The sequence below is a fragment of the Lytechinus pictus genome, chromosome 2 (genome assembly GCF_037042905.1).
Source record: "Lytechinus pictus isolate F3 Inbred chromosome 2, Lp3.0, whole genome shotgun sequence".
Lineage (NCBI taxonomy): Eukaryota > Metazoa > Echinodermata > Echinoidea > Temnopleuroida > Toxopneustidae > Lytechinus > Lytechinus pictus.
In genome coordinates, this window is record NC_087246.1 from 20,405,745 (window position 1) to 20,668,039 (window position 262,295).

Consider the following 262,295-nt stretch of genomic DNA (forward strand, 5'->3'; position numbering starts at 1 on the left):
CTACCATTGTAAAGCTTAGAATCTCCTCTTTCATCTAAAATTACTTAGATTATTTCTCATTCACGCATGAGTGAGCAAAAACAATTTGAAGAGGGGATACCAAAAAGTCATTTGGCGGGCTGTATCTGGTTTTCAAAAAGAAAATCACATTTCTAAAAAGTTCAATACTTGCTCTTTAATTTGATACCTCAATTACAGAAAATGGTCAAGAAAAAAGAAATTATTGAATTTCAATAATTTCATAAAATGAAGAGGTTTTACAGGCTAGCGTTCAAACTCACTCGACACTCCGTTTTGTTTACGATCAGCCATGCATGAAGTCTTTTGTTAACCATGCGATAGCTTCTGTGGGAAACCGGTGAAAACACGTTTATTTAATGAAATTATGGAAATACAAGCATTGTTTCGAGGGAACGTAAATTTTTTACTTCTTGACCATTTTTTGTGATTAAGGTATCAAATTAAAGAGCAGATATTGAACTTTTTAGGCATGTGATTTTCTTTTTAAAAGTCAGATACCCCCCGCCAAATGAGTTTTTGGTATCCTTTCTTCAAATTGTTTTTGCTCACTCATGCGTGAATAAGGAATAATCTAAGTAATATCAGATGAAAGAGGAGATTCTAAGCTTTACATTGGTAGGTCATTTGTCTATTGTATTTGTGATTAAGTTATGATAAATCATCGATAAATCTCGGTTTTGTTTTTTCTGGGACGCACTGTATAGTCAATCAAGATGAGTATGGGTAACTTTTATAGTGACATCAAAACTCTGAAACCAACTAAAATTTGACAGACATCAACCCATCTCGGCAGGTAAACTGCTTTTCACGATACTACTCAATTTTGAGATTCCATAACGCTTTATTTTTAATCAGATTTAGATGAAATTTTAGTGCTTTCCCCTTTGAATTTTCTCTACTTATTTATGGACATACATGTAGGCCTACTGTATTATCATTTTTACTAGTCTGGATTACCTCTTCGTTTAAAGTACATGTAGATGTTCTTTGTTTCTTCCCTCAAACCTTTTGCTTTCCCTTTATATATTAATAATGAATTTTTGAAAGTGCATTACAGAATAATTTCAATAGAATTGTGGTGCTGACTGGTGCATGTATGTTTGAAGAGCTGCCACTATGTGCATGTATGCCTTTCGCAAGATGTTTTAATACCAGGGGCCCGTCTTACAAAGAGTTGCGATTGATCCTTTCAATTACAACTATGGACGGCCAGTAACGTCAACATCTAAAATGCATGAATGTTCAAAATGTTTTCTAGATATGACGTAATAAATTCATTGTTTTCTTGACAATTTAGTGTGTTCGCCTTTATTTACAAAGGACATTTTGAAAATTTTATGTAGAAAAAATTATGACACTGATGGATTTCCATAAAGTTACTATTGATTGGATCAATCGTAACTCTTTGTAAGACGGGGCCCTGTTCTAATGGAGATTTTCTAGTGTGAACAGGACATACATTACTTTTAAAAGCAAGTAGATTCAAACACAAGTCCTTGGTTATTCTGCTTGCATCACTTTACATCCAGAACCACTTTCAATGCAGAACATGGCTTACTCCTCCTCAAATGGATGAGTCAGACATTAGCAATACATTGAGAATTGGAGAGCGTTTCATGAAGCACTTTCTCAATAATAATCACCGACATATTCGCTCTCAGCCAATCAAATGCAAAAATAGCAGTAGCGTATAAACAGCTATCAGCCCAAATCACCGACAGAGTGCTTTGTGAAAGGCTTCCCAATTCAGATGGGAGCAGAGATGAAGGAGGGGCAATCTAATACAATTTGGATGGGTGAGGGGAGATTTAGCAAATCTTTAAATTATTTGTTGTACCAACTTCTTCCGCCTAAAATGTAACATTGCTGGAGGCAATTTACCCGAAAAAGCATTCAGTTTGCATGCACCAAATGGCACCAGTTGCAGTTGAATTATTACAAGAAATTTGTAGGCGTATCACCTTAGAATAAAATGTAGTTGGTATACAATCTTTGTTGATATTTCCATGCAATGTACACGTACATGATGTGACAAAGACATGGTATGCAAAGATACTGTCCTTTGGGTGTAGGCACTTCACTTCAAATATACAGAAATTCCATGCATTGAATTGGAGCCACAAAAACCACCAGCTAGCTGGCCATCTGGAGATGTGTGTTCATGTGAGGAGTGCTCTACACATAACATTGTAGGACAACATAGTTCTGTTGTACTAGTGTCAACATCTATAGAAGTTGTTTGAAGATCAAATCATTTTATGTGAAAACAGTTTCATATATGATGTGAAGTACATGATGTACATGTCATTCAGTAGGGGGGAGGGGGAATAACATATATGCAGTCCTATGTACAGATGTACATGTAGGCCAAAAAATGGAATAAAAGTCTACAGTGTACATTTCCCTATTCATTGCGATGATTTCAAGATGGTTTTCATGGACAGATAAATAAAACAGTTGATTGAAACAATAATATTTGATTTAGAATTTGCATTCATTTTTAAAGATGATTTTACTGAAAAACAGGATGGTTTTTAATTTGAACGATGTATCACAATTTGCAACGTAGCAGTGCTACATGTACAGTGTACATGTACAATGTATACTTTTGGCTAATTGGTAACGGTTAGCCTACACGTACATTCTTAGTATTGAGGGTAAATTGTGAAAAACAAACCAAAGTTGTCCATATTTTTAAAAAAGTGAACATGTATGGTTATAGGCCGAGGTAGTTCCTTCAAAAGAGTTGCAACAATAAATGTACTGAACTTTGGGGTGCCTGTGAACAAAAAGTAGGCCCCACATGTACATGTTGATGCATCATCCATTGCCAGATATCTGTATGTACAGGTATAAACTCTGCCTTAGAAGTCAAATCTTTTGAAACCATAAAAAGTCTGTTACATGTATATACGTAGGAGAAATACAACCAAGAAAAGATTTTGTATAATCTGGTCTAAAAATTTGCTCTGCCTTAGGTGAATTTTTGACTTCAAATACAAATTTCAAACAAGTTCAAAATACAAATATTAGATTGCTGCTCCCATACATGTACATGTACATGTATGCACCAAGTGTAATTTATGTATTGAAATCCACTATTGGGGATTTTTCATAAGATTGCATCAAGTGTAATTTATGTATTGAAATCCATTATTGAGGATTCTTCATAAGATTTTTAAAGTCATTATTAAGACAAGACATTTTCATGTTTGACCTCTGTGACATTTGATCGGTACAGCACCATGCCTCAAATCGTTTTTTTTTTCCAAATTCCATAGCTAAATGTTGATTTTTTTTTTCAAATTCCTCTAAAAAAAACACCACCTCAATAAATTGGGGCACTGAGGTGATTTCTGTCATGGCAAGGGTTTCTTTTTACTTGATAATTACGTAAATTGAGGGCGCTATATCGACTAACACCAATCGTTATTCTGCTGGTGAATTTTCAAAGTAAAATTTGTGATTTTTTCAACTTTTATATAATTTCGGACTCATTGTATCAAACTATTTGGTTGGAGTAACCCTACAACCTACTTCGAGAGAAATTTTGGATACCAGCATGTATCCTAGAAGTGCGAGTAAACGTCACAAAAAGAAGCGAGGATCATCCAAAAAAGACCATGATGTCCTGGGCAGCCCAGTGGGCCGAGGCCCGGGGGCAGCTCACATGTCCGAAGAGGATGACCACTCTCCTTCTTTTGCTGGTCAGCCACCCAAATCACCGTCAACTCCAGGGCCTATTCATCTTGAAGACTTGAATGAAACTCTCCATGAACGCATTGTTAAAGCCCTTGGTAATCAGAAAGTGATTGATACAATAACAAAGACTGTAACAAAAGCTATCCTGGATACAGTGACCCAAAGGGTGTATCAATCACTGGACCACGACGTCCAAGCGAAACTTTCAAAGATCCAAAAACTCGAAAAAGAAATAGATGATCTACAGAGAAATAGAAATTTCGGCAGCAGAAATCAAAGAACAGGAAAGTTATAGTCGACGGAACTGTCTTCTCATTCAAGGATTAAAAGAATCAGCCAACGAAGATACCAACGAAATGATTGTGAAACTTGCGAAAGAGAAGCTGCGAATCAACATGGTCGTCGAGGACATCGACAGATCCCATCGTCTTTACCCAAGGAACCCTGATGGTGCAACGCATAACCCGAAAACTTTGATAGTGAAATTTGCGCGATACAAAGTGAGAGATGATTTCTACAGGTCTCGCACAAAACTGAGAGGGAGCAAGATCTTCATCAACGAGCATCTAACTAAGAAAAGGCAAATACTTTTCAACAAAGCTCGCAAGTGTGAAAAGGTGAAGAAAATCTGGACAAATGACTGTAAAATCACTGTTCTCACGAGGGATGACAAAAAGGTGAGGATCTCATCTGAACGTGATATTGAACAGTTATTATAACCTGTGTCCCGTAGGTTCTCCCATCCGACTAAGAACCCACTGACTGGAACTTATGTCCCCAAAATATCCTTGCCTCGAATGTTCGAATTCTGTCAAGAATAACCAAAATGCTATTCTTTGTGTGAGTTGCTCACATTGGATTCACCTCTCGTGTTCATCGGTTGATCATGACTTTTTTCATTCTTCATTGGGTTGGGTATGTAACAAATGTACTTTTAATGAATTACCCTTCTATCTAGAATCTATGGTTGACGATCCTGGTAGTACTGTGACCAGAGACACAATAAGCAATTTTTCTGGAAAAGGATTGATAAGTAAAAATAGTAGTATTGGTAAAGGGTTTGTACTATCTCATTTGAATGTACGAAGTCTCCGAAACAAAGCAGACCATATCTGTCATTTTTTATCGCAAAATATGATTGAAGTATTTACAATGTCTGAGACCTGGTTAGATGAAACAATCGATGACCAGCAGGTGAATATTGAGGGATATATTTTAGAACGAAAAGATCGCAATGCTAGTGGTGGTGGAATAGGATGCTATATCAAAGAATCAATTTCTTACACTAGGAGGTATGATATTGAACATGAAAATTTAGAAGTGTTATGGATAGAGATTAAGATGAAGCAATCGCAACCATGGCTTGTATGTATTGTATACAGACCTCCTAACAGTACTATGGATTTCTTTGAAAAGTTGGAAAATAATATTGAAAGGGCTCATGATATTACATCCAAAATAATTGTTCTAGGTGACTTAAATTGTAATATGTTGGTAAAAAACGTCTTTTCTACAAAGATTCAGAATATGTGTGATTATTTCAACTTCCATCAGCTCATTAATGAACCAACGAGAGTAACACCCACCACTCGATCCTGTATTGATCTTATTTTCGTACCGTCCATTGAAAGTAATTTCAAATCAGACGTAATCCCTTTGGGGATTAGTGATCACTCCTTGGTATATGTCAATTTGAAGAAAGATTGTAATAGGAATAAGCCAGCGGTCAGTAAGTTCAGATCTTTCCGCAATTTTGACCGAACCAGGTTTTTGAGTGATGGGGAAAAACTAAATTGGTCCTTTTTTTATAGCATTTCGGATGTTGAATATTTATGGCAATATTTCAAAACGTGTTTTAATGAGATGCAGTACGCATGCACCCTTTGTAAGTGTTCGTAGAAAAATCAACGGGTCTCCTTGGATATCTGACGATTATTTGAAATTAGCAAGGGAACGAGATTTCTTTAAGGCAAAATTTGATAAATCTGGTAAGGACTGTGATTGGAATACATACAAAAAGAAAAGAAACTCTGTAAATAATTTAAATAAAAAGTTAAAAAGAGATTACTATTTTTCTGAATTTAATGAGAACGTTGGTGACCCTCGCAAAACGTGGAAAACATTGAAGAAAGTTTCGTTCAAGAAAAGATCGGGAGGCGTTATCGAGTTGATCCAAGATGGACAGGTGATTGATGAATCTGAGCGTGTTGCATCTATATTCAACGAATATTTCACTCAAACTCCGGGTCGATTAAACATTGAACCCAACTCGGAGGAATTACATGAACTGACTGATAAAACCTTTGCATACGTTCCAATAACAGAGGATTTTGTCTTCAAAGAACTCTCAAAATTATCTGTTTTTAAATCTAGTGGCATTGATAATTTACATCCACGTCTTTTGAAGCTTGCTTCACCATTCATAGCAAAGCCTCTTACCCATTTGTTTAATTGTTCAATCTCAAGTGGTATTGTTCCAGCTGAATGGAAGAGTGCACGAGTAACGCCCATTTTTAAGGACGGTGACAAGAAAATATCTTCTAATTATCGGCCGATTTCGGTTCTTTCACATATTGTAAAAATCTTAGAAAAAGCAGTACACACGCAATTGTATGATTATCTCAATGATAATGGCCTTCTAAGTGACAGGCAATCGGGCTTTCGCCCGCTCCACTCGACAGGAACAGCACTAGTTGATGTAAATGACTTCTTACTGAGGGGAATTGATAAAGGACTCATCTCTGGTGCTTTATTCCTGGACTTAAAACGCGCATTTGACTCAGTAAATCATAAAATTTTGCTGTATAAATTAAGAAAATATGGTATAAAGGACAAAGAATTAGAATGGTTTGAAAGCTATCTAAGTGATCGAGTACAATGTGTTGTAGTTAATGGTGCTCAGTCTGGGTTTCGATCTATTAATTCTGGAATCCCACAGGGATCAATATTAGGGCCCCTTTTGTTTACAATTTTTATCAATGACCTTTGTAATTTGCCCTACTGTGAAAATACTAAAATTTGTTTGTATGCTGATGATGCAGCAATATTTTGCCAAGGCAAGGAAATTGCAACTGTTGAAAAAACACTTAAACATGAGTTCAAAAAGATAGTTGATCACATTGAAAAGGATGATTTAACATTGAATATCAAAAAGTGCAAGCTTATGCTATTTGGAACTAGAAATCGCATAAGAAATAAAACTGTTTCTCTGACCTATAGAGAAAGTGTTATTGAGGTTGTAAATGAATTTAAATATCTTGGTGTTGTATTTGATAATTGTCTAAAGTGGGATTCACATATATCGAAAATTGTCTCTAAAATATCGAGAACCATATCATGTATAAAACGCATTAGATTTTATTTACCAAAAAGAATTTTAAAATTGCTATATGATAGTTTGATATTATCACATATTGATTATGGTATAATTTTATGGGGCTGTTCAGCAAAGTGCCATCTGGATAAATTACAAAAGCTTCAAAACCGCTATGCTCGTCTGATACTTAATGCACATTATTTAACTCCCCGAATTACATTATTATCATCTTTAGGATGGCAATCCGTCACAGATAGAGTTGATTACCAATTTAAAATATGGATGTATAAAGTGATGCACAATATAACCCCCAAATATATTCAGGATATAGTGCGCCATAGAACAATACATTTCGAAACTAGATATTCAATTAACTGTCCCCTTTTTATTGAAAAACCTCAAACCGAATATTATAAAAGATCGTTTTGTTATCATGGCTCTAAAATATGGAATACGTTATCCCCTTCTCTCCGTTTGGCAAATTCACTTAATTCTTTTAAAAAACAATGCAAATCGATATCCCTCACACAAATATGTTTTTAAGATTTCCATGAATACTTTCTGTTACTTTCTGTTATTATAAGTTTATTAGTGATTTTTTTTTTTTTACTTTTATGTATTACATTTTTCTTTCTCATTGATTGTTATGTACACTTGTTGACGATTTTTTATGTGATATTGTTTTGTTATGTTTTTAATTTCTGTTGATACAGGGCCCCTTGGTCGAGCAGTTCTTGTAACTGAAAGGGCTACCCTGTTAAAATAAAACGACAAATAAATAAATAAATAAAATGTCTACATTTTCATTTGGCTGAGGTTGAAGTTTTCGGAAATAATCATGCTACAGTTAATTGTTTGAACTAGATTCAGATTTCAGAAGGAAGATTTATATAATTTACTAGCTACATTTGTGAAACTTTAAAGCTACATTGGTTAAAGAATTTCATGGAGGTGATGTTTTGGACCTTACTAATAGAGGTGATTATTTAAGAAACAATCCCTAATCAGGAATCCCCTCTGTCTCACTGTGTATTTCGAGCACTGCACAGTACTGCATCATTGATGTACTCAAAATTACACAATTACTGCTTAAATACATGTACATTTAATAGTTTCAGAAAACGATTGCTCATTTTCATGGAAATCTAGAACCTGCTTTTTTTTTAGATTTAAAGTTGGAGAACTTTAAATTGTCAGATCAAATGAATGATTTTAAATAAACACACACTATGTGAAATACGTATAGAGAAAAATCTGAATGTACAATTGTTTTAACCATATTGTCTCAGTTTCAAAAAGTCAGATGCCAAAATGTTTTATTTTTGTGTCTGTATAAAATCACTTCTCAAACAATTCACAAAAAATTATATCAAATAAATTATTAAAAAGCATACATATCAGATTACCAAATAGGAGGTTACATCTCTTCACAGTCACTTTTGTTTTAAGATAGGAATGATAATAACGTTACACTACAGCTCACTCACTGTCCAAAGATTCTCAAGTCGCTTGCCCAACAACAGTTTTCTTGAACAGTCCAATATAATAACAAGTGGAACGCCTCTGGCAGTCTCGCCTGCATTACGCGATTTAATATAGCAGCAGTGCTAACTTTGAAAACTACTATAAAATAATCATTCACAAAAACACCATTCATATAATGACATAATACCACGTTCATTGACCATAAATGACATTTGAACGGTGACTTAAGACTTGTCAACTACACCCATGTCCACATTTCATTCACTCTATCTATAAACTTTTAAAGTTATGATGGCAATTCAACAATCACCCCAACATGGCCTAAGTTTATTGACCTTAACTGACCTTTGACCTTGGTTTTGTGACCTGAAACTCACAGGGGATGTTCGGTGATACTTGACTACTCTTACATGTATATCCCAAGTTTTATGAACTAGATCCATAAACTTTCAGAGTTAGGATGGTAATTCAACAAATACCCCCAACACAGCCAAAGTTCATTGACCTTTAATGACCTTTGACCATGGTCACGTGACCTGAAACTCGTACAGGATGTTCAGTGATACTTGATTACTCTTATGTTTGAGTTTTATGAACTAGATCCGTAAACTTTCAGAGTTAGGATGGTTATTTAACAAATACCCCCAACACGGCCAAAGTTCATTGACCTTAAATGACCATTGACCATGGTCATGTGACCTGAAACTCGCACATGATGTTTGCTAATACTTGATTAACCTTACATGTATGTCCAAGTTTCATGAACTAGATCCGTAAATTTTCAAAGTTATGACAGTAATTCAACAAATACCCCCAACTCGAGCAAAGTTCATTGACCCTAAATGACCTTTGACCTTGGTCACGTGACCTGAAACTCGAGCAGGATGTTCACTAATACTTGATTAACCTTATGCCCAAGTTTCATGAACTAGGTCCATATACTTTCTAAGTTATGATGTCATTTAAAAACTTCACCTTCGGTTAAGATTTTGAAAATAATTCTCCCAACATGGTCAAAGTTCATTGACCCTAAATGACCTTTGACCTTGGTCATGTGACATGAAACTCAGGCAGGATGTTCAGTAATACTTGATTAACCTTATGTCTAAGTTTCATGAACTAGGTCCATATACTTTCTAAGTTATGATGTCATTTCAAAAACTTAACCTTAGGCTAAGATTTGATGTTGACGCCGCCGCGGCCGCCGTCGGAAAAGCGGCGCCTATAGTCTCGCTCTGCTATGCAGGCGAGACAAAAACATACCTGTTTGGCTGTTTCAAATACTGTACATCAGACAGACTTTATAAAGTTAATATTAAATGATCTACTCACCTCCCCGAGTTTTTGAGGCATAGCATCTCCCATGACATCTTTGACGAAGATGAGTTTGCTCATATAGCCCGCTGGGATTGAGTAGCGTTTGAACGCCTCCCTTAATCTTTTCAACTCATCCTCAGACACTGTAAAGAAATACAATCAATAGTTCACACAGTGATATACATGTACATGTAAGTTTGTGATTGAATCTATGTCCTGTAAATGAATCTCATTATTCTTAGACGGACTCACCAATTTTTCATAAAAGATTTTTCAAAATAATCATTCCGGGTTGTGAATTTGAATAATGGAGAACACTTCTCTTGTTTTTGGAGACCAGAACAACCAGATTCAGGTGGTTTTCAGGGTAAGAAATTAACCAAATTGTATGCAAAGACCAATATCAAAAATAAAAATGTTTTACTTTAAAAAATCAATAATAAATTTGGGGACATCTAGGCTCCCTGTACAGAGTGGAAGATAAACTTCTTCAGTCTATGGAGGATTGTAAAATGCTATCTGTTGCCATGGACATTTTATAATGATACTTTTCCCTAAATATCATGGGACTAAAATGAGAGCCCATCAATATTTTTTCACATTTTATTTATTTTTAATAAAAAAATCATTGTTCCGAAAAACAAATAGGGTAAACATCCAATTATTTAATGATCTAAATATTTCATACACTGATGCAGTGTTCAGGGATTAAAAAAAACAATTGAAGTCTCACCTACAAGTATGTAAAAGCCACTAAAAGGATCTTTGATTTTGATAAAAAGCAATTACTGAAACTTACACAATTTTTTGCATTTGTTGCTCCTCACAAGTACCTGTATGTAATAACATGTGTGTACTGTACATGAACCTACAGTTTTGACAACAGGGGTGGCAGGCCTTTACAAAAAAAATCATCACTTGCCCTGTCAGGCAAGTGATAAAAAAATTTGCTTGCCCGATAGAAAAAACTGCTTGCCCGATTTTTTTTCAAAAATTCTTTTGCTCTGAACTTGATTTACTGGCGCTGCCCTTGGCATTTCTTTTTCTTGAGTCTTGTTCAAGTTGTTCTGGTCGCCGATCACGACGACAAAAGTCGCCTATTTTAGTCTGACGACTCATTGCTTATTTGGTTTGAAGTTGAAGCCGAGTCCTGGCCAGGGTCAGACCAGATTTCACAAAATGAAATACAGGACAATCGACAAAAAAAAAGATCAAGAAAGAAGGCTACACTGTGTTAGACTTGTGAAAAAAATATACAGAATTGGAAGGGAGGGTGAACGAAAGAATGAAGGAGAGAAAGAAAAGAGATGAATTGAGAAGAAAGAAAGAAAAAAATGAAGGGGAAAATTAAGGAAATAATAAAAAATATAAGAAAGTTCTAATAAAAGAATGATGAGAGAGAGAGAATAAAAATAGATAAAAAGGTTTCCGTCATTCTTTGAATTGAATATAGAAAGAAAAAAAAGAAAAGAAGGGAAGATGAATAAATGTGTGAAAGTCAAAATAAAGAAGAGAAAGACAAAACGAAAGTAAGAAAAAATGAGGGGAGGAAAGAAAGAATGAAGGAAGAAAATTTTTCCTTCATTCTTGGAAAGAAAGAAGAAAACAGGAAGGAAGGAAGGAATGAAGGAAGAAAGGGAAAGAAAGTATAAGGGAAAACAATAAGGACAAAATGAAATAAATAATGAAAGAAAGAAAGGAGGAAAGAGAGGGAGGAAAGAATGAAGGGAGGCCAGAATGAAAAAAAGAGAAAATAATGGAAGGAGAGAAAGAACGAAAATAAAAACGAGTGGAAGGGAGAAGGAATGAAGGAAATAAAAAAAGGAAATGTAATAAAGAAGGCAAGTAAGAGAAAGAAGGAAAGAAAGAAAATGAACAGAGAGAGAAAGGATCAGGAAATAAAAATAGATATGTAACAAAAACGGGCAAGAAGTAAGGATAGAAGGATAGAAAATAAAGAAAGAGGAAAAACTTCAAACTTCAGGCAAATAAAAACAATCCAATCATATAACAAAAATCCTAATGATATTTGGTGGGTTTTTTTATATATTTTAAAATTAAAAAAAAAACTAAAATCTTTTAGAAATGAATAAAATACGGGACGTCTGGTCACCCTGGTCCTGGCCGAGTCAGTCCGAAGCTTGCATGCATTCAGCGCGATCTCACTGATCGATCAGCCTGTCAATTACGCAATTGCTTCACATATCACTTTCAGCGAGTGACAGAGTCAAAGAGCAAATGGTGACACTGACCACCAATTTTGTAGATAGATGAAAGCAGTAATAAGGGGCCGATTACACGAAAGGGTCTTTGCAAGAACCGTCTTTCGTGTCACCCATTTATTATGATGCGCCGTGTGAAACGCATTTTAAATAAATTACCTGCAAAGATATTTTATTAGTACTTTACATGTATGTATACATATAAAATCTTTGTTCATTATGTGATATCTCATGAAATTGTATAAAAATTTATTTAAAAGCTAGCTAATTAACTTTTGTTTATCATGAATTTCAGAAATATCCCACATACAGCACCTCATGAAAGATGGGCGACACAGAAGACGGCCCTAGATCTCTAGACTAGATCTAGAACAAGATTTTAAAGTCTATGGCAGGGCGGAAGAATACTCCAATTCCCCCCTGTGATTGTACCCCCATACAATGTATACGGCGGCATCATAACCGGCTGGATTTTAGCTAGATTTTGATACCAGATTTAGCTTCAAAATCGAACATAATCCGTTCAAAATAAGCTCAAATCTATCGATGATTCAGAGAATCCGATAGCTCGTTTTACGTTTCACAACATTTTTTTTCTCATTTTATGAATTTTGGTGTGTACAGCAATACATTTGACTGGCCCCCCAGGGATTCTTGTTGCAGTGACAAAATATTTTGACTCTTCCAAATCAGCTCTATGATGTCGTCAAAATGCTAAATGATCGTCTCACTACTTCCACTGCGAGCTCCAGCACATGATTCGACAATTAAAGGGATGATCCGGGCTGAAAATATTTACATCTTAATACAAAGAGTAGAAATCACTGAGCAAAATGCCAAAAATTTCTTCAAAATTTCAGTTTTTTTATGTCATTACATAAAATCATATTTTTTTCATTATTTCATACTTGTGTGAATAATATGTCTCCCTTATAATGAAATAAGTTGCAGCATTAGATATCTAATGCACTAAATCAGTTGTCAATCCAATTTTTCTAGTTCTTGGAGGAAACAAATTTGAATAAACCGAATTTCATTAAAATACAAAAGAACAAGTGGGGATGTGACATCATCAGCCCACCTAATTAATATTCATGATGACTGTTTTCACAAAATATTGCTTAAGTTTAAAATTTAATAACTTTTTTATTTGTTATCCGATTTTGATGAAATTTTCGGCTTTTTGCTCAATGAATTCTACTCTATTTATTAAGCTATAAATACTTTCAGCCCGGACCATCCCTTTAACGGATAATTGTTCTAAAGCCATTTCCTATTGGATTTCTTGGTATGAACGACTGTTTTTAGGCCAAAAAGCGTACACACTGTCCTGAAGATTATTTTTATGTGTTTTTTTATGACTTGTTAATTAATTTAAGAGCTTCATAAATTTTGTTGTCCCAGTGCTACCTATTCAAGACAAGGATAAAAAAGTGGGAAAGTGACTTCAAAAAATAATACTGTTTGGTAAGTTTGAATAGATAAACTAGCATGAATGAAACAGATTAGCATGATTAGGCATCGGAATATCATCCCATGGAAACTGTTGTCAGTAGAGGCGCATGGCCAATATTGGAAAGTCTCTTGCAAAAGAACAAAATAAACAACACCAACAAAAGCGTAATTTTTTCCACCCAAAATTTTGTCTCACTGAGGTCAGAAGCCCATTTGTTTTGTGTGTGGATGACAACAAAAATCCTTATCAAAACAAAAGTAGACGGTTAGTTTTTAAGGTACATGTAGGCTGCGTTTATGCGACCTCAAGCTAAAATCATGATTTGAATCATGATTTGAATCATGATTCAAAACACAAACATGAATCACGATTTCACAGAATCAGCGTTTAGACGACCGTCATTCCAATGCTGTTTCTCCTCAGATTCGGGCCAATCCAGTGCGCATCACTAGTGCGCAGTTTGACAGAGGAAGTTTTTCGCACGTGTTTCGGCTCTCGAAAAATCTTTTGCTTCCAGAATTCAACCTAATTTTGTTTACTTTTATCATATAAGGTCCATATGCTTCTATTCATCTTGTTAGTTAATCCAAAATGGTGTTCGGAAGTGAATTTCAGCGTAGATCCAATTTAATATTGACACTCTATACTCATCATTGTCTCCAGTTAATTCATTTACTAGAACTTGAAGTTGAAGACATGACCAAAAAATGAAAAGTAGTGGACGATGCGAAGACCAACACAGAACTTGAACATGACAAGAAATGCATGCAGAGTAATCATGTACATACAATGAGCATAAGCTTTGCAAGAGTCAAACCGAAAGCCGTAGCCCGACGACACAGTGAGGTCATATAATCATGATTCAAATCACGATATCGTTTATTCGAACATTTTCGTACGTGATTCTGCAGAAACGTCTTTCCAAACGCCCCTTTTTTCGTGTTTCATGTTTGTGATTCTAATCATGATTATATTCAATTTCGACTAAACGCAATCGTGATTCTGCAGAATCATGATTTGAATCATGATTCAGATCATGATTCTAGGGTGAAAAAGTGGCGGATAAACGCACCCTTAGATGGTGAAAAGGGGTAATTTTTCATGAGGAATCTGCTTATCACATTTTTATTTGCCGCCAAGCTAATCCTTTTACAGCAAATGTAAACAAAGGAAATTGGTCTCCTAAACTGGAGACTGTCTCTGATATTGGATACCCAAATTCTTTACAAAAGTCTCTGATATTGGAGATAATCTCTATCATGGGAGACAGTCTGCGATATTGGCCGTGCGCCTCTACTGGTTGTATGTTCTTCTTCTTCCGTTGAGTACAGTCTTCTTTATACTATAGTCGTACGTAGACCAAAAGCTTCGGTCTCTGTTTAAAGTCCGTTATATTGGTTGTTCCGCTGAACTCTGTTGGCTCCACTCACCAAATACAGAGACCAAAGTTCTAGCTCGATCTGTACAGGGATTCAATGGCCATATGTTTATGTATTAAGTCTGGATAAAAGAGGGAAGTGAAGTTGCGCAACAACCGAAGTCACTGTTTTTTCCCCTTTTAAGTTTATTTTTCCCCGTTTTGGTGCATTTCAGGCCAAAACGAAATAATAATCTTTATTTTGGTACAATTTTTTTTTTCTATATTTTTATGAAATAAAGACAAAGATCGATGAGCCCCGTAGGGGGGATTTTGCATTGGGGTTTTGTATACGACAATTACGAATGTTGAGCTGTGTTTTCTTGAGTTAATTTATCGATTTTATTTTATTTTTATTTGAGGAAAAGTAGTTAACGTTCCAACTTCCAAGGGTAACAGCACGGGCGAGGCCGGGGGTATGTGTGAAGTACATTGCACTGTACGTTATAAATGATACCACGTACCCCAACTCAATGATTTTTCTACTGCGCGTGCGCAGTTACGTTAATCTGCCGATCCATTTATTGTATTTACACCCTAGCAGTGTGAAATGTTATTGAGTTTTTTTTTAATGAAGTATTCAATAATGAGTGATATAAAAAAAGTTTCTAGTATGGATTGGAAGTTACATCAATATGAGATTAATATTACATTTCCTAGTCTTTAATAAGGACCTCTTAAATAATAAATAATATTTTATTCATATATCCCAGGTAGAAGAACTAGATCCTCTGAAGACCCACTTAAATCAACATATCCAACTAAAAGAAAACAGACCGGAGATAGAACATTCACCGTTGCATCCTCAATGGAATGGAACAAACTCCCTCTCACAATAAGACAATCCCCAACAATTGAGTCCTTCAAGAAGTCCCTTAAAACTCTTTTGTTCTAGTCAACTGCCTTCATTTAATATGTCATTCTGATTTTTTGTTTGTATAAATAAGTTAACTGAAATTGTGAGCGCTTTGGGCCATGTGGGAAAAGCATGTTATAAATGTTGAGTATTATTTTAAATCAGTTATAACTTTAGACGATTTTCCCATTCGTTATGTACAAATGAATATTCATTTATTACCTAATTTGCATATTATTATTATTTATTGGTATATATGCACATAAAAATTGACCAGCAGCACAAGCTGAAAGGGTCAATTTACAAAAATTCATGAAGTAGAATATACAGATATAACAAGGCAAATATTATTATATTTATGGTCCCAAGAACAACAGATATGAAGTAAACTTAAAAACTCTGCACCTCTGTGAAATTTGGTGATTTGCCTACCCCTGTTCAAGTTATATCATTTTTGCATATTAATTAGGCAATTTTTCCATTCGTTATGTACAAATGAATATTTAATTACTACCTCATTTGCATATTATTGTATATATGCTCACAAGAACAACATATGAATAAAAATTACAAACACTACATCTCTGTGAAATTTTGTGATTAATTGCCCATCCACTTTCAAATTAAGCCATTTTCCCATATTAATTAGCTGGACTTAGTCATTTTTTGCCAATTTCCTCTGGTGCCATAGGTAAAAATTTGTGTTTTCCCCATATTTTGAACTCCGTTAATATGAAAACGAAAAGTAGTTCGGACCCAATTTTTCAGGTACTTGTTGGTGGTTAACAATAACATGTTAGGTGCCCCAAGAAAAAGCAACCTCTATATTTCATCAAGTTTTAAAATAGGTAGCTTTAAAAATTGCAAAAAACACATTTTTGGCAGGAAATCTGCCTTTTTTCAAAATTTGAATTGGCCGTATCTCGGCAACCTCTGGTCCACTTTTCATGATCTTGGTGTCATTTTACTCGTGCTTCAGAGCTTATTCCAGTAAAACTATTTAAAATTAGATTTACAACACTCCAATTTTTGGGGTGGCATCCCTATTAACCCCCTAATGGTGGCTGCACGATAGCGAGCCGTCTGTGTACGAGGAGAAATTAAAAAAATATACAAATGTGTAAAAACTCCTCGAAACAGACGGCTGCCAGCTGTCTAACTCTAACAACCTCTGGTCCACTTTTCATGATCTTGGTGTCATTTTACTCGTGCTTCAGAGCTTATTCCAGTAAAACTATTTAAAATTAGATTTACAACACTCCAATTTTTGGGGTGGCATCCCTATTAACCCCCTAATGGTGGCTGCACGATAGCGAGCCATCTGTGTACGAGGAGAAATTAAAAAAATATACAAATGTGTAAAAACTCCTCGAAACAGACGGCTGCCAGCTGTCTAACTCTAACTAAGTCGTACGTTGTGCCTTGGCTGTGATATTCTATGCGTTTCCATGGGTGCATGTAGATTCCCGACAGGCAGAGTGGTTGCCGCATTGTACAAAATGATGCTTGCTCAAGTTTCTGCATTGCAATGCAAGCGCCGCACTGCATTCAATGCAATGGCAGCACGCCGCGCCGTGGTCGTGGTGTCGTGCCTGTGGCTGAACTGTGCTGAGCCCGCTTGCCACTGCCAGCACAGACAGTAGTCAGTAAGTGCAGCGCTGCTGACCACAGCCGGTGCAAAAATGTAATGAAATTGGACACTTGCCTCTTTTTATTGCCTCCTCGTAAGGTATGATCGAGGGTTTAGACTCCTTATTTCCCATATTGCTAGTTTATATCCTTCATTTCAAGTAGTTTACTGTAAAATCAACCATTACATGATGTAAACAAATCACTCAGACTGCACTGGCGTATACCATGGTACATTTCCCTAAGTCACATGACCACACCCACCGTATGGTGATTGAGGGCGCTTCATATTTCGGTCATCACATTCGTCAGAATATTATTACACAGGAATATGAATGATGTCATTGGTTTAGAACTTAAGACAGTGACATCATACCCTTTCTAATCTCGATAGTTCTTTCTCCTTAATTCATAAATTTGCCCTTTCCTTTATATGACATTTGTTTCAACTCTACAAAATCCGGGTATAGAGAGATAAACTAGTGGTCTTTGCAGAAACAAAATAACTGGGCCACAAGTTTTGTTTCATTGAGGCCTTTCAGAGGCTATAATAAAAGGTGCCAATTGCGGTCAATTACCAGAGATGTAATCTTTTAAAGTGGCATGAAAGATATTTTCTATTTCTTAAATTTTCCCCTCATCTTATTTTATTCACTGGTCTCCCTTTTTTTCTCCTCTCTTTTCCCCTCTTTTTTTTTCTTTTCTTCTTTTTTTTTGTATTGCTCCGCCAATTATTTCTTTCTCTTTTACTTACCATTCTCATTTTCATTTTACATCTTTCATTATTCTTCTTTTATTCGCCACTTTCCTTCTCTTTCTTTCAATTTTCGGTAATTAGGTGGCATTTCCGACTAAAACTTTTCACAGCAAGACATAACTATAGGGAGATATTCATTAATGTATCAAAATGAGGTGAGAAGAAAATTAAGGGAAAATTTAACGTTGTTGGTAGATCATAAGGACTCGCATGCTAGCTTTACGAAAAACAAATAAACTTTATCAGTCATTAGACTATTTTTAACCTTTCAGCAAAGTTAATTATGTACATTCAAAATATAAAACAATAACAAGTTATATTTTACAGTTGAATTTAAACATTTTATTCGACCAATGCTATTCATGTCAGTAGTGCGGCAAAATATTACATTTATAGGGACAATTTATGCATTATTAATAACATGGTCAATATTACTGCACTTGGCAAGAATCATAACAGCAATTAAAAGTTTTTTTCTGGTTTGAGAGTTCGTGAGTTCATTCAGTCAGTGCCTAGAAGTTGATGCAGAAGACATACGGATGATAACCCATCGGTGTGTAGAAAGAAGACCGTGTTCGGCGAAGATACTCAGCGCTAGAGGGAGAAGGAGAGCGACTGCTACGAGAGAGAAAGTCTACTGACATCAGTGGACTGGTGGCGCCTTTCGTTGAGTCACTTGATGTCGTGCAGTGGAACTGAGTGACGCCATGACATTGAAGATGTGGGTCTGATGAAACTGTCGTTGACTCTGACGTCGATCGACTGCTTTTAGCGAGAAAGTCGACGGAGAACTTGGATGACACGACGCCCAATTTATTTGTAGGTGGTGTGGTCTGGTTGGCCTCATCGGCGTCGCACGGTGTCTTCCGCTTACGGCTTACGGCATACAAGTCGATTTCATTAGGTGGTTGAAGTCGATGGTTGTAGACGTCTTTCTTAATGACTGGTTGGTGAGCAGAGCATGAAACAAGACAGGCTCGACGGACACGTGCACGACGGTTCTGAAACCAGACCTGGAGAGGAGAGAAAACAAAATTGAAAGAAATGATCAGTAAAACAGTTTAAATATTTTCAGAAAATATGATTTAATTGATGAGAACTACTTTCTTTATTCAACATTTATCTCAATACTATGGTCCGTTTATGAAATCCATAATTATCTGGCGCTCTATAAAGATTGAAGTTTGGATTATCAAGGATCGATGTTTTACCCCTCCCCCAAAAAAAGGAACAATTTGCTCTCTGATTTCTTAACACTTTGGATTTGCGAAGTTAGTTTTCTTTGTATTATCATTAATGATAATGATATTTACCATAATTCTGTCTTCTTTAAGCTGCAGATTTGAAGCCAGTTGTTCTCTAGTCGTGATATCAGGATACTGGTTGTCGTTGAACACGGTCTCCAGAATCCTCAGCTGTAAATCTGTGAAGACGGTTGGACGTCGACGACGAGGGCGTTTGGAAGGAACCCTATTCGATGAAGCATGAGCAGTCATGATCAAATCGGTCATTCGGATAATGAGCTTGATATAAACTTAATAAAGGCTAATTATTGCTTGTTTGGAGTAGATGATGAACTTGATCGTTGTTCTATAAGCTATTACAGAATGATGATGTTTATTATTGACACCTGTCCCATCAACATTCGGCTCTGTGAACGCACTTTTCTATTGGTCAATAGCCAATAGGATTACTAGCTTGCCTTAACCCACTTTCTATTCAGTGAACGCAATTTTCTATTGGTCAATGAAGACAGCCAATGGGATTACGGGAAGGTTTCAGTTAGCAGTATAGTAATTGTTTAATCTTTGCCGGCGTACTCAGGCAGATTGAAACCTATTCAAACTACATCCTTTATCGGTCTCTAGATGAATAGGCTTATAATCTCCTGTTTAGAAACAGTATCAATGTCTTCTTTTCTTCCATTGATTATTTTCGCCTTCTTAATGACACTGTATACTAATGGACGTTTAAATTGTAAAAGAAAATATGGACGTCTTCGTTTGAAATTTTGAAAGAGACAGTGATATAACTTATATGGGACGAACGAGGGGTCAGAGAGATACAATAAAAAACTGAAGAAAAGGGTGAAAAAATTATTTAAATGATAATAGGTAGAAAAAATAAAAATAAACTGAAACCTAAGCTATAATAAAAGACGTAAATATAAATAGATAGATAGATAGATAAAACGGCAGATAGATAAATAGATAGATAGATAGATAGATAGACAGACAGACAGATAGACAGACAGACAGATAGATAGATAGATAGATAGATAGACAGATAGATAGATAGACAGATAGATAGATAATGTAGATGGAATTTTTTTTTTTAAACAAGTACACACCTAGTTACAAATAATGCGTAAAGCATTTCCATTTATTTGAATGCAGGATAAAAGAGCATAGGTGTCGTAGCCGGGTATCGAACCCCGGACTTTCAATGTATACCCAGTCGCCTTAGACCACTCGGCCACGGTATAATAAATAAATAAATAAATCGATAGATAAATAGAAAGATATAAAGAAACATATTTTCAAATTACGCTATATATAGCGCTATATAGGCACAACCCCCTCCCCTTGTTCCTAACTCCTTTTCCCTTTATTTTTGATTTCTTCCTTTACCCCCACCCTTCTGGTCTTCCCTGAAATTAGATATCTTTTTTTGTTTTAGTTACCCCCTTTTAAAAATCTCGTTTATCTTACTCATCCCCTTTCTATCTTTCCTTGTCTTTCTTTTTCCCTTTCTCTCTCTCCCGTTTTCACCTTTACATTCATTTCTTCCTCATTTACTTTCCGTTCTCATTTTCTTTTTACGTCTCCTATTATTCTTCTTTTATTCGCCTTTTTCCCTCTCTTTCAATTTTTGGTAATTAGGTCGCCTTTTCGACTAAACTCTTTCACAGCATGACATAATTATAGGGAAATATTCATTGATGTATAAAAAAGAGAGGAGAAGAAAATTAAAGGAAAAGGGATTTGACATTGTAGGTATATCATAAGGACTCGCATGCTTCCTTCGCAAAAAACAAATAAACTCTATCAATCATTAGACTCTTTCGAACCAATCAGCAAAGTTAATTATGTACATTCAAACTATAAAACAACAACGAGATATATTTTACAGTTGAATTTAAACATTTTATTCGACCAATGCTATTCATGTCAGTAGTGCGGCAAAATATTACATTAGGGACAAATTTATGCATTATTAATAACATGGTCAATATTACTGCACTTGGCAAGAATCATAACAGCAATTAAAAGGTTTTTTCTGGTTTGAGAGTTCGTGAGTTCATTCAGTCAGTGCCTAGAAGTTGATGCAGAAGACATACGGATGATAACCCATCGGTGTGTAGAAAGAAGACGGTGTTCGGTGAAGATACTCAGCGCTAGAGGGAGAAGGAGAGCGACTGCTACGAGAGAGAAAGTCTACTGACATCAGTGGACTGGTGACGCCTTTCGTTGAGTCACGTGATGTCGTGCAGTGGAGCTGAGTGACGCCATGACATTGAAGATGTGGGTCCGATGAAACTGTCGTTGACTCTGACGTCGATCGACTGCTTTTAGCGAGAAAGTCGACGGAGAACTTGGATGACACGACGCCCAACTTCTTTGTAGGCGGTGTCGTCTGGTTGGCCTCATCGGCGTCGCACGGTGTCTTCCGCTTACGGCTTACGGCAGACAAGTCGACTTCATTAGATGGTTGAAGGCGAGGGTTGTAGACGTCTTTCTTAATGACTGGTTGGTGAGCAGAGCATGAAACAAGAGAGGCTCGACGGACACGTGCACGACGGTTCTGAAACCAGACCTGGAGAGGAGAGAAAACAAAATTGAAAGAAATGATCAGTAAAACAGTTTAAATATTTTCAGAAAATATGATTTAATTGATGAGAACTACTTTCTTTATTCAACATTTATCTCAATACTATGGTCCGTTTATGAAATCCATAATTATCTGGCGCTCTATAAAGATTGAAGTTTGGATTATCAAGGATCGATGTTTTACCCCCCCCCCCCAAAAAAAGGAACAATTTGCTCTCTGATTTCTTAACACTTTGGATTTGCGAAGTTAGTTTTCTTTGTATTATCATTAATGATAATGATATTTACCATAATTCTGTCTTCTTTAAGCTGCAGATTTGAAGCCAGTTGTTCTCTAGTCGTGATATCAGGATACTGGTTGTCGTTGAACACGGTCTCCAGAATCCTCAGCTGTAAATCTGTGAAGACGGTCGGACGTCGACGACGAGGGCGTTTGGAAGAAACCCTATTCGATGAAGCATGAGCAGTCATGATCAAATCGGTCATTCTGATAATGAGCTTGATATAAACTTAAAAAGCTAATTATTGCTTGTTTGGAGTAGATGATGAACTTGTTCGTTGTTCTATAAGCTATTACAGAATGATGATGTTTATTATTGACACCTGTCCCATCAACATTCGGCTCTGTGAACGCACTTTTCTATTGGTCAATAGCCAATAGCCAATAGGATTACTAGCTTGCCTTAACCCGCTTTCTATTCAGTGCACGCAATTTTCTATTGGTCAATGAAGACAGCCAATGGGATTACGGGAAGGTTTCAGTTAGCAGTATAGTAATTGTTTAATCTTTGCCGGCGTACTCAGGCAGATTGAAACCTATTCAAACTACATCCTTTATCGGTCTCTAGATGAATAGGCTTATAATCTCCTGTTTAGAACAGTATCAATGTCTTCTTTTCTTCCATTGACTATTTTCGCCTTCTTAATGACACTGTATACTAATGGAAGTTTAAATTGTAAAAGAAAATATGGACGGCTTCGTTTGAAATCTAAAAATTGACATCGATATAACATATAAGGGACGAAAGAGGGGATAGAGAGATACAAGAAAAAACTGAAGGGATGGGTGAAAAAATGATATGGAATATATAGTCAGAGAAAAGGGGAAATACACTGAAATGAAGGCTAGAATTAAAGACGTAGATATAGATGAGTGAATAGATAAATGTATAGAACAATGATAATATAGAGAGATAGATAGATAGATAGATATATAGATAGGTAGATAGATAGGTAGGTAGATATATAGATAGATAGAATTAAAGACCAATATATAGATGAGTGAATAGATAAATTTATAGAAGAATGGTAATATAGATAGATAGATATATAGACAGGTAGATAGATAGGTAGGTAGATATATAGATAGATAGAATTAAAGACCAAGATATAGATGAGTGAATAGATAAATTTATAGAAGAATGGTAATATAGATAGATAGATATATAGATAGGTAGATAGATAGGTAGGTAGATATATAGATAGATAGAATTAAAGACCAAGATATAGATGAGTTAATAGATAAATTTATAGAAGAATGGTAATATAGATAGATAGATATATAGATAGGTAGATAGATAGGTAGGTAGATATATAGATAGATAGATAGAATTAAAGACCAAGATATAGATGAGTGAATAGATAAATTTATAGAAGAATGGTAATATAGATAGATAGATAGATAGATAGATAGAATAGTAGATAAAAATAAATCGATTGATAAATAGAAAATTATAAAGAAATATAATTTCAAATTACGCTATATAAGCACAAAACGTCACCCCCCCCCCCTTTGTTCCTACTCCTTTTCCCTCTAATTTTTATTCCTTCCTTTGGCTCCATCCTTCTGGTCTTCCCTGAAATTACTTTTTCTTTTGTTTTAGTTACTTTTTTTTTAAATCCCGTTTATATTTCTCACCCATTTTCTATCACTCCTTTTCTTTCTTTTTTCTATTTCTCCCTCTCCCGTTTATACCTTTACATTCATTTCTTTCTCATTTACTTTCCGTTCTCATTTTCTTTTTACGTCTCCTATATTCTTCTTTTATTCGCCTTTTTCCCTCTCTTTCTTTCAATTTTCGGTAGTTAGGTGGCCTTTCCGACTAAAACTTTTCACAGCAAGACATAATTATAGGGAGATATTCATTGATATATCAAAATGAGTTGAGAAGAATATTAAGGGAAAATTTGACATTGATGGTATATCATAAGGACTCGCATGCTAGCTTTACGAAAAACAAATAAACTTCATCAGTCATTAGACTATTTTTAACCTTTCAGAAAAGTTAATTATGTACATTCAAAATATAAAACAATAACAAGATATATTTTACAGTTGAATTTAAACATTTTATTCGACCAATGCTATTCATGTCAGTAGTGCGGCAAAATATTACATTAGGGACAATTTATGCATTAGTAATAACATGGTCAAAATTACTGCACTTGGCAAGAATCATAACAGCAATTAAAAGGTTTTTTCTGGTTTGAGAGTTCGTGAGTTCATTCAGTCAGTGCCTAGAAGTTGATGCAGAAGACATACGGATGATAACCCATCGGTGTGTAGAAAGAAGACGGTGTTTGGTGAAGATACTCAGCGCTAGAGGGAGAAGGAGAGCGACTGCTACGAGAGAGAAAGTCTACTGACATCAGTGGACTGGTGGCGCCTTTCGTTGAGTCACGTGATGTCGTGCAGTGGAGCTGAGTGACGCCATGACATTGAAGATGTGGGTCCGATGAAACGGTCGTTGACTCTGACGTCGATCGACTGCTTTTAGCGAGAAAGTCGACGGAGAACTTGGATGACACGACGCCCAACTTCTTTGTAGGTGGTGTCGTCTGGTTGACCTCATCGGCGTCGCATGGTGTCTTCCGTTTACGGCTTACGGCAGACAAGTCGACTTCATTAGATGGTTGAAGGCGAGGGTTGTAGACGTCTTTCTTAATGACTGGTTGGTGAGCAGAGCATGAAACAAGAGAGGCTCGACGGACACGTGCACGACGGTTCTGAAACCAGACCTGGAGAGGAGAGAAAACAAAATTGAAAGAAATGATCAGTGAAACAGTTTTAATATTTTCAGAAAATATGATTTTATTGATGAGAACTACTTTCTTTATTCAACATTTATCTCAATACTGTGGTCCGTTTATGAAATCCATAATTATCTGGCGTTATATGAAGATAGAAGTTTGGATTATCAAGGATCGATGTTTTACCCCCCCCCCCCCCCAAGGAACAATTTGCTCTCTGATCTCTTAACACTTTGGATTTGCGAAGTTAGTTTTCTTTGTATTATCAGTAATGATAATGATATTTACCATAATTCTGTCTTCTTTAAGCTGCAGACTTGAAGCCAGTTGTTCTCTAGTCGTGATATCAGGATACTGGTTGTCGTTGAACACGGTCTCCAGAATCCTCAGCTGTAAATCTGTGAAGACGGTCGGACGTCGACGACGAGGGCGTTTGGAAGAAACCCTATTCGATGAAGCATGAGCAGTCATGATCAAATCGGTCATTCTGATAATGAGCTTGATATAAACTTAATAAAAGCTAATTATTGCTTGTTTGGAGTAGATGATGAACTTGTTCGTTGTTCTATAAGCTATTACAGAATGATGATGTTTATTATTGACACCTGTCCCATCAACATTCGGCTCTGTGAACGCACTTTTCTATTGGTCAATAGCCAATAGCCAATAGGATTACTAGCTTGCCTTAACCCGCTTTCTATTCAGTGCACGCAATTTTCTATTGGTCAATGAAGACGGCCAATGGGATTACGGGAAGGTTTCAGTTAGCAGTATAGTAATTGTTTAATCTTTGCCGGCGTACTCAGTCAGATTGAAACCTATTCAAACTACATCCTTTATCGGTCTCTAGATGAATAGGCTTATTATCTCCTGTTTAGAACAGTATCAATGTCTTCTTTTCTTCCATTGATTATTTTCGCCTTCTTAATGACACTGTATACTAATGGAAGTTTAAATTGTAAAAGAAAATATGGACGGCTTCGTTTGAAATCTAAAAATTGACATCGATATAACTTATAAGGGACGAAAGAGGGGATAGAGAGATACAAGAAAAAACTGAAGGGATGGGTGAAAAAATGATATGGAATATATAGTCAGAGAAAAGGGGAAATACACTGAAATGTAGGCTAGAATTAAAAGACGTAGATATAGATGAGTGAATAGATAAATTTATAGAACAATGGTAATATAGAGAGATAGATAGATAGATAGATATATTGATAGGTAGATAGATAGGTTGGTAGATATATAGATAGATAGAATTAAAGACCAAGATATAGATGAGTGAATCGATAAATTTATAGAAGAATGGTAATATAGATAGATAGATATATAGATAGGTAGATAGATAGGTAGGTAGATATATAGATAGATAGAATTAAAGACCGAGATATAGATGAGTGAATAGATAAATTTATAGAACAATGGTAATATAGAGAGATAGATATATAGATAGGTAGGTAGATATATAGATAGATAGAATTAAAGACCGAGATATAGATGAGTGAATAGATAAATTTATAGAAGAATGGTAATATAGATAGATAGATAGATAGAATAGTAGATAAAAATAAATCGATTGATAAATAGAAAATTATAAAGAAATATAATTTCAAATTACGCTATATAAGCACAAAACGTCACCCTCCCCCCCCTTTGTTCCTACTCCTTTTCCCTCTAATTTTTATTCCTTCCTTTGGCTCCATCCTTCTGGTCTTCCCTGAAATTACTTTTTCTTTTGTTTTAGTTACTTCTTTTTTAAATCCCGTTTATATTTCTCACCCATTTTCTATCACTCCTTTTCTTTCTTTTTTCTATTTCTCCCTCTCCCGTTTATACCTTTACATTCATTTCTTTCTCATTTACTTTCCGTTCTCATTTTCTTTTTACGTATCCTATATTCTTCTTTTATTCGCCTTTTTCCCTCTCTTTCTTTCAATTTTCGGTAGTTAGGTGGCCTTTCCGACTAAAACTTTTCACAGCAAGACATAATTATAGGGAGATATTCATTGATGTATCAAAATGAGTTGAGAAGAATATTAAGGGAAAATTTGACATTGATGGTATATCATAAGGACTCGCATGCTAGCTTTACGAAAAACAAATAAACTTCATCAGTCATTAGACTATTTTTAACCTTTCAGAAAAGTTAATTATGTACATTCAAAATATAAAACAATAACAAGATATATTTTACAGTTGAATTTAAACATTTTATTCGACCAATGCTATTCATGTCAGTAGTGCGGCAAAATATTACATTAGGGACAATTTATGCATTAGTAATAACATGGTCAATATTACTGCACTTGGCAAGAATCATAACAGCAATTAAAATGTTTTTTCTGGTTTGAGAGTTCGTGAGTTCATTCAGTCAGTGCCTAGAAGTTGATGCAGAAGACATACGGATGATAACCCATCGGTGTGTAGAAAGAAGACGGTGTTCGGTGAAGATACTCAGCGCTAGAGGGAGAAGGAGAGCGACTGCTACGAGAGAGAAAGTCTACTGACATCAGTGGACTGGTGGCGCCTTTCGTTGAGTCATGTGATGTCGTGCAGTGGAGCTGAGTGACGCCATGACATTGAAGATGTGGGTCCGATGAAACGGTCGTTGACTCTGACGTCGATCGACTGCTTTTAGCGAGAAAGTCGACGGAGAACTTGGATGAAACGACGCCCAACTTCTTTGTAGGTGGTGTCGTCTGGTTGACCTCATCGGCGTCGCATGGTGTCTTCCGCTTACGGCTTACGGCAGACAAGTCGACTTCATTAGATGGTTGAAGGCGAGGGTTGTAGACGTCTTTCTTAATGACTGGTTGGTGAGCAGAGCATGAAACAAGAGAGGCTCGACGGACACGTGCACGACGGTTCTGAAACCAGAACTGGAGAGGAGAGAAAACAAAATTGAAAGAAATGATCAGTGAAACAGTTTTAATATTTTCAGAAAATATGATTTTATTGATGAGAACTACTTTCTTTATTCAACATTTATCTCAATACTATGGTCCGTTTATGAAATCCATAATTATCTGGCGTTATATGAAGATAGAAGTTTGGATTATCAAGGATCGATGTTTTACCCCCCCCCCCCCCCCAGGAACAATTTACTCTCTGATCTCTTAACACTTTGGATTTGCGAAGTTAGTTTTCTTTGTATTATCAGTAATGATAATGATATTTACCATAATTCTGTCTTCTTTAAGCTGCAGACTTGAAGCCAGTTGTTCTCTAGTCGTGATATCAGGATACTGGTTGTCGTTGAACACGGTCTCCAGAATCCTCAGCTGTAAATCTGTGAAGACGGTCGGACGTCGACGACGAGGGCGTTTGGAAGAAACCCTATTCGATGAAGCATGAGCAGTCATGATCAAATCGGTCATTCTGATAATGAGCTTGATATAAACTTAATAAAAGCTAATTATTGCTTGTTTGGAGTAGATGATGAACTTGTTCGTTGTTCTATAAGCTATTACAGAATGATGATGTTTATTATTGACACCTGTCCCATCAACATTCGGCTCTGTGAACGCACTTTTCTATTGGTCAATAGCCAATAGCCAATAGGATAACTAGCTTGCCTTAATCCGCTTTCTATTCAGTGCACGCAATTTTCTATTGGTCAATGAAGACAGCCAATGGGATTACGGGAAGGTTTCAGTTAGCAGTATAGTAATTGTTTAATCTTTGCCGGCGTACTCAGTCAGATTGAAACCTATTCAAACTACATCCTTTATCGGTCTCTAGATGAATAGGCTTATAATCTCCTGTTTAGAACAGTATCAATGTCTTCTTTTCTTCCATTGATTATTTTCGCCTTCTTAATGACACTGTATACTAATGGAAGTTTAAATTGTAAAAGAAAATATGGACGGCTTCGTAAGAAATCTAAAAATTGACATCGATATAACTTATAAGGGACTAAAGAGGGGATAGAGAGATACAAGAAAAAACTGAAGGGATGGGTGAAAAAATGATATGGAATATATAGTCAGAGAAAAGGGGAAATACACTGAAATGTAGGCTAGAATTAAAGACGTAGATATAGATGAGTGAATAGATAAATTTATAGAACAATGGTAATATAGAGAGATAGATAGATAGATAGATATATAGATAGGTAGGTAGATATATAGATAGATAGAATTAAAGAACAAGATATAGATGAGTGAATAGATAAATTTATAGAAGAATGGTAATATAGATAGATAGATATATAGATAGGTAGATAGATAGGTAGGTAGATATATAGATAGATAGAATTAAAGACCGAGATATAGATGAGTTAATAGATAAATTTATAGAAGAATGGTAATATAGATAGATAGATAGATAGAAAGAATAGTAGATAAAAATAAATCGATTGATAAATAGAAAATTATAAAGAAATATAATTTCAAATTACGCTATATAAGCACAAAACGTCACCCCCCCCCCCTCGTTACTACTCCTTTTCCCTCTAATTTTTATTCCTTCCTTTGGCTCCATCCTTCTGGTCTTCCCTGAATTTTTTTTTTTTTGTTTTAGTTACTTCTTTTTTAAATCCCGTTTATATTTCTCACCCATTTTCTATCACTCCTTTTCTTTCTTTTCTTTATTCCTTCCTTTGGCTACATCCTTCTGGTCTTCCGTGAAATTAATTTTTCTTTTGTTTTAGTTACTTTTTTTTTAAATCCCGTTTATATTTCTCACCCATTTTCTATCACTCCTTTTCTTTCTTTTTTCCATTTCTCCCTCTCCCGTTTATACCTTTACATTCATTTCTTTCTCATTTACTTTCCGTTCTCATTTTCTTTTTACGTCTCCTATATTTTTCTTTTATTCGCCTTTTTCCCTCTCTTTCTTTCAATTTTCGGTAGTTCGGTGGCCTTTCCGACTAAAACTTTTCACAGCAAGACATAATTATAGGGAGATATTCATTGATGTATCAAAATGAGGTGAGAAGAAAATTAAGGGAAAATTTGACATTGAGTGTATACCATAAGGACTCGCATGCTAGCTTTACGAAAAACAAATGAACTTTATCAGTCATTAGACTATTTTTAACCTTTCAGCAAAGTTAATTATGTACATTCAAAATATAAAACAATAACAAGATATATTTTACAGTTGAATTTAAACATTTTATTCGACCAATGCTATTCATGTCAGTAGTGCGGCAAAATATTACATTAGGGACAATTTATGCATTAGTAATAACATGGTCAATATTACTGCACTTGGCAAGAATCATAACAGCAATTAAGAGTTTTTTTCTGGTTTGAGAGTTCGTGAGTTCATTCAGTCAGTGCCTAGAAGTTGATGCAGAAGACATACGGATGATAACCCATCAGTGTGTAGAAAGAAGACGGTGTTCGGTGAAGATACTCAGCGCTAGAGGGAGAAGGAGAGCGACTGCTACGAGAGAGAAAGTCTACTGACATCAGTGGACTGGTGGCGCCTTTCGTTGAGTCACGTGATGTCGTTCAGTGGAGCTGAGTGACGCCATGACATTGAAGATGTGGGTCCGATGAAACGGTCGTTGACTCTGACGTCGATCGACTGCTTTTAGCGAGAAAGTCGACGGAGAACTTGGATGACACGACGCCCAACTTCTTTGTAGGTGGTGTCGTCTGGTTGACCTCATCGGCGTCGCATGGTGTCTTCCGTTTACGGCTTACGGCAGACAAGTCGACTTCATTAGATGGTTGAAGGCGAGGGTTGTAGACGTCTTTCTTAATGGCTGGTTGGTGAGCAGAGCATGAAACAAGAGAGGCTCGACGGACACGTGCACGACGGTTCTGAAACCAGACCTGGAGAGGAGAGAAAACAAAATTGAAAGAAATGATCAGTGAAACAGTTTTAATATTTTCAGAAAATATGATTTTATTGATGAGAACTACTTTCTGTATTCAACATTTATCTCAATACTATGGTCCGTTTATGAAATCCATAATTATCTGGCGTTATATGAAGATAGAAGTTTGGATTATCAAGGATCGATGTTTTACCCCCCCCCCAAGGAACAATTTGCTCTCTGATCTCTTAACACTTTGGATTTGCGAAGTTAGTTTTCTTTGTATTATCAGTAATGATAATGATATTTACCATAATTCTGTCTTCTTTAAGCTGCAGACTTGAAGCCAGATGTTCTCTAGTCGTGATATCAGGATACTGGTTGTCGTTGAACACGGTCTCCAGAATCCTCAGCTGTAAATCTGTGAAGACGGTCGGACGTCGACGACGAGGGCGTTTGGAAGAAACCCTATTCGATGAAGCATGAGCAGTCATGATCAAATCGGTCATTCTGATAATGAGCTTGATATATACCTAATAAAAGCCAATTATTGCTTGTTTGGAGTAGATGATGAACTTGTTCGTTGTTCTATAAGCTATTACAGAATGATGATGTTTATTATTGACACCTGTCCCATCAACATTCGGCTCTGTGAACGCACTTTTCTATTGGTCAATAGCCAATAGCCAATAGGATTACTAGCTTGCCTTAACCCGCTTTCTATTCAGTGCACGCAATTTTCTATTGGTCAATGAAGACAGCCAATGGGATTACGGGAAGGTTTCGGTTAGCAGTATAGTAATTGTTTAATCTTTGCCGGCGTACTCAGGCAGATTGAAACCTATACATCCTTTATCGGTCTCTAGATGAATAGGCTTATAATCTCCTGTTTAGAACAGTATCAATGTCTTCTTTTCTTCCATTGATTATTTTCGCCTTCTTAATGACACTGTATACTAATGGACGTTTAAATTGTCAAAGAAAATATGGACGGCTTCGTTTGAAATCTAAAAATTGACATCGATATAACTTATAAGGGACGAAAGAGGGGATAGAGAGATACAAGAAAAAAACTGAAGGGATGGGTGAAAAAATGATATGGAATATATAGTCAGAGAAAAGGGGAAATACACTGAAATGTAGGCTAGAATTAAAGACGTAGATATAGATGAGTGAATAGATAAATTTATAGAACAATGGTAATATAGAGAGATAGATAGATATATATATAGATAGGTAGATAGATAGGTAGGTGGATATATAGATAGATAGAATTAAAGAACAAGATATAGATGAGTGAATAGATAAATTTATAGAAGAATGGTAATATAGATAGATAGATATATAGATAGGTAGATAGATAGGTAGGTAGATATATAGATAGATATAATTAAAGACCGAGATATAGATGAGTGAATAGATACATTTATAGAAGAATGTTAATATAGATAGATAGATAGATAGAATAGTAGATAAAAATAAATCGATTGATAAATAGAAAATTATAAAGAAATATAATTTCAAATTACGCTATATAAGCACAAAACGTCACCCCCCCCCCCCTCGTTACTACTCCTTTTCCCTCTAATTTTTATTCCTTCCTTTGGCTCCATCCTTCTGGTCTTCCCTGAAAATTTTTTTCTTTTGTTTTAGTTACTTCTTTTTTAAATCCCGTTTATATTTCTCACCCATTTTCTATCACTCCTTTTCTTTCTTTTCTTTATTCCTTCCTTTGGCTACATCCTTCTGGTCTTCCGTGAAATTAATTTTTCTTTTGTTTTAGTTACTTTTTTTAAAAATCCCGTTTATATTTCTCACCCATTTTCTATCACTCCTTTTCTTTCTTTTTTCCATTTCTCCCTCTCCCGTTTATACCTTTACATTCATTTCTTTCTCATTTACTTTCCGTTCTCATTTTCTTTTTACGTCTCCTATATTTTTCTTTTATTCGCCTTTTTCCCTCTCTTTCTTTCAATTTTCGGTAGTTCGGTGGCCTTTCCGACTAAAACTTTTCACAGCAAGACATAATTGTAGGGAGATATTCATTGATGTATCAAAATGAGGTGAGAAGAAAATTAAGGGAAAATTTGACATTGAGTGTATACCATAAGGACTCGCATGCTAGCTTTACGAAAAACAAATGAACTTTATCAGTCATTAGACTATTTTTAACCTTTCAGCAAAGTTAATTATGTACATTCAAAATATAAAACAATAACAAGATATATTTTACAGTTGAATTTAAACATTTTATTCGACCAATGCTATTCATGTCAGTAGTGCGGCAAAATATTACATTAGGGACAATTTATGCATTAGTAATAACATGGTCAATATTACTGCACTTGGCAAGAATCATAACAGCAATTAAGAGTTTTTTTCTGGTTTGAGAGTTCGTGAGTTCATTCAGTCAGTGCCTAGAAGTTGATGCAGAAGACATACGGATGATAACCCATCGGTGTGTGGAAAGAAGACGGTGTTCGGTGAAGATACTCAGCGCTAGAGGGAGAAGGAGAGCGACTGCTACGAGAGAGAAAGTCTACTGACATCAGTGGACTGGTGGCGCCTTTCGTTGAGTCACGTGATGTCGTTCAGTGGAGCTGAGTGACGCCATGACATTGAAGATGTGGGTCCGATGAAACGGTCGTTGACTCTGACGTCGATCGACTGCTTTTAGCGAGAAAGTCGACGGAGAACTTGGATGACACGACGCCCAACTTCTTTGTAGGTGGTGTCGTCTTGTTGACCTCATCGGCGTCGCATGGTGTCTTCCGTTTACGGCTTACGGCAGACAAGTCGACTTCATTAGATGGTTGAAGGCGAGGGTTGTAGACGTCTTTCTTAATGGCTGGTTGGTGAGCAGAGCATGAAACAAGAGAGGCTCGACGGACACGTGCACGACGGTTCTGAAACCAGACCTGGAGAGGAGAGAAAACAAAATTGAAAGAAATGATCAGTGAAACAGTTTTAATATTTTCAGAAAATATGATTTTATTGATGAGAACTACTTTCTTTATTCAACATTTATCTCAATACTATGGTCCGTTTATGAAATCCATAATTATCTGGCGTTATATGAAGATAGAAGTTTGGATTATCAAGGATCGATGTTTTACCCCCCCCCCCCCCCAAGGAACAATTTGCTCTCTGATCTCTTAACACTTTGGATTTGCGAAGTTAGTTTTCTTTGTATTATCAGTAATGATAATGATATTTACCATAATTCTGTCTTCTTTAAGCTGCAGACTTGAAGCCAGATGTTCTCTAGTCGTGATATCAGGATACTGGTTGTCGTTGAACACGGTCTCCAGAATCCTCAGCTGTAAATCTGTGAAGACGGTCGGACGTCGACGACGAGGGCGTTTGGAAGAAACCCTATTCGATGAAGCATGAGCAGTCATGATCAAATCGGTCATTCTGATAATGAGCTTGATATATACTTAATAAAAGCCAATTATTGCTTGTTTGGAGTAGATGATGAACTTGTTCGTTGTTCTATAAGCTATTACAGAATGATGATGTTTATTATTGACACCTGTCCCATCAACATTCGGCTCTGTGAACGCACTTTTCTATTGGTCAATAGCCAATAGCCAATAGGATTACTAGCTTGCCTTAACCCGCTTTCTATTCAGTGCACGCAATTTTCTATTGGTCAATGAAGACAGCCAATGGGATTACGGGAAGGTTTCGGTTAGCAGTATAGTAATTGTTTAATCTTTGCCGGCGTACTCAGGCAGATTGAAACCTATACATCCTTTATCGGTCTCTAGATGAATAGGCTTATAATCTCCTGTTTAGAACAGTATCAATGTCTTCTTTTCTTCCATTGATTATTTTCGCCTTCTTAATGACACTGTATACTAATGGACGTTTAAATTGTCAAAGAAAATATGGACGGCTTCGTTTGAAATCTAAAAATTGACATCGATATAACTTATAAGGGACGAAAGAGGGGATAGAGAGATACAAGAAAAAAACTGAAGGGATGGGTGAAAAAATGATATGGAATATATAGTCAGAGAAAAGGGGAAATACACTGAAATGTAGGCTAGAATTAAAGACGTAGATATAGATGAGTGAATAGATAAATTTATAGAACAATGGTAATATAGAGAGATAGATAGATAGATAGATATATAGATAGGTAGGTAGATATATAGATAGATAGAATTAAAGAACAAGATATAGATGAGTGAATAGATAAATTTATAGAAGAATGGTAATATAGATAGATAGATATATAGATAGGTAGATAGATAGGTAGGTAGATATATAGATAGATAGAATTAAAGACCGAGATATAGATGAGTTAATAGATAAATTTATAGAAGAATGGTAATATAGATAGATAGATAGATAGAAAGAATAGTAGATAAAAATAAATCGATTGATAAATAGAAAATTATAAAGAAATATAATTTCAAATTACGCTATATAAGCACAAAACGTCACCCCCCCCCCCCCTCGTTACTACTCCTTTTCCCTCTAATTTTTATTCCTTCCTTTGGCTCCATCCTTCTGGTCTTCCCTGAATTTTTTTTTTTTTGTTTTAGTTACTTCTTTTTTAAATCCCGTTTATATTTCTCACCCATTTTCTATCACTCCTTTTCTTTCTTTTCTTTATTCCTTCCTTTGGCTACATCCTTCTGGTCTTCCGTGAAATTAATTTTTCTTTTGTTTTAGTTACTTTTTTTTTAAATCCCGTTTATATTTCTCACCCATTTTCTATCACTCCTTTTCTTTCTTTTTTCCATTTCTCCCTCTCCCGTTTATACCTTTACATTCATTTCTTTCTCATTTACTTTCCGTTCTCATTTTCTTTTTACGTCTCCTATATTTTTCTTTTATTCGCCTTTTTCCCTCTCTTTCTTTCAATTTTCGGTAGTTCGGTGGCCTTTCCGACTAAAACTTTTCACAGCAAGACATAATTATAGGGAGATATTCATTGATGTATCAAAATGAGGTGAGAAGAAAATTAAGGGAAAATTTGACATTGAGTGTATACCATAAGGACTCGCATGCTAGCTTTACGAAAAACAAATGAACTTTATCAGTCATTAGACTATTTTTAACCTTTCAGCAAAGTTAATTATGTACATTCAAAATATAAAACAATAACAAGATATATTTTACAGTTGAATTTAAACATTTTATTCGACCAATGCTATTCATGTCAGTAGTGCGGCAAAATATTACATTAGGGACAATTTATGCATTAGTAATAACATGGTCAATATTACTGCACTTGGCAAGAATCATAACAGCAATTAAGAGTTTTTTTCTGGTTTGAGAGTTCGTGAGTTCATTCAGTCAGTGCCTAGAAGTTGATGCAGAAGACATACGGATGATAACCCATCAGTGTGTAGAAAGAAGACGGTGTTCGGTGAAGATACTCAGCGCTAGAGGGAGAAGGAGAGCGACTGCTACGAGAGAGAAAGTCTACTGACATCAGTGGACTGGTGGCGCCTTTCGTTGAGTCACGTGATGTCGTTCAGTGGAGCTGAGTGACGCCATGACATTGAAGATGTGGGTCCGATGAAACGGTCGTTGACTCTGACGTCGATCGACTGCTTTTAGCGAGAAAGTCGACGGAGAACTTGGATGACACGACGCCCAACTTCTTTGTAGGTGGTGTCGTCTGGTTGACCTCATCGGCGTCGCATGGTGTCTTCCGTTTACGGCTTACGGCAGACAAGTCGACTTCATTAGATGGTTGAAGGCGAGGGTTGTAGACGTCTTTCTTAATGGCTGGTTGGTGAGCAGAGCATGAAACAAGAGAGGCTCGACGGACACGTGCACGACGGTTCTGAAACCAGACCTGGAGAGGAGAGAAAACAAAATTGAAAGAAATGATCAGTGAAACAGTTTTAATATTTTCAGAAAATATGATTTTATTGATGAGAACTACTTTCTTTATTCAACATTTATCTCAATACTATGGTCCGTTTATGAAATCCATAATTATCTGGCGTTATATGAAGATAGAAGTTTGGATTATCAAGGATCGATGTTTTACCCCCCCCCCCAAGGAACAATTTGCTCTCTGATCTCTTAACACTTTGGATTTGCGAAGTTAGTTTTCTTTGTATTATCAGTAATGATAATGATATTTACCATAATTCTGTCTTCTTTAAGCTGCAGACTTGAAGCCAGATGTTCTCTAGTCGTGATATCAGGATACTGGTTGTCGTTGAACACGGTCTCCAGAATCCTCAGCTGTAAGTCTGTGAAGACGGTCGGACGTCGACGACGAGGGCGTTTGGAAGAAACCCTATTCGATGAAGCATGAGCAGTCATGATCAAATCGGTCATTCTGATAATGAGCTTGATATATACTTAATAAAAGCCAATTATTGCTTGTTTGGAGTAGATGATGAACTTGTTCGTTGTTCTATAAGCTATTACAGAATGATGATGTTTATTATTGACACCTGTCCCATCAACATTCGGCTCTGTGAACGCACTTTTCTATTGGTCAATAGCCAATAGCCAATAGGATTACTAGCTTGCCTTAACCCGCTTTCTATTCAGTGCACGCAATTTTCTATTGGTCAATGAAGACAGCCAATGGGATTACGGGAAGGTTTCGGTTAGCAGTATAGTAATTGTTTAATCTTTGCCGGCGTACTCAGGCAGATTGAAACCTATACATCCTTTATCGGTCTCTAGATGAATAGGCTTATAATCTCCTGTTTAGAACAGTATCAATGTCTTCTTTTCTTCCATTGATTATTTTCGCCTTCTTAATGACACTGTATACTAATGGACGTTTAAATTGTCAAAGAAAATATGGACGGCTTCGTTTGAAATCTAAAAATTGACATCGATATAACTTATAAGGGACGAAAGAGGGGATAGAGAGATACAAGAAAAAAACTGAAGGGATGGGTGAAAAAATGATATGGAATATATAGTCAGAGAAAAGGGGAAATACACTGAAATGTAGGCTAGAATTAAAGACGTAGATATAGATGAGTGAATAGATAAATTTATAGAACAATGGTAATATAAAGAGATAGATAGATATATATATAGATAGGTAGATAGATAGGTAGGTGGATATATAGATAGATAGAATTAAAGAACAAGATATAGATGAGTGAATAGATAAATTTATAGAAGAATGGTAATATAGATAGATAGATATATAGATAGGTAGATAGATAGGTAGGTAGATATATAGATAGATATAATTAAAGACCGAGATATAGATGAGTGAATAGATACATTTATAGAAGAATGTTAATATAGATAGATAGATAGATAGAATAGTAGATAAAAATAAATCGATTGATAAATAGAAAATTATAAAGAAATATAATTTCAAATTACGCTATATAAGCACAAAACGTCACCCCCCCCCCCCCCCCTCGTTACTACTCCTTTTCCCTCTAATTTTTATTCCTTCCTTTGGCTCCATCCTTCTGGTCTTCCCTGAAATTTTTTTTCTTTTGTTTTAGTTACTTCTTTTTTAAATCCCGTTTATATTTCTCACCCATTTTCTATCACTCCTTTTCTTTCTTTTCTTTATTCCTTCCTTTGGCTACATCCTTCTGGTCTTCCGTGAAATTAATTTTTCTTTTGTTTTAGTTACTTTTTTTAAAAATCCCGTTTATATTTCTCACCCATTTTCTATCACTCCTTTTCTTTCTTTTTTCCATTTCTCCCTCTCCCGTTTATACCTTTACATTCATTTCTTTCTCATTTACTTTCCGTTCTCATTTTCTTTTTACGTCTCCTATATTTTTCTTTTATTCGCCTTTTTCCCTCTCTTTCTTTCAATTTTCGGTAGTTCGGTGGCCTTTCCGACTAAAACTTTTCACAGCAAGACATAATTGTAGGGAGATATTCATTGATGTATCAAAATGAGGTGAGAAGAAAATTAAGGGAAAATTTGACATTGAGTGTATACCATAAGGACTCGCATGCTAGCTTTACGAAAAACAAATGAACTTTATCAGTCATTAGACTATTTTTAACCTTTCAGCAAAGTTAATTATGTACATTCAAAATATAAAACAATAACAAGATATATTTTACAGTTGAATTTAAACATTTTATTCGACCAATGCTATTCATGTCAGTAGTGCGGCAAAATATTACATTAGGGACAATTTATGCATTAGTAATAACATGGTCAATATTACTGCACTTGGCAAGAATCATAACAGCAATTAAGAGTTTTTTTCTGGTTTGAGAGTTCGTGAGTTCATTCAGTCAGTGCCTAGAAGTTGATGCAGAAGACATACGGATGATAACCCATCGGTGTGTGGAAAGAAGACGGTGTTCGGTGAAGATACTCAGCGCTAGAGGGAGAAGGAGAGCGACTGCTACGAGAGAGAAAGTCTACTGACATCAGTGGACTGGTGGCGCCTTTCGTTGAGTCACGTGATGTCGTTCAGTGGAGCTGAGTGACGCCATGACATTGAAGATGTGGGTCCGATGAAACGGTCGTTGACTCTGACGTCGATCGACTGCTTTTAGCGAGAAAGTCGACGGAGAACTTGGATGACACGACGCCCAACTTCTTTGTAGGTGGTGTCGTCTTGTTGACCTCATCGGCGTCGCATGGTGTCTTCCGTTTACGGCTTACGGCAGACAAGTCGACTTCATTAGATGGTTGAAGGCGAGGGTTGTAGACGTCTTTCTTAATGGCTGGTTGGTGAGCAGAGCATGAAACAAGAGAGGCTCGACGGACACGTGCACGACGGTTCTGAAACCAGACCTGGAGAGGAGAGAAAACAAAATTGAAAGAAATGATCAGTGAAACAGTTTTAATATTTTCAGAAAATATGATTTTATTGATGAGAACTACTTTCTTTATTCAACATTTATCTCAATACTATGGTCCGTTTATGAAATCCATAATTATCTGGCGTTATATGAAGATAGAAGTTTGGATTATCAAGGATCGATGTTTTACCCCCCCCCCCCCCCCCCCCAAGGAACAATTTGCTCTCTGATCTCTTAACACTTTGGATTTGCGAAGTTAGTTTTCTTTGTATTATCAGTAATGATAATGATATTTACCATAATTCTGTCTTCTTTAAGCTGCAGACTTGAAGCCAGATGTTCTCTAGTCGTGATATCAGGATACTGGTTGTCGTTGAACACGGTCTCCAGAATCCTCAGCTGTAAATCTGTGAAGACGGTCGGACGTCGACGACGAGGGCGTTTGGAAGAAACCCTATTCGATGAAGCATGAGCAGTCATGATCAAATCGGTCATTCTGATAATGAGCTTGATATATACTTAATAAAAGCCAATTATTGCTTGTTTGGAGTAGATGATGAACTTGTTCGTTGTTCTATAAGCTATTACAGAATGATGATGTTTATTATTGACACCTGTCCCATCAACATTCGGCTCTGTGAACGCACTTTTCTATTGGTCAATAGCCAATAGCCAATAGGATTACTAGCTTGCCTTAACCCGCTTTCTATTCAGTGCACGCAATTTTCTATTGGTCAATGAAGACAGCCAATGGGATTACGGGAAGGTTTCGGTTAGCAGTATAGTAATTGTTTAATCTTTGCCGGCGTACTCAGGCAGATTGAAACCTATACATCCTTTATCGGTCTCTAGATGAATAGGCTTATAATCTCCTGTTTAGAACAGTATCAATGTCTTCTTTTCTTCCATTGATTATTTTCGCCTTCTTAATGACACTGTATACTAATGGACGTTTAAATTGTCAAAGAAAATATGGACGGCTTCGTTTGAAATCTAAAAATTGACATCGATATAACTTATAAGGGACGAAAGAGGGGATAGAGAGATACAAGAAAAAAACTGAAGGGATGGGTGAAAAAATGATATGGAATATATAGTCAGAGAAAAGGGGAAATACACTGAAATGTAGGCTAGAATTAAAGACGTAGATATAGATGAGTGAATAGATAAATTTATAGAACAATGGTAATATAGAGAGATAGATAGATATATATATAGATAGGTAGATAGATAGGTAGGTGGATATATAGATAGATAGAATTAAAGAACAAGATATAGATGAGTGAATAGATAAATTTATAGAAGAATGGTAATATAGATAGATAGATATATAGATAGGTAGATAGATAGGTAGGTAGATATATAGATAGATATAATTAAAGACCGAGATATAGATGAGTGAATAGATAAATTTATAGAAGAATGTTAATATAGATAGATAGATAGATAGAATAGTAGATAAAAATAAATCGATTGATAAATAGAAAATTATAAAAAAATATAATTTCAAATTACGCTATATAAGCACAAAACGTCACCCCCCCCCCCCCTCGTTACTACTCCTTTTCCCTCTAATTTTTATTCCTTCCTTTGGCTCCATCCTTCTGGTCTTCCCTGAAAATTTTTTTCTTTTGTTTTAGTTACTTCTTTTTTAAATCCCGTTTATATTTCTCACCCATTTTCTATCACTCCTTTTCTTTCTTTTCTTTATTCCTTCCTTTGGCTACATCCTTCTGGTCTTCCGTGAAATTAATTTTTCTTTTGTTTTAGTTACTTTTTTTAAAAATCCCGTTTATATTTCTCACCCATTTTCTATCACTCCTTTTCTTTCTTTTTTCCATTTCTCCCTCTCCCGTTTATACCTTTACATTCATTTCTTTCTCATTTACTTTCCGTTCTCATTTTCTTTTTACGTCTCCTATATTTTTCTTTTATTCGCCTTTTTCCCTCTCTTTCTTTCAATTTTCGGTAGTTCGGTGGCCTTTCCGACTAAAACTTTTCACAGCAAGACATAATTGTAGGGAGATATTCATTGATGTATCAAAATGAGGTGAGAAGAAAATTAAGGGAAAATTTGACATTGAGTGTATACCATAAGGACTCGCATGCTAGCTTTACGAAAAACAAATGAACTTTATCAGTCATTAGACTATTTTTAACCTTTCAGCAAAGTTAATTATGTACATTCAAAATATAAAACAATAACAAGATATATTTTACAGTTGAATTTAAACATTTTATTCGACCAATGCTATTCATGTCAGTAGTGCGGCAAAATATTACATTAGGGACAATTTATGCATTAGTAATAACATGGTCAATATTACTGCACTTGGCAAGAATCATAACAGCAATTAAGAGTTTTTTTCTGGTTTGAGAGTTCGTGAGTTCATTCAGTCAGTGCCTAGAAGTTGATGCAGAAGACATACGGATGATAACCCATCGGTGTGTAGAAAGAAGACGGTGTTCGGTGAAGATACTCAGCGCTAGAGGGAGAAGGAGAGCGACTGCTACGAGAGAGAAAGTCTACTGACATCAGTGGACTGGTGGCGCCTTTCGTTGAGTCACGTGATGTCGTTCAGTGGAGCTGAGTGACGCCATGACATTGAAGATGTGGGTCCGATGAAACGGTCGTTGACTCTGACGTCGATCGACTGCTTTTAGCGAGAAAGTCGACGGAGAACTTGGATGACACGACGCCCAACTTCTTTGTAGGTGGTGTCGTCTTGTTGACCTCATCGGCGTCGCATGGTGTCTTCCGTTTACGGCTTACGGCAGACAAGTCGACTTCATTAGATGGTTGAAGGCGAGGGTTGTAGACGTCTTTCTTAATGGCTGGTTGGTGAGCAGAGCATGAAACAAGAGAGGCTCGACGGACACGTGCACGACGGTTCTGAAACCAGACCTGGAGAGGAGAGAAAACAAAATTGAAAGAAATGATCAGTGAAACAGTTTTAATATTTTCAGAAAATATGATTTTATTGATGAGAACTACTTTCTTTATTCAACATTTATCTCAATACTATGGTCCGTTTATGAAATCCATAATTATCTGGCGTTATATGAAGATAGAAGTTTGGATTATCAAGGATCGATGTTTTACCCCCCCCCCCCAAGGAACAATTTGCTCTCTGATCTCTTAACACTTTGGATTTGCGAAGTTAGTTTTCTTTGTATTATCAGTAATGATAATGATATTTACCATAATTCTGTCTTCTTTAAGCTGCAGACTTGAAGCCAGATGTTCTCTAGTCGTGATACCAGGATACTGGTTGTCGTTGAACACGGTCTCCAGAATCCTCAGCTGTAAATCTGTGAAGACGGTCGGACGTCGACGACGAGGGCGTTTGGAAGAAACCCTATTCGATGAAGCATGAGCAGTCATGATCAAATCGGTCATTCTGATAATGAGCTTGATATATACTTAATAAAAGCCAATTATTGCTTGTTTGGAGTAGATGATGAACTTGTTCGTTGTTCTATAAGCTATTACAGAATGATGATGTTTATTATTGACACCTGTCCCATCAACATTCGGCTCTGTGAACGCACTTTTCTATTGGTCAATAGCCAATAGCCAATAGGATTACTAGCTTGCCTTAACCCGCTTTCTATTCAGTGCACGCAATTTTCTATTGGTCAATGAAGACAGCCAATGGGATTACGGGAAGGTTTCGGTTAGCAGTATAGTAATTGTTTAATCTTTGCCGGCGTACTCAGGCAGATTGAAACCTATACATCCTTTATCGGTCTCTAGATGAATAGGCTTATAATCTCCTGTTTAGAACAGTATCAATGTCTTCTTTTCTTCCATTGATTATTTTCGCCTTCTTAATGACACTGTATACTAATGGACGTTTAAATTGTCAAAGAAAATATGGACGGCTTCGTTTGAAATCTAAAAATTGACATCGATATAACTTATAAGGGACGAAAGAGGGGATAGAGAGATACAAGAAAAAAACTGAAGGGATGGGTGAAAAAATGATATGGAATATATAGTCAGAGAAAAGGGGAAATACACTGAAATGTAGGCTAGAATTAAAGACGTAGATATAGATGAGTGAATAGATAAATTTATAGAACAATGGTAATATAGAGAGATAGATAGATATATATATAGATAGGTAGATAGATAGGTAGGTGGATATATAGATAGATAGAATTAAAGAACAAGATATAGATGAGTGAATAGATAAATTTATAGAAGAATGGTAATATAGATAGATAGATATATAGATAGGTAGATAGATAGGTAGGTAGATATATAGATAGATATAATTAAAGACCGAGATATAGATGAGTGAATAGATAAATTTATAGAAGAATGTTAATATAGATAGATAGATAGATAGAATAGTAGATAAAAATAAATCGATTGATAAATAGAAAATTATAAAGAAATATAATTTCAAATTACGCTATATAAGCACAAAACGTCACCCCCCCCCCCTTTGTTCCTACTCCTTTTCCCTCTAATTTTTATTTCTTCCTTTGGCTCCATCCTTCTGGTCTTCCCTGAAATTGCTTTTTCTTTTGTTTTAGTTACTTCTTTTTTAAATCCCGTTTATCTTTCTCACCCATTTTCTATCACTCCTTTTCTTTCTTTTTTCTATTTCTCCCTCTCCCGTTTATACCTTTACATTCATTTCTTTCTCATTTACTTTCCGTTCACATTTTCTTTTTACGTTCTCCTATATTCTTCTTTTATTTGCCTTTTTCCCTCTCTTTCTTTCAATTTTCGGTAGTTAGGTGGCCTTTCCGACTAAAACTTTTCACAGCAAAACATAATTATAGGGAGATATTCATTGATGTATCAAAATGAGGTGAGAAGAAAATTAAGGGAAAATTTGACATTGAGGGTATATCATAAGGACTCGCATGCTAGCTTTACGAAAAAGAAATAAACTTTATCAGTCATTAGACTATTTTTAACCTTTCAAAATATAAAACAATAACAAGATATATTTTACAGTTGAATTTAAACATTTTATTCGACCAATGCTATTCATGTCAGTAGTGCGGCAAAATATTACATTAGGGACAATTTATGCATTAGTAATAACATGGTCAATATTACTGCACTTGGCAAGAATCATAACAGCAATTAAAAGGTTTTTTCTGGTTTGAGAGTTCGTGAGTTCATTCAGTCAGTGCCTAGAAGTTGATGCAGAAGACATACGGATGATAACCCATCGGTGTGTAGAAAGAAGACGGTGTTCGGTGAAGATACTCAGCGCTAGAGGGAGAAGGAGAGCGACTGCTACGAGAGAGAAAGTCTACTGACATCAGTGGACTAGTGGCGCCTTTCGTTGAGTCACGTGATGTCGTGCCGTGGAGCTGAGTGACGCCATGACATTGAAGATGTTGGTCCGATGAAACGGTCGTTGACTCTGACGTCGATCGACTGCTTTTAGCGAGAAAGTCGACGGAGAACTTGGATGACACGGCGCCCAACTTCTTTGTAGGTGGTGTCGTCTGGCTGACCTCATCGTCGTCGCATGGTGTCTTCCGTTTACGGCTTACGGCAGACAAGTCGACTTCATTAGATGGTTGAAGGCGAGGGTTGTAGACGTCTTTCTTAATGACTGGTTGGTGAGCAGAGCATGAAACAAGAGAGGCTCGACGGACACGTGCACGACGGTTCTGAAACCAGACCTGGAGAGGAGAGAAAACAAATTGAAAGAAATGATCAGTGAAACAGTTTAAATATTTTCAGAAAATATGATTTTATTGATGAGAACTACTTTCTTTATTCAACATTTATCTCAATACTATGGTCCATTTATGAAATCCATAATTATCTGGCGTTATATGAAGATAGAAGTTTGGATTATCAAGGATCGATGTTTTACCCCCCCCCCCCCAAGGAACAATTTGCTCTCTGATCTCTTAACACTTTGGATTTGCGAAGTTAGTTTTCTTTGTATTATCAGTAATGATAATGATATTTACCATAATTCTGTCTTCTTTAAGCTGCAGACTTGAAGCCAGTTGTTCTCTAGTCGTGATATCAGGATACTGGTTGTCGTTGAACACGGTCTCCAGAATCCTCAGCTGTAAATCTGTGAAGACGGTCGGACGTCGACGACGAGGGCGTTTGGAAGAAACCCTATTCGATGAAGCATGAGCAGTCATGATCAAATCGGTCATTCTGATAATGAGCTTGATATAAACTTAATAAAAGCTAATTATTGCTTGTTTGGAGTAGATGATGAACTTGTTCGTTGTTCTATAAGCTATTACAGAATGATGATGTTTATTATTGACACCTGTCCCATCAACATTCGGCTCTGTGAACGCACTTTTCTATTGGTCAATAGCCAATAGCCAATAGGATTACTAGCTTGCCTTAACCCGCTTTCTATTCAGTGCACGCAATTTTCTATTGGTCAATGAAGACAGCCAATGGGATTACGGGAAGGTTTCGGTTAGCAGTATAGTAATTGTTTAATCTTTGCCGGCGTACTCAGGCAGATTGAAACCTATACATCCTTTATCGGTCTCTAGATGAATAGGCTTATAATCTCCTGTTTAGAACAGTATCAATGTCTTCTTTTCTTCCATTGATTATTTTCGCCTTCTTAATGACACTGTATACTAATGGACGTTTAAATTGTCAAAGAAAATATGGACGGCTTCGTTTGAAATCTAAAAATTGACATCGATATAACTTATAAGGGACGAAAGAGGGGATAGAGATATACAAGAAAAACACTGAAGGGATTGGTGAAAAAATGATATGGAATATATAGTCAGAGAAAAGGGGAAATACACTGAAAAATAGGCTAGAATTAAAAACGTAGATATAGATGAGTTAATAGATAAATTTATAGAAGAATGGTAATATAGATAGATAGATATATAGATAGGTAGATAGATAGGTAGGTAGATATATAGATAGATAGAATTAAAGACCACGATATAGATGAGTTAATAGATAAATTTATAGAAGAATGTTAATATAGATAGATAGATAGATAGATAGAATAGTAGATAAAAATAAATCGAGTGATGAATAGAAAATTATAAAGAAATATAATTTCAAATTACGCTATATAAGCACAAAACGTCACCCCCCCTTTGTTCCTACTCCTTTTCCCTCTAATTTTTATTCCTTCCTTTGCCTCCATCCTTCTGGTCTTCCCTGAAATTACTTTTTCTTTTGTTTTAGTTACTTCTTTTTTAAATCCCGTTTATCTTTCTCACCCATTTTCTATCACTCCTTTTCTTTCTTTTTTCTATTTCTCCCTCTCCCGTTTATACCTTTACATTCATTTCTTTCTCATTTACTTTCCGTTCTCATTTTCTTTTTACGTCTCCTATATTCTTCTTTCATTTGCCTTTTTCCCTCTCTTTCTTTCAATTTTCGGTAGTTAGGTGGCCTTTCCGACTAAAACTTTTCACAGCAATACATAATTATAGGGAGATATTCATTGATGTATCAAAATGAGGTGAGAAGAAAATTAAGGGAAAATTTGACATTGAGGGTATATCATAAGGACTCGCGTGCTACCTTTACGAAAAAGAAATAAACTTTATCAGTCATTAGACTATTTTTAACCTTTCAAAATATAAAACAATAACAAGATATATTTTACAGTTGAATTTAAACATTTTATTCGACCAATGCTATTCATGTCAGTAGTGCGGCAAAATATTAAATTAGGGACAATTTATGCATTAGTAATGACATGGTCAATATTACTGCACTTGGCAAGAATCATAACAGCAATTAAAAGGTTTTTTCTGGTTTGAGAGTTCGTGAGTTCATTCAGTCAGTGCCTAGAAGTTGATGCAGAAGACATACGGATGATAACCCATCGGTGTGTAGAAAGAAGACGGTGTTCGGTGAAGATACTCAGCGCTAGAGGGAGAAGGAGAGCGACTGCTACGAGAGAGAAAGTCTACTGACATCAGTGGACTGGTGGCGCCTTTCGTTGAGTCACGTGATGTCGTGCAGTGGAGCTGAGTGACGCCATGACATTGAAGATGTGGGTCCGATGAAACATTCGTTGACTCTGACGTCGATCGACTGCTTTTAGCGAGAAAGTCGACGGAGAACTTGGATGACACGACGCCCAACTTCTTTGTAGGTGGTGTCGTCTGGTTGACCTCATCGGCGTCGCATGGTGTCTTCCGTTTACGGCTTACGGCAGACAAGTCGACTTCATTAGATGGTTGAAGGCGAGGGTTGTAGACGTCTTTCTTAATGGCTGGTTGGTGAGCAGAGCATGAAACAAGAGAGGCTCGACGGACACGTGCACGACGGTTCTGAAACCAGACCTGGAGAGGAGAGAAAACAAAATTGAAAGAAATGATCAGTGAAACAGTTTTAATATTTTCAGAAAATATGATTTTATTGATGAGAACTACTTTCTTTATTCAACATTTATCTCAATACTGTGGTCCGTTTATGAAATCCATAATTATCTGGCGTTATATGAAGATAGAAGTTTGGATTATCAAGGATCGATGTTTTACCCCCCCCCCCCCCAAGGAACAATTTGCTCTCTGATCTCTTAACACTTTGGATTTGCGAAGTTAGTTTTCTTTGTATTATCAGTAATGATAATGATATTTACCATAATTCTGTCTTCTTTAAGCTGCAGACTTGAAGCCAGTTGTTCTCTAGTCGTGATATCAGGATACTGGTTGTCGTTGAACACGGTCTCCAGAATCCTCAGCTGTAAATCTGTGAAGACGGTCGGACGTCGACGACGAGGGCGTTTGGAAGAAACCCTATTCGATGAAGCATGAGCAGTCATGATCAAATCGGTCATTCTGATAATGAGCTTGATATAAACTTAATAAAAGCTAATTATTGCTTGTTTGGAGTAGATGATGAACTTGTTCGTTGTTCTATAAGCTATTACAGAATGATGATGTTTATTATTGACACCTGTCCCATCAACATTCGGCTCTGTGAACGCACTTTTCTATTGGTCAATAGCCAATAGCCAATAGGATTACTAGCTTGCCTTAACCCGCTTTCTATTCAGTGCACGCAATTTTCTATTGGTCAATGAAGACAGCCAATGGGATTACGGGAAGGTTTCGGTTAGCAGTATAGTAATTGTTTAATCTTTGCCGGCGTACTCAGGCAGATTGAAACCTATACATCCTTTATCGGTCTCTAGATGAATAGGCTTATAATCTCCTGTTTAGAACAGTATCAATGTCTTCTTTTCTTCCATTGATTATTTTCGCCTTCTTAATGACACTGTATACTAATGGACGTTTAAATTGTCAAAGAAAATATGGACGGCTTCGTTTGAAATCTAAAAATTGACATCGATATAACTTATAAGGGACGAAAGAGGGGATAGAGAGATACAAGAAAAAAACTGAAGGGATGGGTGAAAAAATGATATGGAATATATAGTCAGAGAAAAGGGGAAATACACTGAAATGTAGGCTAGAATTAAAGACGTAGATATAGATGAGTGAATAGATAAATTTATAGAACAATGGTAATATAGAGAGATAGATAGATATATATATAGATAGGTAGATAGATAGGTAGGTGGATATATAGATAGATAGAATTAAAGAACAAGATATAGATGAGTGAATAGATAAATTTATAGAAGAATGGTAATATAGATAGATAGATATATAGATAGGTAGATAGATAGGTAGGTAGATATATAGATAGATATAATTAAAGACCGAGATATAGATGAGTGAATAGATAAATTTATAGAAGAATGTTAATATAGATAGATAGATAGATAGAATAGTAGATAAAAATAAATCGATTGATAAATAGAAAATTATAAAGAAATATAATTTCAAATTACGCTATATAAGCACAAAACGTCACCCCCCCCCCCTCGTTACTACTCCTTTTCCCTCTAATTTTTATTCCTTCCTTTGGCTCCATCCTTCTGGTCTTCCCTGAAAATTTTTTTCTTTTGTTTTAGTTACTTCTTTTTTAAATCCCGTTTATATTTCTCACCCATTTTCTATCACTCCTTTTCTTTCTTTTCTTTATTCCTTCCTTTGGCTACATCCTTCTGGTCTTCCGTGAAATTAATTTTTCTTTTGTTTTAGTTACTTTTTTTAAAAATCCCGTTTATATTTCTCACCCATTTTCTATCACCCCTTTTCTTTCTTTTTTCCATTTCTCCCTCTCCCGTTTATACCTTTACATTCATTTCTTTCTCATTTACTTTCCGTTCTCATTTTCTTTTTACGTCTCCTATATTCTTCTTTTATTCGCCTTTTTCCCTCTCTTTCTTTCAATTTTCGGTAGTTAGGTGGCCTTTCCGACTAAAACTTTTCACAGCAAGACATAATTATAGGGAGATATTCATTGATGTATCAAAATGAGTTGAGAAGAATATTAAGGGAAAATTTGACATTGATGGTATATCATAAGGACTCGCATGCTAGCTTTACGAAAAACAAATAAACTTCATCAGTCATTAGACTATTTTTAACCTTTCAGAAAAGTTAATTATGTACATTCAAAATATAAAACAATAACAAGATATATTTTACAGTTGAATTTAAACATTTTATTCGACCAATGCTATTCATGTCAGTAGTGCGGCAAAATATTACATTAGGGACAATTTATGCATTAGTAATAACATGGTCAATATTACTGCACTTGGCAAGAATCATAACAGCAATTAAAATGTTTTTTCTGGTTTGAGAGTTCGTGAGTTCATTCAGTCAGTGCCTAGAAGTTGATGCAGAAGACATACGGATGATAACCCATCGGTGTGTAGAAAGAAGACGGTGTTCGGTGAAGATACTCAGCGCTAGAGGGAGAAGGAGAGCGACTGCTACGAGAGAGAAAGTCTACTGACATCAGTGGACTGGTGGCGCCTTTCGTTGAGTCATGTGATGTCGTGCAGTGGAGCTGAGTGACGCCATGACATTGAAGATGTGGGTCCGATGAAACGGTCGTTGACTCTGACGTCGATCGACTGCTTTTAGCGAGAAAGTCGACGGAGAACTTGGATGAAACGACGCCCAACTTCTTTGTAGGTGGTGTCGTCTGGTTGACCTCATCGGCGTCGCATGGTGTCTTCCGCTTACGGCTTACGGCAGACAAGTCGACTTCATTAGATGGTTGAAGGCGAGGGTTGTAGACGTCTTTCTTAATGACTGGTTGGTGAGCAGAGCATGAAACAAGAGAGGCTCGACGGACACGTGCACGACGGTTCTGAAACCAGACCTGGAGAGGAGAGAAAACAAAATTGAAAGAAATGATCAGTGAAACAGTTTTAATATTTTCAGAAAATATGATTTTATTGATGAGAACTACTTTCTTTATTCAACATTTATCTCAATACTATGGTCCGTTTATGAAATCCATAATTATCTGGCGTTATATGAAGATAGAAGTTTGGATTATCAAGGATCGATGTTTTACCCCCCCCCCCCCCCAGGAACAATTTGCTCTCTGATCTCTTAACACTTTGGATTTGCGAAGTTAGTTTTCTTTGTATTATCAGTAATGATAATGATATTTACCATAATTCTGTCTTCTTTAAGCTGCAGACTTGAAGCCAGTTGTTCTCTAGTCGTGATATCAGGATACTGGTTGTCGTTGAACACGGTCTCCAGAATCCTCAGCTGTAAATCTGTGAAGACGGTCGGACGTCGACGACGAGGGCGTTTGGAAGAAACCCTATTCGATGATGCATGAGCAGTCATGATCAAATCGGTCATTCTGATAATGAGCTTGATATAAACTTAATAAAAGCTAATTATTGCTTGTTTGGAGTAGATGATGAACTTGTTCGTTGTTCTATAAGCTATTGCAGAATGATCATGTTTATTATTGACACCTGTCCCATCAACATTCGGCTGTGTGAACGCACTTTTCTATTGGTCAATAGCCAATAGCCAATAGGATTACTAGCTTGCCTTAACCCGCTTTTTATTCAGTGCACGCAATTTTCTATTGGTCAATGAAGACAGCCAATGGGATTACGGGAAGGTTTCAGTTAGCAGTATAGTGATTGTTTAATCTTTGCCGGCGTACTCAGGCAGATTGAAACCTATTCAAACTACATCCTTTATCGGTCTCTAGATGAATAGGCTTATAATCTCCTGTTTAGAACAGTATCAATGTCTTCTTTTCTTCCATTGATTATTTTCGCCTTCTTAATGACACTGTATACTAATGGACGTTTAAATTGTAAAAGAAAATATGGACGGCTTCGTTTGAAATCTAAAAATTGACATCGATATAACTTATATGGGACGAAAGAGGGGATAGAGAGATACAAGAAAAAAACTGAAGGGATGGGTGAAAAAATGTTATGGAATATATAGTCAGAGAAAAGGGGAAATACACTGAAATGTAGGCTAGAATTAAAGACGTAGATATAGATGAGTGAATAGATAAATTTATAGAACAATGGTTATATAGAGAGATAGATAGATAGATATATAGATAGGTAGATAGATAGGTAGGTAGATATATAGATAGATAGAATTAAAGACCGAGATATAGATGAGTGAATAGATAAATTTATAGAAGAATGGTAATATAGATAGATAGATAGATAGAATAGTAGATAAAAATGGATAGATTGATAAATAGAAAATTATAAAGAAATATAATTTCAAATTACGCTATATAAGCAAAAAACGTCACCCCCCCTTTGTTCCTACTCCTTTTCCCTCTAATTTTTATTCCTTCCTTTGGCTCCATTCTTCTGGTCTTCCCTGAAATTACCTTTTCTTTTATTTTAGTTACTTCTTTTTTAAATCCAGTTTATCTTTCTCACCCATTTTCTATCACTCCTTTTCTGTCTTTTTTCTATTTCTCCCTCTCCCGTTTATACCTTTACATTCCTTTCTTTCTCATTTACTTTCCGTTCTCATTTTCTTTTTACGTCTCCTATATTCTTCTTTTATTTGCCTTTTTCCCTCTCCTTCTTTCAATTTTCGGTAGTTAGGTGGCCTTTCCGACTAAAACATTTCACAGCAAGACATAATTATAGGGAGATATTCATTGATGTATCAAAATGAGGTGAGAAGAAAATTAAGGGAAAATTTGACATTGAAGGTATATCATAAGGACTCGCATGCTAGCTTTACGAAAAACAAATAAACTTTATCAGTCATTAGACTATTTTTAACCTTTCAGCAAAGTTAATTATGTACATTCAAAATATAAAACAATAACAAGATATATTTTACAGTTGAATTTAAACATTTTATTCGACCAATGCTATTCATGTCAGTAGTGCGGCAAAATATTACATTAGGGACAATTTATGCATTAGTAATAACATGGTCAATATTACTGCACTTGGCAAGAATCATAACAGCAATTAAAAGGTTTTTTCTGGTTTGAGAGTTCGTGAGTTCATTCAGTCAGTGCCTAGAAGTTGATGCAGAAGACATACGGATGATAATCCATCGGTGTGTAGAAAGAAGACGGTGTTCGGTGAAGATACTCAGCGCTAGAGGGAAAAGGAGAGCGACTGCTACGAGAGAGAAAGTCTACTGACATCAGTGGACTGGTGGCGCCTTTCGTTGAGTCACGTGATGTCGTGCAGTGGAGCTGAGTGACGCCATGACATTGAAGATGTGGGTCCGATGAAACGGTCGTTGACTCTGACGTCGATCGACTGCTTTTAGCGAGAAAGTCGACGGAGAACTTGGATGACACGACGCCCAACTTCTTTGTAGGTGGTGTCGTCTGGTTGACCTCATCGGCGTCGCATGGTGTCTTCCGTTTACGGCTTACGGCAGACAAGTCGACTTCATTAGATGGTTGAAGGCGAGGGTTGTAGACGTCTTTCTTAATGACTGGTTGGTGAGCAGAGCATGAAACAAGAGAGGCTCGACGGACACGTGCACGACGGTTCTGAAACCAGACCTGGAGAGGAGAGAAAACAAAATTGAAAGAAATGATCAGTGAAACAGTTTAAATATTTTCAGAAAATATGATTTTATTGATGAGAACTACTTTCTTTATTCAACATTTATCTCAATACTATGGTCCGTTTATGAAATCCATAATTATCTGGCGTTATATGAAGATAGAAGTTTGGATTATCAAGGATCGATGTTTTACCCCCCCCCCCCCCCCAGGAACAATTTGCTCTCTGATCTCTTAACACTTTGGATTTGCGAAGTTAGTTTTCTTTGTATTATCAGTAATGATAATGATATTTACCATAATTCTGTCTTCTTTAAGCTGCAGACTTGAAGCCAGTTGTTCTCTAGTCGTGATATCAGGATACTGGTTGTCGTTGAACACGGTCTCCAGAATCCTCAGCTGTAAATCTGTGAAGACGGTCGGACGTCGACGACGAGGGCGTTTGGAAGAAACCCTATTCGATGATGCATGAGCAGTCATGATCAAATCGGTCATTCTGATAATGAGCTTGATATAAACTTAATAAAAGCTAATTATTGCTTGTTTGGAGTAGATGATGAACTTGTTCGTTGTTCTATAAGCTATTGCAGAATGATCATGTTTATTATTGACACCTGTCCCATCAACATTCGGCTGTGTGAACGCACTTTTCTATTGGTCAATAGCCAATAGCCAATAGGATTACTAGCTTGCCTTAACCCGCTTTTTATTCAGTGCACGCAATTTTCTATTGGTCAATGAAAACAGCCAATGGGATTACGGGAAGGTTTCAGTTAGCAGTATAGTGATTGTTTAATCTTTGCCGGCGTACTCAGGCAGATTGAAACCTATTCAAACTACATCCTTTATCGGTCTCTAGATGAATAGGCTTATAATCTCCTGTTTAGAACAGTATCAATGTCTTCTTTTCTTCCATTGATTATTTTCGCCTTCTTAATGACACTGTATACTAATGGACGTTTAAATTGTAAAAGAAAATATGGACGGCTTCGTTTGGAATCTAAAAATTGACATCGATATAACTTATATGGGACGAAAGAGGGGATAGAGAGATACAAGAAAAAAACTGAAGGGATGGGTGAAAAAATGATATGGAATATATAGTCAGAGAAAAGGGGAAATACACTGAAATGTAGGCTAGAATTAAAGACGTAGATATAGATGAGTGAATAGATAAATTTATAGAACAATGGTTATATAGAGAGATAGATAGATAGATATATAGATAGGTAGATAGATAGGTAGGTAGATATATAGATAGATAGAATTAAAGACCGAGATATAGATGAGTGAATAGATAAATTTATAGAAGAATGGTAATATAGATAGATAGATAGATAGAATAGTAGATAAAAATGGATCGATTGATAAATAGAAAATTATAAAGAAATATAATTTCAAATTACGCTATATAAGCAAAAAACGTCACCCCCCTTTGTTCCTACTCCTTTTCCCTCTAATTTTTATTCCTTCCTTTGGCTCCATTCTTCTGGTCTTCCCTGAAATTACCTTTTCTTTTGTTTTAGTTACTTCTTTTTTAAATCCCGTTTATCTTTCTCACCCATTTTCTATCACTCCTTTTCTTTCTTTTTTTCTATTTCTCCCTCTCCCATTTATACCTTTACATTCATTTCTTTCTCATATACTTTCCGTTCTCATTTTCTTTTTACGTCTCCTATATTCTTCTTTTATTTGCCTTTTTCTCTCTTTTTTTTTTCAATTTTCGGTAGTTAGGTGGCCTTTCCGACTAAAACTTTTCACAGCAAGACATAATTATAGGGAGATATTCGTTGATGTATCAAAATGAGGTGAGAAGAAAATTAAGGGAAAATTTGACATTGAGGGTATATCATAAGGACTCGCATGCTAGCTTTACGAAAAACAAATAAACTTTATCAGTCATTAGACTATTTTTAACCTTTCAGCAAAGTTAATTATGTACATTCAAAATATAAAACAGTAACAAGATATATTTTACAGTTGAATTTAAACATTTTATTCGACCAATGCTATTCATGTCAGTAGTGCGGCAAAATATTACATTAGGGACAATTTATGCATTAGTAATAACATGGTCAATATTACTGCACTTGGCAAGAATCATAACAGCAATTAAAAGGTTTTTTCTGGTTTGAGAGTTCGTGAGTTCATTCAGTCAGTGCCTAGAAGTTGATGCAGAAGACATACGGATGATAACCCATCGGTGTGTAGAAAGAAGACGGTGTTCGGTGAAGATACTCAGCGCTAGAGGGAGAAGGAGAGCGACTGCTACGAGAGAGAAAGTCTACTGACATCAGTGGACTGGTGGCGCCTTTCGTTGAGTCACGTGATGTCGTGCAGTGGAGCTGAGTGACGCCATGAAATTGAAGATGTGGGTCCGATGAAACGGTCGTTGACTCTGACGTCGATCGACTGCTTTTAGCGAGAAAGTCGACGGAGAACTTGGATGACACGACGCCCAACTTCTTTGTAGGTGGTGTCGTCTGGTTGACCTCATCGGCGTCGCATGGTGTCTTCCGTTTACGGCTTACGGCAGACAAGTCGACTTCATTAGATGGTTGAAGGCGAGGGTTGTAGACGTCTTTCTTAATGACTGGTTGGTGAGCAGAGCATAAAACAAGAGAGGCTCGACGGACACGTGCACGACGGTTCTGAAACCAGACCTGGAGAGGAGAGAAAACAAAATTGAAAGAAAAGATCAGTGAAACAGTTTAAATATTTTCAGAAAATATGATTTTATTGATGAGAACTACTTTCTTTATTCAACATTTATCTCAATACTATGGTCCGTTTATGAAATCCATAATTACCTGGCGTTCTATAAAGACTAAATTATAAAGGAACGATGTTTTACCCCCCCCCCAGGAACAATTTGCTCTCTGATCTCTTAACACTTTGGATTTGCGAAGTTAGTTTTCTTTGTATTATCAGTAATGATAATGATATTTACCATAATTCTGTCTTCTTTAAGCTGTAGACTTGAAGCCAGTTGTTCTCTAGTCGTGATTTTAGGATACTGGTTGTCGTTGAACACGGTCTCCAGAATCCTCAGCTGTAAATCTGTGAAGACGGTCGGACGTCGACGACGAGGGCGTTTGGAAGAAACCCTATTCGATGATGCATGAGCAGTCATGATCAAATCGGTCTTTCTGATAATGAGCTTGATATAAACTTAATAAAAGCTAATTATTGCTTGTTTGGAGTAGATGATGAACTTGTTCGTTGTTCTATAAGCTATTACAGAATGATCATGTTTATTATTGACACCTGTCCCATCAACATTCGGCTCTGTGAACGCACTTTTCTATTGGTCAATAGCCAATAGCCAATTGGATTACTAACTTGCCTTAACCCGCTTTCTATTCAGTGCACGCAATTTTCTATTGGTCAATGAAGACAGCCAATGGGATTACGGGAAGGTTTCAGTTAGCACTTAGCAGTATAGTAATTGTTTAATCTTTACCGGCGTACTCAGGTAGATTGAAACCTATTCAAACTACATCCTTTATCGGTCTCTAGATGAATAGGCTTATAATCTCCTGTTTAGAACAGTATCGAAGTCTTCTTTTCTTCCATTGATTATTTTTTCTCTCTTTTTTTTTTCAATTTTCGGTAGTTAGGTGGCCTTTCCGACTAAAACTTTTCACAGCAAGACATAATTATAGGGAGATATTCGTTGATGTATCAAAATGAGGTGAGAAGAAAATTAAGGGAAAATTTGACATTGAGGGTATATCATAAGGACTCGCATGCTAGCTTTACGAAAAACAAATAAACTTTATCAGTCATTAGACTATTTTTAACCTTTCAGCAAAGTTAATTATGTACATTCAAAATATAAAACAGTAACAAGATATATTTTACAGTTGAATTTAAACATTTTATTCGACCAATGCTATTCATGTCAGTAGTGCGGCAAAATATTACATTAGGGACAATTTATGCATTAGTAATAACATGGTCAATATTACTGCACTTGGCAAGAATCATAACAGCAATTAAAAGGTTTTTTCTGGTTTGAGAGTTCGTGAGTTCATTCAGTCAGTGCCTAGAAGTTGATGCAGAAGACATACGGATGATAACCCATCGGTGTGTAGAAAGAAGACGGTGTTCGGTGAAGATACTCAGCGCTAGAGGGAGAAGGAGAGCGACTGCTACGAGAGAGAAAGTCTACTGACATCAGTGGACTGGTGGCGCCTTTCGTTGAGTCACGTGATGTCGTGCAGTGGAGCTGAGTGACGCCATGAAATTGAAGATGTGGGTCCGATGAAACGGTCGTTGACTCTGACGTCGATCGACTGCTTTTAGCGAGAAAGTCGACGGAGAACTTGGATGACACGACGCCCAACTTCTTTGTAGGTGGTGTCGTCTGGTTGACCTCATCGGCGTCGCATGGTGTCTTCCGTTTACGGCTTACGGCAGACAAGTCGACTTCATTAGATGGTTGAAGGCGAGGGTTGTAGACGTCTTTCTTAATGACTGGTTGGTGAGCAGAGCATAAAACAAGAGAGGCTCGACGGACACGTGCACGACGGTTCTGAAACCAGACCTGGAGAGGAGAGAAAACAAAATTGAAAGAAAAGATCAGTGAAACAGTTTAAATATTTTCAGAAAATATGATTTTATTGATGAGAACTACTTTCTTTATTCAACATTTATCTCAATACTATGGTCCGTTTATGAAATCCATAATTACCTGGCGTTCTATAAAGACTAAATTATAAAGGATCGATGTTTTACCCCCCCCCCAGGAACAATTTGCTCTCTGATCTCTTAACACTTTGGATTTGCGAAGTTAGTTTTCTTTGTATTATCAGTAATGATAATGATATTTACCATAATTCTGTCTTCTTTAAGCTGTAGACTTGAAGCCAGTTGTTCTCTAGTCGTGATTTTAGGATACTGGTTGTCGTTGAACACGGTCTCCAGAATCCTCAGCTGTAAATCTGTGAAGACGGTCGGACGTCGACGACGAGGGCGTTTGGAAGAAACCCTATTCGATGAAGCATGAGCAGTCATGATCAAATCGGTCTTTCTGATAATGAGCTTGATATAAACTTAATAAAAGCTAATTATTACTTGTTTGGAGTAGATGATGAACTTGTTCGTTGTTCTATAAGCTATTACAGAATGATCATGTTTATTATTGACACCTGTCCCATCAACATTCGGCTCTGTGAACGCACTTTTCTATTGGTCAATAGCCAATAGCCAATTGGATTACTAACTTGCCTTAACCCGCTTTCTATTCAGTGCACGCAATTTTCTATTGGTCAATGAAGACAGCCAATGGGATTACGGGAAGGTTTCAGTTAGCACTTAGCAGTATAGTAATTGTTTAATCTTTACCGGCGTACTCAGGTAGATTGAAACCTATTCAAACTACATCCTTTATCGGTCTCTAGATGAATAGGCTTATAATCTCCTGTTTAGAACAGTATCGAAGTCTTCTTTTCTTCCATTGATTATTTTCGCCTTCTTAATGACACTGTATACTAATGGACGTTTAAATTGTAAAAGAAAATATGGACGGCTTCGTTTGAAATCTAAAAATTGACATCGATATAACTTATATGGGACGAAAGAGGGGATAGAGAGATACAAGAAAAAAACTGAAGGGATGGGTGAAAAAATGATATGGAATATATAGTCAGAGAAAAGGGGAAATACACTGAAATGTAGGCTGGAATTAAAGATTTAGATATAGATGAGTGAATAGATAAATTTATAGAACAATGGTTATATAGAGAGATAGATAGATAGATATATAGATAGGTAGATAGATAGGTAGGTAGATATATAGATAGATAGAATTAAAGACCAAGATATAGATGAGTGAATAGATAAATTTATAGAAGAATGGTAATATAGATAGATAGATATATAGATAGGTAGATAGATAGGTAGATATATAGATAGATAGAATTAAAGACCGAGATATAGATGAGTGAATAGATAAATTTATAGAAGAATGGTAATATAGATAGATAGATAGATAGAATAGTAGATAAAAATGAATCGATTGATAAATAGAAAATTATAAAGAAATATAATTTCAAATTACGCTATATAAGCAAAAAACGTCACCCCCCCCCCCCTTTGTTCCTACTCCTTTTCCCTCTAATTTTTATTCCTTCCTTTGGCTCCATTCTTCTGGTCTTCCCTGAAATTACCTTTTCTTTTGTTTTAGTTACTTCTTTTTTAAATCCCGTTTATCTTTCTCACCCATTTTCTATCACTCCTTTTCTTTCTTTTTTCTATTTCTCCCTCTCCCATTTATACCTTTACATTCATTTCTTTCTCATATACTTTCCGTTCTCATTTTCTTTTTACGTCTCCTATATTCTTCTTTTATTTGCCTTTTTCTCTCTTTTTTTTTTTCAATTTTCGGTAGTTAGGTGGCCTTTCCGACTAAAACTTTTCACAGCAAGACATAATTATAGGGAGATATTCGTTGATGTATCAAAATGAGGTGAGAAGAAAATTAAGGGAAAATTTGACATTGAGGGTATATCATAAGGACTCGCATGCTAGCTTTACGAAAAACAAATAAACTTTATCAGTCATTAGACTATTTTTAACCTTTCAGCAAAGTTAATTATGTACATTCAAAATATAAAACAGTAACAAGATATATTTTACAGTTGAATTTAAACATTTTATTCGACCAATGCTATTCATGTCAGTAGTGCGGCAAAATATTACATTAGGGACAATTTATGCATTAGTAATAACATGGTCAATATTACTGCACTTGGCAAGAATCATAACAGCAATTAAAAGGTTTTTTCTGGTTTGAGAGTTCGTGAGTTCATTCAGTCAGTGCCTAGAAGTTGATGCAGAAGACATACGGATGATAACCCATCGGTGTGTAGAAAGAAGACGGTGTTCGGTGAAGATACTCAGCGCTAGAGGGAGAAGGAGAGCGACTGCTACGAGAGAGAAAGTCTACTGACATCAGTGGACTGGTGGCGCCTTTCGTTGAGTCACGTGATGTCGTGCAGTGGAGCTGAGTGACGCCATGAAATTGAAGATGTGGGTCCGATGAAACGGTCGTTGACTCTGACGTCGATCGACTGCTTTTAGCGAGAAAGTCGACGGAGAACTTGGATGACACGACGCCCAACTTCTTTGTAGGTGGTGTCGTCTGGTTGACCTCATCGGCGTCGCATGGTGTCTTCCGTTTACGGCTTACGGCAGACAAGTCGACTTCATTAGATGGTTGAAGGCGAGGGTTGTAGACGTCTTTCTTAATGACTGGTTGGTGAGCAGAGCATAAAACAAGAGAGGCTCGACGGACACGTGCACGACGGTTCTGAAACCAGACCTGGAGAGGAGAGAAAACAAAATTGAAAGAAAAGATCAGTGAAACAGTTTAAATATTTTCAGAAAATATGATTTTATTGATGAGAACTACTTTCTTTATTCAACATTTATCTCAATACTATGGTCCGTTTATGAAATCCATAATTACCTGGCGTTCTATAAAGACTAAATTATAAAGGATCGATGTTTTACCCCCCCCCCCAGGAACAATTTGCTCTCTGATCTCTTAACACTTTGGATTTGCGAAGTTAGTTTTCTTTGTATTATCAGTAATGATAATGATATTTACCATAATTCTGTCTTCTTTAAGCTGTAGACTTGAAGCCAGTTGTTCTCTAGTCGTGATTTTAGGATACTGGTTGTCGTTGAACACGGTCTCCAGAATCCTCAGCTGTAAATCTGTGAAGACGGTCGGACGTCGACGACGAGGGCGTTTGGAAGAAACCCTATTCGATGAAGCATGAGCAGTCATGATCAAATCGGTCTTTCTGATAATGAGCTTGATATAAACTTAATAAAAGCTAATTATTGCTTGTTTGGAGTAGATGATGAACTTGTTCGTTGTTCTATAAGCTATTACAGAATGATCATGTTTATTATTGACACCTGTCCCATCAACATTCGGCTCTGTGAACGCACTTTTCTATTGGTCAATAGCCAATAGCCAATTGGATTACTAACTTGCCTTAACCCGCTTTCTATTCAGTGCACGCAATTTTCTATTGGTCAATGAAGACAGCCAATGGGATTACGGGAAGGTTTCAGTTAGCACTTAGCAGTATAGTAATTGTTTAATCTTTACCGGCGTACTCAGGTAGATTGAAACCTATTCAAACTACATCCTTTATCGGTCTCTAGATGAATAGGCTTATAATCTCCTGTTTAGAACAGTATCGAAGTCTTCTTTTCTTCCATTGATTATTTTCGCCTTCTTAATGACACTGTATACTAATGGACGTTTAAATTGTAAAAGAAAATATGGACGGCTTCGTTTGAAATCTAAAAATTGACATCGATATAACTTATATGGGACGAAAGAGGGGATAGAGAGATACAAGAAAAAAACTGAAGGGATGGGTGAAAAAATGATATGGAATATATAGTCAGAGAAAAGGGGAAATACACTGAAATGTAGGCTGGAATTAAAGATTTAGATATAGATGAGTGAATAGATAAATTTATAGAACAATGGTTATATAGAGAGATAGATAGATAGATATATAGATAGGTAGATAGATAGGTAGGTAGATATATAGATAGATATAATTAAAGACCAAGATATAGATGAGTGAATAGATAAATTTATAGAAGAATGGTAATATAGATAGATAGATATATAGATAGGTAGATATATAGATAGATAGAATTAAAGACCGAGATATAGATGAGTGAATAGATAAATTTATAGAAGAATGGTAATATAGATAGATAGATAGATAGAATAGTAGATAAAAATGAATCGATTGATAAATAGAAAATTATAAAGAAATATAATTTCAAATTACGCTATATAAGCAAAAAACGTCACCCCCCCTTTGTTCCTACTCCTTTTCCCTCTAATTTTTATTCCTTCCTTTGGCTCCATCCTTCTGGTCTTCCCTGAAATTACCTTTTCTTTTGTTTTAGTTACTTCTTTTTTAAATCCCGTTTATCTTTCTCACCCATTTTCTATCACTCCTTTTCTTTCTTTTTTCTATTTCTCCCTCTCCCATTTATACCTTTACATTCATTTCTTTCTCATATACTTTCCGTTCTCATTTTCTTTTTACGTCTCCTATATTCTTCTTTTATTTGCCTTTTTCTCTCTCTTTTTTTTTCAATTTTCGGTATTTAGGTGGCCTTTCCGACTAATACTTTTCACAGCAAGACATAATTATAGGGAGATATTCGTTGATGTATCAAAATGAGGTGAGAAGAAAATTAAGGGAAAATTTGACATTGAGGGTTTATCATAAGGACTCGCATGCTAGCTTTACGAAAAACAAATAAACTTTATCAGTCATTAGACTATTTTTAACCTTTCAGCAAAGTTAATTATGTACATTCAAAATATAAAACAGTAACAAGATATATTTTACAGTTGAATTTAAACATTTTATTCGACCAATGCTATTCATGTAAGTAGTGCGGCAAAATATTACATTAGGGACAATTTATGCATTAGTAATAACATGGTCAATATTACTGCACTTGGCAAGAATCATAACAGCAATTAAAAGGTTTTTTCTGGTTTGAGAGTTCGTGAGTTCATTCAGTCAGTGCCTAGAAGTAGATGCAGAAGACATACGGATGATAACCCATCGGTGTGTAGAAAGAAGACGGTGTTCGGTGAAGATACTCAGCGCTAGAGGGAGAAGGAGAGCGACTGCTACGAGAGAGAAAGTCTACTGATATCAGTGGACTGGTGGCGCCTTTCGTTGAGTCACGTGATGTCGTGCAGTGGAGCTGAGTGACGCCATGAAATTGAAGATGTGGGTCCGATGAAACGGTCGTTGACTCTGACGTCGATCGACTGCTTTTAGCGAGAAAGTCGACGGAGAACTTGGATGACACGACGCCCAACTTCTTTGTAGGTGGTGTCGTCTGGTTGACCTCATCGGCGTCGCATGGTGTCTTCCGTTTACGGCTTACGGCAGACAAGTCGACTTCATTAGATGGTTGAAGGCGAGGGTTGTAGACGTCTTTCTTAATGACTGGTTGGTGAGCAGAGCATAAAACAAGAGAGGCTCGACGGACACGTGCACGACGGTTCTGAAACCAGACCTGGAGAGGAGAGAAAACAAAATTGAAAGAAAAGATCAGTGAAACAGTTTAAATATTTTCAGAAAATATGATTTTATTGATGAGAACTACTTTCTTTATTCAACATTTATCTCAATACTATGGTCCGTTTATGAAATCCATAATTACCTGGCGTTCTATAAAGACTAAATTATCAAGGATCGATGTTTTACCCCCCCCCCCGGAACAATTTGCTCTCTGATCTCTTAACACTTTGGATTTGCGAAGTTAGTTTTCTTTGTATTATCAGTAATGATAATGATATTTACCATAATTCTGTCTTCTTTAAGCTGCAGATTTGAAGCCAGTTGTTCTCTAGTCGTGATATCAGGATACTGGTTGTCGTTGAACACGGTCTCCAGAAACCTCAGCTGTAAATCTGTGAAGACGGTCGGACGTCGACGACGAGGGCGTTTGGAAGAAACCCTATTCGATGAAGTATGAGCAGTCATGATCAAATCGGTCATTCTGATAATGAGCTTGATATAAACTTAATAAAAGCTAATTATTGCTTGTTTGGAGTAGATGATGAACTTGTTCGTTGTTCTATAAGCTATTACAGAATGATCATGTTTATTATTGACACCTGTCCCATCAACATTCGGCTCTGTGAACGCACTTTTCTATTGGTCAATAGCCAATAGCCAATAGGATTACTAGCTTGCCTTAACCCGCTTTCTATTCAGTGCACGCAATTTCCTATTGGTCAATGAAGACAGCCAATGGGATTACGGGAAGGTTTCAGTTAGCAGTATAGTAATTGTTTAATCTTTGCCGGCGTACTCAGGCAGATTGAAACCTATTCAAACTACATCCTTTATCGGTCTCTAGATGAATAGGCTTATAATCTCCTGTTTAGAACAGTATCAATGTCTTCTTTTCTTCCATTGATTATTTTCGCCTTCTTAATGACACTGTATACTAATGGACGTTTAAATTGTAAAAGAAAATATGGACGGCTTCGTTTGAAATCTAAAAATTGACATCGATATAACTTATAAGGGACGAAAGGGGGGATAGAGAGATACAAAAAAAAAACTGAAGGGATGGGTGAAAAAATGATATGGAATATATAGTCAGAGAAAAGGGGAAATACACTGAAATGTAGGCTAGAATTAAAGACGTAGATATAGATGAGTGAATAGATAACTTTATAGAACAATGGTAATATAGATAGATAGATAGATAGATAGATAGATAGATAGATAGATAGATAGATAGATAGATAGGTAGATAGATAGGTAGGTAGATATATAGATAGATAGAATTAAAGACCGAGATATAGATGAGTGAATAGATAAATTTATAGAAGAATGGTAATATAGATAGATAGATAGATATATAGATAGATAGGTAGGTAGATATATAGATAGATAGAATTAAAGACCGATACATAGATGAGTGAATAGATAATTTATATAAGAATGGTAATATAGATAGATAGATAGATAGATAGAATAGTAGATAAAAATGAATCGATTGATAAATAGAAAATTATAAAGAAATATAATTTCAAATTACGCTATATAAGCAAAAAACGTCACCCCCCCTTTGTTCCTACTCCTTTTCCCTCTAATTTTTATTCCTTCCTTTGGCTCCATCCTTCTGGTCTTCCCTGAAATTACCTTTTCTTTTGTTTTAGTTACTTCTTTTTTAAATCCCGTTTATCTTTCTCACCCATTTTCTATCACTCCTTTTCTTTCTTTTTTCTATTTCTCCCTCTCCCATTTATACCTTTACATTCATTTCTTTCTCATATACTTTCCGTTCTCATTTTCTTTTTACGTCTCCTATATTCTTCTTTTATTTGCCTTTTTCTCTCTCTTTTTTTTTCAATTTTCGGTATTTAGGTGGCCTTTCCGACTAATACTTTTCACAGCAAGACATAATTATAGGGAGATATTCGTTGATGTATCAAAATGAGGTGAGAAGAAAATTAAGGGAAAATTTGACATTGAGGGTTTATCATAAGGACTCGCATGCTAGCTTTACGAAAAACAAATAAACTTTATCAGTCATTAGACTATTTTTAACCTTTCAGCAAAGTTAATTATGTACATTCAAAATATAAAACAGTAACAAGATATATTTTACAGTTGAATTTAAACATTTTATTCGACCAATGCTATTCATGTAAGTAGTGCGGCAAAATATTACATTAGGGACAATTTATGCATTAGTAATAACATGGTCAATATTACTGCACTTGGCAAGAATCATAACAGCAATTAAAAGGTTTTTTCTGGTTTGAGAGTTCGTGAGTTCATTCAGTCAGTGCCTAGAAGTAGATGCAGAAGACATACGGATGATAACCCATCGGTGTGTAGAAAGAAGACGGTGTTCGGTGAAGATACTCAGCGCTAGAGGGAGAAGGAGAGCGACTGCTACGAGAGAGAAAGTCTACTGATATCAGTGGACTGGTGGCGCCTTTCGTTGAGTCACGTGATGTCGTGCAGTGGAGCTGAGTGACGCCATGAAATTGAAGATGTGGGTCCGATGAAACGGTCGTTGACTCTGACGTCGATCGACTGCTTTTAGCGAGAAAGTCGACGGAGAACTTGGATGACACGACGCCCAACTTCTTTGTAGGTGGTGTCGTCTGGTTGACCTCATCGGCGTCGCATGGTGTCTTCCGTTTACGGCTTACGGCAGACAAGTCGACTTCATTAGATGGTTGAAGGCGAGGGTTGTAGACGTCTTTCTTAATGACTGGTTGGTGAGCAGAGCATAAAACAAGAGAGGCTCGACGGACACGTGCACGACGGTTCTGAAACCAGACCTGGAGAGGAGAGAAAACAAAATTGAAAGAAAAGATCAGTGAAACAGTTTAAATATTTTCAGAAAATATGATTTTATTGATGAGAACTACTTTCTTTATTCAACATTTATCTCAATACTATGGTCCGTTTATGAAATCCATAATTACCTGGCGTTCTATAAAGACTAAATTATCAAGGATCGATGTTTTACCCCCCCCCCCCCGGAACAATTTGCTCTCTGATCTCTTAACACTTTGGATTTGCGAAGTTAGTTTTCTTTGTATTATCAGTAATGATAATGATATTTACCATAATTCTGTCTTCTTTAAGCTGCAGATTTGAAGCCAGTTGTTCTCTAGTCGTGATATCAGGATACTGGTTGTCGTTGAACACGGTCTCCAGAAACCTCAGCTGTAAATCTGTGAAGACGGTCGGACGTCGACGACGAGGGCGTTTGGAAGAAACCCTATTCGATGAAGTATGAGCAGTCATGATCAAATCGGTCATTCTGATAATGAGCTTGATATAAACTTAATAAAAGCTAATTATTGCTTGTTTGGAGTAGATGATGAACTTGTTCGTTGTTCTATAAGCTATTACAGAATGATGATGTTTATTATTGACACCTGTCCCATCAACATTCGGCTCTGTGAACGCACTTTTCTATTGGTCAATAGCCAATAGCCAATAGGATTACTAGCTTGCCTTAACCCGCTTTCTATTCAGTGCACGCAATTTCCTATTGGTCAATGAAGACAGCCAATGGGATTACGGGAAGGTTTCAGTTAGCAGTATAGTAATTGTTTAATCTTTGCCGGCGTACTCAGGCAGATTGAAACCTATTCAAACTACATCCTTTATCGGTCTCTAGATGAATAGGCTTATAATCTCCTGTTTAGAACAGTATCAATGTCTTCTTTTCTTCCATTGATTATTTTCGCCTTCTTAATGACACTGTATACTAATGGACGTTTAAATTGTAAAAGAAAATATGGACGGCTTCGTTTGAAATCTAAAAATTGACATCGATATAACTTATAAGGGACGAAAGGGGGGATAGAGAGATACAAAAAAAAAACTGAAGGGATGGGTGAAAAAATGATATGGAATATATAGTCAGAGAAAAGGGGAAATACACTGAAATGTAGGCTAGAATTAAAGACGTAGATATAGATGAGTGAATAGATAACTTTATAGAACAATGGTAATATAGATAGATAGATAGATAGATAGATAGATAGATAGATAGATAGATAGATAGGTAGATATATAGGTAGGTAGATATATAGATAGATAGAATTAAAGACCGAGATATAGATGAGTGAATAGATAAATTTATAGAAGAATGGTAATATAGATAGATAGATAGATATATAGATAGATAGGTAGGTAGATATATAGATAGATAGAATTAAAGACCGATACATAGATGAGTGAATAGATAATTTATATAAGAATGGTAATATAGATAGATAGATAGATAGATAGAATAGTAGATAAAAATAAATCGATTGATGAATAGAAAGATATATAATTTCAAATTACACTATTTAAGCACAAAACGTCACCCCGCCCCCTTTGTTCCTACTCCTTTTCCCTCTAATTTTTATTCCTTCCTTTGGCCCCATCCTTCTGGTCTTCCCTGAAATTACTTTTTTCTTTTTTTTTAGTTACTTCTTTTTAAAATCCCGTTTATCTTTCTCACCCATTTTCTATCACTCCTTTTCTTTCTTTTTTCCATTTCTCCCTCTCCCGTTATACCTTTACTTTCAATATTCTTTCTAATTTATTTTCCATTCTCATTTTCTTTTTACATCTTCTTTTATTCTTCTATTATTTGCCTCTTTCCCTTTCTTTCTTATAATTTTCGGTAATAATGTGGCCTTTCCGACTAAACCCTTTTACAGCATGACATAATTATAGGGAGATATTCATTGATGCATCACACAGAGGTGAGAAGAAAATGAAGGGGAAATTTGACATTGTAGGTACATCATAAGGACTCGCGTGCTTTCTTCACGAAAACAAGTCAACTTTATCACAAATAGATAGATAGGTAGGTAGATATACGGATAGATAGATAGAATAGTAGATAGAAATAAATCGATTGATAAATAGAAAATTATAAAGAAATATAATTTCAAATTACGCTATATAAGCACAAAACGTCATAAGGACTCGCATGCTAGCTTTACGAAAAACAAATAAACTTTATCAGTCATTAGACTATTTTTAACCTTTCAGCAAAGTTAATTATGTACATTCAAAATATAAAACAATAACAAGATATATTTTACAGTTAAATTTAAACATTTTATTCGACCAATGCTATTCATGTCAGTAGTGCGGCAAAATATTACATTAGGGACAATTTATGCATTAGTAATAACATGGTCAATATTACTGCACTTGGCAAGAATCATAAATGCAATTAAAAGGTTTTTTCTGGTTTGAGAGTTCGTGAGTTCATTCAGTCAGTGCCTAGAAGTAGATGCAGAAGACATACGGATGATAACCCATCGGTGTGTAGAAAGAAGACGGTGTTCGGTGAAGATACTCAGCGCTAGAGGGAGAAGGAGAGCGACTGCTACGAGAGAGAAAGTCTACTGACATCAGTGGACTGGTGGCGCCTTTCGTTGAGTCACGTGATGTCGTGCACTGGAGCTGAGTGACGCCATGACATTGAAGATGTGGGTCCGATGAAACTGTCGTTGACTCTGACGTCGATCGACTGCTTTCAGCGAGAAAGTCGACAGAGAACTTGGATGACACGACGCCCAACTTCTTTGAAGGTGGTGTCGTCTGGTTGACCTCATCGACGTCGCACGGTGTCTTCCGCTTACGGCTTACGAAAGACAAGTTGACTTCCTTAGATGGTTGAAGGCGAGTGTTGTTGACCTCTTTCTTAATGACTGGTTGGTGGGCAGAGCATGAAACAAGAGAGACTCGACGGACACGTGCACGACGGTTCTGAAACCAGACCTGGAGAGGAGAGAAAACAAAATTGAAAGAAAAGATCAGTGAAACAGTTTAAATATTTTCAGAAAATATGATTTTATTGATGAGAACTACTTTCTTTATTCAACATTTATCTCAATACTATGGTCCGTTTATGAAATCCATAATTACCTGGCGTTCTATAAAGACTAAATTATCAAGGATCGATGTTTTACCCCCCCCCCCCAAGGAACAATTTGCTCTCTGATCTCTTAACACTTTGGATTTGCGAAGTTAGTTTTCTTTGTATTATCATTAATGATAATGATATTTACCATATTTCTGTCTTCTTTAAGCTGCAGATTTGAAGCCAGTTGTTCTCTAGTCGTGATATCAGGATACTGGTTGTCGTTGAACACGGTCTCCAGAAACCTCAGCTGTAAATCTGTGAAGACGGTCGGACGTCGACGACGAGGGCGTTTGGAAGAAACCCTATTCGATGATGCATGAGCAGTCATGATCAAATCGGTCATTCTGATAATGAGCTTGATATAAACTTAATAAAAGCTAATTATTGCTTGTTTGGAGTAGATGATGAACTTGTTCGTTGTTCTATAAGCTATTACAGAATGATCATGTTTATTATTGACACCTGTCCCATCAACATTCGGCTCTGTGAACGCACTTTTCTATTGGTCAATAGCCAATAGCCAATAGGATTACTAGCTTGCCTTAACCCGCTTTCTATTCAGTGCACGCAATTTCCTATTGGTCAATGAAGACAGCCAATGGGATTACGGGAAGGTTTCAGTTAGCAGTATAGTAATTGTTTAATCTTTGCCGGCGTACTCAGGCAGATTGAAACCTATTCAAACTACATCCTTTATCGGTCTCTAGATGAATAGGCTTATAATCTCCTGTTTAGAACAGTATCAATGTCTTCTTTTCTTCCATTGATTATTTTCGCCTTCTTAATGACACTGTATACTAATGGACGTTTAAATTGTAAAAGAAAATATGGACGGCTTCGTTTGAAATCTAAAAATTGACATCGATATAACTTATAAGGGACGAAAGGGGGGATAGAGAGATACAATTAAAAAAACTGAAGGGATGGGTGAAAAAATGATATGGAATATATAGTCAGAGAAAAGGGGAAATACACTGAAATGTAGGCTAGAATTAAAGACGTAGATATAGATGAGTGAATAGATAACTTTGTAGAACAATGGTAATATAGATAGATAGATAGATAGATAGATAGGTAGATATATAGGTAGGTAGATATATAGATAGATAGAATTAAAGACCGAGATATAGATGAGTGAATAGATAAATTTATAGAAGAATGGTAATATAGATAGATAGATAGATAGATAGATAGGTAGGTAGATATATAGATAGATAGAATTAAAGACCGATACATAGATGAGTGAATAGATAATTTATATAAGAATGGTAATATAGATAGATAGATAGATAGAATAGTAGATAACAATAAATCGATTGATGAATAGAAAGATATATAATTTCAAATTACACTATATAAGCACAAAACGTCACCCCGCCCCCTTTGTTCCTACTCCTTTTCCCTCTAATTTTTATTCCTTCCTTTGGCCCCATCCTTCTGGTCTTCCCTGAAATTACTTTTTTCTTTTTTTTTAGTTACTTCTTTTTAAAATCCCGTTTATCTTTCTCACCCATTTTCTATCACTCCTTTTCTTTCTTTTTTCCATTTCTCCCTCTCCCGTTATACCTTTACTTTCAATATTCTTTCTAATTTATTTTCCATTCTCATTTTCTTTTTACATCTTCTTTTATTCTTCTATTATTTGCCTCTTTCCCTTTCTTTCTTACAATTTTCGGTAATAATGTGGCCTTTCCGACTAAACCCTTTTACAGCATGACATAATTATAGGGAGATATTCATTGATGCATCACACAGAGGTGAGAAGAAAATGAAGGGGAAATTTGACATTGTAGGTACATCATAAGGACTCGCGTGCTTTCTTCACGAAAACAAGTCAACTTTATCACAAATAGATAGATAGGTAGGTAGATATATGGATAGATAGATAGAATAGTAGATAGAAATAAATCGATTGATAAATAGAAAATTATAAAGAAATATAATTTCAAATTACGCTATATAAGCACAAAACGTCATAAGGACTCGCATGCTAGCTTTACGAAAAACAAATAAACTTTATCAGTCATTACTAGACTATTTTTAACCTTTCAGCAAAGTTAATTATGTACATTCAAAATATAAAACAATAACAAGATATATTTTACAGTTAAATTTAAACATTTTATTCGACCAATGCTATTCATGTCAGTAGTGCGGCAAAATATTACATTAGGGACAATTTATGCATTAGTAATAACATGGTCAATATTACTGCACTTGGCAAGAATCATAACAGCAATTAAAAGGTTTTTTCTGGTTTGAGAGTTCGTGAGTTCATTCAGTCAGTGCCTAGAAGTAGATGCAGAAGACATACGGATGATAACCCATCGGTGTGTAGAAAGAAGACGGTGTTCGGTGAAGATACTCAGCGCTAGAGGGAGAAGGAGAGCGACTGCTACGAGAGAGAAAGTCTACTGACATCAGTGGACTGGTGGCGCCTTTCGTTGAGTCACGTGATGTCGTGCACTGGAGCTGAGTGACGCCATGACATTGAAGATGTGGGTCCGATGAAACTGTCGTTGACTCTGACGTCGATCGACTGCTTTCAGCGAGAAAGTCGACAGAGAACTTGGATGACACGACGCCCAACTTCTTTGAAGGGGGTGTCGTCTGGTTGACCTCATCGACGTCGCACGGTGTCTTCCGCTTACGGCTTACGAAAGACAAGTTGACTTCCTTAGATGGTTGAAGGCGAGTGTTGTTGACCTCTTTCTTAATGACTGGTTGGTGGGCAGAGCATGAAACAAGAGAGGCTCGACGGATTCGTGCACGACGGTTCTGAAACCAGACCTGGAGAGGAGAGAAAACAAAATTGAAAGAAAAGATCAGTGAAACAGTTTAAATATTTTCAGAAAATATGATTTTATTGATGAGAACTACTTTCTTAATTTATTCAACATTTATTTCAATACTGTGGTCCGTTTATGAAATCCATAATTATCCGGCGTTCTATAAAGATTGAATTATCAAGGATCGATATTTTACCCCCCCCCCCCAAGGAACAATTTGCTCTCTGATCTCTAAACACTTTGGATTTGCGTAGTTAGTTTTCTTTGTATTATCAGTAATGATAATGATATTTACCATAATTCTGTCTTCTTTAAGCTGCAGACTTGAAGCCAGTTGTTCTCTAGTCGTGATATCAGGATACTGGTTGTCGTTGAACACGGTCTCCAGAATCCTCAGCTGTAAATCTGTGAAGACGGTCGGACGTCGACGACGAGGGCGTTTGGAAGGAACCCCATTCGATGAAGGATGAGCAGTCATGATCAAATCGGTCATTCTGATAATGAGCTTGATATAAACTTAATAAAAGCTAATTATTGCTTGTTTGGAGTAGATGATGAACTTGTTCGTTGTTCTATAAGCTATTGCAGAATGATCATGTTTATTATTGACACCTGTCCCATCAACATTCGGCTCTGTGAACGCACTTTTCTATTGGTCAATAGCCAATAGCCAATAGGATTACTAGCTTGCCTTAACCCGCTTTCTATTCAGTGCACGCAATTTTCTATTGGTCAATGAAGACAGCCAATGGGATTACGGGAAGGTTTCAGTTAGCAGTATAGTAATTGTTTAATCTTTGCCGGCGTACTCAGGCAGATTGAAACCTATTCAAACTACATCCTTTATCGGTCTCTAGATGAATAGGCTTATAATCTCCTGTTTAGAACAGTATCGAAGTCTTCTTTTCTTCCATTGATTGTTTTCGCCTTCTTAATGACACTGTATACTAATGGACGTTTAAATTGTAAAAGAAAATATGGACGGCTTCGTTTGAAATCTAAAAATTGACATCGATATAACTTATATGGGACGAAAGAGGGGATAGAGAGATACAAGAAAAAAACTGAAGGGATGGGTGAAAAAATGATATGGAATATATAGTCAGAGAAAAGGGGAAATACACTGAAATGTAGGCTAGAATCAAAGACGTAGATATAGATGAGTGAATAGATAAATTTATAGAACAATGGTAATATAGAGAGATAGATAGATAGATAGATATATATATAGGTAGATAGATAGGTAGGTAGATATATAGATAGATAGAATTAAAGACCAAGATATAGATGAGTGAATAGATAAATTTATAGAAGAATGGTAATATAGATAGATAGATATATATATAGGTAGATAGATAGGTAGGTAGATATATAGATAGATAGAATTAAAGACCGAGATATAGATGAGTGAATAGATAAATTTATAGAAGAATGGTAATATAGATAGATAGATAGAATAGTAGATAAAAATAAATCGATTGATAAATAGAAAATTATAAAGAAATATAATTTCAAATTACGCTATATAAGCACAAAACGTCACCCCCCCCCCCTTTGTTCCTACTCCTTTTCCCTCTAATTTTTATTCCTTCCTTTGGCTCCATCCTTCTGGTCTTCCCTGAAATTACCTTTTTTTTTGTTTTAGTTACTTCTTTTTTAAATCCCGTTTATCTTTCTCACCCATTTTCTATCACTCCTTTTCTTTCTTTTTTCTATTTCTCCCTCTCCCGTTTATACCTTTACATTCATTTCTTTCTCATTTACTTTCCATTCTCATTTTCTTTTTACGTCTCCTATATTCTTCTTTTATTTGCCTTTTTCCCTCTCTTTCTTTCAATTTTCGGTAGTTAGGTGGCCTTTCCGACTAAAACTTTTCACAGCAAGACATAATTATAGGGAGATATTCATTGATGTATCAAAATGAGGTGAGAAGAAAATTAAGGGAAAATTTGACATTGAGGGTATATCATACACTCTTAAAAATGTTGGGCAACATACGGTCCACACAACAATTGGTTAAAACTTTATCCAATTCTGGGTAGTTTTACACCAATACTGTGTAGTTTTCACCCAAAGCACACATTATTGGTGTAAAACTACCCAGAATTGGATAAAGTTTTAACCAATTGTTGTGTGGACCGTATGTTGCCCAACATTTTTAAGAGTGTAAGGACTCGCATGCTAGCTTTACGAAAAACAAATAAACTTTATTAGTCATTAGACTATTTTTAACCTTTCAGCAAAGTTAATTATGTACATTCAAAATATAAAACAATAACAAGATATATTTTACAGTTGAATTTAAACAATTTATTCGACCAATGCATGCTATTCATGTCAGTATTGCGGCAAAATATTACATTAGGGACAATTTATGCATTATTAATAACATGGTCAATATTACTGCACTTGGCAAGAATCATAACAGCAATTAAAAGGTTTTTTGGGTTTGAGAGTTCGTGAGTTCATTCAGTCAGTGCCTAGAAGTTGATGCAGAAGACATATACGGATGATAACCCATTGGTGTGTAGAAAGAAGACGGTGTTCGGTGAAGATACTCAGCGCTAGAGGGAGAAGGAGAGTGACTGCTACGAGAGAGAGAGTCTACTGACGCCAATGCAGTGGCGTAACAGGCGGGGGGGGGGGCAGGGGGGGGGGTAAGCTGCCCCCCTGGCGGAGCTCACCGGGAAAATAAAAAAAAAACGGGAAAAAGAAAAAAAGGGAGGAAGAAAGGGAAAGGGAAAGGAAAGAAAAGAAAAAAGGGGAAAGGGAAAGGAAAAGGGAAAAGAAAACTAAGAAAAAAACATAAAAAAGGGAAAACGGAAAGATAACGGGAAAAGGAAGGAAAAAAGAACAAGTGAGAAAAAACAATTCGCCCCGATATAATACAGTAGCATGATTAGTAAGACAGGGAAATAAATTAAAGATGACAAAAAGGCAAACAAAAGCGGGAAATAAAGGCCCCTATATGGACCCTTCCTGCATTAAGCTTTACGTTGAAACACTGGCATACCGGGGGGGGGGGAAATAAAAGAAAATAAAGGAGGCAGCGAAATTAGATGAATGAAAAAAATATATGACATGATATTTGCTATAATGATGTAAAAATCTATCACATAATTAGAATTTCATTTTAACAGGCCTTTTTTTTATTGGCTCGCTTCGCTCGCTGGCGACTTTTTACAAATTTTCCCACATTTGCTATGGTGTGCCCCTCACAATATGTGGATGATTACGATACACAACTGCATTGAATTTATGTGTTGTGTTAAAGCTTTATAAATATACACGCAATTTGATTAAAATAAGTGGCCATCTGCAAGGTTTATGGCTTTGATATCAAGAGGTTCCGGGGTTCTACCCTGGACCCCACCATAAAGCACTGTTATATGGATGAGTTGGACCATGGCCCCCAAAAGTTCTACAACGAAACAAAAAAAAAATGAGGAAAGAAAGGAAAGTGTATTATATTTTTCTGAATATCACGTTAAAATCTATCTTCATGTTAGATTCTCATGAAAAGGTGATTTTTTTTATCTCGCTCGCTTCGCTCCCCCGGACCTATATTAAGCTACTTCTTGCCAGAAGCGCCATACTCGGCCCCCTCGAGCATATAGAGCTTCGCCCTGATGCTCACAATCATAACAAAAATCCTGTTCACCGTGGCGTACAAAAAAGAGAGAAAAAAGGAAAAAGAGGAGGGTGAAATAATTATGATATCATCTTTTTAACATTATGTCAAAATCTATCACAAAATTGGATTTTTGCAATAAAAATGTATAAAAATTTTGCTCGCTCGCTTATATATATATATATATATATATATATATATTGGCCCGATATGCCATATCGCCCCCTCAAAATTTTTGCCTTATGACGCCATTGCCTGTTCCATGATATGACCGGGACATTTTTGGCTCTTGCCCCCCCTTGGCCACCGACCCCTGTTACGCTGCTGCATCAATGGACTGGTGGCGCCTTTCGTTGAGTCACGTGATGTCGTGCAGTGGAGCTGAGTGACGCCATGACATTGAAGATGTGGGTCCAATGAAACTGTCGTTGACTCTGACGTCGATCGACTGCTTTCAGCGAGAAAGTCGACAGAGAACTTGGATGACACGACGCCCAACTTCTTTGTAGGTGGTGTCGTCTGGTTGACCTCATCGGCGTCGCATGGTGTCTTCCGCTCTTTCAATTTTTGGTAATTAGGTGGCCTTTTCGACTAAACTCTTTCACAGCAAGGCATAATTATAGGGAGATATTCATTAATGTATCAAAAAGATATGAGAAGAAAATTAAAGGAAAGGGATTTGACATTGTTGGTATATCATAAGGACTCGCATGCTTCCTTCGCGAAAAACAAATAAACTCTATTAATCATTAGACTCTTTCGAACCAATCAGCAAAGTTAATTATGTACATTCAAAATATAAAACAACAACAAGATATATTTTACAGTTGAATTTGAACATTTTATTCGACCAATGCTATTCACGTCAGTAGTGCGGCAAAATATTACATTAGGCGCCACCAGTCCATTGATGTCAGTAGAGTTTCTCTCTCGTAGCAGTCGCTCTCCTTCTCCCTCTAGCGCACTGACTGAATGAACTCTCGAACTCTCAAACAGAAAGGAACTTTCCATTGCTGTTAAAATAATATTCTTCTCAATTGCACTAATATTGGTCATATAATCATAATGCTCAAACTGTTCTTATAATGTTACAATTTGTAAAACTATTAAAACTAGCAGGAATGGCATTAGTCGAATAAATCGTTTGAATTCATTTATAAAAATATATCTTTTTTGATGTACATATTAATTATCTTTGCTTTAAGGTTGGAAAGAGGTGGGATTGATAAAATGTATGCCCTATTTATTTTTAAGTGAAGAGACGTTCTCACTACAAGTTTCCACTAAACTAGTTTCCACTGAACTAGTTTTAGGAAGGGAGTGAGAACGGTGTCTTATATAGTGCAGTAGAATATATAATTTAGATAATAGTTTCTGCGCTCTGAAATCTATAAATTTAGATCTATACTATTCATTTTATTTAAAATGTTATCACTCTCTTATCTTGCATCCAATTTTTTAATGAAATTTTCAGTTTTTTTCTGGGGTGCATGGACTTGACCTTTAAAATTAAATAACTTCGTTATTTGTTATCCGATTTTGATGATATTTTCAGAATTTTGCCCTGTGAATTTTACATTATTTATTGAGATATGAATACTTCCAGCCTGGACCATCCCTTTAAATCCCGAGCTGGGTTTTTCATTTGCGTTTCACACGGGATTTCAAAATCCCGAGGGGGTTTAAAATTCTTGGGTGAATTCGGGCCATAATGTTTATACACAAAGGAGTCGCTCGATCGCTCACTTACTTTTTGGTGTTGGTGTTGGTGTTGAAACTTTGGATTGCTTAATTCCCCCCCCCCCTCCCTTAGCTCCAAAATCTATTCTGAGTTTGTAAAACTGATCCAGATCACATTATTGACATCTCAACAACTAGTGAGTGACTTCTCGGCACCATCTTCATTTTATGTTTGGTGTTATAATCGTGTAAACATTGACCTAACAGGTTAACACCAACATCAAACGGTCAACACTGAACTCGAAGTCACCCATTGGCATTAATCCCGGGAGTATACCCCTCACCATTATTTTGATTCACATAACGCCAGCTACGGTAGCTTTTTTTAAACTATACGGTATGGTACGTAGGACGTAGAACTTAGATCATCATTAATAATACTTAGTGGAGAAAATCGACGCGGAACTCCGGAATTTTATTGAAATTTAATTTTTACCTTGTTCAAGTAGAGTCGATAAATCAAGATGGGGAAGAGACAACATCAGTCAGATAAGATGTGAGTATTGTATTTTATGGTTTTCCCCCTTTTCATCTGATTCTTTAATTCACGGTTTCTTTAGTTTAGGGCCCCTGGCACCTGCGGGTTTCTCCCATGTCACAACGCCGGTCTGGGCGGCGGAGTGCGTAGTAGAATCCCGTTGGCGTTGCTTGCTCTTGTACTGTAGGCGAAATTTCTGCCTGGCTGTTTCACTTTCAAACACAAACTGACAAAGCAGGTTGTGAATTGTGTGAAGGAGGTTGAGGGGGCTGGCGATGTCGCAAAAATGTACTGAAATTTAAAATGAAGAAATCTCTGGTTTTCTTCTGAAAATCTGCATTGACGATTGATCTGACCATGCTGACTGAGTTTGCGAACTTTCTAACAAATTGAAATTAAGGATTGTATCTTCAAAATGACAGCAACAAAAAACCCCACAGAAAATCTCCACCCCATTCAATTGATTGAATTTGCACAGAAATCAAGCCGACAGCATGCTATCGGTATTGCTAGCTAGTGCCATAGTGGGCACTCACAACATTGCAAGGTTAGTGCTATACCGTATACGAACCTTGCACAACCAACATGTTTTTGTAGAGTTGTCGTTAACATCGCTTCATAACGTGAATGATGTTAGCCGAAACCCATTCCGCTACTCACCAGGGCTTTTTCTGGTAGAAAGCGTTCCATTTTCAATTTTTAACATATTTTTTTAATTTAAAAAGGACACAAAAAAGAGCAAAATCGCTTACCTCCGCCTGGAAAGTGGCTTCGCACGTCTCTTCCACGGAAATAAAAGGAAGGTCGTTCGTGGCGCTAATACAGTTCACAACCTTAATTCAGCTTGGTGGTATTTTTAAAACTAGATTCATGATTCATTGTATGCGCAATTCCAATAATTGTTTGATAAAATAGAGACCCCAATAAATGCAATAACTTAAAAACCATGTCACTTTAGTACAAATGACCTTCCTCTGATCATGCGCAGAATCTTCTGATCATGCGCAGCTTGAAACAGCTTGAAAACAAACGGCATGACCAGTTATTTTTTTAACAGACATTTCATTAAAACAACTGATTCTTCCATTTGAATTTACAATAGAATGTTTCATGTTTATTTCTATACTAAAATTTATTGTTGAATATATGTTGTTGAAAATTTCCCTCCCCATAATAACGTTGATTACAAATATCCATTGATTTGATCGATTTGATGCAGCAACTTTGAGTATGCGGCATTGTAGGCCTTATAATATCATAACCACTTTACAGTGAACCATGTGATATTGTTACCCTGGCTGTACTTCACCTGGGAAACTCCAGATAACTTTGCCTGTTTTTTTTTCCTGTTTTAATAGAAAATCATCACTTTGGCCCATTTCATAAAAGATTTATGATGATGGTAACTTTACCTTTAAAACTATGTTCCGTGGTTACAGAGTTCAGCATCCTATCAAAACAAGATTTGCATTAATACCATAATGGCAAAAGTACCATCATCATAAATTTGTACGATGGGCCCCTGGAGTAGGATTCAACCTATTATCTTCTGATTGAAAGGCGAGTGTTGGAACCATTTCTATTACTTTAATAGTTTGCAAACTTCTTCTCACAATGAAACAGGTATCTGACCTCCAAGGAGTGGACGGCATTCTACGGTGGCAAGAAAACTGGTAAGAGAGATTGAAGTTTTCTCATCTCTATCCATCTTTATTCTCTGATCTTTTTAATGTTAGAAGACATTATAATAATCATAGAGTTGAGATGAATAGCAAAGAGGCAGATGGCACAATAATGAGCAGTAACAAGCTATCAACTTGGAACATGACATTTGGGTATTTATTTTTTTGTTCAGATAGGGTTCACCCCATGGTGGGTGCTAAAATTGCACCCTTTCCAACATCTGAAACCTTTAGCATAGATCTGGCAAGGGGGTTAGCATTGAAATTGCACCTAGAGCTCTGATATTTTTTCATGGTACACCAGTGCTTCTGAGGTTTGTGGATTAAACTTTCAAGGTATATATTTTTCTCTCTCTTTTTCTTCCCCTTTACTTTAACATTTTTTGCCTCCGACAAAGATTCTGCTAGGATCGAAAGCTTAGGCCCCTATTGACTTTCTAATTTACTCCATTGGCTCTCTTTTATTAGATAAGCAGTTTTCAGCAGCTTCTTTTTGCCATTTTTTGTACCCGTTAAAGTGATGCCATTGTAAGTTGTCCATCTAGTCCCCCTGATATACATTGTATACTCTTTATGAAAACTGAATAATTTTCTTTCTTATTTTAATGTTGTATCACAGAATCACAGAAATCTGAGTTTCGTAGATTACCATTTGATCATTGCAGGTATGTGATTTCATTCATTAGAAAATCTTAAAGAAGGGAATACATAGGAATTTTATAAAGTATTAGCTATATTTTCATATATAAGATTTTATACTTATTTCATTTCCTTATGTAAATTGAAGAGTTATTAATATATTTAAGCGCTTAGAGAAATTTTGTTAGGCGCTATGTAAGTATTGAATTATTATTATTATTATATCGTATTTAGTATTGTTTCATGGTTTGAAGTATTAATCATATGACAGGTCTTTTTTTTCAACCGTGCCGGGGGGGGGGGGCAGGCCTACATATGCACAAAATCTCAAAAACTTTTTCAAATAATAATAATTAAAAATTAAACAGTTGTATTTAATAAATGTACTTCTAAATTTTTTTGCACAAGATATGATTAAACGATTGTATTCTTATTCAAATAGTATTTACATTTTTTTCTTATATCCAAAGTCTATCCCTTCAGCCTTTTGAGCACCCCTACTGTACTTCAGATGGTATTATCTTTGATCTGATGAGTATTGTACCATTCATCAAAAAGTACAAGACCAACCCCATCACAGGGCAGGTAAGTGCATTTGCAATTTGGCCGACTCTCCCTGTTTATTAACTATCACTTTATTTTGGGGCCATGCATGTCTTCCCATTTTCCTAAACTATCAATTTTGTGATTATTCTTGTCAAGTTGCTGAGGGAATGTAATTGTTTATGTCACCAAGGTATTTTCAAGACATTAATGTGCTTCAAATCTAGAAACAACAAATATTCTAAGTTGTGCAGACACACTCATCATTCCATTATGATGTTAGAGTCCTTGACACGTGATATCATAATAAACAATTTCATTGTCATTCCATGAGTCTTGTTTGATAGTCATTACTTTGTCCATTCAGCCTTAAACAGATCTCAGATGTATCTCATTGTATTGATTGTTACCATGATCATTTCCAATCATACAGGCACTAGATGCTAAATCACTGATCAAGCTTCATTTCCACAAGAACACTGACGGTAAGTGCATTAAAAGCAGACAGTGACTTTGTAAGGATGCATGGTGTTGTCAACAAAATGACTTATATTTTCAGTTATTGATATTTGGCCATTACACAAAGATGAATTTTCTGCATGTATTTTTGTGTATGTACAGTATATACATCTACCATATTTTGCATGCATTATTTTTTTCCAAATAGTGTATTAACTTTGGTAATGATGGTGATGACTACAACAATGATGACAATATGATAATGGTGCCGATGGTTATGATGTTGATTATGAAAATGGTGATTATGAGTAATGATAAATAATGTCGGTGGTCACCGTGATAATGATAACAATGATTATAATGATGATGATCATGATGAGGATGCTCAATACTGATAATGAAGTACCTCAGATGATGGTTGGTGTACGCTCCACTACACTTGACTTCACTACCGCTACACTACAGGAACCATCAGGGCTTATCCATAGAAATCAACACTTTGGATTCACAAAGGTGGGATTATTAGGGGACTAGAACTACCGCAAGTAACGGACTATAAACCGCACCCCCAACTTTGGACTAAAAAAAAAAAAAATCCTTCTCTACATGCATATTTGAGGTACGAAAGAAACAAAAACTAAGTTATAGATTTCAAAGTATCCAAAGAGTTTACCGGTATGCGGAAATCTGCTGTTCTTGATCAATTCATTTACAAATGTTAGCAAGAAAGAAAGGTCCCGACAATATTTGCCACTTACACACTCACTCACCTCACAGTCACAGTGTACACACATACAGCACTGCCGTTCTTGTACATTGCAAACTACGATACGGTACATCTTATCAAATTATGATTTGTGTCTTTCCCGGCGTAGGAGGAAGAAACATTCACATTTCTTGCATCACAACCTCACAATCACTTTCAGAATTTGTCTAGCATTCGATGTCTTAGCATGAATTTTGGATAGGGGATTACAGGAAGGTTCAAGAAACAAAGAAATTGGCATTTTTTCCTGTTGTTTTTACGGCTTCGTGCCGTCTCTCTCATGCGCTGCGTGGTGTACATGGTATCTTATGAAAAGCAAACGGGAAAGAAAAAATAAGCTGGCGCGAAACGGGACTTTGGAGGAGAGGGGTTAAAATGAATAGCGCCAGCTTAAGTCGCACTTCAACGCAAACTCTCATCTCGCTCAACTCTCGCTCAGCTGTGACAAAATATTACCGAGTATGCTTGGCGTCTCTTTGAACTTTTAGCTAGGGAACTTCGCTGCTTTGAATCGAGAATAAAGTCCAAATTAGTGTCATGAAGGTGGGTGCGTTTGTTATTGACAATATTTGATTAAGATCGTAATAATCACTTCCCATTACCCGCGGCTCATACCCCTCTAAACGACATTGCCCTGGGCGGCTACGCCCGGCCACTCGATGTGTTGTCAACTGGCAGACGTCTTACATGTTCGAGAGGGGTTACGACGGGCTGGCTCAGACCCGTCACCGTGGATAAACCGCACCCCCGACTTTTGCTTCTATCCCGCCGAGAAAAAGGTGCAGTTAATAGACCGTTACGGTATAATTGATAAAAAAATATGACCTTACCAAGAATCTTACCAACAATCTATATCATGCACGTTATAAATTAACTGCTGATTAAAAAACATTGCTTCTGCAATTGCAAGTATCGCCGCGGTGCCTGCTGGCCACGTATTCTTGAGGAAGTGATATTTTTGAATCGGTGATGAATTTATATCATGCGGAGATATTAGGTGTGGGCTTTAAATCACTGATTTGGGGACTGATATTAGCTTGGACAAAGAGTGAAAAAGTGTCAGAATGATGGATTACATGTTGTAGATTCTTGGTAAGGCCATGTTTTTTTTTATCAATTATAGCTCAAAATCACACCTTTTGTGAATCAAATTGGCAATTTCTATGGATAAGCGCAGATGGTTCATGTAGTGTAGCAGTAGTGAAGTGTAGTGAAGTGTACACAAATCATCACCTGAGGTAAAGATAATGATGATATTGCTTAAAGGGGAATCCAACCAAAATGAAAACGTGTTTTTATAAAGAAAAGAAAAATCAGACAAGTTGATAGGTGAAAGTTTGAACAATATTGGACAAACAACAAGAAAGTTTTGAATTTTCAAAAGTTGTAAATATTGGTAATCACTATACCCATGGACACTTCAAATTGGCCGCATATGGGATGTCATAGTGATGTAAGGCAAGGACTACTCTTCCATGTACTCCAATACACATAATGGCTAAAATGTCATTTTTCCCAAAAGTTTGATTCCAAATTATAATTTTCTTTCATGAGGACATAAAACAATATACTACCTGGGTTATATTTAGATTACTGCCCCAGGGGAATGGGTACTTAGGATAAAACCACAAATCCCTGATAATAAAGTACATGGCCTATGGGAAAGTTGTCCTTGCCCCTTGTCATAATTTACTTACCCAGTTGCCAATTTGAAATCTACATAGTATTAGTGATCTCAATTTTAAAGCAGCTATAACTTTCTTATTGCTTGTTCGATTTCTTTCAAACTTTCACCATTCTGTTTAATTTATTTTTCTCCTTCCCAACACAACATGTTATGGCCAAGGCTGGATTCCCCTTTAATACTGATGATGATATTGCTGCTAACATTGATACTGTGCTGAATATGAATTACGTTCATTGTCCTTAAATACAACAGGTATGAATGGCATAGATAACATTCCTTACTCCTCATATTGCTGTTTCAGGAAAGTACCACTGCCCTGTGACTTTCAAGGTGTTCAACCAGAATACTCACATCATCACTGTGAAAACAACAGGCAATGTGTATTGTTTCGAAGTGAGTATTAAAGGGATGGTCCAGGCTGAAAGTATTTTTTTAAAGCTTAATAAATAGAGTAGAATTCACTGAGCAAAATGCTGAAAATTTCATCAAAATCTGATAACAAATAACAAAGTTATTGAATTTTAAACTTTAGCAATATTCTGTGAAAACAGTCGTCATGAATATTCATTAGGTGATCTGATGATGTCACATCCCCAGTCAGACTGCAGGTCCCAAGAAAGTGGCTTCTTTCATCCAAGTGATATTCATGACTTGAGATGTTTTGCATATTTAATGAGCTTGATGCGGACCAAAACACCTCTTTTCATTCGGTCATTGCTGCTCTAATTGTGCATCGAATTTCATGAATTTGGTACCATTGTAAAGAAGAAGAATCATTCTTTCAGGTCATGTGTTTGGATTTATTCCAAGATTATGTAATATAGGTTAAAATTTTGATCTAAAATATGCTACAAAATAAATATTTTCACCTGACAAAAGCTGCTATTTTCACACTTTATTTTTGTTTGAGCCCAAATGATTTTTATATCACGATAAAGCTGAATATGTATGCTTTGAAATAATATAGGTTTCAAAATAAGAATTGGTTTAATCGGGTCAAGATCACACTTTTCATTTGCCAAGTACATAAAGAAGTTTGAAAACAAGAATACTGCACTCTGATTGGTCAAAGAGACCACACAATGGCAAATTCCAACGGTCCCAGTGCCTGGGTTCGTGGGAAGGTCACACTTCCCATGTGGTAATCTCCTCAAATACCCCGCGCCTGTAGTTCTGTGAACCTTATCCAGCCAATCAGAACTCTGGATTTCATGCAAGTACAAAATTTCAGAAATCTCGTCTTGTACCTTGGTGGGAAAAGTGTGATCTTGACCCGATTAAAAGGTGCCGCATATCAAAAGTGGCATTGTGAGAAAGTACAGAAATTCAGCTTTATGGTGATAGAGATATAATTGAGGCTCAAAATAAAAAGTTTTGCACAATTTGCAAAAGAAAACAGGGGAAGAAAATTCAGTTTTGAGGCACATTTTCGGGCCAGAAATTTACTTATTTAACAAAATATTGTATACAAAATAAATAACCAATATGAAAAAGTAACTTTTACTCTATCTGATGGTGCAATAATATTTCATTTACCTTGAGGTTAAAACAGGTAAATTCTTAGAGAAAGAAAATCTCACGAATCACGAGATTTTGCAAGGAGGAGGATTCAGCCACGAGATGATTTGGATGAATCTGGCCTTTTTGCTCATTATCATAGGGACCTGCGGTCTGACTGATCCCCACTTGTTCTGTTGTATTTTATTATATGAAATTAGATTTCAAATTTTCACCTCCAAGAACTAGAAAAATTTGATTGACAACTGATTTAGTGCATGAGATATTTATTGCTGCAACTTATTTCATTATAAGGGAGACATATTTTTCACACAAGTATGAAATAATGAAAAAAATCTGATTTTATGTAATAACATAAGAAAACGGAAAGTGGAGATGTGACATCATCAGCCCACCTAATATTCATGATGGCTGTTTTCACAAAATATTTCTAAACTTTAAACTTCAATAACTTAATTATTTGTTATCCGATTTTGATGAAATTTTCGGCATTTTGCTCAGTGAATTCTACTCTGTATTAAGATATAAATATTTTCAGCCCGGACCATCCCTTTAACCCCATAATACTTTCCAGTTGCCATTCAACTATGCATTAAGATGGCAAAGTTACAGTTTGGCTGTGTATGATTGTCATGTATTATCCCAGTGTGATTGTTTACATCAACTACTGCATCATTGCTCCCTGGTAATCAAGAAGGTTTATACGTCACTTTGTGACTGAACTTATATGGTATGGGATATGGGGACCTGGCCTGCTGAGCCCTGTAACAAAAGATGCAATTGATTTTACTATTGTGCTTAACTGTAAGTCTGTGGCAAACTATGTACAAGAAATTAAAACCTTTTGTGAATACCAAGCGTATTTATTCATGTCACATCCCCTTGGTGGGATAATGGTCATTAGTCACCTGTATTTTTCACTTTGGTAATCAGGCTATTGAGCAGCTTAATATCAAAGCCAAGAACTGGAAGGATTTGCTGACCGATGAACCCTTCAAACGATCAGATATCATCACCATACAAGACCCAAGCCAGCTGGATAAGTTCAATATTTCTACCTTCCATCACATCAAAAACAATCTGAAAGTTGAAGATGCAGGTGAGTAATGTGATGGAGGAAGGGAAAGAGTGTGAGAGAAATTAATTCGGGATGTACTATGGAGGGAGAAAGGAAGTGAGGGATGGGGAGTTGGAGAAAATTAAATGGCAGGGACGTATAGAATGAGAAATGGAGGTGTTGATGGGGAGTGGGACGAAAGGAATCTGGAAGGGATGGGTGGAGAGGAGGGAGGGGGAGAATTAGTAAGTGGGAGGGATGAGGAGTTGTGAAAATTAACTCAGGATGATCAGATGGAAGGAGAGAGGAGGGAGTGAGAAGAAATAATTCAGGAGGGCGGAGAGAGTGGAGGAGGCGGAGGTAGAATTGGAGGGATGGGATTGGGAGGTATGAATGAATGGCAGGGGGTTGAATGAGAAATGTAAGGAATGAGGGACAGTGAGTGGTAGGTAGTGAGTGAGGAAAGAATTGGTGGAGTGATGAAAGGAGCTTGGTTAGTCATCGAGGAATGGAGAGAGGGACATTGAATAGGAGGCATTGTATTAGCAGAGGATTTAGGAAGAAAAAAGGAAGGATGGAAAAGAGAGGAATGAAGAAAGGGAGAGATTAAGGGTATGATTAATTGGTGGAGGGATGAAAGTGAACACTGCAGTAGAGAAGATTGAAAGACGACCAAGCAAAGATGGTTAATACATAATTGTGTATTAAAGGTCAAGGCCACCTGAGAAGAATGTTGATTTGATTCAATAGAGAAAAATCAGACAAGCATAACGCTGAAAATTTCATCAAAATCGGATGTAAGATAAAAAAGTTATGACATTTTAAGGTTTCGCTTATTTTTCACAAAATAGTTATATGCACAATTTAGTCACATGTAAATGAGAGAATTGATGATGTCCCTCACTATTCCTTTTGTTTTTTATTGTTTGAGTTATACGATATTTCAATTTTTACAGATTTGACAATAAGGACCAACTTGACTGAACCATAAAATGTTAAACAATGATAATTCCACATGTTCAGGGAGAAATAAAACTTTTTTTCACCAGACAATGAGGAGAACATTTGAATATTTCATATTTCATATAATAAAATACAAAAGGAATAGTGAGTGAGTGATGTCATCAGTTCCCTTATTTGCATATTGACCGGGATGAGAATATATATTTTTCGTGAAATTAAGCAAAACTTTAAAATGTCATAACTTTCTTACTTTACATCTGATTTTGATGAAATTTTCAGTGTTATGCTTGTTTGATTTTTCTCTTTTTATTCAAATCAACTTTTTCTTGGGGTGGACTTGTCCTTTAATTTAGTATCACTTGATTTCCATTGCATTATTTGATACTCCACAGCTGAGATTCAAGCTAGGAAAGACCCAAAGTATACCCTCAACAAGACAAATGTGGAGACAGAGGACATCTTGGGAACACTCTACAAAGAATATCAGCCTTCGGTAATCAATTCTTTTTTTGTCTCTTCCCTATAAATCTGTTCATCACTTCTCACCTATCATTAGATTGAAATACAAAAAGTAATATGAATTTATGTAATTTTATTAAATTATTTGACTCTGAACAATCTAGAAAAGTAGAATGTTCAAATTAGTAATAAAAAATATCAGATGGTACAAGTGTAATAGAATACAATGGAATAAAACGCCCTTGATATTTGGTGATTTGTTTTGTAAAAGTCATCATTATAATTGTAAAATATTTTCAACTTGAAGATATTTCCTGTGTAAAAATCTACTATGTGGTCATGCCAATTTGATATCAACACAGATGTTTAGATTTTATTTCTGATTTTAAAATTCATTAGAACGTCTTTGATTTTATTTCTTGCCAGTCATTTTCTCTCTTCTTTTTTTTTCAATGAAATCTCCAGAAATGCTGGTTTTACAAATTATGACTTTTGGACTTTTGATTTGTTACTCATGTTGAAATATTTCTGAAAATCTGTTTATATAGATAATGGATGAATGCTGCTAAACAGAAATTTAACTCAAGTATTTTTTTTGTTTCATCTCATGACACCTTAGGAAGAGAAAGAAGAAAAGAAACAGAAAGCAGATAAGATCAATTCTGTAAGTATTTCCATAGTGACACTTATTGCGTGATTTCATTCTAATTACAATATTAATACATTTTCAGCACTCATATCTCAGCATGTCACAAACAAGAATAATTAATAAACATGCAAGCTCAAAACATGGTAATTGTGCAAGAGCTTCCAATCCCTCTTTTTCAGCTACACTGTAGCCCACCATGTATCGTAAATTAGTGAGTTTAACCCAGATGATTTTAATACCATTCACTGAAATCAAGTGATTGTGTTTTCTTATTCCAGGCACACTTCAGCACAGGTAGAGTGGCAGCAGGGTTCACCTCAACAGTTATGGCCCCTCAAACTGTGCATGAAGCAGGTAAGAACAATTATTGATGCACCAATATTGATTTCTACCATTAATGTGAAATATACAATAGAGTGATTATTTTTTTTTTAATGGTATAATGACAACAATAATAAATAGTGTTATTTATAAAACACATAGATAGATCCTTGGCATCTGATTGGATGAATACACGTCACATGACATTCAGTGTAATGAGTTATAGCACGGCAAAACATGACATCCGTGCAATAGTCGACTACTGCACGCTCCAGCAAGAGAGCCAACCGTGCAATAGTTGACTATTGCACGCTGGAGCAAGTGAACAGGCAGTTCAACTCAATAAATGTGTGTACCATGGCCTACGCCTACACAATAACTGCATGCGCGTAGGCCTACTCAAATCACTGCACTTCATACACCACGCGCAGATAAAATAATATTTAGCAAAATAAAAGGCTAAAAGGTTAGACCCGAGTAGATCTATACTCGTAGCCCTATTCTTTTATAGGCCAAATACTTTTGATAATTCGATCCATTTTGGTTATTGGTCTAGACGATGTCTTCAAATCGTGTGTTGTATAAAACAAATATTCAATGTTTTGTCATTTGTGCGACTGTTCGAATATTACATTCGGTAGAAGTTGAAGTAATATATTCAACTCCCCTTTGCGTCGCTGTGTGTCGTTGAATAGATTCTTTCAACTTGCACCCTCATGCAATATTCGGAACGATCGCACTCATAAACATTGAATATTTGTATAATATTAAACTAGGTATCTTTTCCCCATTATAGCTGTAATTGATGAAGACATCATAAGATATGAGCGGGTGAAGAAGAAAGGCTATGTTAGGATGAATACCAACAAAGGGACTCTCAACATTGAACTCAGATGTGATCTGGTGAGTTATTCACATTGTACTGATGGGAATAGATGGACATGGTTCCCTAGATGATGTCATAATGGAGGATCAAAGAATAGAACACCTGTGCATTACAATTAGTTCATATAAACAGGGACCTTTTGATTTGCGTGCTCACCAGTGGTCTGCCCTATGTACATGGCATACATGGTTTGTGGAAGGAAGTAATTTGAGATACTGAGCCTGTCCAAACTCGACCAAAATTGCCGGACATATCAACAGTTCATGATAACATTGCAGATCTCCCCAAATAATGTCTTGCACCGGGATAGTGGACAGGCAGTGTGTGTTTGCGAATGCTCTGTGTATCACTGAGCTTAACTCCACTGACTTTGTATGCCAGCCCATGGACACAAATCAGATTATTATGACGTACTTACTGTAGCAGTCTACTAGTGAACGTGCAAATCAAAAAGTTCTAATAATTGTTTATGACAGTTTAATGCTCAGATATTATTGTTAGCTCTCCAACATAACAGACTACTTGTGGAAACCCTCAATATGCATATGACTGTCATCAACTTGTCATGTAGTCTGCAGAAATTTAGATATTACTCTTTACATGTAGAAATGGGTTCGATGTTAAAAGATGGGTGGTGTGCATTGAAATTTTTAATTGCATTGTCATGGTTTTATGGTTAATTTTACAGGTACCAAAGACATGTGAAAACTTCATTCAGCTGTGTGCAAAAGGATACTACAATGGCACCAAATTTCATAGGTCAATCAAGAACTTCATGGTAAGTAATGACGTATTCTTTGGTGACTTATAGGGAAACTACATATATTTAATCAAATCATAGTGATATTCTTGAAAACATTTCTATAAATCCTTTATACTTATGTCTCGGAAATCATTGTCTCATTTTTCAGGCAGTAGGTCATCCCTTTCATTCTAATAGTGACTTGAGAAATATGTGCTTCAAAAAATAAATGATCATACATTTTCACCGAACTTTAACTTTATACTGCATTGCTTTTAAGTTCGATCATAGCAAAACAAATATATCTCTTCAGTATTAATGTGTATTCCTTTATTTGTGAAATCATGAAATCTAAACTGAAAAGTGAGCACATTGAAGATTGATAAGATACATCAAGCATGTGTGACTGTGCAATTATTATTGCTTGGATTCAGGGATGTAGTAGAGGCTGGATTTAGTTCTAACTCAATTGTAGATCCCTATCACAGCTGTCATCTGCATTTAATGCATGAAATCTACAAACTATGTTAACTATGGTTTAAGACTAGAGATACAAACCATCTTTGTAAATTTGGGCCACTAATTTTATATTGTACTATTTTTTTACTAAACAGATTCAAGGTGGAGATCCAACAGGTACTGGAACTGGTAAGTAGCTTTAGGCCAGCTGCAGAACAAGGAATTACAAGGAAGTGGGGGGGGGGTACAGTTTCCTTCAAATTTCTGTGTCAAGCAAAGAAAGAAAAAGTCATCATCGTCACACAGAGTATTTTACTCTACCCATACAAAGAAAATTGACAGGCAAAAAAGGAAGTGGGTCTAGGGGGAGGGAGGAGAGGGGGGGGGGGGCTCCTCACATGATAACAAGTATATATTGAACCACACAAAATTACATTCAGCATGTTCAAGGTCTATTTGTTTTTATATTTTTATTGTTTTTATATATTTGCAGGTGGGGAGTCAATATGGGGGAAACCGTTCAAAGATGATTTCAAGCCTAATCTAAGCCACACCGGAAGGGGTGTACTTAGTATGGCCAACTCTGGTCCAGACACAAACAAGTCACAATTGTAAGTAAAACTGTCAAGCCCATATAGAGAGAGTTTATGGATAACCATGTGCATAGTCTTGAAAGGACTGTGGAATAAGCGAAGAGTAATTGAGGACATGAATATGAAAGAGATCGAGAGGGATTTGATAGACAAGAAAGATTGCAGAGTAGAATATTATTTTTGTGAGATGATAAGAGAAGTCCTTTATGGACTGTTAGCTAGATGAGATGTGATGGCTTGGGGCAGGAGAAGAGTAGATGAGGTGAGGAGTCTTAACATACTGAGTAGCTTGGCTTTGTCAAGCTCATGACAGTTGGTTTTATTTCAATGAATACCATAATGTCAAATGCAAGAGCACACCATGAAACTAAGAGTACCATGGCAAACCTAACCACCATTTTGAATTGAAGGAAAGAATCTGAATCCTTTCATTCCGAGCCCTTCTTTTGAAATGATTTTCCTCTTGATAATTTTTTTTGGTTTAATCCATACAAATCATAGTAATGATCATAATATTGAGTTTAATAGCAAACCAAAATGGTCCAAAAAAAAAAATACGTTGTGAAGCTTCTAATTTTTGAACTTTGATCAAACTGTAGAGAAATCTGTGATACTGGAGCAATGAAAGTCACATATCTCCTTATTTTTACAGCTTCTTCACATTCAGATCATGCAAATACTTGGATGGAAAGCACACCATATTTGGAAGGTGAGTTGTCCAAGGATTTTTACTGATTGTTGTTATAAGCTGCTGAAATCCTTGCTAGTCAATGGTTTGTAAATTTCGTCCATGATTGATCTTGAAAATGATAAGTTTAGACAATCTAGGATGATGATGATGTTTTATTTTGACTTAAAGAATAATAACTTTATTATACATGTACCTCCAACATTTCTTCACACCCCCCCTCCCAATTAAAGTTTATCGTTCTTAAGAAAGTACTATTAATGCTATATGATTTTAATATTTTCTGAACTTGAGTTTAATCTAATAAATTTAATATAAAGAGATACGCTAAGTTGTATAATTGTATCACGGGTCTAAAATTGTGGTGTAATAATGGATAGCCAACTGAAACGCAAATTTCTGTCAGTGGCTGAATTTGACAGCACATTTGCTGCTCTATTCATTGATAACTGTCAAGGATTGATAACCTAAGAGTCTTCAAGCACGGGGAAAGATCACAGTTAACATAAGAAACATGGGTTGTAAACAAAATCTTGGCATTGCAACTTCTCATAATTTTAGCACGGAGTAAGACCATGGTCTAAGTTAATCTGGAGTTCAGAATATGGGCCAATGTGTTTGGTTTGTTAATGTTATTTTTTGTGGTCTTGCTACAACACAACACACTGGCATGTATTCTGAACTTGGGTTCAACTTAGACCATGGTCTAACTCTGTGCTAAAATTATGGGAAGCCAAACATGTCAAAATTTGTTCACATTGTATGCTTCTCATGTTAACTGCTCTTTCCTTAATTCTTTAATGGTGAAGACAATTATCTTATGTATCCTTCCCAGACGGTTAAGAATGATTCGTGAGTCTAATGAGCTGATACATCGAACCTCTACTGTTAAAGATTTATGTGATATTTGGCTACCCATAGTTAAACCACAACTTAGACCAGAGTTTAAATTAAAAACCAACTTCAGAATAATGGGCCACCGAATTTTAAATCACCCGTTGTGTTTGGTTTGTTACAGCATTGTTGGTGGTCTGGATACATTGACTGCCATGGAGAAGGTGGAGACTGATAAGAAAGACAGACCGGTGAAGGATATCATCATCCAAGACACTGTCATCTTCGTCAATCCATACGAAGAGGTTGATAAAGAGGTATGCATACAAGAATCCTTCACTCCCAGTCAAATTCCTTGTTTATATTCTCTCATCAACCAAATTCTTTGGGTTGAGATCATATCAACTGGCAACATGATATGGGGAGCTTTTCATGAAATGAATAGTCAGAAATTTTAATTGGCAACTGTTATAAGCTACTGAAATCCTTATATCTAATTGGCTAAAAATAAACTAATTAAAAGTTATTATAGAATAGGTATCATGCATAAGAAATTATTATAGAATGGATGAGAAAATCCATGCTATCTGATTGGTTGAGAGCTATGCAAATTTTTTTTACTGGGCTGCATGAACGATATCCCGATAATCAAAACGATATTCACTGTAAACAAGCTATCACCCGAAAAGGTCATTGTGATGTCATCGCGCATGTACTGTTACGCTTGTTTACGTCAAAATTTTGAATTTTCTATCAAGGCAGAATGAATCAAATAAAGGATACAAAATGATCTATAAGTACAAATACGGTACCGTAATTGTCATAGGGATTAAAACTGCCCGCAAACTCGTTAGTTGAGAAGGCCAGACACACGTTAGATCTACTGCCCTCAGTGGCGTAACAGGCGGGGGGGCAGGGGGGGCAAGCTGCCCCCCCTGGTGGAGCTCACCGGGAAAAAAAAAAAAAACGGGAAAAAAAAAAGGGGGGAAGAAAGGGAAAGGAGGGGGAAAGAAAAAAGGGGAAAGGGGAAAGGGAAAGGAAAAGTGAAAAGAAAAAACATGAAAAAGGGAAAACGGAAAGATAACGGGAAAAGGAAGGAAAAAAGAACAAGTGAGAAAGAACAATTTGCCCCGATATACAAATACATTAGCATGATTAGTAAGACAGGGAAATAAAATAAAGATGACAAAAAGGCAAACAAAAGCGGGAAATAAAGGCAGAATGGAATAAGCCAAAATCTAAATTGGAAAATAAAGAATAGGGACAAGATAACGTACACTACCGGGCTGCCGAGGATTGAGATAACGAGCGGGAAGAAAAATGGATGGTACATAGCATAATGTCGTATGAAAGTCTATCATAAACTTGCTCTGTCCAAGAGTCAAGACCCCGTGCAGTTGGTGCTCTTCATCTGTAACCTTTAATGGGTTCTATAACGGGCCCATATATGGACCCTTCCTGCATTAAGCTTTACATTGAAGCACTTGCGTACCGGGGGTGGTTCCACAGCAAAGGGGAAATAAAAGAAAATAAAGGAGGCAGCGAAATGAGATGAATGAAAAAAATATATGACATGATATTTGCTATAATGATGTAAAAATCTATCACATAATTAGAATTTCATTTTAACAGGCCATTTTTTTCTGGCTCGCTTCGCTCGCTGGCAACTTTTTACAAATTTTCCCACATTTGCTATGGTGTGCCCCTAATATTTGGATGATTACAATACACAACTGCATTGAATGTATGTGTTGTGTTAAAGCTATATAAATATACACGCAATTTGATTAAAATAAGTGGCCATCTGTAATGAAGGTTTAAAATGGCTTTGATATCAAGAGGTTCCGGGGCTCTGCCCTGGACCCCACCCATAAAGCACTGTTATATGGATGAGTTTGGACCATGGCCCCCAACAGTTCTACAACCAAACCAAAAAAAAATGAGGAAAGAAAGGAAAGTGTATTATATTTTTCTGAATATCACGTTAAAATCTATCTTCATGTTAGCTCGCTCGGGACCTATATTAAGCTACTTCTTGCCAGAAGCGCCAAACTCGGCCCCCTCGAGCATATAGAGCTTCGCCCTGATGCTCACAATCATAACAAAAATCCTGTTCACCGTGGCGTACAAAAAAGAGAGAAAAAAGGAGAGAGAGGAGGGTGAATATGATATCATCTTTTAACATTATGTCAAAATCTTTTAAAAATTGGATTTTTGCAATAAAAATATCAAAAAATTTTGCTCGCTCGCTTATATATATATATATTTGCCCGATACGCCATATCGCCCCCTCAAAATTTTTGCCTTATGACGCCATTGCCTGTTCCATGATATGACCGGGAAATTTTTGGCTCTTTTTGGCCCCCTGGCCACCCATGACGAAATACCTCCGTTTGAGAAGGCTATACCCCAGATCGTTTTCACCAATTCTCTTCTCCAACCACTATAATCCCGAACTGCCCCCAAGCAAGAAATTTAAATATCAAAACACCTGTTTCTTGACCTCGGTCTGAAGATAATGCGACAGCCCAGCACAGCAGGGGGTCACACACGATGGATTGCAACGTGTCTAAGAGCCTGCTATGGAGTTCCGTGTATACACGCGGTGAATGCATCGTGTGCGCAGCGCTTTAAGGGCAGTCCCTGCATGCAAAGCATAACCTAATTTTTATTCGCTTATTTTCCTTATTTCGAGGTCGATTTTCTTCGTTCGAAATTGAAAAAGGACTAATATTGGATGTCTGAATACAATATGCCTTTGAAAATGTGATTAAATATCGAAGACAATAATTTAATTCCGAAGTTCCTTCTTCAGGCAGAGAAGTCTTACGTAATAGCACAGCTGTTGTTTATCATTTCGTCCTTGGCTTTACTGGCCAGTGGAGGTGAAATTGAGACAACGGGGATTACCTGGCCAAGATGGGTTTATCGGGGCTTGGAAATGTTCAAATGAGAAATGAGAGTTTCAAACGAAAAATGGGGTCTATTACCGCAGTTTGCGACCCCAACAGCGGTGAAACCCCAAACGGTGTATTTTCGTAATGGACCCCTGTTACGCCGCTGACTGCCCTGGGCCGGGCTGGCTGTGCACAGCCAAAGCTACACTGCAGGCCCAGGCAGGCGGCAGCCGTAGGCGCTGGCCCGGGCATACACACACAGCTATTGGAGGTCTGAGGCTGCCTATTAAAATAGATCTAGTCAATGCAAAGCTGTATCTGGCATTTTGAGTATAATGCCTTTGTGCCAACATATAAAGTTAGGCATACATATTTATGTTGTCCTGGGTTATCAAAGGGTTTTCATGCATCCGATAAATAAATCATGCGTCTGGTAAATTTTTTCATGCGTCCGGTAAATTGAATTTACCAGACGCATGAAATTATCATGCATCCGGTAAATCATTAATTTTTGTGGTTTATTCAATAATTTTTTTCCATTCTATAAAACAGATGATGCATGGGTTTCTTTCGTGGGTCAGTGGAACTGTGTGCACGCGGTAACTTTGGCATTATGGTCTAAACCCACTCGGCTGCGCCTCGTGGGTTAAACCATGCCTAAGTTACCTTGTGCACACAGTTCCTACTGACCCACTCTAACCCATGCATCATTTGTATACAGAATGCATGGCCAGCCATGCGTTGTTAATAACTTATGCATGGTTGTAAAAAAAAAAAATTTTAGCCAAAAAATTCCACCATTCTATAATACAAATGACACACAGGTTTGTTCGTGCATCGGTAGGACTAATGAGCATGCGGTAACTATGGAAACTATTCTAAACCCACAGAGCGCATAACAGTTCCTTAGTTACCTTATGCTCACAAAACATACCAATGCACTCACATCTGTGCATCATTTGTATACTGACGAGATGATGAAACACTCCCACAGAAAAAAATTACTTAATTACTTCAAGCAGGTTAATGCAGTAGAAAGTTTCTATTCTAATTTTTCATGACAGATTATGAATCCTGTTTATAATGACTGCTCAAGGGAGACAAAATTATTTTTAAAAATACATGTTTCATTAGGAAATATTACTCAAGGGAAACCCACTAAGCAGTCTTTGTGAACAGGTGGTTCTTCTATACATGTGGTCAATAAAGGAGGTTTTGACTGTACTATGGTGTTATGTCACAGTAATTATTCTTCACTTTCCTCATGTTTGTTGTTTTGTACTCATTTCAATTTCTGAACTTATTGACATTTTTTTTGTGTGTATGTGACATGTACTGTTTGAAAATGGTGAATTCCTATTATTCTAATAGAGACTATTATTTCCTTTCTTTGGACCTAAAATGAGGTATTCATTACTTTTGCAGTGCTGATTTAACCACAAAATATTGAATGTAATTGACATGTTTTTATTTGTTGCTTTATCTTGCAAGTCTGAAAAGCTTTCTGACTGTTAACCCATTGAGATCTATAACCAGCTAGCCTATGGGATCTACAGAATTCAGTAGTGAACATGTTACAAAAAATATGTGATTTTTTGGATGTGTATTCGCAAATAAGTTGTGGATCTTTTCTTAACGGTGAATACTTTTTGATGTTTAGATTGCTGAGGAGAGATTAAAACTGAAAGAAGAAGAGACAAGAGAAAAGAAACCTTCCCAGTCTACAGCGATAATACCAGGAACGACAGACAAACCTCGGGTTTATAGACCGGGGGTTGGCAAGTACTTGGCCCAATTATCAAGGGATACTCCTGACAGGTGAATACAATGTGGTTTAATGAATAATAACTGACAGCATGTTTTATAGAATGGGTATTATGCATAAGTAATTACCGACGCATGGCCAACCAAGCATCCAGTAAATTTGACATGCTTCCGATAATTACTTATGCATGTTTTTAAAGAAATTTATTCTCAGCCAAAAAAATTTATTGAAAAACAAATGATATGCAGGTTTGTTTGTGAATCGGTAGGACTAGTGAGCATGCGGTTTAAAAGTTTGATAGTTACCTTATGCTTACAAAATATACCAATGCACTCACATTCTGTGTATCATTTGTATATTATCGAGCTTTGGTAATTCTTGTCTGACTAAAAGGATTGACGCTATGATTGAAATACAACTGTATCACTTATTTTTAATTTGAATCCTTCTAACTGCCTTTTAAGGACAAGTCCACCCCAACAAAAAGTTGATTTGAATAAAAAGAGAAAAATCCAAAAAGCATAACACTGAAAATTTCATCAAAATCGGATGTAAAATAAAGTTATGACATTTTAAAATTTTGCTAAATTTCACACAACAGTTATATGCACATCCTGGTCGGTATGCAAATGAGGGGCTGATGACGTCACCCACTCACTATTTCTTTTGTATTCTCTTATATGAAATATTCTTATTTTCTCCCTCTTATGTGAAATCGAGTTTTATTCTTCCTTGGACATGTGGAATTAACATTGTTTAACATTACATGTTTCAGTCAAGCCTTACATCATTGTCAATTCTGTAAAAAAATTAAATATATTATTCAAATATAAAAAACAAAAGAAATAGTGAGTGATGGACATCATCGACTCTCATTTGCATATCTCTGAATTGTGCATATAACTGTTTTAAGAAAAATAAGCGAAACTTTAAAATGTCATAAATCTCATATTTACATCCGATTTTGATGAAATTTTCTGCGTTATACTTGTTAGATTTTTCTTTATTTATTCAATCAACATTTTTATGGGGTGGACTTGACCTTTTATGATAAAAGCTAACTGGTTAAAAGACCCAAATGCCAATCAACTAATGATCTTTTTAAACTTTGCCATGGTAGTCTTGTATCAAGAGGGTTGAATTTCTGTTTTAGGACCAATCCCATCCAGGATTTTGATGTCAATATCTAGTTTCCTAATCAAATATGCTGATGAGACCACTGAACCACTGAAAATGTATGTTCATAATTCTAACGGAAAAAGATGGAAATAATGATGTATGTCATCTGAAGAAAAAAGGCAAACATGTCTTCAGTTGAGTTTATATAAAGGTGGATAGAGTATCATGTCTATTTTTTAAATCAAAGTATCATTAAAAATATTCTTCATTAAAAGTCATTAAGATTATCATTAATTTGGTCTGAGTTTATGCAGCTTAGTATATTCATAAATAAAGATTAAAACTTATTGTTGATTATATTTTCGGTATTGATGTTATACATATTTACCTGTAGGTATGAGTTTTGATTTATGATATCTTCAGCGGACTTCATTTAAATTAATCAAACTGTGATCTAATGACTACAATTTCAGGCCTTCCTCAAGTTCAACTTCAGACCAACCAAGTAGCAGTGGAGTTACAAAGAGACCAGTAGAAGCAGATAGCAGTAAACAAGGCAACAAGAAAAAGGTCAAAAGTTCAATGAATTTGAGTGACTTCAGTGCTTGGTGATCAGACCCATAAAAGCTGGGAATAATACTCTTCTGGAAAAGACCATGTTATGCAAAATGTACGATCTCTATACATTAGAGATTTGGTCATTGATTGGTTGAATTGTCATTGTCAAGGGCCTTTTATTTTTCATGGGGCCTCGGGCATGGTGTTATAGGCTGAAAGATTGTTATACTCTTGCAAATCATGTGGTCATTTCTTTACATGGAAGATAGTCTGTATGATGAAAAAGTTATCAAGAGTGAGCAGTGTTACATTTCTTGAAAATTTGTAAAAGTAGCAAAGGAAAATTGTCTAGATGACAATCCGCTATCACCCAATCAAATTTCAGTGGCTTTTAACAGAAGTATAATTGTGAGATTGATGAAATGAGACCCTTTGCAATCATCAGGGTAAGTACTTTTTTGGTCAATGTCATAGGCAACCAATGAAAATACTGAGATCCTTGCATGATAAGCTGAATGTACAACATGGCTTGCTTAAAGGACAAGTCCACCCCAACAAAAACTTGATTTGAATAAAAAGAGAAAAATTCAACAAGCATAACACTGAAAATTTCATCAAAATCGGATGTAAAATAAAAAAGTTATGGCATTTTAAAGTTTCACTTATGTTCAACAAAATAGTTATAAGAACGAGCCAGTTACATCCAAATGAGAGAGTTGATGACATCACTCACTCACTATTTCTTTTGTATTTTATTATATGAAATATGAAATATTTTTATTTTCTCGTCATTGTCATGTGAAATGAAGTTTCATTCCTCCCTGAACTCGTGGAATTCCATTATTTTAATATTTTGTGCTTCAGGCAAGGAGGTCCTAATCGTCAAATTCGGAAAAATTGAAAAATTGTATAATTCAAACAATAAAAAACAAAAGAAATAGTGAGTGAGTGACATCATCGACTCTCTCATTTGGATTTAACTGGCTCGTTCATATAACTATTTTGTTGAAAATAAGCGAAACTTTGAAATGTCATAACTTTCTTATTTTACATTCGATTTTGATGAAATTTTCAGCATTGTGCTTGTCTGATTTTTCTCTATTAATTCAAATCAACATTGTTCTGAGGTGGACTTGACCTTTAAAGCTATATTCAAGTAGTCGCATCAAATGATTATAACATTAAAAAGCATTCAAAATTGAGGTCAGTTGTCTGAATATCTTTAAGATCTAGATCCAGTATGCCCATGTACACCTATCTTTGTGAAGTCATTATATTCAAGCTAAAAAGCAAGTGAAGATTACCAACACCAGTAACTACATGTGGGACCCTGTAGTAACAGAATTTATCCTTTTGAAGACATCAAAACATTGGCTGTTGGAGCAACAAATTCAAATCAAATTTTTGGATATAGACAAGATATCACTTGAGAGATTATCTTGTCATGTGATAGAAAAAAAAATTGATTGCCTACCCCCCCAGAAATATTTGTGAGTGCACTTGATCTCTTCATGAAAAAAAAAATTCCTTATTTATTTCATATGCAGTGTGCCATCGCATAAGATTTATCGTTACTGCATGGTGGTGTTTTATAACACTATAAGTTTCGACTTTCTGCATGATTTCTATAACAAGTTTAAGATCAGCCAGTCAAATTGAATGCTTTTCTATGTTAGTGTCATACACACCAAATTATTATTTGCAAATTTGTTATTATAGCAAGTTTTATGATACGGGGGCCCAAGTTGTTTGTTCAGTCATGTGAAACTTAAAAGCAGCATTGTTAAACTCCGCCCTTGTAGCTTTGTAGTAAGTGGTCAGTTTCACAAGAAATGATTGAATGTTGAACAGTGGTGTCATGGTACCTGATATGTATGGCAGGGTTACCACGTTCAATATTAGGCATTGTGCTGATATGTTTATAGTCGAGATCTAGATGTTAGTAGTTATTTGTTCAGGGACCAGTTGCAGAAAAAGTTGCGTTTAAACGCAAGCCAGAAAATCAATCGCAAGTCTCAAATGCGCGCTGTTGATTGGTTGAAAATCAAGTTGTGCATGACTTTTAGAGTTGCGATTGATTGCAACTCTTTCTGCAACGGGCCCCAGGAAACCCTACCCTCACTCATTGCATAAAGTATACCAGTATACCATCCCTCCCTCTTTTCAAGAGAGCATGTACGTCCATGGTAAGAGAAGGTGAAAAGAGTGAGGACTGGTATTTTGGTGTGTATAATTTATGCAGTGAGTGAGTGTAGGGTTTCTGACCAAATAATTTCTAGATCTAGACTTATGTGTTTGAAATCTCAGGGGATACTTTTTTATCGCATGTACCAAGGCTACCAACTTAATGAATTAATATTTAGGGTTTCTTTGCCATAATGGTATATCCTGTGGTAACAGGGCTTGACGGCTAATCAAAATAAATGTTTCCATGGAAGTTATCTACATACAAAATAAGAGTGGCTTATATTATTTGTTTTGTATGATGAATAAAGTTTATGTATAGTGAAAAATACCAATACAACGAGCCAGACAACAGTGTTCTATTTTGTCGATAACATTTATATAATTTGGACGTCATTACATCTCGCAGGTGAAAATATATAATATTGGATACAAATACAACACTCAGGATTATAGATTTGATTACATAAAATATTGATATTACTTCTCTCTACCTTACATCTAATATTACTTACAAATTATTGTACAATAATTGACAAGATGATTCATAAATACTCTCACTGTGTGTTAAAACATTCTTGTATATGAAATATTTGGAATAGGATACTACTAAAAAGACATATACATACATGTACATCTGATACAAAATACAGTATATCGTATAACAATTTACAAGTCACATTACTTTTTTTTTAATTCCTGTGTATAAGTCGCATATTTTTCAGGATCAGGATTTTGTAAATTTAAAGTTACTGGTTATTCCATGAATGGATGAATTAAATGGTAATATACAATTGAACTTCAAGTTTTGGTGAGAGATGTTTGTGTTTCTTTGGAGGTGGCTGCATTATCTGTAAGAATCATCCATCTGAACTATAATATTAAGAACAAAATGGAATATATAAAAATCACATTAAATTGTACAGAATATCATGAACTCTTTGTTCAATGAGAAGTGTCAAGGAAGTAAAGCACACCAGTTACTTTAGGGAATAAAATTTTGTTCGAAATATAACAGATTTTAGATCAAGAAATTGACTGCTAGAAGTGCATCAAAATGTAGAACCAAACAATTTAGTTGTTCTCTTTCCTCTTTCAATATGTGACTTGAAGTTGAATGTGAATATTGTTCAACAAATCACAATAGTTTGAGATTTGCAATCAATCACAAGCATTTTTACTGCAGGGCCGTCTCAACAAGAAAGCAATATTATATGATTTACCAAACCTGCTTTGATCAGACAATTATCATATCAACTAACTGATCATGAATGAAATTATTGTTGTATTTTCATCAATCTGCGTGAGTTTCCATGAAATTCTCTTTAACTTCATGATTTTGTTTACTTGTTTCCATGGCACCAGTATGACTGGAATGATGGTAAAATGTTAGAATTTGATCGCAACTATCAAAAAGTGAGCTGTTAGACATTGTAACAAGTGATCTAACACCACTGGCTACTATCATTTGCAAGCAGTGATAACATCTAAAAAAGTGGATGGATGAAAAAGTGTGTATGTTGATCAGGTATATCTCTCATTATTTAATATCAATCTACCAAACCTTTAAGTATCTGATTTTCCATTAATCCGGTCAACACTGTCTGGGAACACAAGGAATATACAAATGGACGACTACAAACATGCATAGAGGGGGAAAAGTAGGCTTCCAATAATTATTTAATATTACACATGATGATAATATATCAGCTACATAGATACATTTGTTTGTCTACATAGTTAATTCACATGTCGATTTTCATATGATTTGTAGAATGACGCATTTAAAATGTATTGAATCATGTCACAATAATAATATCCTGTGTTATGATTTAATAGTTATTGGATAGAATAAAGTGCATATTTTTGTACAGAATAGAATATCATATCTTGTCAGTCATTTCCATATTAAACTTATAAATCAAGTTTAGAAGAAGCTTTATTCCTCTGTTCTCATTTGACATGTAAGACATATTATACACAGGCAATAATTAATGTCCCAATTCTAGGTGGTTCTTTATCGACATACATTGGACACTGATATATTGTATCAAAAAGTTCATACCAATTTTAGGTATAAAGTAACATATAATGATCGATTCATTTTGGTTTCATTTTGATTCATCATATTCACAATATTTATAACAAGTAAAGAATACAAATGAAAAAAAAAGAGAAATGCAATACCTAATAAAAACCTGGCTAAGGAATTAACTGATCAAGAAATAATGAAGTATTATCTTGAAATGGTTAATTGCAAGCAATTTTTTCCTGTATACAGTCCTGCACTTGCTTAAAGAAAATTATGATGATGGTAATAACTATAATATCTTTTATTAAGTGCAATATCTACATGTACTTTGCAGAATTGCCCAAGATGGATCAATATTTTCACTATTTTTTGCATTTCTTTTAATGATCTGTCGAGTATTTAAAAAAAAAAAGCCTGTCCAACTTGACTATGGAAAGCCAGTGATGCCAGAATTTATCATCTAAAATGTGCACATGTGCAAGCTGTGTGCTCTTGATAGATGACTGAATCACAACCATGCAAGTGTTATTAATTTGACTGAGCAGCATGCTTTCTTTCTATGTTCGATGGGAAAGTATGAAGACTGTGACCAATTCTTGTCAAGATTGTAAAGTTGAGGAATCTTATTGTCGCAGGCATGGCCGTACGCAGCCATTTTCGCTGGGGGGGGGGGGGGGGCAGCACGCATAAACTTTTTCGAAAGAACTCAAAAGTGAGGGAGCGAAGCGTCCAAGCTTGTCATTGGGGCGCTTTTGCCCTTTTTAAAGTGGAATTGAAGGATTTCTTGCATATTTATGGTGAAAATTTGTGAAAATTTTCAGTAAGAAAATGTAAGTTTTCAAAACTTCTGGGGGGGGGGGGGCAACTGCCCCTGCTGCGTACGGCCATGATCACAGGCCTTCCATAGTCACAATTGATCTACAAAGTCTGTTTTAAGACAAAAAACTCCAGGATTACAGTCATCTCGTAATGAAAGACTGTAAATACAAACGGCTGCTTATTACCACCAATAATAAACAGAAAGACATACGACTGAAGATTCAGAGAAAGAATATACAATCATCAAAAGAACATTGGCAAGATATCAACTAAATTTAAAATCCAATGTTTTAAAGACAACAAGGTATAATTAAGTTGATAAGCTTCATTCATTTGATCCACCCAATAAAGCGTCCTCATTGCAACTTGTTTAGATTAACTTTACGTAGATTTGTTCCCTATTTATTTACAATTGGAAATAAATTGTAATGCCTTTTTCTCCATCAATTCAACATCAATTGAATCCTATCAGATATATTTTAAAACCTTCACTCATGGAACATCATAGCAAATCCTCATTGAAGTAAACCAAAGACTTGATGTATTTCCTAGTTTATTTATTGAAAAAAGGACACACTGGAATTACACACTTTTCTATACATATCTTGAAATAATTTGTTACTCTATCGCCTAGATAAAACAAAATGATTTTTTAAATGGGCTGGTCATGTCCCTTCTACACACAGATATTGCTTGGGTAGGAAATATGGAAGAATTATACAGAAAGTATTAAATCTCACAAGTACTTCCAAAGTACACTCGCTTTGGTCGATACCAGTCGCATTTCACTCCATACAACTTTACATCCACTATAAATTTACTACAAAAAAGTTACCATATATTATATAGTATTTACACAACTTCACTGGAAAGATAGTTACAGTACTATTTACATTGTGATTTTTAATTTCTTTATAGTGTTTATGACAAGTGAGCGTTTTAAGTTCTTGTTTTCCAGTGACAATTGTCTTCATACTCATGTCATCACAATAATGTTTTTATTATATTTTCATGTTTCATACACTGAATATGTATTGACTTTCAAGAAGTTTGTAGTCAACAGCTTAATGGCGACTGAGGAACAGTCAAAGATAAATTCTGACAGACTGCTTTATTACTTTTTTATTAAATGTTTTAAGATTTTCCTGGTTCTTTTGAAATGTAGACAACTTGACCCAAGTCCATTTCACATAATACAAAATAATAGTCCAAGTTTTACACAATGTTTAAGCTGACACTGAACATACATCCAAATAGTACCATCTCACGAATTGTCACCTAGAGAGGGCGCTCACAATATGTCAGTGTATTTGTCAATATGTTTGAAATGTTGTTTTATTTATACATAGATTTTTTGTGTTCCTGCAAAATACACATAATATTGTGTAGAACCACTTATGAATAACCCCCCCAAAAAAACAATGTTCTAATGATTTTGAGTTATAAAGTTCAAATCAATCTGACTTGACGTGAATACATCTTCAACTAAGATAAAAATTAACCTACAAAAGGCTTGCTCTTGTGGGTGTATTCAATTCGGCAATTTTCATTCCTTTGATTTTGACCTCTCACTTATTCATAGTATTGAATACATAAAATATGCTTTAGTATCATCGGATTGACACAATTCACTGGCTTGCAAGCTGCCTCCAGTTGCATTTAAATTATTTGACAGGTGCATTGTGGGATGCCTCACACAAGCGTCACTGGCTTGCACGTTGCCTCCAGTACCATGCCGTTCATTCTGCTCTCGTGTTCTGCGGTATACACGCTGCCGTCATAGCCATTAGGCCACGATTTCCGGGGATGAAGATTCGTCATGATACGCTAAATAAATGAAGAAAAATAAAACAAATCCTCCACAGTTAGTCATATGAAAAATCTGAAAGAGTCATAGACACAGTGATATTCATAGTCTGGTTCTAGTCTTCTAGTCATAATGGTCTATTTACAGTCATATATTCATACACTAATCAGAGTCTTGGTGTAGTATTTATAGTCTATTCCTAGTTCAATCATAGTTATGGTCTAGTCAGAATCTTAGTCACATTTATATTCATTGTGTTAGTTATATTTCAGTTATGTACATAATCCTAGTCATGTTCCAATTTTCAATATAGTTATAGTGATTGTCTTAATCATATTTATTTGCATAGCCATATTCATCATTATGTTACTAGTTCTGGTCAAAGTCAAACTGAACTGGTAAATTTGTAAAGGCTTGAACTGCTTGGCCCCTCATACTTTCACTATCATACATTTATGAATTATTTTGTAAATGTGAAGCCCTAGAAGAGAATAACACCCAAAACAATTCAATCCCTCTAAGGAAAGTGAAATGAACCAGTGGAAATGGTCCAGGGCCCCCCATTACATGAAAGTTATTATTATGACAGTAATTTTGCCATCTCTTGGTATCTTCCATAAAATCCTTGATTGTGATTGGCTGTTTAGCATTGTTACCATGGTAGTTACCATTGGATGGCAAAGTTACTAATATACTAATTTATATGCAAAGGGTCTCAGTTGACATAATAAATAATCATTGTGCCTTTCTCTGACCAACCTTTACAACAAACTTTACATACATTAAGTGTTTGGAGTATTTCTTTTTTTATTCCATACTATCATCAAACTCACCTCCCACAATGAGCCAGGTGTCGTGAGGAGTTGGTAGGCAGCTACGATGGGTATCATGGAGATGGATGTACATGTTATCATCCAACCAACGGCTACTGACCATTCAGGGTATTCATAGCTATCCAGGGTAAATGGTGCGTAGTTTGCCAGACCGAACCCCATGATGAACTGCAGAAGACAGGAATAGAATGAGAAAGATATAACACTGAGAAAGAATGAGATATGTTTCTGAGCTCGCTTTGAATTGAGGGAGATTTTGAATAAGTAGTTTTAAATTTGACCGATGTATCGAATGCTTAAAGTGAGTTTGGAAGGTTATTCCAGAAAAGTGGGGCGGCATGAGTAAAAAGAATGTCCCTCATATGTTTTGGTCAAGATTGGAGGGACAATTAGTAAATTATTACTGTCTAGGACTATATGGTCCAATTCCAATATCAAACAACAATGTGGAGGCAAGAGGGCAATGTAGATATCCAAACACAGCTCTACATTCCAAACTAGCTCCTGGAATTTACTATCAGACTCAATACAAAGGATCATTTCAAGGATCCCAAGCAGAAAATTATATACAAGAGAGAGCCTCGAAAATCTTGATGCGGGGAAAATTCAGGGGAGGAGGAAAAGGGGAAGAAAATGGTATTTTGGATGGACTTTATGCAGAAATTGTTTGAAGAGAGAGGAGTCAAAGAATTGGGAGAGGTGCTTGCAATCTGTTTTGCATACATTACCTGTTGCTATATCTTGTAATTATCCAGCAGGCTTTCTGGTTTTCTAGAACCCCTCTTCAAAAACAAAACCTAAGATTGGGATTTGGAGAAATCCAATGTATTATTTCAGTCTCATACTCACTATAATCATAACAGGGCTGAGGAACATCCAGCAGAACCGCCAATAAAACCCTGGCTTCCATCCGCACATCTCTTCTATGTCTTCTGAAACTTTCTCTGTTGGTATCGTGAGTCCTAGGTAAGAGAATATAAGCAGGATGATCAAATGCTCATGCTTGTAGCAAGCTATTGATTTATAAGGCAACCTTCCGTCTGCATAATGTTTTTTTTTCATTCCCAACATGTATATAACCCTAATTATTATTTAGAAATTCAAAACTCCCATATCAATGCACAGATCAGTGCTGGTAGCATGTGTGTCTCCCTTTGCTCAAAATTGATATCGCCTCCCTCCCCCTACCTGATGAAAAGTACTGTTCTTTATTGGAGTAGCAGCTGTTTTGCATAAAATTCAGTAAATATTACAAACTTATGAAAAAAAATTAAGAGTTACAAACTTATTGATATCAAAATTAAATGGTACCGTAAGAAGTTGTAGAGACATGTGTATCCCTCCTGTTATAATATCTTCAATACACCATAGCTGTATTCCCCCCTTATGTAGGCAAAGTGACCATGAGCTGAATGTGATTGCATGGGACTAGTACATTTTTCTTATACAAGAATGCTTTCCCAAAGGAGTGAAGAGTATTGTATGATTATGAAATAACATAAAAGTTCACCTAGTCAGTGCTCACTGTTCTGTTAATAATGTGGCTAATGATACTAATTTTTAGCTCTCATTGACCTGCTATGAACAAATAAGAAAACGAAATTTGCCTAGTCAAACACTTAATTTCATATTATAAAATGAAATGTAAGTGAGAAAATGGGTCATTACCATATAACCATGCTACTGCCAGTGTCTCAAACAAAACCACAAACAATATGGCGTAGTAAGCTGCACAGTTGTCAAATAGATTTACCAGATATGTGCCACCCTGCAAGAAAAGTTTATCATTATAATTCATGTGAAGTACATAGGATCATTACTAATATCAATAAAGATCATTTAATCTGTAGAGCATTGAACAGCTAAAGATAGAAGATCTTGATGTACTTAGTGAAAGACGGAACCCTAATAATCTTCTATTTACATATCAAATTCATATTTTGGAGAAAAAATACAAATAAGAAAGGCAAAGCAGTGTTTGATTGAATTGATACTTTCCGCAAATTCTCATGTAGCATGTTTTACAAGAGTTTGACTAAAGAGATACAATACAAAAACCACCAATAATTTCAAAAGTCCAAGTTTAATTCTATACCTTGAATTAACATCTCAACATCTTTTTTTAATTTCATTTTACTTGGATGAACCAAACTTACCTCCTAATACATGCATAATGATTTTTTGTTTGGTTATTTTGAATAACCAGCAAAACTATGACTTTCATTATACACATCAATACGCAAAATATATTTTGTTCAAATACATGTGCATTTTAATTTTAGTGTTTATATAAATTTGTTAAGATATGAAGCTATGTGTATACATTATGTTACTTAATTACGTATTTCTTAAGTATTTGTTATAAAATCGACTGTCTTATTCCAACTCGTTGTTTACAGTGTATTATGCAAATATCTCGCTACTGTAAAGAAATTTACTATTAAAATATCCTAAGAGAATTACAGAATTAAGTTGTCATTGGGATAAGTTTGCTCTGATAGATACCAACCTGGGATGTGAATGCTAAACCAACCAAAAAGTAGAGTGCAAAGAGGAAGGCGATAAAGATCTCACGATGCTTCTTTACCACCTTAGGGAACTGATCACCAAGACCTGTCAGGATTGCTTCTGATCCACCAAACTTGAATGGAAACAATCAAATTTAATAATTGTGTCATAATATCACTGGTTAATGACTTAACTGCATGTGTATATAATAGATTAAAGCAAAATATTTTATTCATTTATTTATTTACCTACATTTATTTATGTATGTATGTATTATTTATATATTTATTTATTTTTTTATTTACTCTCTCGGGAAAAATAGAGCCTTTGACCAGAAGAATATGAAAGAGACATTTAATATTTTGAATGATATGAAAATAGGTCCAAAAATACATTGAAAATTGTTTAGGAGTATTAGGTCTTCACATTTTAATTTCATATATTTTCTAATTTCAATGACAACTATTCTTTTTTTTTTCAAGAAAAGGTCAACTATCTGCATTCAAATAGTTGTTCACAGTCTTTTGCACAACACTTTAAGGTCGCAAATTCAAAGTCAAACTTCATTTCAGGTCACAAGGTTGGGAATTCTGCTAAAATGTCTTACACAATGCTCGTGTTATCATGCAAGCCTGAATTCAATGCAGTGGACATATCCCCTGTGGATTTAAAATAGATCTAGAATGGATATGAAACTGCAATTATTTTTGAACTATTATATAAATCACATAGAATGGAATATTAGTTACCGAGCTGTCAAGACCCAGTGTGAGCAGCATGAGAAAGAAGAGGACGGACCAGACATTGGCGCCGGGCATCGTAGCTAATGCTTCAGGATATGTCACAAAGACAAGTCCAGGTCCTGATGGTATAAAATGAAATTACTGTGAAATCTTGATGTAAGGGGGATAAAGTTTGGATTATACTTCATTGAACAATGTATTTTTCTTATAAGTTAATGATAATGATGATAATTCGTAATTTCATATTACAAGATTTCTTTGAAAGTATGAACTCCACTGTGCATTACATAGTAAATAATGCTAACAACTTATTTATTCTAAAAACTTGTTTTAAGATTCAAATATGAGTCTTTGGAAATGTTTTTCAGTACAAATACACTTTAAAAGTAACTCAGATAAAAGATCGCCTTACTAAGAAAAGTATCTGTCACATTTGCTTCATTTTCCTTTTTTTTTGGAAGTTACAGGTAATATAGCAGGAAATTGCTCTGCGATCACTTTGAAATTTTGGTTTCATTGTGAAATTGATAGTCCTACTTCACATACCTTTCTTTTGCTCCTTTTAAAATAGTAATGCATCAAAAATCAGTATGAGAAGTTGTACTTACCTTCTGTTGCTACTTGGTCAATAGACTGTTTGTTACGATCTGCCATGTAACCCAATACTGCAAACACCACAAAACCAGCAAGGAAACTTGTACAGCAATTGATAGTACTTGTCAACAATGCGTCTCTGCAAAAAAGGAAGGGAGGAATGGGAAGAACATGTTTAAAATGTGTCACTTTGGAAATGTCGCGGTTCAGTGGTACTGACTTTCATTTTGTAATCGGAGGGCTATGTGCCTATGTTCGAATGTGTTGATCTTTTCCACGGGCGTAGATACGGTCGTGGCGCCACGCGATTTAAGTGTGGATGATAGAGACCCCCCTCCCAGAACGGTAGGTTTGCTGCTCGAATCTACCCCAGTGAACATAGGCCTAATCGTCAACAACCGATCCGGCATGCCGAGACGACTAATCCACTGCTACCACTTCTTCTCAAGTCGTCAATGTTCAGTCCATCTACTCCTATATAGCTCTGAACTTCTTCTCTTCATCGCTGTCTTCCAATTCATCAATTCCTTTCAGTTGCTAATCTACTCATTGCCACTCAATAATCATCACTGTCAGTTCACAATTCTTCAACTCATCTACTACTCTTCATTTTCTCATCTACTCATCACCGTTCATCCACCCATTACTACCAGATCTTCTTAATTCATCAACTCATCTACTTCTCTCAACTTCTCATCCACTCATCACCGATCATCTATTTATTGCTACCAGTTCTTCTCAAATTTATTCATGGAGTGATATAATACTCTCAACTGCTCATCCACTCATCGCCGCTCATCTATTCATCGGTGCCAGGGCTTCTCAATTCATTCATCTCCTCCTTTCAATTCCTCTACTCATTCCCGCTCATCCAGTCATCACGGCCCATTCTTCAGTCATCAACTCATCTACTCCTTTCTACTGTTTTATACTCATTGCCGCTCTTCCGCACATCACTGTCACTTCTTCTCCATTCATCAACTCATCTAGTACTCTCAAATGCTCATCTACTCATCGCCGATCGTCTATTCATCGTTACCAGTTCTTCTCAAATTTATTGATCAACTGATATAGTACTTTCAACTGCTCATCCACTCATCGCCGCTCATCTATTCATCGGTACCAGGACTTCTCATTTCATTCATCTACTTCTTTTAAATGTTCCTCTACTCTTTCCCGCTTACCCACTCATCACTACTAGGACCAATCAACTCATCTCAGCACTCTTATTTTCTAATTAATCATTCTCAATTAGTTTGCAGTCACCCTGAGGACTTACACATGCATCACGAAAGACACTTATCACATTTCAGGACTAACCAATCTTAAAGATCGGTTAGTCGCTTCTTTAACTCTTGCTTGAAAATCATGGGAGCGTTTCATTATGAAAGGTTGTCATAAGAATAGGCCTATGGCAACTTTCCCAGGTTGGGATGAGTGCATTGTAACAGTTCGATAATGACAACCTGAAGTGCTGACGACACTCATGACCTGCCCCCCTCATATGTTCTGATTTAATTCCATACGTTAATTAATTATCTTCCTGAGTGATAACCTCGGTATAACATAACATTATCAATCAAACCAGTTATCTGAAATTCGTGATCGATTTCAAACCGTCTATCGTTCCGGGGTCTGATATTAGTATTAGGCAGCTTTAGACTTGCGGCGCAACTTCTGTGAGGCGCTTATTTGGTAAAATATCGTTAATCGTTATGCGCGTGTGCAGAACAGTTGATCCCATGTCTTGCTCATGTGCGTTACAATGTTTTTTTTTTTTTCTTTCCTTTTAATTCCGGAGAATAAAAAATAACCTTTATTTCATAATATAAAGAAAATAATAACGAATCAAATTATTTTACATAACTCTATATTCATTCTTTTACATGCAGTAAATTCTTGGCCACATTTGCGCGTTCATAGAAGTTGCATCGCAGATCTAAAGCTACCGAGTACAGCACTTGATGAGATTACTTACTTATAGATATTGTTGTGGAATCTGTTGTAGCTTGAAAGTGCAAGAAGAACACCAAATCCAGGGCCAAGAGAGAAACAGATCTGTGTGGCGGCATCAACCCATACCTGCAATCATAAAAATGTATGGTGCATTATGAATCATAATTTTATTATATATAAAATAAACGAACCGCAGCGTTAGTAATGAGAATGGTGAATATGTCCATTTTGCTTTATTTTGTTGCTTCAATGCGCCTTAAACACATTGCCAGCTTCGGATTTGCGGCGATGCAATTTCTGTGACGCATTTATTTTGCCCCAAAAATGTTATGAGCATGAGCATAATTAGATTAGCTGTTCTTCGCAAGCGCGCAGCGATGTTTTGGCCAAATAGAAGTTACGTCGCCTACAGGCCTATACTGATACCAAAATGAAAACATTCAGATTTCCAACAAATTTGCAAAACTTTCATCTTCGAAATCAACAGCATGATCGGCAATTGACATTATATTGCGTAGGCTGCACTTTATGAAATAATGTTTGTGATAATTAAAATGATGATCATAATATTTCTGTCATCCGCGTCATTTTTCGTTATCACCATCTTCACTACCACGACCACAAATCTGATTATGATTATCAAGATAACCATCACTATCATCTGATCATCGTCGTCATGATCATCACAATAATCATCTCGCCTTATTCATAATCATCATAATCATCGTCATCATCATGATCCTCCTCCTCCTCCTCATCAACTTTCATCATCAGTAAGATCACTTAACTTGTATCAAGTATTTTCTGAGGATGTACTCACTGAAGCAGTTAGCAGACGATCCCATTTCGGAATGAGGTAATACTTGATCCCCTCGCCAGCGCCAGGTAGAGTCACACCCCTGATAAGCAGACAGAATAATACCACGTACGGAAGGGTAGCTGTTATCCATACAACCTAGAAAGAAAAAAAGAGGCGTTTCACCAGTAGTTTCGTTCCAACGTCACGTGATTTGGATACAAACAATATCCACAGGAACTTTTCATCAACGTCTGCTGTGTGAGAACTTTCCTTGATTTTGATTGATTTTGATTGGTTGGGAAGCACGGTTGACTGACTGTTACTATAGTAACTGTCGGGTAAATCGTGCTTTGTTAACTAAAACATCCTTTCATGAAATGTCCCCTCCGTTAATTTATGACTTGCATCAGCTAGTATTTGCAGAAATACAAGAACCTACCTTTAAAGGCCACCGCACACCTTACGACTGTTTGCGATCCGATTTTGGAACAAATCGCATTTTGCTCATTTTCTGAAAATGTGAATGGAACATATCATTTCATTTGAGGTTTAAATAATTATTAATTGAAAGAATACTAATATAAACATTTTGAAAGATTGCAAGCCTTTATTTCGGAGTAAAGGCCAAATTAGTTTCATATCGTAGCTAATCATACGACTGCTATGACGTCATTACGACTAGATATTTAATTCGCTTTTATTCTAAGAAGGATGATAGCATAGTCACAGATTTGAACATAGGTATTCGTACGATGATTTAGAACATTACACAGTAAGATATTCCAAATCTCAATGTTAGCATCAAATCCTACTACATTTTATTCTGAAATCGGATCGCAGACCAATTGTAAGGTGTGTGGTCGCCTTAAGACAAGTAATCACAGATTTCACTCTTTAGTTTTAAGTGATATAGGGCAAGATAAACATGATAAAAAGAGTCTAAATTATATTCGTATATGTCGTTCAAGGGAGCCGTAACTTAAAACTGTTCGAAGTTGAGAGTGGCTGGTCTCCTTTCTTGTGGTAAATTTTATTCACCATTAAAATGTTCATTGGTGATAGCGTGTAAGAAAGGTTCACCAGTCGTTCGTAAAGTCGCTCTTAACTTAAGAACAGCTTTATGAAACACCCACCCGGTATGACATCGTAACGATCATCGTCATATGAAATATAATAAGTTTGTTCTGATATGTTTCATGCAACCCACTGAACTATCTGTGTCATGTGAATCGAGGATTTCCTGAAGTAGTGAACAACATGAACTGCTGACAACCTTTGCGGGTGGACAGACTCTAAACCCGAGTGTTTGTCGACCGCAATCGAACGAGTTACACGACTCGGACGACGGGCGATGCTACTCGCATTCCCCTCCGCCATCGATTGGGGGGAAGACACTTGAAATTGATGACCATGAACCAGTCACATCGTACTTGTAGGTTGGGGAATGATGTAAGACTGGTAAAAACAATTGTGATTTGGCTAGATTATCGACTAATCCAATTACTTTGAATACGAACCGGGTGATTAATAATTCATGTTGTCGATCGTTGTCTTTATATGGGTCTGCATGACTGATGCCGAGTTAATCGAGATTGGAATAGGAGCCCGAATATAAACCCCGGCAACTAACGATTGGGCTTCGAATTCTGATATCACGGCAGCTTATGCCTACGTGTCGTTTTGTAGAATATGGAAAAGGATATATGATTTTTAATTTGTGATCACCAAAATCAAAACAGAATAACGGGAAGTTGGCTCTGTGGTAGCATGTCCGCCTCTTGACCATGTAGGTGCGATCCCCAGTCTCCGTCATCCCGAGGAATTAACAAATCGCCCTTTTTTCCAAGCACAACCTGGTTGAACTAAATCGGAGAAGAGTAATTACAGTCATGTACAATATAATCGGAAGTTTACGATTCAAGACGGGAGCCTGCATGAAGGTAATCGGGGACGGTAACTCCCTCGGTGCACCATTAAAAGCCCAAATCGACCATGCAACCTATCTATAGCCAGCGGCGTAACATGGGTCGGTGGCCGGGGGGGGGGGGGGGGGGGGGGGCAAGAGCCAAAAATTTCCCGGTCATATCATGGAACAGGCAATGGCGTAATAAGGCAACAATTTTGAGGGGGCGATATGGCGTATCGGGCAAATATATATATATATATATATATAAGCGAGCGAGCAAAATTTTTTGACATTTTTGTTGCAAAAATCCAATTTTGTGATAGGTTTTGACATAATGTTAAAAAGATTATATTATATTTCACCCTCCTCTCTTTCCTTTTTTTCTCTCTTTTTTGTACGCCACGGTGAACAGGATTTTTGTTATGACTGTGAGCATCAGGGCGAAGCTCTATATGCTCGAGGGGGCCGAGTATGGCGCTTCTGGCAAAAAGTAGCTTAATATAGGTCCCGAGCGAGCGAAGCGAGCGAGATAAAAAAATTCACCTTTTCATGAGAATCTAACATGAAGATAGATTTTAACGTGATATTCAGAAAAATATAATACACTTTCCTTTCTTTCCTCATTTTTTTTGTTTGGTTGTAGAACTTTTGGGGGCCATGGTCCAAACTCATCCATATAACAGTGCTTTATGGGTGGGGTCCAGGGCAGAGCCCCGGAACCTCTTGATATCAAAGCCATTTTAAACCTTACGGATGGCCACTTATTTTAATCAAATTGCGTGTATATTTATATAGTTTTAACACAACACATTAATTCAATACAGTTGTGTATCGTAATCATCCAAATATTGTGAGGGGCACACCATAGCAAATGTGGGAAAAAATTTAAAAAGTCGCCAGCGAGCGAAGCGAGCCAGAAAAAAATGGCCTTTTAAAATGAAATTCTAATTACGTGATAGATTTTTACATCATTATAGCAAATATCATGTCATATTTTATTTTCATTCATCTCATTTCGCTGCCTCCTTTATTTTCTTTTATTTCCCCTTGGCTGTGGAACCACCCCCCCGGTACGCCAGTGCTTCAACGTAAAGCTTAATGCAGGAAGGGTCCATACATGGGCCCGTTATAGAACCCATTAAAGGTTACAGATGAAGAGCCCCCACTGCACGGGGTCTTGACTCTTGGACAGAGCCTTTGGAGATTTAGCAAGTTTATGATAGACTTTCATACGACATTATGCTATATACCATCCATTTTTCTTCCCGCTCGTTATCTCAATCCTCGGCAGCCCGGTAGTGTACGTTATCTTGTCCCTATTCTTTATTTTCCAATTTAGATTTTGGCTAATTCCATTCTGCCTTTATTTCCCGCTTTTGTTTGCCTTTTTGTCATCTTTAATTTATTTCCCTGTCTTACTAATCCCTCGGATTACTATCCCTCGGATAGGACGTTAAATGGAGGCCCCGTGTAGAGGAGAGTCACCACCTTTGCACGTTAAGAACCCACTGCACTATTCGTATAAGAGTAGGGGGAAACCCCGGTGTAGTGGTCCACCTGCATTCCCCCAATCAGTTATATCGGGAGGAGAGACCTGCGGGTCATAGTGATTCAGTTCGCTTTTCGCCTCCCAGGCACAGGTGACGCCAAACAAATAATAATAATAATAAAATGCTAATGTATTTGTATATCGGGGCGAATTGTTCTTTCTCACTTGTTCTTTTTTCCTTCCTTTTCCCGTTATCTTTCCGTTTTCCCTTTTTTATGTTTTTTCTTAGTTTTCTTTTCCCTTTTCCTTTCCCTTTCCCCTTTTTCCTTTCCTTTACCTTTCCCTTCCCTCCCCCCTTTTTTTTTCTTTTTCCCGTTTTTTAAATATATTTTCCCGGTGAGCTCCGCCAGGGGGGGGGGGCAGCTTGCCCCCCCCCCCCCTGCCCCCCCGCCTGTTACGCCACTGTCTATAGCCAACATTCGCAATGTACATCACTGCAAACATTAAGTTCAATTCACAATTTATTTATAAACATGTCGTGCAGTAAAGAAAATATTTAATGTCCGCACAAAGAACCACGTATAGTCCTGTTAACATTTTGCTTGTTGGAGTCAGATGGTCACTATACAAAAACTATTTTCCAGACGTCATGGATTAACAGATCCAAAGCCTCTACTTGTCTGGATACCAAGAAAATGACAGCGGTAGCGAGCCCGCGTGAGCAGAAGTGATGGATTGTTTGAAAGGACATGAAAGAAGGGATTAAAATCAATAAGGAACAGTTCCATTGGAAAATACATTTACATGGTTCTGCGAGTCGTCGTTAACAGTCGTCTCTCATCATAAGATCGTTAATTCCATATTTTTCGTATGCTGGCACGCAAGAAGATCCAAGAACCGTTTAAAGAAAGTTTTCGGCGCTGACAAGATGTCATTATCCAATAGTAGTTACCATAGTAAAAGCCAGACATTTGTGCTTCCCAGCCAACCAAGACCGATGATAATACATGTTTAATTGCCACTGATCTATAACAACTTGTCAGACGACAAATATTGACGAAACACTCCCCAGAATGCTAAGTAGCTATCATGGATTGATAATACACTGTAAAAACTGTGGTATTAAAATTGAAACCAGTTGGTGTTAATAGAGGATCACACCCTGAGGTGTTAAAATTACACCATAGAGATTGAACATAACACCAAAGAGTGTAAATGTAACAACCAAAGATGTTGTTGCACCTATAGGTGTTAAACTAACATTGTCAATTTAACACCGGCGTAAATAACTGGTGTGGTTCTCTGTGTACACCGGTTAACACCGCATTTTTTGAGGTCATAACTTCATTAATGAATGGGATATTTTCTGAAGATCCTACCTTTCCTGAGCCTTTGATGCCCTTCCAAAGACTGAAGTAGCAGATGATGTAGACTGCGAGAAGACAGAGAGCCAGTTGCCATACCACCTTGCCGAGGTCATCAATACCGCTGCTCTCATGCGACTGTAACACTGCTCGTCTGTTGAGAATACGATAATCGTAATGATTAAGATTTACAGTTAAATTATAAAAAGTATGCTATCAAAGGAAGATGTAGACTGATTTATATCGCAATCTCGGTCGTGAATTGGCAAAACGGTATATCTTTCTTTTATTAGCTTCTTCCGAGATATCCGCTATTTTAGATTTTAGAGCTGGTATTGCTGTATGAGAATAATTTTCGATGGTGGTCCACCTGCAGTCCCCCAATCTTATATCGGGAGGAGAGACCTGCGGGTCATAGTGATTCAGTTCGCTTTTCGCCTCCCAGGCACAGGTGACGCCAAACAAATGATGATAATAATACGCGCTACCAATATGAATAATATAATTCTTTTAATATTTATGGTATAATCGATTTTTCTTAAGCCAATATATTAACATGAGAAGGATGCAAGGGAGAAAAAATATAAACCGGAAGTAAAGTAGTGAGGAGGGGAAAAGAAAACTAGGCTAGAGGGAATGAAAAAAAAGATACAGAGAAGAACAGGAAAAAGGAAAAATAAGAGGAAAGAGAAGAAGAAAAATGGATTGAAGATGGAAAGTAACCGGAACTTTATGGATATATACATCATAGCCGTTTATAAGGTTGAAAACCCCAGGCAAATCTTAACATTGACGGTGTTTAATTCTCTCTAAAGACACACACAATTTTTTTGTGGATACAAAATATTATACCAAAAACATATCAGAAAAAAATCATACCTTAATATCCGTTGACAGTAGACTTCACTTACTCGTAATATTCTGTTGCAGCTGATACATTTCGATCGACGATATCGGTGACGTTCTTTCCGTACTCGTTGACGAATACTATGGAGACATTGTAAGCCGGACCAGAGCGAGGTTCGAAGCATCGGTCGGTGTTCCACGAGTTGGAACACGTACTCCAGGGTAAGACCTTCTGAAAGGATGCGATGAGGTAGTAGATGGAATACGAGATGATCACATTGTAGTAGAAGTCGACAAAGAACGCGATACAGATCATCGCAAACCCCACACCTGTAGAATTTATAGAACAATGATTCCCCTAGTCATTGCATTAGTCTGAAATAAACTGATTAATCAATTAATCCATAGTTGTATTTCATTAATTTACTAACTTTAAACAGGTAAGTCTGCATAATCATCCCCTATTAGAACCTTAATGAAAGGAGTTCTATGAATGCATTGATTTAAAACATAATGATTGTAAACACATTTTATTCTGGGTCTTATCCGGTCTTTATTGTTTATTCTAACAATACCAAATTTTGGACAATACTTCTCGGCAAGTTAAGCATAAATGCAGTCCTTCCATTTTACAAGAAAAAGAGTTTTACAATACATAAAAGTATTCAAAAGAATCATTCTCTGATTTTTATTGATTCTTCTAACTAATACAGAATATTGGACAACGCCTCTGCAAGTAAGGGGTTTAATCAGTACCATTTATAAAAAAAAAAGTGATGTGAAATGCATGTATCTACCTTTGAAGAGCGGGCTAACCTTGTCCCAGACTGTGATAGGACCGGTTTGATGGTACTGTCCCAGGGCTAACTCCATGTAGAAGAGTGGTATTCCCATGAAGATCAACATGAAGATGTATGGTATCAGAAAAGCACCTGTACAGGAATAAATTCTCGCATTAAGATTGTGAACATTAACAAGCCAGTTCGGAGAAACAATCTACAGTAATATGCTTTTCACACTGCATTTCCTTAACCCCATACTATCCTTAACCCCGGACTATCCTTAACCCCATACTATCTTTTTTTCGATTCACACTGTCTTTCTTAGCCCCGTAATATTTGCTTAGCCGGGGTTAACGCCTTAACCCCGGGCAATCACACAGCTCATAAATATTGATGATTTTACCATACAGAGCGCGATTAACGTGCAATTTCGACTTCTGTGATTGGCTAATGCTTAGCCCCGCTTTTGCTTAGCCCTGTTTCGTTTCACACTGCATCTCTTAGCACCGCAATTGTGGTGCTAGCACCACAATAAGCCGGCTAACCCTGCTTTTTGCAGGGCCAGATAGTACCGTACTATTTACCGTGCTAGCCCACTTTGCTAAAACGTAGTGTGAAAACGAAGTGGGCTAAGCTTAACCCCGGGAAATTGGTGGGGCTAACTGCTAAGACCCCCCCCCCCCCTTAGCCCCACCAATTTAGGACAAAAAGTGCAGTGTGAAAAGCATATAAGTGTAGATAAAAGGCAATCTCCACTACAATGTAAAGTCCATTGACAATGAACTCTTAGAGTATTACATGACGTAGCAACATTCAATAATCGCCAATTAGACTCCAGACACCGAGAATCATTGGTTTAAAAAAAATTAAACTCGGATAAAATATGATAGTTTGTATCGAGGTGCTCTGAAACCGTCTTGTTCCGTGATGTCCATCAATGGAAGTATTAAGTTTTCAAAAGGGGATAAAAGATATTAATGGGGCATTTCTAACTATAAGCCTTGTATCGGTGAAAACATTAAAAACATTGAACCCAAAGGCAAAGTAAGCTGTAATTTCAACAATGATAATCTGTACATGAATATGACCATAAAATATTTATTTTGTCACTATCACACACCCTTTCCGGTTATGATGATCGCCCGTCCCTCCCATTCCGTTCGATTCTGTCTACGTGGGGGTTGTATCGGATGAATCGATCCATTGCACAGCTGATTTCTTCAGGCTATATCTTACCACCCTGTACACGAGATTGCTGTTTAATAATAAGCGCTAATTCAAATCTGAATTGTCACCCCCAGGATGTTAAGTATAGATACAAGGTGGAAAGGATCCAATGGATTGCGCTGGTAGTTTGTAAGCAAACAGTTGAACATAAAATATTGTCTTATTAAGCATAATACTATTTCAATTTCACATTTTCACTATACACTGTTAGAAAATCTATCCTTAAAATAAAAGAAGTTCCCGCAGCAGAGTCTCGAGAACACCTGTAATCTTACCAGATTGCGTAATCTTACATTATATCATGTAAAAATACAGGAAATTGGTATTTGGTGTATGGAACCTTACAAATTTCCTTAAATAAAACACCATTTTCCCCATTTTAAACAGACCTGTTCTGTTAAATTACAGAAAGATTCCTGTTTTATGAATTTACAGAATGATGCTGTTATTGCATTCTGCAAAATCTTCTTTTTTTCTGTGAAATCAGTTTTTTTTAACAGTGTAGGAACTCGGTTATTCCTTTATATTCGATTTGGAGAAATGACAAGTATACTTTAAGAAGGACTGTTCAGTTCGAGGTGACTGCTTCAAAGATTAGTAGGTTGAGGATGGACATGATGGAGGGTGCACTGAATCCGGCAAAGTGGAAGAATGGCGCAAAGGCGATTCATGTGAAGATGATTCCCGCTATCTTCGTGTACACGGAGGGGGGGGGGGCAATATTATCAAAGCATCAAACATTCGATTTGAAATGTTTGCAATGATGAGATGACGCTGATTATGAAGCAAATTTACAGGGAGTACATGAAGATTTCAAAAAGTATTTGGGCTGAAGAACTACACTCTCAAAAATATTGGGTAAAAGTGCTCCATGAGGGTAATTATGTGTCCAACCAACATTTTTCATTTCTTTTGGGCATTTTTATTTATCCAGTGTGATGAAAATTTTGCCCATTCTAACGTAATTGCTGCTTATTTTTTAACCTTACTGGACAATATGCTTCCCGCATTGGGTAAAATACTGCTCCAAATGGGTTGGACACATAATTACCTTCGTGATGGTAAAAATGTCACCCAATATTTTTTACAGTGTAACCTGATACAAATTTTTAAGCCCGTAACATCACTCACAAGAAATAACGTAAGTGCTTCTGAGAGATTTATTGCACTTTTGATCATTATCCTGCAAGATAACTGACCAAAGTTTATGGGAAAGACATGAAGTGGTGTTAACTTGCAGTCCCTCAGCATATCGATGCAAGCTCCAATATCATCGCTTGATAATGTGATTTATGGGGAAAGTCATTTATCAAGTACAAGTATTGCAATTTATCGAGGCTTGTTCTCATGTGTATGTGTTGATGACGTAAAGTCGTTTTTTTTTCATTTAGTATTCCTGGGGTTCCCCAAGGATCCATCGTCGGGTCCGTTTACACATATGAAGTATGTGAAGGAATTCCCAAACTCATTCAATGCTTTTTATGCTGTCATTATTTTTTCCCCAAAACAAACTGAAAAATTATTTGGATTTTGCTAGCAGAAATTAATGTGACCTAAGACTAGTGGAAAGTAAATGTGTGTAAAGAAAATTTTCTTGAACATAAACAAAACTTTATGTGTATTCGAATAAACCAGTGTTACATTATTTCTTTATAAAGATAATACAACTCTACTTTATCCCTTAAAATTCCAACTTTTTATTATGGATTATAAACTTTGTGAACGATATATACAACAAATACAGTATCGATGATAATTAGAATGTATATTCTGAATAGACAACACTCAATTTTTAACCCGCCTTGTAAAAACAAAAGATTGTCGAATGTGGAAATTTGTTTAAACGTCGGTATGAAGGATCTTTATCGTTGAAAAAAATATAATACTAATAATGAGTTACGTACATTAAGTAAAACTCAAAAAATGCAAAATGCAAAAATCCAAGAATCATGGAATACAGTCATGTAGAAAGCGCTTATCTTCATAGTTGCAACTACACCCCTACTCTATATACTCTCCTCCAGACATGGTTTTAGTGTTTGTCATATGATGCTCGCCCCCCTCTTCAAATTCAAGGTATTAGTTAAAACTCTCATATTATCTCTTCTAATGTCCAGGATGAATAATTCATTCCATTATCAGGTAGGGCCTAAATAGTTATACCCATATCATGTACAATATAGGACTGCAATGTGTCAAAATATCTCTTTAAACATACCTTGAAGAATTAAACTTTTCCGAAAGACAGGAAACATCTACGCTGCTTGCATTACGCTGCAGCACAACTACATTAAAAAAAAAGGAAACCCGTTTGTTTTCTTTATTTTGTAATTTATTCAAGCTCTTTCATGGAACAACCGATGGACAACATATTAAAGTGAGCTTTTGGAGAAAAAAAGAATACTCGTACTTCCAGAACAGTGTAATTCACGATCAATTATTTTTCATTATAACTCTTTCGAAAGCATGAGGTTACAAAATAGTATCGTCGTTTGTAAAGTTTGACCATATTAATGATGATCAAAGCCACCCTAATGGACTGGCGGCATTGCTCTAATGGAATATTGTAAGTGTTGATCGAATTGACCTTAAAGACAAGTTGGCACCCTCATACGTACTAGATTTTTTCAAACTTCTTCATCGATACATTTACGGGATGAAATTACACCAACAGTCCTCTCCTTATTAGCCGGTTCGCAGAAATAACAAGCGCATGCGCAGATAAAGGTCAGCTGCACTGCCATTTCCAACCTGGTGCCATGGATATCGTATCACGTTGTATATGACTGTGGTTTTAAACAATTTATCACGTATAAAACAATAGACTTTGCATTTATCACATCATTGGATCAAAGTGGAAAGGATTGTTCTCAATCATGCGAAATCAAATATATTCATAAATATTTAGAAATATACTTGTTTAGTAACCATTAGTCTTTTGTACATTTCGATTTTTTTTACAAACATAAATGACATTGATATCTCCGAAATTACACAGAATAGAAATATCCTAATAGCTAATTACACTAATTCATCTAAGGTATGCAATATGACATTTCTCCGTATCGAAACATCCGTTAATATTTGTTGATAAAAATATTGAATAGTTGATTACAAAAGTCAAACCTCTTTACATCATATTGTCAAACCACGTGTTTCGTTGTTCAATCTTCCCAATTAACCATTTTACCATCGAAACTCTATACAAACTTACAAAGATTTCTGAAAGTAAAGGTCTTCTGCCGATTCCTTGACATTTGCTCCTGCAACGATTGCTCATACCGAAAATTCTCATATTAAACCAAATATAACCTGCTGACCCCCAATCTAATCATAATCTCCGCATCATTCTCAACCTGAGGAACACAATTTATCGTGTTGTACCCTTCCGCCAAAGCATCCTCCTTCTCTTATCATAATTATGACCAATGTGCACTTATCTTCTCTAATATACAACTGTTTCAATCACTTCGCTTTCTTTGTTTAACTTATTATGTTGAGGAATTCTTCATAGTATTTAGGTAGACTTCAATTGAATCCAATATCATCATATCTATTCTGTGTTGTGAAAGCAGATTAAACGTTACTCACGGTAAAGTGAGTGCAAATCAGAAAACGATTGTAGCACATTACTCATTCTGGTGGTTACCGGTCGACAAATGACATGACAAAGTCAATGATTATTGGGGTTACATCATTCCGGTTTGTTGAAACCTCGAAAACAGGTCGCTTGGGCCCTTTCACCGCACATCTCAATCACCTCAACGTGCAATCGCATCGTGAAAATCATCTGACATGATAATTCGATTGAATATCGAATCGTATCAGTTTCCCTGTATGGTTTCCATCCGGTTTCATAAATTCGTTTAATACATACATGTATTTATGTTTTTGTTGGCAAGGCTATACGTATATACATGCGAATGGTTTTTTAATACTGTATAGTTATAAAGATCACCTGAACGTCTGAGTTAGGCCTTCAGTCAAGGAAAATGCTTACAAATAGTCTATACACAGCAACATTCTCCTTCCTAATGCAATTTTTATAATGTTCTCCTATACGAAAACTTTCGGTCAATAGTTAGTTATATGTTATTTACTTAAGTGATAGAAAAAATACTTTTTGTGAATAAAACCATGAGGTTCCGTATACACGTAGTTGATAATCGTAAATGTTCGGTGTGTGTATGCCAAGATGTAGAGCTCCAACGATTGAAAATACATTAAAAAAAAAACACACACACGATATGTGATAGTGAAGAGTAAAAAGACGGAAAGAAGATAGAAAAAAGGGTAGAATGAATTCCACTCTGAAATATCATCTGGTCATTAATTCGCCGCAATTCATCCTGCTATAGTATATCTGCCCTGAACCTCGAACATGTTTTCGCATTCCTTGATATCGATTGATCAAGCAAGGACCTGTATCGATTAAAGCATCGGTTTGAAAAGTTTCCTGAAATTAGGTGCATTTAATCCACAATTTAGCGACATTGGTAATCGAACGATTATGCTTAGAGTAAGTAGGGTGTTACAACTATCAATGTGTTATTTTCAAATGACTAAGCTGCTGAATTCAAGCAAGCTTGCTGGATAGGCATGAATCGGAACTAGTGAGAACTATAATACACGAAAGTAAGTGGGCCTATACACGAAATGTATATTGTTTGATATGACGATTGTCATTATACAGCCTTGACTTTATTTCTTTCGATATATTAATTCCTCTACATTTTGCAGTAAATACGATTAAGAACATCTGTCACAGCCATCATCAATTGAATTATGTTCATAGAACGGTCCTTGTCTTACCCAGAATGAAACATTTTGATCGTGTATTTGAAATATAACCAGCAAACAAATCAAAATATTGTCTTGAAATATTCTCATTTTTCCAATAAGTTAAATGGGCCGTCGTACTTTATACCAAAATCACAAAATATAATCAAATTATTAAGTTAACTCAGGTATTATGAAGGAAAATGTACAATACCGCACTGTAAAAACTGTGGTGTTGAAACTGACACCAGTTGGTGTTAATAGAGGATCACATCCTGAGGTGTTAAGATTAAATCCTAGAAATGTATAACACCAAAGAGTGTAAATGTAACAACCAAATGTGTTGTAATAACACCTATAGGTGTTAAACTAACACCCGTGTAAAATAACTGGTGTGTCTTCTATGTACACCGATTAACACCACAATTTTTCCTGTGCAGGCCTATTAAAAAAGACAATGGCCAATTTGAGGAAGGGTCTAGTTTTGCTTCAAAGTGTAAATAGTTTGAATGTCCCACTGTTCAACAGGCTCATGTCTCGAATACAGGTAAACAGGATGAAAGAGTTTCAGGATTGATGTAAGAATGTCGCCAACAGTGAAAAGCAAAATAGCAACAAAACAGTTTAAAGTTTATTAATAGATAAACACAATCATAAACAGAAATCCATAATCACTATTATACTGTATGCAAACAAATCGCTTGGTATGCTTAATAATTTGCATTAATCTTATCCCATTCATTAACTCTTCGTGAAAGCACCACACTTTATTCTGATGCATGTCAGTAATGCTTATGCACGTTACATGTGTGGATATCATTTGTGAGAGTGACCACCTACATATAGATGAAACACGCAAAATCCTCCAAAATTCCAAATGGTTCGAATAAATATCCGAAGACCTATATAGGAATACTCTTTCAATGTTGGTTTTCATGATGTGAAACTCTGACTAAAGGGTAAAAATAATAGTATAAGTATGCGGTTATCTGTTATGATTTCTAATAATTCTAGAAGCCATATACAGCAGAATTTTTTTTAGTGAGTGTGTGTGGGGGAGGGTGAGGGTGTGTGTGCGTGGGGTGGGGTAACTTTATCATACAGCTTGCCTCCTTGAAAATTTTATTTAAAATGTCTTCGAACCCGTCATTAATATACAACCCTCATCTAAGTTAGATGTGAACGTGGTAATATCACACGAGAAGACTAATGGGGCGTTTCAAGAAACTCACCTTGATTGGAAATCAAGTGTAAATCAAAAACTCAAACTTAATAGGGGTGATGCAATAATGTATAGTTGAATTTAACAAACATCAATTACAAATTAGGGTTTATTCAAAGGATTAAAGCTTGATTTGAAATTGAATGTAAGTTTCTTGCAATGCCTAATTACGTCCCATTTTATCTTACAAAACTGAATGACTGGCATGTTTTTTTTTAAAGTAATTTGTCCTATTTTCCCCTTTACCTCGTTCTGTCCCCTCTTCGTGTTATCTCCTCTTCCTTTCCCATTCTCTCCCTCTCTCTTCTTTCAATGTATCTTTTCACATTTCTTACATTAGTGCATTGTTTGCCTTTTTCATCTCCACAGTTTTTGCTTCCCACCTGAATGGACTAAATTATTTTCCGTTTCTTCGACTTTGACGAATCTTTTCATCATGTTCATCACATTTCTCCTCTTTCCTCCACCTTTCTTTCCATCTCTCTGTCTTTCACCCCCATCTTCATCTACTACTTCTTTTCTTGACTGACCACTCCCTCTATCTCTCCATTCAAATCCCACCATCCAGTTCATTCTGCCCATCTCTAATCCACCCCATCAAGTCTCTTTCCCAGGTTCCTGGATGGAGGGCCCGAGGCTCTTTTAATCAAACACAATCCCCTCGGCACTGGGTCGTCTTCTTCATCGATTTATGATGATCACGGAATTAATCGGCGTGCGGATTCGATGTGTTATCTCCTCTCAAATTGATGCACATTTTAATAACTCTGCCACCGAATACCTTCGTCGTCGTTACTCCTCTCCGAGCTCTCTCGGTCTCCCCGCATCAAATTCATTTCTTGGTAATGTTGGCCCAGCCCGGAGTTTGACGGGCGCGCACTGCCACTGGACTGGTTTAGCCGTGGTGACCGGTCAGTCGCGCAAGCGGGCGAAACAATTAGGAGTCTTTAATAGACATGGATCTTCGAAACAGAGTAAATCGGTGACTTCATGCATTAGTCATGACTTAAAGTTACATTCTGTCAAAGAAGTAATATCTTACTTTTGAAATTATGGGTTAGGTTAAGAGGTAGCTCCATGGGACCTGAGGGCAATGTTTGCTACCAGAATGAAGCAAAGCAGTGTATACCCACTTGGCAACCTTTACATTTTTCTAGGATATGACTTTTGGCTGATGTATTTCCAGTCCGTATTTTGTTGCACCATTGATTTCAAACAGATTTTTGTAAGATGTAATTGTAACGACGTCATCTGGAATACCAATAGCAACGCCATGTTTAGATCCTTGCCCTGTTACTACGGCTACAAAAATTCTTTTAAAAAGTTTTAACATCTTCTCAAAGTCCTACTTCTATCCAGGGCAAAGACGTAACACAAGACATTCAGACTCAAAGACGTCACATATTCGTGCGTGATTGTACGTTATAGGTATTATTATTGCTACCAATATTCATTGGTGTCGCAGAATTCCCAAACTACAATGTGGATACCGTTGGTATAAGAAAATGCGCAAAATAATCTCCAACAAATTTTAGCAAACGTGAAAATAAAGTCACATACACTTTAACGGAAATTCTGCAGATCTTAAATGGGTTTTTTCTAAAAGAGATTTCATAAATTTTGATGTTTTTTTTTCGTATGAAATTTCAAACTTAACGTCATAAACAACCACCTATTAATAATGTGGTGTTATAAAGATATGTTTAATTGAATATAGTGCGTCCCACAAAAGGGAAGCCCGTTTTCACAGATACGGTAGATTAAGAACTGTTCATTAGGCCTATGTTTTGATAATAAATTTGGCTCTCACGTTAAGAGTTTAATCTCCTTTTTTTCATTTGAACCAAAACATTTAGTAAATCGTTCATGCATGGCAGATTACAAACAATAAATTCGAAGGTATGTCAGTCAGAGACGATTCAATTTACGTCGAAAGTTACGTGTGAATCTGAATCCAGTCTAATCTAGACATTAGAGAAAGAAACTTAACAAAGAATGGCAAAAGAAATGATGGATGGTCGTTGACCGTCGCACGGTCGTCGTATCGTAAACCAAATTTCCCCAAATTTTCTGCGCAACTGATTTTACATTGATATTTCAAAGTCGTCTCGTGCATTGGAATGCGTGAAGTGTTTGTCTCATATCAGGGACTCGTAATACAGAGGTTAGCGATTAATCGCTAAAAGAAATGGCCTATCAAGATCATCGTTGCATGCGTATTTTGCTCAATTGACCGACGAGGAACCAATCAGATTTGTTCTTCCAAATTAGCGTTTAATCGCTAACCTTTTTGTTACGGGACCCATGTCTTAAAATAAAGAAGAATTACTGACTTTATGATGGTATACACGAAATATCGTAATTAATTTGCCTATGAAGATAAATAATCTGGGAATCCCGGTTTCCATTTTTCTCGGGGACGCACTGTTTACGGTTATAAGATTTTATATCATCAACAGGCATTTTATTCAGACTAGAGAGACGAGATTGAGAAGAGCACTTACCCCCGCCATTTTTGTAGCACATGTAAGGGAACCTCCAGACGTTGGCTAGATCCACACAAAACCCAATGACAGATAGTAAGAAGTCTATCTTCTTGGACCAGGTTTCACGACCGCTCCCGTCTCCGCGGCCGGCTACTTCGTTCCCTGAATCCATGGTAACTTCCATAAGTTTTCCTTGGTTTGCTGAAGGAATAAATTACATGAAATAGTTTTCAAAGTATACGTTCTACTTTATGCTTAAAGGGGGAATTGTCGAGATTAAAAGAAAACAGAAGCAGACTGGATGGCATAAAACCATGAATCTGTAGTCTGATTGGTCTGTTATGACATGCATATCTGTCGAAAACATCCACTTAAGTTTCAAGTTGAGTTCAATTAACTTTAGTGTAAGTTTATCAACTCGAAAATTTATGTAGAATACAAAGCATTTAAAACTGATTGCACTTAATCATGGCAATAATTTTAAGATATCAGAGTAAGTCTGAAGAGAGGGTATGAACATTTCGAGACAGATTGGACCAAACAAAAAACCATGATAGCGGTGAAGGTGTGAATACGAATGTCATAATCTGAATAACGATTTGGAAATAAATGTTGATTTGCATATTGAGAATGCACATCTAGCTTGTAAGTCATATGGTCATGTGATAGTCTTTATTAGAATTACGAAATTCAGGATTCAACGTAATATCATACATACACGTGTGTATTTGAAATAGTTCTCTTTGTTGTGTTATGGATTATGATTGATTTACGAAAAGCCTTATGGGAACAACTTCTGGACTGATTGACTTTTCCCATGACTGTCAGCTATTGGATGTTGAAAGGTCTGCACCTAAACAGGTATTGTGTTAGAGAAATAATCTGAATCCCCGTCATTATCATCATCATTATCATCATCATCATCATTTTGCTCAATAACATCACCGTCACCAGTGTACAAGACAGTATCATCACTGTCGTCATCGTCCTCAGCTTAAGTTATTATTCACCACCAAGCCTGAAATCGATGTAGAAGCATGATCAGTATAATAATTATATCAATAGTGTTAAAAAAATATGTAGTTATGGTAGTCGTAGAAGTGCCTGGAGAAAGGAAGTTCAAGCAAGAACTATGATCTTCAAGAACGTCTTGGAGTAAGCGTCCTAACTCGTTATCGAGACAGGAATAAAAAAATGTGGGCCTAGGCAAACGACTATAGAGGAGAAGACAGAGAAAGCAGAGAAGTTATGAAAATATCTTTCAAATAAATCAATATAGAAATACAAAAAGGTAAATGGAAAGAAAAAAAGGATAGGTAGATAGATAGATACATAGATAGATAGATAGAAAGAAAGAAACAAATAAAAAAAGAAAGAGAGAAAGAAAGAAAGGAAAAAAAGAAAAAGAAAGAAAGAAAGAACGATAGAAAAATAAGAAAAAAATGAAATAGATGTCAGAAAGAAAGAAATAGAAATAGAAATAAACGAATGTCAAGAGAAAGAAAGCAAGTAGAAAATGGGAAAGAAAGAAAGAGAAAAAAAGAATGAATGAATGAATGAAAGTAAAGCGAAAGACAGAACAGAAAAGCAGTATGGATAGAAGTACAAATACTATCGTTTTAACCGGACGATTAAGATGTCATTCATTGGTGGATTTCTGGAATGACAGAAAGGAAAGATTTGTCAAACGTAACGATAAATCAGGTTTAATTTCAGACAAATTTAAGAATTCTCCCTGAAGACATTATTAGAGGAAAGTCTCCTCAGTCAACCCCTATACTGGGTAAGCCTACACAACTGATTCTGGATGAGACAAAACTAAAAAAGAAAACCGTCTCAGAATCATCCTACTTTTTGCCCTTGGGCGCCATAATTTTGTGGAATCGACAACAAGCACAAATTGAAATCGAGGCAAGTACAGGAGAGGTTATGACCTATATCCATGAAATGTATGGAGCCTCCAGCCGACTGGCCCCCGTAACTCTCGGCTGCCTGCACCTGTTGTGAAGTGGTCTCCCCGAGGAATCCCCTGGTCCGTTTTACATGTTTTGGATATGCATTTTAGATAGAAGTTTTAGTCGAGGTTCGGAGAGGGGAGCAGTTAAAACAAGTTCACCTTATTAAATAGTGGTATGACTTCATTTTCTTAAATGACACTGCACGAAAAGACTTTCCATGTTACAATAGGGTGTTATTAAAAAAATCTAATCAATTAAGTAAAGCAAATGAAGAAATAAAAACCCGATCCGTTTAGTGATCAATCAAAATTACTTTAAGAACCCCTGTTTAATGATATATTATAATGAATTGTACTTAATTGTACTATACGTTATATATTTAGATTTTGGATAACATTTTTGACTGATCTCTTAAAAAACCAGAAGAATTTGGTAGTTAATGTGAAATCTGCAAAAATTCTGTAAGTGGTTATAATTAGGGCCAGAATATTTAGGAGCGTGGTAGCGTGCGTGAACGTGTGTGGGGGTGTGAGGGGGTGTGTAGGTGGGTGAATGGATGTGTGTGTGTGTGTAGGGGGGGTGATGTGAAATATTTTCATTCTAAATGACAAAGTAGTGGTAACATACGTCTATACTAAGCAACCCTTTCCATTTGACACTCTTCTTTATTTCATCCTTCCCATTCATTCTATCTCTTGTATCTTTCTCACTGCCCACTGTAATACAACCTTGGTTATAGTATAATGTAGGTATATCAAATCAAGCCCTATATATCTATATTCCCAAAGAATGCCCTTGTATTCTCTAAGCTAATTATATGGTATAAAATGGGCTGATTCACGAGACGGTAATCGTATACCATAAAATAAACAAATTAAAAATAATCTGTGGAACTTAATATTATTCTAAGTATACCCCCAAAATCAAGTTGATTAATTGTATAGAGTAAAATCAAAGATATCAAACATACTAAAACACCGATTTTTTTTTTTAATTATTTATCGAATTGTATATCAAACCAAGTTATTTTGAAAGTCATTTTGAGCTTCGCATAGTTATACAAAAACACACGATCAGGATGTAATTGGAAAAGGCGAACATGGCACACGCTCACTAAGCCTACATGTATGTAAAATGTTTACATATTCCAAACTATATGTTCCGATTGTGTGAACCACCGTCTGTCTCCATGCGAAACGTGGAAGGGGAATCATTACTATACTCATGATAACGTGTTGTGGTGAAACGGAGGGGTTCTTTATAATCAAACCTGTGAAAATTTGATTCATCTGAAATTTCAAGTAATAAAATACTATTTGGTGTAAAAAAAAAAAATCACAAATGCTCTCATTTGCATAAAAGGAACCACTGTGTTATGGTATTACTGTTTTATGAATTTAAAAAAAAAATATCTAATCAAGTATTCTCAGCACTCACGTGATTTCATCCAAATGCACATTTGATTTGAATAAACATACAAAAATAAAACAAGGATCACACCGGAAAATTATTTTATTGGTAAGTTGGTGATCATGTCTATGTGGGATGTTATATTTGTGTGCAATGTTTAAATATCCCCATCCACTGGGGATTTTCGATATGAATTAAGACAATTGGTGTTTGACTTGGCTTCGATGATCTCGATGTCGGTCAGATACCTATACTTCGGCTCGTTCTTCGTTGCAGATACTGTTCTTCGAGTACTGTAGTTGATATCATCATACGGGGAAAGGAGAACTTGAGCGGTTGTATCTTGCACCGGGGTCTTACAAATAAAATGTAGGCTACGATGAAGACAGGTGAGAACATACATACGGTTATTGCACCACACTCACACACCCTGGAAACAGAAACTACGCTAAGGCGCCCGAGGCTGATAAAGGTTCCACACTGAGCAAGGAGAATGAAGCATCGCAAGCAGTGCGCGCGTAATCTGATACGGTAAACCATCCCTTGTGCAGGGTCGTACATTCTTAACCCGCCCTCGCGGCTACCGTACAATTCTTGTTCCGCCTCTGGTTTCCATCTTCAATCGCCCAAGAGTAACCCAATAACACGCGTTCTCTAGCTGAATTAAGCGGCGGTTTCCACTGGGCCAACTTTGTACACACACACAACTGATCTGGTTCAATACACTTGGTTTGGTTTCAGAAATGGCGCCTGTAATTACTTCTTTTCTCACTAAGGATTGTTTATTTTGTCTTTGCGGTTCTGCTTTGTAGCGACGTTTTCGGCAACTAGTTCACATTTAGCCACACGTCAATATGTGGTTTAGTTCTTCAGGGCATGCACACATCTTCTAACTTTCCGAAAGACAAGCCTTTTTAATAGAATTGCCCAATTTCATTAAAATTGCGTATCAAAAGTGACGCATTTACAATGGCAGCTGCAGCCAGGGAATGGAATCTTAGAGGTTCATAATTTTCTATGTCGATTTTTTCAATCACCCTCTATTAATTAATCGGGGTAATATTTAAATAGAATTATACGACACATGCTTCTCCATACGATATTCTTCACTCTTATCTTTTCCTCTTCCCTTTTCCCCCTTTCCATCTTTTCCAACTTTCCCCTTACTTCTTGAAAGATCCTAGCGAACGGTCACTTATGTATCATGAAGAGCCACCACTGACCATAAGAAATTGAAACACTGTTATTAAAGAAAAGCATCAATGGAAAGTTATTTGACAAATTTGGGCTTTGTGATTTCGGGTAATAGCTTCGAAAGACAATCTTCATTAGATGTTAAGTTGATTGTGATATCTTCCTTCGTGCAGTGGTGGAAGCGTGGTGAAGTGACGATGTGACTCTCTCCTTGTGATCAGAGGGTCGTCTGTTAGAGTTCCATAACGGCCTAGCGTCATTGGCAATGCGTCGATCTACACTTTTCCACTCTCCACCAAGGTCGCACTATTTTGATAGTTATAGTCGCAGTAGAAGTAGTCGTAATAGTAGTAGTAGTAGTAGTAGTAGTAGTAGTAGAAGTAGTAGTAGTAGTAGAAGTAGTAGTAGTAGTAGTAGTAGTAGTACTAGTAGTAGTAGTAGTAGTAGTATTATTAGTATAGTAGTAGTAGTAGTAGTAGTAGTAGTAATAGTAGTAGTAGTAGTAGTAGTAGTATAGTAGAAGTAGTAGTAGTAGTAGTAGTAGTAGTAGTAGTAGTAGTAGTAGTAGTAGTAGTAGTAGTAGTAGTAGAGGTATAGTAGTAGTTCAATAAAAACAATACAACGGTTTTTCTTGCCATTTCCATTATTATCGTTGTAATGCTCAGATGTAAATCAACACCATTTTAAGAAAAAATACTCTTGTATACTAAAAAAAAAACACTGTCTTTAGTTTTAACCAATTGTCTTCAGATCTAAACATTGTTGAGTCTTACTTCAAATTTCTTGTTTGACTGACACCACCCCCAGCAAAAGAAAAACGTCTATAGCGTTTAATATCGTTGGTGTTTAACTGCAGATGGAGAGCCCCTTGATATTGACCAAACGTTTGTGATTAATTCAACAGAATATATATCACTACGAAACATGTCGTGGGTAATGAAACCTCTTTGTATCAAAATGAAAATCAACCCCTCTGTATTTAAACCAAGTCTGTCATTATTACGTAATATTAGTTAGCGTCTTGATGCGGCTTCGTCTAAACGATGAATCGTTTATTACCAGGTTTAATTAAACGTGCGTGTCTCGTCTTATTCTCAAATTATTATTCATTATTATTGAATGGATGTTATATTTGACCTAGGTTTTAACAATATCACTGTTCAATGCATATCCGGAACCATGTCATGTTCGTTTAGTTGAACAAAAGGTTTGAGATTTGGTGTTTATCTTTACCCTCCGCGACTTAATGAAAACCCATTGGTAGTATTTCGATATTTGAGGTCAAGTCCGCCCCAACAGAAAATTGAATTGAGTACAAAGAGGAAATAAATTAAGCATAATGCTGGAAAGCAAATGAAAATCGGATGTAAAATAGGAAAGTTATGGCATTTAGAAATTTTGATTATTCGCACAAAATTATGAGCATATCACAGTTGTTTGGGGTATTCTTAAACATTCCATAAATTTGAAGGCTTCCTAAATAAGTATATCACTGGTCTCAACAGACACAGATTAAAGGAGTGTTGCAGAAAATCAAGCATAATATTTAGTGCCTTGCAAGAAAGTTGAGTTGCAACTGAATGCAAATCAAAGGATGTTAATTTGATTGTTTACTTACATCTTAAATTAAACGTAAGCATGGAAAGTTCCTTGCAACGTCCCAGATACGACTATTGCTAAGTCATTGCTAAGTTCAGCATACACGTCCATGATTATGTTACACAGTGCCTAAATTTAAGTATTGAACTTCAGACAACTGATGGGACTAAGGCTAATGCACAGACAATGTAGAGGCGCCGCTCTTGTTCCTCTAAACGCTTGTCTAAACCAAATGATATCACTTACAGACTGTTTGATCATGTTGATAGTCAAGGAAGGAGATCGGCCGGTCGGGAGCTGTCGGAAAGCATTTCACAATAATAAAAAAAAAATCGTGACTAAAGTTAAACAATTTTGAAAAGAGGATATTGCTCGAATGCTGTAAACTATACATCTGATTAATTACCTTGTATTATCATTGCAATAATAATAACATATTTTGAGATCTCGAATCAAATGACGATGGGGATTACCCGAATGAATTTATATTTTATTTCTGTTAGATAAAATAAAAAGCTGATTGCTTACAAGTTATTACCGACTGTTTATCTTAACATGCTTAAGGTAATATCAGTCTTTAAAAATGCAATAATTATGTGATGGTGGGGTTTAATTAAGTGACTTTATGAACCTCTTTTCTCAGTGATGTGAAAAAACATACTTAGAAGACATAATTTGATACACCCGCACAAGTCTCGTCCTTGCCATATTCCATTCGGAGGAAACTAGCTCAGTACATGCAATGCTACCAACAAAGTAAACTCAAGCTGACTCGGTAGAACTGACAATCATTACAATTCTGCCAATTGTCGATTGTCTCTTGTTTATGCCTTCTACTTTTCTTCCAACGACCGATATTTGTCACCGACCAGCGTTCATTTCCCATCCTTTGATGGGTTTTCATCGATTTAAATATGAATTTGTGTAAGTGATATGGTATAATGTTGATACATGCCTGCTTTTATTTGCGCTGCAAGTTCGCCGGACAGGTTGGGCGAACCGGTTCGTCGAGTTTGTGGAATTGACAGCCGGGTAACGCAACACAGCGAGTAAACATACGACTAATATCACAGAAGATCGATTCAATTTAAAACCTCACACTCAATCAGGGTGGTGGAGATATTAAACAACCTGCGACAGTTCATGCAATTTATGGCTTAACTTTCAAGACTACATTTACTAAACCAACGTGTTATTGGTATTGCGACGGCTGCTGCTGCTTCTACTACTACTATTACTGCTTCTACTACTACTACTACTACTACTACTATAGTTGCTGTTTCTGCTGCTTCTACGAAAACGACGACGAGTACATACTAATCCTACTACTACAACGGAGAATACAAATGCTAAACTGATACTTCTACAATTATTCCAATCTTGCAACTATGCTTCTACTGCTGAAATTGTCCATGTTAAAAGTAAATATTAATGCTATTCCTATACTTCTTCAGCTACAACCAGCTCTTCTTTATATTCTCCTATTTTACCAGTCCATACTGATTTTTCTATATCGAACATCCATTTCCCACTTCTTTTAATTTTCCCTCATTTTTTCTTCTTCTTTTCTTCATTATCTTCATCTACTGCTACTGCCGCTAATTCTGAGTGAAATATTTACACATGTCTAAGATATTTTTGTCTCTATGACCCCATATTCACTCTTTCGTTTTCATCTCTCCCTCACGCACACACACACCCACACACACCGACCCTTGGGGGAACACACATGCAATATGGGATGACCGGGAGAAGCAGCATAATGGAATGAGAGCAAAATCTAAAATCATTTGATGAAAGAGAGGCAAGAGACACAAACACATCAATGAAAAAAGGAAATAAAAGAAAAGGAGGGGAGGACAGGTAGGTAGGTGGACATGCGCATTTTATATTGAGAGAAAGTTGCTACTGAAAGAAAGAACAGAGTATGTGAGGAAGCGTCTGTCTGCGTCTGGGTGTTGATGTAAAACATAAAGGGAAAATGAGCAAGAGTGAGTGATGAAGATATATATGTGTGTGTGTGGGTGGGTGAGGGGGTGCGAGTGTGTGTGGGTTGTTATGTGTGACACAGAGAGAATACAGATGGGTGAGCGTATGTGTGGGTGAGGGATTCTAGGAATGAGCAAATAAGAGGATTGAGTGTGTACATGAGAGAGAAAGACCGAGAGAGCTAGGTTGTTGAGTATGTGGGTGTGCGTGTGCGTTTTATTACACAATACAATAACTAGTTACAATGGATTGTGTGTTTCTTTGAGGGTGCGAGTAAAAGGGATCCTCCCAAAAAGATAATCAGCTAGGGTATGGGGTGCGTTGAGGGAGCATCAGAATCTGGCTGTTGAATGTGTGGGTGTGGATGTGCGGTGTTTTGCTCCTGTTTTGTGTAATTGTTTTAACATACTAAAACAATTACTAGCGTCTGTAGTTCGTGTTCATTAGTGGATGTGAGTGAAAAAGGTCCAAATAGCCAGAGTATGGGATGTGAATTCTATAGCGAGGAAACGAGAGTTTATAGTCCGAATGGGTGGGTGTGCGTTCGTTTGTGTTTGTGTGCCCTCTGAATGGGTCAAAGAGTAAAGTGATTGTACGAGAAAGAAATCGTGTTTATGTTAGAGTTTAAGATCAAGACAACACGGCAGCCATAGGTATGGGTGGGTGTGTGTGTTTTTTTATTTGAGAGGTGAGTGACATGATATGTGTGTGGAGTTGTGAGTGAAAGTGGGAGTGATTCATAGAGAAAGAAAACATGATAAGGGGATAGTTAGCAGCGAGAAGAAGAAAGCTCGGGGGACGGAAGGGTGGGTGTGCGTTTGTCTGTAGAATAGCGCGAAAGGGAGGAACGTGGAATGTGTGGACTGTGTGTGTGTGTGTGTGTGTGTTTGTGCATTGAATGCCATGAAGAATGGGTATGGGCGTTGCATGTGCACATGGATGTTAAATTTTGTGAGAGAGCGCCACAACTAAGATAAAGATGGGTGGTGCGTGTGTACATTTGATGCGATATAAGAACACGAATGGGTGATGCGTGTGCGCGTGGATGTTAAATTGTGTAAGAGAGCGCCACAACGAAGATGAAGAAAAGAGGGGATGGTGGGGTAGGGATGTGCGTGCGTGTGGGTGTGTGAGGGTGGGTCTGTGTACGATGACGGTGGAGACAGAGAGACTCGCAAATGAGAACGAGGGTGTATTCGCTGGGCATCGTAGGTACAGGGCTTGGGGCTATTCAGTGCATTTATCGATTGATAACAAGAGGTAGAGTGCTTACTTGAAACCAGCCTATTCATTACCTTCCACCACCCGTCGCCCTCCATTTTAAGTTTCGCTTTCTTCAGGTCGCAAAAACTTTTCTTTTCCAAAAAATCTGGAGCAGAGTTAGTCAACGTGACAGAGTTTGCTTGAAATATGAATATCAATTGAATTTCTCTGCTAACATGGCTGACTGTTCTCAAAATCCTTCATTATTACTAACGTGTCAGGGCAATTTTATTAAGAATGACATTTGATTTAATTTAAAATAAATATCATACGCATTGATGGACTATAGTAGTTTCGAGCAATAATATTTCAGGGGTTAAAAAAATCTCTCTCTCTCCTTTCTAGCATTTTTGCCGGTTTTTATTATTTTCTGTACTTTTGTTTTTATGCTATATTTTTGTTTGAACCTTTCAAAGAGGGTCTCTAATAACTAAAAACTAGTCATGATTTAAGCACAATCCCTGAGTAAAATGATTTTAGTAGGTAGAATCAACCTCCAATTTGCCTGGTTGAACATTGGATTTACTGTTATATTGCCTGTTTACTTCAAACCACACAGTATGATATCAAGTATTATGTAATCATGGTCAGGTAGTGGCGGCTTGGGAACCTCAGACACCAATAAAAAGTTCGTACTGCCCGATATTGACTTAAATGAATGATTAAGTTGACTCGAATGAGAGCTTCTGACACCCTTACCACTTGACGTGAAAAGTAGTAAGACTTTATGTGCAACTTGACAGATGGTAAAAATACACATCAAATTGACTTTACATGTATAGAGAATGTGAATGATGCAACTTGTATTTCTCTTTGAATGCTAAATTGGAGATACTAGAACGCGATATTCTCCGGATACGCTCCATTACATGAATAATTGGTTTCAATCCCAATCGTATCAGTTGAAATAATTGATTTCATGGAAGCAGATAATTAATTTCACGGAAGCAGATTATCAATTATATTTCTGTAAATTAAGAAGATTTTAATGCACCTGATAATTTCTGCATCAGTGTTAAACAAACTTTTACGATTCTTTGCTTATCTAATTATGGATAGCTATATGCCCTTGTAGGAGCTCTGGCCCCTGGTTACAGACATTCGAACCACTTTAGGAGGTTCGACGACTTTATCATGTTTGTGCATAGTTACGAGGACGGTAGGACGGATAGTAAAACAGAACATTGAAATTAGTGCCCAAGCCAACACTCACAATCTATAGCACAATCTATAGCATGTACATATATATCCTAGTTGCCATGGTAATGTATTTCCTGTCCGAAAAGTTCACTAAGTTTTCCACAGAGTACCGTCTCGCCTTGTTCACAAGACCAACGCCCTTTGACGTGTTTGATCTCAATAATGTCATGGAAGGCATGAAGGAAGAATGCCGTAGCGTTCCCGCACTCATAGAATGGACATGCGACTTGATTGATTGTTCTCCGTATCCGAAGTATCCTTGTTCTATCTTGTTCAAAATTTCTTGTTTTTTAAACAAAGGTGTTTTTCCACATGCCGTAGGCTACACTAATATGAATATTGCAACACTTCCAGTTGTGTAAAAAAAAAGAGTAAATACTTTTTGAGTATCACCATTCTCGTAAAATTATTATCACGCGATTTCCTTGTTTGACTTGTACTATAGCTAATTTTCTTCACAATCTTGTAAAGGGGAGGTATTAATAAAGCATTTGAGTGTTGCGCTCTGTGATCGGTGAAAAACGACACGTTCCGGCATCGATAGTTCAAAGTTATCTCACACAGCGTTACGCCCGCGAATAGCATCGGATATAGAATTCGGAACAGTCTAATCTAGTTTTCGTGCAAAGCGAGGTGAATGACCGATGAATCAGAACCTGGGGAATTCACTTTTGATACTGATGGTACTATTAAAAACAAACAAAAGAACCTAGAACTTATTATCTTCAGCATTATTAAATCAGTACTACATATTAACATCACCACCACCATCACCATCATCGTCATCACCATCATTATCATCATTCATCATCATCATCGCCATTGACACTGTCGTCATCATCATAACCATCATCACCATCATCATAATAATTTATTTTAATATTGACTTGTTCAAAAGGTTCAAAGGAGATGATAGTGAATTACAGTTACTCCGTTATGTTGGGAAGTGTCTCTTTTTATCATTCCCTTTTCAAGTATTAAAAAAAATAAAAAGACCAATTAAGACATTTTCTCACCTTTCAACTAATTTATCCCAAATCGATTAACTATTTTATGCCCCATCGCAAAAACCTGGGTCCGCCCTTGATCATCACAAAATAATAATTAACATTGATATTTCCACTGCTCATGGATTATCATAATAATCACAATAAACAATTACTAAAATGGAATGATAAAACATATTGACCTAGATTAAATAATTGCTCTAGATTTAAAAGGGGAATGAATAGAAAAACAGGGAGGTGATAGTGTGTGGAGATATCGTATTCCATGGTTGGTTTAATAATTAATCTGCAAATACCAATTAAAAACATGTGATGCTTAATTAAACTATCACTACTTTATTTGTTTCAATTAAACAATTGATAATAGCTTTTGAGAAAAAAATTAATTGTATCAAATAAAGAGGTGCATCGGCTTGTAAAAATATGTTAAAGAAAACAATTTCAGGGATTGATAGGAGAACATATGCATGACTATTATTCATGTAATTTGGACAATAAATGAGAACGTTGTGGACTTAATCGTATAGAGTGGAAAATAAAAGGCTTCTTTTTCATTTTCTTTTTTTTTTCAGTCAACAAAACAATAATGATGGAAATGAACATAAACGACCATGATATAAAATAACCCCCAAAATAGAAAAAGGGCTGGAAGATACTTGTTTAGATAACAAATGATAGGATTACTTCACCCAACAATGGGCTTGGGATTACAGCTATCAATCGTATATACTGGATTCTTTTCTAAAAATGAAATATTATAAAATACTCAATTTGGAGATGTCAATAAAAGGAACGCAGCAAGTGTTGTCTGTGCCTCGTTTTAGGTGCTAACAGATCTGCAGACAGGGGGCTCAAGAAGGCCAAGAGATAAAAACTGAGACGAAAGGGAAAGGCCGAAATAAGGGCACCGAACTTACCCCCCACCGGATTCATATTAAAGGCATAAACCTTATCCTGCTTCGGACCTCCGGGTGCCACAGCGTTATCCATATTGGTACGAATCAGGACACACAATCACCTACATGCACTGCATAAAAGAGAGAGAGGGAAAGAAGAATTGAATGTATACGATATCACATTACAAAGGTGGGAATGCCTAAATATTGATGCTTTCCGGCAAAATGCCGTTGCGCGGTTGCCTTGACAACTGCTTAGTGTCTGCGAAGATTCTGGAGTAATAGGTTGGTTGGGGGTAATGATCAAGAATCCAGCCTTTTACTCCAAAATAATAGTACAAGGCATTTTTTAGTTATAGTTGACAGACCGACTCACATATAACTAAACTACAGTGCGTATCAAAAAAAGTTTACACTTAGAAAAAATCCTGTAAAATTATACATTGGTAATATCCTGGTGATTTTTCCACATTTGGTAGAGATCCATTTAAGCAAATGACGATAGAACTGTCGAAAAATATTTCCGCTTGAGTGAGCACCACTTACTTTTGAAAAGTTAGTGAAAAATTATTTGCGCAGAACTTTGAAATAGTTATGCGAATAAAAGTAGACGTTAATCATGAAGAACACGTGGAATTTACCTATTAAAATTGATTTGAAGATATCTTTACCTTTTTAACTTGTTTCCTTGCTCAAAACACTTCGAAGAGTGCATTGCGCCCCACCCCGCTCCCCCACACATCGAGGCCATCTTGACGATATTTGCTTTACACTAAGCTGTGATTTACATGAATGGCTTAGGCTTGATTTTCATTTTGCTAATCATTGTCAAGCTTGGGAAAAGTGTAGAGAAGCGAGTACTAAATGAAAAATGAAATGTAAACCCACTTTAAATGATAAAAACTTAGTGAAAAAATGCTGGAGATGTCTGATGTAAACTTTTCTTCAGATTCAGTTATATCCTCAGATCCAGCTGGCGCAAAAAGGGTAAAGGTTGTGCTTACTAAGTGTTGAAATTTCAGTTTGGGTGGCAAAATTGTTATAAAATGCTTGAATGTATTCGTTTTATTTCAATTGACTAAAAGGGCAAGGGAAATGTATGAGAAATGTTTCGCAGGGTAAGTTTGATTTCGCCCTTTCCCCTTGACACAGCGTGAAAACGAGAATTTCTGCGCAAACAGATTTCTGCGAGCTTTACAAAAATGGACAGTGCTCACTCAAGTGTAACATTCTGTCAAAACTTTTACTTCCATTGGATAGATGAAACCCAAACCCAAGAATATATGTGAAAAAATTACCCACATGTTGTATATTTTTCAATTCCCAGGTCTTTTTCAAAGTGTAAACGTTTTTGTGATACGCACTGTACAAAGGACGAGACAAGATATGGTAAGGAAGGTAGTAAGTATTACCTTTTGTATGTAAAAAGTTGATATAATTTACAAGGACTGGTTTGGTGATATTGAAACATATTACGTCAATACAGGAAGAAAACGAAGCTTGGAAGTTTAAAAAAATAAAATAATCAATGGTGGACTAATTAGATTCAAAGCATGTTATACACTTTCAAAACGACTAAACTTAGAAGCGCTTAGAAGGAGATGCTATTCAATCAAGCTTTGAATATCAGTGGTGATATTATTATCCGATGCTGATGATACGAAATCGAATATATTGATTAATTTATTTAGTTCATAGTTGATCATAACTGAACAACACTCAATCAGTTGTTTTGAAATGAACTGAATACACATTTTAAAAAATAAGACTGAAATCACTTATCTTGTTTATAGATAATTGTATGTACAAATTTATGATTCAGTATAACACCAAAAGCTTATTCACAGGTACTCAATTAACTTGCATGATTTATAAATACATAGTAACATAAGGCACTGTCTACCTATATGTTTCTGTAGGCCAACAGAGTTGTCCTACGCCATCCAATTACAGTACCAGAAGGATAATTGTTCTGTAAATTCCATGTGTTTATACATTCCTGTAATACTTAGGGGGCACAGTACCTCTGTATAGAGGTAACAATCATACTTTATTTCACAAGATGATTGGTAAGATCCACCATTCGTTTGAACCCGTGACCTTGAACCTTCTATTTACAAGGCGAATACTTTGACCACACGGTACATCAAACTGCAATGGAAATATGGAATATAACTATTTCTAACAGGATTCGTTTCAAAGACTTTATCATGGGCAATGATGAATTTGAATTCCATAATATATGCAGGTTCAGATTCACTTTGAATTATTTACAGATTTACACTCTTATTTGTTAGAAAGATTAGTTGAAGTCGTGACTTATCAGGGTTAACTGCAGTAACGAAGAGTTAGAAGTGAAAAACTGATTCATTAATTTATGATATCATATTTTGATCACTTTTTTTAGTTTTCCTAGACCTAACTCCTTATATATATATTCAATTCAGGATGAAGCTTATATTGTCATGACGATCATGGTTTTCATCCAATCAAAGACCATATGCATGTTTGGTTTACCAAGAATCTTAGTCTAGAACAGTATGAAGTCCGTGATCCTTGCCCGATTCAAGCTGTTCGGAAACTGCCAGAACTGTTTCTTCGACTGGTCTGCCCAAGTTTCGTCTTCTTGGTGTACGCAAATGCGCAAGGAGGTGTAAATCTCCCTGGTCTATCAATTATATCGACGAGGGATAATTCTTGAGAGAAACCACACAACTGCATGGCATCACCAGGAATTTGATGAAAATAGAGCAAATCCATAGTTGGAATATCAGGTGCCCAACCGATATAGAATAAGATGACGTCATAAAAAGCGCAGGTTCTTTATCTATGCCTGTAAACCCAAAGCGATGTGTAAATGATAATATAAATGCATAATTATACCATGTTACGACAGTTGGTCTTTATTAATCTCTCCATCACACTGTTCACCGTTCCCATTCTAATGAAAATGAACAATTAAATCATATAATTTCCAAATGAACGATTATCATATACCTTAGTAACGATGGGAGCAATAATATTTTTCCGGTATGAATGAGGCATATCGTAAGAATGAAATAATAGTAAAAATTCAAACCATCTCAGCCCAATCTTCCATTCTAAAAAGGAATGAACTGGTAAGTTGGTAAAAAACACTGGTCAATATTCTTTTCCATTGATATCGTTTATTCTATAAAGCATTCTGCTCATAAAGTAAATATTATAAAGCCTGTGAATCAATTCAGAAATCCATTAATGAAAATGCACTCACATTTAAAAAAGATTTACTATAATTAGAAATGTCCTTCTCACGATGACTTAAGCTCCGAATTTTAATAGATATGTAAATTATTTTGTTTTCTGTTAAGTGTAGTACTTAAGAAACAACATTGACACTTTCCAAATGATCTTCTCTTTTTTAACGCGAAATGCTGTTTTTCGTTGAATTTTAGATGGTAAAACATCTCCCTTCATACGTTTCCAATGATTCAAGCTAATATATTGATATGAAATTGTTTGAAATTACCAATGTAGTAACAACAACTTTTGGCTCACTATAACTTCATTGAAAGTACTTTGAACTTATATTTTTGAAGGGCAATGTAAGGTCCCCGGTTATGGACTGCACGTCACAATGAACTTAAAAGGATATAATGCGAGTGTACTCTCCAAGGTATATCATATTTGGTGGCATTACAACGTTGTGTTTATTTTCCGATCATTTCGTCTGTGTTTAAAATCGATAAATATCGCTTTTCTTTTACAAATAAAGATATTATTTGCATCAGTTTACATACCAGTCTGATGACAATCTGTGTAAAAATGGTCAGAAATTGGCGAAATTCGCGGTCTGAATAATTGAGACGAAGCGAGCTCCTTTGCAGATTGACAAATCTCTACGTACAGAATCCAAGTGAAGAGTTCAGTTTGAGTTTAAACCATTCCAAAATCCAAGGAATTGACGACCGAGAAAGGCAATCAGGACCCTTTTCTCAACTTTTCTTCGGTCCACATAAGAAAGGAGATAAAGAAAGAAGAGGGACAGCCAAGAAGGTAGCTCTTCCGCTAGAATCGTCTCAACCACCATCTGATTTCAAGCGCGCCACACGCAACAGGTCACTCCTTTCCAAATAAGAATTAACTTTCTTGCATGGCTCATGAGAGCATGCGCAAAGCATCTCTCTCCATCTTCTCTATCTCCTTCTCCCTCTCTTCCTCACGCGACACGACAACTCTTTCTTCCTTTCTCTCTCCCTCTCTATACATTGCCGGAACATTTCATGTCGCTTAAATGTTTACGTCATATATTATTGATAAAACCCTAGTCAATAAATATTAAGAGGACTTTTTTCAAAATAAGGAAATGGTATTTCTAAAACAATTTCATTAAGAATTCGTCAGATGAATGTATCATCAAGATGAACTTTGGGGTTATGGTTATATCAAAAGTGGGAAATGCTAGGTTGTTTGATATACCCCACTTTCTCTTTCTCTTTCTCTCTCTCTGTCTCTTCCGTATGTGTGTTCCATCTTGTTACGCATCAGTTTATCAGGTCCTAGCCAATAATATTTGCAGCCTACCGTGGCTTGCAGGTTTCTGTTTTAATTAAACCTTCCCACACCCAATACGAGCCCAAACTTGTGAACCTCTTTTTCGTTCTTATGCGAACACGCTGGAAATATTGTTATTGATTTTCTTTCTATAGTCCCAGGCCCGTATGTTGACTAATCCCGATTTACTGGGCATAGAGGAAAAGAGTGGAGAAGATGACAAGAAAAAAAAAGGAGAAGGATAAAAGAATCCTTCCACCTCCCTTGGGGAAAAAAAAAAAACTGCAGTGGGCTTAGCTCTGGGCGTAAAATGCTTTTTAGATGAAGTCATGTCTGGGCTATGAAATAAGAAATAAGGGATAGCAACGTTCCATACGTAAGATCCCACAGACGCCGTAAATGTAAATATAATTTCTTCTTCCTGGGGAACGCCACATTTCTAATAATTTATGTTGAATGCCATAATGACGTATGAAATTACAATTTGAAAGTATGAATGATTTATCAATTAATCATTATCATTATTCATATCTTTTAATTATTTCACTTTCCTTTTCTGAAATAAGTTGTAAAGGCTGACATTGTTTCCATTTTGTACATAGCTCTTCTCAGAGGGCTTAATTGATTTTGAATTGAGTAACAACTTCTTGCATGATATAAGAACATACTACCATATCATTAAATACAGATCTCCCCTGACGTCCTTTACAAATTTTTTCTTGTCTAATTTCTTTTTTCCTTCGAAATATAATTCTTAAATTTTGATTTTACGGAACAACCATACTTTTCTTTAAGGTTTCTTTTGTACAGTATCAACATCGATGAACGCTTTTAGGTTTATCGTTCTGGACCACTGGCTTGTATGTTATTGATCATTGATTTGTACGTTTATTGTTATTGACTTATATGTTATCTTAAATGACTTGTATACATTGGATTATAATATATGTTATTGACCAATTGATTTGTATGTTATTTATCTTTCGCTTATTTGTAATTTATCGGTGTTTTGTATGTTATTGATCATTGAATTGTATCTTGTTTTCACTGATTCGTCATTTTATCTTTAGTAATTTCCTTTGCTGTTATCGCCGTTAATCGACTTTTAGGTTTATTGTTGATGATCATTTACTTGTGTGGTACTGGCAACTAACTTGTATGTTTTTCATCATTGATTCATACGTTAAAAATTGAAAAAAAGTATAGATTCAAATATGGATAGAAACTTAACATACTACTTCAAAATATCATAGTAAATACACTTGAAGAAATGATGCTTGAATGAATCTTTTGAAAGCTATTTTAAAGAGGCTGATGTATTTGTTTTTGCAATATTACAAATAATTAAAACCAAGAGTCATGAAATCCGTCACGATTAATGTAGCTATAAATATTCGTAATCGTCCACTCATTTACAATCTCTAAAACTTCCCAAATATGTTAAACAGATAAAGCCATATCTCTGTATAACTTTAAACTGTATTGTGTTGAGGACATCAGCAAATGCCTCATTAAACATGTGAATTTCATGCTAACTTTCAAATCGATTTAGAATGGCTCTACACCAATACAACAAAAACCCAAAACGATGATTTTAATACTAGTAACTGAAAAGGGTTAGAAAAAAAATCGCTATATTACAAGAACTAAAGAGAATCGAGAAGGAGACAATACAACAAGTATTGATAAATTACGTCAGGCTCTTTTACATTAAGAGCCAAATACTGATTGGGGTAGGTATATGGAAATATACCTTATATCAAATCAAAGAAACCGACTGAGCGGGTAATGACGTAACAAATATATATTCAAAGTAACTATGACCCTTTGCTTTGAAGATTCGATCAGCTTCATAAATCCAACATCTTTGGTCTTGTCGAGTGATTACTTCACAGCCAAGCCGAGAAGTGTATGTTATAGAAGATTTGAAAGATGCTGAGAGGGAGAAAGAGAGAGAGATATAGAGAGAGAAGAGGGGGGGGGGGGACAGTATCGTCTGAATTTCAATCAAGCTCAAACTAGCAGGAAATTAGGATTGTGCGCCGTCCCTATTAACCTTTGCTTTGTGTATGCTCATAATGAGTAATAATACGAGGTGTGCAAATTAATTTGCCTCCATTTGCGCACAAGAGTCATCCATAATGTCCCGTTGGTTTTAATAATCAAATACCTTCACCGAATATTTGTCTACCTTTATGGCTGATGTTTTGTGGCAGAGGTTTTAATTTAGAAACTTCTTCACCATCAAACTTCTACACATTATACGATCATATGCACATTTTGATTACCGAGATAAGAAATAGTCTATCAACTTAAAGGGGTTTGAAGATCATGGAGGCTTTATTCTGATGTTTAATACTATTAAGAAGCAAATATTTCAAGCGAGACAAAATTCCATTTATTTCCACGATTTTAAATACATGTTGCAAGTATTCTGTCTTATTTAATGATGAGAAGGTGGAGGACTTGTACATCATATATTTCTTTTTTGTATATTTTATCAGATTAATAAGGTGGTCCGATCAACTATTGGCCTATGACCATCTTGGTTTCTGTTGGTAAAATAAAACTCCCAAGTAATATCCGACATTCTAGTTAATTCATCAATTCATACGAGTAAAATTGACATGTATAAATGATTTTATGTTTTAATGTTAAGCATGGTTTCTATTGAAAAAAAAGGTTAATCATGTCAAACCATTAGTTGCATTCGTTAGAATAACATTTCAAATCAAAACGAGGGAGCAACAGGTCTGATCTGAAATCCTGATTTCAGTACTTTAAGTATTGTTTGACCATGGTACATAATATGCTATAATTTTGGATGTGAATAAAAGGCCATAATGAGCCAATCAATCAGACAACAACATATGTTAAAATAGATCCAACCAGAATTGGTGTAATTTATGGTTATGATATTAGTACTAATACATTCTAAAATATGAAGCGCTAATATAGCACTTAATGTCCTTGTATAGTGACTGCACTTTGAGTGCTGATTTTATTCATTAAAATTTGAACTAGAAAATCAGCACTCAAAGTGCAGATACTATACAAGGACATTAAGTGCTAAATTAGCACTTCATTTTTAGAGTTTAATGAGGGAAAGAAAAACGTTGGCAAACGTTGACAGCCAATAATACATCTCCTTGATATAATCTAGGATGAATGCTGGAAATTGTTAAAGATGCGAAACTAGCAATGGCCCGAGAAGTTGGCCCTGTGGGACTCCACGTTTTCTCTTCTTACGGTAACTAACTGCTCCCTACTTCATCTGTAAACGTTTACTTGATTGAATGGGGAAAACATGATTTAATCAATGGTCTCTTTGCTCTGTAATCATACATATTTTGTTTTCTTTCCGCTGAAATAAATACGAATATGAATCTGGATTTACACTGATTTGAATCTACATTTTACCCTTTCTCTTTCTCTCTCCACCCATACCAACATATCCTATCTATACGTTTATCTTTCTCTCTGTTTCCATTTGGCATTGGAGTTGCATTGCTAGAACGACCCAGGGTATTTTCAGAAAGCTGCAATTAATACGCAGCAACAAAGGGGGGAAAAAGTGAACAAACAGGTAAGCCCGAGGGTAGGCTATCGATTCACTTTTGGGATCGATCGCGTTCATGTCTAAGCGAAATGAATTTCCATGTGTTGCGATATCATTGATAATCCAACACAAGATGACAGTTCTTCTTTGACGTGAGATAATCGTGATGGTTACCATAAAAAGGTTGAGCACTATCTGTTAGAGAAAACAGAAGATTTTACAGAAGAAAAATTACAAAACAGATTTTACAGAAAGAAATAACCAAATCATTTTGTAAATTGTTATAGCAGGAAAGATTTTCTACAATTACAGAACAAATCTGTTTTTTTAAAAGGGGAAACAGTTATATTACTATAAATTTGTAAGGTTCCATACACCAAATATTAATTTTCTGTAATTTTACACAAATGCACGTAAGATTAGACAGTGCAGGTGTTCTCGAGACTCTGCTGCAGGAATTTTTTTTTTAAAGTAGAAATTTTCTAACAGTGTACCCTTTTACCCGAAATGAACATGCGCGTTTGATGGACGGGGAAAAAGCCTATTTCATGGGGAAATCTTAACGCAACATTGCACAAACTTTATACCTCATACAGTTTTATTTTTTTCCTTACTATAGGATGCATATTAATTTTCTTATTATATCCAATCTCATTTTATTCAACTTATTGGGCTGGTTAGTTTTTGCGTAACCAGCAGTTGATAACATCATGGGAAGCGCCAGTGTATTTCGATAGATAAACAGACGACCTAAGGCGACTTTTCTGACGTAATATAGAGTTGTTCTCTAATTTTCATTTCTACCTGTTTTTTTTTCATTTCAGGGGTAGTCCCTTATCTTGTCGCACCACTCCAATCGCATGATCATGTGTAAACAAACCGAATATTTTCTTATATCATGATTTCCTCCTGAATATTTTTTCTTTTCAGAGCCAAGCTGTTACCGGGTTCTAGACCAACAAACGCAGAATGACGTCATCTTACACGGTGTCATTGATTACGTAAATTTATAGAATGACGTTTACTGCATTGACATAATCCAATCAACCTGTGATAGTATAGGGTTTGTAACTTAAGTAAATGAAGGTTTAATTGGAAGTTTAACCTGACGTTGAGTGTTGCATTCATTCATGTAGGCGTAACCTTATCCTGTACATCTTTATCTACGATACTGATAATGTTTATAATGATTATAATGTCAACACAAAAATGTTTATAACACTTAATTAACACTTAATCAACATCATCATTATTCCATTTCATTCCTATCATTATTACCGTAGTTGCTACCCTAACCATTATCATCAACATTATCATCTTCATCTACATCATTATAATCACTGATCATGAAAAAATGCTTACATGATAATTTCCGCTTTGTTTTCAGCACTTATGTTTATTTTCAATAATGATAAAATATATTGATAATAACATCCATAATAATGGAAAAATGGAATATGACTAAAAAATAACCTATACATGTATGTCAAAGTGATATGATTATCAGTATCATCATAATCCCCACAACATCACCATAACATCATATCATCTTCATCATCATTATTCTCACCACAATAATCATAATCGTCGGCAATATTTTTCAACTTCATTTTGCATTCTTTTTCCTTTCTCTGATTTCTCGAGCGACTGTTCAAAAGGTACACTGTCCGAATGATGACGTCACGTCAAACCATGAGGCATCACATTGGCGTCACGGTCAATTTGTTGAGAGCAGGAAAGCTATGAATACGGGATTACGTCTTCTCAGTTCTTACTCGGGTGTAATGCACTTACCTACTGCTCTTTTGGACTAGTATATCAGTAGAGATGTATTATTACGCATTTAGGTGTTTTTTCTTCTCCCCTTGTTGATGATCACGGTCAGTACATATTACTAGAAAATAGGGGGAAGCAGTGTTTTATTTCGAAACAACATTTCTTGTGTATAAGGATATGTGTGTGTAAGTGTGTGCATGTCTACTCTTTAATTTTCCAAGTATTTTCGGTTTTTATATATTTAGAGCGATAAATAAAGTGGATTTTTTACAACCATGACAACAAACCAGTCATCTGTTTGTGTCATGAAAATTCATCTGTGTTGATAGAAGATATTAAGAAATTCAACATTTCATCCCAACGCACGCAAAAAAATGTGTATACCTCCAATATTCGCTATACTGCAGCCTTTATCAATGACTGGACCAGATTCATAAAGAATGCTTTGGATAATCAGAAATGTCCAGGTCAATTATCATTATCTTTATATACTCTCTTTAAAAAGTTTTACCCAATATTGGGTAGAATGGGAACATGCATGTTGGTTGGGTAAAAAGATTTGTAAATTTTACGCAATGTTGCGTTGAAATAGCTCGATATGGGGTAAAAAAAACACACAAAAAACTACCCAGCAAACATGCATGTTCCCTTTCTACCCAATACTGGATAAATGTTAGTCAGTGTTTTTAAAGTGTATGCACGGAGCCACCTGCTTGACTAGTTTATGTTTTAAATTTTCAAGCATAACTTATTGATTTATATCATCAGATCATATTCACTTTAAATCAGCATTGTTTCCAAGTTTCCCCGAACTCCCTGCATGACTACACCTCAACATCTCACTCACTTGAGAAAGAAGACATTGCCCCAGTACATGAATAACACAAGACAGTGTATGTGCAATTGACTTTCATCTCAGATTGCCCGTGTATTAACTGACGTGTGTAGATAGGCGCCCCAGGGGGATCTTCGCGCCAAAATTAATATCTTCCATTGTTGCTAGTCAGTCAGGGAGCAAGGTAGAGACAAGAAAATCACGCAAGCCAGGGATCGGATATCAACCCCGGACTCAACAAGGTCTCCGTGTATTCCAACAACTCGTACTCTTGTCCTTTTTCATTTTAATATATTGGAGAGATGTTATCGGTGTATGGCGAAAATTCACACTTGGAAATTCGTCATTTAAATAAACTTGACCGTAATATAAGTTAGTAGACTTTCAAATAGGCAGAGAGTAATAATTCTTTTGTTCAAAAGAAGAGTCGTTTTTACACATGATGCTTAGGTCCTGAACTATAAAGGTTGAGCCATAATGATTATTTTAACAAGCAAATTGAAAATATGACCACTTTTGATATGTTGATTAGATACCCAGTCCTTAGAATATACATAAATTTCATCAAAATTTATAAACCAAAATGTTGGTGTGTGAATCTAATAATGGGAGAAAGCCTAGCGTCACAGGAAATGGGAAGCAAAGAACGATCATTTGTCTTTCTGTCAACCTATTCCCATTTAAAATAATATATTATACATCAGTTCCTATAGACCCACTATTGCATCGCCAATATTACTAACTATTATTAATAATATAATATTCCCAGTTTATCAAACGATCTTTGTGATGACTAAAAGTCAAATGTTAATAATAATTTTACAAAGAGGCACCTCGTGCAGTACCTCAAAATATATCAGAAACATAAATGACAGTCCCCTCCAATGGCACCTTCGTCACCCTACCAGGGCCCAGATTAAAACGAAATATCGGTCTTGATGAGAAAGCATTTTAATTTGATTGTTTATCAATAAAAAGCCAAATTACATCTTATCTCGTGGTCAACCCCTAAATATTCAATATGTTAAAATGCCTAACATGTTTCTTTATCATTATAATTCTGTTGAATTATTTGTTGATTTTAATCACATCGATCAATTCACTTGAGATATTCATTTTTTTTTTGTTTCACGACTGTATTAAATTTTCATCTACTTTTATCAGCTTCGCACCAAGTAATAGTTGAATTCGCGTTACTACGTTGTACATATACCTTTGTCATTCTGGAATTCTGGCATTTTATTTCCTGTCTGAATTCTCATTCTTAAAATTTTAGTTGCGAAATCAACGGTGCTTTTCCCGAAACCTTTACACCTTGCAAATAGCCTGTTTGCTCAGGTGAGGCAAAGGCAACCCTCGTCCACAAAAACAAAGATTTACTTTTAATAAATGAAACATAGAAGGGTCGTATAGACACCTGTCGTATACTTATAAGTAATGAAATTAATACAATCAGGCCTTATATCCAAGGGCACGTAACACAGAGCTTAGCAATCATCGTAGAACTTCTTTACGATTGATTGCATTGACCGCAATGTACAATCAATCGTGAAAATCAAGCGTACGATTAATCGCTAACCTTTGTGTATACGGGACCCTGAATATACCTCCATAGGTCTGTAGTGTCCTCAAGGTGCAGCTGTGGATCCTGGGACCAAAGTTTGGGCGCGTGCCCTCATCATTTTGCCCAAAATCGACATTTTGCCCCCCCCCCCTTTTTTTTATAAAGAAAAGCCTCCTCTTTTTTTTTCATTTTGCTTCCGATGTTTATTTCGAGAAACGAAACTCCCTTGGAAGAGTCAGAATACCCCCACACTTTATTGGGTTTTTTTTTCGCCTGTCAGATTTAAAAAAAAGAGGAAATTTCCGTCATTTCTAAGAGGGGGACTTGTCCCGGAGCAGCCCCTGACAAAGTATTACTCTACAATAGAAGATAGGATGCGTCACTATCGATTTTAAAGGAGTTCTGATCTCGAGATTCTAGTTTTAAAGTTTTGACAATACATGTATTTCAACGTTTTAACCTGATTCTAACGTTAAAGGTGGTTTATATCCGATGGTGTTGAGGGTATCCCAGACAGTCATCGTGGTTTCAAAATACCGGTAATCGTCGCAAATGTCAATTCATGAATTAACCTGTAATGTTACACACATCTGCCACTGCTTCCGATATCACGTTGTCGGAGTCAAAACCAGAAAGTACTTACTACTTTAGAGTAAGCGATTTTGTTAAATTTTATTTGGAATTGTGGATGGTTCTTGCGATGAGCCTAATTATGATGAAATGTGCGCACGTTACTAGTTTCTGATGTATTCATCATTTTTCTCTGAATGGGAATGATTCTATAATGTTTACCATCACCAATGAATGCGATTATTTGCTTGTACTTATTAAGCTTATATTCATTAAATAAAACTTTGCTCCCTGATAATAAATCGTGACGTTTTCAAATATTATTATAACAAATTTGTTTTATATTCCAAGGCCTAAATGCTTTATTCGAAATTTATAATCTTAGTTAGTGTTTGTTTCATGTATTAATTCTCCAAAATGTTGACTGGGTTCGCACTACCCAACATTAAGCTTTTCTTCTGAGGGGTTATTGATCTTTAGATAGTGAGAGATTTTTAAATTGTATAATCAATATTCACCAAAATTATATTAATGAAAATAACACCGTTGTACGGAAGCCCTTAAACAAACTCCTTAACACGGAGTAAACACATTATTGCACACACCAATATAACATGATACAACATACAATTTTGTTTAAAGGGATGGTCCGGGCTGAAAATATTTATATCTAAATAAATAGAGTAAAATGCTGAAAATTTCATCAAAATCGGATAACAAAACGAAGTTATTGAATTTTTAAGTTTATCATAAATAATAAATGTTTCATTTTTCCATACATGTGTATACATGATGTGCCTCCATTATGATGAAATAAGTTGCGGCATGCCTAGAACTGTTTCACTGGAATAATGAAAATCTTTAAAATTCAATAACTTCGTAATTTGTTATCCGATTAAAGGGGTACTCCCGGCTGAAAATGATTATGTCTAAATAGACAGAGTAAAATGCACCTAGCAAAATGCTGAAAATTTCATCAAAATTCGATAACAAATTCATTGAATTTCAAATCATATTACAACTAAAATCGTATTATTTTCAGCCTGGAGTACCCCTTTAAGAAAAAAAACACATTGACCGAATAAATTCAAGGAAAGGAAAATTTGGATAGCGCCATCTTCATCCACGAACAAAATGTAATTGTTTTTACTTTCATTAGCAGTGTCGTAACAACGTATGGCAAATCACGAAGAAGTCCAGAGTGAACAGTTTGTTACGTCATGAGGCAAGCATCAATACCATCGTCTTTAAACTGTTGAAAAGAAAGTTATCGCATTTAAGAGGAGGCTCTTCCCGTCGGATAATTTTCGAGATTTACATTTAGTGTCAAATCGGTATTATAAAGAAAACCCTTTCCCTCTTTGTTCTTTTTTTTTGGAGGGGGGTGCCATTACCAACAAATCTGGACCACCTTTACGCCTGCATGTAATCTAATCAATCTGGAAAGCTACTTATCTTAACTCATGTGAAATCAACCCCTACAACGCCCCTAACTGTCACTAGTGTTGCTAGGTCTGTCTGGCTATGTCAAAGTACTTTCTAACGTTTATCGGAGAACCCTTGAGCCAATTTGACATGAAATGAACAAAAAGAGGAAATATATCATTTTCTTAGGTAGGATGTGAATGAGATTCGCTTTCCAGTCATGCCCCACAAACACATGGTTGTTCAGTTCGGCAATGAGCATTCACCCATGCTATAACCGATAACATCAATTCCAACATGTCCAACACCGAATTCTACAATGGCAAGCTGCATGCTTCTTTGATACAAGCTACTGAAATGCTGTAAAGTGATTGGTTGAGAGTACATGATTGCAGGATGTTTTCTCAGTAAGAGTGTTTATGAAATGGGCACCCGATTGACGCTCAAATGAGCACCGGGAAATAACAGAATCTTACCCAATTTGCCCATTTGAATTCTTGAATTAAAATTCATAGATATTGGGTAAAAAAAAACAATGGGGATATATATTCTTTCGATAAATTCTATCGATGTATCAATGTCAGATAAAATGGCATTATGATTCTAAACGGAAGAGAAATGTATTATAGTTAATAAGGAAAAGGGGCTACATTTCCATTCGGCAGGGGCGGTGCTAGGAAAGTTTGGTGAAGGGGGGGGGGGGGCAAGACGACATAAAAGTGTTGTCATATTTCTCCATTTATATAAAGGGTTATTATAAATCTGCAAGGCTCAGGCCTCTCGGTCTATACTTTTATTCCTTGGTCCTTATTTCTTCCAATTCTATTCCTTCTTTATTTACTCCTCTGTTTACCTTACTTGAAAACTTAAAGGAGCGTTCCTGCCCCCTTTCTTGGCTTCCGCGAATAAACGAACAGAATTATGATCGCATTTTTCGTTGAATCTCTATGTCTCCGTCAACCTACGGTATTGTCACGAATAGTCTCCAACAATGTGATAATTAAACTCTTTTCAAAGAAAAGAGGCCCAATTCCAGCGAGAACAGATTTTAATTATACGTTGGAAGATATCGTAGAAAGGAGAACACCATCCTCAACGAACTATCGATTTTATCTACAAAGTGGTTCTGGGATATTGAAAGCTGATGTCACTGTTTCTTACGAACTGATTCATATTTGATTATAGTCCTATTTAATCAATAATTTTCTGGGTTTTTTTTAAACATGCAAAAGATGGCGGTTGAAGTAAAATCCTCTCTGTACGTCCAAGTGGTGAAATTAAAGTACAGTCGTTCACAGGGGCGGCGGTAGAGGAAAGGGTACACAGGGCTATCGCCACTCTATGATCTTTCAAGTCGAGAATCTCGAGAAACGTTGTTGTACTTTCCAAAATGAAAAAAAAAATCATTCCATCTACTACCCTTGTCACACTGTAGGCCTACAATTCATTAATATTACCTTATATATCGTATTGCAATATAGTTCGTGCAACCTGTACAAAAAATAAAATTAATACAATATACTTATTACAGGGAAAAAAGCCATTCGAATTAGTACTGATTCGCAATATTTATCACCCACAAACCCACTATTCCATAAAATAAAGAGTAACATTATTTGATATAAATTCACTTTAAAATTTATTGCTGATGTTCAAGTACGCCATGCTTCCACCTTCATTCCACAATGTTTATACATCTATTCATTCATACCCTACACGTAACTCCTCAAATTTTCATTTAATCAACCCCAAATTGCCTATTGCACAGAGATCTATGGCACCACGGTCCCGATTTATGGAACTCTCTACTAGAGTCTATATAAAAAGATGCTCATCTCTTTACTCATCTAAACTAAGCAAACGTCAAATGTGGAAGCGCCGTGGTGTAGCGGTTCTGACTCTCGCCTTGTAGTCAGAGGGTCGTGTGTTCGAATCCGACCATGGCCTAGCGTCCTTTTGGCAAGACGTCAATCCACAATTTGCCACTCTCCACCCAGGTGTTAAATGGGTACCCGGTAGGAAGTGAAAGCCTATGTAGTATGCCTAGCAATTGAGTCTTTGAACTCTCGTAGGGATGCTCCCCATGGAGTGGAGAATGTGCATACATTGTATGCGGGCATGCAAGGATCCGATGACCGGGGTAATAATATATCTGTAAAGCGCTTAGAGACGTCGTTCCGATGTGTTAAGCGCTATATAAATGCGAAAATTATTACTATTAATCCATGTTATTATCAGATTATTTGAAGTAAGTTTTCTGTGTCAGTATTTCAGTGTATTTCAGTTAATCATCAAATCACTCGTCCTTTGATTTAATCATCACCAAATACTCTCCCATGACCATCATCACAATCTCCATGGGCTTCATTCACCATTGACACCATCATCCTCATCCTCATCTCCGTCTTCATCACTGAAATTATGAACCTATATTACAATTCTGCTTATAAATGTTTTAATTGATTAAATGAGTTTTCATCCGGGGCTGTCATTTTTTCAAGCAATCTGCTTATAATGACAATCGTTCTTCTGCAAAATGTAAATGTTAAGATTATTTGATATTAGATCATATTTGTTCAGAATGGCTTTTTATTTTTTTTTCTTTACGATTCATGCCAAAAAGCAATAACCAATATATACATTTTTTAAAGTAATGAAAATATGTATTATACACGAATGTTATGAATGCAGAAGAAAACAATAAATCAAATCAAATCAGATCAAGTAGTCAGGGGCTGAAATACATCATCTTTGGGTCGTCTCCGCCCCCCCCCACCCCCATTGAAATACCCCGGTACCGTCATAGGTGTTTGTAGGCGTACCACGTGTTCTGTTTTGATTTTTTATTTCCATAGAAGTATAAAACAAAATTTCTGATAAAAATAATTAATGAAAAATAAAACTTGAAATATATTTCAGACTGTGTCTAATGTAATAATTTTTAGTATAACTATTGATAATTTTTCTAAATGATTTTTCTATGGATTTGCCTTTAAATGGAGCATTTTAATGGTTTATAAACGCATTTCATCGCCTTACTTCAAAACGTTGCCTCCAGGGACTTGCTAAATATTGAATCCTAGCCTTTTGAACTGTAGCCCCTTGTACTACAGCTAGACGATCAGGCCAGACGATAAACGGTGAGCTTTGACAAAGAAATGTTTTACCAAGTGATTTTGAGCAATGAGTCCCAGACGACCAGTTTACGTCATTTGTTCGATTTCTCCAAGGCATCACCATGTTTTTGATCCGTTGTCTAATGACTCCTCACATGTTCAGTGCCAACATGAGCAAATCAACACCATGTAATCACGAAAATCATCAATATCCCAAATTGAACTGGTTTTCAATTCTTTCAAAATCAGTTCTTTACGGCGTGAACGAGCATCTTGGTATTAGGACTCGTATATTGGAAATTACTGAAGAGTAATAATAAGCGGATAGAAATGGTGTCGTGTGTGTAAACATACTCTTATCAATATCATTAAAACAACTAGTAAGTGACTATATAGATAATTCATGAAAATAACCCTTTCCCCTAAATTTCCAAGAAGTGAAAAGATAAAAACATGGGAACAACTGCATGAGGAAACAAATCACACACTCATTTCACTTTGCGTGATGGGGTGAGTTATTTGTTGAGCCCTCTATCGACAACGGCATTAACTACCATGTCCCCAAAAAGGATATACAATCATTGTTTTTTTAAACAATGTTAATAATAGGCTACACTCACACAATCTCGACTTTTTAGCAGCCCTCCCCATTGTGAACCTGATGCATAATTATCTTATCCATGTTGTACGTAAATTTCCTCGGAATCGATATTTATTGTTTACTAAATAGATATTAACAAGATGTAAGTCAGAAAATATGTTATTGTAATCATTGGAAATAGAAATGGAAGAGTGGTGGTGTCGTAGTTCTGACTCTCGCCTTGTAAACAGAGGGTCGTGTGTTCGAATCCCACCGCGGTCTAGCGTCCTTTGGCAAGGCGTTAATCCAAACTTTGTCACTCTCGACCCAGGTGCCAAATGGGTACCCGGTAAGATGTGAAAGTCATTGCAGCTTGTCGAGTATTGTGCGTGCCTCAGTGGCGTACCTAGGATTTTCCAAAGGGGTAGGGGGGGCAAATTCGTCCACCAAAAAAATTCGAAAGGCAAAAAAACCGCAAGTAAAGGACATTTCGCACCAGAAAAAAAATGACAAGCAAAAAAAAAAAAAGGTCTTCAACCACAAGTAAAGGACATTTCGCACCAGAAAAAAAATGACAAGCAAAAAAAAAAAAGGTCTTCAACCACAAGTAAAGGACATTTCGCACCAGAAAAAAAATTGACAAGCAAAAAAAAAAAAAAAAGGTTTCAAGTTCAAAGGAGGGGGCCACTCGTCAGGGATCAGTTTTGACTCGTCAGGGGGGGGGGCAGGGATACGTCCTTTGTATGAGTTGTGACTCGTCAGGGGGGACAGTCTGCCCCCCCCCCCCCTTAGGTACGCTAGTGGCGTGCCTCAGTGGCAAATGGCTGACTGATACTCCCCAGTGAGTGGAGAATATGATTAAATTGTTTGAACGGAGCAATAATAAATATGCATGCGCTTAGAAATGTACAATGCAATACAATACAATACAATAAATAACCAGGTTTATTATTAAATAAATACATGAAATGGGAATGATTTGGGAGTTTATGAAATGACGAATCAAGAATATTATATGTTTTAAAGCATTTTAAGACATTTAATATAATATTTTATATGTCCATAAAATTAATCAATTTTAATCAATATGAAATTGAGCCAATTCAGAGTGTGGTATACACCGTTCCGTGAACCGTGCATGGACTTTAAACCAACGTACATACACGTACACAAGCATGAAAATGAGTATTCGATAGGATTGAATCATTTTCTGAGCTACCGTTTTAAAAAATGCCGCCGTAAACCGAAAAGTCCTCATAAATTGAATAATGCTCATAATTACAGGAAGAGAATTTATGCCTCAGACGACTACTTCCCCTTAACACGCGGAGATGGTTTCGTGAAGGAAGTTTGAGGAAATAATTTTTTTCGTAAGTGGGCGCTATTCAATCAGAATCTGGTAGCAATCCATTCAGTTTTACGCGAGGATCAGCTATACCAATATCATCGTCATTCGAATACACCGAATAGAAACATTGTGATTTCTCCTCCACCCCGACAAAAATAAAACAAATAATAATGAAACTAAAAAAAAGAGGGGAGGTTATGCTGACACATAACTACATAAATTGACATTAAGGAGTAACAACATTGGACAGAAGTATAGTGAGCCAAAATTTTTGAAGGGGTCAGACAAGTTGTGTGGGGCGAAAATGTCGAAAATGCTCATGGCCCCAATGCTCATGGCCCCAAGCCTCCCACCAATCTATACGCCGGCGCTATCGGAAGTAATCCATCTCAGATTTCATAGGGTATCCTGTTACATTTGTATCGTTTATGCCAAACATGGCGGATAAAATAATTCATTAATCAATTTGGGTCATTTTCTACAAGCAAATTGCTTTTTATGGTCCTAGCCATGTATTATCTATTGCATAATAATGTACACTGTATGACTTTTATATTTATATTTCTTATGGTGGAATAAATTGAAATTAATCCCTCAAATTAATCAATTAATTCAAGGAGTGTTGAGTAAAATTTACCCAATATTTGATTTAAAAAATTGTACATATGTTATAGGACTACCCCTCGATAAATTAACAACAAATCATCTTTTAGCGGCCGATCAGGGAAAATGTGGATGGAGATAATTTTCTGTCCCCTATTGGCGGAATTTGGATCCGCCCCTGGAATCCACCCCCCCCCCCCATTTCTCGACAACAACCTTAAGATTTATTTAATATCCCATGATAACTTTCATTTGTTTTGAAAATATATAAGTTTATGAGATACAAAGAAGAGGGAGATTTTTTCATTTCTCTATACCCAAAATCTCCTAAATACTTTTTTGCAATCTTGCATGGCGTTTAAAGATGTATTGTCGTTGCTTTATTGAACCGAAGAAAGATTTATGCTAGAAGGTTGACGGCACTTGAAGCTCGAAATCACTTCGTCAAAAATCACTTTTGACATTAATTGGTAAACAATCAGTCAGTGATGATCATGTATTCAGACATAAAGTAGTTTGAAGGATCACTTTAAACTTTTTAGGCCAATACATTCATTGATAGTACCCCTTGGACGACTGGAGGGCCTACTAGGCATAAGTATGGGGATGATCTGAACGGTGCCAGACTCCAAATCTCTCTTGATATATATGAATTTCGACCCTGGTCAACGTGCTTGTTTGTTCATACAAATCTCCTCCGATTTTTTATTAGGTCTGATATTCAATAGAAATTTCCAATACGGGATAAAATGATATTAACAAACACCCACTTTATCATGTTCATTAATAAAGTGGTTTCAGTCTTTTATCGTGGAATATCTAAATATGCAATATGGTATTAGATCATAAGTCTTTATCTTCACTAGACAACAAGAGTTTAGTATATGTGGCTAGATTCGAGGATTCGATAAAAACCGACGAATCAAATCAAAATTACATCTCCATTTTCGTGGTAAAATTGACCAAATATTTCCCCATGCCTTTGATGAGTTGTACGGGTTTTGTGAACAGATGATCTGCTCGAATTATCTTACTCGAATCTCAGTTTTTATTTGACTTTTTACTAGAAAAGTTCTAATGAGTTAAACGCGACAAGATTTTGCTCCGTTTCTTCCATGCATGACTTGATAATACAACGACTTTTTCCTAATTATCTCACGTTTCGTGAAACCATGTATAAAAGGTCCATGGTGAAACTGATTTTACATAGAAACTTGCTTTCAAAAAGTAAGTGGGTAAAATTCTACTCATTAAGTTTGACATAACTCTGGTAAATTTGAGGAAATGTATAATTTATTACCCTTTGCAATAGAGTGTATGTAAAATTCTGGATCCGGATCCACAGCAGCTATGGCTGCGTAGGTAAAGCATTACTTTTTCAATCTACAAAGATAATCTAAAAAATACCTTTTTTTTTAATCCACGATCCCCCCCCCCGAAAACAGTTCCAAGTCTAAATGACAGCTAAGAGCAAGAACAGATCGACTTGAAATTCATATTACCGCTTTACCTTCTATTTATAATTCACGATTTGCTTGCATAATTATGATAGAACTGTAATGTTAGAACAATGATATCTACTGAAAATTGATTACTAATCCAAAGCCGAAATATGAGAAAATTGTTAAGTTTCATCAACATTTTTATCCGACAATCTGACAACTTTCCTATATTCTTATTGGCTGAGATGAAATGTTAGTACGGTAACCGTCGGATAAAACGAGACTTGTTGGATAAAACGTCCGACAACTCCTTTCATGAAACGCTCTCCTGGTCTGTCTTACAGAATTACGCTGACATCTAGTAGGCCTATACAGTTCTATAAAGAAACAATACTAAATATTTGTATAAAACCACCTTTTTTGCTTTTTGAAAACTTCAACAAAGTACGATACCTTTTGTTTTGAATCATCACATAAAGAAGTTGAGATGATACAGAAGGTAAAAGAAAAATACAACACTTCAGCAATATATTATTGCAAACGTCACTTCAGGCATGCGAATGGAGTGTGAAAACCCCGCTGAGGAGTCTTGCCGTCCAAATTCCCAATTATTCTCCAATTTCCTTGCAATGTTACAGAATAAACTTTTGCTGAAGGGGGTTATAACCGAAGATCATATCAGAACTGACTGTATTTTATCTCCAAATTGGTCTACTGGGTATTGGCATTCATTCTTGAAATGATTTGGGTCAGATATGTGAGACCCCCATGGCACTTTGATTGATCATCTGTTTGGTTCTCACTAGTGGTGGTAACCTTAGATTTCGCGCCTTTTTCTTTGTTGTTTCGTTCAATATTGTGTTCCTGATATGTAAAATTTGTGAGTTTTCGCACCAAGAGCACAGTAGATGATTGAAAATGCGCGTCAAATGACAATGAACAGCTGAGAGGGCTTTGTCGAAAATTGGTGAACCGGAACAGTAGTTCATCCTAAGTTTCGGAGCTGTCGAAAAATTGCAAATACAGTTTGTACATAATTTTGCAAATCGTTCGTCCAGAGACCAGGGAAAAACTGCTGTTTTGATTCAACAATTTTCGATAAAGACTTCTTGGCTGCTCGCTATCTATGTTGCCATGGAGGACATTTGACAATACATTTTCTGTGTTCTTGAAAACGCTTTGCGTCGGGGTGGGGAAAATCCCTATTATGGAGTTTACTATACGACGTGGCGTTCGAATAACATGAATAAGCTATCTTATAATGAGATTTAAGTTTTAGTACTTCATCCATTCATACCAAAGCTGTTCTCACCAAAGAACCATGGTTAAAGTAAACGGGTTGGAAATAACATAGGGAAATTATTATTGCAAAATATGAGTAATGAATGGTTACATTAGTAAGTAGTTCCATTCATGCCTCCTCGTGTGAACTTTTGTTTGGGAAAGGATTGAAAAGCTGAACGTTTAGCTATTGATACATGAATTGAATCAATGAATACGTTTTTTAAGGAATTAATTATTGAATAATGAACAAAAAGATAGTAACAGTATAACTTTACTCGCTTTTCACATTTATTTGCTTAGAAGTGCTTTAGAAGAAAACCATTCCCCTTTCTTGTTCTCTGCTGTTGTAAGTGCTCTGGGTTTCGCGGAATAAATCTCTGCCAGTTATGAATAAATATATAAATAAACGAATAAATGAATATTTATTTATTTATTTAGCTGAACAGATAACCAATTAGTCATATTTTTGATAGCCTAATGAGTGGATATGAATCAATGGATTAATCAGGAAATAAACCGAATAACATTTTAAGAAATGAATGCATAAAACAATGATAAAAAATAAATGAATGATAAAAAATAAATGAATGAATAAGGTAAATTTTATTTTAAAATCGCACTCACTCACCTTTCAAGTGACTGGTAATTTATCTACCGTCTTGTGTGTGTGTGTGTCTAGATTAATACCCATACAGATTGAAGTCAAGTGTTTACCGCTGTGCTCCCCGGAGTTAAGCAGGTATCATGTGTAAACTTACAAACAGAAGGCGATTTCCAAAGCAACGCTTCACAAAAATAAGACTATCTTCGACATCCGGAAAATGATGCTTTTGAACACGGCAAGAGATTCATGTGAAAAGTATCCATCTATTCCAATATTGTTTAATAATGTTCCAAGATAAAGTTGCGTACTTGAAGGATGGTGAGATAGCGATTGTTCCATGAAAATAAATCGTATAAAAAGTATTTTACTGTCCCTTCTTGCAATACAAGATCAGACTGCCTGTTGAAATAACATGGTTTCAACGCTTATGATCAACGAGTTTGTTCTTAATACCTGAACTCGACTGGGTATCCCAACATACAGATCCTTTGGTCAGTCTTCTCTATATATACGTCCAGTTAAACATTCGCTCACCGGGAATGCATTAAAAGAATAAAAGTAGTTGTAGATTCTTTGTTTATGTGAATATCGCATTCCAAAACTTCTCAAACTGTGTGACATTTTCACATTGTATTCAGAAATAATTGTCGCCGTAGTATGTAGTATGGAAATCATATGCTGCACCTCACAAGGCTTGATATTTGATTACCCATATTGCGGAATGTTCTGGTATTAACATGGTATGAACAAACAGATGATAAACTGGTTCCAGGTTGCATCATAATGTAGTTCATTAAACACGGCCCACCTTTACACCGCAATATAATGTTCGAAGTAGGACTTTATTCATCTGCAAATTGGGGAAGTAGGACTTCATTAAAAGAAGAAACGAATTCACGCCTTCTTCCAGTCGATATCAAATCGGAATATGTATGAAGATTGTAAATACCAAGAACACAGGACATTTATTGAACACAACAATCCACAAACACAATAAAAGGCGCAAGAATAACACCACCAGTGACCATGAGGAAAAGTTGATCTTATTAGTATTATCCGATAGAGGATGAGAAGCTTGAAGAAGCTATCGGTGGCAACCCACTCAAAAATGGTCAACCCGATACGATGATTATAGTTCCGTTTCGATTGGCGCAAAAAACAGCGACATCAGATGTTAATGTCCTTCCTTTCGTTCGGCACAAAAAAGTTAACTTAATCTCGTAGTAGTTAGTAATCTAATTGTCTCTTTGCCTTTGAAGTTGTTTCTCTGATCCTAGAGAAAAGTTTCCTGACAACGACAGGTGTCATGACGGTCAAGGTCAAATGATACTCACAACGATCATCAACCGATCAATGCTCTCACTCTTACCATATAAATGCTCATACGATATTGAACGAACATCCAAAACGAACACCATCCACATCCTGTATCAATCATTGCTACCATTTAAACCGACACCCATTCGATAACGCACATGCTAAAGACTGAAGTTATCAAAATGGGATCCTACTTTTGATGTTCGCTGAAAGAATTACGACCTATGAAGCACACTCGTATCGTAATCTAGCATAATTGTCGGATAATATTTTTGGTATTATCTGACAAAGAGCAGTGGTAGCATGATCACTTCTAAATAGGCCTTGGCACACATGTGAGAATATGCATCTTGGCTCCAAACGGCACCGGAGATAAAGATAAAGTTGGCGTACCTTAAACAAAACACTTCTAACATAACTGGCCAATAAATCGGCCCACACTCTACTTCTTTGGGTCGTTGAAAGAACAGGGGTCTCAGAGGCGAGACCCCTGGGTCCACCTTTCGATCCCTTGAGAGGGGGTGGATAATGGATGGAAGAAGGAAAAGGGACAAGAGAAAGGTAGAAGGTAGGAAAACAAGCAAAGATTTAGAAAAGAGAACCGTAGAGTGTCTAAACAATTAACGCCCGGAGAAGGTGCGAATTTTTAACCCCCTTCCACCTTCTAACAATTGACCCTGGGGATAGCCATGAAATAACACCCGTGACTCCAGTGGATTCAGGATGCTGATGATGATAACAATTTGGGCCTATTCACTTTCTTTCTTTTCTTATTACCTCCTTTAGAAGATCTGGGGTATAATGGGGGGCTCGGGGGCTCATGTAGGTTGTACTCCTCAGAGTGAAGACAAATTAAACAGATTCAGGGACGAGTTCAAACCCAATCGATCTGCGTTCAGGTTATCAGGTTAAATAACCCCCACGACACAGGCCGTGGAACATGGGGGAGTAGGTATACCCCCCCCAAAAAAAAAAAAAATAATAATTGTGTACCAAAACATGGAAATGACCATCTAACTGTGGTTTTATGCATACTCTGCCTCTCCCTACTCTAAAATACTTTCCGCGGGCCCTGCATGTTAAGTTCTAAGATGACGAGTGCAGTAAAGATTTCAACAGAGAACAAGAGTATAAGGCGTGAAAGTGACGAGACAATGATGTCTATTTTACCGATGTTTCAGTGACGTAGATGTGTCTTTATTGACTTCAGGGTTTAGGTAGAGGTTAAAAAGCGAGAAAATCCCGCTACCTGACAAATTTTGTTTATTCGGGGTAGGCTCTATTTCGTTGGCGGGTTGCAAGTCGAAGGGTTTTTATCTTGTCAGTTTTTTTAACGAAAACCAAAAGAAGTAGCCGAAAGATACCTTCCCCACATACTCACCATATAAGATATTCAGGACTGTTCCATTCTGACGGCACGATTTATTTGATTTGATTTAACTTTTATATATTTTATCATTATTATTAATTAATTAATTAATTAATTAATTAATCTTATTCTATTTTCATTTCTTATTCATATATGATTACATATTTTTGCGTTGATATTATTGTACATCATGAAATGTATGTACTACACGATACTTCAATACCCCTTTTGTTTTATTAATTTGCTCTTGAGTAATTATACATAAAATGTGATTTAGGGGTACTGTTCCGTAGGCATCTGATAAAATATTTGCATATACATAACTTGCATAAACTGTCAATGTTTAATGATACGTGGCGAAAGGATATTTTTATACGATTGCTTACAAAATAATATGTATTACATGCTTAGATTAAATCATTTTCAATCTTAAAATAAATTTAGACTTTATGCCTTTTTAATTCATAAGCAGCTGCTCACATGTGACGTCTTGGATATAGACACTTTTTAAAAATACATATACGATTGTTATTTAATGAATTTTCACAAAATTTTAATGATCATTATTTTTTTTCAATTTTTGACTAGACCAACTAGACATCGAATTTGGGGGCAGCTGAATATGCAGCTTATTTAACATGGCGCAAAAAACTCTTTCACCCAACGACTATAAATAAAGATCTGCCCCTTAACGAACTCATCTCAGATCAAAGAAAATCGTTTAGTATAAGCCCTGACTTGAGTTATGAGATTGTATTTCCTTTAAACTTACCTTTTAGTTCAGTCGTGTAAATTCCAATGAAAAATAAATGTCGGAGGTGTTATTCATTCATCATCTAGCTTAATAAAGGCAAGTGGAGAACATGACAAAATACATGAGATCAGTAGACATCATTCTCCAGACACGTAAAATCCCAATGGCTTTGAATATATCCCAAAATGTCAATCCAGGATCGAAATAATACAATCCAGCTCAAGGCATTGAGTTCCAGCATATGGACTACAGAATCAAACCATGGAGGCTATAGATCTTCATTTCTCCTGAAACGAATACAGTCCTTGTTTTATCTCCAACAGGCAAAAGAGAAGAACTTTTAGCCAAGTTAATCTTGGCGTCAAAGTTTTTGAGGCATGCTGTCCCCTTTGATATCATTTCTGGCAGTTCTGAGTTGACGTGATATTATGGAGTTCGAAGTTAATCCTGGAAGGGGGATTCTTCGCTTGAACACCCCTTATAAGATATTTCTTTCATTCTTGGCACGTCGAAAAATAAGAGGGGCGGGGCGAATGAAGGACTTTCCTACGCATGAACACAGACGTAAACTTTTTCATTATCTGAGCACGTAGACAAATGGGATGGCGACCTCGCTCTAATTGCTTATTATGATAGAAATCCATCATAGTATTCTCAAGGTACATTCTTGCAGGTTAAAATACTTCTGTGATAGAATTTATTTGGAATAAGGATTATTACACCTATTCCTAAACAACGCGAGTACATGCCTTAGCCTTAACAGATTCTCGGGAATGTTTTGAACAGCCAAAATATTTGTCTCATTTTTTCGATTAAAATTTATTTTTAATGTTTATTCATTTTAAAAATACTGCAAGTGGATGGGCCTATCCTTTCCTGGATGTACTGAAAGAACAATCCGAAGAATGAAAATACTAATAACAATTCGATGAAATATATCCCATTTCGGAAAAAATAGAATTTATTGCTGCCCTAAAATGGGAAAAGACACTTCTAATATATCTAATTAAGGAAAGGAAAGTATAGAGGAATATCTTACAGAGGCAAAAAAGGCGTCCTTCGTTGTAAGTGCTATAAAACCCTTAGATTTACTCCCAAACTCCTTCACTTTAATGTAGGGCTTCTGTGAGTGAACTCAGTCAAGCCTAACACCCAAACAAAAACATCGAGATTCCATAACAGGATTTAAGTGGGTAGAAAAGTCGAAATCCACCCACCCAAAATACTAAAAGCGCGGTGAAAACACTTATGATGCAAAGATTACTAGGATAGAAAGGGAATTCGGGGTTGAAAAGGAGAAAACTCTGAAGGTATTTTGCATACTTCAATTGAGGGTATGAATCAATTGAGGGTATGAATATAAAAAGCAGGTCATGCATTGAAGAAAGTTGGACAATCTGTCTTTGTTATGTATGTAACGGTGAAAAAAATGTAAGAAAGTGGGAGTATAATTATAGTGTCAATAATAGATTTGGTGACTTTTTCTCCATGGCGAATTCAGATAAGAGATATCCTTCAATGTGTTGTGAGCCTAGGAGTATCATAATTATGAATGTCTAAATAATTCATTTACTTGTTTTTTATTGAGGGAATAATGAACTTCTATAAAGAATTCAACTTGCCCCAAAGTTACGCCAGGCTATATTAGACCACGCAGAGCAAAAGAGAGAGGAGGGGACGGGAAAGAGGAAAAAGGGGGAAAATGAGAAGAAGAAGAAGAAGAAGAAGAAGAGGAGGAGGAAGAAGAAGAGGTAAGAAAGAAAGAAAGAAGCAAAAGAAAAGGAAGAATTAGGTGGAGAATAACAAAAAGAGGAAAGGGGAAGAGGAGGAGGAGGAGCATGAATTGGATAATATTACGGAGGATGATGAATAGTTCAAGTAGTTGAAAATAATTACTATTTACTATTTCAAACACCATTTCCTATGCTTAAAAATCAAGTTTGTATTGGGAGCTTGTTTGGTTTTCAGTTCCATATAAAAATCATAAATAAAATACATGAAAAATCAAGAAAATATTTACAATGGAGGATAGCCCATTTCAGTCATATTTTCAAAATTTCACTGTTATTCCACGGGGTCCTAATTAAACGAAAATAACTCAAAAGATGTAAGATTGAAAATAAAAACAAAGCATAAAACAAAAAACAATAATTAAATTAGTATTGAACAAAAATAAGATAAATAACTCAAAATGATGTATAATGCAACAAATAATCAAAATTAATAGAGATAACTTTCGAACGTTTGATATAAAGGGCTGTATTGTTAAAGAAAGATTGATTACATGAGATGGTAGTTTGTTGTACAATGAAGCCCCCTAAAAAGAAATGTCCTTTTACAACTATTCGTTTTTGGTTTTGGAAGACATGTTAGTGTAGAAGTACAGGAGAATATTGATGAGATTTAACAGGTATTGATATTTTCATATATTCCGGGGCAATATAATGTAGAACTTTGAACATCATTATATTCATATGCTCACGATGACGAATATCTATTTTTTCTATTTCAAAATTTCGTGAATATGAGAAGTAGAAACATGCGAATAAGGATTAATTCTCAAGATCATTCCTCCGGCACGGTTCTATAGTTTCTGCAGTAGACCCAGATGTTTCTGAGATGCAGACTGCCATATAACATCTACATAGTCAAAATGTGGGAGGATGACGGAGGAATATATAATTTTCAGACTGGATTGATTTACAAAATACCTTAACCTTCCAACAAAGCTTATCATTTTGCCTATTTTCTTTACCATAAAATCCAAATGAGTATTCCATTTAAGTTCCTGATCAATATAAGCTCCTAAATATTTGAAATTATCAACATTTTGAATATTCTCGTTATTAACATTTACATTCAACGTATTATGTTTTCTCAGCATATGCCGGGTACCAAACATCATGCTAACGGTCTTTTTTCAATTCAATTTTAACGTATTAGACATCCACCTATCTACTTTTTGAAGTTCATGATTTAAGATCGTTTCAACTACTAACGGGTCTTTGTCTGAGCAATGAAATACTGTGTTATCAGTGTATAGATGAAAATAACATTTGTTAAAAGAAAGTGACATATCATTAATGAATAAGAAAAATAAAAGCGGTCCTAGAATCGAGCCCTGAGGCACGCCGTTCAATATCTTGCACAGCTCAGAATGGGTATTGTTAAAAAAGTGGTTACTTTCCGACCAGTTAAAGAGCTACAAAATGTCTAATGATTTACCCGTGGTACAAATTTTTGAGAGCTTGATTAAAAGTAATTTTTGATTAACCATGTCAAATGCTTTGTGCGGGTATAAGAACACAGCCCCGGTATATTTTCCGTCATCCATGGCAAGCTTCCAATCTCAGATGTGTTTTAGAGTACAGATGTAAACAAAAATGATGTAAGGTGAAAATTTCGAGTTGTTTAGATCTGGATTTACACATCAGCTATCTAGAGCAATGACTTGTGAGTAGCAGGCCAATTTAGAAGGTAAATACTTATTTGAATTAGCACTCCACGTTCGTGTTTCTTTTTTATTTTGTTGAAAATAACTGAGTAATGGCATCTGAACAACATGGTATGCAGGTAAGAAGAATCCAAGGATGTACTGTAATGATATGAACACAATATCTAACTTGTATTCCCAATCATTCCTTTAAAATTTAATTCACCTAAAAAACGAAGGACTTTTCGTTAGAATGTTGAGTATCGGTAAGTGAGGTCATACTTCAGTGGGCCATAGAATTCCAAAGCTCCGCTGACGTTTCAATACCTGCTAATTGAGGCATTGATCATGTTGACTATAGTATATTACGTCCGGATTCATGAGAGGAACAATTTTATATTATCTTGTGTCATGGACAATAAGCAACATTTATCACCAGCAGAAACGTATTATAAGCCCCCACACACAACGCCCCGCCCCCAACACACACATACGCACCCACAAACACCTTTTCACTTTCTTTTTCTTTTTTTCAAATTCAGTATTCACCAACTTTGTGGGGGTCTACTGATTGTGTTTTCATATCACCGGCCGAATAATACCTAACACTTTGAAAATGGGACCTTCAGCCTTCTTTCTAGGCGCTCAGCATTTAGATTGGAGGAGGGTAATAATAATAACGTATTATGTTATGCAGGGCCCGCTGGAAGAACAGCTTACAGCTCAAGTGTACCCTGGGTATATGAGAGATATAATAATTATTGTTATCATCATTTTTATTGCTATCATTATTGATATTATTATTATTATTATCATTTTTATTATTATTATTATTATTATTATCATTATTATTATCATCATTATTAAATACGTGTACGCTTCTGTATCAATAATGACTATTATATTGATTTTACATATATGATAAAAGAGCACTGTAGTTACCATAGGCAAAGAGGATCGAACCACAGACATTAAAATGTGTCTATGTGGCTATAGGCAACGGGATAAATTGCCAATTCGTCTACTGCCAACTCGTCCACTCACCACATGGTCTATTTTCATTAAGTCTAATGCCATTCCGTCCATCAACAATTCATCTAACAAACATTTGGTCCATTATCCATTTGGTTCAATCATCACTTCGTCTAATCTCCATTTCGTCTCATAACCAGTTGGTCTAATATCCATTTCATTTTCATTCATTTTGCACAAATTAACACTTAGTTCAATAAGACCAAATGGTAGATGGACTAAATGGTTATTGGACCAACTGGTGATTTGACGGAATGGCATGAGACTAAATGAAAGTAGACCATGTGATGAGTGGACGAACTGATGGTAGACCAAATGATAGTAAACGAGTTGGCAATTGGACGAATTTGCATCAGACGAATTGGAAATAAACCGGCCACGGCACCCTACACCCACACACACACACACACACACACTCACCCACGCACCCCTATGGCATCCACCCGCACACATTGGCAAACCTATAAAAGCTCAACACTTTAAACTACTAGGTGTTTTGTGATTTTTTTTCCCCATTTTTTATCAATAATATTGTTTAGTTCATGGGATGGGAAATAATGATTTGGTTAATGGCAGTGCGCTGATTTAATTCATTTACATGTGTTTTTCTTTTTCATTTTTTGGGAACTTATTACAACTCACTTTTATTTAAATAAACGAGTTTGAAAAGTGATTCCTCGACAACTAGACAGTAATTGAAAATAGACATGCAGGATACTTTTACCAAACAAACGATGAGTCACTTGGGTTTATACGAGTGTGTGAATATTGCTTTAAGATTTGCCCTCTCATGCTGGAAAAAACCTCTAAATACCGTTAAAAGATGAGGAACTAAAGAGGGAGTGGAAATATGTATAATTAAGTCTGAAGTTATCTCTTAAATATTGGAAGCTAAGAGTCATATGCAATTCTGGAAGTTGCCCAGAACGTCACAAATCATAAGGAAATTCAAGATCTTAGATATTATTCTTAATAAATCATTTCCCAGCATTTTGGCCCAGATTTTGCAGTATAGTGTAGTATAGTTCATACATAGTGGTTAAGAGTGGTACATGTATTAATTTGTAAATGATAAAAAAGAATTCGATTATTACTTGAATAAAATAAAAGGCATGGGATAATGAGCTTTCGATATTTTATTTCAAATAATACAACAAATAAAATGAAACGAACGAGGATGTATTACGTGAAGGAATAGGATTTTCCGAAGGTTATATCCACGCCTATCCAGTTATTTTTACGAATGCCGATATCTATCTAATCGATTTTGTCTTTCCTCGGAGATGATAGTGTACTCTTGTATGATTAATTACATTCTTACCCACAGAAAAGAATGTGTTATACTATCGATAAACCCATTTCTATTCATTTTTTTTATAACAGTCAGCATGGTCAGTAGACCCCCACAAAATTGGTTGAATCTAAACAAATATAAAAAAGGAAAAAAATTAAGTGAAAAGACAAACGTAAAAGATAAATAACTAACTAAATCTAAAAACCAAAGAAAAAGTAAAGCAAAATGATAAAAAGGAAATGAAAAGAGAAATAAGCAAACACAAATAAAAAAATGAATTATGACAAATTTGATACAAACAGACAATTTGGACCAATTATTGTTAGTAAGGAAAGTGTTTGTCAGGATATGACGTCACATGGATTTTTTCCGGCCGGACTTAATGTTTTCATATACATAAACAAGTTCCATAAAAACCCTCCACATTTACATACAAATATAAATAGTGTGTACCGTATTAGCTTCTAACCTCAGATTGAAAGATAATTGGTATACTGAAATGGTTACATCCGGATGGAAAGGGAGCGACCCGTGCGATGCAATTGACCTTTAACGTTGTGTGACTACCGGATATCAAATACACTACGGATATCCGATAGCTCCATGATTAGTCTTCAATATTGATAAATGTCATAGATTATTTACACGTATACGTCATCATCTGAAAAGCCCGTTTGTGTCTAGAATTCGTTCATGGATTTTTTTTTCCAAATATTTCTCTAAGTTCGAAACATAATGCAAAATATGAGATTTATTTGGATAAAATCACATGCGTAAGAAAAGTTAGGGACGTCGAAAACAGATTTATTTTTCTGAATTCGTGTTATATTTGTCATACTTATTATCATAACCATTGATTTTGATCATTACCATACTTGTATGAATATCATTATAATTATCGCTATCATTATCATTACTATCTTTAAAAAAGAAGAAGACATGGATGGGTTGGGGGAGACATTTTCAATGTAGTTCTGGTAAAATTATTGAATTATTATTTGCTAAATAGTCTCATTAAGGTACCTCTTATCTGTATATAATTGTAATTTGATATGTTGATCTATTTGCGCCAGTGAAAAAGAGAAATATGATGTGGACGATATATACAATTTGTACCTGTATACTTATGGTTGGACTTGAATATTATTATCGATAAGTCTTTTCAGAGTACTAATCCCAAACTGAGAGATAATTGATTTGCAACCGCATGACAGAATATACGATGATGGATGTCTTACAGCTTCGGTGCTGTAGGGGGTGAGGCCGACAGCCCCCAATAATATTTTAATTAGTAATTAAAAAAGAAAAAAAAAGAAGAAGGGAAAGATAGAGGAAGTATGAAGGAAGAAGAACATGAAGGAGATGTATCTGTTGTGTTACCATGATTACTCTATATTACCTTCTTTTATTTCACTGAAATCAATGCCATTGCACTGTAACAATAATATGATAAAAATATAGGTATATTTACCAAGGGAAGCCCCTTCAGTTCTGAAAACTGTTCTCCCAGTGGGCCCTGCTATTATTTAGCTATTACTGTAGGTTAATTTACCACCCTATAAATATACCATGGTGTCGCCCCTTTTCTTCGATAATAGTATTCGTTTTCGTGAAAGTCAAATGATTTCTTGTCCAGCAGTCTCAGCACCACTTGATGTTTAAAAGTGTCCACGACGTAATAAGTAGGCCTATAGTTTTTAGATTAGATAGATACGTATTAAAACTACAATGTTAATATTTCTGAATAATACGGTATCGTGGTAAAACGGAATACATTAAATGTGGAATAGAATGACCAACTACACGAAGGTAGACTTGCAATGTCTCTGTTTTCAATGTTTGTTTTAGTAAAAGTCTAACGCGTTCATGTCCATCAGACACGGATCAGAGAGATCGTCTTGTAAATGGGTTTTAGAGCTCCTCGAGCTCTTCTCCTCCGAGAAACTGAGTGAACTTTTGTCTTTTTCTTTTTTTCTCTTCTATAGTGACAAGAGTTCAGAAGGAGTCACCGTCAGATGTAGTATAGCCCATGCATGATGACAGATCAGGAAACGCGCTGTCACAAAACCCAACATCCCACAGAAGAAAAAAAAAATAGGCGGGAAAATAATGTTCCTGTTTCTCTTTCAACCGCTGGAAACTCCTGCTGATTTATTTTCTTTTTCTAGGCTTTTATCTATTTTGGACATTGTTGTGGATGTTGTTGTTGATGGTGATGATCCGACAACAATGGGAACAATAGCAACATCAACAACAATAAAATCTATTGTTGCTACTATCGGAACTAAAATGTAATTCTGTCGTGTTTATAGCATTGCGATGCGCAGGGAGGTCTCGGAGAGACATCAGCCATGGCATAATTTCCTTCAGCAAGAAATTTATCCACATTGTGCTGCACTCAACCCAGGTGAGGTGAATGTGTACCCGGTAGGAACAAATTCCTCGAATGCTTTAGCGCCTAGGCAGCCCAGCTAAAGCCGGGGTAATAATAATAGCAGGGCCCGCTGCTGACGCTGGGAGAGCAGTTTTTTTCAGAACTGAAGTGGCTTCTCTGTGTAAATATGCCTATATTATTATCATTATCATTATTATTATTTTATTATTATCATCATCAGCGAACAACAAATGGAAACAATAGACAATGGAAGGTTAGGTAGGATTTCCTTAAAGCTATCACGACACCTATAAAATTACTCTCAAGGCATATAAGACTACTTTATGAATTTATATTAATGATGCACACCCACGATCAACTTTAAAACATTATCATATGAGAAAGCTGGTCGTTTGGGCTACGAGTCTATTGTCAACCAATTCAATACTCATCTTCCAACGAACAAGAAAGTGCTTTTCTTGCTTGACGAGGGATGATTTTTTTTTCACATTTTCATCAAATAAACGTTTAGTTTTCAACATTTTAGTAATGCCACACTGGACGTAGAATTTACATTAACGATTTTGCGCCTTTCTGGTCTGAAAATGCAAAGTCATTCCTTTTAAGCCCCGTGTGGCATTGGGTTGAGCCTTTTAAAGATGCGGAGTCAAATCTCTTTCTTTGTAGAGTTCTAGTATGATCACATTAGCATTGGGTAAAATAAATCATGAATATCAGTTATATTATGAGGTTATGAACGTTAAGGATGCTAAGTAACTGATATTATCATGTATGTTTCCATGGTAACGCCTTCAAAGATAATCCAGCTAGGTTTCCTGTCTGCTGGTGCTTCATTGATACGTGATACAGGTATTCATCTCCCGCTTGAATGTCTATATAAACCACCAATATTCAAAACTTCGTCCACCCTCTTACCCTTTCCCTTCTTACTCTAAAGTAATACGCGCACCTTTACATACACATTTGTCCTAGCGCACACACGCATTTTCGAAATGTGTCAGTGTGGGATATTTTTAGCTTCAAAGTGGGGACGTGCGTGTGCTTGGGTGTGTGTGGGAGCGATGGTATATACTCGAAAGTTTGATTTAATCTACGAACTTATTCTCTGACACGATAAACACAGATTATTGGCATAATCCATCAAATGGGGACGTTTCCTACACCCTTCATAATACTAGGATTAATTAGCGCAGCGCAAAGTGGACAATTTGATAATTACTCATTGACACTACATACCTGATTTAAGATATGAAGATGAAATATTGACTGGTATGGTTATCTGGATCAGGATGTCCCCAGTTTTCGGATGTAGGTCCCGGTAAGTGGGTTAAAACACGAAGTAACCGCAATTCTAGGCCCATATACAAGCACCCCCCCCCCCATACACACACACTCATAATCATTCCTATCCCTCAAAAAGGTTATATTGAAACTTCATTATGTCATTTTTAACCTGTGGGATGGGGTGTATAGTCTGTTCCTTCAATCAAAACAAGTTTAGAATAAAGATGGCCTCCAGCATTCAAGTAATCCAAATTCGGTTACATTTTTTAAAATTTTGTTTCGAATGTAGATAAAGTATTCTGCAAGATTACATTTTCAGATACCCATCGTTTGCAACATGGACATTCTAATCCTCAAAACAAAAACATATGAAATATGTAGTCACGTAGTCTCAAATACAATGATTTGACTCTCATAGTGCAGAAAATCAGTAAATGTAATGTACTTACATACATGCGATTATCATTGAACATAACCAGATAACATTGTAAGGCTTCGTACCAGTCCTTTGAGAGGTACATTCCAATGCCACACTTGAAGCATCGTCTTGGGACACCATTGTAGGTGCAACATTGTACCTTTTAAACGGCAATGGTGCAAAATTGCACCTGAACGTATTATAAAAGGTACTCCCCGTCATGCCAGTATTTCATTGCTAAATGAACTATCTGTAACCCCTCGAGTCTTTTCTTAGACCGTAATTGTTTATATCAGCAGTACAAAAAAACAATCATAACTATGTTCTTACCAGGGTTTATTGGTGTTTTCCAAGGTCAGTATAATAAACCAAACCAATCAGGATGAGGTAATTTACACAAAATATATGTACATTACACATATCCAAGTTCCATCTTGAAAGCGAATTCTTACTCGAAGTACTTGAAATGTTTCTGAACAATACAAGGTATCAAATGAAAATCCTTTGAAATCCACTTTGGAAAACTCTCCTTTATGATATCAAAGATCCTTAATTCCAATTTACACAAGCATTAATATCCTTTTGTCTTCTTTTCACCATATTGTAGAAAAGGTTCGGTTATAAAAGAGTATCCGCATGACAACAGAATGCCCTGCTCTCAAACTGAAAGTCTCAAGGGGAAAAAATGTAACAATATAGGGAGTTTCCCCTACTAAATTGAAAACTAGAAGAGGATGGTACACCTTGAAAGACCCGCAGAGGTGATGAAATGCTCAAGTCACGGTCGTACGACTCTTCTATGTATGTCGAATTACTATTGGTTCATGTGAACAAGTCTGGAGAGTTTCGTGTATCCGATTCTTAGATTCCGATTGGAAGGGAGGGGGGGGGGTGGGTCAACATAGCTGATTGTTATGTTGCCCCCGGGGCTTTCGATTGAGGGGTGATGTAGGCATTACAGAAGTACAAGGCATAGACTTCAATTACAGTATTCCCCTTTTCTTCCCCTCCCCTCCCCTCTTTTTCATTTTTCTCCTCTTTATCAACTACACAAAATCACAGGGGCAGTCGCCGTCTGCTCCCTTCCCCCATAACGCTTCCCCTGGTTAAGCATGATTTAAGAACCGAGTGGAGTATGGTATGCCCCCTTGAATTTGTCAATAATTTATAGAGAGTTCTAATGTAAGTGGTGATGTTGATTTTATTTCGTGCCTAAATGTTCGTTTAAGCCCCCTCCCCGAGGGGTGGGGGCACTGTCATCCCAGTTGGATCTCTTAAATGCCCATTAAAAACTTTTTTTTCTGGATGTTGTTTTGTTTAGGGCACTGTACACTCAGTGAACAGATAACAACAACAAAAAATCAGGGGGAAAATGTAAACTTTTTGGACAGCCTTTTGCGCATGATGCTTTAAGAGGGTAAATATTTCACCCTACCATGAAAATAAAATATTTCTTATTCAACACAATTTAAGCCAGATTGCTAGAAGTATTGCGATTGTCTCTCATCATCAGTTACCAATTTTAGTTCATATTTTGACACTTCGTATTCTAGATGTTTCATAAAATCGTTCATAACTTGGGAACACCCTTTTGAAACACCCCCGGAAAACATCATAGAACGTGCTTCGAAACGGCCAGTTGTTTATTGCAATTGGAACACAGAGAGTCCACACACTGACACATGATTTCCCTTTCCTTAATCTGACAAGAGAGAGCAGCAGATACCAGATATGATCTAATCTTAAGAATTCCATCTCAAGTATTATTATCTATCTATACTCGTCCAAAGAAGCCGATAGAAAACAGTAACTTCCGACTCGAACGCTGATGTACTTGTTTTTTCTCTCTCTCTCTCCTCTCTTTTTCTCACTTTCTTTTTCTTTCTCTATTTTCCTCTCTTACTTCCTCAGCAATCTTTCTCCGCCCCCTCTCTCTCTCTCACACACACACTCGTAAAAAAAAATCCACACCCACACGCACCAACCCCAACACACACCACCAAACACGCACCTTCACACACGTAACACACACACACACGCACGCACACACACACTCTCTCTTTCCATTTCCTCCCAATCATCTATCCATAGGCTCTTGTCTCCGTTTGCCTTTTCTCCTTTACTCCCTTTCTTTGCCATCTTCCTAATCTTTCTTGAATAAACATTTTATATTTTCCTTTACATTCAACAAAGCTTTATATTTCTTTCTTTCCCTATTCTTGCTACCAATGTCTATTCCACCGATCCGTCTCTTATTTTGTTCTGTTTTCTCGTCCCATCCTCTTTCCATGCTCCCAAGTAAAATAGAATATAAATACATAATAATTAGAATTTTATAGAGGATAGCTGAAGGAAACTTCAGTGTATTATATTAATTTTCAAATGTCAATAAAAAGAGGGAAATGTTGAACCCTTTTCTGTTATTCAGATGTATCTGGTTCATAAGTGGTCACGGGCACAGGATACAGGACAGCCGTTTGAAAATCTGACCTTACTATTTCATAGTCTTTTTGATTCAGACTGTCATTGCATTTCACCTTCACTTCCGAAAATCACTATGACTGCAATCTTGTATGGCTTTTTCATCTTTTATTTCTATTTCTCCCCTTCCTTTCGATTTTTTTTGCCTACCTTACTTTCTTCTTCTCTACTACTTCTTCTCCTTTCTTCTTTCTTCTTCTTCTCCTTCTTCTTCTTCTTCTTCTTTTTATTTTTCTTCTTCTTCTTCTTAAATCAATAGTGATCGTTTATCCTACATTCAAATAAAAGGTAATGCTATATACACTTTCTTGTATATATGCGCAGTATTAATTATTGTACAATTGACATTGAAATTATTTTTATCACTACTATACTTTTATTATTTTGATTATCATCGATTTGTATCATCACAGGGAATTTGTAGTGTTCCTCTTACGATAATAATGTGTGAAATATGAGACTACTATCGACTTTTTAAAGTAGTTTGGTTCAGTAGAACAATATTGACCCAGATTCTTATTAATTTAACCTTGTAAGAATTGTATAATCTAAGAGCTTGAACTGGATTTCCATTAAAACTCCTCAAGTTCATTGTCATTCTTGCAAACTAAAAAGTATATAAAAGTAGTCAATGTTCCTTAATTTACTGCATAACATTTTAAAAGTTGAAATAAGAAGTCCTAAAGTTTCATATTGGGTTCGTTATTCGGATACTATCATCACTTAGCCAGCTGAATAACACAGGTAAGTGGTTTATTATAGTGATTGTTTTTAATATTACCGAAAACTGAAATACGATAAATTGTTCATAGAGCAACGAAACAATTTTTGCTTTTATTCTATTTTCATTTTACAGTACCTTACATGAATTATTGAAGAATCCATATAACACATAATAATCGTGTTAATTGAAAATTTAAGATAATTATTAAAAAGATAAGTAGTTACATGCATCACTGAATTGTACAAATCGCTGCTTCCCCCATTTTTCAAAAAAAATTGTTCAGATATTTTGAAAGTCATGCAGGTAAAGTTACAAACAGCAATCATGGCAATGGATCCCTGATAATGGGTGGGGGCTTGTGTTTCTTCCAAAATCTATCCATGACGCCAGGTTGGAGGAAATTCTTTAAGCGCATATTTCTGTGATCTCTCTTTTTTTTAATTCACATTTGTTTTCCTGGAGGGGGGGGGGGTTTCGAGGACCCGGTCCCTCCTAATTCCGCCACTATGGTTAAACAGTTTAAGATCAGATTGAAATTTAAAGATTGTTCTTTTAACCTGTGAATTAACATCAAAATGAGTAGTTACTGTTTTACAAAAAGAAATTGAAAGGCAATTTCAAGAAAAATCTTGGAATTGTAATTCTCATTGTCTGCTGCTTGTTGTCCTCATAGAGCTTCACTTGCATCATGCACAGTGGAATAATAAGAGAGTGTGTAAGTATTGCTTATAAGTATTGCTTCATTTGATTTTTCTTGACTGAGTTGCATGGCCTCTTTTTTACAGGGGTGCTGAATTAAATCTGACAAGCAAAAGAGGGGATTTTCAATGAAGAATTTAGGTCATTTTTGTAACATTTTGGCCATTTAGCATTCCTACCAGATTTCAGGGAGGTGCTGCCTATGGAAAATACCTCGCGCTCCCACCAGGAATATCTTGGGAGTGCTTTAGCACCCCGCTTTCCAGGGCCTGAGTTGTTCTGTCAATTTTTAAGATAATAAACATATCCAAAAAAATATCAAAATCTTTAATTTGCTGTTTCTTTAAAAGGTATTTTTGGGCAAAACACCAAAGAAAGCTATGTGGTCTTTTAGAGTTTTGTATTAAAAAATGGGTATCATAAAAAGGATAGAAAGTTAAGAAACATCGGCCAAAAAAATAATAGCCCTGTGCCGTGTGTTTTCAATATTAGCAACATTGTTTTGACTAATAATTTTTGATTAAATTGAAATAAATTGGATATAATTGTTAGTATGTGTATTATTGTTAGTGAAACAAATCAAACAGGATGTTATTAAGGTCTTTCAGTGTCGAGATGAAACAATGCATATAAATAAAGCACGTCACGAACTTTGGAACGGTAGGGGGTTGGTGGCGCCCATTTCCCGTTACACATGCACACCCACGATGTATCTATACTAACTCGCGTGTTGCAAAACGCTAACCTCGCTCTCAAACCAAGGAGTTACCAGCACTCCTTGCTCAAACTGAAAGTGTGTTTCCTGCATAGAGATGGATACAATTAAAAAAGCCTTTCATCCACCTCTATGCATTCCGATCAGTCCGAAAAAGCCATGGTCATGGAAGACAGGATTTTCTTTTCTCTCTTTTGCTAAACAGCGCCATCTTTCCATTGGTCTTCGTGCTTCAATAATAAATCACTTTGTAGACCTAACTCAGTATTTTTCAATCATTTTTTAAACTGAAATTCTTCTGAAACTCATGTCAATCATTACTGGCGTATAGATGGTGGGGCCGGGGTTAGGGCACCTTGCCTGTAAGGTTCCATGACCAGGAAAACAATAAAAGAGGATTAGAAAAGAAAAGGAAATGAATAAGGATATTATTTGGTTAAACTTATGTCAAAATCAGTCACAAAATTACAAAGTTTCATTTTTGAAAGGTCATAATTCTCATTCAGATTGACTTAAGAAACCCCCAAAATGTCCTCGTTTCGGTCACCAGATTCTCTCTATTGGTAGTCCAAGTTATGATGTTAGATTTTCAATATTGCGCTTTTTCAAATTTAAACCAGGCCCTTACGAAATTGTGTTGATTTAGCAAAATCATGCCAAAAAATCTAAGAGGGTAAATAGCATGTTAAAAACAACATCATTCTGGTAGATAGAGCAACAACGCGCGTGCAATGGCTTCATTTAATTTATATTGCCCATTATTTTGTACACTACTTGGAGTAAGTTTGTGTGTCAATATACATATATATATATATTTGGAGAAACCATATGAAAGTATAAAGAAATGAAAAATACACCCACTTATAGTTCAAAGTAGAAAAAGGGAAACCATAAAACAATTGTTATCTTCAACATGACAAAACCACCCATGTGCATCACACAATAAAAACGCTGTATAAAAGTATTATACAACCCTGTTTACTATCTGTGCAGTAGTTGTTAAACGGTAGTTTTTATAAGAAAAATCAAACAATAAGGTTGAATTTCTAATATTTAATCTTCAATAAATTAACCATTGCTGTTTAAACTATCAAGCTATTGTAATATTCGTTTAATAAAAAGGGTTGTAAATAAAATTCAAAACAACGTTTTTAATGTGTAAACTACATAACTGCATGGGCTGTATGGATTGAAATTGATATTGGAAAGAGGGCTTTCATATTTTCGTTTGTTTTCTCGAAAAATTGATAAGCAGACGATTTTGCCAATAACCCATGAGCAGACTTTCGCTCACCGATATCTTTTGATATCAATATGTATATTTTCAAAATTGAATGAATGGAATGACGAATTCTGATTACAATCAAAAGTCGAAACTCGACCTCCCATGAGGTCACTAATATCCACACTTTGTTTTGATATGTTTATGCAAACGCGACCATCATCGTGAGCATTTACTTATCAATGAATGAAGATATGTTTCACGTTGATATAAGATTCATCTATAGAGTTATCAATCAATAACCTTTATATTTACGATAACAAACCGAAAAGATAGAGTGGTAGATAGATAGGTAGATAGATAGATAGATAGATAGATAGATAGATAGATAGATAGATAGATAGATAGATAGATAGATAGATAGATAGATAGATAGATAGATAGATAGATAGATAGATAGATAGATAGATAGATAGATAGATAGATAGATAGATAGATAGATAGATAGATAGATAGATAGATAGAAAGAAAGACAGACGGATGGACGGATAGATAGATAGATAGAAAGATAAGTTAATTCTCTAAGTTAATCCCAAAATGAATTTTTTGCCTTGAAGATATTTAATAGTACAGCCACACATACATTCTTAAAATAGTTGGGCAAAAATGACCAACTTTTAACCAACCCTGGTCAACATACTGTCCACACAAATATTGGTTGAAATCTGTTTAAATTGGGTAATAAAAAATATCTGAAACAGTATCTGAAACATTTATAATAAAAAGCAATTCGATATTTCAACAAGATATAAAGAATGTCATGCAAGTCTGATATCTTTCGGATTTACATTGGCAGTAAAGCCTTGATTCACTATTAGACGTATCGTGATTACATGCTTTGTTTCGAACCCGTATAGACGTTCAATTGGTGAGAAATTTACGAGCTCTATGGGGGTGATCTCTAAACACTTCCCTAATTACTCATTAGGGGAAAACGTTAGATGATGATGAGTTTGAAAGGCCTCTGTTTATATTTTTTCACAATTGAACATTGAAACCCATCTTGATTGCACGTCCTTCTTCCAATCGGATGCAGCTAGAGATAATAATGATGACAATTTTTTGTTGTTTTATATTTCAATAACAGGAAGTTATATAAATTGTAGTAACTTGTTATGATTTTCCAATTAAATCGTCTTTATTGTAGTTGTGTAGGTATATGTATCGTTGCTCTGAAATACTACCGATCGCGTGAATTGCTGTCATGAAGTGCTATGTTTGTTCTTTACAAGTGCCCGGTTTCCCCTATATGTTGTACGGACGCGAGTAACCTTTTTAATGCTCGCTCGCCTTGCTCACTCGATTATACGCAGTCAAAATGAGCATGTCGAACAACAAGTTGTTTAAACTTTTTTGAAATTGTTGAATTTTTTTCACACAACTTTTTACATTCTTTAAACAATATAGTTGGGAGAGTGACGGGCTTAAAATAACGTGTTTCATTTTTAAATAGCGTTTTTACATTGCATTACCCCACATGAAGACGTTATTGGACACCATGCAAGCTCTAATCGCTTAGTATGCTTTGATATGCATGGATTATTAAATACGATTAATAAAGTTCAAAATAAAAAAAAATCGCGAAAAATGAAGACGAAGTTGTGAAGATCTCAGAATGTCACCAGAATGACACCACCTCGGGCCCAAAAACCCAAATTTTTAAAAGGAAAAAAATGAATCAAATAATTAGGAATAATACTGTAGGCCGATTTAAATTTGTATGGAAACAAACGGAAAAAGTATAGTGTGTCCCCTAAAGCGGGTCGTGTGGTCCAGTGGTCAGAGCATTGGACTCATCATCCCAAGGTTGTGAGTTCGAATCCCCATTCTGCCATTGTTTTCACTTTGAAAAAAAAAGCACAAGAGTAATATCTGTCGTCTATAAAGTCAGCCACTATGACTGATTAACCTAGACGTAAAATGTTTCCTATGTAATTGGGCCAGCTTGGCGTTTACCAGCAAAATGCTGCCCTGCTGAGTTCCTACGGGAGTTACCATAAACAGAAACAGAAACAGAACTTACAGTTACGATGGTGTATGTTGGTTTTGATTTTCATTTACATACACGTGTTGGGTAAAGTAATGTGTTTTTATAGAAACCCGTAATTCTGTATTCATACAAATATCAATGCATCTTTTTGTTTCATTCTCATAGGTTATAGTTGCAGATTAAGTTACCTGCCACTTTGAAAGCGTGAAAGGGGGTCGTCTTTGAGTCCACAAAATTATGGAAAATGAAACCTTTCAATTCATTTCAAATGATGGCGTATGCTGGAGAGACAAGAAGAAGGCGGAGTCATCAAGGATAAGCTCTGATGATAAAGATGTGCTGCCGATGCTTATTAACGCGCAAGGCGCTACATGTCTCACTTTGTCATCCAAAGGCGAGAAAGAAGACACTAGGATAGCAATCAACGGGATCCCTGCGGACCTGTCGCTGATCAAGGACCAAACAATGGGTACGATGGAGACTGGTCTCTGCTCACTCATCGAACCATCCAGCCCAGATTATCTCCTCCAGTCTGATCAAAGCGAGAGCCAACCCAACATGCCAGGTAAAACTTGGCCCCAATCGGGCAAAGAGACGCATGTTCTTGTACCCGGTGTTCCGCCACCTGTTGTCAACGTGGAAGCGGTGCCCCAGCGGGCCGAGAACGGCTACTGCGGATTGAACGGTGATAACCGAGTCACCTACGACACCAACGAACCACGGGATGACATCGATGGACGACCGCGTCAACGAGCGGTATGGGGAAAGAAAGTTGACTTTCTTCTCTCCGTCATCGGATTCACAGTCGATCTCGGAAACGTTTGGAGATTTCCTTACATTTGCTATAAAAACGGTGGAGGTAAGTCGATATATTACATTTCAAACATTGATGTTCTTTCAAAAAAAGGTAAGAACATATCAAGAAATGGTTGTATAGCTCAAGATCAAGTTTACTTTTCCATTTTCATCATATACATCAAATACATAAACATATTCAAAAAACAAATCAAATATAATTACAAATCAACTACAGATAAATCATAAAAAATTGTACAATAAAAACTAACAATATCTTGTATGCAAATGAGGCAATCCACTAAGAAGCACTGCTTGTATATAAAGCGTGGATCCGTATAATTCTACATTAAAGAATGTCAAAAATGAGAACTCATTAGCATGTATAAAATATACGATATAATAAAAAGAGAACAAATAAAATATGTTGAGATAGAATGATAGAAATAACAGATAAAAGGATGAGTAATGGTGAAAGATAATAAAATAACAGAAATACACAAGCCATAAAATTTTAAAGATGATAATTATGCTGTGTATTGTAATTCAAAATTGGAATAGATTAATAGTTTCTAAGCAAGACGTCCATGATAGTTAAAGCAAACACAAGTGATCTTTGTAATAGTATATGATATTTTACCATTTTTGTAACGTCTACATCATGGGTGTCGATCAGTATTCTTGGTTGGGGGGGATGATGACACAAAAGTTCTTGTGGATGGGGATCTTTCAACATTACCCCCACTAAAATCACAAGTTAGGACATTTGGGAGTGATTGATATGCATGGTGTTCTTGAAAATTCCTTCATTGTTGTAGTATACTGTACTTAAATATATTTTTTTATAATTCAATTTGTGTTACAAGTAAGCCTATTCTAAACTCATACGAAAGAAAAAATGACAAAAATTATATGGAACATGTACATAGTGATCTGTTGATTGAGCATGATGTATACACAGGGGCATCGAATCGATCCATTTTTCAGATTGGGGGGGGGGGGCAAAATCATGAATCAACGTTCCAAAGACGCTCGATCATATAAAACGAACAAACTCACCCACACACCCCTACACCCCCACACATAGACCTATATTATATATATATGAATGTATATATGTATATATGAATCATGAGAAAGAGACACATATCTCAACCTCACCAACAATGCGAGCGCGAAGCGCGAGCTGAAATTTTTTAGTATGACATGAAAACAGGAAAAATGTACCTGTTTAGGTTTGCTTGTAGTAACTCATGAGGAGCATAGATACATGTATCTCACTAGAGAGCGAGCTAAAATTTCTTTATATTCTGACGTGAAAGCTTGATATTCTAAGCACTTTTGGTACCAATGATTAAGATGGGTATCTAGAAGAACAATAGATGCGAGCGCAAAGCGTCAGCTGAAAATTTTAATATTTCGATCTGGACAAAAAGACAATTTAATGGACGCTTTTAATAAAGAACAAGATATATATCCAACAAAAGATTATTGCAAATCGAAGCGGGAGTTCTTTTGAGGTATAGAACTGAAAACGGGACATTCTATTCACCTATTTAATCATGAAAAGTATGGGGTTTTGGTACAGAAATGATGCGAGCGCGAAGCGCGAGCTGAAAATTTTTATATTCCGATCTGAAAAGCAGACATTTTGAGCACGATTTTAGATCAAAATCGAGTTGGTATCTTAATCTCGCTTGCTGGTTTCAGTGTAGCATTACAATCTTATTTTATTTTTAGTTGCACATGCGGAATTATTGGGAGGGGGGCAAAACGATATGTTCTTCCCAAATATTTTCATTGGTGGGGCTATTACTCTAATAGCTATATGGTCATTCCTTAGACGATTTATCTTGCCACCCTTTTACTCCCGTTTGTTTTTCCACCCTTTTGAATTAATTGATTTATTAAAATTAATTCATTCACCACTGGTGGGATGGAACACCCTATCAACAAAAGTTGTTTTTCGTTGGGGTCCTTTTATGTCATGTCTTAAAAAATATCATATACATAAACATTTCATTCTTTTTCATCTTCCACCCATGTGTTTAATAGTCCTGAAAAAGAATGTTTTCATTTAATAACAATATACACAAATTGCGAGGGAAACAAACTGATTGATGGCATACTATAATCATCACTATAATCATCATGATCAAACTTTTCATTTTTTCATCATCATTATTATAATTTTTCTACCCTAAATTATTGGGGGGGGATGATAATACAGGCCATCCCCCCCACTTGAAATATTGGGGGGGGGGGGATATATCCCCCCATCCCCCCCGTGATCGACACCCATGGTCTACATATATAATTGTCAACTATCATAACGACCATGATGAAGCTGATACTGAGAGTTTCTCTTTTGAGGTTGTAGTAAAATTCTTTACCGAATTATCACCCAAACACTGCCGAATATTTGACCAATTTTTTTGTTTTGCTCTCAATGGTGTGCTACATCAAATTTGAATAGAATTCAGTGGGTTTTTTTATTGGCCTACCATGAATATCATTTTTAAAAAAAATAAGAAAAATAAGTTAAAACAAATAAAAAGTTAAGTTATATTTGGATGAAGTGCGATTGTGCATGAGTTAAACAGTTTCTGATACTAGTTATGTGTGGCATATTCTGCCACCTTTTCCCCGGATTATAACATTCAAGGAATGCATGTCATTTTTTTTTCAATGTGGATGATCACGATTATTTGCACTCTGAATCGTGTTATGTTAATGAAATAATAGGGACGCTTTCTGGAACAAGAAAAATCTATTGTCAAATGCCCTTCATGACAAAGCAGCCTTTGACGAAAATCGGTGAATTTAAATAGCAGTTTTGTCCCTGACTCTAGAGTCAACGAAATATTATGCAAATTTTTGTCAGCTTCAATTTTAGGACGATCAGTTGTTCCGGTTCATCATTTTCGACAAAACCGCTCAGCTGTTCAATGCGATTTCACCACGGACATTTTCAATAGATTTTCTATTTTGTAGAATCTGTTCCCGTTGCGAATTCGTAAACTCTCTAATCTCGTAATATCTACCACGATGATGTGGCCATTTTTATACTCACTGACCAACTAACTGTTTTTATTGTTTAATTTGTTCTACTTTTCATGTTTATGCCACGGGCACTCCTCATGGGAACGTCGTGGACACGAAAACTCCGTGTTCTCTAAACTAAAGCAATTACTGCTGTTAATGAATGTGGTGATTTTGTTTCTTTTTGCCCTTCGCATTCAACCTTAAAATTCCCCCGACAGTAATTGATCCCAATTAAAATTGTACATGATTCTCGAACGTTTACTATCAAGGGTCTGCCCAGAAGTGCAATTAAAACGACCTTTACTATAATTATATAGAACAATCTGCCATGTGGATGGGGCTTAATTGCAATCTCCGTGATCCAAGATACATATTCAAATAACAAGTCCACTCCAAGAAAAAGTTGATTTGAAGAAAAAGAGAAAAATCCAACAAACGCAACACTGAAAATGCCATCAAAATCGGGTGTAAAATAAGAAAGTTATTATAATTTCAAGTTTCGCTTATTTTTCACAAAACAGTTATATGCACAATTCAGTGAAATGCAAATGAGACAGTATGCAAATGAGGGAACTAATGACATCACCCACTCACTATTTCTTTTGTATTTTATTATGAAATATGTAATAATCGTATTTTCTCCTCATTGTCATGTGAGGAAAGTTTAAATTCTCTCTGAAAATGTGGAATTACCATTGATTTAACATTTTATGGTTCAGTCAAGTTTGTCCTTACTGTCAAATCTGTAAAAATTGAAATATTTCATAATTTAAACGATAAAAAAACAGAGGAAATAGTGAATGAGGGACATCACCGACTTCCTCATGTGCATGTCACTGAGTTGTGCATGTAACTGTTTTGTGAAAAATAAACAAAACTTTAAAATGTCATAAATTTCTTATTTTACATCCGATTTTGATGAAATTTTCATCGTTATGCTTGTTTGGTTTTTCTCTACTGATACAATTCAACATTTCTCTGGGGGTGGACTTGACCTTTAAATAAAAGATCTTGATTTATCAAGCATAATTATGTATAGCTTGTTCAAAACCAAAGTCTTATACCTTGGTCACATTTGTTCTACTGCGAAAACAGCCGTTTTAACATTTTGTTTGTCCCAGCTACATATAGGTGGTTTTAGTAAAAATGAATAAAACGGCTGTTTTCGACTCGCCGTACGGCCGCCGTAGAACAAATGTGACCAAGGTATAAGTAGGCCTATGATTTATACCTATCTGACCAACGAAATTAACATTGTCGGTTTTTGCATCCGTCTGCGGGCATCCTACACAAGTTACGTACATCGGAGATAGAATAATTACCATTATGTGCACACCAACGAAATCGACTCGAAACCAACCGGTCCGGAGTTGTTTTTGTTGGTGTGGCTAAGATATAAGTATTTCCTTTAAAGTTTGTTAGGAGGGAATAGCGGACTATTTAGATCATTTAAGAATTTCACACCGCGACGCAGAACGCTTTCAAGAACATTAAAAATATATTTTCAAAATGTCCTTTATGACAAAGAGCATGCCCAGAGAAGTCTTTGTCGAAAATTGGTGAACCAAAGCAGCAGTTTCGCCGCGGACTCCGGAACTTAGGGCGGAACTACTGTTCTGGTTCTCCAATTTTCGACAAAGACGTCCCAGCTGTTCATTGTGATCTGACGGGCATTTTAGATACATTTACTAAACCTTTTTATTCGTTCTGCGTCGTGATGCAAAAAATCCCTATCGAGGATCACTGTAGTGCTAATCTATTTTATATACTTCTAAATCACAGCGGTAATGAAGTATATACATACAAGAAATGTTAATATCATGCAAATAAATATGGATTTCACTGCAATTCTATTGGCTATTTTTGTAAAGTGCATTACAAAATAATTAAAAGTGTATCAATGCATCATATTTCGAAGTTATCTTTTTAGAAATTAAATTTCTTGCGAAACCATGTTATAATTCCGTAGTTGAATAAATTTGAATTTTGGTTGGTGTATATGTTAGACGGTATACTCTAACAAGAATTTCGTTAGAAAAATAGTGTCAACTTTTACCGAAATTTGTTAAAGGATCTTTAAATAATGAGGTCTACAGTTATAAGCGTATAACTCGAAAACGGTATCGCTAAGAAAAAAAGGTGACAACAAAACTAATTAGATAAACATTGTTTACTGTCAAATCATGTATTTTAAACATTTCAAATGAAAATGGATCTTTTTTTTTCATGCATGCACGAATGTAGTGCAGCGTTCAAAATCAGATTTTTCGCATATCCCTCCATTTCTAACATTTGATTTACAATTTATTTACTTTTCATACCCTTGGTGTATTTCGAATTTGTTTATCATTATTAAGTTGATTTTGTGTTAATCAATAAATCGATAAATGAAATGAAATAAATTTAGCTTGTAGGATATGTATTATGCCACCTTATACCACCGATATGTAGCCATTCTAAATCGTCTTTGCCGGTTTGTCGGGTTTCCAGGTGCTTTTTTGGTGCCGTACGCGTTGATGGCAATCTTCGGCGGAGTACCGTTCTTATACATGGAAATGGCTTTAGGACAGTTTCAAAGGACAGGATGCATTACAGTCTGGCGCAGGATATGCCCTATCATGGAAGGTAAAGACAACGGTGATGAGGAGGGTGATGATGGTGATGATGGTGATGATGATGGGTGTAATTGTGATAGGCTGGGGGTGCACTGGGTACGCGTGCACCCTCCCGCTGAAGCAGAGGAGTTCCGACACTGGCAAGCAAAACGAACTTTGTACCCCTTCTTCAGCTTTCAACAGCTGATTTTCCAAACTTTAGGTCCACCTCCCCAAGATGTGCCCCCTCCCATACCACTTTAGTTCCACCTCCCCAGGATGTGCATCTCCCCATGCTCAAACCAGCCTACGCCCTTGGTGGTAGTGATTGTGGTGATGGTGATGGTGGTGATGGTCGTAGTGGTGGTGGTGATGGTGGTGATGATGATGATGATGATTACAATAATGATGCGAAGTACCATTCTTATACATGGAAATGGCTTGAGGATAGTTAAACAAAAATCAGGATGTACTGCAGTCTGGCGCAGTATATGCCAAAGCAAGGAAAGTAAAAAGTCATCCGTGATGAGGGAGCTGATGCTGCTGCTGATGGTGGTGATGGTATTATGATGAGAATGGTGATGGTGGTGATGATGATGTTGGTAATGGCATTGATGATGGTGATTGTGACGATGGTAATGGTAGTGGTGGTGGTGGTTATATAAAATCGTTAAAAATACCACCTGATTGTGATTTGTTGCATGGTCAGCTTTCAGAACCGGCCCCTGTTTGACCACTCTTAAACCCGACAATGTCGATGGCACTTTCGTGAAAGATCTTATTCATTTATTCATTTGAGATTTTGAGACAAGAGTTGTCATGAAAGTCTTGTTTTTTTCGACCCATCATTTCTATTAGGTATTGGGTACGCAATCTGCATCATAAACTGCTATGTGGGATTCTTCTATTCTACCATTACTGCATGGTCTGTCTATTACTTGATCGCATCCTTCGCGACAACCCTGCCATGGACCAGCTGTGGCAATGACTGGAATACTGAACTTTGTGCAAGCCCTTTCGATGGCAATTTCACCAACGCTAGTGTAACGCCGGCCACGGAGTTCTTTCAGTGAGTTCATTCATGTTGTTGATCTTACCCTTCTAATGACTATTTCATGAAAGTTGTCAGCATATAGACAAGTTCATTATCCGACATCATGACAAGAGTACATAACATGTACTCAATCAAATCCAAACAAAGACGACAAATTTTGAAGAAAGGCCTCAAGGACCCTATTCCAAGTTTTAAAACTAAATATCGAACTGTTTCAGAGTGCTCTTTTAGGCGGAAGGCTTCATTATAAAACAGTTTCAGAAATTTTCACCGTTAGAGACACCAAAGCTCATTCATTTTCCATTCATTCATAACCACATTCGTAAATATTGCGTTGATAAGATGTCATCGAATGATATTATTTTAGCTGATGTTTAGTTTTATGTTATTTTCACCATTCTCAGACGTCAAGTTCTTGGATCTCACCTGTCTACCGGCATCAATGATCTTGGTGGATTAAAATGGGAGCTGGCTCTGTGTCTTCTTCTCCTATTTACCATTGTCTATTTTAGTATTTGGAAAGGCATTAGGGCTTCAGGAAAGGTATATAGCATATAACACGTCATTCTTATTAAAGGACCTTAGTTACCATCAGGGGTGTATCCAAGTTTTATCAGGTAGGGGGATATTAAAGGAATTGTCAAGTAAACAAAAAATAATAATAATGAAATAAAAATATATAATAGAAAATAGATAAACAAATAAGTGAATAAACAAATAGATTAATAATCGAATAAATAAATATATATGTAGTCTTCATGGGTAAGACCCGCTCGCCACCCACACCCTTATCCATGTTATCAAGGCTAAATTCTAAGGATTAAAAAAATCCAGATCGGCTGTGAATAGTGACCATCCGAATTTTGAATTTATTGTAAATTTTAAGGATTAAATTTGAATCTCAAAAGATTTAAATTCAAATATTTTAGATTTATATTTAAATATTTTTGATTTATATTTAAATTAGCAAGGTTTAAATCTAAATCTTATATTCTGCTGGTCAGTATTCACAGCCGATCTGGATTTGTTGTAAATCATTGGAATTTAGAGTGTAGTAGACTGAAACATGACTAATTTTCTCGATCATTTCGTAGATGAATGGACATTGTAATTTGTAAACCTAAAATGTTTCTTTTCAGTATTTTCTTAATGACGATACTACTATAGTAACACTAGAAGCATTATTGTAGGGCGAATCTTTGTGAGATTCAAGAATGAACTGTGGATGTTAAAAAGAAATCGCATGCTTCCTCAATACCTGAAAAATGAGTTTTCTACTCCCATTATTTCTTGAAAAGAGAGACGATGTATTTACATGTTATTCATAATCTAGAAGATAACTGGTATTAAATGTCCTCATAGGCAACTTCTGAATTTTGAATACGCGTAATGAAAAGTTAATGCAACGTACTTTCATCCGAGATAGTGTATGATTATTGTTTGCGAAAAGCGAACTGAATCACAATGACCCGCAGGTCTCTCCTCCCGATATAACTGATTGGGGGGGGGGGGGGGTAATGCATGTGTACCACTACACCGGGGTTTCCCCCTACTCTTATACGAACAGCGCAGGGGCCTCCATTTAATGTAAAACGTCCTATTGGAGGAACGGAGAGACTTCCACTGTAACATAGCCTATATGATATCTTATGTAAACGTCTCTCCCCTGTTCCATCGATATAGGCTATAATTATCTATAGAACAGGTGAGAGACGTTTACACAAAACGCAGGCTTCAGTCATCCGCTCGGGTTGGACTCGAACCCACGACATTTGTTTAAACAGACAGGCGCTTTACCGACAGAGCCAATTTCGATGAAATGTACTACTCTATCATGTCTATGGATCAAGCTATCGAGCTATTTCGTGGGTGACTGATTGAACAGCTTTGTTTTGTCGCGTGATTACTTTTGACCAATTTTTGTCGTGTTATATTTTTTTATTAGATTGTATGGGTGACGGCTACACTACCATATTTCTGTCTAGTCGTTCTTCTCATCCGGGGCATTACACTCGAAGGGTCTTCAATGGGCATTATTTACTATCTCAATCCCAAATGGCATCGTCTTCTCAATGCTCAAGTAGGTATACCCTTTATACCTCCTAGGATGTTTCATCTGCTTGTCGTTTTTCTCACAAGCATGCTTTCTCGACATTGACTTACAAATCAATAAACGGCAGCTCCTTTTTTATTACTTTCAATATTTGTTTGTTTATTTTATTTCACCGTGCAAATCAAAAATAAACTTACAGAATATATAGAGTTACATTGATAATGATACATACTAGGTACTAAGCATGAACAAATATAATTTGTACATTACCAGATCATTTTCCTTTTAACTTTTTCCTAGGTGTGGTTTGATGCTGCTGTACAAGTATTCTTCTCTCTCGGTCCAGGCTTTGGTGTGATTCTTGCTTTCTCTAGTTACAATAAACTCCATAACAATTGTTTCAGGTGAGTCATATTTACCCCATCCGTTTAATATTAATGTTAATAATAACAATTTTCCGCTTATATATCAATCGGAATGAGGCCTTAAGCGCTTAACAGATTGCATTTCTATATTATTGTGATTTCCTTGAAGTTTGATGCTGTATGCTCTGAATAATAAAAGGAAATTTATACGATTGAAACAATACGTAAAACAGAACGTTTTATATTCGTCTATGATATATCAATTAAATTGCATATTCACTAAAAGTTTATAGTGAACTGGAGTGAAATTATATTTCATTGAGCATAACACGTGTATAAACGGACATGTATATGATTTTATTATATGTCGTTTTAATGATTTCATCGAACGATTAATTGCGATGACCTGACAAGCATAATGGTGTATCATGATTAAAGGATGAAATTTTGTATGTAATATATATTTGTCATAATTTGTGTTAATAATACCTCAGCGGTAAATCTTTTCGATCTCCGTTTCCTTGTTGTTCCCAACCATACAACTTAATTGCATCGGATTAAAATTGTTGATACCATACAAATTATTCTATTCATAGAAATTAATGGAAGGGTTTCTGCTTCTTTGTTTACAGGGATGCACTGATCACGAGTAGTATCAACTGCTTCACTAGTTTCTTTGCTGGCTTCGCCATATTTTCCGTGCTGGGTTTCATGTCTGTTCAGCAGGGGCGAAGTATCGAAGAAGTTACACCGGAAGGTGATTAATCAACCGAGTCGGATCAACGGATACCCGGCACCACTTATGTTTAATAGTCGAAACTGACCAAATGCTATATAGTGATGATAACCGGAATTCCAGTATAGAATAAAAAAATGTCCAAGGGATATTGATTTGTTTTCAGTTAACATTGGTGAAATATAAGCCTACGTCCATCTTAACTTCGACCAATATTGTAGAGGTTCCATTTTATACAATTTCTTAATCATTATTATCTAAAGAAAATTCGTGCCTACGGTTATTTTTACTAGCAGAGTTGCAGATTTGGGCATTGACAGCGATGATGTGTTCATACTAATTTATGTTTCTGAGTTTCCTCGTCGTGCTCTCTCTCTCTCTCCTTTTACAAATTTGATTATCATTATGAAACATAGCATAATTTACAATGTTAAGCATTTCATAAGCTTCTTTTCTAGAATGTATTTTGTTGAATGTATGGTAAATAATTTTGTTCTATATATACCTACATTGCTAAAACCAAGAAAACATTATCGAATAATAAAAATCATTCAGATAAATGGTCACATGTTTGTTTCTAAACCTACAAAATAGATATTTCAGTTGATGTAATAGAAATAGGTGCATGTTGTTTTTCTAGAACCATTTCATGCTTAACTGTTTATTTATTCTTAATTGTGATCAGGACCTGGACTTATTTACATCGCTATCCCTGAGGCTATTAGTCAGCTACCTGGTTCAACGTGGTGGGCTATTATCTTCTTCATAATGATCATTTCATTGGGCCTTGATAGCACCGTAAGTATTTGCCTTATTTCTGCGTAGTCAACTATTCGTACTTTACTTCGTGATAGCACAATTATTTTTAATAAAAACAATTTAAAACTGTACCTCGCCAATAATTTAAATGACTAAAATTGTAATTATGGTTTCAGTTCCAGAGGCGGCACTACAGATTGGCAGGGGCGATGGTCTCCCATTGTTTTTCATATAGTAAAATAAAAACGACGAGGAAAAAATGAAGAAAAGTCTGAGAAAAAAAGGTAATAGAGAAGAAAGAAGAGCAAAGTAGTATAGATTGGGTATTTGTATTTTCCCCTTCGATTGAGAAAAAAAATGTCGTCGTCCCCCCCCCCCCCCCCACTTCCCATTACTCTGGTGGCGCCCACGCTACCTTTATCAACTGCTGGGAATGATTGCTTGAATGGTTTCTTTTATTTTAATTAGGCCTAGATTAATATCATTTTCATTGTTCTTGCAGTTCGGTGGATTAGAGTCTATCGTTACAGCTTGGTGTGATCGGAATCCGAAGACTATCGGCAAACATCGGGAGATCTTCGTATTAGGCGTCGTGTGTTTTATCTTTCTCGGCTCGCTTACAACAGTGACTTACGTAAGTTTTCTAACCATGGACGAAGTTCGTCTGACAAAGGAGTATCGCTTTAGATTATATACATCAAAATGTTTCTTGGACATTTTTCATGGTGATCTTGCAGCGTTTGGTTGAACCCCCCCCCCCCTCCCTTTAGGAAAGAACCTGTATATCTCACATCTATCATATTTAGGCCACAACAACCTTGACCAAACAATGGATTTTTTTTTTGGGGGGGGTGGCAAAATCAGATACATCCGGGCTGTCCATACGGGCGTTTGAATGCATTTTAAACCTGAACATTGGGATGCAGGTGAATATTTACACATATTTTTTTATAAATATAATTTATAAAAGTAAATGTAGGCGTTGAAAATTGATAGGTGTAACTGCCATCCTACTCCTACCTGCTATATACGTAATGCTATCGCAGCAGCTATATCGTGTACAAATTATTTCATGTTTTTGACACGACATACAAGAAACTATCATTTGAATTACCGAAAATGTCGAATATCTGTAGTACACTATACCGAGATGTTAGGGTGATAAAGATAGCTACATATCAAATAAAAAATATGTTCAGTTTTCCGCGAGAGCTCATGATATGAACACCTCACACCAAGACGGCTATAATTATGTTCCACACATCCTTGTATTCTCTTTATCTTCCATCGCACAGGGCGGCCAATATGTATATCAGTTATTAGAGGGTTATGGCGCCTCGACAACCCTTCTTCTTGTCGTTGTTCTCGAAGCCATTTCAGTCACGTGGTTCTATGGACTTGGCAACTTTACCAGTGACATCCGCACGATGTTAGGCCGAACACCCAGCGCCTACTGGCAACTGTGTTGGAGTATTCTCAGTCCTGCCATGCTCCTCGTGAGTATACCCTCTTTTCTTTTTTTCTCTTTTATTCTTTTCCTTTTTTAAAACTTATGCCTGAATTTATTGTAGCGCAGTCCCTTCATTGATCCAAAATAGAACTTTCTTAGAAGCACTGTTGTCCAGTAAAAAGATAAAATTTGCTTGGGGTCAGTTTGATTTTCTTCAGTACATTCAAGGTAGCCATATCGTTTTTTTTCTAAAAAGGAATTGTAGGGTTTCACTAAATTATGGATTCAATGAAAAAAAGTGATGGACGGATGAAAAAAAGTTTTTAGAAATTTTAGAAATAATAAAAATAGTAACTATTATGGTAATGAGAAGAAGAAGAAGAAGAAGAAGAGGAGGAGGAGGAAGAATAAGAAGAAGAGCGAGAAGAAGGAGAATAAGAAGAAGAAAATACCTCTGTTTGAAAGGAAAATTAGTGACAAAGGGCGTTCCTTCATATCGATTTTTGATTAATGATGGCGCAAAGATCGTTTTCCTCGGGGCAAGAATATATAAAATGTTTCAGTCTTCGATTACAAGCTGTATTTCAGCGGGAAGAGACCCTCATTGATATGGAGGGCGTTTCATACATTTTAAAATTGAAATTGATATGGAACACACTTTAGTGCAAAATTTTTGAAATAAGAAAGGAGGATATTAAAAGTACAGATATATTTGATAGAAGCAAGCAACTTTAATTGCAAGTTGAATGAGAAGCTCTCATTCCTTGCTGACGAACTGTGTGCTATATTCTAGGATGCTAGAACATATGAAAAACAAAATATTTGTGTATACGGCTATTATTATAGGATTATGTAATCCATATGGCGTCACATCTTACATAAGTCACTTATTCGAATTACATTATTTTCTCGCAATTATAATTCACCAGATAGTAATTTGAAGTTCGATAAACAAAAATAAAAACGTTAGAAAATGTGAGTAAAGAAACTAACCAAAGAAACTTGTAAATTAGATTTCTTAAAGGTAAGCAGTGTAAATAGGTGTGTAAACGTCTGGGGGAACTTGAAAAGAAACATAGAAGCCACTTGCGTACAGATGGGGGTTTGGGGCGCTTGCCCCCCCCCCCCAAAAAAAAAAAAAGAAACGAAAGGAAGAGAGTAGGTGAAATATCATATAATTTTTTAATATTATGTCAAAATCGGTGACAAAATTTGATTTTTGTAATAAAAAATGTCGATTTTTTGGCACACTATATTCGTTCGCTCACATATTTAGAAATCAGTTTAACCTGATAAGCCATATCTGGCCCCTAAAAAAGTTGTTTTGCTGATTACGCCACTGCTAGAAGCGACCTTTAAAGTAAAAAAACAACTACAGACATTTTGAAAAGATGTGGAAAATATATCAAGTAATAAGCATATAAGTAGGCTTGTAAAGGGAACCAAATATGGAAGCGTCTTTTAAAATAAAACACAACGAAGGAGAACTAGGAAATTAGGAAAAGGGAAGATTATAAAGAAGTGGAGAAAAATAAGAAGAATTATTTTAAAAGTGTGTTTCCTTATTTTTCTGCATAACGACATTTAATTTCCTATTTTGTTTTAACCACACTTTCTATCTGGTGGATGTGGATTGGGAGGATATTTATACCCATGGCTAATTTTGACTAAATTTTCAATTACACTTCTGTTGAAGGAATTTATCAAGATTATGATTACGAACGTCGTTCTCAACTAAAATGCAAAAATGAATTGTATTTATAGCCGACTAAAAACGTCTCGTGTAAGAAAAATAGCAACCCATTTAAGGCAAGGGAAAGCAAAATTGTTTTAGAAAAAGTGTTAGCTTCAATCTGATTCTCTGTATAACTGTTGCGGAAAGAGAAGGAGCAAATATCAAGTACTGAATAACATTGGATATGATTACAGAAACAAATAATAATAATCGCAATTCACAGTTTATTGTATTATTGTACTTGTCATTTATGTGCAATAAATGAGAATGGTACAAAATTGATAATCTGTAACATAGGCAAAAGAGAACAATATAATGAGCTGAGAATGTGAATCAAAAGAATCATTTCAAACTTTTGTTTGTTTATTGACGTTACCGAGACACAACCTATATAGGGCGAAAATTTATTATAATATAAGATTTTTTTTAATCATGAACATGATGCATATCTCGAACTTATGAAGCTCGAAACGCGAGAGAAAAAATATGTGTATATTGACCTGAACAGTTCAAGCGCCCTTAACAAGACATGTATCGTTCATTTTCCCTAAACCATTTTCTCTTCGTGTTCCTCTTATTTTGGCTCCGCCAATGGGGGGGGGGGGGGGGGGGGCGTACGACCACTTCGGCCCCTTGATCTGCCAATACACGAGTATTCCATTTGAACATTTTAGTCTGTGCGAGAACCATCGGGGTTTAATCAAAGTTCAGAGTGTTCCAAGACATTGTTTAATGTTTTTTAGGGTGTCGATAACTTTACATCATTTTATTTAGAAATCAGATTGTTAACTGTTTTGGAAAATCTGTATTTCTTCTTTCTGTTTTCCCTGGTAGTTCGTTATGGTATTTGGATTCGCTATGTATCAACCTCTGACTGGGAACCAAGGAGAACGCTTTCCTGTCTGGTCCATAGGCATCGGATGGTGTCTCACCGTATCTACCATGGCTTGTGTTCCAGTCTTCGCTCTCTACAAGTTTATCGTCACACCGGGAACTCTGAAAGAGGTATGTACAGACCAAATACTGCTCATTCATATGCAAATTAGCGATGCAGAATAACCACCCCCCCCCCCCTATGACTCTCCAAGAAGGTGGAAAAAATAGTCAAGGAGATAAAGAGACAGAAAAAATTAAGAAAGAAGAAAACATGAGAAAAGGAGGAAACAGAGGAAGCTAATAGAAAGAAAGAAGAAAATGGTATAAAAAAGAGGTCTGAGTCGTGTAACCCAGTGTTACCCCTCTTATTCAATTGGAATAGGATGACTTCTCTTTAGCGTAGACCTATTTGATTGCCCCCTAGAAAGCTTTCTCATATAAGACAGCCATTTGTCATAATATTTGTCGTATATTATACGGGACGTCCAAGACCGTTGTAAACTCGGGATTTTTGCCCCAGGATTTTTTTTTTGTGGGGGGGGGGGGGGTGAGTATATCTACAACAATATTATATGCAAGTGAATGATCGAGTGAAGTAACATACTTTTTTTTCATGACATAATTATACTTAATTTGAAGGATAAATTTTTTGGATTGACTTTCTGCGAAAATTTGGAAATATGTTTTGGGAATTGCTAGAGGCCCCCGCTGCGTTTTGCTTGAACCATAAACATATACCAGTTACTCCCATTTAAATCTATTTTGCCATATTTTCTTTTCCTCCACTTCAGAGAATTCGAAGATTAACTTCTCCCGAGGAGCATCCGGATCATAAAACATCATATGATAGCTCCTCTGTCGTCAGTGTGTGAAGATTCTCTTTTCACCAGCCTATATAGAAATGAAGGCATCTTTGGACATCTCCGTATTTACACTTCAAAAAGGGTGTAAAATCTCATACAAATCATGCAGTGTCAGTGTAGGAAACTACACTGACAGATGATGAAATTATACAGCAAACGTGGTCTAATTAGAATTCCCTAGTGTTAATTGGACACTGCACTTGGCGATTTCGACACTGTGTATAACATGTATAATGTAAATAATATTTCTTGCATGTCACAGTAATTGAGATCGCATATTTGATCTGAAAACTAGGTTAGAACATGTTTTGGTCAGCGACATTTGAACCGCCTTGGACAATGGAAATAAATGCTATATGTATATAATAAAAGCGAACGTTCAGTTGTATTTTTAGTGCTGAAAGTCTTGCGTTTTGCTTATTATCGTAAAAGAACACTTGAATCAAATGAAAGTCTTTATATTTGGATATTTTTTCTAGTCTACGATCACCTGGTTTATTTGATATTGTTTACATTATGTTTGTATGTGTGAATATTGTTAAAATCTGTCACTATCTATTGAATTTTATAATGAATCTGTTATTCTGATTAATGTGTATTGTTAATGTTTCTATCATTTCAAGTTCTACCATCGAATTTTGTATATTCCTATATATGTCATTGCGAGATGATTATGCTGTTTGCTGCCATTTAGCAGATGTGTTGTATGTATCATGTTGCTTCGACAAGATTTTCACTGATATCATTTTGCCCGAGTCAAACAAATTTCCATGGTGCCACAAGATTCGACATTGACATATACACATAAATTGCTCAAGTTGTTAGAAGTTTATAATTTAGATGTATTGTTTGTGTTCACCAGTAAATAATATCGCATATTCGATCTGAGAAATAGATGAGAAAAAAAGTTTTGGTCAGCGACATATATGAACCGCCTTGGGCAATGGAAAAGAATGTCATAATAAAGACGAACATTCACAATTGTAATTTTATTGCGCCGAAAGTCTTGCTTTTTGCTTATATTGTAAAAGTTAAAATGTTTTAATATATATTTATATATATATATATGTTTTAATATTTATAGATATATAAATTAATGTCTTTATCTTAATATATTTCGATATTTTTCTATTCTGCGATCAGCTGATTTATTTGATATTGTTTACATAATTATATTTGTGCTTGTGTGAATATTGTTTCAATCTGTCATTATCTATCCAATTCTATTATGCTTTTGTTATTCTGATTACTGTTTACTGTTATATATTTTATTAATTCAAGTTCTACAATTGACCTATGTATTATATATATTACTAGCATGTCATCAAGGTCATAGCCAGATGATTTTATTGTTTGCTGCCATTTAGTGATGTATTGTATGTTAGTAATATGTCGCTGCAACAAGATTCTCTCTTATAGAATTGCTGCAGAATTGTGACTAATTGTTCATCTGATTTCTCTTAATTTTCAAGAATCCTTATAAACATCTAAATTTGGGTTTTGTACAATGAAAAAAAAATCGATGTACTTTGTTCTGCTTTTCCTAAAGTAACGAATAACTTTTCAATGGACTGTATTACCTTTTTATCTGAACCAGTTCTTTCTAATGCTTTTACAAAACATGGCTTTCTCTTATGACAATGAAGTTCGTTTGAATAAGATTATTAAATATTTCGCACCGGAAATGTGCGTTATCAAACTCCGATAAAAGATTATGGGATCAAAATGAACGAGAATCACAATTGTTTTGCCTGTTATTGAAGCCGTTCGTAACTTAATGACATTAATGAAACAGGTAGTTACTTTGATGTCACTTCAACTAATTTAATTTGATTGTTTTTTTCTACTATTTATGTTCAATCATTGTTAGAATGTAATATGTTGTTGTTTCCAATGTATTCATAGATGTGCTGCGCTGAAAGTGAAATACCCGATCTGTCTATAACTGTATGATCAATTAAAGTCGAATGCAACTAAATATTAATATTTTGCGTTGGTAGTTTTTCGTACTGAAATGTTATCGAAAACTATCTATACCGACATAGACAATATTTATTACTGGGTATGTGTATTTGTGTAAGTTTGTAAGGAGTTGGTGTAAAACACGTTTTCAAATCCTATTAATGGCAGTTATATGAGTAAACATGTTCATACTATTTCGCCATATATTGTTATACTTATTTATCGCAAAGTCTATTATTATAAATATCTAAATATTATAAATGTGCGTGGAGGGGAGGGGGTGAGTTTAACATGGTTTTTCATGTGTGTTTCTTGATCCACAGTCTATTTCGCACTTCAATTTGAATTCACTGTACCACGGAACAGCAAGGTTCTGGACCACCTCTATGATCAATCGAGGGGAATCATTGACTTCACTATATCTCGTCCCCCCCCCCCATCCAAAAAAACGCTCCTGAATTTTTGATTTGGTTAAAGGGGCTATTTTAGATCTTTACCTCATCTTAGCCATCAAGCCCACGTATCTTTATAAAATAAAAATAATTAGAAAAAAACTTCAAAAGCAAACCTTTACCTGGCAATATCTTCTCTTTTTTAACAGAACTTTACCCTCCCCCTATTCAAGTGAGAACGCCCCACTCACGCTCTTCTCTTTATATTACGTGCTCCCTCTTACGGAATCCTAATCTAGGCTTATCGTCCATTTTAAAATAGTTTTTCATTAATTTTTTTTTTAAATGGAGTTTGCATAATAGTTCCAACTGTGATTGTAAATAGAGGTATGTACTATATGAAATGGTTGTTTGCCGTACCTTAATAAAATCTGGTGTTGTTTCATAAGTGATTCTATATCGATACAGTATATTGTATTTTTCAGTGTGCTAAATCATTTCCACCATCCCCTTCTCATTCTCACTCTTGATACTCTTTATGAAACTCGGACCTAAGAAAATGGTTTACTGTTTTATTTACTTCGTATAAAAATAGTCATTCTTCATCTTTGATTTTGTTATCATAATGAAACTGGAAAAGAATATTATAATTCTTATGCCCCCTCCCCCATCTCCCCCCCCCCCCTCTCTCTCTCTCTCCGACCCTCTCCCTCTAGTATAATCCAATTTCCTGTTTGCCCGGACCCTGCTTCTCCTATCTCTCTTATTTTATTATAGTCACAGTCCTTTATGAACCTCCCATAAATGAACTTGCATAATCAATACAAATCGCTCCAATGTACCTAAAGAGTGGCGGAGCAACGTTGTTGCTGTTCCTGCGAAATATGCAATCAGCAAGATGATGATGTAATATCTCACTTATTCCTTTGTATTTTATAATATGAAAATGTGAAATAATCAGGATTTCATGTAATTATATAAAAAGTGGGGACATGACATCATCAGCCCATCAAGGGTCGTCGCTTATAGGGGGGATGGGGGTGCGACCCCCCTACTCTGGATATCGTCAGTACATCTGCGCTGCTGTCGGGAAAAAGGGGAGAAAAGAAAGTAGCGAAAGGAAAAAAGAAAGGTGAAAGAGGAGAAATAGGAAAGAAGAGATAAAGAAAATGAATAAATAAATGAAATAAGGAAAGAAAGGAAGGAAGAAACGAAGAAAGAAAGAAAGAAAGAAAAAAGGAAGGAAGGAAGGAAGGAAGAGAAAGAAGAAAGGAAGGAAGGAAGGAAGAATCTGAGTTTTTCTTTTATATAAAAACGTGTAAAAATGTTTAGTGTTTCTAGTCAAAATATAAAAAAAAAACATCAGTTCGCACTTAATTTCTTGACATATAGAGCTCGTCCAATTACAGATGCGGAATCTGAGTTTGTTCTTTATATAAAAATGATTAGTTTTCAAGTCAAAACTTCAAAAAATTTCTGCTCTCGCTTTGCGCTCGCATCATTCATGATTACAAAAACTATATGAGATGTCTGTTATTAAATCTAGATTTAAAAAAAACAGCTCTCGCTTCGTGCTCGCATTACTTGTTTGATAGATACCCATCGTGTTCATGATTGCAAAAACTGTTTAGAATCTCAACATTTCAGGTTGTAAAATAAAATTTAAGCTCACGCTTCGCGCTCGCAAAAGTTGCTTAGTTCTATACGTCCACCCGGCCTCTTCATGGTTACATTGATTCGAATGTCCTGCTTTTATTTTTTAAGTTCCAAATCTAAAGAAAAATTTAGCTCGTGTTTCGTGTTCTTTATTAAAGACGCCCTTAAACAGTCCAGGTCGAATATCTCAATTTTTTTCAGCTCGAGCTCCGCGCTCGCTCTATTCGATGAATTCGATCTATTCATGAGTCACTGCAAACATTAAAGGAAAATGAAACTCTTGGAGCAAGTTAGCTTTTGTGAAAGCAGAAAAATCAAAGAATAAGATCAACAAAACTTTGAGTAAAATAGGACTAGCAATAAAAGAGTTATGAGCATTTGAATATCGAGATCACTAATGCTATGGAGATCCTCCCATTGGCAATGCGACCAAGATCTGTGATGTCACACACGTACAACTCTCCCATTTGGACACTGAAAATATACCCCAAAACATCTCTTTTTGCTTATTCTAATCATATGACAAACGATTCATCAATGGTATAATGTTGTGAAACCTCTGTACTTGTCATCTCATAAAGAGAACACCTCACCTTGTGATAGACTCTATAAAAGTGAGAATATAAGTGAAATAAGTACTAGAGTAATGAGGGAGTTGTACGTGTGTGATATCACAGATCTTGGTCGCATTGCCGATGGGAGGATCTACATGGCACTGGTGATCTCAATATTTAAATGCTCATAACTTTCTTATTATTCATTCAATCTTCCTCAAACTTTCAACAATATGTTTCTTTGATTTTTCTCTTTGATATGGATTCAGCTGGTTTCAAGGGTTTCATTCTCCTTTAACATGTTGTTTTCAGAACAGTTAATTATAAGTTTCAGCTCGCGCTTGCATGAATTGCTTAGATATAAATTCAAATTCAAATTCATTTATTTCACTTCCATCAAACAAAAACAAATTGTATACCATATATAAAACATAAATATTTGTATCCGTTGCAAACAAAATTAATTATACATATGTAGTGAAAAAAAAAAAAAAAAACACTTAGACGATTTGGGCAACACATTGTAGGTTTTAAATATATATACTATTTTTCAATATAAATTAAATTAAGATGGAAATGGAGGGACCCACTAAAAAGCAATGCTTGTACAATGTGGGCTCCTCAAGAAATAGATAACACAACAAATAACAAAATGACAAAGTATAAATACAGATAATCAAATGAGAAAAGAATGAATAAATGAGAGGGAAATACTCACAAAATAAATACAAAGTAATAAAAAATATACAGTTTGGTGAAGGACAAAACAACCCGTCCTAAAAATATCTACCCTTCCCACCCCCCCCCCCCCCAGAAAAACTTGAGAAGAAAAAAAAAAAAAAAAAAAAAAAAAAAAAAAAAAAAAAGGGAAAAAGGGGGAGAATGCCCTGAGAAGATGGATGGGTGCTGCTGTACGTAGATAGAACACATGCCGTCGTGGACTCAAGCAAACTGGATTCAATGATGTGTATAAGAGGAGAAAAAATATATAAAATAACCTGGAAAGAATATAATGCACGAAAAATGTGATTGATGCCGTTAAACAAATAACCGGTAGGAAGGCGGATAAGCGGACTGGAGAGGAGAAAATAGAGGAGAGGATAGACACAATAATGAGCACATCTGAGAAGGACTTGTGTCAGATTTTTTTAATAAAAAAAGGATAATAATTTTATGTTTTAATTTTAGTTTAAAGTAATAATGATGATGACTTGACATAATAATGATGATGACTTGACAGAAATGATGAATTAAAATTAATTTGGGAGTATATTATAAGGTTTTAATAGAGATAATTTGAATTTAGTCTTAAAAGAGTTCAAAGATTTTGCATTTGTTATATCATTATGAAGTGAGTTCCATAACTTCGGTCCATCGTATATAAATGTGTTCTGAGCCCGCAAAGTTCTTAAAAGTGGTAAATGAAATTCACCCAATCGCCTTGTTGGATAGTTGTGAATGGATTGATTTTTTGGAAACATTGAATTGAATACATTTGGGAGGTTGTTGTTGTTATAGTTATACATAAATTGACCGAGATTAAACAAATATAAGTCCTTAATTTTCAATATTCTATGTTAAAAAAATAATGGGTCAGTATGAGACAAATATGCCGTGTGACATATAATACGTAGAGACTTCTTTTGTAATAGGAGTAATTTGTCTAAGAGTGTTTGTTGTGTGTTACCCCACGCTAAAATTCCATAATTTAAGTAAGGCAATATAAGGGATGAATATAATGTAAGCAGGGACGATAATGGTAAACAAAATTTAAGCTTGTTGATTATACCAATGTTGCGTGAAATAGTTTTACATATGTTATCTATGTGAAATTTCCATGAGAGCTTATTATCGACTGTTATTCCAAGAAACTTAATATGGGATACATTTTCCAAGGGAGTTCCATCCAAAATAATATCAACAGGAAGTGTATTTATGGAGTTGCTAAACAACATGTATTTTGTTTTTTGAAGATTTAGTGACAATTTATTTGCTCTTATCCATTCGGTAACATTTTCTAGTTCAGAGTTGATTATATTAGCAAGGTGAAGAGGATTTTTATGTGAAAAAAATAAGTTAGAGTCGTCCGCAAAGAGAATGAAAGAAAGAACGTCTGATGATCTACAAAAATCATTAATATAAACTATAAACAAAATCGGGCCTAAGATACTACCCTGGGGAACTCCACAATTATTTTTTTTCATTTGAGAATTGCAACCGTTTAAAAATACATATTGCTTCCTATTCAAGAGGTAGCTCCTGAACCACTCCAAGGCCTTCCCACGCACTCCATAATGATGTAATTTGTTAAGTAAAATATCATGATTAATGGTGTCGAAGGCCTTGGAGAAGTCCAGGAACAAACCAATTAAATGAGAAGATTTATCGATTGAATGTGCCGCTTTTTCAATGAAACTCAATAAAGCATGTGTGGTGCTATGCTTTTCCCTAAATCCAAATTGGGAATTTGAAAGAATATTATTTGATTTGAAAAAATTTACAGTTCTTTTATAAATAATCTTTTCAAGTATTTTCGACAATGTAGATAACAAAGAAATAGGGCGATAATTATTAACATCTAATTTATCACCCTTTTTAAACAAGGGAATGACTTTTGCAATTTTCATGCTCTCGGGGACAATGCCGTTAAGAAGTGACAGATTGAAAATATGAGTTAGGGGATCCGCAATTGACGATATTACCCCCTTAAGAAGAAAATTATTGATGTCATCATGTCCTGTACTTTTTTTAGAACTAAAATCAGAGACAATATTAATTATCTCCTGATTATAAGTTGGAGCGAGAAACATTGAACTAGAATTTGGTGGGCCTAAAAATTCAGAAAAGTGTTTTGTTGCGGGAGGAATATTACTTGCAAGATTTTCCCCAATTGAAGAAAAATGATTATTCAGGATACTACAAATTTGGTGGGAATCTTCAAAAATAACATCGCCAGATCTAATTTTTGTAATATTAGATTTGTTATTTGATATATTCATTGCTTGTTTTAAAACTTTCCAAGTATTTTGCATATCACGCTTGTAAAGTTGTAACTGGTTAGTAAAATATCTTTTCTTTTCTAAACGTATAATTTTTGTCAATGTATTTTTGTAAGAAGTATATTTAAGTTTGGATTGCTCAGAGCGTTTCATTTTATGTTTATAATACAAATTATTCTTCCTATTTATCGAACGCAAGAGCGATTTGGAAATCCATGGGAGCTTCGGTGATTTTTTGTAGTTAGATGTCTTATCTCTAAGTTTTGGAATATGAGTGTCAAAGTGTAAATTAAAAATGTTCATAAAATTTTCAAAGGACAAGTTTACGTCATTATTATCAAAGACACAAGACCAATCAACATCGTCTAAACTAGCACCCAGACGAGCTATATTTTCGTGTGTTATTCTTCGTTTTAATGGACGGTTATATATGTTATTGAATCTGTCTTTTAAAGAGAAATTAGTCGAGACAGGGAAGTGATCAGTGATATCAGAGAGTAATATGAAGGAATCGGGTGGGGGAAGAACGTTACAGAAAATATTATCAATAAGAGAAGCGGATTCATTGACTATGCGTGTGGGTTTAGATATTAAAGGTAAGTAAGAAGCGGATAAAAATGTTTCCAAAAAATCTTGTGTGACATTATTTTGTTTTAATAAATCAATATTAAAATCGCCCATTATAAAGCAATTTTTATTATCAAAAATTGGATTTTTAACTAAGTCTGAGAGATGATCTAAAAATGATTTAATATTCGAACTCGGAGGCCTGTATATAACACCTATGATAATGTTTTTGCTGTTAGGGATAGTAATTTCAATAAAAAGAGATTCAATTGTATCAGTCATGCTGTTAAGTTCGTCTCGCATATTATACGCATATTAGTCATACAAAAAGTGCTTAGAATGTCCAGTTTTCTGGTCAGAAATCAAAATTTTCAGCTCTCACATTATTGTTTGGTCATTATTATATCCCTTTCATGGTTGCAATCGAGTTTTCAGGTAGAAATAGATCTTTGAAACATTTTCAGCTCCCGCTTTGCGCTCACAATGTTAGGATTGGGGAAATATGTTTTCTTTTCATGGATCACTGCGAGCTGTCTATTATAAATTTGAGCCCGCGCTTTGCACTCGAAATTGAACTTTTAGTTAGATACACATATAGTTCATGATGATCACAAAAGCTACTCACAATGTTCAATTATTAGGTCTAAATATACAAAATATCTATATAAAAAAATTTGGCTCGCCCTCAGCCGCGCTCGCATGGTAAATTGTATCCAGGCAATGTGAAATGCCTTATCTTGTTTCTAAGAATGAAAATTTAGATAGGACTAATCCCTAAAAAAGAAGAAAAAGAAAAATATCAGATTTGGGTGGCCGTGATGGGGAAATAAATGAAATATTTTTTTCGCCCCCCCCCCCCCTATTGATGAAAGCTGGGATTGTCCCTGGGTATGGTGAGAGAAAATGGGACTAAGGAGAATGGGGAACTCTACGTACCATGACACATGGTCGCCGGAACGGGAATCGGTACCGATATTTGCATTTGTCGGTAATCAGAGCCTCCACCCCCCCCCCCAAAAAAAAAAAAGCCCTAGCGACCCTGAGCCCGACTATTGCATGACGGCGTGCACATAGAAGAACTATGTCGATTTTTTTTAAATCAGATTTTAAAGGAATTTCCAGCGTTTTGCTTGGTTAATTTGAGCATGGACCCTATACTTCTTATAGTAGGGTCCATGATAGACCTATTAATTTCATCCCGGACTCGAGGCCCGCTCGAGTAGTACCCTTACTGAGACCACCGCGTCTCTCTGCGTCCCGCGATTTTGGCATAAAACGTCCTGATATTGATTTGAATATTTTTAGGTCAGTGATAATTAAAATGTTCCCTTCCTTCATTGGTCGAATAAAAGCGAATTTATTTTCGTACAGTAATCACACAAAGTAAGGACTTGTAATAAATATTCGATATATTTACAGCTAATTTGAACGTCTCAGGGGAAGGAAGTTCACCCTGAAGAAAAGTTTGTTATAAAAATAACAGAAAAAATATATATATTGGTGAATGTTTGATGAAAATCCAATAAAGATTAAAAAAGTTATGTTTTGGATTTGTGACGTCATAAACGAGCAGCTGTCCCATATGTTATGTAATATAAAATGCATGAATTTCATTTTTCAATGGTTCCTGATGACTTATTTTTGTTTTCTTTTCATGATCAACTGATTTGTATACTACAGTAAAAACCATTTACAATTTTCTGAACTTGAAGAAATAAAATTTCATTGATTTTTACCATTCGCTATATATGTAGCTAGAGAGCTGCTCGCATATGACGTCTTACAGTACAATTCTCATAACTTTTTAATTCTTTGATGGATTTTCTCATACCTTCGGCATTATTTTTAATTATTTTTTCTGCTATTTTTACAATAAACTTTTTTTGGGGTGAACTTCCACTGAATTCCTATATATTCATCAGACAAGATAAGATTTTATTAAACTCCATCGACCCCCAATTGGATATATGAGAGTCTCAACAAGAACATATGTACAATAATGAATTTGCGTATGAAAATTAACATATTTACAATAATGAATATGCGTATAAATGAACATATACATCTAATATTATTAAATAAGCAAAATGTATTTATTCCCGATCCTTGCTTGGTCCTTAGTCTTTGATTAATAGTCCGTAATGATAAATAGTTGTTCTTCTGTTTGTCTAACGTTTAAAATTCATGACGAATTTTTGAAAATCAGATCTTAAGTGCAATTTGTAAAGTCATTTCCGTGCGGTTATTATTCATATTTTCAGCATTTTTTTCTCCTAGTCCTAGTACTTACTTGCATAATGGCCTTCAATTGAATTTTTAAGGGCTAGTGTTAAGACTATTCTTTAAAGAGACTTGCGAAATGCACACGTGCCTCACATCTCAGTTTGGGATTTCTGACTTTCTGAATTCATCGTAATTTGATCAGATCTGAAATAATTGACAAAGTTGAATAATGGGGAAGGAGAAAAAGAAGGTATGATTGAAATATTTTATTTCACTATAACTAAGGTAACCTACTTGTGTTTGAACGAATGGATGTAAATAATTCTTATGAAAATTGCTGAAAGTTGATTGTAGTCCCACATGATATATTTTATGTACCGGGTAGCTGCTCTGCCGGCCGCGCGCCGAAGTCAAAGTCAAAGACAAATCTGGCCTGGACTCTGGAGTGTAGGTGTTTGGGAGACCACTGATTGGATCATCACGTAGATCACATCATTATCACATGAAATAATTCATGGCTTTTCATGCGAAAGGTAGAGTTACCAAAAGGTCGGCCGATCCACTGAGCAAAATTGCTATGGGCAAATGAAAAGCCAATTGCAAGTGCGTAAACAGTGTGCATTGCCACCATCCACTCTAGGCGACACCCCAATACTTACCCGTGCTAATAAACTGGGACTCCACTCACGCGCGTTTGGGCCTCCCTAGCTTAGAACTAAGCACTAATATCACCTTAAAAACTAAATCTACAAGGTATGTATAATCTATTTATAAATTTAATAATGTTTAATCGGTACTCACCGGTTCTTTTGTTGCATTTTCAGACCATTTCTCACAATTCTTCGTAAATATTTGCGGCAAATTTTGTCGCCATAGACAGCTTAGCGTCCATCTTTATTGATAAATGGAGCGCCCTTTACGATAGTTGTTAATGCCGCGGAGAAATCGTTAGGCATTTTGGCCTGTGTTCAAGGCGTTCTTTCTGTTTTATTTTCATATTGAAGATTGTGCATTTGTTGAATAGCGCCGTCTACGTCAGGTATGAGATCGAGTGTATAAATACACTCTTCCAAAATAATTATGATTCCGACCTGGCGCTGTTTAACTTCAATCTCTTTCACCTAAATTAGCGATGAATGCTAGCATTATAAAATATATATTATTAACGTCTGACGAAAAGAATAACCAACCGATCAGCTGACGAGAACGCGAATCACGTGATCTTCATATCAGCTTCGATCGCGAGTCAGAAGAGAGAAGCAGTTGCCCAGAAAATCAGGAAAAAGCCGTGAAAATGTAAGTTCCCCTTCATTTCTTTCAATTTTTTTTATTGCTAACAATGTATTCAATTAGTGAGATCGAAATGTAATGATTAGACAGTACGATAGCTTGTAGTTTTGATAAAATACAAAAATAATCATCTTCACAAAGATTTCTGACACAAAATACTACTGATGTCGCCTATGAGGTCCATACATGTAATGTTGGACCTCATTGGTACTAGGAGTGCCACCATCGTCTGTTCTCGACGGAAAAAATGAGCATTGAAATGCTTTTCCTCAGCAAATTAGTTCATCTTAGTGAAAAAAATTAGGCCCTGTGTTTACTATATTTAAATTGACTTATGTGGGATGAAGTGTCTTACCTTCATGTGGTATCGAAAGTGACGTTTGGAGGTTAAATCCACGAGAAATCCACAGAGTTTCGTCGCGTGTATTCGCTATGGAGAAAAATGCGTGCGATCGCATGCATTATTGCAAGCTCGAGACGGCGCTGTTGAACTTGGTCTGGAAATTCATAAAAAATAAACAAAAATCCTTGAGTAGGCTCACAATAAAATCATAAAAAATATGCTTTATGGCTAAAACGGTAGTTCTCTTGCCCACACATATCATACTTGTTGTTGCGTAAGAAATCCTTTTTTCATGATAAAAATATAGCAATAAATGTTTTAAAAATTATGTTTTCCACATGGAATATGTTTGAAACATCTATATTAGAAGAAAAATGTGTTTTTTTAATGAATTCAAACTAAAATGAAGTTTATACATGCCTGTACTTTTTCATACTACTCAAAAAACTAAATGGGCCGTCAATCAACGTTGGTTACCTCGGCAAGTAGGCGTGGTCTATCGTGAAGTTCGCTGGTGACGTACCTTTCTCGCTAGACTTTACTCAGCCGCCGAATTTAATTCATTCTCCGCGCACGTGCAACTGCAACTTATTATCGTCACTGCACTGCTGGTGTTTGCCGCATTGAGGACAGATGAAACAATTCAGATAGAGTTGCGCGTGTACAATGAGTGAAACAGCGCGATCGTTTCATGATCGAATGAAACAGTGTGCCTGTCGAGATAAAATTCATCTGTCATGTTATTTTATATCGTGTTTTATGCAACTGCAATTGATTTGTTATATAATTTTTTCTTTGATATTTCCTGTATATGTATGTATGAATTTTATTTGAAGTGAATGAATCATGCTGGTGTCCTTGCCATTGAGGACAGATGAAGATGAAACAACACTGATAGAGTTGTGCGTGTACAAGGAGTGAAACAGCGCGATTGTTTTATGATCGAATGAACAGTGTGCCTGTCGAGATAAAATTTATCTGTCATGTTATTTTCTATGATGTTTTATACAACTGCAATTAATTTTTTTTAATTATTTTCTGTGATATTTTCCTGTTAATGTATGAATTTTATTTGAAGTGAATTATTATAAAGATTAATCCAAAACAAACCTAAATAATTGTCGGCTTCATTGTATTCGTGATGAACAAGTTAAGGTATCAAAAAATTATGCTTATTTTTTTTATTTGAATGACTTTAAGTAAATTGGAATTGAAAAGGACGTTTAGTGTTTCCTGTTCAGTGCAATTTTTGTTTTCTTTTTTTCATTTCACATTCTCGGGATGCGAACCTCCACTATAATTATAATTAATGAATACCATTATAAACAAAAATATTTGACTCGTTAAAATAAAGACTCGCAAAAATTTTAATACTATATAGTGCAACGGTGATTTTTTTTATTTTGTTGTTTCATTTACTGGAAGGTACGACAGACAAATACCCGGTGTAGATCAAAATTTTGCTAATGGGGGGGGGGGACTACAATTTTTCTCCCCGATCTGCGCCGTAAAAAAAAAAAAAAAAAAAAAGGGGTTGCCGCCGCCCATAATTGGGTCCGGCACCTGGATCTGCCTATGGAATAGTCCAGATTGGACCTTGTTGTTTGGAAGTGCTTTTTCCCAAAGCTAACATAGAGGGCACATGTCTCCCAATCTCTAATCAGCACCAATCCACTCATCTTCCTTGTTGGGGAGGGAAGATGAGTGGATTGGCGCTGATTAGAGATAGGGAGACATGTGCCCTCTATGTTAGCTTTGGGAAAAGGCACTTCCAAACAACAAGGTCCAATCTGGACTACCTATGGAATGGATGAGGAATAAGGAAAGGGGAGACAAATAAAGGTGCCCCCTCCCGTAATATATCAAATATTTGTTAGTGGATTTTGTCGTTCATTCTCAAGTGAGGACTTATTTTTCAACTTTTCCCAGGAATTTTGTGTATGGAATGATTTTTTCCTAGCATACTAGGTCTTGAATGGCCCCACTTTGGAAAATCCTGGATCAGCCCCTGTCAAGGTGTATATAGATGAAACTAAACTTGAATAGGGCTCCACATTAATGATTTTCAAAATTTAGCCATTTCCTATTTTCCCCGTTTAACACTGTGAGGTGAATAATTCAAATGCTTTCACCATCGCTACCATAGAAGGATCCAGGGGGGCGGTCACCCCCCCCCCCTGTTGGCGGATTAAAGACCAAAAAATGGAGAAAGGAAGAAGAAACAGAAGGAAAAGAGAGTGGAAAAGGAAGAGGGGAAAAGGGAGGGAGAAAAGTGAATAAAATTAGGGAGGGGAGACTTTGATGATTTAAAAGAACATGCAAAATTGAAATTTTCGCTCGCGCTTCGCACTCGCATTGCTCATTTTCGATGAGTACATAATTATTGCTCAATAGGCTGATATATATGAGCTTGACATTTAAGCTTTGCAGTCAAAATACAAAACATATACTGTACGGTCAGCTAGGACATTGAACTTTCATTATTCTTTTTTATTTATACCTCGGTCACATTTGCTCTGCGGCGGCCGTACGGAGAGTCGAAACAGCCGTTTTATTCATTTTTATTCAAACCACCTATATTTAGCTGGCACAAAAAAATGTTTAAACGACTGTTTTCTACTCGCCGTAGAAAAAGTGTGACCGAGGTATAACGAATCAATAAAAAAGTGCTTTGTAAAATATTCGTTTTATGATCTGAGTATCAACATTTTTAGCTCACGCTGTGCCCTAGCATTATTTCATTTGTGGAGTACCTATCCTCTTCATGTAGGCCCAATTCCATAAATTTATCAAAATATAACTTTTTAAGGTCTGATTGTCAAATCTTATCAGCTAGCATTGCACGCACGTGCTTAAATTGGTGAGTTATGTATACCTCAAATATATATAAATCAAAGTACTTAAAATCGCCTTTTCATGACAGTTTTTTGAGTTAATAATAAGTTTATTAAATTAAAAATTTGCTCGCAATTGCCGTTCGCATTAATTTCTAAAAGTACGTTACCGGTAATTAATGCATCATATTCATAATTACAAAAGTGCTTATAATGTCCAGGGTTAACACTTTAATATCAACAAATTTAGAGCTCTCATTAGGCTTATTAGATTAGTAAATAAGATATTAATAACATTTCATTAATTCCTAATACCGTAATTAAGTTGTCACTTTTTCAAAACGGAAGATCGACATGTTTCTTTTTGCGCTTGGGAAGAGGAATCGGAAGACATTCATAATTATGATGAAAAAATGTCCTTAGAATGTCCCGGTCTTATATAGGCCAGAATAACTTCAGCTCATGCTTTGCATTCGCCTCATTTTTTAAGAGCAATCCATGTCCACTTTACGATTATTTTCCTGCACAGTGCAGTGCTTAATTTGACCTTTTCACATCGGAATATCCAATATTATCAGTTCGCGCTTCGCGCTCGCATTATTGATTTTCCGTGATAAAAAGTGTATTAAGAATGCACAAATTCTAGAACACGCATGTTTATTGAGACGGGCTGCTTATCCTTTATTGAAAACAGCATGCTTAAATTATCTCGCTTCAGATTAGAATATAAAAAAAATTCTTCTCGCTCTTGCATTATAAAATAATGTAAGACGGTAACCAATTACCCACCCTTTTCACGATTTAGAAAACATAAATATAAAATAGTGTTCCTTTTTAGGTCTATATATCTCAATTGTTATCCGCTCACGCTTCGTGCTCCCACTGTGTTCTGTTCATACACAAAGTGCTTGGAATGTCTATTTTTATGGTCAGAATTTCAAACATTTTAGCTCGAGCTTTGCGCTCGCATTATTTTGATTGAAATATGCATCGTCTTCTTGGCTAACTGTAAACCGCCATTAGCAAGTCCCTTTTCGATCAGGCCAGAACGTATATTTCTCTCTTTTCTTACTTACTTTTTTTTTTGCTCCTTCGCGCTCGCAGCAATTTTAGTAAAATACGCATCTTGTTCAATTTCACAAACATTGCCCAGAATGTTCAATTTTGAGGATAAAAAACATGAAATTTCAAAAATATTTTAGCTCGCGCTTCGCACTTGCACTATAGGGGCTATGAGATTATTGTATATTGTGTTTTGTGTATGCTGTTTAAAGGAGAATGAAACTCTTGGAGCAAGTTAGCTTTTGTGAAAGCAGAAAAATCAAAAAAATAAGAACAACAAAACTTTGAGTAAAATAGGACTAGCAATAAAAGAGTTATGAGCATTTGAATGTCGAGATCACTAATGATATGGAGATCCTCCCATTGGCAATGCGACCAAGATCTGTGATGTCACACACGTACAACTCTCCCATTTGGACACTGAAAATATACCCCAAAACATCTCTTTTTGCTCATTCTAATCATATGACAAACGATTCATCAATGATATAATGTTGTGAAACCTCTGTACTTGTCATCTCATAAAGAGAACACCTCACCTTGTGATAGACTCTATAAAAGTGAGAATATAAGTGAAACAAGTACTAAAGTAATGAGGGAGTTGTACGTGTGTGATATCACAGATCTTGGTCGCATTGCCGTTGGGAGGATCTACATGGCATTAGTGATCTCAATATTCGAATGCTCATAACTTTCTTATTATTCATTCAATCTTCCTCAAACTTTCAACAATATGTTTCTTTGATTTTTCTCTTTGATATGGATTCAGCTGGTTTCAAGGGTTTCATTCTCCTTTAATGAGAATAAAGAAGTGACTGTTTGGACTACCCCTATTAACTTTGAGCGGCTGATTGTGGAAAATACGGGTGCAAATATTTTTCGGCCCCTTCCCCGGTTTATTTCCAATTTGTCTAATTGCCAACTCGTCTACTATCGTTTGGTCCATCAGTTCGTCAACTCACCACATAGTCTTTTTTTTTTCATTTAGTCTAATGCCATTCCGTCTAATGACCAGTGGACCCAAAAGCCATTTGGTCCACATACCATTTCATCTAATTGGACTATAAGTGTATTATTGTGCAAAATGAATGAAAATAAAATGGGTATTAGACCAACCGGTTATGAGACTAAATGGTCATAGACGAGATGGTTATTAGACGAAATGATGATTGGACCAAATGGTTAATGGACCAATGGCTGTTAGACGAAATGTTGATGGACAGATTGGCATTAGACTAAATGAAAGTAGACCATGTAATGAGTGGACAAGTTGGCCGCAGACGAATTGGCACCCCCCCCCCCTATTGGCGATAGATCCGCCCATGCACTACTACTTCTTTCTTATCTCATTATGATCTCTCAGTTCCATATCCCCCCTCTCTCTCACTTTTTCTACGAGGACTCTTTTATCGTATGCATATCTTCCTTCGATTTCCTCCCCCCTCTCTCTTTCCCTCTCCTGACTGCTGTTCCTTTATAGTTAATTCCCCTCTTTTCTCTCAAACCCCCTTTCTGTCTCAACATCTTTGCCCCCCCCCCCTCGGCATCTCTCCGATTCGTGAATTTCATTCAATTATTCTACCCCTTTCAATATCTCCAACATGCTTCTATACTCCTCAATGTGCCATACACACCTTGAGAGAGAACAAAAAAACCCTCAAGAGATATATGGGCAGAAATAGCATGGGTCAAAGAAAGAAGCATTAATGGTTCAAGATTATGGGATTCACAGAATTTAATGCATATGTAGAGTAAATACATGGTTATAATGTAGTAACATATTGATAATGGCAGTTAAAAGGAGGGTAATCCTTGTGACTTGGCCTTATAAAAATTTTGGCTCGCGACTTGCGCTCGCATAAACGGTTAAAAATATTACCTGATACATCATATTCATAATTACAAAAGTGCTTGAAATGTCCAGTTTTCATACCATGTTATCATCAGATTTCGCGCCTCATTAGGCATTTATAGATCAGATATTAATTTTAATGGTTAAATTGTCCTTTCTGTTTCATCTCGCTCTTAGCAAGAGGAATAGGAAGATATTCATCACTTTCATGTCCCGGTCCTTTGTCAAATCTATCAGCTCTTTATTAAGTGCGATCCAAATCCACCTCACAAAGTACTTGAGCTGAAATTGACCCCTTTTTCAGATCAGAATGTCAAATATTTTAAGGTCGCGCTTCGCGCTCGCTTTGATTTTCAATTTCATGTTAAAATATATATTCAGAATGCCTAGATTGTAGGCCTAAATCGGAAACACGCGAGCGCATGAATCAGGGTACTAATGGATAATTTGTTTTTCATTCCTGATTTTCGTAGAGCAAAAACGGAAGTCAACCTCATGGATTGGTCTTTGGAAACACAAAAACGAAATCACAACGAGAAAAACCCCGTTGTGATTTCATTTTTGGAGATCAAAAACAGAAGAATGAAATCAGAAATACTTTTGGTCCTCTCTGATACCTCATTCTATACCTGTGTTTGTTATATATTAAAAACAAAATCAGAACACGCTTTCTACCCCCTGATTCTGTTTGGAAAAACGCAGACAGCGAAAACGAAATCGGGTAGTTCGCTTTCCACTTCCTGCTCTCTGATTTCGTCTTTCGCACAACCAACAGCCATATCGAAATACGTTATACACACGGGCACGCAGTACAGTGCATGCATGATACGACCATGAAGCTATTACGTAATAGCTTCATGTTACGACCACGTGCAACAAAAATTCACGTTAACATTGCTTTTAATTTCCAGCGTTTTCGGACCTTCACAGACAGTGGCGTAGCTAGGATTTTCCTCCGGGGGGGGGGGGGGAGCAATGGGGGGTCCTTGCTTTTTCAGGGGGGGGGGCACCGGCCATTTTTGGCGGTGTGTGTGTAATAAAGTAATTTTTCAAGGGGCGCCCCAGGGATATCCCGACGGCCTAGCCAGGGTAACCACGTACCCTAACTTGTAGAGCTCGACACGGGCAACCAGATAAACACTGACTTGACCCGGCGCATGCACATTAAGGGGTCTCAAATTAACAAAATTAAAGGGAATAAAGGGATATTTATCGCATTTTTAAAATTAAAATAAAGTACATTTTCAAGGGGCCTCCAGGGATATCCCGACAGCCTAGCCAGGGTAACCACGTATCCTAACTTGTAGAACTTGACTCGGGCGATCAGATAAAAACTGATTTGACCCGGCGCATGCACATTTAGGGGGCTAAAATTAACAAAATTAAAGGGAATAAAGGGCTATTTATCGCATTTTTAAAATTAAAATAAAGTAAATTTTCAAGGGGCCCCCAGGGATATCCCGACGGCCTAGCCAGGGCAACCACGTACCCTAACTTGTAGAACTCGACTCGAGCAACCAGATAAACACTGATTTGACCCGGCGCATGCACATTTAGGGGGCTCAAATTAACAAAGTTAAAGGGAATAAAGGGATATTTATCGCATTTTTTAAATTAAAATAAAGTATTTTTTCAAGGGGCCCCCAGGGATATCCCGACGGCCTAGCCAGGGTAACCACGTATCCTGACTTGTAGAACTTGACTCGGGCGATCAGATAAAAACTGACTTGACCCGGCGCATGCACATTTAGGGGGCTAAAATTAACAAAATTAAAGGGAATAATTAGGGCTATTTATCGCATTTTTAAAATTAAAATAAAGTATTTTTTCAAGGGGCCCCCAGGGATATTCCAACGGTCTAGCCAGGGTAACCATGTATCCTAACTTGTAGAACTCGACACGGGCAACCAGATACACATTAGCTTGACCCGTTGCATGCAGTGGCGTAACAGGGGTCGGTGGCTGGGGGGGGGGGGCAAGAACCAAGAATTTCCCGGTCACATCATAAAGCAGGCAATGGAGTCATAAGGCAAAAAAATTTGAGGGGGCGATATTATGGAGTATCGGACAAAAATATATATATATGCGAGCGAGCGGAGCGTTCGAGCAAAAATTTTGACATTTTAATGGCAAAAATGAGTGGGGTCCGGGGTAGAGCCCCGGAACCTCTTGATATTAAAGCCATTTTAAACCTTACAGATGGCCACTAATTTTAATAAAATTGCGTGTATATTTATATAGCTTTCACACTACACGTGAATTCAGTGCTGCAGTTGTGTACCGTAATCATCTAAATATTTTGAGGGGGTCTACCATAGCAAATGTGGGAAAATTTGTAAAAAGTCGGCAACGAGCGAAACGAGCCAGAAGAAAAATGGCCTTTTGAAATAAAATTGAATTGTGTGATAGACTTTTACATCACAGCAAATATCATGTCTTATATTTTTTTATTTCATTCATCTCATTTCGCTGCCTCCTTCATATTCTTTTATTTCCCCTTGGCTGTGGAACCAATCCCCCCCCCCCCCCGTACGCCAGTGCTTCAACACAAAGGTTAATGCGGGAAGGGTCCATATAGGGGCCCGTTATAGAGCCCTTTAAAAGTTACAAGTTAAGAGCCTCCACTGCACGGGGTCTTGACTCTTGGACAGAGCCCCCGGTAGCTTTGGATATTTATTTGATTTTGATTTGATTTCATTTATTTTCCATTAAAAAATATACAAAGTCAAGAATATACAAACAAACATTACAAAGTGTAAAAAATGAGACATTATACATATGACGTATCATATACATACTTTAAAAAAAAAAAAATACACAGCAGTTCGTTATATGTTAATATATAGATCAGGAAAATTGGATGCCCATGAAAGCAATGTGCTTGTTAAGTTGGGTCACCCCAAAAAAGTATATTAATCGGTAAATGATAGAAAACAAAATACAGTTATTTGAAATACTGAACGGATAAAACTTCTATCAATGATAAAGTTATATTGCATTTATATGATACTTAGAACTAAAAAAAAAAAAAAAAAAAAAAAAAAAAAAAAAAAAAAAAAAAAAAAAAAAAAAAAAAAAAAAAAAACCCACCCGCCCCCCCCACCATGCATGTATTTATATAAGTATGTAAAGAATAGTTATGTACATATTAATAAGCGTCAAGGAGTTGCCTTTTTAACTGTTGTTTGAATGAAGATAATAAAGAAGAGTTTCTAACATTCATTGGTAAAGAATGCCATATGTCTGGACCAGTGTGGCGAATAGACTTATGTGCTGAGGTTGTGATTGGATTTGCTAAATGAAAATTGAGTGAATTTCTTGTGTCATAGGAATGAATATCACGATTTAGTGTAAACATGGTATGAAAATAATTGGGTAGCATATTATGTGTTAGTTTATACATGAATATTCCGATTTGTAATTTATTAATGTCGTGAATTTTTAAAAGACCGAGATTTTTGAATATAGGATTTGTGTGTGCTAGATAATGTGATTTTGTGCATAGTCTAATAGCTTTCTTTTGGAGTAATAATATTGAATCTAGGTGTGTTTTGTTCCCAGTTCCCCAAACGATATTGCCATATGACAAATATGATAAAATAAATGATTTATATAAAAGTAATAAAACATTTTGTGGGAGTAAGTCTCTTATTTTATAAAGAATTCCAACAATGCGAGATGCAAGAATCGATATATTATTAACATGGTTATTCCAATTCAAAGTTTCATCGAAGGTAATGCCCAAAAACTTGACATGGTCTTTCCTTTTTACGACTGTATTATTAATGTTAATATTAGGGCAAGAAGCGATCTTCTTATTTTTGGAGTGAAATACAATGAAATTTGTTTTGTTGATGTTAAGAACAAGTTTATTTAATTGAAACCAGTTAACAAGTTTTGGGAGTTCGTGGTTGAATGTGTCTATTGTACGATTTAGATCAGAATGAGAAAATAAAAGTGTTGTGTCATCTGCAAATAAGAAGTGGGATAATTTTTTTGAATTGTTCACAATATCATTAATATATATCAAAAATAAGAGTGGTCCCAATATTGATCCCTGTGGAACACCCGTCTTTTGCTTCACAATGTTTGATGATAGATGATGATAAGTTGTAAATTGTTGTCTATTAGTTAGATAGTCGTTGAACCAGGATAGTGGTGTTCCCCGTACTCCGTAATGTTGGAGTTTACTTATCAAAATCGAGTGGTTGAGGGTGTCGAATGCTTTACTAAGATCGATGAATAAAGCAACTGCAAACTGTTTGCGAGAAATAGCATTAGAAATTCGGTCATATAAGTCAACAATTGCTAATTCCGTAGAATGGTGTTTACGGAATCCATACTGGCAAGGTGTTATAATCTTACATTTTTCCAGAAAATTAAACAATTGATTGTAAATAATTCTTTCCAGTATTTTAGATATACATGGTAATATAGATATCGGACGGTAGTTCGTACATTCATTTGTGTTTCCTTTTTTGAATATTGGTATAACACGTGCAAGTTTGAAAGCTTGAGGATATTTGCCGGTGCGTATTGATAAATTAAAGATATGACACAAAGGATCAACAATGTAGTGAATAATCTTCTTTAAAAGAAAAGTGTTTAATTCGTCGTGACCTATCGCTTTGCTATTCTTCATCTTTTTAACAATTAATACTACTTCATGTGGGCTAACTGGTTTGAGAAAAAGAGATTCTGGATTCTTATTACTAAGGGTATCTAAATAGGAATATGAATTATTATTATGGATTGGTGCTACATCCTGAGATAATTTGACACCTATATTCACAAAATACGTATTCAAATTTGTGATAATTTCTTTTGGGTCATTAATAATCTTTCCATTATCCTCCAGCTTATCTGGAAATACTGAAAGTTGTCTTTTGCCCATGACGTCATTTATTACTTTCCAAGTTTCTTTACTATTTCCTATAGCATATTGGAATTTATCAGTATAATGTTTTTTTCGTGATGCTCGAATGACATTGTTTAATGTATTACGAAATTTTTAAAACTTGTTTAGAATATGTATATCGTTTGGTCTTTTTATATGATTTTTATATAATTTGTTCTTTTTATGGATTGATTTGAGAATAGATCTTGTAATCCAGGGTTTACGGATTATTTCTTGTCTCTTTTGCTGTTTTATCAGAGGTATATTTTTATCAAAATGTTTTTTAAAAGTATCAAAGAACAATTTATATGCAAAATCAACATTTGAATCATGTTCGTACACGTGATTCCAAGATTCTTCTGCTAAATCGTGAGTGAGATTAATTATATTTTGGTCTGTCATTTTCCTAAACGGTATTTTATCGTCAGGTTGCTTTCTCTGATTATAACTTTTAATATAGTTCTTTAAGATACAGAATATAGGTAGATGATCCGAAATGTACGCGTATAATATTCCACTTTGAATATCCTCAACATTAGTAAATATGTTATCGATAAGTGTAGCACAATTGGGAGTTATTCGGGTTGGTAGATTGATTGTGGGAATTAGACCATGAGCCGACAAAGATAAAAGTAACTTTCTGTATGGAGCACTTTCGTTGAGCATATTAACATTAAAATCGCCCATCAGATAAATGGCTTTACCGCCTTTAGAAACAAGGCTTAGACAAGATTCCATATATTGAATGTAAGCATCCAGAGACTCGTTAGGGGGTCGGTACGATAAACCAATAATAATGTTTTTGTTTGAAGCATTTTCAATTTCTAAAAATATTGTCTGGAATATTGGAGAGAAAGGTATGTCAATTTTTTTATAGGTTATTTGTTTTGTAATGTAAAGGGCTACGCCCCCTCCTTTCCCGCGTACACGATCGCATCGTAAGAAATCATAACCATCTAAATTAAAGATTGGGGGAGACTTGATATGAAGCCACGATTCGGTGATTCCTATGACAGAAAATGGATTTTGGAGGGAGTGTGTGAGATTCAATAGTTTATCGTAATTACGTGATAAGCTTCGGATATTCATATGTAAAAGGGTTAATTCATTATGGCGGAAGTTTATGTTGCTATTATATTCATTTGGCAAGTAATATCGGCAATCTCCTACTGGATGAGACTCCAGAATATCATTTTCAAGTTCTGTATCAAGACTGTTCATAGAGAAGGATACGCTTGAGTTTAATTACGTTTTTTGAATATAAAAGAGATGTATTGGTATGCATGGATACATTAAGACTAATCCTACTACTATAAAAACTACTATAAAAACCAGTACTGCTATTGATAAAAGCATCACAAGTACGAATACGAATACTACTACGATTAAATAAATAACATACAAATAAACAAATGGTTGTAATTAAAAGCGTCATGGAAAACGGATCATTTTACCCTGGAGGCATAAGGAGGAAAAATGTTGAACTACATGTTTATATTGAATTATGATTATTATTATGATTAGGGTCAGTGAACACTTCAATTAAGGATTATGTTGATTGTGATTGTGACAGTAAATGTAAGACGTGTTGATTTAGTGTTGATGTTCTGTAACTTACTGTTTTGTTCATATTGTATATTACATGTATGTACATGAGTATAAGTGTATTGAATTGTGTGCATTATGTGTATTGTTATATAAAATACTCTATATTCTATATTCTATGTTTATAAGTATGCATTAACTTAAGTGTATGTATGGATTACATGTACATCCGAATAATTCAGTCCTGTTTATGACTGCTAAATGCATGTTCATCTTAAAACAACACAGCCCCTGGAGTTCAAATGAAAATGCATGATACATCAAACACAGATAAGCCTGAGAAACTCAAGGTGTCACTCACTGTCAGCTCCTGAAATATAAATGATTATAAATGATTTCGCACATGATACATGAATAAGGAACAACTGTGTTTTTGGCTTCCATTACAACTATAAGAAAATGTGAAGTTACTCAGCAAATGTATATGAATGGAATATATTAAATTCGAACACTTATATAAACATCAAGATTATGAGTAAAATGTATTGAGTAACACATGTGCTTAGAGTATAAATGGTGCAACTATTAGCAAAATGTATATTATTCAGTACACATTTGACTGTTGTAATTTCAAATAATTCATTGTTGATTTTCTATTTGTAAGTAGTGTGTTCTTATTGAATGTATAGAAAAAACATCAATAATAAGGCTGTCTCAAACCCATGTTCTGTGATTTTTTTTTTTTTTTAAATATTAGTGATTAAGTACTGCAATATGGGTAAGGTTACTATCTAAATATTATATCACAGGAGTGTTTAAGAACTATGCGCTTACTTTACTCAAGTACGCTTACATGTATAAATTCAGTCCTGTTTCTTTGTTGTGACAGCTGCATTCATGTTTACGTACATGTATCTAAGACAACGCAGTCCCTGCAGTTTAAATGAAGTATAATGGTATACTATACATGTATAACGAGAGTAGCGCTGCTGGCTTATTTCGCAATATCCTTAAGCTAGAGTAACTCGAAGTAGCACTGATAGTCAGTGAATTATATGCTTCCACCACAACTATAGTAATGATGTTAAGTTACTGAGTATCCTATTCATTGTATGAATAAAGTACATCATATTAAGATGCTAATAAACATCAAAATTATAAGTAAATTGTGTATTACTCATGGCACCTATAGTTAGAGTATATAATATCCAGATAATTCAACATTAATATGTTATTTGTTACAGGAGTGTTTAGATGTACTGTGTAAGAAAAAAAAAAAAAAAAAAAAACAAGGCTATGTCATATCTGTGAAGTTATATGCAAAATATACACACATGCACACAACATGCAATACACTGCCATTAAAACATTCTGTATATAACTTTTCAACAAGGGGGTCACTGCTAGTAGCCCTCTCGACTCTTATAAAAGATAAGAGATAAGAGAGAGGGAAGCATGTATGCAATGCATGCATGCGTTGATACTGATGCATGATCAGGGAAAGAATTTCTTGGTTTTCAGATCATTATTGTAAAAAATCCCAACTTCAAGAGAAATGTGCAAATACTGAGTAAGCATATATATGATATCTTAAATCTGGATATTTCAGACCTATTTGTGACTGCTAAATTCAAATTTATTGAACAAATCAGTTCTTTATCTCAGAGTTTATTTTAAGGTGTTGAAATTCAAAAGAACGTGATTTATTACGATGATCAGTTCCTCTTCATCGTTAGAGAACCAAGACTGCAGGTTGGTTCCCAACCGAAATGTAGTGTACATGTGTTGTTGTGTTTTCCTGTGATGTAAAAAGGATCATTTCTCATTCATGATAGTTATGTAGAAGACAAAGTATATAAGAGCATATGACCTATCTTTGTTTGCGAAGTTAAATGTTGATTGCAGTGAATTTCCTTCATAAATAGGTGTTGTGAAGAAGAGAAGTTGAATGTTGATGACGGTGAACCTCCAGCACAAATAGGTGTTGTGAAGAAGAGAAGTTGAATGTTGAAGACCGTGATCCTCCTTCATATCATAAATAGGTGTTGTGAAGAAGAGAAGTTGAATGTTGATGATGGTGAACCTCCAGCATAAATAGGTGTTATGAAGAAGAGAAGTTGAATGTTGAAGACCGTGATCCTCCTTCATATCATAAACAGGTGTTGTGAAGAAGAGAAGTTGAATGTTGATGACGGTGAACCTCCAGCACAAATAGGTGTTGTGAAGAAGAGAAGTTGAATGTTGAAGACCGTGATCCTCCTTCATATCATAAATAGGTGTTGTGAAGAAGAGAAGTTGAATGTTGATGATGGTGAACCTCCAGCATAAATAGGTGTTATGAAGAAGAGAAGTTGAATGTTGAAGACCGTGATCCTCCTTCATATCATAAATAGGTGTTATGAAGAAGAGAAGTTGAATGTTGATGACGGTGAACCTCCAGCATAAATATGTGTTGTGAAGAAGAGAAGTTGAATGTTGAAGACCGTGATCCTCCTTCATATCATAAATAGGTGTTATGAAGAAGAGAAGTTGAATGTTGATGACGGTGAACCTCCAGCATAAATATGTGTTGTGAAGAAGAGAAGTTGAATGTTGAGGACGGTGAACCTCAGGGACCTGGGAACGATTTTTTCAGTGGGGGTGCTGCAATCTCTTCTCAAGGTGGGGGGGGGGGGGCAGACACAATTTTTGTTTTCCATAATTACACACACACACACACATACCACACACACACCCTCACATACACACACAAACACACACACACATATATATATATATAAATATACATATCAGTCACTTCTTAGCTTTCTTCTTATAAAAGAACATAAATATATACTTAGATAATTCGAGCGCGAGCTATTTTTTGTGGAAATTTCATGTATTTTGTCCTGAAAATTGAACATTTTGAGCAATGTTTGTGGTCCAAGATGCGTATGTAACAAATAATAATTGTGAGCGCGATCAGCGCGAGCAGATATTTTTTATATACGCTCTGGCCTGATCGAAAGGGACGTGTTATAAGGACTGTTTGCAGTTACCCATGAAGACGATACATATATCAACAATCAAATAATGCGCGCGAAGCGCGAGCTGAAAAATTTGACATTCCGACCTAAATACTGGACATTCTAAGCACGTTTTTTAATTATGAACAGGATAGGTATATATACAATTGATGCGAGCGCGAAGCGCGAGCGTAAGCAAAATTGAGATTTCAGACCAAAAAACGAGAGATTCTAAGTACTTTTCCAATCATGATGAGGATAGGTATAAAACTATACAATTGATGCGAGCGCGAAGCACGAGCGGAAATAAAAATGAGATTTCAAACCTAAAAACGAGACATCTTATGCACTTTTCTAATCATGAACAGGATAGGTATATCTCTATACAATTGATGCGAGCGCAAAGCGCGAGCGGAAACAAAATTGAGATTTCAGACCTGAAAACGGGACATTCTATTCATGTTTCGTAAATCAAGAAAATGATGGGTATTTGGATATATTCTTAAATTAATAATGTGAGCGCGAAGCGCGAGCAGAAAAATTTTGATATTCTGATCTGAAACTCCACACTGAATGTAAAATGATTTTCACAGGTAAAGAAAACTCAGACGAACAACATAAGAATAAGGATTTGTTAAAAATCAGACAAGGAATATCACAGTTATTGCATTTTAAAGATTAGCATTATTCCCAACTTGTTCTTTTGTATTTTATTATATACAATTAGGTTTATTCAATATTTTCCTTTCAAGAACCAAAACAGTTGAATTGACAACTGATTTAGTCCATTAGATATTCTTTGCTGCAACTTATTTCATTATAAGGGAGACATATCATTCATTCTGGTATGGAAAAAATGAATGAATTTTGATTCCACAAGGAACAGCTATAGGATAGTGGGGATGTGACAGCATCAGCCCACCTATTAAATATTCATGACGACACTGCATATCATCATTTTCATAAAATATTGCCAAACTTTAGAATTAAATAACTTAACTAATCGTTATCAGATTTTGATAAAATTTATTTATTTTGATAAAATGTATTTGATATAAATATTTTCAGCCCGGAGTACCCCCCCCCCCCAAATAAAGCTGCGTATCTGAATAAACATGCGTGCGCGTGTTTAGAGTTAGACCTAGTATCTGGGCATTCTAAATACATGTTTTTATTATAAAAATCAATAATGCGAGCGCGAAGCGCGAGCAGAAAATATTTGATATTCCGATCTGAAAGAGGGTGCATTTAAACACTATTTCAATGTGTCGGAAAATTCTGAAGTGGGGGGGGGGGGGTGGGGTTCTACAAAACGTCGTTCATTTTCATTACATTTCTGTCATTTATCATACCTACCACTAGATTTCCAGGAGGTGCGCTGCCTATGGAAAATAACACACGCAGCACCCCCGCTTCCCAGCCCGTAGGGCCATGGGGCAGGGCGAAAAAGACTTTAAAATATGATTTCTATTGTCTGACTTGTAATTTTTGTATACAATACACGGGCGGTCGGGCGCACGCTCACTTGATTCGACAAAAAACCTGGAAGTTTCAAGTCCAACCACCCCATGTCCATCCCTGCTATCGAAGAGTGTGTATGGTTATCACGTATTGTGCGCGACCACGTCTGTATCTGAGCGCTGCCCCGCTGGAGCTTGATTGAGTCGCGTTATAGGAGGGATGTTATTGGAATATGTGAAAGACTATGTAAATGATTTGCGGTTGTCGGATGTGATAATTATGTACATTATAACATATTAAAAAAAAATACAGGGGGAACCTGATTTCGTGGGGGTGCTGCCTATGGAAAATAATACACGCAGCACCCCCAGGATAATTTCTGGGGGTGCTTCAGCACCCCCAGCACCCCCGCTTCCCAGGTCCCTGGTGAACCTCCTGCATAAATAGGTGTTGTGAAGAAGAGAAGTTGAATGTTGAAGACAGTGATCCTCCTTCATATCATAAACAGGTGTTGTGAAGAAGAGAAGTTGAATGTTGAAGATGGTGAACCTCCTGCATAAATAGGTTTGTGAAGAAGAGAAGTTGAATGTTGAAGACCGTGATCCTTCTTCATATCATAAATAGGTGTTGTGAAGAAGAGAAGTTGAATGTTGAAGACCGTGAACCTCCTTCATATCATAAATAGGTGTTGTGAAGAAGAGAAGTTGAATGTTGATGACGGTGAACCTCCAGCATAAATAGGTGTTGTGAAGAAGAGAAGTTGAATGTTGAAGACCGTGAACCTCCTTCGTATCATAAACAGGTGTTGTGAAAAAGTTGAATGTTGAAGACAGTGATCCTCCTTCAGAAGTACATGTAGGTATTGTGAAAAAGAGGTGGATTACATATGTGTTGAAGTTAGAAAAGTGAAGATTGCATTCACATAGTGGGGTATAAGGAACATATTCGTGTGCTTTGAGGTGATTATCTTTTCCACAAAGGTTTAACTAGGTGTCAGTGATCCTATTGGTTGTCGACAATGGCAAATTTTCAAGATCGCGTTCAGTTGATATGAGTCGCTTGATGGTGTGCCCATTAGAAGCCTTTAGGAGGGCTATGACCTTGCCATCGGATGTCCATGCTTGTTTCACAGCTTGGTGTGAGGAACTAGCTTTCAGCAACTTCAACCTGGCCTTAGTTAGATCTTCCGATACACTGATACCAGTTCTCTTGAGTTTTCTTCGATTTGAGATCATCTTTGAGCGAGGTTTGTAACTCGTGAATTTTACCAGGATCGGGCGGGGATTGTGTTTCCCCGATTTCCCAGTAGCAGAGGGTGCACCGATATCATCACTTCGAGGCTTGCCTGTCCGGTGTGATCTATCAATGTCTGATAGTGAGAGTGACAGATTCATTTTCTCTGCAACCTGTAGGACCAATTGGTCAGTATTTTCATTCTTGGTCTCTTGGATACCAAAAATTCGTAAATTGTTTCTTCGGCTATATTGTTCTAAATCGTCACTGCGGCTCTCAAGTTTTTTACTCCTTTCTCCTTCTCTCTCAAGCTTCTCCCGTAGAGAAGTATAGTCACTCTCTCTCTGACGGAGTTTATGTTCAAGTTCTAATATTCTACCTTTATTTTCCTCATTCTCTTCAATGAGAGCTTTTAATCTCTCCTCAACAACCGACTCAATCATTTCATGGATAGCTGATGTAAATCTTGAATTATCCAATAGTTGTGTAACAGTGTCACTTTTCGGCATATTTTATGGAGATGGAGAATTGATGTTGATTAAGACAAGAGATCAGAAGAAAAATAGTTACCATCCAGCAGTGTAATTTGCAAGTCGAATCAATTCACAATAGTCACACCTAAAGTTTAATCCAGTACACACTCTCGCACTGCCACTGGCACTGGGTACGGTTGAACCACAGAAATACCGGTTAAGGCGGTATAACAAAAAAATGAATGTGTGGGACTGTAATTTATTCCCCAAGTTATCCAATTCACGAAGTGTCAAAAAATCTCACCAGTTTCAATTATTATCCACCTTAAAAATATCAGTTAAACAGAATATACCTCCAGGATTCGAATCGATCTGTCCAGTTAAGATGATTCTTTCATGACTAGTAATGCAAAAGGGTAAATCTGAAGAGAAAATTGAGGAAGTGTTGACGTAAATATACGGTAGCCGAATATGAAAATTTAGCAAGTTTATAATAGACTTTCATACGAAATTATGCTATATACCATCCATCTTTTTTTCCCGCTCGTTATCTTCAATCCTCAGCAGCCCGGTAATAATATCTTGTCCCTTTTTTTATTTTCCAATTTAGATTTTGCCTCATTCCATTCTACCTTAATTTCCCGCTTTTGTTTGCCTTTTTGTCATCTTTAATTCATTTCCCTGTCTTACTAATCATGCTAATGTATGTGTATATCTGGGAAAATTGTTCTTCCTCACATGTTCTTCTTTCCTTCCTTTTTCCAAATTCTTTCCGTTTTCCCTTTTTTTTCTTAGTTTTATTTTCCCTTACCCTTTTCTATTCCCCTCCCTTTTCCCCCTTTCATCTTTTTTCCTTTCCTTTTCCTTTCCCTTTCTTTCTTTCTCCCCTTATTTTTTTCCTTTTCCCGTTTTTTCTCTTAACATTTTCACGGTGAACTCCGCCAGGGGGAAGGGGGGCAGCTTGCCCCCCCGCCTGTTACGCCACTGGTTGCATGCACCTTTTGGGGGCTAAAATTAACAAAAGTAAAGGAATACGGGCTTTTTCAAGCATGGGGAACCACGGTCCTGACTTTTCCCCCCATCCCTTAGTGCTGCCGATGGGTAGAGTAAAAAACAACAAGGAAAGAGAGAAGACAAAATAGAAGAGAGAGAAGCGAAAGGGAGAGATAGGAAAGAAAAGGAGGGGGAAAGGGAGAGAAAGAGAAGGGAGAACGGAGGGGTCATATCATTGTATGAACAGGATATTTTATGATTATGCCCCGAGCATTAGTGCGAAGCTCAATGCGAGATAAGAACAAAACAGAGGGGGCACACCATGGTGCACGCAGCAAAAATTTGCTTAATAATAAGTCTCCAGCGAGCGAAGCGAGCAAGAATAAAAATCACCTTCAATTTTGAGATTGATTTTGACATGGTATGCAGAAAATGACATATATTTCCTCTTCCTTTTCTTTCTTTCCTTTTATCATTTTTTTTTCTCGGTTGTAGAACTTTTTTTTTTTTTTTTTTTTTTTTTTTTGGGGGGGGGGGGGCAGTGCTATGCGGTTCGGGTCCGGGGCAATGACGGTACTAGGGTTTTTAACCTAGGAGGAGGCAAACAAACATTTTGGGGCCGGGGGGATGGCACACATTTTAAAAAAAAGCGCGAGCTAATTTTATTGCAAATACAGTCCCTACTGATTTAAAAAGGGAACTGTTAAGAATCAGCTGTTTGCATTAATTGGGTCATGAAGATGATATCTCACCAAATGAATAATGCGAGCGCGAAGCGTGAGCTGAAAATTTTTGATATCCGGGATGATACCTGGCCGTTCTAAGCTTTTTTTTAAATTATAAAATGAATGGCTATCTAAATCGCTGAAAATAAATCCTCTATGGAAATTATGAATACGCAGGATATGTATCTCGCTAAAACAAATAATGAAAACTCTAATAACATTTGATTTTTAAGCCCCATGTGAACAGATAATCATTAATAACTGCGAGCGCGTATCGCGAGCTACATTTTGAATTTTATATAATGGCCTGAAAGATTTATGTTAGTGACCAAAATTGTTGGGATCTAAATGCTAACGGTGAATGGATGAGAATATTTTTAAAATTTAAAGAACAAAAAACATTTTTGGAGTATTATGACAACGTTTACTATACATTTTGTTTCTTCAAATTTCGGGGGGGGGGGGGGCAACTCACTGGGGCCTCCCCATTCGGTGGCGCCACTGGTCTGGGGCGGAGCCCCCAGAACCTCGTGATATTTTTAAACATTGCAGATGGCCATTTTTTTTAAATCAAATCGCGGATACATACATCACATATTATATTAAGTTGCTAATTAATTGAATTGAAGGCTACACGTGCAAAAGAAAATGTCTCATGAGAATTATTCGAAGATTAGAGGAGCTTTATACTCATATTTTATATTTTGACAATACGTTTTCTATCGATATACGCCCCCATCTTTTCTCCAAGAGATGACGATCTACAACAGAAGGCTGAAGATATTAATTCGACCCAACCCATTCTCATTTTTTTAATTTGTAAGTTGATTACAAAAAAGAATATGTATAATGATTAGACTGATTCTAGAAACAGAGAATGGGCAACCATTGAACATATTTTGTGCAAATAAAAGAAAAATACAGGTGTCACTCAGCTTTCGGAGCTATTTTATTGGCGGAGGATTTAGGACTGAGTATAATATATGAATAAGATCTGCTCATGAGATGCTTTAACCAGTTGCCCCCTAAATGTGCATGCGCCGGGTCAAGCTAGTGTTTATCTGGTTGCCCGAGTCGAGTTCTCCAAGTTAGGGTACGTGGTTACCCTGGCTAGGCCGTCGGGATATCCCTGGGGGCCCCTTGAAAAAATACTTTTAATTTTAAAAATGCGATAAATATCCCTTTATTCCCTTTACTTTTGTTAATTTGAGCCCCCTAAATGTGCATGCACCTGGTCAAGCTAGTGTTTACCTGGTTGCCCGAGTCGAGTTCTACAAGTTAGGATACGTGGTTACCCTGGCTAGGCCGTCGGGATATCCCTGGGGGCCCCTTGAAAAATTACTTTATTTTAATTTAAAAAAATGCGATAAATAGCCCTTTATTCCCTTTAATTTTGTTAATTTGAGCCCCCTAAATGTACATGCGCCGGGTCAAGTCAGTGTTTATCTGGTTGCCCGAGTCGAGTTCTACAAGTTAGGGTACGTGGTTACCCTGGCTAGGCCGTCGGGATATCACTGGGGGCCCCTTGAAAAATACTTTATTTTAATTTTTAAAATGCGATAAATAGCCCTTTATTCCCTTTAATTTTGTTAATTTGAGCCCCCTAAATGTACATGCGCCGGGTCAAGTCAGTGTTTATCTGGTTGCCCGAGTCGAGTTCTACAAGTTAGGGTACGTGGTTACCCAGGCTAGGCCGTCGGGATATCCCTGGGTGCCCCTTGAAAAATACTTATTTTAATTTTAAAAATGCGATAAATAGCCCTTTATTCCCTTTAATTTTGTTAATTTGAGCCCCCTAAATGTGCATGCGCCGGGTCAATTAAGTCAGTGTTTATCTATTGCCCGAGTCGAGTTCTACAAGTTAGGGTACGTGGTTACCCTGGCTAGGCCGTCGGGATATCCCTGCATGGGGGCCTCTTGAAAAATTACTTTATTACACACACACCGCAAAAAATAGCCGGTGCCCCCCCCCCCCCTGAAAAAGCAAGGACCCCCAGTCCCCCCCCCCGGGAAAAAATCCTAGCTACGCCACTGTCTGCGAAGGTCCGAAAACGCTGGAAAAAGCCATGTTAAAGTGAATTTTTGTTGCACGTGGTCTTATCATGCATGCACTGCACTGCGTGCACGTGTGTTGGCTGTTGGCTGTGCGAAAGACGAAATCAGAGAGCAGGAAGTGGAAAGCGAACTACCCGATTTCGTTTTCGCTGTCTGCGTTTTTCCAAACAGAATCAGGGGGTAGAAAGCGTGTTCTGATTTTGTTTTTAATATATAACAAACACAGGTATAGAATGAGGTATCAGAGAGGACCAAAAGTATTTCTGATTTCATTCTTCTGTTTTTGATCTCCAAAAATGAAATCACAACGGGGTTTTTCTCGTTGTGATTTCGTTTTTGTGTTTTCAAAGACCAATCCATGAGGTTGACTTCCGTTTTTGCTCTACGAAAATCAGGAATGAAAAACGAATTATCCATTAGTACCCTGATTCGCATGTCTATCTAGATACTCAACTTGTTAGTATTTCAACCATTATCCAGTTTCTGAAATACAAAATTCTGCTAGCGCTTTGTGCTCGCATTTTTTATGTAGGAAGAACCCCTATTACTCATCCTTATTATACAAAACAGGAATAGAGTGTCCCATTTTTTAGGTCTAAAATTTAAATGTCGATTTTTTTTCCGCTCGCGCTTCGCGCTCGCATTAATTGTTTTATAACGACGATCCTGTTCATGGTCACAATAATTGATTAAAATTTTCCATTCTTTATGTAGAAGTGTAAAAAAAAAATCGGCTTGCGCTTGCATTATTTTATTGTTGAAATATGTAACGTCTCCATGGCTAAGTGAAATAAGCAGTCCTTAACAGGTACCTTTTTGATCAGTTCAAAACGTATACAAAAATCTTATGCTCGCTAATTTGCGCGAGCATTATTAAAGTAACAAAGATCGGCAATTTAACATCCTTTCCATGATGATTTAAAAGACATGACTAGACATGTCTCGTTTTTAGGTCTAAATCTTCCAATTTTGTGCTCGCGCTTCGCATCAATTGCTAAGTTATATACCTATCCTGTTTAAGTTACAAAAAGTGCCTATGATTTCAATTCTGTTCGCACTTCGCGTTCTTAGTAATTATTTAGTTGCATACACGTCTTTTTCATGATAAACATTGCCCAGAAATTTCAAACTTTGGGGAAAAACATATTTTTTTTTTATAAATTAGCTCGCACTATATAAAAAGGGTTATGATATTATATATTTATGTTGATTTATAAGACAAAAGCTAAGAAGTGACATTTCTTCAAAGAAACAAATATAAATCATATTCGCGCGGCCGATTGGGGAAAAATAATGGTGAAAAAAAATTTGCCCCCCCCCCCCCCTTTGGCGAAAGCTGGATCCACCCCTTCATCCTATTTATTTCTCTCCTTCCGTCCATTTCTCCATTCTTCCAGGAGCCGCGGAATAGTTTTGAAAAATGTTTTTTCAAAACTTTTTTTTGGTATTTCTACCAATAAATTAATGAAAATAATGCGGTACAAAAATCAATGTCATTCTTCTTCCTGTTTTAAACTATATACGTGTACAAAAAACGCACCACTAGCTAAAAAAAACAAAAAAAAACTTGGGGGTCACAACCCGAGCACCCCACTTCCCAGGGCCATATACAAGGATTCTAATTTATTAATTTTAACGAAAGCATGAGACATCATTTGTTGAAAAAAAATTAAAGAGAGCTATTAATGACTGCATGTGGTCCTACCGGTAAGCTAGATCTGCGCACAAAACTGCTTTCATATGACACGCAAAAGGGATAAATCTTAGTGGAAAAGTGGGATAAAGCAAACAGGATTTAGAAACTGCCTTCGTTGGCGTTCAATAATATGGGTGGTATGATACAAATTCTGCTAGCTTATTCGTACTATTATTTCTGGCCATTGTACTTAGATGTATATTTTAATGTGGAAACATTTTTAATTTTTTTTTATGATACAAATCGAGCGAGGCAAGTACAATGATATGGGGCAGAGTTCCAAGTCTTCATGCCCCAGACTGAATATATTTTGACATCAACTTACTCCAAAAACAAGTGTTATGTTTTATTTTGTATTATTCATTTTTTAAGTATAAGGTAAAATTATAAGTCTCGGAGTGTCAGTTAATGCTGCAAAAGATGTATAAGGCCTACTCTTTTGCAGCACTATCCAGCTACCGCGGCGAGGACGCCCTCCGAGAAGGTAGCCATATCAAAACTAAAAACAAAAAATTCCACTTAGATTACTGGTGGATCCAAGGGGCATAATTATCGAGAGCCAAATTTGTAATTTGTAACATAAACATGCCCTTTTTACCCAAGCATGCCCCTTGAAAGTGAGGATATATATAGGCCCAATTTTTTTGCTTGTCAATTTTTAGGGACGAAATTTTGAATTTTTTTTAAAAACATTTTGTAATGCTTATCAAATTTGCATCGGGAAAATGTGCCTCCATAGGCCCTGTCCCCCTTAATTTGAGGTGGGGACCATTGGCAACGTAAAGCAAAAATTTAGGGGGGGGGGGGGGACCACCAAAATTTTGTGAAAAGCCCCCCCCAAAAAAAAAAAAAGTTTATCAACCCAAATTTTAGGGGAGACCACATGAAATTTTTAGGGGGGTCCACTGGAATTTAGGGGGCAGGCAGGAAAAAAAAATTACAAGCAAATAAACAAAAGGTTATCAACAAAAAAAATTAGGGGGGGGCGATTGTCCCCCCACCTCAAATTTAGGGGGGACACGACCCCCCCCCCCCCCCCCCCCCGCTGCCTATGGGGGACGTTGTTGGGTTTTTTTTGGCTAATTTTTTTTTTTCGGTCCCCCCCCCCTTTTTTTGTCAAAAATGTTGGTGCCCCCCCCCCTTAATTTTTTGACTGCCGCCGCTAATAGTGCCCCCTCTCCTTTGGAAAATCCTGGACCCTCCCTTGCCTAGATATAGATGTTTAAAGAATTAATTATTTTGAAAGTCAGAGTGCCCCTGCCCCCCCCATGCTTTAGTTATCATGGCATAAAACTTATGTCATATCTAATCCTTAAATCAGCAAGAGGTCAGAGCATACAGTATCCGTCACCAAACGACTGCATTTGAGCCATTTATTTTCTCTTTTCTCTTCTTTCTATTTTTGGTTGTTATTTAATCATTGTTTATTTGGATAAGCTCGGATCCGAGACTAACTGGGACGGTGAACGCACTTTCGTTCGAGTTGTGTATTTGGGTAACAATACGCCGAGGCGAGAAAGGACACGCCCACAATCCCTCGTTCAGTGCCGAGCTCTGAGAATACGTGTCGACGAAATTTCAAAATGAAATTTGTACACAAATCTGTCACAATTCGGACCCACTTTAGCCTCAGATTAACAGATAATTAGATCTCTTTGTAACACTAAAAGTCATTCACTTGGGGTTTTTTAATATGCTGATTCAGGTGAGGTACTTTTCAATGCTTTTAAACATAGATTAAAAAAATTAGATTTTCGTTTTGGGATCCCTACGAAAGGTGTTGAATCAAATCTAAGTAGGACCTATCAACAGTGCAGTGATAACGGCATTGCCATTGACTTTGAAGTTGAACTTGTGTCTTTTTGTGATGCACATGTTTACTATAATTTCATTCATAGGTTAATAATAGCTTGCGATCATGGCTGGATGGTGTCATGTAATAAGCAAAGCGTACATTGAATGCTATATGCAATACATCAATGTGAAAAACAGAATGATGCTTATTTGTCAAATCTAGGATCAAAATGTTTTTCACACCATGTATTTTAATCTTTACAGTTCAAGAGTGGTATAGCAACTAGCTTCATAACAAGAGCATCAGCTGTGAAGAGACTCCAGTTAAATCTTGTCAATTTCAGGTGAGAGTCAAGTAATTTGACTTTTTTATGTCACTTAAATTTGATTTTTTTTTTTTTTTTACTTAAAAAATAGCCAAGATAATATGTAACTAAAAAAAATGTTTTAATCTGAATAAAGTAAATGATGATGTTTGATCCATCTTGGATAGCCACATTTGAAACTGGAATATCTGCAAATCCAGAACTGAAAAAAAAATCAAATAAACAAACATGAGGGCTATCAGCCATTGCCCCCCCCCCCAAATATGATTGTTAAGAATATCACTTGGAAGTAACAAGAGAACCAAACACATTGTTAGGTACATATACAGTGAATACAATACATGAAAGAAGAAAGGCCCCTGTAAAGAAAGTCTTTTTTAAGCTGACTAATCAGGCAAAATTTCATTTTGAAGACTGAAATGTTGCGTCAGCCAGGGCATACCTCTTTTGAAAATTATCATAGGACTAATTCATTGTTGGTGGAGGAGGGGGGGGGGGCTCCTTTGACATTAACATAATTTGACCAGTCTACATCCTTGTATAATTAAAGGTCAAGTCCACCCCAGAAAATGTTGATTTGAATTAATAGAGAAAAATCAAACAAACAACGCTGAAAATTTCATCAAAATCGGATGTGAAATAAAAAAGTAATAAAAAAGTTATTGCATTTTGAAGTTTCGCTTATTTTTCACAAAACAGATATGCACAATGCACGATGATGTCTATTACTCACCATTTCTTTTGTTTTTTATTGTTTGAATTATACAATATTTAATTTTTTACATATTTGACAAATAGGACCACCTTGACTGAACCATATATTATTAGACAATGCTCATTCCACATGTTCAGGGAGGAATTGTTGTTTCCCTTGACAATGAAGAGAAAATTAGAATATTTCATGGAATGAAATACAAAAGAAATAGTGAGTGGATGATGTCATCAGTCTCCTCATTTGCATACCGACCAGGTCGTGCATATAACTGTTTTGTGAAATTAAGCGAAACTTTAAAATGTCATAACTTTATTATTGTACATGTACATCCGATTTTGATGATATTTTCAGTGTTATGCTTGTTGGATTTTTCTCTTTTTATTCAAATCAACTTTTTGTTGGGGTAGACTTGTCCTTTAGGGAATGGTTAATGAATATTTCCATTGAATATTTTTTTTTGTTATTTTTTCTTTTGCTATATATCTTTATCTTTCTGTCTTTCTTTACAGGAGGCTGTGTATTCTGAAAGGGGTGTATCCGGTTGAACCAAAGAGTATCAAGAAGGCCGGAAAGGGGCAGAAACTTCACAGAACCTATTTCAGATTCAAAGACATCCAATTTTTGGCTCATGAACCCATCGTTCAAAAGTTCAGGGATCATAGGGTATGTATGCTTTTCAAAGAATGTATTGATTGATATTCACAGAATGATGATTTTCAATCTTATTTTTAAGGGGAAAAAAGGGTGATATTATTTCTGATAATTTTATCACAATTTTGCCCCAAACACCTTGTTCTGCCTCCTGAAAATAATCCTGAACAGAAAATTCAAGCATGTCCCTTATCCTGTACCTTCAGAGAAGTTCAAACATGAATTGTTCAGGAGCTAATTTCACGTCACGACTGCTTGTGTTTTTGATGCTACACCCGTGTAGTATTTAAGGCCTGATGAAAAACATTTGTTTTTTCGTTCTTTGGGTATTTTATTTTATCTTTGCCTGTCAAGTTCAGAGAGGATAAAAAATCAAGATGTGAAAGATGTATAATACAAATTTATCACAAAATAGTATGAGTGTCAGCATGAAAAGAATGTGGAAAGAGATTGTTAAATTGGTATTGGTGTCTAGGTGAACGAATGCTTGTATTTGAAGACAAAAAAGGGCCTGTTTAGTGTTGAAGGTCCAATTTCAGAGAAAACTGTTTAAAAGTGATTAGGAAATACTGATTATAATGTCCCAAAATATTAATGAGTGGGACATTGTATGATTTTGAAATCATTGAAATATGTATCGATTAACTATTTTTGCTGATTCACATGACCCACACTTAGTAATGGCTGGATGGGACTACACACAAATGTTCTGCCCAAACATATTTTGAATATCAGGACATCTGCAGGACTTGACATTTTTACCATCATAATCTTCCTTAATGAAGTGAAAATAACCCGAAAGTTCACATTGAATATATAGATTTTCCTTTCAAATTAATATATTGGGGAGTTCTTTTATTTTATCTTCTTTTTATTGTGATAACTCTTAGTTTATTTACCATATGATGTGCACTGTTTGTCTGACCCTTGATGTATATGTACAAGTATTCATTAGAATCCAGATTTTAATCTTAATCTTTCAATTTTTTTTTCTTTTACTCTTTTCTTTCTGGGTTTTCAGGTTTTTGTAAGGAAAGTGAGGAAAGCTAAGGCCAAGCGAGAATGGACATCATTGGACAGACTTAATCGCAATGAACCCAAGTATAAGCTCGATCACATTGTTAAAGAGAGGTATTCAATTCATTTCAATTTTTCATTTTTGACAGAACAAAGTAAAGTGGTCGAAAATAATTACAATGACATTTGCAAATGAAATTTATACAAACAATATAGATTGAAGATGTGAATATGAACTAAAATCTTGGGGTTTAATCTATTTTATGTTAATGGCCTAATGAAAAATAATCATTAAAGATACGAATGATAGTATTGGATGACTTTTCCTCATACAAATATTCAACTTTTGAGGGCCAATACTTCACTCTTGTATGATTCATTCAGTATTATTTACGTTGTTGAATATTATTAGTGTCCCATTCTGAACCATCAGCTATCCCAAAGAGTTTAAATGTTGTATTTTAAGGAAGTTTGGACTGGAATCATTGGATTAGAATATTTTTCTTGATCTTTGTGTTTGACAGATACCCAACGTTTGTTGATGCTCTCCGTGACCTTGAAGACCCTTTGACCTTGTGCTCATTGTTCAGTACATTTCGTAAGAATGCCAAAGTGAAGAGCGAAGTTCTCCCCCTCTGCAGACGACTTGTCGTAGAGTTCATGAACTATGTCATCGCATCAAGGTCACTCAAAAAGGTGAGATTCATGAATAAAGTCTCTGACAAAAACAATTAGAGTTTTTGTGGATCAGTAGAAATCTCTAGAAATTGATTTACCAGTATTAATCTGTATTTGCCTCACATGACCCAGGTGTAGTAAGTGGGTATCTAGTAGGATTCATGCACTTAGTGCTGACAGAAAACCAATTTGGGTATGACATGTGGCATAGAAACAGGTTACCAGTCAAATGTAAAAGTCAAGTATGAACTTACCTGTTAACTTATATTAAGCCAATAGGTATAATCGCTAACTTGAATAGATGGCAAGTATAAAATTTGCAAAATCTGTTATATCTTGATGTGTTGTTCATTCCATGTAGGTTTTCCTGTCCATCAAAGGGATCTACTTCCAGGTGGAGATTGAGGGACAGCTATTAACATGGCTCATTCCGTATAACTTTGGATATTCGGTTGGTATTTCTTCTTGCTATGGTGTTTTGTACAGTGAAACCTGTGTTCAAAGATCCTTTAGGCAAATATTGTTATGAAATGTGAGAGGGTCTGCCATAGGCTTCAGGGCAGGAGGCAGGGGCGCAACCCCCTTATTCTTTTCAAGTGAAAAGGAGAGGACAGGGATTGCGGGGAAAGTATAATAGAGTACCAAAGTATGACGTCATCAATTTTTACTTTTTGCATTTCAGCGCTTTTCATACCATAATTTAGTAGAGCATGATGAAAAACCCCCACAACACAAATTTGGTGAGAATTGGTTCATGGGGCCCCAAGTTATGACCTCACGAATACATAATTAACCCCATTGAATTCAATGTATTATTGGCCTGGTTCTAAAAGTTAGGAACCAGGCGAATAATGCATTGGCTTCAATGGGGCTAATTACCGGTAAGTATTCATGAGGTCATATCTCAGGCCCCCATGGACGGATTCTCATTAATTTTGGTGGTGGGGGATTTTCATCATGCGCTACCTAAATATGGTATCAAAAACGCTCAAATGCAAAAAAAAAGTTTTTTGTGACGTCATCACTTCGGTACTCTATAAAGGATGAGAAAGAAAAAGAGTATTGAGAAGATAATGCCGAATTGTGAAACTTCGGAATACCTTTCTAAGTGTTTTCATTATTATAGTCACATTTTGGACACCTTGCCTCTACTGTCAAAATACCAAGTTGCCACCGTTTCTAACAAGCACACAAAATGGGGTTTATATCTCTGTTGCCCCAAATGTGTTTTTGGAGCCCCATATTTGTATTTCTGTGTGTAGTGCTTACTCTCAACGTGATAAGAATATTGTTATCATCCTCTTTTTCCCAAATCTGATAGCAGATGCTCACACTGAAAATATCTCTTTGATGTTTAAATCTCGGAACCAAATTTGGTCAACAAATTTATTGTAAAGTTCCAAAGAAATATTTCATTTCTAATTTCATTATCTCAGGTACTGTTATATAAAGTTTGAAAATGTCATGGCAGCAATAGAAAGGGTACAGATGTCACTAATTAGCAACGTTAAACTGATTAAATAATTTTTTTTTTAATGGGACATTGCATCACTGCTACATGTATGTTTAGTTATGATCTCTTCCTGCCTTAGGCACCAAAGATTCAGGTGCTAGATATTTAGATGTGATAAACTCTGATTCTGTTTTTAGTCAAAAGTCTTTTGTAACAATGTTTTTATTTTCGCTGTTTCATCCTTGATTCTTTGTTACAGGTGCCCGGTGATGTTGATTTGAAGATCATGTCTACATTCACAGAGTTCTACACCACTCTCTTAGGTTTTGTCAACTTCAAACTCTTCACAAGTCTTAACCTTCACTATCCTCCCAAGGTAAGATGGAAGTGGGTTCAGCAAGGCCATGCATGACCTATGGCCCTTGTGCATTGTCGCCATCTTAGAGGCACAAGCCATTGCCTTCCCAGCATCGGCGATCTGCAGCTGGTGCATCTCTGACAACTCCGTTTACATGTATTTCTATATCCTCTGAGGGAGGGCGCTATGAGGTTATGGACAACATTTGCTAAATGTCTATTGATAAGCATCAATGCTCGTCTGATTAGCCTTTGATATGTTTTGTTTCCCTTTTAAAGTTTTCTTGTATGTGCTGTTTTATAGATTAAAGGATTTAATATACTCAAATTTACAATCGGCAGGGAAATTTTCCACATGGATTAAATTCTGACTAAAAGTCGCAAATGCCAATGCACACATGATCACAACATCGATGTAGTTGAGATTTTGTAGTTTGTACTGTGTGAAACACATACATGCAAGTTTTTGAATTCCTTGGCTGAATGCAAATTTGTTTGTAAGAATCACTGACAACACATTCATTTTAACCTTTGAGTTGAAATTCCTGTTGCTGGAAAGGTGAATGCAATCATTGTGAGTTTTAATATTCTTTTCATATCATTTAGGAAGAATATTATTGTAAAATGACCCCCTGCAATGGATGTTTTTCAGATGCCCAAACTTTAACAATGTAACACTAAGAAAGCTGTTATGTTTGGGCCAAACATTTTTATGTATACTATTCCCATACATGTATATCTGTTTGCATTGCCTATGAGTGAATACAGTAACTGAGTTGATGTGTAGAATATTGGTCTTCTCAAAATCTTGCAACATACTCTAATTCTTATGTTATATGATTACCATAGCTCCCAATCGCTTTCTACATTCAATCTATCGACAAGAGCCTCAATTAAACTTTGAAAGAAAATTATCCATTTGGCAGTGTATGAAAATGCTATTTCATATCTATTCCCCCACAGTTGTCAACAGTAGTACAGAGCACTAAATCAGAAGCCGACCAGGTGGAAGATGACGATACGGTAGATGACCTTATAGGTTCCTTTGTACATGACCTTGTAAAGGTCAACCAGGGGTCAAGTATCGATGATGAGGAAGATGAAGCTAACCAACAGGATCAAGACCAGGAAGAAGCTCTTATTGCTGGTGGGGTGAGTTCAAATGAATATGAAGTGATACTATCAAAGATGATAATATGTGACCAGCAACCCCAGGACCAAGAATAAGTTGCCAGGAAGGTTCTCTGTAAATAGCAAAAATAGTAATTCAAAAGAAAAAAAATTAAAAGGCCAATAGGACAGAGTAATTCTTCTTCTTCATACTGTTGACATTACGTAAAGTTGAATACAAACATGCTAAAAGAGTTTCTTTGACAAAAGTTTTCCGAACTGCTTTGAAGTTTCACCGAGATTGCAGACTTTGCACATCTCATGTTTGAGTGAACCCAAAACTTCAAATGTTATTTTAACCTCTCGGTTAGTTACTTCTGCATTCAATTAAGAACAGGTGTGGGTTATTTTGGATTAATTTCAACAATTTGGATATCATTGTAAAGCTTAGGATGTGCTCTTTCAAACTCTATATAAAACTCCAAATTTATTTTTGGTGACTTATTGTTGGTTTTGGGGTGGCTGGTCAACATGAAAAGAACATTCACATATACATCAGCATTTGCTGATAGGGTATTCCATCCCACGAGTGGTAAATAAATAAGTAATAATTTTTTTTAAAGGGCCAGGAGGAGGTAGTGGTCTGGAGGATGGGGAAGATGATGGTGTTGGTGGTGATGACAGTTACGATAATGTTGTGGTGATGGTGGAGATCTTGAAGGTGATGGAGAATGATAGTGCTGATGATGGTGATCAAGCCTTGAAATAAGCAGCTGCAGACCAGGGGCAATTTTCAAAAAAAATTGCCCCCGGCTCACAGGCTTTTTACAGGAATCGGGGGCAATTTTCTGTAACCGGGGGAAATTAAAAAAATATATATAACGGTGAACCACACCGCAAATTTGTTTATAGTAAGCGCAGCTCCTGCAATTTTTTAATTAGTATTAGGCTTATACAAACATTTAAGAAATCAGATTTAAATGTTTAAGTGTGTTTTGACACCCTCACTCCACATCCCCTTTACAACCACACACACATGGGCTTATTTATTTTTTATCTTTAATGAACCACGAACAATGAACCCCCCCCAAAAAAATCTAAATAAATGAATAAAATAAAAATATAAAAAAAGAGAGAGAGATGGAGAAAGAGAGAATTCAGATCAAATAATAACTTTAGAAAAAAATAAATAAGTTTTAAGGTTATTTTCATGATTAGAATCATGGGTGTGGGTGAGTGTTTGTGTGTGATTGTGAATGTGAGGTGCACTTGGATTGCATATAAATTATGTTAAAGAAATGAAATCAATATCTAACTCAGTCTATTCAAATTCCAGCACATAGCCACAGGCTATGTACATGTATTGTACATGTAGGTTCATGTACCTTAAGTTTTTCACTAGTTATTTGAAAATGCAGATCTCCACAGAAAATGCCTTTCATTCTGGGAGAGTCTAAATTCGGTGAAAATGTATTCATTAATTACTTAAATATTCATCACAATGAAGAAATCATAAAGTATTTTGACAGTTTTCAAAAATTAACATGAAATCTAAACTCTATCTGAAACGGAAAATCCCCATCACTTAGGCCATTACTGATAGAATTCTCACCCAGAGCTCTGGCAGAGAACATGAGCTCAAACTGGCTAGCTAACGCCACACTCAAGTGCACGGCGTCCCCCTATTTTTTTTTTTGTAGATGGAGCCTTGTTTGATGATTTATTGTCTGATATTTACCCCTCTCCAAGAAAGAAATTAAAAAGCTACAATTCACAACTATAAGCTAAGTGATTTTGGATTATTAAGGCTCCGTTTTGACAAGCAAAGTCGGCGACTGAGGATAAAAGACTCGCACATCGTATGTGCTGTGAACAGGGATTTATCTCCTGTGCAATTCGAATTACTATATCGCAGAATTGTGATATCCCAACTGGAAATGTGTGCATTAGAAATTGCACATGGTGAAGTATGGAAAAACCGCTACCGGAAGCAGGCGCGCACATGTATTACAGAGAAAAAAAGACGGACGTAGCTCACTTTTTATGGTACAGAAAAAAAGACGCACTTGGCAATTTGAAACTGTGCTTATCGTAAATTGAAAGTTACTTGATTTTGGCTTTTCAGATATTTAAATTACATGTATGATATGGCTTCACTGCTCACTCACGGCGGGCGCAATTACCTGGAAAATATTTGCGCCCGGTCGTCAAAATTTGGATGATTTTGGGGCTTTATGGGCGCAATTGATGGCTTTATGAGCGCGAATTTGCGCTCAGCGCCCGCTTATTTCAAAGCTTGATGGTGATATTGGTGATGATGATGGTGGTGGTGATGGTGGTGATGGTTATGATGTCATTGGTGGCAATGATTGCTGTGGCAATAATGATATTAAGGATGATTATGATTATGAAGTCTTCATGTGTTTTTGGAACAAGAGAAATAGGCTACCACATTAATAATGTGTTCATGTAAATTTCAAAGGGCAGATTTTTACTGCTATTTATTTTGTAAAAGTGTTTGACAGCTTTTGTGTCAAAGCCAAAATACAAAGTTTTGTTTAAGTAAAGAGAAATACATTATATGCATCTGTAGCATTTTGTGATGTTATTGTGGAAGGATTACCAATTTCTTTCTTCTTGACTCCACTCTTTAGACTGTGGATGAGGAGACTGTGAAGAAAGCAAGAGAAGAAAGAGATGAGATGAAGAGATTCAAGAAGTTATTTGAAGGATGCAAGTTCTTTCTTTCAAGAGAGGTACCCAGAGAAGCCATCACGTTTGTTATAAGGTGAGAAAAAGGAACTTTCTGAATTATGATTAGTAGGTAGGTGGATTGATAGGCAAAATCAAGCACACAGTGTAAATATATTCAACAGGGACATCTTAGACCTGTTTCATGAATCATGAAGATTTTTATCACTGATTTTGCTTACAGGTGTTAAAATCTACTTGAAATCCTTGCATCTGATTGGTTGAGAGCAAAGTAGTCTTTGAAAATTACTGACAAACTCTTCCTGAAATGCTCAACTTTTTAGTCTTACACAAAAAGCCAGAACAGGGGCCTATCTTACAAAGAGTGTGATTGATCCGATCAATCGCACTATGGTAAGCCAGCAAAGTCAACATATAAAATGCATGTTTTTCCCCAAAAAATTCTAGATATGAATGCATATCCATAAATTCGTTGATTTCTTGACAAATTGGTGTGTTCTCCTTTGTTTACAAAGGAGATTTTACAAATTTCCTGTAGAAAAAATTATGACACTGATGGATTTCCAGAGAGTTACTATTGATTGGATCGATCGTAACTCGATGTAAGACAGGGCCCTGGTCTTATGACTTTATACTTCCTTCCATTTGGGCCTATAACTCACAAGCTCTGCTTTCAACTTAGGCCCCTCCATTTTTCACTGATTTAAATTCTTATTGCGTATAACTTCTGTCTCAATAACGATTTATTTCAACTCAATATAATTATGTTATACTCATGTCAAGCATGTTAATGTCTGTATATGAATAATGTATATGAATAATACTAGCCCCATTGAAATCTGCCTGAATTTAAAGCACAAAAAATAAATGCATCACAATTCAATACTCTATATGATATTCTCCTTCAACATGAGTAGAATCAAGTTATATGACCAATTTTTTAGATGTAATGTTGCTGCTGTGTTCGTTCTTCTTGCCACAAATCTTTGCCCCCCCCCCCTAGACATGAATGTCTATGATTCAATTTGATTGTACAGTTTAATTTGCTTAGCCCCAAAGATGCACCTATAATAAAGGGATTGTTATTTGCTTCTCACAAGTCTGGTGCCATCCAATTTTATCTAGTTTCCATGGAATCTCGAGTTTCAAACAATTCAAACAGTGAAAGGGGTTTTGAGATTGAAAAAAAGTTGTAACACTCATGAGAGCTTTTCATAAAAAAGTTTGTCAATGATTTTCATCTGATTGCATCTGATTGGTTGAGAGCAAATTAATCAATGAAAATCACAGATAAACTTTTCATGAAACCTCCCACTTCTTTTCAGGTGTTTTGGAGGACAGGTTTCTTGGGGCAAGACAATGTTTGTTGGAGCTCCATATGAAGTGTCAGATGAGACCATCACACATCAGATTATAGATAGACCTCAGCAAGAAAAACAGTATTTATCAAGGTGTGTATTAAATCCTCATTCATTTGTCTAGTTTCAATAGAGGTTTGAATGGGGGTTGTGAAAGGGGATACTGGCTGTGCATTTCCATTTCCCTCTGTCGTGAACCCATGTTCTAATCTCTATAACTATGACCAGTCCATCTCTACCCCTTTCCCATTTACCCTCTACCATGCATTCTTGCAAGATCTTCTGCAATCCTCCATCTCACATCACATGATGAAAGTCTAATAATTTTCTCTTTTGTACTTTATTCATCAGTTCTTTTTTTGGGGGGTGCTCTATTAAGGACTCCCTTGTTAATTTTCATCACCCAGTTGATTCTTAGCATTCTGTTTAAGCACCACACTTTGAGAGCATTTTTTTCTGTTGTACTGTAATGTACAGGATATACTGATCTTTCAACACTTGGGACAGTTTGTATAGAAACTGAGGTTAGTAATTTCCAAAACTTAATTGCAAAATATCTTTGGGGCCATTTTGTAGGTTGCGCACAACTGGTGACCATATCTTGTGCTTAAGATACCCCAAACTTCCCCCTTTTTTGTCTCACCTGCATAGCAGAGTGAGACTATAGGCGCCGCTTTTCCGACGGCGGCGGCGGCGTCAACACCAAATCTTAACCTGAGGTTAAGTTTTTGAAATGACAGCATAACTTAGAAAGTATATGGACCTAGTTCATGAAACTTGGCCATAAGGTTAATCAAGTATTACTGAACATCCTGCCTGAGTTTCATGTCACATGACCAAGGTCAAAGGTCATTTAGGGTCAATGAACTTAGACCATGTTGGGGGAATCAACATCAAAATCTTAACCTAAGGTTAAGTTTTTGAAATGTCATCATAACTTAGAAAATATATGGACCTAGTTCATGAAACTTATACATAAGGTTAATCAAGTATCACTGAACATCCTGCATGAGTTTCACGTCACATGACCAAGGTCAAAGGTCATTTAGGGTCAATGAACTTTGGCCGAATTGGGGGTATCTGTTGAATTACCATCATAACTTTGAAAGTTTATGGATCTGATTCATGAAACTTGGACATAATAGTAATCAAGTATTACTGAACATCCTGTGCAAGTTTCAGGTCACATGATCAAGGTCAAAGGTCATTTAGGGTCAATGAACTTTGGCCAAATTGGGGTATTTGTTGAATTACAGCCATAAATTTGAAAGTGTGTTGGTCTAGTTCATAAAACTTGGACATAATAGTAATCAAGTATCACTGAACATCCTGTGCGAGTTTCAGGTCACATGATCAAGGTCAAAGGTCATGTAAGGTCAAAGAACTTTGGCCACGTTGGGGGTATTTGTTGAATTGCCATCATATCTCTATAAGTGTATTGGTCTAGTTCATAAAACGTGGAAATAAGAGTAACCAAGTATCACTGAACATCTTGTGCGAGTTATAGTAGTTTTCAAAATCAGCACTGCTGCTATATTGAATCGCGTGATGCAGGTGAGACGGCCAGAGGCATTCCACTTGTTAGTGTAATGGAGTGCATAAATTTCTATAATCCTTATCAAACGAGTAATGATATTAAATATTTCTTTCGGATTCTTGTTAAAACTGAGAATGGATCTTTGAATCTTCAAAGATTCAACTTTAGCTGATGGGAATTAAATTCAAATGATTGAAGTCTGATTTAGCACCCAGGAAGGGTCACCGGCCATGCTAAAAGTTGTGCATAACTTACAAATGGCATTCCACTCAGTTGATACTAGATACTTATTAAAGTGTTAGGGTTCTTATTTACACACGGAAGAATAAAAACATACATGGGGCATTTGTTAATTGGCCCTGAAGTGTTAAAAAAGAATGGTGAATTGTAGAAACAAACCTTGATGAATTGTCTTGAATTCAGTGCAAAATGATTAGAATTAGAAAAATTCCTCCCGAGATTGAAAATATGATATTATTTTTCAAACTGTATAACACTTTTGATGTGTAGGTATTACATCCAGCCCCAGTGGGTGTTTGATTGTGTGAACGCTCGTCGTCTGGTCCCATTAGAAGACTACTTCCCCGGAGTTTCCCTACCCCCTCATCTCTCACCGTTCGTTGAAGATAAAGAAGGTTCCTACAAACCTCCTGAAAGGCTAGCTGGACAGGATGAAACCAAGAAAGCAGAATCAGATGGTATGTTTAAAAGTTTATCCACACTGTGTTGCACTCAACCCAGGTGAGGTGAATGGGTACCTGGTAGGAAGAAATTCCTTGAATGCTTTGAGCACCTAGGCAGCCCAGCTAATACCGGGGTAATGATAATAGCAGGGCCCTCTGGGAGAACAGTTTTCAGAACTGAATTGGCTACCCTGGGTAAATATACATATATTATTAATATTATTATTATTCTTTTAATAATCAATTAGCCCAGTGCAAAGATTATAGTAGGGGCATTGGGAGATTTGCCACCAAAATGTGAGAAATAATACTTTATAAGTTGCCAAAAAAGCCACTGTCTAATGTCTTTCTTCCTTCTTACCCATTGGTGACATATGTAGTCATGAAATCCAATCAAATACAAGATCCAAATGCGCTTTAAGACGATTTTCTGTACAGTTGCTATATTCAAGATTTCCTGCATAGTGTGCAAATTTTATGCCTGAGTGAATGATAAACTTGAAACATTTTCTCTTTGTTCTTGATATTTCTCCTTGAATCTCTTCTACATTAGACAATTAAATGGGGTTTAGATTAAATTAACCTGTGCCTGGGAGGCGAAAAGCGAACTGAATCACTATGACCCTCAGGTCTCTCCTCTCAATATAACTGATTGGGGGGGGGGGGTGCAGGTGGACCACTACACCGGGGGTTCCCCCTACTCTTATACGAATAGTGCAGTGGGTTCTTAACGTGTAAAGGTGGTGACTCTCCGCTACACGGGGCCTCCCCATTTAATATCCTATCCGAGGGACGGAGTGTTTTCCATTGTAACATAGCCTGCATCTATGAAACATGGGAGAGACGTTTACACACAACGCACTGGCTTCAGTCACTGGTCGGGGTGGACTCAAACCCACGATCTTTGGTTCAACGAGCAGACGCGTTACCGACTGAGCCAACAATGCTCTCTAAACTATATGAAAATCTTAAAATTCATTTTGGCTAATTAGTTTTGGGATTCGAGATTGGCAGTCACACAAGAATCCATGCAGATATGTATTTTTTTTTCCCGATTTTTAGAACCATGTTCTCCTCTTGGCCTGTATTCTGACGTACAGTCTAAATTAAACCATGTTCTATGGCTGTGCTAAGATTATGAGAAGCCTTAAATATCAAACTTATTTACATTGTACATCTCTTGCTGTGTGCTATGTTCCTCATGTGTAAGTGGTGAAGAAATTAGTTACGAAAACGTGCTGATAAATTCAAAATGTATGTTAGAAATTTATGTGACATTTAAGCCACAACTTATGAAATGAAATAAAACTGGAATTCAGAATAAGGTCCTTTGAAACTTGGAGACCATAAGAAAAAGCTTGGTCATACATTTGATTTGAACACTTGATTTTACATAACAATGAATGTAATGTAGTGTTAAAAGCAACCTTTAGGCCTATCTTTGTGTTTGTGGCCCTGATCAAATGTTTTTTTATTATTATGTATTCAAAATCCCACAGATGAAGAGGAGGTAGGAGAGGAAGAAGAAGAGGAAGAGATCATCGGTGAGAGTGAGAATGAAGAGGATTTGGAGGAAGGCCAGAGTAGTGACGAGGAGGAGGACGACGATGAGACGAGTATAGACGATGCCGAGAAGAAGAGGTTACAGCAGCTCCGCAAACAAGCACAAAAACAGGTAAGACACCTGCAGGTTCAAGGGGAAAGTTCTCCTCATGGAGTTATGGCAAGTTACTCGTGAGCCTGTACACTCTTTTGTGACAGTTACAAAATAGTATCATAGTGAAATGTCTATTGGATAGGTTGATATTTATACCCTCAAAATTTATCTAATACTCTATAAATGTAATTCAAGGTATGAAAGAGATAAACAATGTACATCTGGGCCCATCTTAGAGTTGGGGCATGAGAGTTCCGATCAATTACAGCTGTACAAAGCTTGCAACTCCACCATCTAGAGTGTATATGCCCATTCAAATTATTTTCTTAATATGATGTAAACTCCCAAATGCAAAAGGCTGTTGTTTACATTTCCTATTTGAAGAGCTATCACATTTTATATGAAATTCCATAGTTGAAATTGATTAATTTTATTTCAACTCTCTGTTAGACGGGTTCCTACAATCTCCTTTCTTTGCAATTGTATTAGCGGGGCCCAGTAACATAAAAATACAATTAATTTTACTATAGCACAAATGTAAGTCTCTGGCAAGTCATGTACAAAAAATACAATTATATGTTTTTCTGTCAACCACAGAAGACGAAGCTTTCTGTAGCAGCAGGAGAGGTTGAGAAGACTAATCCTATTTGGGAAGCCGAGAAGCTAGCAAGAATGGAAAGGGGTTTACAGGAGATGATGATACCAAAGAAAAGAAAGAGACTGTATGAAAGGCTTATGAAGAAGAAGAAAGAACAAGCAAAAGAGGTAAGGTGGTGTTAATGTAGGGCATTATGATATTAAGTGCTCGAACTCCTGGTTGGCGTTGCATGAAAGGACTTGTCGGACGTTTTATCTGACAAGTCCTATTTTATCCGACAGTTATCATAGAAACAGTGTCTCTCAGCCAGTCAACTTAACGGAAAGATGTCAGATATGACAACTTCTCGGTTGAAAATGTTGATGAAACGCTCCCAGGTTACGACATCCGTGCTGAAGTCAGCTAGGTTGTGCTAAGTTATGCAGTCTTGACTGGATTTGCTTTTAATTGCTATTTCATTTCAATTTTATTCTAATCTTAAATTTTGGTGCTTGCACTAATGTTGGTGTTAGAAGCACAAGTTAGATTGCCTTTGCCTGCTCCAACACACTATGAGAGTTTTATTGATAGCTCAACACCTTGCAAAATTCATCCCAGCATGCCCAGGATCGTGTGGGTGTTTCATAAACTGTTTGTAAGTTATGAGTGACTTAAAATGCAACTGGTAACCCTTTTTTGTGGTAAGTGATACACACCAGATTTTCATTGGTGTCGATGTAGTTCCTAAGTTCCTCTTTTGTAAAGTCTCTCGTAACTTACAAACAGCTTTATGAAACACCCACCAGCTTCTTTAAGGTTGATGCTGTGCTGAAATTAGCCAAACACAAACACCAAAAGGCAGGGTTGGGCTCAATTATATAATTAATTAAATTATTTGAGTAATTTAATTGAAGATTTAAAAGGTAGAGTAATTGTAATTGAAAAAAAATGTAATTGACTTCAATTACTGTCAATTGCTTTTAGATACATTCAGTTACTTTACAATAAATGTACTTAATTTATGATTTAATATCATGACCTTTTCCATGTCAACTGCTTCATCATCAATGCGAGTAACATGCAAAATCAGTGCTGTTTGACCTAAACCTTCATCTCGCCAGATTCTCTGTAACTTAAAATTATTTTGAAATAGGTGGTACAATGTACAGAATAAAAATCAGTTTCATTTATGACTTTTGTAGAAAGTAATTAAAATTGTAATTGACAAAAGTAATTGGTACATGTAATTATAATGGAAAAATATGTAATTTAATTGAAAAATAATTGTAATTGAACATTTCTTCAATTGCATAATTGTACTTGGAAGAAAGTAATTGAGCCCAACCCTGCCAAAAGGTCTATAAAAAACATGAAATCAGCCAGTGTAAGCAAGTAGTGGATGTGACAGATGAAAAATGGATGATATACATATCTTGACAAAGCTGTTTTAATTTTCATCTCGTAGGTTCGGAAACTGAAGGAGAAGAGGTTGAAATATGACCAGGAACAGAAAGCGAAGAAAAAGAAGACGACAGGGACTTAAGAATAAAGGAAGGACCAATACCAATAACACCTTATTATAAAAGACTCTTATGTAACTATGGACTCTGGTATCTTTTATCTGAAAACACTAGAGATTCAGCAAAGCATGTTTGACAAGGATATCAAGAGGACATTAGTGTTTTACTCTCCCACACTGGAAAAAGTAGTGTAAAGAACAACACCAGTAAATTTTGTGAGAAGACCTCATCCTCAAGTGTTAGGAATACACCAAAGAGTTTGAATACACCATCAAATGGTGTAGATATGATAAAAAACAGAATGTGGTATAAAACCACCAGTGTTGAACTAACACCAAGAATTCAAAACTGGTGTAAAGTGCTTTGAGCAGTCCTCTCACAATTGGCTGGTGCAGTCTAAACACCATTATTTTTGCAGTCCACATGAAAGCTGGTCTTTATATTCAGTGAAGACTTTCCAATTAAAAATAGAATCAAAGAGTTTTTATTCTCTCAATTGTAAAAAGAGAAGATTTTATCGCCCACTTTGGGAATATTTTATTATGTGAAGACGAGGTCTGTAGTAAAGAATCAATGCCAAGGAAGGGAAATCGACTCATAATTTCATACTGTTTGATTGTTGATTTGTCAATTTTCATTCGCTTAGTAACATAGCACCACCCCCCCCCCCCCCAGCCCCTCCCATGGAAGTAAGTCCCCAACCTGAACCACCATGCCAGAATGAAAGAAAGATCAAAAGATCCAAATGTATAGATTTTTTGCATCATTACTATTATGACAGAGTGAATACCTTTCTTTCTCATGGGCTTTACTGAAACGCAGGGATTAGATTTAACACGATTATGTAACTTCCTGAAGTATTATAATAATTGTACCATATTTGTCAAAAGCTGTGAACAGACCTTACTGCTAGTGGCAAAAATTATGATTCATCAAATTGTTAAAACAGAGAAGAACATTTTCCCAAGTGTGATCCCAAAATACTTTATGCCTCCTTCAGATATGGTGCAACAAAGCTTAGTAATTTTTCACTGTTCAGACATGACACAAATCACCTATCGGCATGTATGATGTAATCATGTATTATTTGCTTCTAGTCCCGAAAAGTGGACGACAGTTGCAAAGAAAAATTCATGACATCATAATGTTATATGATGTCATCATGTCATTGTCAGTAGATAAAGCATGAATTGCCTTCCATGCAAAAAAAAATCCAGATTTTTTGTTGGTGAATGATTAAATTGTATTTGATGAAAAGATGCTTGCTTTTACATGTATCATCACAAATATATATTTTGTGGAACTTCCAGTAATTTGTGAAGGCGTTGTTATATCATTCATTAAGCTCACACGAGAAATCTGCTGTGACAGATATTAATAAGACTCAGAAAACAAGAAAAAGAGGGCTGGGCAATGAGAAAGGTATACATGATTGTCTTGAGAGTCGGTGAGAGAGAGGAATAGAAGAGAATGAGGGGGAAAGAAACGGGTGAAAGAGAAAAATGAAAAATGTGGGTGTAAAAGTGTTGGAGGGTCAGCTCAGTATAAAGATATACTATGATGGTTTAGTCAACCTGCACAATTTCTTATATAAATATATATATATATATTGATTGTGCGATAAGATTTTATCCCATAGAATTTCTCACAATGGCAAAGTTAGCATGTGTGTAACTCTTTTATGAACAAGATCTCAAAACCACAATAAGAATGACATTGAAACAAGAATTACACACCTACAGAAGAATCACACTGACACCAGTTACAATACACTTTACAGTTATAAAATTTATTTTTTGAAAGTGCACAATTTGAAGCATATTTCAAAAAACCATTATTTTTTTTCTTATAAAAGATGATGTGACAATACTTCTTTTCAACACGTAAGAAATGAAGGCCACGCCTGAATCCGATAAGGTAGTTTAACAGACTACATGTATCACTCTACTACCATGGAGATGCATATTCAGTTATGTCTTTAACATGATATTACTTATTACAGTATATGAAACTTGGAATTACACATATTCATGAGAGGTAATACGATAGAGGCAACGATTTTATATGGTCATCCCCTTCACCATGCTATGAAAGTAAAAAATATGCACTATCAAAGGTAAATGTGACAGGAATTGTTTTTTGCTCTGCGGGCCATTCAGAAACTCGTGACGATAATTACTCTTCTTGATAAAACTTGTAATCGGCAACTAGAAATCTAGGACAAATTTGCCCACTACCAATGAAATGGTGCAATTACAGTAACTTAGCGTTTCGATTAGCACTGATAAAAAAATAATCTTTAATTAACAAAGCAAAGCTGATAAAAGGTTAATGATTTTCTGGGAATGTTACTTGGTCCTTAGTCATGAGCAGAAACAATATATTATCATTATCCTATCACATTATTTCAATATTTAGTAAATCTAAAAGATTACCCTCCAATTATCAAATTGACAGAGGGGTCTTATTACAAGCCCTAAGGGTGCCCTTTGATTGCACCCCCTTTGGCCAAGAACTAGCAAGTAAATGTTTATGGCAACACCCATGCACTTTTCCACTCTTGACCTATATGTTTTGTGACCTCTACAGTCTTCTTGTGCAATGTGCAACGATTACATTACATAATACTAATATGACTCCTCATAAAACACATTACACTACATCAAAATTGCATTACGCATGATCTTGCTTGCTTGCTACATGAAACAATGCATTATATGTAAATACAGCAACTTCATTGAAAATCACATACTATTGATGCTTTCAATCAAAACAGTTATTTCATTACACCTTCACAATTATGTTGGAATGGCATCATAGGAATGATAAAAGAAGAAAGAAATATGCATCAAGATATTTGGATCTCGGAATGAAAAGAAATAATTTCCTCATGTCAACATAATTTACCATCACATTTATTTGGGTCATGGATATCCTTATAAACATACTCAATCACTATAATTAGGAATAGTGTGAAATCACACAAAAAATGAAATGTAAAAACAAATAACAGAAAGCTAATAGACTGTATGAGTCAAAAACTTGACATCTCACAAATCCCCAATTTAAGAAAAAATATGTCATGAATGCATAATCATTACATATGGCTGAAAGAGAATCTTCACCCAAATAATTTGATACCATATTCATGTGGTATGTCTTCACGCTTGGATAATCAGTAGGTATTCTTTGCAATGATGTGAATTTTGATTTGCGCCAAAGGCATGGCTGCAATGAATGATTCCAGGTGCCAATGATGTCATAATCCTACATGAGTTTAGTAAACATATTTGCAAATCCATTTTCAATGACATTAACTCGAAAATTGATACTAAAAAGTGTTTATTAAACAACTATAATGTAAATTATTGAAAAGGTGATTTGAAATTGATTTTAAAACCACCCTAGTAGGATTTTGACATTGACTCTGGATTCATTCATTGCAGCCACACCTTGCTTTGGCGCAAATCAAAATTTACATCACTATAAAGAATACCTCCCGATCATCCAAGCATTAACACATACTACATAATTGTGGTATCAAATTATTTGGGAAAAGATACTCTTTCCAGCCACTTATGATTTTGCATTCATGACATATTTTTTCCTTAAATTGGGGATTCGTGAGGTGTCAAGTTTTTTTTCGACTCGCACGGTATAGACCTAATGAAAAAGTCCTTTCATAAGAAATATTTGTTATTGTAGGTGTGTCAATTTCGTAGATATTAGAAGTGATCAAAATAATGACTCGGCTGGGCTACATGCCACATACATTTCTTACATAATTATATTTAACACAACTACTTGATTACTTTTGGATAGCCCAACATAGCTACATAAATTTATATAATCTCAAATAAAGCTCTATAATGTTAATAATTGTTCACAAGCATCTACTTATAAAGCATATATATGTATATAGAACTATGGGTTACAAAAAATATACACAAATCATAAAACTATAAGCAGAGAAGCATCTATAGAGATTGGACACGAATAGAATCACACACAAAGCAAAAATATACAGACAATGAGGATGTGGAAAGAATTATACAACCTGAAATTTACAATATATAGAGCTATTTGTAATCAACTGTATAAGATGTATAAGAGGAATGTTTCAATGATACCAAATGGAAATATTGTTTTTGTGGAGAAATAATTTTCGAGGAAAGTAAATTATGGGGAATTGATATAGATTGAGAATTCTATTTCACTTTTAGGGGTAAAATATACAAAGAATCTGTGTTAAAGAAAGCAATGCAAGAAAATAACACAATATACACTACAAATCAGACCTTTCTTTTTTAAACTCTTCTTCATCCACTTCCCTCTTTCTTTCTTCTTCTTTTACTGTTTGAAAACTAGGAGGGGAAGTTGCCAAACTCACTCCCCGCCCTTGTAACGCTAACCCTGCATACATGTACCTGTACTGTCTACTTAAAATTACTTCAGACTCCTGATAAATCAGTTAATAAGGACAAACATGCCTTCCCTTTAAAAATCTGAATAAAATCTGAACAAAGCATATGGGGAAAATCAAAACAACAGCAAAAAATTACCACAGGGTTACGAACAGTACAAGTACATTAACTTAAATTGGGAGGAGGGGAGACATCTACATTTAATGCAATATTAAGATTAATCAGTATCATTCGCAAAGTTCATAGGGAGATGGATTTCACTTTCATGTTTTGAAACTTTTGTGCTTTTCAGACTTGCAGAGAAGTTATAATGTACCAATGTCCAATTTTATATTTATGTAAAACTGTCTGCAATACAATCAGCAATACTATTCCAATCACTTATTACAAAATGATTGGTATGCAGTTGCTGCTTTCAAATACCGGTACTTTTTTTAATTGGAATCAAATTGATGTAAAGGATATTCAAATGGTTAATGCACAATGCAAATGCCCTTTTAGAAAAAAAAAAAAAAATGCCACTGAAAGTAACAACAATAATGGATGAATAAAAGACTCCATTGTTTAAATAGATGGAATACTTCCAAAAATATTTTTTTTAAAGTAGAGACATAATAAAATGAATGTCTAAATATCGCCCCAAGGCACTGATATTTCTAACAACTTCTTTCAAGTACATGTAGAAGATGAACATACTGAGACATCTCCCAAATATCTTAATACAAGGACTTCCATCAATACATTTACATGTTTTTATATGAAGGCACATAAATACAGGACACAGATGATAATACTAATTCCAGAGTGTTACTTAAAAAACCATAAGTGACCATGTAGAGATATGAAATAAGACAAGAGCAAGTTTACAAGAAATACAGAGAGTAAAATAACAGATAATATTACATAGCCTATGTAGGTTCGAATCAGTGATCACGTGATTATAGCT

At 36.0% G+C, this 262,295-nt stretch overlaps 21 protein-coding genes and 4 pseudogenes across 21 annotated transcripts; 3 read left to right on the plus strand and 22 right to left on the minus strand.

Annotated features, from left to right (window-relative positions):
- Window positions 1–18,648: 18,648 nt before the first annotated feature.
- On the minus strand, window positions 18,649–19,744 carry LOC129274106 (diencephalon/mesencephalon homeobox protein 1-like). Its single transcript, XM_064095777.1, has 2 exons — window positions 19,492–19,744; window positions 18,649–19,191 (listed from the first exon to the last, which is right to left on the minus strand). Exons 1-2 carry the CDS (start codon window positions 19,687–19,689, stop codon window positions 18,691–18,693), a joined length of 699 nt encoding a protein of 232 aa, XP_063951847.1. The 5' UTR covers window positions 19,690–19,744; the 3' UTR covers window positions 18,649–18,690.
- Window positions 19,745–21,398: 1,654 nt separating this feature from the next.
- On the minus strand, window positions 21,399–22,498 carry LOC135153271 (diencephalon/mesencephalon homeobox protein 1-like). The gene is made up of 2 exons (XM_064095779.1): window positions 22,297–22,498; window positions 21,399–21,994 (listed from the first exon to the last, which is right to left on the minus strand). The coding sequence occupies exons 1-2, from the start codon at window positions 22,492–22,494 to the stop codon at window positions 21,494–21,496; spliced, it is 699 nt and encodes a 232-aa protein (XP_063951849.1). The 5' UTR covers window positions 22,495–22,498; the 3' UTR covers window positions 21,399–21,493.
- Window positions 22,499–24,482: 1,984 nt separating this feature from the next.
- Window positions 24,483–25,641, minus strand: LOC135153272 (diencephalon/mesencephalon homeobox protein 1-like). The gene is made up of 2 exons (XM_064095780.1): window positions 25,327–25,641; window positions 24,483–25,026 (listed from the first exon to the last, which is right to left on the minus strand). Exons 1-2 carry the CDS (start codon window positions 25,522–25,524, stop codon window positions 24,526–24,528), a joined length of 699 nt encoding a protein of 232 aa, XP_063951850.1. The 5' UTR covers window positions 25,525–25,641; the 3' UTR covers window positions 24,483–24,525.
- A 1,588-nt stretch (window positions 25,642–27,229) lies between these two features.
- LOC129273922 (diencephalon/mesencephalon homeobox protein 1-like) lies at window positions 27,230–28,522 on the minus strand. Its single transcript, XM_064095781.1, has 2 exons — window positions 28,221–28,522; window positions 27,230–27,920 (listed from the first exon to the last, which is right to left on the minus strand). Exons 1-2 carry the CDS (start codon window positions 28,416–28,418, stop codon window positions 27,420–27,422), a joined length of 699 nt encoding a protein of 232 aa, XP_063951851.1. The 5' UTR covers window positions 28,419–28,522; the 3' UTR covers window positions 27,230–27,419.
- A 1,756-nt stretch (window positions 28,523–30,278) lies between these two features.
- On the minus strand, window positions 30,279–31,325 carry LOC135153273 (diencephalon/mesencephalon homeobox protein 1-like; annotated as a pseudogene).
- Window positions 31,326–33,181: 1,856 nt separating this feature from the next.
- On the minus strand, window positions 33,182–34,212 carry LOC135155956 (visual system homeobox 1-like; annotated as a pseudogene).
- A 1,969-nt stretch (window positions 34,213–36,181) lies between these two features.
- On the minus strand, window positions 36,182–37,324 carry LOC135153274 (homeobox protein MIXL1-like). Its single transcript, XM_064095782.1, has 2 exons — window positions 36,929–37,324; window positions 36,182–36,632 (listed from the first exon to the last, which is right to left on the minus strand). Exons 1-2 carry the CDS (start codon window positions 37,124–37,126, stop codon window positions 36,306–36,308), a joined length of 525 nt encoding a protein of 174 aa, XP_063951852.1. The 5' UTR covers window positions 37,127–37,324; the 3' UTR covers window positions 36,182–36,305.
- A 1,667-nt stretch (window positions 37,325–38,991) lies between these two features.
- Window positions 38,992–40,027, minus strand: LOC135153203 (visual system homeobox 1-like; annotated as a pseudogene).
- A 1,876-nt stretch (window positions 40,028–41,903) lies between these two features.
- LOC129283660 (uncharacterized) lies at window positions 41,904–42,932 on the minus strand (annotated as a pseudogene).
- Window positions 42,933–44,514: 1,582 nt separating this feature from the next.
- Window positions 44,515–45,817, minus strand: LOC129283425 (diencephalon/mesencephalon homeobox protein 1-like). The gene is made up of 2 exons (XM_064095783.1): window positions 45,503–45,817; window positions 44,515–45,205 (listed from the first exon to the last, which is right to left on the minus strand). Exons 1-2 carry the CDS (start codon window positions 45,698–45,700, stop codon window positions 44,705–44,707), a joined length of 699 nt encoding a protein of 232 aa, XP_063951853.1. The 5' UTR covers window positions 45,701–45,817; the 3' UTR covers window positions 44,515–44,704.
- A 1,466-nt stretch (window positions 45,818–47,283) lies between these two features.
- On the minus strand, window positions 47,284–48,447 carry LOC129273971 (diencephalon/mesencephalon homeobox protein 1-like). The gene is made up of 2 exons (XM_064095785.1): window positions 48,133–48,447; window positions 47,284–47,833 (listed from the first exon to the last, which is right to left on the minus strand). The coding sequence occupies exons 1-2, from the start codon at window positions 48,328–48,330 to the stop codon at window positions 47,333–47,335; spliced, it is 699 nt and encodes a 232-aa protein (XP_063951855.1). The 5' UTR covers window positions 48,331–48,447; the 3' UTR covers window positions 47,284–47,332.
- Window positions 48,448–50,047: 1,600 nt separating this feature from the next.
- On the minus strand, window positions 50,048–51,235 carry LOC129274003 (diencephalon/mesencephalon homeobox protein 1-like). Its single transcript, XM_054910872.2, has 2 exons — window positions 51,038–51,235; window positions 50,048–50,738 (listed from the first exon to the last, which is right to left on the minus strand). The coding sequence occupies exons 1-2, from the start codon at window positions 51,233–51,235 to the stop codon at window positions 50,238–50,240; spliced, it is 699 nt and encodes a 232-aa protein (XP_054766847.2). The 3' UTR covers window positions 50,048–50,237.
- Window positions 51,236–52,901: 1,666 nt separating this feature from the next.
- Window positions 52,902–53,900, minus strand: LOC129283665 (diencephalon/mesencephalon homeobox protein 1-like). Its single transcript, XM_064095786.1, has 2 exons — window positions 53,703–53,900; window positions 52,902–53,402 (listed from the first exon to the last, which is right to left on the minus strand). The coding sequence occupies exons 1-2, from the start codon at window positions 53,898–53,900 to the stop codon at window positions 52,902–52,904; spliced, it is 699 nt and encodes a 232-aa protein (XP_063951856.1).
- A 1,477-nt stretch (window positions 53,901–55,377) lies between these two features.
- LOC135153275 (diencephalon/mesencephalon homeobox protein 1-like) lies at window positions 55,378–56,608 on the minus strand. The gene is made up of 2 exons (XM_064095787.1): window positions 56,311–56,608; window positions 55,378–56,068 (listed from the first exon to the last, which is right to left on the minus strand). The coding sequence occupies exons 1-2, from the start codon at window positions 56,536–56,538 to the stop codon at window positions 55,568–55,570; spliced, it is 729 nt and encodes a 242-aa protein (XP_063951857.1). The 5' UTR covers window positions 56,539–56,608; the 3' UTR covers window positions 55,378–55,567.
- Window positions 56,609–57,263: 655 nt separating this feature from the next.
- LOC129283659 (diencephalon/mesencephalon homeobox protein 1-like) lies at window positions 57,264–58,424 on the minus strand. The gene is made up of 2 exons (XM_064095555.1): window positions 58,197–58,424; window positions 57,264–57,954 (listed from the first exon to the last, which is right to left on the minus strand). The coding sequence occupies exons 1-2, from the start codon at window positions 58,422–58,424 to the stop codon at window positions 57,454–57,456; spliced, it is 729 nt and encodes a 242-aa protein (XP_063951625.1). The 3' UTR covers window positions 57,264–57,453.
- Window positions 58,425–60,041: 1,617 nt separating this feature from the next.
- LOC135153204 (diencephalon/mesencephalon homeobox protein 1-like) lies at window positions 60,042–61,203 on the minus strand. The gene is made up of 2 exons (XM_064095556.1): window positions 60,976–61,203; window positions 60,042–60,732 (listed from the first exon to the last, which is right to left on the minus strand). Exons 1-2 carry the CDS (start codon window positions 61,201–61,203, stop codon window positions 60,232–60,234), a joined length of 729 nt encoding a protein of 242 aa, XP_063951626.1. The 3' UTR covers window positions 60,042–60,231.
- Window positions 61,204–62,866: 1,663 nt separating this feature from the next.
- LOC129273962 (diencephalon/mesencephalon homeobox protein 1-like) lies at window positions 62,867–63,979 on the minus strand. Its single transcript, XM_054910831.2, has 2 exons — window positions 63,782–63,979; window positions 62,867–63,494 (listed from the first exon to the last, which is right to left on the minus strand). The coding sequence occupies exons 1-2, from the start codon at window positions 63,977–63,979 to the stop codon at window positions 62,994–62,996; spliced, it is 699 nt and encodes a 232-aa protein (XP_054766806.2). The 3' UTR covers window positions 62,867–62,993.
- Window positions 63,980–65,663: 1,684 nt separating this feature from the next.
- LOC129273914 (diencephalon/mesencephalon homeobox protein 1-like) lies at window positions 65,664–66,778 on the minus strand. Its single transcript, XM_064095788.1, has 2 exons — window positions 66,581–66,778; window positions 65,664–66,291 (listed from the first exon to the last, which is right to left on the minus strand). The coding sequence occupies exons 1-2, from the start codon at window positions 66,776–66,778 to the stop codon at window positions 65,791–65,793; spliced, it is 699 nt and encodes a 232-aa protein (XP_063951858.1). The 3' UTR covers window positions 65,664–65,790.
- A 1,974-nt stretch (window positions 66,779–68,752) lies between these two features.
- On the minus strand, window positions 68,753–69,741 carry LOC135153276 (diencephalon/mesencephalon homeobox protein 1-like). The gene is made up of 2 exons (XM_064095789.1): window positions 69,544–69,741; window positions 68,753–69,253 (listed from the first exon to the last, which is right to left on the minus strand). The coding sequence occupies exons 1-2, from the start codon at window positions 69,739–69,741 to the stop codon at window positions 68,753–68,755; spliced, it is 699 nt and encodes a 232-aa protein (XP_063951859.1).
- Window positions 69,742–71,620: 1,879 nt separating this feature from the next.
- LOC135153277 (diencephalon/mesencephalon homeobox protein 1-like) lies at window positions 71,621–72,704 on the minus strand. Its single transcript, XM_064095791.1, has 2 exons — window positions 72,483–72,704; window positions 71,621–72,188 (listed from the first exon to the last, which is right to left on the minus strand). Exons 1-2 carry the CDS (start codon window positions 72,678–72,680, stop codon window positions 71,688–71,690), a joined length of 699 nt encoding a protein of 232 aa, XP_063951861.1. The 5' UTR covers window positions 72,681–72,704; the 3' UTR covers window positions 71,621–71,687.
- A 1,956-nt stretch (window positions 72,705–74,660) lies between these two features.
- On the minus strand, window positions 74,661–77,434 carry LOC129283664 (uncharacterized). The gene is made up of 3 exons (XM_064095557.1): window positions 77,419–77,434; window positions 76,130–76,375; window positions 74,661–74,791 (listed from the first exon to the last, which is right to left on the minus strand). Exons 1-3 carry the CDS (start codon window positions 77,432–77,434, stop codon window positions 74,661–74,663), a joined length of 393 nt encoding a protein of 130 aa, XP_063951627.1.
- Window positions 77,435–77,885: 451 nt separating this feature from the next.
- LOC129283395 (RING-type E3 ubiquitin-protein ligase PPIL2-like) lies at window positions 77,886–101,839 on the plus strand. The gene is made up of 18 exons (XM_064112587.1): window positions 77,886–78,054; window positions 79,660–79,709; window positions 80,338–80,383; window positions 80,828–80,942; window positions 81,334–81,385; window positions 84,114–84,205; window positions 86,264–86,429; window positions 87,743–87,843; window positions 88,429–88,473; window positions 88,737–88,812; window positions 89,576–89,682; window positions 90,354–90,443; window positions 91,022–91,055; window positions 91,360–91,477; window positions 92,112–92,168; window positions 93,166–93,298; window positions 97,539–97,696; window positions 99,236–101,839. Exons 1-18 carry the CDS (start codon window positions 78,023–78,025, stop codon window positions 99,372–99,374), a joined length of 1,611 nt encoding a protein of 536 aa, XP_063968657.1. The 5' UTR covers window positions 77,886–78,022; the 3' UTR covers window positions 99,375–101,839.
- Window positions 101,840–101,861: 22 nt separating this feature from the next.
- On the minus strand, window positions 101,862–129,893 carry LOC129254595 (sodium-dependent dopamine transporter-like). The gene is made up of 13 exons (XM_054893096.2): window positions 129,715–129,893; window positions 119,998–120,132; window positions 119,266–119,530; window positions 118,370–118,508; window positions 113,617–113,751; window positions 112,819–112,922; window positions 110,855–110,979; window positions 110,253–110,365; window positions 109,505–109,636; window positions 108,664–108,763; window positions 107,845–107,957; window positions 106,996–107,163; window positions 101,862–106,182 (listed from the first exon to the last, which is right to left on the minus strand). The coding sequence occupies exons 1-13, from the start codon at window positions 129,878–129,880 to the stop codon at window positions 106,048–106,050; spliced, it is 1,830 nt and encodes a 609-aa protein (XP_054749071.2). The 5' UTR covers window positions 129,881–129,893; the 3' UTR covers window positions 101,862–106,047.
- A 51,999-nt stretch (window positions 129,894–181,892) lies between these two features.
- Window positions 181,893–205,769, plus strand: LOC129273835 (sodium-dependent serotonin transporter-like). The gene is made up of 13 exons (XM_054910781.2): window positions 181,893–181,972; window positions 186,804–187,497; window positions 192,969–193,103; window positions 193,931–194,141; window positions 194,531–194,669; window positions 196,072–196,206; window positions 196,480–196,583; window positions 197,177–197,301; window positions 197,966–198,078; window positions 198,542–198,673; window positions 199,335–199,535; window positions 202,059–202,229; window positions 202,892–205,769. The coding sequence occupies exons 2-13, from the start codon at window positions 186,876–186,878 to the stop codon at window positions 202,970–202,972; spliced, it is 2,169 nt and encodes a 722-aa protein (XP_054766756.2). The 5' UTR covers window positions 181,893–181,972; window positions 186,804–186,875; the 3' UTR covers window positions 202,973–205,769.
- Window positions 205,770–240,473: 34,704 nt separating this feature from the next.
- Window positions 240,474–258,234, plus strand: LOC129254594 (pescadillo-like). Its single transcript, XM_064095559.1, has 14 exons — window positions 240,474–240,485; window positions 240,839–240,918; window positions 242,125–242,278; window positions 243,288–243,397; window positions 243,808–243,979; window positions 244,323–244,412; window positions 245,674–245,790; window positions 246,735–246,923; window positions 249,536–249,669; window positions 250,919–251,044; window positions 252,999–253,186; window positions 254,671–254,846; window positions 255,426–255,593; window positions 256,871–258,234. The coding sequence occupies exons 1-14, from the start codon at window positions 240,474–240,476 to the stop codon at window positions 256,946–256,948; spliced, it is 1,794 nt and encodes a 597-aa protein (XP_063951629.1). The 3' UTR covers window positions 256,949–258,234.
- The last annotated feature ends 4,061 nt before the right edge of the window (window positions 258,235–262,295 follow it).

Coding starts and splice junctions, on each gene's coding strand:
- LOC129274106 (XM_064095777.1), bottom strand. CDS start 19,689: ATGACCGATTTGATCATGACTGCTCATGCTTCATCGAATAGGGTTCCT. Junction 19,192..19,491: donor TTAAAGAAGACAGAATTATG/GTAAATATCATT, acceptor TCTCCTCTCCAG/GTCTGGTTTCAGAACCGTCG.
- LOC135153271 (XM_064095779.1), bottom strand. CDS start 22,494: ATGACCGATTTGATCATGACTGCTCATGCTTCATCGAATAGGGTTTCT. Junction 21,995..22,296: donor TTAAAGAAGACAGAATTATG/GTAAATATCATT, acceptor TCTCCTCTCCAG/GTCTGGTTTCAGAACCGTCG.
- LOC135153272 (XM_064095780.1), bottom strand. CDS start 25,524: ATGACCGATTTGATCATGACTGCTCATGCTTCATCGAATAGGGTTTCT. Junction 25,027..25,326: donor TTAAAGAAGACAGAATTATG/GTAAATATCATT, acceptor TCTCCTCTCCAG/GTCTGGTTTCAGAACCGTCG.
- LOC129273922 (XM_064095781.1), bottom strand. CDS start 28,418: ATGACCGATTTGATCATGACTGCTCATGCTTCATCGAATAGGGTTTCT. Junction 27,921..28,220: donor TTAAAGAAGACAGAATTATG/GTAAATATCATT, acceptor TCTCCTCTCCAG/TTCTGGTTTCAGAACCGTCG.
- LOC135153274 (XM_064095782.1), bottom strand. CDS start 37,126: ATGACCGATTTGATCATGACTGCTCATGCTTCATCGAATAGGGTTTCT. Junction 36,633..36,928: donor TTAAAGAAGACAGAATTATG/GTAAATATCATT, acceptor TCTCCTCTCCAG/GTCTGGTTTCAGAACCGTCG.
- LOC129283425 (XM_064095783.1), bottom strand. CDS start 45,700: ATGACCGATTTGATCATGACTGCTCATGCTTCATCGAATAGGGTTTCT. Junction 45,206..45,502: donor TTAAAGAAGACAGAATTATG/GTAAATATCATT, acceptor TCTCCTCTCCAG/GTCTGGTTTCAGAACCGTCG.
- LOC129273971 (XM_064095785.1), bottom strand. CDS start 48,330: ATGACCGATTTGATCATGACTGCTCATGCTTCATCGAATAGGGTTTCT. Junction 47,834..48,132: donor TTAAAGAAGACAGAATTATG/GTAAATATCATT, acceptor TCTCCTCTCCAG/GTCTGGTTTCAGAACCGTCG.
- LOC129274003 (XM_054910872.2), bottom strand. CDS start 51,235: ATGACCGATTTGATCATGACTGCTCATGCATCATCGAATAGGGTTTCT. Junction 50,739..51,037: donor TTAAAGAAGACAGAATTATG/GTAAATATCATT, acceptor TCTCCTCTCCAG/GTCTGGTTTCAGAACCGTCG.
- LOC129283665 (XM_064095786.1), bottom strand. CDS start 53,900: ATGACCGATTTGATCATGACTGCTCATGCATCATCGAATAGGGTTTCT. Junction 53,403..53,702: donor TTAAAGAAGACAGAATTATG/GTAAATATCATT, acceptor TCTCCTCTCCAG/GTCTGGTTTCAGAACCGTCG.
- LOC135153275 (XM_064095787.1), bottom strand. CDS start 56,538: ATGACTGCTCATGCATCATCGAATAGGGTTTCTTCCAAACGCCCTCGT. Junction 56,069..56,310: donor ATACAAAGAAAACTAACTTC/GCAAATCCAAAG, acceptor TCTCCTCTCCAG/GTCTGGTTTCAGAACCGTCG.
- LOC129283659 (XM_064095555.1), bottom strand. CDS start 58,424: ATGACTGCTCATGCTTCATCGAATAGGGTTTCTTCCAAACGCCCTCGT. Junction 57,955..58,196: donor ATACAAAGAAAACTAACTTC/GCAAATCCAAAG, acceptor TCTCCTCTCCAG/GTCTGGTTTCAGAACCGTCG.
- LOC135153204 (XM_064095556.1), bottom strand. CDS start 61,203: ATGACTGCTCATGCTTCATCGAATAGGGTTTCTTCCAAACGCCCTCGT. Junction 60,733..60,975: donor ATACAAAGAAAACTAACTTC/GCAAATCCAAAG, acceptor TCTCCTCTCCAG/GTCTGGTTTCAGAACCGTCG.
- LOC129273962 (XM_054910831.2), bottom strand. CDS start 63,979: ATGACCGATTTGATCATGACTGCTCATACTTCATCGAATAGGGTTTCT. Junction 63,495..63,781: donor TTAAAGAAGACAGAATTATG/GTAAATATCATT, acceptor TCTCCTCTCCAG/GTCTGGTTTCAGAACCGTCG.
- LOC129273914 (XM_064095788.1), bottom strand. CDS start 66,778: ATGACCGATTTGATCATGACTGCTCATACTTCATCGAATAGGGTTTCT. Junction 66,292..66,580: donor TTAAAGAAGACAGAATTATG/GTAAATATCATT, acceptor TCTCCTCTCCAG/GTCTGGTTTCAGAACCGTCG.
- LOC135153276 (XM_064095789.1), bottom strand. CDS start 69,741: ATGACCGATTTGATCATGACTGCTCATGCATCATCGAATAGGGTTTCT. Junction 69,254..69,543: donor TTAAAGAAGACAGAAATATG/GTAAATATCATT, acceptor TCTCCTCTCCAG/GTCTGGTTTCAGAACCGTCG.
- LOC135153277 (XM_064095791.1), bottom strand. CDS start 72,680: ATGACCGATTTGATCATGACTGCTCATCCTTCATCGAATGGGGTTCCT. Junction 72,189..72,482: donor TTAAAGAAGACAGAATTATG/GTAAATATCATT, acceptor TCTCCTCTCCAG/GTCTGGTTTCAGAACCGTCG.
- LOC129283664 (XM_064095557.1), bottom strand. Junction 74,792..76,129: donor GATGCAGCAGCGTAACAGGG/GTCGGTGGCCAA, acceptor TGGCGTCAGTAG/ACTCTCTCTCTCGTAGCAGT.
- LOC129283395 (XM_064112587.1), top strand. CDS start 78,023: ATGGGGAAGAGACAACATCAGTCAGATAAGAT. Junction 80,384..80,827: donor TTACCATTTGATCATTGCAG/GTATGTGATTTC, acceptor TTATATCCAAAG/TCTATCCCTTCAGCCTTTTG. Junction 89,683..90,353: donor TTGAACTCAGATGTGATCTG/GTGAGTTATTCA, acceptor TTAATTTTACAG/GTACCAAAGACATGTGAAAA.
- LOC129254595 (XM_054893096.2), bottom strand. CDS start 129,880: ATGGAAGTTACCATGGATTCAGGGAACGAAGTAGCCGGCCGCGGAGAC. Junction 113,752..118,369: donor GCATCAAAGGCTCAGGAAAG/GTAGGATCTTCA, acceptor TTTTCTTTCTAG/GTTGTATGGATAACAGCTAC. Junction 112,923..113,616: donor ATCGTCTGCTAACTGCTTCA/GTGAGTACATCC, acceptor TTATGATTGCAG/GTATGGGTTGATGCCGCCAC.
- LOC129273835 (XM_054910781.2), top strand. CDS start 186,876: ATGGAAAATGAAACCTTTCAATTCATTTCAAATGATGGCGTATGCTGG. Junction 194,142..194,530: donor CCGGCCACGGAGTTCTTTCA/GTGAGTTCATTC, acceptor CACCATTCTCAG/ACGTCAAGTTCTTGGATCTC. Junction 196,207..196,479: donor ATCGTCTTCTCAATGCTCAA/GTAGGTATACCC, acceptor ACTTTTTCCTAG/GTGTGGTTTGATGCTGCTGT.
- LOC129254594 (XM_064095559.1), top strand. Junction 240,919..242,124: donor TTAAATCTTGTCAATTTCAG/GTGAGAGTCAAG, acceptor CTTTCTTTACAG/GAGGCTGTGTATTCTGAAAG. Junction 243,398..243,807: donor GATCACATTGTTAAAGAGAG/GTATTCAATTCA, acceptor TGTGTTTGACAG/ATACCCAACGTTTGTTGATG.